This window comes from Microcebus murinus, chromosome 1 (assembly GCF_040939455.1).
Source record: "Microcebus murinus isolate Inina chromosome 1, M.murinus_Inina_mat1.0, whole genome shotgun sequence".
NCBI lineage: Eukaryota > Metazoa > Chordata > Mammalia > Primates > Cheirogaleidae > Microcebus > Microcebus murinus.
Genome location: NC_134104.1, coordinates 164879001 through 165116878, shown reverse-complemented (window position 1 = coordinate 165116878; position 237878 = coordinate 164879001). Strand labels below are relative to the sequence as shown.

The 237878-nt window shown below is 63.4% G+C and overlaps 3 non-coding genes and 41 pseudogenes across 3 annotated transcripts; all 44 read left to right on the top strand.

Annotated features, from left to right (window-relative positions):
- The first annotated feature begins 2972 nt into the window (after window positions 1-2972).
- On the top strand, window positions 2973-3091 carry LOC142874621 (uncharacterized; annotated as a pseudogene).
- A 3798-nt stretch (window positions 3092-6889) lies between these two features.
- On the top strand, window positions 6890-7008 carry LOC142874610 (uncharacterized; annotated as a pseudogene).
- A 3848-nt stretch (window positions 7009-10856) lies between these two features.
- LOC142874786 (uncharacterized) lies at window positions 10857-10975 on the top strand (annotated as a pseudogene).
- A 3838-nt stretch (window positions 10976-14813) lies between these two features.
- Window positions 14814-14932, top strand: LOC142874831 (uncharacterized; annotated as a pseudogene).
- Window positions 14933-18782: 3850 nt separating this feature from the next.
- Window positions 18783-18901, top strand: LOC142874828 (uncharacterized; annotated as a pseudogene).
- A 3847-nt stretch (window positions 18902-22748) lies between these two features.
- LOC142874827 (uncharacterized) lies at window positions 22749-22867 on the top strand (annotated as a pseudogene).
- A 3828-nt stretch (window positions 22868-26695) lies between these two features.
- LOC142874826 (uncharacterized) lies at window positions 26696-26814 on the top strand (annotated as a pseudogene).
- A 3831-nt stretch (window positions 26815-30645) lies between these two features.
- On the top strand, window positions 30646-30764 carry LOC142874825 (uncharacterized; annotated as a pseudogene).
- A 3829-nt stretch (window positions 30765-34593) lies between these two features.
- Window positions 34594-34712, top strand: LOC142874824 (uncharacterized; annotated as a pseudogene).
- A 3829-nt stretch (window positions 34713-38541) lies between these two features.
- Window positions 38542-38660, top strand: LOC142874812 (uncharacterized; annotated as a pseudogene).
- A 3829-nt stretch (window positions 38661-42489) lies between these two features.
- On the top strand, window positions 42490-42608 carry LOC142874797 (uncharacterized; annotated as a pseudogene).
- A 3848-nt stretch (window positions 42609-46456) lies between these two features.
- On the top strand, window positions 46457-46575 carry LOC142874774 (uncharacterized; annotated as a pseudogene).
- Window positions 46576-50423: 3848 nt separating this feature from the next.
- LOC142874676 (uncharacterized) lies at window positions 50424-50542 on the top strand (annotated as a pseudogene).
- Window positions 50543-54369: 3827 nt separating this feature from the next.
- On the top strand, window positions 54370-54488 carry LOC142874555 (uncharacterized; annotated as a pseudogene).
- Window positions 54489-58351: 3863 nt separating this feature from the next.
- LOC142874588 (uncharacterized) lies at window positions 58352-58470 on the top strand (annotated as a pseudogene).
- Window positions 58471-61953: 3483 nt separating this feature from the next.
- Window positions 61954-62072, top strand: LOC142875535 (5S ribosomal RNA). The gene has a single exon (XR_012922887.1). It is a non-coding gene; the product is annotated as a 5S ribosomal RNA (ribosomal RNA).
- A 3484-nt stretch (window positions 62073-65556) lies between these two features.
- LOC142875478 (5S ribosomal RNA) lies at window positions 65557-65675 on the top strand. Its single transcript, XR_012922833.1, has one exon. It is a non-coding gene; the product is annotated as a 5S ribosomal RNA (ribosomal RNA).
- A 3494-nt stretch (window positions 65676-69169) lies between these two features.
- Window positions 69170-69288, top strand: LOC142874577 (uncharacterized; annotated as a pseudogene).
- A 3525-nt stretch (window positions 69289-72813) lies between these two features.
- LOC142874566 (uncharacterized) lies at window positions 72814-72932 on the top strand (annotated as a pseudogene).
- A 3482-nt stretch (window positions 72933-76414) lies between these two features.
- Window positions 76415-76533, top strand: LOC142874544 (uncharacterized; annotated as a pseudogene).
- Window positions 76534-80035: 3502 nt separating this feature from the next.
- On the top strand, window positions 80036-80154 carry LOC142874533 (uncharacterized; annotated as a pseudogene).
- Window positions 80155-83663: 3509 nt separating this feature from the next.
- LOC142874973 (5S ribosomal RNA) lies at window positions 83664-83782 on the top strand. The gene has a single exon (XR_012922558.1). It is a non-coding gene; the product is annotated as a 5S ribosomal RNA (ribosomal RNA).
- A 3506-nt stretch (window positions 83783-87288) lies between these two features.
- Window positions 87289-87407, top strand: LOC142874522 (uncharacterized; annotated as a pseudogene).
- A 3525-nt stretch (window positions 87408-90932) lies between these two features.
- On the top strand, window positions 90933-91051 carry LOC142874511 (uncharacterized; annotated as a pseudogene).
- Window positions 91052-94533: 3482 nt separating this feature from the next.
- Window positions 94534-94652, top strand: LOC142874500 (uncharacterized; annotated as a pseudogene).
- A 3499-nt stretch (window positions 94653-98151) lies between these two features.
- On the top strand, window positions 98152-98270 carry LOC142875541 (uncharacterized; annotated as a pseudogene).
- Window positions 98271-101773: 3503 nt separating this feature from the next.
- LOC142875539 (uncharacterized) lies at window positions 101774-101892 on the top strand (annotated as a pseudogene).
- A 3504-nt stretch (window positions 101893-105396) lies between these two features.
- On the top strand, window positions 105397-105515 carry LOC142875538 (uncharacterized; annotated as a pseudogene).
- A 3520-nt stretch (window positions 105516-109035) lies between these two features.
- Window positions 109036-109154, top strand: LOC142875537 (uncharacterized; annotated as a pseudogene).
- Window positions 109155-112691: 3537 nt separating this feature from the next.
- LOC142875536 (uncharacterized) lies at window positions 112692-112810 on the top strand (annotated as a pseudogene).
- Window positions 112811-116328: 3518 nt separating this feature from the next.
- Window positions 116329-116447, top strand: LOC142875534 (uncharacterized; annotated as a pseudogene).
- Window positions 116448-119929: 3482 nt separating this feature from the next.
- On the top strand, window positions 119930-120048 carry LOC142875533 (uncharacterized; annotated as a pseudogene).
- A 3502-nt stretch (window positions 120049-123550) lies between these two features.
- On the top strand, window positions 123551-123669 carry LOC142875532 (uncharacterized; annotated as a pseudogene).
- Window positions 123670-127175: 3506 nt separating this feature from the next.
- On the top strand, window positions 127176-127294 carry LOC142875531 (uncharacterized; annotated as a pseudogene).
- A 3504-nt stretch (window positions 127295-130798) lies between these two features.
- On the top strand, window positions 130799-130917 carry LOC142875530 (uncharacterized; annotated as a pseudogene).
- Window positions 130918-134438: 3521 nt separating this feature from the next.
- LOC142875529 (uncharacterized) lies at window positions 134439-134557 on the top strand (annotated as a pseudogene).
- Window positions 134558-138091: 3534 nt separating this feature from the next.
- On the top strand, window positions 138092-138210 carry LOC142875528 (uncharacterized; annotated as a pseudogene).
- A 3479-nt stretch (window positions 138211-141689) lies between these two features.
- On the top strand, window positions 141690-141808 carry LOC142875515 (uncharacterized; annotated as a pseudogene).
- Window positions 141809-145334: 3526 nt separating this feature from the next.
- On the top strand, window positions 145335-145453 carry LOC142875500 (uncharacterized; annotated as a pseudogene).
- A 3524-nt stretch (window positions 145454-148977) lies between these two features.
- Window positions 148978-149096, top strand: LOC142875485 (uncharacterized; annotated as a pseudogene).
- Window positions 149097-152626: 3530 nt separating this feature from the next.
- LOC142875470 (uncharacterized) lies at window positions 152627-152745 on the top strand (annotated as a pseudogene).
- A 24952-nt stretch (window positions 152746-177697) lies between these two features.
- Window positions 177698-177816, top strand: LOC142874599 (uncharacterized; annotated as a pseudogene).
- A 48882-nt stretch (window positions 177817-226698) lies between these two features.
- LOC142874801 (uncharacterized) lies at window positions 226699-226817 on the top strand (annotated as a pseudogene).
- Window positions 226818-230237: 3420 nt separating this feature from the next.
- LOC142874818 (uncharacterized) lies at window positions 230238-230356 on the top strand (annotated as a pseudogene).
- The last annotated feature ends 7522 nt before the right edge of the window (window positions 230357-237878 follow it).

Sequence of the window (237878 nt, the reverse complement as noted above, 5' to 3'; positions counted from 1 at the left end):
GCCCCCCTCCCCCCCCCCGTGTTCTTATTCATTTACCCCTCATGTTGTTCCAGCATATTGTGGGGGCACCAATGTTAAGGTCGGGTGCGTTGCCCTCTCCCAGCCTCCCCCCTCGGGTCAGAGCTTCAAGTGCGCCCATCCCCCAGTCGGTGCGTACCCACCCCATTCCTAATGGATGTGTATGCCCATCCCCTCCCCCCACCCGCCCGACACCCACCCGAAGAAGGTGATTCCTCTGTGTCCACTTAGGTGTCCATGGGTTCGTACCCATTTGCTGGTGAGCGCGAGCACGTGGTGCTCGTGTGTCCATTCTTGGGATACTTGGCTTACTGGAACGGGTTCCAGCTCTGGCCAGGAGAACCACGAGAGGTGCCCCCTCACCGCTGCTCCTCATAGCCGAATAGCACTCCGTGGTGTCCACGCGCCACATTTTATTTACCCACTCGTGGGTCGATGGGCACTCGGGTGGCTTCCAGGTCTTTGCGATTGTGACTTGTGCCCTGACACTAACCCTAACCCTTACCCAGCCCGTCTCCTCCACGGCCCCTGCCTGACTGACTCCTTCCCGCCCGGCCTATCACCTGTCACCGTCCTCTGCCCCTGCCTGACACGCTCCTCCCCGCCCGGGCCGTCACCGTCCTCGGCCCCTGCCTGACGGGGCTCCTCCGTGGCCTGGGCCTTCCAAGGGCTTGGTGTGGACGCTGGTTCCAGGACGCCCTCCCAGGAACCCGGTAGCAGGGCGGCCGCAGCGTCTCGCGCAACCCAACCGTCCGCCGGCTGGCCGCCGTCGCTAAGTGGCCTGCGGGGGACGTGCTCCCGCTGTGCCGTGGGGGCCCAGCCTGGTGTCTTCTCTGAGGCCCCGCGGCTGCCGCTCCCCGCAAGGGGATAGCCGCGGAGGTGGGGACCGCCTCCTCATGGGGACGTACACCCAGCTCTCCACGTCGGATTCCGGATTCCGGGGCTCTCTGTCCTGCCAGAAGGCCCAGCTGGCCTGCGGGTCCTCAGAGTGGCAAAAACATCCGAAAACTGAGATTGAGGGTCCGGTGGGTGTCTGCACTTTTGTGCTGGGCACCCCAGGGAGGCCCGGGGGCTGGCTGGACAACGCGGTCTGCTGGGCTGGGGGGGGGTTTGGAGGAGCAACTGATGCCCTTTGCACTTTGGGTAGCAAGTGTCTGAGGTGTCTCTGGGCCCTGTGCCATGTGGGGGCGGGGGCGGGGGCGGGGTGGGAGGAGGAGGAGGAGAAGGAGGAGGAGGAGGAGGAGGAGGAGGAGGTGGGAAGGGCCCGGGCCTGCAGTCCTGTTCCCCGGGGTGGCACAGCATGTGGCTTCTTCCACAGGCTGCTTGGCCTGGGCTCCCTGCACCTGGGCCTTTGGAGGACTGGCCCTGTGCTTGCCAACACTTCCTGCAGGGACCCAGAGCTGGGAGGTTGCATCTCTCAGCCCTGGGTCGGGCAGAGCCCCAGCGGGCCATGCCCACAACCTCTCTCAGCAGGGGTCCCCCAGAAGGCTCCTTTGGGACCAGGATTCTCTTGCGGGTGACTCTTTAAGGTCTGGCCCCTGGATGGAGGGGCACCAGGAGTAGAGGAGCAGGAAGGGGAAGGGGGTGGCCATGCGAGGGGACACTTTCAGGCCAAGTCCCAGCTTCAGTCTGATCCTCCTGGGAACCCCGGGGTGGACATCACACCTCCTGGTTGCCCCGCTCTGAGACAAGGAGCCGGGCTTCGCATTCCCACAGCAGCCAGTCGTGGGCTGAGGACACCTGGGGCGTTGGGAACTCCCTGGCTTCTCCTTGGTTTAACATCTGGAGCTGCTTGTGAATTGTGCCGCCACACACACCCGAGTGCAGGTGTCTTCTGCACAGACTGCGGGCCTCGCTCTTCTGAATGCCGCTAGCTCGCCACCCACCCACGGGTGAACCTGGTCAGGGTACTTTCTCTCAGGGGCAGACTCTGATCCGGGCGGGCTACCGGTGTCTCTGTTTGCTCCTTTCTTTCTTCCACTTCGGGAAAGGCTTCCTTACTGGGTGTGGAAATCTCCTATGCCTTTCCTCGCCTATTCTGTCAGCTCTAAAATTCTCTTTCGGTTGCCACCCTCACAGATGGATTAGGAAACTCTTTGCGGTGCACTCATTAGTGAAATGACCTCAATGACGCTGGAATCCAATATCTAATCGCCAATTTTTAGCGAGTCCACACGCCAGGGTGGTCGGGGTCCAATGCAGCCCCGGCCAGGCCCAGGCCCCTTGGACTGGGCCACAGGAGGACACAGAGGAGGGTCCCGGCCCCCACGGTAGGTAGAGGTGCGGGCAGTTCTCCAAGGGCTTGGGTGTTTTCCAGAGGGAGGAGATGGAGGGGACTGATTTCTTCAGCGCCCCACAAACCACGCCACCCCACCCCACCCATGGGACACATCCCGAGAGAGAGAGAGAGAGAGAGAGAGAGACAGACGCCCCATACACTGGCTCCCCTCCCCCGTGCGCTGTGCCCCAGCCCTGGCCCGGGGGAATAGGCGGCCGCCGGGCCACAGGGTGGGGGGCGCAGCTGAAAGGGGTTGTGGGGGAGGGCCGCCCCTGGCTGGGGTCAAAGGGCGAGCGCCCCGCCCCTCCCGCCCGTGAGCAGTCAGCGGCCCCGGCGCGCTGGGGGTGGGGGGCGGGGAGGTGAAGGAGGCCAGGCGAGGAGAGGAGGGGGGCTGGAAGGGCTCCACCTTGGCGGGTCCAGCCGTGGAGGCGCATCTTGTGTGAGTGTGAGTGAGTGAGTGCGTGTGAGTGTGAGTGTGTGTGTATACAGAGACAGCCCCCAAACCCGGCCCGCCGCTCCCTGCCCGCCCCGCCCGTCACCCCCGTCCCTCGGAGCCCGCGGGACCCGGCCGGCGAACTCAACAGGCCCGACCCGGCGCGGGGCCTGGGGCGGGAGGAGGCGGCGGGGAAGCGCAGAGAGGCTCGGCTTCTTGAGCGGGGCAGGGGCGCCCTCCGCCGTCCACGGCCACACCACCCCGAACGCGCCCGATCCCGTCGGGTCTCGGAAGCTAAGCAGGGTCGGGCCTGGTTAGAACTTGGATGGGAGACCGCCCGGGAATACCGGGTGCCGTAGGCTTCTTCTTTTTTTTTTTGCCTCTGGTTCTGTCGCGTTTCTGGGAGTGCGGGGGCGGCCCGGGGTGGGGGTGACCCCCACCCTCAGCGCCCGCCGCGGTGCCTGGCGCCCCAGCCCGCACCGTGGGGCCTCCTCTTGTCCCGAGCCGTGACACCGCCGCCACGCGGCAGCATGCGTGGCTTCTGGACTGTCAGGTCTCAGACCAAAGGTCTGCTCTGTGGGAGCCGACACGCTGGAGGAAACCTTGAGAGTCTGAGAGGGGAGGGAGTTCCAGAAGAAGGCCAGGATGTCATTTTGAGGGAGTATGTGACCAGAACTCCTCCCGTTGCTTTTGGGGTTCTATGGGCTACACGTAGGAATCTTTGGTGGTGGCACCTGATGTTCGGGGATCCGGAGTCACACCCAGACCTGCTCCACAGGCCTCCTTTTACTTTTCTCTTCGGATTCATTTTTTTTTTTTTTTTTTTTGAGACAGAGTCTCGGTTTGTTGCCCAGGCTAGAGTGAGTGCCGTGGCGTCAGCCTAGCTCACAGCAACTTCAAACTCCTGGGCTCGAGTGATCCTTCTGCCTCAGCCTCCCGGGTAGCTGGGACTGCAGGCATGCGCCACCATGCCCCGCTAATTTTTTATATATATATCAGTTGGCCAATTAATTTTGAGCAATCCGCCCGCCTCGGCCTCCCAAGAGCTAGGATTACAGGCGTGAGCCACAGCGCCCGGCCGGATTCATTATTTTTAAAAAGTGTCTCTTATCTCTATTATTGCATTTTCTTTTCTCTCTCTTTTCAAGCAGATGATGGGAGTCCAAGTATTAAGGTGACATGTGTTGCCCGTGCCCCCCTCCCCCCCCCCCCGTGTTCTTATTCATTTACCCCTCATGTTGTTCCAGCATATTGTGGGGGCACCAATGTTAAGGACGGGTGCGTTGCCCTCTCCCAGCCTCCCCCCTCGGGTCAGAGCTTCAAGTGCGCCCATCCCCCAGTCGGTGCGTACCCACCCCATTCCTAATGGATGTGTATGCCCATCCCCTCCCCCCACCCGCCCGACACCCACCCGAAGAAGGTGATTCCTCTGTGTCCACTTAGGTGTCCATGGGTTCGTACCCATTTGCTGGTGAGCGCGAGCACGTGGTGCTCGTGTGTCCATTCTTGGGATACTTGGCTTACTGGAACGGGTTCCAGCTCTGGCCAGGAGAACCACGAGAGGTGCCCCCTCACCGCTGCTCCTCATAGCCGAATAGCACTCCGTGGTGTCCACGCGCCACATTTTATTTACCCACTCGTGGGTCGATGGGCACTCGGGTGGCTTCCAGGTCTTTGCGATTGTGACTTGTGCCCTGACACTAACCCTAACCCTTACCCAGCCCGTCTCCTCCACGGCCCCTGCCTGACTGACTCCTTCCCGCCCGGCCTATCACCTGTCACCGTCCTCTGCCCCTGCCTGACACGCTCCTCCCCGCCCGGGCCGTCACCGTCCTCGGCCCCTGCCTGACGGGGCTCCTCCGTGGCCTGGGCCTTCCAAGGGCTTGGTGTGGACGCTGGTTCCAGGACGCCCTCCCAGGAACCCGGTAGCAGGGCGGCCGCAGCGTCTCGCGCAACCCAACCGTCCGCCGGCTGGCCGCCGTCGCTAAGTGGCCTGCGGGGGACGTGCTCCCGCTGTGCCGTGGGGGCCCAGCCTGGTGTCTTCTCTGAGGCCCCGCGGCTGCCGCTCCCCGCAAGGGGATAGCCGCGGAGGTGGGGACCGCCTCCTCATGGGGACGTACACCCAGCTCTCCACGTCGGATTCCGGATTCCGGGGCTCTCTGTCCTGCCAGAAGGCCCAGCTGGCCTGCGGGTCCTCAGAGTGGCAAAAACATCCGAAAACTGAGATTGAGGGTCCGGTGGGTGTCTGCACTTTTGTGCTGGGCACCCCAGGGAGGCCCGGGGGCTGGCTGGACAACGCGGTCTGCTGGGCTGGGGGGGGGTTTGGAGGAGCAACTGATGCCCTTTGCACTTTGGGTAGCAAGTGTCTGAGGTGTCTCTGGGCCCTGTGCCATGTGGGGGCGGGGGCGGGGGCGGGGTGGGAGGAGGAGGAGGAGAAGGAGGAGGAGGAGGAGGAGGAGGAGGAGGTGGGAAGGGCCCGGGCCTGCAGTCCTGTTCCCCGGGGTGGCACAGCATGTGGCTTCTTCCACAGGCTGCTTGGCCTGGGCTCCCTGCACCTGGGCCTTTGGAGGACTGGCCCTGTGCTTGCCAACACTTCCTGCAGGGACCCAGAGCTGGGAGGTTGCATCTCTCAGCCCTGGGTCGGGCAGAGCCCCAGCGGGCCATGCCCACAACCTCTCTCAGCAGGGGTCCCCCAGAAGGCTCCTTTGGGACCAGGATTCTCTTGCGGGTGACTCTTTAAGGTCTGGCCCCTGGATGGAGGGGCACCAGGAGTAGAGGAGCAGGAAGGGGAAGGGGGTGGCCATGCGAGGGGACACTTTCAGGCCAAGTCCCAGCTTCAGTCTGATCCTCCTGGGAACCCCGGGGTGGACATCACACCTCCTGGTTGCCCCGCTCTGAGACAAGGAGCCGGGCTTCGCATTCCCACAGCAGCCAGTCGTGGGCTGAGGACACCTGGGGCGTTGGGAACTCCCTGGCTTCTCCTTGGTTTAACATCTGGAGCTGCTTGTGAATTGTGCCGCCACACACACCCGAGTGCAGGTGTCTTCTGCACAGACTGCGGGCCTCCCTCTTCTGAATGCCGCTAGCTCGCCACCCACCCACGGGTGAACCTGGTCAGGGTACTTTCTCTCAGGGGCAGACTCTGATCCGGGCGGGCTACCGGTGTCTCTGTTTGCTCCTTTCTTTCTTCCACTTCGGGAAAGGCTTCCTTACTGGGTGTGGAAATCTCCTATGCCTTTCCTCGCCTATTCTGTCAGCTCTAAAATTCTCTTTCGGTTGCCACCCTCACAGATGGATTAGGAAACTCTTTGCGGTGCACTCATTAGTGAAATGACCTCAATGACGCTGGAATCCAATATCTAATCGCCAATTTTTAGCGAGTCCACACGCCAGGGTGGTCGGGGTCCAATGCAGCCCCGGCCAGGCCCAGGCCCCTTGGACTGGGCCACAGGAGGACACAGAGGAGGGTCCCGGCCCCCACGGTAGGTAGAGGTGCGGGCAGTTCTCCAAGGGCTTGGGTGTTTTCCAGAGGGAGGAGATGGAGGGGACTGATTTCTTCAGCGCCCCACAAACCACGCCACCCCACCCCACCCATGGGACACATCCCGAGAGAGAGAGAGAGAGAGAGACAGACGCCCCATACACTGGCTCCCCTCCCCCGTGCGCTGTGCCCCAGCCCTGGCCCGGGGGAATAGGCGGCCGCCGGGCCACAGGGTGGGGGGCGCAGCTGAAAGGGGTTGTGGGGGAGGGCCGCCCCTGGCTGGGGTCAAAGGGCGAGCGCCCCGCCCCTCCCGCCCGTGAGCAGTCAGCGGCCCCGGCGCGCTGGGGGTGGGGGGCGGGGAGGTGAAGGAGGCCAGGCGAGGAGAGGAGGGGGGCTGGAAGGGCTCCACCTTGGCGGGTCCAGCCGTGGAGGCGCATCTTGTGTGAGTGTGAGTGAGTGAGTGCGTGTGAGTGTGAGTGTGTGTGTATACAGAGACAGCCCCCAAACCCGGCCCGCCGCTCCCTGCCCGCCCCGCCCGTCACCCCCGTCCCTCGGAGCCCGCGGGACCCGGCCGGCGAACTCAACAGGCCCGACCCGGCGCGGGGCCTGGGGCGGGAGGAGGCGGCGGGGAAGCGCAGAGAGGCTCGGCTTCTTGAGCGGGGCAGGGGCGCCCTCCGCCGTCCACGGCCACACCACCCCGAACGCGCCCGATCCCGTCGGGTCTCGGAAGCTAAGCAGGGTCGGGCCTGGTTAGAACTTGGATGGGAGACCGCCCGGGAATACCGGGTGCCGTAGGCTTCTTCTTTTTTTTTTTGCCTCTGGTTCTGTCGCGTTTCTGGGAGTGCGGGGGCGGCCCGGGGTGGGGGTGACCCCCACCCTCAGCGCCCGCCGCGGTGCCTGGCGCCCCAGCCCGCACCGTGGGGCCTCCTCTTGTCCCGAGCCGTGACACCGCCGCCACGCGGCAGCATGCGTGGCTTCTGGACTGTCAGGTCTCAGACCAAAGGTCTGCTCTGTGGGAGCCGACACGCTGGAGGAAACCTTGAGAGTCTGAGAGGGGAGGGAGTTCCAGAAGAAGGCCAGGATGTCATTTTGAGGGAGTATGTGACCAGAACTCCTCCCGTTGCTTTTGGGGTTCTATGGGCTACACGTAGGAATCTTTGGTGGTGGCACCTGATGTTCGGGGATCCGGAGTCACACCCAGACCTGCTCCACAGGCCTCCTTTTACTTTTCTCTTCGGATTCATTTTTTTTTTTTTTTTTTTTGAGACAGAGTCTCGGTTTGTTGCCCAGGCTGGAGTGAGTGCCGTGGCGTCAGCCTAGCTCACAGCAACTTCAAACTCCTGGGCTCGAGTGATCCTTCTGCCTCAGCCTCCCGGGTAGCTGGGACTGCAGGCATGCGCCACCATGCCCCGCTAATTTTTTATATATATATCAGTTGGCCAATTAATTTCTTTCTATTTATAGTAGAGACGGGGTCTCGCTCTTGCTCAGGCTGGTTTTGAACTCCTGACCTTGAGCAATCCGCCCGCCTCGGCCTCCCAAGAGCTAGGATTACAGGCGTGAGCCACAGCGCCCGGCCGGATTCATTATTTTTAAAAAGTGTCTCTTATCTCTATTATTGCATTTTCTTTTCTCTCTCTTTTCAAGCAGATGATGGGAGTCCAAGTATTAAGGTGACATGTGTTGCCCGTGCCCCCCTCCCCCCCCCGTGTTCTTATTCATTTACCCCTCATGTTGTTCCAGCATATTGTGGGGGCACCAATGTTAAGGACGGGTGCGTTGCCCTCTCCCAGCCTCCCCCCTCGGGTCAGAGCTTCAAGTGCGCCCATCCCCCAGTCGGTGCGTACCCACCCCATTCCTAATGGATGTGTATGCCCATCCCCTCCCCCCACCCGCCCGACACCCACCCGAAGAAGGTGATTCCTCTGTGTCCACTTAGGTGTCCATGGGTTCGTACCCATTTGCTGGTGAGCGCGAGCACGTGGTGCTCGTGTGTCCATTCTTGGGATACTTGGCTTACTGGAACGGGTTCCAGCTCTGGCCAGGAGAACCACGAGAGGTGCCCCCTCACCGCTGCTCCTCATAGCCGAATAGCACTCCGTGGTGTCCACGCGCCACATTTTATTTACCCACTCGTGGGTCGATGGGCACTCGGGTGGCTTCCAGGTCTTTGCGATTGTGACTTGTGCCCTGACACTAACCCTAACCCTTACCCAGCCCGTCTCCTCCACGGCCCCTGCCTGACTGACTCCTTCCCGCCCGGCCTATCACCTGTCACCGTCCTCTGCCCCTGCCTGACACGCTCCTCCCCGCCCGGGCCGTCACCGTCCTCGGCCCCTGCCTGACGGGGCTCCTCCGTGGCCTGGGCCTTCCAAGGGCTTGGTGTGGACGCTGGTTCCAGGACGCCCTCCCAGGAACCCGGTAGCAGGGCGGCCGCAGCGTCTCGCGCAACCCAACCGTCCGCCGGCTGGCCGCCGTCGCTAAGTGGCCTGCGGGGGACGTGCTCCCGCTGTGCCGTGGGGGCCCAGCCTGGTGTCTTCTCTGAGGCCCCGCGGCTGCCGCTCCCCGCAAGGGGATAGCCGCGGAGGTGGGGACCGCCTCCTCATGGGGACGTACACCCAGCTCTCCACGTCGGATTCCGGATTCCGGGGCTCTCTGTCCTGCCAGAAGGCCCAGCCGGCCTGCGGGTCCTCAGAGTGGCAAAAACATCCGAAAACTGAGATTGAGGGTCCGGTGGGTGTCTGCACTTTTGTGCTGGGCACCCCAGGGAGGCCCGGGGGCTGGCTGGACAACGCGGTCTGCTGGGCTGGGGGGGGGTTTGGAGGAGCAACTGATGCCCTTTGCACTTTGGGTAGCAAGTGTCTGAGGTGTCTCTGGGCCCTGTGCCATGTGGGGGCGGGGGCGGGGGCGGGGTGGGAGGAGGAGGAGGAGAAGGAGGAGGAGGAGGAGGAGGAGGAGGAGGTGGGAAGGGCCCGGGCCTGCAGTCGTGTTCCCCGGGGTGGCACAGCATGTGGCTTCTTCCACAGGCTGCTTGGCCTGGGCTCCCTGCACCTGGGCCTTTGGAGGACTGGCCCTGTGCTTGCCAACACTTCCTGCAGGGACCCAGAGCTGGGAGGTTGCATCTCTCAGCCCTGGGTCGGGCAGAGCCCCAGCGGGCCATGCCCACAACCTCTCTCAGCAGGGGTCCCCCAGAAGGCTCCTTTGGGACCAGGATTCTCTTGCGGGTGACTCTTTAAGGTCTGGCCCCTGGATGGAGGGGCACCAGGAGTAGAGGAGCAGGAAGGGGAAGGGGGTGGCCATGCGAGGGGACACTTTCAGGCCAAGTCCCAGCTTCAGTCTGATCCTCCTGGGAACCCCGGGGTGGACATCACACCTCCTGGTTGCCCCGCTCTGAGACAAGGAGCCGGGCTTCGCATTCCCACAGCAGCCAGTCGTGGGCTGAGGACACCTGGGGCGTTGGGAACTCCCTGGCTTCTCCTTGGTTTAACATCTGGAGCTGCTTGTGAATTGTGCCGCCACACACACCCGAGTGCAGGTGTCTTCTGCACAGACTGCGGGCCTCCCTCTTCTGAATGCCGCTAGCTCGCGACCCACCCACGGGTGAACCTGGTCAGGGTACTTTCTCTCAGGGGCAGACTCTGATCCGGGCGGGCTACCGGTGTCTCTGTTTGCTCCTTTCTTTCTTCCACTTCGGGAAAGGCTTCCTTACTGGGTGTGGAAATCTCCTATGCCTTTCCTCGCCTATTCTGTCAGCTCTAAAATTCTCTTTCGGTTGCCACCCTCACAGATGGATTAGGAAACTCTTTGCGGTGCACTCATTAGTGAAATGACCTCAATGACGCTGGAATCCAATATCTAATCGCCAATTTTTAGCGAGTCCACACGCCAGGGTGGTCGGGGTCCAATGCAGCCCCGGCCAGGCCCAGGCCCCTTGGACTGGGCCACAGGAGGACACAGAGGAGGGTCCCGGTCCCCACGGTAGGTAGAGGTGCGGGCAGTTCTCCAAGGGCTTGGGTGTTTTCCAGAGGGAGGAGATGGAGGGGACTGATTTCTTCAGCGCCCCACAAACCACGCCACCCCACCCCACCCATGGGACACATCCCGAGAGAGAGAGAGAGACGCCCCATACACTGGCTCCCCTCCCCCGTGCGCTGTGCCCCAGCCCTGGCCCGGGGGAATAGGCGGCCGCCGGGCCACAGGGTGGGGGGCGCAGCTGAAAGGGGTTGTGGGGGAGGGCCGCCCCTGGCTGGGGTCAAAGGGCGAGCGCCCCGCCCCTCCCGCCCGTGCGCAGTCAGCGGCCCCGGCGCGCTGGGGGTGGGGGGCGGGGAGGTGAAGGAGGCCAGGCGAGGAGAGGAGGGGGGCTGGAAGGGCTCCACCTTGGCGGGTCCAGCCGTGGAGGCGCATCTTGTGTGAGTGTGAGTGAGTGAGTGCGTGTGAGTGTGAGTGTGTGTGTATACAGAGACAGCCCCCAACCCCGGCCCGCCGCTCCCTGCCCGCCCCGCCCGTCACCCCCGTCCCTCGGAGCCCGCGGGACCCGGCCGGCGAACTCAACAGGCCCGACCCGGCGCGGGGCCTGGGGCGGGAGGAGGCGGCGGGGAAGCGCAGAGAGGCTCGGCTTCTTGAGCGGGGCAGGGGCGCCCTCCGCCGTCCACGGCCACACCACCCCGAACGCGCCCGATCCCGTCTGGTCTCGGAAGCTAAGCAGGCTCGGGCCTGGTTAGAACTTGGATGGGAGACCGCCCGGGAATACCGGGTGCCGTAGGCTTCTTCTTTTTTTTTTTGCCTCTGGTTCTGTCGCGTTTCTGGGAGTGCGGGGGCGGCCCGGGGTGGGGGTGACCCCCACCCTCAGCGCCCGCCGCGGTGCCTGGCGCCCCAGCCCGCACCGTGGGGCCTCCTCTTGTCCCGAGCCGTGACACCGCCGCCACGCGGCAGCATGCGTGGCTTCTGGACTGTCAGGTCTCAGACCAAAGGTCTGCTCTGTGGGAGCCGACACGCTGGAGGAAACCTTGAGAGTCTGAGAGGGGAGGGAGTTCCAGAAGAAGGCCAGGATGTCATTTTGAGGGAGTATGTGACCAGAACTCCTCCCGTTGCTTTTGGGGTTCTATGGGCTACACGTAGGAATCTTTGGTGGTGGCACCTGATGTTCGGGGATCCGGAGTCACACCCAGACCTGCTCCACAGGCCTCCTTTTACTTTTCTCTTCGGATTCATTTTTTTTTTTTTTTTTTTTTGAGACAGAGTCTCGGTTTGTTGCCCAGGCTAGAGTGAGTGCCGTGGCGTCAGCCTAGCTCACAGCAACTTCAAACTCCTGGGCTCGAGTGATCCTTCTGCCTCAGCCTCCCGGGTAGCTGGGACTGCAGGCATGCGCCACCATGCCCCGCTAATTTTTTATATATATATCAGTTGGCCAATTAATTTCTTTCTATTTATAGTAGAGACGGGGTCTCGCTCTTGCTCAGGCTGGTTTTGAACTCCTGACCTTGAGCAATCCGCCCGCCTCGGCCTCCCAAGAGCTAGGATTACAGGCGTGAGCCACAGCGCCCGGCCGGATTCATTATTTTTAAAAAGTGTCTCTTATCTCTATTATTGCATTTTCTTTTCTCTCTCTTTTCAAGCAGATGATGGGAGTCCAAGTATTAAGGTGACATGTGTTGCCCGTGCCCCCCTCCCCCCCCCCGTGTTCTTATTCATTTACCCCTCATGTTGTTCCAGCATATTGTGGGGGCACCAATGTTAAGGACGGGTGCGTTGCCCTCTCCCAGCCTCCCCCCTCGGGTCAGAGCTTCAAGTGCGCCCATCCCCCAGTCGGTGCGTACCCACCCCATTCCTAATGGATGTGTATGCCCATCCCCTCCCCCCACCCGCCCGACACCCACCCGAAGAAGGTGATTCCTCTGTGTCCACTTAGGTGTCCATGGGTTCGTACCCATTTGCTGGTGAGCGCGAGCACGTGGTGCTCGTGTGTCCATTCTTGGGATACTTGGCTTACTGGAACGGGTTCCAGCTCTGGCCAGGAGAACCACGAGAGGTGCCCCCTCACCGCTGCTCCTCATAGCCGAATAGCACTCCGTGGTGTCCACGCGCCACATTTTATTTACCCACTCGTGGGTCGATGGGCACTCGGGTGGCTTCCAGGTCTTTGCGATTGTGACTTGTGCCCTGACACTAACCCTAACCCTTACCCAGCCCGTCTCCTCCACGGCCCCTGCCTGACTGACTCCTTCCCGCCCGGCCTATCACCTGTCACCGTCCTCTGCCCCTGCCTGACACGCTCCTCCCCGCCCGGGCCGTCACCGTCCTCGGCCCCTGCCTGACGGGGCTCCTCCGTGGCCTGGGCCTTCCAAGGGCTTGGTGTGGACGCTGGTTCCAGGACGCCCTCCCAGGAACCCGGTAGCAGGGCGGCCGCAGCGTCTCGCGCAACCCAACCGTCCGCCGGCTGGCCGCCGTCGCTAAGTGGCCTGCGGGGGACGTGCTCCCGCTGTGCCGTGGGGGCCCAGCCTGGTGTCTTCTCTGAGGCCCCGCGGCTGCCGCTCCCCGCAAGGGGATAGCCGCGGAGGTGGGGACCGCCTCCTCATGGGGACGTACACCCAGCTCTCCACGTCGGATTCCGGATTCCGGGGCTCTCTGTCCTGCCAGAAGGCCCAGCTGGCCTGCGGGTCCTCAGAGTGGCAAAAACATCCGAAAACTGAGATTGAGGGTCCGGTGGGTGTCTGCACTTTTGTGCTGGGCACCCCAGGGAGGCCCGGGGGCTGGCTGGACAACGCGGTCTGCTGGGCTGGGGGGGGGTTTGGAGGAGCAACTGATGCCCTTTGCACTTTGGGTAGCAAGTGTCTGAGGTGTCTCTGGGCCCTGTGCCATGTGGGGGCGGGGGCGGGGGCGGGGTGGGAGGAGGAGGAGGAGGAGGAGGAGGAGGAGGAGGTGGGAAGGGCCCGGGCCTGCAGTCGTGTTCCCCGGGGTGGCACAGCATGTGGCTTCTTCCACAGGCTGCTTGGCCTGGGCTCCCTGCACCTGGGCCTTTGGAGGACTGGCCCTGTGCTTGCCAACACTTCCTGCAGGGACCCAGAGCTGGGAGGTTGCATCTCTCAGCCCTGGGTCGGGCAGAGCCCCAGCGGGCCATGCCCACAACCTCTCTCAGCAGGGGTCCCCCAGAAGGCTCCTTTGGGACCAGGATTCTCTTGCGGGTGACTCTTTAAGGTCTGGCCCCTGGATGGAGGGGCACCAGGAGTAGAGGAGCAGGAAGGGGAAGGGGGTGGCCATGCGAGGGGACACTTTCAGGCCAAGTCCCAGCTTCAGTCTGATCCTCCTGGGAACCCCGGGGTGGACATCACACCTCCTGGTTGCCCCGCTCTGAGACAAGGAGCCGGGCTTCGCATTCCCACAGCAGCCAGTCGTGGGCTGAGGACACCTGGGGCGTTGGGAACTCCCTGGCTTCTCCTTGGTTTAACATCTGGAGCTGCTTGTGAATTGTGCCGCCACACACACCCGAGTGCAGGTGTCTTCTGCACAGACTGCGGGCCTCGCTCTTCTGAATGCCGCTAGCTCGCGACCCACCCACGGGTGAACCTGGTCAGGGTACTTTCTCTCAGGGGCAGACTCTGATCCGGGCGGGCTACCGGTGTCTCTGTTTGCTCCTTTCTTTCTTCCACTTCGGGAAAGGCTTCCTTACTGGGTGTGGAAATCTCCTATGCCTTTCCTCGCCTATTCTGTCAGCTCTAAAATTCTCTTTCGGTTGCCACCCTCACAGATGGATTAGGAAACTCTTTGCGGTGCACTCATTAGTGAAATGACCTCAATGACGCTGGAATCCAATATCTAATCGCCAATTTTTAGCGAGTCCACACGCCAGGGTGGTCGGGGTCCAATGCAGCCCCGGCCAGGCCCAGGCCCCTTGGACTGGGCCACAGGAGGACACAGAGGAGGGTCCCGGCCCCCACGGTAGGTAGAGGTGCGGGCAGTTCTCCAAGGGCTTGGGTGTTTTCCAGAGGGAGGAGATGGAGGGGACTGATTTCTTCAGCGCCCCACAAACCACGCCACCCCACCCCACCCATGGGACACATCCCGAGAGAGAGAGAGAGACGCCCCATACACTGGCTCCCCTCCCCCGTGCGCTGTGCCCCAGCCCTGGCCCGGGGGAATAGGCGGCCGCCGGGCCACAGGGTGGGGGGCGCAGCTGAAAGGGGTTGTGGGGGAGGGCCGCCCCTGGCTGGGGTCAAAGGGCGAGCGCCCCGCCCCTCCCGCCCGTGCGCAGTCAGCGGCCCCGGCGCGCTGGGGGTGGGGGGCGGGGAGGTGAAGGAGGCCAGGCGAGGAGAGGAGGGGGGCTGGAAGGGCTCCACCTTGGCGGGTCCAGCCGTGGAGGCGCATCTTGTGTGAGTGTGAGTGAGTGAGTGCGTGTGAGTGTGAGTGTGTGTGTATACAGAGACAGCCCCCAACCCCGGCCCGCCGCTCCCTGCCCGCCCCGCCCGTCACCCCCGTCCCTCGGAGCCCGCGGGACCCGGCCGGCGAACTCAACAGGCCCGACCCGGCGCGGGGCCTGGGGCGGGAGGAGGCGGCGGGGAAGCGCAGAGAGGCTCGGCTTCTTGAGCGGGGCAGGGGCGCCCTCCGCCGTCCACGGCCACACCACCCCGAACGCGCCCGATCCCGTCTGGTCTCGGAAGCTAAGCAGGGTCGGGCCTGGTTAGAACTTGGATGGGAGACCGCCCGGGAATACCGGGTGCCGTAGGCTTCTTCTTTTTTTTTTTGCCTCTGGTTCTGTCGCGTTTCTGGGAGTGCGGGGGCGGCCCGGGGTGGGGGTGACCCCCACCCTCAGCGCCCGCCGCGGTGCCTGGCGCCCCAGCCCGCACCGTGGGGCCTCCTCTTGTCCCGAGCCGTGACACCGCCGCCACGCGGCAGCATGCGTGGCTTCTGGACTGTCAGGTCTCAGACCAAAGGTCTGCTCTGTGGGAGCCGACACGCTGGAGGAAACCTTGAGAGTCTGAGAGGGGAGGGAGTTCCAGAAGAAGGCCAGGATGTCATTTTGAGGGAGTATGTGACCAGAACTCCTCCCGTTGCTTTTGGGGTTCTATGGGCTACACGTAGGAATCTTTGGTGGTGGCACCTGATGTTCGGGGATCCGGAGTCACACCCAGACCTGCTCCACAGGCCTCCTTTTACTTTTCTCTTCGGATTCATTTTTTTTTTTTTTTTTTGAGACAGAGTCTCGGTTTGTTGCCCAGGCTAGAGTGAGTGCCGTGGCGTCAGCCTAGCTCACAGCAACTTCAAACTCCTGGGCTCGAGTGATCCTTCTGCCTCAGCCTCCCGGGTAGCTGGGACTGCAGGCATGCGCCACCATGCCCCGCTAATTTTTTATATATATATCAGTTGGCCAATTAATTTCTTTCTATTTATAGTAGAGACGGGGTCTCGCTCTTGCTCAGGCTGGTTTTGAACTCCTGACCTTGAGCAATCCGCCCGCCTCGGCCTCCCAAGAGCTAGGATTACAGGCGTGAGCCACAGCGCCCGGCCGGATTCATTATTTTTAAAAAGTGTCTCTTATCTCTATTATTGCATTTTCTTTTCTCTCTCTTTTCAAGCAGATGATGGGAGTCCAAGTATTAAGGTGACATGTGTTGCCCGTGCCCCCCTCCCCCCCCCGTGTTCTTATTCATTTACCCCTCATGTTGTTCCAGCATATTGTGGGGGCACCAATGTTAAGGACGGGTGCGTTGCCCTCTCCCAGCCTCCCCCCTCGGGTCAGAGCTTCAAGTGCGCCCATCCCCCAGTCGGTGCGTACCCACCCCATTCCTAATGGATGTGTATGCCCATCCCCTCCCCCCACCCGCCCGACACCCACCCGAAGAAGGTGATTCCTCTGTGTCCACTTAGGTGTCCATGGGTTCGTACCCATTTGCTGGTGAGCGCGAGCACGTGGTGCTCGTGTGTCCATTCTTGGGATACTTGGCTTACTGGAACGGGTTCCAGCTCTGGCCAGGAGAACCACGAGAGGTGCCCCCTCACCGCTGCTCCTCATAGCCGAATAGCACTCCGTGGTGTCCACGCGCCACATTTTATTTACCCACTCGTGGGTCGATGGGCACTCGGGTGGCTTCCAGGTCTTTGCGATTGTGACTTGTGCCCTGACACTAACCCTAACCCTTACCCAGCCCGTCTCCTCCACGGCCCCTGCCTGACTGACTCCTTCCCGCCCGGCCTATCACCTGTCACCGTCCTCTGCCCCTGCCTGACACGCTCCTCCCCGCCCGGGCCGTCACCGTCCTCGGCCCCTGCCTGACGGGGCTCCTCCGTGGCCTGGGCCTTCCAAGGGCTTGGTGTGGACGCTGGTTCCAGGACGCCCTCCCAGGAACCCGGTAGCAGGGCGGCCGCAGCGTCTCGCGCAACCCAACCGTCCGCCGGCTGGCCGCCGTCGCTAAGTGGCCTGCGGGGGACGTGCTCCCGCTGTGCCGTGGGGGCCCAGCCTGGTGTCTTCTCTGAGGCCCCGCGGCTGCCGCTCCCCGCAAGGGGATAGCCGCGGAGGTGGGGACCGCCTCCTCATGGGGACGTACACCCAGCTCTCCACGTCGGATTCCGGATTCCGGGGCTCTCTGTCCTGCCAGAAGGCCCAGCCGGCCTGCGGGTCCTCAGAGTGGCAAAAACATCCGAAAACTGAGATTGAGGGTCCGGTGGGTGTCTGCACTTTTGTGCTGGGCACCCCAGGGAGGCCCGGGGGCTGGCTGGACAACGCGGTCTGCTGGGCTGGGGGGGGGTTTGGAGGAGCAACTGATGCCCTTTGCACTTTGGGTAGCAAGTGTCTGAGGTGTCTCTGGGCCCTGTGCCATGTGGGGGCGGGGGCGGGGGCGGGGTGGGAGGAGGAGGAGGAGAAGGAGGAGGAGGAGGAGGAGGAGGAGGAGGTGGGAAGGGCCCGGGCCTGCAGTCCTGTTCCCCGGGGTGGCACAGCATGTGGCTTCTTCCACAGGCTGCTTGGCCTGGGCTCCCTGCACCTGGGCCTTTGGAGGACTGGCCCTGTGCTTGCCAACACTTCCTGCAGGGACCCAGAGCTGGGAGGTTGCATCTCTCAGCCCTGGGTCGGGCAGAGCCCCAGCGGGCCATGCCCACAACCTCTCTCAGCAGGGGTCCCCCAGAAGGCTCCTTTGGGACCAGGATTCTCTTGCGGGTGACTCTTTAAGGTCTGGCCCCTGGATGGAGGGGCACCAGGAGTAGAGGAGCAGGAAGGGGAAGGGGGTGGCCATGCGAGGGGACACTTTCAGGCCAAGTCCCAGCTTCAGTCTGATCCTCCTGGGAACCCCGGGGTGGACATCACACCTCCTGGTTGCCCCGCTCTGAGACAAGGAGCCGGGCTTCGCATTCCCACAGCAGCCAGTCGTGGGCTGAGGACACCTGGGGCGTTGGGAACTCCCTGGCTTCTCCTTGGTTTAACATCTGGAGCTGCTTGTGAATTGTGCCGCCACACACACCCGAGTGCAGGTGTCTTCTGCACAGACTGCGGGCCTCGCTCTTCTGAATGCCGCTAGCTCGCCACCCACCCACGGGTGAACCTGGTCAGGGTACTTTCTCTCAGGGGCAGACTCTGATCCGGGCGGGCTACCGGTGTCTCTGTTTGCTCCTTTCTTTCTTCCACTTCGGGAAAGGCTTCCTTACTGGGTGTGGAAATCTCCTATGCCTTTCCTCGCCTATTCTGTCAGCTCTAAAATTCTCTTTCGGTTGCCACCCTCACAGATGGATTAGGAAACTCTTTGCGGTGCACTCATTAGTGAAATGACCTCAATGACGCTGGAATCCAATATCTAATCGCCAATTTTTAGCGAGTCCACACGCCAGGGTGGTCGGGGTCCAATGCAGCCCCGGCCAGGCCCAGGCCCCTTGGACTGGGCCACAGGAGGACACAGAGGAGGGTCCCGGCCCCCACGGTAGGTAGAGGTGCGGGCAGTTCTCCAAGGGCTTGGGTGTTTTCCAGAGGGAGGAGATGGAGGGGACTGATTTCTTCAGCGCCCCACAAACCACGCCACCCCACCCCACCCATGGGACACATCCCGAGAGAGAGAGAGAGAGAGACGCCCCATACACTGGCTCCCCTCCCCCGTGCGCTGTGCCCCAGCCCTGGCCCGGGGGAATAGGCGGCCGCCGGGCCACAGGGTGGGGGGCGCAGCTGAAAGGGGTTGTGGGGGAGGGCCGCCCCTGGCTGGGGTCAAAGGGCGAGCGCCCCGCCCCTCCCGCCCGTGCGCAGTCAGCGGCCCCGGCGCGCTGGGGGTGGGGGGCGGGGAGGTGAAGGAGGCCAGGCGAGGAGAGGAGGGGGGCTGGAAGGGCTCCACCTTGGCGGGTCCAGCCGTGGAGGCGCATCTTGTGTGAGTGTGAGTGAGTGAGTGCGTGTGAGTGTGAGTGTGTGTGTATACAGAGACAGCCCCCAACCCCGGCCCGCCGCTCCCTGCCCGCCCCGCCCGTCACCCCCGTCCCTCGGAGCCCGCGGGACCCGGCCGGCGAACTCAACAGGCCCGACCCGGCGCGGGGCCTGGGGCGGGAGGAGGCGGCGGGGAAGCGCAGAGAGGCTCGGCTTCTTGAGCGGGGCAGGGGCGCCCTCCGCCGTCCACGGCCACACCACCCCGAACGCGCCCGATCCCGTCTGGTCTCGGAAGCTAAGCAGGGTCGGGCCTGGTTAGAACTTGGATGGGAGACCGCCCGGGAATACCGGGTGCCGTAGGCTTCTTCTTTTTTTTTTTGCCTCTGGTTCTGTCGCGTTTCTGGGAGTGCGGGGGCGGCCCGGGGTGGGGGTGACCCCCACCCTCAGCGCCCGCCGCGGTGCCTGGCGCCCCAGCCCGCACCGTGGGGCCTCCTCTTGTCCCGAGCCGTGACACCGCCGCCACGCGGCAGCATGCGTGGCTTCTGGACTGTCAGGTCTCAGACCAAAGGTCTGCTCTGTGGGAGCCGACACGCTGGAGGAAACCTTGAGAGTCTGAGAGGGGAGGGAGTTCCAGAAGAAGGCCAGGATGTCATTTTGAGGGAGTATGTGACCAGAACTCCTCCCGTTGCTTTTGGGGTTCTATGGGCTACACGTAGGAATCTTTGGTGGTGGCACCTGATGTTCGGGGATCCGGAGTCACACCCAGACCTGCTCCACAGGCCTCCTTTTACTTTTCTCTTCGGATTCATTTTTTTTTTTTTTTTTTTGAGACAGAGTCTCGGTTTGTTGCCCAGGCTAGAGTGAGTGCCGTGGCGTCAGCCTAGCTCACAGCAACTTCAAACTCCTGGGCTCGAGTGATCCTTCTGCCTCAGCCTCCCGGGTAGCTGGGACTGCAGGCATGCGCCACCATGCCCCGCTAATTTTTTATATATATATCAGTTGGCCAATTAATTTCTTTCTATTTATAGTAGAGACGGGGTCTCGCTCTTGCTCAGGCTGGTTTTGAACTCCTGACCTTGAGCAATCCGCCCGCCTCGGCCTCCCAAGAGCTAGGATTACAGGCGTGAGCCACAGCGCCCGGCCGGATTCATTATTTTTAAAAAGTGTCTCTTATCTCTATTATTGCATTTTCTTTTCTCTCTCTTTTCAAGCAGATGATGGGAGTCCAAGTATTAAGGTGACATGTGTTGCCCGTGCCCCCCTCCCCCCCCCGTGTTCTTATTCATTTACCCCTCATGTTGTTCCAGCATATTGTGGGGGCACCAATGTTAAGGACGGGTGCGTTGCCCTCTCCCAGCCTCCCCCCTCGGGTCAGAGCTTCAAGTGCGCCCATCCCCCAGTCGGTGCGTACCCACCCCATTCCTAATGGATGTGTATGCCCATCCCCTCCCCCCACCCGCCCGACACCCACCCGAAGAAGGTGATTCCTCTGTGTCCACTTAGGTGTCCATGGGTTCGTACCCATTTGCTGGTGAGCGCGAGCACGTGGTGCTCGTGTGTCCATTCTTGGGATACTTGGCTTACTGGAACGGGTTCCAGCTCTGGCCAGGAGAACCACGAGAGGTGCCCCCTCACCGCTGCTCCTCATAGCCGAATAGCACTCCGTGGTGTCCACGCGCCACATTTTATTTACCCACTCGTGGGTCGATGGGCACTCGGGTGGCTTCCAGGTCTTTGCGATTGTGACTTGTGCCCTGACACTAACCCTAACCCTTACCCAGCCCGTCTCCTCCACGGCCCCTGCCTGACTGACTCCTTCCCGCCCGGCCTATCACCTGTCACCGTCCTCTGCCCCTGCCTGACACGCTCCTCCCCGCCCGGGCCGTCACCGTCCTCGGCCCCTGCCTGACGGGGCTCCTCCGTGGCCTGGGCCTTCCAAGGGCTTGGTGTGGACGCTGGTTCCAGGACGCCCTCCCAGGAACCCGGTAGCAGGGCGGCCGCAGCGTCTCGCGCAACCCAACCGTCCGCCGGCTGGCCGCCGTCGCTAAGTGGCCTGCGGGGGACGTGCTCCCGCTGTGCCGTGGGGGCCCAGCCTGGTGTCTTCTCTGAGGCCCCGCGGCTGCCGCTCCCCGCAAGGGGATAGCCGCGGAGGTGGGGACCGCCTCCTCATGGGGACGTACACCCAGCTCTCCACGTCGGATTCCGGATTCCGGGGCTCTCTGTCCTGCCAGAAGGCCCAGCCGGCCTGCGGGTCCTCAGAGTGGCAAAAACATCCGAAAACTGAGATTGAGGGTCCGGTGGGTGTCTGCACTTTTGTGCTGGGCACCCCAGGGAGGCCCGGGGGCTGGCTGGACAACGCGGTCTGCTGGGCTGGGGGGGGGTTTGGAGGAGCAACTGATGCCCTTTGCACTTTGGGTAGCAAGTGTCTGAGGTGTCTCTGGGCCCTGTGCCATGTGGGGGCGGGGGCGGGGGCGGGGTGGGAGGAGGAGGAGGAGAAGGAGGAGGAGGAGGAGGAGGAGGAGGAGGTGGGAAGGGCCCGGGCCTGCAGTCGTGTTCCCCGGGGTGGCACAGCATGTGGCTTCTTCCACAGGCTGCTTGGCCTGGGCTCCCTGCACCTGGGCCTTTGGAGGACTGGCCCTGTGCTTGCCAACACTTCCTGCAGGGACCCAGAGCTGGGAGGTTGCATCTCTCAGCCCTGGGTCGGGCAGAGCCCCAGCGGGCCATGCCCACAACCTCTCTCAGCAGGGGTCCCCCAGAAGGCTCCTTTGGGACCAGGATTCTCTTGCGGGTGACTCTTTAAGGTCTGGCCCCTGGATGGAGGGGCACCAGGAGTAGAGGAGCAGGAAGGGGAAGGGGGTGGCCATGCGAGGGGACACTTTCAGGCCAAGTCCCAGCTTCAGTCTGATCCTCCTGGGAACCCCGGGGTGGACATCACACCTCCTGGTTGCCCCGCTCTGAGACAAGGAGCCGGGCTTCGCATTCCCACAGCAGCCAGTCGTGGGCTGAGGACACCTGGGGCGTTGGGAACTCCCTGGCTTCTCCTTGGTTTAACATCTGGAGCTGCTTGTGAATTGTGCCGCCACACACACCCGAGTGCAGGTGTCTTCTGCACAGACTGCGGGCCTCCCTCTTCTGAATGCCGCTAGCTCGCGACCCACCCACGGGTGAACCTGGTCAGGGTACTTTCTCTCAGGGGCAGACTCTGATCCGGGCGGGCTACCGGTGTCTCTGTTTGCTCCTTTCTTTCTTCCACTTCGGGAAAGGCTTCCTTACTGGGTGTGGAAATCTCCTATGCCTTTCCTCGCCTATTCTGTCAGCTCTAAAATTCTCTTTCGGTTGCCACCCTCACAGATGGATTAGGAAACTCTTTGCGGTGCACTCATTAGTGAAATGACCTCAATGACGCTGGAATCCAATATCTAATCGCCAATTTTTAGCGAGTCCACACGCCAGGGTGGTCGGGGTCCAATGCAGCCCCGGCCAGGCCCAGGCCCCTTGGACTGGGCCACAGGAGGACACAGAGGAGGGTCCCGGTCCCCACGGTAGGTAGAGGTGCGGGCAGTTCTCCAAGGGCTTGGGTGTTTTCCAGAGGGAGGAGATGGAGGGGACTGATTTCTTCAGCGCCCCACAAACCACGCCACCCCACCCCACCCATGGGACACATCCCGAGAGAGAGAGAGAGACGCCCCATACACTGGCTCCCCTCCCCCGTGCGCTGTGCCCCAGCCCTGGCCCGGGGGAATAGGCGGCCGCCGGGCCACAGGGTGGGGGGCGCAGCTGAAAGGGGTTGTGGGGGAGGGCCGCCCCTGGCTGGGGTCAAAGGGCGAGCGCCCCGCCCCTCCCGCCCGTGCGCAGTCAGCGGCCCCGGCGCGCTGGGGGTGGGGGGCGGGGAGGTGAAGGAGGCCAGGCGAGGAGAGGAGGGGGGCTGGAAGGGCTCCACCTTGGCGGGTCCAGCCGTGGAGGCGCATCTTGTGTGAGTGTGAGTGAGTGAGTGCGTGTGAGTGTGAGTGTGTGTGTATACAGAGACAGCCCCCAACCCCGGCCCGCCGCTCCCTGCCCGCCCCGCCCGTCACCCCCGTCCCTCGGAGCCCGCGGGACCCGGCCGGCGAACTCAACAGGCCCGACCCGGCGCGGGGCCTGGGGCGGGAGGAGGCGGCGGGGAAGCGCAGAGAGGCTCGGCTTCTTGAGCGGGGCAGGGGCGCCCTCCGCCGTCCACGGCCACACCACCCCGAACGCGCCCGATCCCGTCTGGTCTCGGAAGCTAAGCAGGGTCGGGCCTGGTTAGAACTTGGATGGGAGACCGCCCGGGAATACCGGGTGCCGTAGGCTTCTTCTTTTTTTTTTTGCCTCTGGTTCTGTCGCGTTTCTGGGAGTGCGGGGGCGGCCCGGGGTGGGGGTGACCCCCACCCTCAGCGCCCGCCGCGGTGCCTGGCGCCCCAGCCCGCACCGTGGGGCCTCCTCTTGTCCCGAGCCGTGACACCGCCGCCACGCGGCAGCATGCGTGGCTTCTGGACTGTCAGGTCTCAGACCAAAGGTCTGCTCTGTGGGAGCCGACACGCTGGAGGAAACCTTGAGAGTCTGAGAGGGGAGGGAGTTCCAGAAGAAGGCCAGGATGTCATTTTGAGGGAGTATGTGACCAGAACTCCTCCCGTTGCTTTTGGGGTTCTATGGGCTACACGTAGGAATCTTTGGTGGTGGCACCTGATGTTCGGGGATCCGGAGTCACACCCAGACCTGCTCCACAGGCCTCCTTTTACTTTTCTCTTCGGATTCATTTTTTTTTTTTTTTTTTTTGAGACAGAGTCTCGGTTTGTTGCCCAGGCTAGAGTGAGTGCCGTGGCGTCAGCCTAGCTCACAGCAACTTCAAACTCCTGGGCTCGAGTGATCCTTCTGCCTCAGCCTCCCGGGTAGCTGGGACTGCAGGCATGCGCCACCATGCCCCGCTAATTTTTTATATATATATCAGTTGGCCAATTAATTTCTTTCTATTTATAGTAGAGACGGGGTCTCGCTCTTGCTCAGGCTGGTTTTGAACTCCTGACCTTGAGCAATCCGCCCGCCTCGGCCTCCCAAGAGCTAGGATTACAGGCGTGAGCCACAGCGCCCGGCCGGATTCATTATTTTTAAAAAGTGTCTCTTATCTCTATTATTGCATTTTCTTTTCTCTCTCTTTTCAAGCAGATGATGGGAGTCCAAGTATTAAGGTGACATGTGTTGCCCGTGCCCCCCTCCCCCCCCCGTGTTCTTATTCATTTACCCCTCATGTTGTTCCAGCATATTGTGGGGGCACCAATGTTAAGGACGGGTGCGTTGCCCTCTCCCAGCCTCCCCCCTCGGGTCAGAGCTTCAAGTGCGCCCATCCCCCAGTCGGTGCGTACCCACCCCATTCCTAATGGATGTGTATGCCCATCCCCTCCCCCCACCCGCCCGACACCCACCCGAAGAAGGTGATTCCTCTGTGTCCACTTAGGTGTCCATGGGTTCGTACCCATTTGCTGGTGAGCGCGAGCACGTGGTGCTCGTGTGTCCATTCTTGGGATACTTGGCTTACTGGAACGGGTTCCAGCTCTGGCCAGGAGAACCACGAGAGGTGCCCCCTCACCGCTGCTCCTCATAGCCGAATAGCACTCCGTGGTGTCCACGCGCCACATTTTATTTACCCACTCGTGGGTCGATGGGCACTCGGGTGGCTTCCAGGTCTTTGCGATTGTGACTTGTGCCCTGACACTAACCCTAACCCTTACCCAGCCCGTCTCCTCCACGGCCCCTGCCTGACTGACTCCTTCCCGCCCGGCCTATCACCTGTCACCGTCCTCTGCCCCTGCCTGACACGCTCCTCCCCGCCCGGGCCGTCACCGTCCTCGGCCCCTGCCTGACGGGGCTCCTCCGTGGCCTGGGCCTTCCAAGGGCTTGGTGTGGACGCTGGTTCCAGGACGCCCTCCCAGGAACCCGGTAGCAGGGCGGCCGCAGCGTCTCGCGCAACCCAACCGTCCGCCGGCTGGCCGCCGTCGCTAAGTGGCCTGCGGGGGACGTGCTCCCGCTGTGCCGTGGGGGCCCAGCCTGGTGTCTTCTCTGAGGCCCCGCGGCTGCCGCTCCCCGCAAGGGGATAGCCGCGGAGGTGGGGACCGCCTCCTCATGGGGACGTACACCCAGCTCTCCACGTCGGATTCCGGGGCTCTCTGTCCTGCCAGAAGGCCCAGCCGGCCTGCGGGTCCTCAGAGTGGCAAAAACATCCGAAAACTGAGATTGAGGGTCCGGTGGGTGTCTGCACTTTTGTGCTGGGCACCCCAGGGAGGCCCGGGGGCTGGCTGGACAACGCGGTCTGCTGGGCTGGGGGGGGGTTTGGAGGAGCAACTGATGCCCTTTGCACTTTGGGTAGCAAGTGTCTGAGGTGTCTCTGGGCCCTGTGCCATGTGGGGGCGGGGGCGGGGGCGGGGTGGGAGGAGGAGGAGGAGGAGGAGGAGGAGGAGGAGGTGGGAAGGGCCCGGGCCTGCAGTCGTGTTCCCCGGGGTGGCACAGCATGTGGCTTCTTCCACAGGCTGCTTGGCCTGGGCTCCCTGCACCTGGGCCTTTGGAGGACTGGCCCTGTGCTTGCCAACACTTCCTGCAGGGACCCAGAGCTGGGAGGTTGCATCTCTCAGCCCTGGGTCGGGCAGAGCCCCAGCGGGCCATGCCCACAACCTCTCTCAGCAGGGGTCCCCCAGAAGGCTCCTTTGGGACCAGGATTCTCTTGCGGGTGACTCTTTAAGGTCTGGCCCCTGGATGGAGGGGCACCAGGAGTAGAGGAGCAGGAAGGGGAAGGGGGTGGCCATGCGAGGGGACACTTTCAGGCCAAGTCCCAGCTTCAGTCTGATCCTCCTGGGAACCCCGGGGTGGACATCACACCTCCTGGTTGCCCCGCTCTGAGACAAGGAGCCGGGCTTCGCATTCCCACAGCAGCCAGTCGTGGGCTGAGGACACCTGGGGCGTTGGGAACTCCCTGGCTTCTCCTTGGTTTAACATCTGGAGCTGCTTGTGAATTGTGCCGCCACACACACCCGAGTGCAGGTGTCTTCTGCACAGACTGCGGGCCTCCCTCTTCTGAATGCCGCTAGCTCGCGACCCACCCACGGGTGAACCTGGTCAGGGTACTTTCTCTCAGGGGCAGACTCTGATCCGGGCGGGCTACCGGTGTCTCTGTTTGCTCCTTTCTTTCTTCCACTTCGGGAAAGGCTTCCTTACTGGGTGTGGAAATCTCCTATGCCTTTCCTCGCCTATTCTGTCAGCTCTAAAATTCTCTTTCGGTTGCCACCCTCACAGATGGATTAGGAAACTCTTTGCGGTGCACTCATTAGTGAAATGACCTCAATGACGCTGGAATCCAATATCTAATCGCCAATTTTTAGCGAGTCCACACGCCAGGGTGGTCGGGGTCCAATGCAGCCCCGGCCAGGCCCAGGCCCCTTGGACTGGGCCACAGGAGGACACAGAGGAGGGTCCCGGTCCCCACGGTAGGTAGAGGTGCGGGCAGTTCTCCAAGGGCTTGGGTGTTTTCCAGAGGGAGGAGATGGAGGGGACTGATTTCTTCAGCGCCCCACAAACCACGCCACCCCACCCCACCCATGGGACACATCCCGAGAGAGAGAGAGAGACGCCCCATACACTGGCTCCCCTCCCCGTGCGCTGTGCCCCAGCCCTGGCCCGGGGGAATAGGCGGCCGCCGGGCCACAGGGTGGGGGGCGCAGCTGAAAGGGGTTGTGGGGGAGGGCCGCCCCTGGCTGGGGTCAAAGGGCGAGCGCCCCGCCCCTCCCGCCCGTGCGCAGTCAGCGGCCCCGGCGCGCTGGGGGTGGGGGGCGGGGAGGTGAAGGAGGCCAGGCGAGGAGAGGAGGGGGGCTGGAAGGGCTCCACCTTGGCGGGTCCAGCCGTGGAGGCGCATCTTGTGTGAGTGTGAGTGAGTGAGTGCGTGTGAGTGTGAGTGTGTGTGTATACAGAGACAGCCCCCAACCCCGGCCCGCCGCTCCCTGCCCGCCCCGCCCGTCACCCCCGTCCCTCGGAGCCCGCGGGACCCGGCCGGCGAACTCAACAGGCCCGACCCGGCGCGGGGCCTGGGGCGGGAGGAGGCGGCGGGGAAGCGCAGAGAGGCTCGGCTTCTTGAGCGGGGCAGGGGCGCCCTCCGCCGTCCACGGCCACACCACCCCGAACGCGCCCGATCCCGTCTGGTCTCGGAAGCTAAGCAGGGTCGGGCCTGGTTAGAACTTGGATGGGAGACCGCCCGGGAATACCGGGTGCCGTAGGCTTCTTCTTTTTTTTTTTGCCTCTGGTTCTGTCGCGTTTCTGGGAGTGCGGGGGCGGCCCGGGGTGGGGGTGACCCCCACCCTCAGCGCCCGCCGCGGTGCCTGGCGCCCCAGCCCGCACCGTGGGGCCTCCTCTTGTCCCGAGCCGTGACACCGCCGCCACGCGGCAGCATGCGTGGCTTCTGGACTGTCAGGTCTCAGACCAAAGGTCTGCTCTGTGGGAGCCGACACGCTGGAGGAAACCTTGAGAGTCTGAGAGGGGAGGGAGTTCCAGAAGAAGGCCAGGATGTCATTTTGAGGGAGTATGTGACCAGAACTCCTCCCGTTGCTTTTGGGGTTCTATGGGCTACACGTAGGAATCTTTGGTGGTGGCACCTGATGTTCGGGGATCCGGAGTCACACCCAGACCTGCTCCACAGGCCTCCTTTTACTTTTCTCTTCGGATTCATTTTTTTTTTTTTTTTTTTGAGACAGAGTCTCGGTTTGTTGCCCAGGCTAGAGTGAGTGCCGTGGCGTCAGCCTAGCTCACAGCAACTTCAAACTCCTGGGCTCGAGTGATCCTTCTGCCTCAGCCTCCCGGGTAGCTGGGACTGCAGGCATGCGCCACCATGCCCCGCTAATTTTTTATATATATATCAGTTGGCCAATTAATTTCTTTCTATTTATAGTAGAGACGGGGTCTCGCTCTTGCTCAGGCTGGTTTTGAACTCCTGACCTTGAGCAATCCGCCCGCCTCGGCCTCCCAAGAGCTAGGATTACAGGCGTGAGCCACAGCGCCCGGCCGGATTCATTATTTTTAAAAAGTGTCTCTTATCTCTATTATTGCATTTTCTTTTCTCTCTCTTTTCAAGCAGATGATGGGAGTCCAAGTATTAAGGTGACATGTGTTGCCCGTGCCCCCCTCCCCCCCCCGTGTTCTTATTCATTTACCCCTCATGTTGTTCCAGCATATTGTGGGGGCACCAATGTTAAGGACGGGTGCGTTGCCCTCTCCCAGCCTCCCCCCTCGGGTCAGAGCTTCAAGTGCGCCCATCCCCCAGTCGGTGCGTACCCACCCCATTCCTAATGGATGTGTATGCCCATCCCCTCCCCCCACCCGCCCGACACCCACCCGAAGAAGGTGATTCCTCTGTGTCCACTTAGGTGTCCATGGGTTCGTACCCATTTGCTGGTGAGCGCGAGCACGTGGTGCTCGTGTGTCCATTCTTGGGATACTTGGCTTACTGGAACGGGTTCCAGCTCTGGCCAGGAGAACCACGAGAGGTGCCCCCTCACCGCTGCTCCTCATAGCCGAATAGCACTCCGTGGTGTCCACGCGCCACATTTTATTTACCCACTCGTGGGTCGATGGGCACTCGGGTGGCTTCCAGGTCTTTGCGATTGTGACTTGTGCCCTGACACTAACCCTAACCCTTACCCAGCCCGTCTCCTCCACGGCCCCTGCCTGACTGACTCCTTCCCGCCCGGCCTATCACCTGTCACCGTCCTCTGCCCCTGCCTGACACGCTCCTCCCCGCCCGGGCCGTCACCGTCCTCGGCCCCTGCCTGACGGGGCTCCTCCGTGGCCTGGGCCTTCCAAGGGCTTGGTGTGGACGCTGGTTCCAGGACGCCCTCCCAGGAACCCGGTAGCAGGGCGGCCGCAGCGTCTCGCGCAACCCAACCGTCCGCCGGCTGGCCGCCGTCGCTAAGTGGCCTGCGGGGGACGTGCTCCCGCTGTGCCGTGGGGGCCCAGCCTGGTGTCTTCTCTGAGGCCCCGCGGCTGCCGCTCCCCGCAAGGGGATAGCCGCGGAGGTGGGGACCGCCTCCTCATGGGGACGTACACCCAGCTCTCCACGTCGGATTCCGGGGCTCTCTGTCCTGCCAGAAGGCCCAGCCGGCCTGCGGGTCCTCAGAGTGGCAAAAACATCCGAAAACTGAGATTGAGGGTCCGGTGGGTGTCTGCACTTTTGTGCTGGGCACCCCAGGGAGGCCCGTGGGCTGGCTGGACAACGCGGTCTGCTGGGCTGGGGGGGGGTTTGGAGGAGCAACTGATGCCCTTTGCACTTTGGGTAGCAAGTGTCTGAGGTGTCTCTGGGCCCTGTGCCATGTGGGGGCGGGGGCGGGGGCGGGGTGGGAGGAGGAGGAGGAGGAGGAGGAGGAGGAGGAGGAGGTGGGAAGGGCCCGGGCCTGCAGTCGTGTTCCCCGGGGTGGCACAGCATGTGGCTTCTTCCACAGGCTGCTTGGCCTGGGCTCCCTGCACCTGGGCCTTTGGAGGACTGGCCCTGTGCTTGCCAACACTTCCTGCAGGGACCCAGAGCTGGGAGGTTGCATCTCTCAGCCCTGGGTCGGGCAGAGCCCCAGCGGGCCATGCCCACAACCTCTCTCAGCAGGGGTCCCCCAGAAGGCTCCTTTGGGACCAGGATTCTCTTGCGGGTGACTCTTTAAGGTCTGGCCCCTGGATGGAGGGGCACCAGGAGTAGAGGAGCAGGAAGGGGAAGGGGGTGGCCATGCGAGGGGACACTTTCAGGCCAAGTCCCAGCTTCAGTCTGATCCTCCTGGGAACCCCGGGGTGGACATCACACCTCCTGGTTGCCCCGCTCTGAGACAAGGAGCCGGGCTTCGCATTCCCACAGCAGCCAGTCGTGGGCTGAGGACACCTGGGGCGTTGGGAACTCCCTGGCTTCTCCTTGGTTTAACATCTGGAGCTGCTTGTGAATTGTGCCGCCACACACACCCGAGTGCAGGTGTCTTCTGCACAGACTGCGGGCCTCCCTCTTCTGAATGCCGCTAGCTCGCGACCCACCCACGGGTGAACCTGGTCAGGGTACTTTCTCTCAGGGGCAGACTCTGATCCGGGCGGGCTACCGGTGTCTCTGTTTGCTCCTTTCTTTCTTCCACTTCGGGAAAGGCTTCCTTACTGGGTGTGGAAATCTCCTATGCCTTTCCTCGCCTATTCTGTCAGCTCTAAAATTCTCTTTCGGTTGCCACCCTCACAGATGGATTAGGAAACTCTTTGCGGTGCACTCATTAGTGAAATGACCTCAATGACGCTGGAATCCAATATCTAATCGCCAATTTTTAGCGAGTCCACACGCCAGGGTGGTCGGGGTCCAATGCAGCCCCGGCCAGGCCCAGGCCCCTTGGACTGGGCCACAGGAGGACACAGAGGAGGGTCCCGGTCCCCACGGTAGGTAGAGGTGCGGGCAGTTCTCCAAGGGCTTGGGTGTTTTCCAGAGGGAGGAGATGGAGGGGACTGATTTCTTCAGCGCCCCACAAACCACGCCACCCCACCCCACCCATGGGACACATCCCGAGAGAGAGAGAGAGACGCCCCATACACTGGCTCCCCTCCCCCGTGCGCTGTGCCCCAGCCCTGGCCCGGGGGAATAGGCGGCCGCCGGGCCACAGGGTGGGGGGCGCAGCTGAAAGGGGTTGTGGGGGAGGGCCGCCCCTGGCTGGGGTCAAAGGGCGAGCGCCCCGCCCCTCCCGCCCGTGCGCAGTCAGCGGCCCCGGCGCGCTGGGGGTGGGGGGCGGGGAGGTGAAGGAGGCCAGGCGAGGAGAGGAGGGGGGCTGGAAGGGCTCCACCTTGGCGGGTCCAGCCGTGGAGGCGCATCTTGTGTGAGTGTGAGTGAGTGAGTGCGTGTGAGTGTGAGTGTGTGTGTATACAGAGACAGCCCCCAACCCCGGCCCGCCGCTCCCTGCCCGCCCCGCCCGTCACCCCCGTCCCTCGGAGCCCGCGGGACCCGGCCGGCGAACTCAACAGGCCCGACCCGGCGCGGGGCCTGGGGCGGGAGGAGGCGGCGGGGAAGCGCAGAGAGGCTCGGCTTCTTGAGCGGGGCAGGGGGGCCCTCCGCCGTCCACGGCCACACCACCCCGAACGCGCCCGATCCCGTCTGGTCTCGGAAGCTAAGCAGGGTCGGGCCTGGTTAGAACTTGGATGGGAGACCGCCCGGGAATACCGGGTGCCGTAGGCTTCTTCTTTTTTTTTTTGCCTCTGGTTCTGTCGCGTTTCTGGGAGTGCGGGGGCGGCCCGGGGTGGGGGTGACCCCCACCCTCAGCGCCCGCCGCGGTGCCTGGCGCCCCAGCCCGCACCGTGGGGCCTCCTCTTGTCCCGAGCCGTGACACCGCCGCCACGCGGCAGCATGCGTGGCTTCTGGACTGTCAGGTCTCAGACCAAAGGTCTGCTCTGTGGGAGCCGACACGCTGGAGGAAACCTTGAGAGTCTGAGAGGGGAGGGAGTTCCAGAAGAAGGCCAGGATGTCATTTTGAGGGAGTATGTGACCAGAACTCCTCCCGTTGCTTTTGGGGTTCTATGGGCTACACGTAGGAATCTTTGGTGGTGGCACCTGATGTTCGGGGATCCGGAGTCACACCCAGACCTGCTCCACAGGCCTCCTTTTACTTTTCTCTTCGGATTCATTTTTTTTTTTTTTTTTTTTGAGACAGAGTCTCGGTTTGTTGCCCAGGCTAGAGTGAGTGCCGTGGCGTCAGCCTAGCTCACAGCAACTTCAAACTCCTGGGCTCGAGTGATCCTTCTGCCTCAGCCTCCCGGGTAGCTGGGACTGCAGGCATGCGCCACCATGCCCCGCTAATTTTTTATATATATATCAGTTGGCCAATTAATTTCTTTCTATTTATAGTAGAGACGGGGTCTCGCTCTTGCTCAGGCTGGTTTTGAACTCCTGACCTTGAGCAATCCGCCCGCCTCGGCCTCCCAAGAGCTAGGATTACAGGCGTGAGCCACAGCGCCCGGCCGGATTCATTATTTTTAAAAAGTGTCTCTTATCTCTATTATTGCATTTTCTTTTCTCTCTCTTTTCAAGCAGATGATGGGAGTCCAAGTATTAAGGTGACATGTGTTGCCCGTGCCCCCCTCCCCCCCCCGTGTTCTTATTCATTTACCCCTCATGTTGTTCCAGCATATTGTGGGGGCACCAATGTTAAGGACGGGTGCGTTGCCCTCTCCCAGCCTCCCCCCTCGGGTCAGAGCTTCAAGTGCGCCCATCCCCCAGTCGGTGCGTACCCACCCCATTCCTAATGGATGTGTATGCCCATCCCCTCCCCCCACCCGCCCGACACCCACCCGAAGAAGGTGATTCCTCTGTGTCCACTTAGGTGTCCATGGGTTCGTACCCATTTGCTGGTGAGCGCGAGCACGTGGTGCTCGTGTGTCCATTCTTGGGATACTTGGCTTACTGGAACGGGTTCCAGCTCTGGCCAGGAGAACCACGAGAGGTGCCCCCTCACCGCTGCTCCTCATAGCCGAATAGCACTCCGTGGTGTCCACGCGCCACATTTTATTTACCCACTCGTGGGTCGATGGGCACTCGGGTGGCTTCCAGGTCTTTGCGATTGTGACTTGTGCCCTGACACTAACCCTAACCCTTACCCAGCCCGTCTCCTCCACGGCCCCTGCCTGACTGACTCCTTCCCGCCCGGCCTATCACCTGTCACCGTCCTCTGCCCCTGCCTGACACGCTCCTCCCCGCCCGGGCCGTCACCGTCCTCGGCCCCTGCCTGACGGGGCTCCTCCGTGGCCTGGGCCTTCCAAGGGCTTGGTGTGGACGCTGGTTCCAGGACGCCCTCCCAGGAACCCGGTAGCAGGGCGGCCGCAGCGTCTCGCGCAACCCAACCGTCCGCCGGCTGGCCGCCGTCGCTAAGTGGCCTGCGGGGGACGTGCTCCCGCTGTGCCGTGGGGGCCCAGCCTGGTGTCTTCTCTGAGGCCCCGCGGCTGCCGCTCCCCGCAAGGGGATAGCCGCGGAGGTGGGGACCGCCTCCTCATGGGGACGTACACCCAGCTCTCCACGTCGGATTCCGGGGCTCTCTGTCCTGCCAGAAGGCCCAGCCGGCCTGCGGGTCCTCAGAGTGGCAAAAACATCCGAAAACTGAGATTGAGGGTCCGGTGGGTGTCTGCACTTTTGTGCTGGGCACCCCAGGGAGGCCCGTGGGCTGGCTGGACAACGCGGTCTGCTGGGCTGGGGGGGGGTTTGGAGGAGCAACTGATGCCCTTTGCACTTTGGGTAGCAAGTGTCTGAGGTGTCTCTGGGCCCTGTGCCATGTGGGGGCGGGGGCGGGGGCGGGGTGGGAGGAGGAGGAGGAGGAGGAGGAGGAGGAGGAGGTGGGAAGGGCCCGGGCCTGCAGTCGTGTTCCCCGGGGTGGCACAGCATGTGGCTTCTTCCACAGGCTGCTTGGCCTGGGCTCCCTGCACCTGGGCCTTTGGAGGACTGGCCCTGTGCTTGCCAACACTTCCTGCAGGGACCCAGAGCTGGGAGGTTGCATCTCTCAGCCCTGGGTCGGGCAGAGCCCCAGCGGGCCATGCCCACAACCTCTCTCAGCAGGGGTCCCCCAGAAGGCTCCTTTGGGACCAGGATTCTCTTGCGGGTGACTCTTTAAGGTCTGGCCCCTGGATGGAGGGGCACCAGGAGTAGAGGAGCAGGAAGGGGAAGGGGGTGGCCATGCGAGGGGACACTTTCAGGCCAAGTCCCAGCTTCAGTCTGATCCTCCTGGGAACCCCGGGGTGGACATCACACCTCCTGGTTGCCCCGCTCTGAGACAAGGAGCCGGGCTTCGCATTCCCACAGCAGCCAGTCGTGGGCTGAGGACACCTGGGGCGTTGGGAACTCCCTGGCTTCTCCTTGGTTTAACATCTGGAGCTGCTTGTGAATTGTGCCGCCACACACACCCGAGTGCAGGTGTCTTCTGCACAGACTGCGGGCCTCCCTCTTCTGAATGCCGCTAGCTCGCGACCCACCCACGGGTGAACCTGGTCAGGGTACTTTCTCTCAGGGGCAGACTCTGATCCGGGCGGGCTACCGGTGTCTCTGTTTGCTCCTTTCTTTCTTCCACTTCGGGAAAGGCTTCCTTACTGGGTGTGGAAATCTCCTATGCCTTTCCTCGCCTATTCTGTCAGCTCTAAAATTCTCTTTCGGTTGCCACCCTCACAGATGGATTAGGAAACTCTTTGCGGTGCACTCATTAGTGAAATGACCTCAATGACGCTGGAATCCAATATCTAATCGCCAATTTTTAGCGAGTCCACACGCCAGGGTGGTCGGGGTCCAATGCAGCCCCGGCCAGGCCCAGGCCCCTTGGACTGGGCCACAGGAGGACACAGAGGAGGGTCCCGGTCCCCACGGTAGGTAGAGGTGCGGGCAGTTCTCCAAGGGCTTGGGTGTTTTCCAGAGGGAGGAGATGGAGGGGACTGATTTCTTCAGCGCCCCACAAACCACGCCACCCCACCCCACCCATGGGACACATCCCGAGAGAGAGAGAGAGACGCCCCATACACTGGCTCCCCTCCCCCGTGCGCTGTGCCCCAGCCCTGGCCCGGGGGAATAGGCGGCCGCCGGGCCACAGGGTGGGGGGCGCAGCTGAAAGGGGTTGTGGGGGAGGGCCGCCCCTGGCTGGGGTCAAAGGGCGAGCGCCCCGCCCCTCCCGCCCGTGCGCAGTCAGCGGCCCCGGCGCGCTGGGGGTGGGGGGCGGGGAGGTGAAGGAGGCCAGGCGAGGAGAGGAGGGGGGCTGGAAGGGCTCCACCTTGGCGGGTCCAGCCGTGGAGGCGCATCTTGTGTGAGTGTGAGTGAGTGAGTGCGTGTGAGTGTGAGTGTGTGTGTATACAGAGACAGCCCCCAACCCCGGCCCGCCGCTCCCTGCCCGCCCCGCCCGTCACCCCCGTCCCTCGGAGCCCGCGGGACCCGGCCGGCGAACTCAACAGGCCCGACCCGGCGCGGGGCCTGGGGCGGGAGGAGGCGGCGGGGAAGCGCAGAGAGGCTCGGCTTCTTGAGCGGGGCAGGGGCGCCCTCCGCCGTCCACGGCCACACCACCCCGAACGCGCCCGATCCCGTCTGGTCTCGGAAGCTAAGCAGGGTCGGGCCTGGTTAGAACTTGGATGGGAGACCGCCCGGGAATACCGGGTGCCGTAGGCTTCTTCTTTTTTTTTTTGCCTCTGGTTCTGTCGCGTTTCTGGGAGTGCGGGGGCGGCCCGGGGTGGGGGTGACCCCCACCCTCAGCGCCCGCCGCGGTGCCTGGCGCCCCAGCCCGCACCGTGGGGCCTCCTCTTGTCCCGAGCCGTGACACCGCCGCCACGCGGCAGCATGCGTGGCTTCTGGACTGTCAGGTCTCAGACCAAAGGTCTGCTCTGTGGGAGCCGACACGCTGGAGGAAACCTTGAGAGTCTGAGAGGGGAGGGAGTTCCAGAAGAAGGCCAGGATGTCATTTTGAGGGAGTATGTGACCAGAACTCCTCCCGTTGCTTTTGGGGTTCTATGGGCTACACGTAGGAATCTTTGGTGGTGGCACCTGATGTTCGGGGATCCGGAGTCACACCCAGACCTGCTCCACAGGCCTCCTTTTACTTTTCTCTTCGGATTCATTTTTTTTTTTTTTTTTTTGAGACAGAGTCTCGGTTTGTTGCCCAGGCTAGAGTGAGTGCCGTGGCGTCAGCCTAGCTCACAGCAACTTCAAACTCCTGGGCTCGAGTGATCCTTCTGCCTCAGCCTCCCGGGTAGCTGGGACTGCAGGCATGCGCCACCATGCCCCGCTAATTTTTTATATATATATCAGTTGGCCAATTAATTTCTTTCTATTTATAGTAGAGACGGGGTCTCGCTCTTGCTCAGGCTGGTTTTGAACTCCTGACCTTGAGCAATCCGCCCGCCTCGGCCTCCCAAGAGCTAGGATTACAGGCGTGAGCCACAGCGCCCGGCCGGATTCATTATTTTTAAAAAGTGTCTCTTATCTCTATTATTGCATTTTCTTTTCTCTCTCTTTTCAAGCAGATGATGGGAGTCCAAGTATTAAGGTGACATGTGTTGCCCGTGCCCCCCTCCCCCCCCCGTGTTCTTATTCATTTACCCCTCATGTTGTTCCAGCATATTGTGGGGGCACCCAATGTTAAGGACGGGTGCGTTGCCCTCTCCCAGCCTCCCCCCTCGGGTCAGAGCTTCAAGTGCGCCCATCCCCCAGTCGGTGCGTACCCACCCCATTCCTAATGGATGTGTATGCCCATCCCCTCCCCCCACCCGCCCGACACCCACCCGAAGAAGGTGATTCCTCTGTGTCCACTTAGGTGTCCATGGGTTCGTACCCATTTGCTGGTGAGCGCGAGCACGTGGTGCTCGTGTGTCCATTCTTGGGATACTTGGCTTACTGGAACGGGTTCCAGCTCTGGCCAGGAGAACCACGAGAGGTGCCCCCTCACCGCTGCTCCTCATAGCCGAATAGCACTCCGTGGTGTCCACGCGCCACATTTTATTTACCCACTCGTGGGTCGATGGGCACTCGGGTGGCTTCCAGGTCTTTGCGATTGTGACTTGTGCCCTGACACTAACCCTAACCCTTACCCAGCCCGTCTCCTCCACGGCCCCTGCCTGACTGACTCCTTCCCGCCCGGCCTATCACCTGTCACCGTCCTCTGCCCCTGCCTGACACGCTCCTCCCCGCCCGGGCCGTCACCGTCCTCGGCCCCTGCCTGACGGGGCTCCTCCGTGGCCTGGGCCTTCCAAGGGCTTGGTGTGGACGCTGGTTCCAGGACGCCCTCCCAGGAACCCGGTAGCAGGGCGGCCGCAGCGTCTCGCGCAACCCAACCGTCCGCCGGCTGGCCGCCGTCGCTAAGTGGCCTGCGGGGGACGTGCTCCCGCTGTGCCGTGGGGGCCCAGCCTGGTGTCTTCTCTGAGGCCCCGCGGCTGCCGCTCCCCGCAAGGGGATAGCCGCGGAGGTGGGGACCGCCTCCTCATGGGGACGTACACCCAGCTCTCCACGTCGGATTCCGGGGCTCTCTGTCCTGCCAGAAGGCCCAGCCGGCCTGCGGGTCCTCAGAGTGGCAAAAACATCCGAAAACTGAGATTGAGGGTCCGGTGGGTGTCTGCACTTTTGTGCTGGGCACCCCAGGGAGGCCCGTGGGCTGGCTGGACAACGCGGTCTGCTGGGCTGGGGGGGGGTTTGGAGGAGCAACTGATGCCCTTTGCACTTTGGGTAGCAAGTGTCTGAGGTGTCTCTGGGCCCTGTGCCATGTGGGGGCGGGGGCGGGGGCGGGGTGGGAGGAGGAGGAGGAGGAGGAGGAGGAGGAGGAGGTGGGAAGGGCCCGGGCCTGCAGTCGTGTTCCCCGGGGTGGCACAGCATGTGGCTTCTTCCACAGGCTGCTTGGCCTGGGCTCCCTGCACCTGGGCCTTTGGAGGACTGGCCCTGTGCTTGCCAACACTTCCTGCAGGGACCCAGAGCTGGGAGGTTGCATCTCTCAGCCCTGGGTCGGGCAGAGCCCCAGCGGGCCATGCCCACAACCTCTCTCAGCAGGGGTCCCCCAGAAGGCTCCTTTGGGACCAGGATTCTCTTGCGGGTGACTCTTTAAGGTCTGGCCCCTGGATGGAGGGGCACCAGGAGTAGAGGAGCAGGAAGGGGAAGGGGGTGGCCATGCGAGGGGACACTTTCAGGCCAAGTCCCAGCTTCAGTCTGATCCTCCTGGGAACCCCGGGGTGGACATCACACCTCCTGGTTGCCCCGCTCTGAGACAAGGAGCCGGGCTTCGCATTCCCACAGCAGCCAGTCGTGGGCTGAGGACACCTGGGGCGTTGGGAACTCCCTGGCTTCTCCTTGGTTTAACATCTGGAGCTGCTTGTGAATTGTGCCGCCACACACACCCGAGTGCAGGTGTCTTCTGCACAGACTGCGGGCCTCCCTCTTCTGAATGCCGCTAGCTCGCGACCCACCCACGGGTGAACCTGGTCAGGGTACTTTCTCTCAGGGGCAGACTCTGATCCGGGCGGGCTACCGGTGTCTCTGTTTGCTCCTTTCTTTCTTCCACTTCGGGAAAGGCTTCCTTACTGGGTGTGGAAATCTCCTATGCCTTTCCTCGCCTATTCTGTCAGCTCTAAAATTCTCTTTCGGTTGCCACCCTCACAGATGGATTAGGAAACTCTTTGCGGTGCACTCATTAGTGAAATGACCTCAATGACGCTGGAATCCAATATCTAATCGCCAATTTTTAGCGAGTCCACACGCCAGGGTGGTCGGGGTCCAATGCAGCCCCGGCCAGGCCCAGGCCCCTTGGACTGGGCCACAGGAGGACACAGAGGAGGGTCCCGGTCCCCACGGTAGGTAGAGGTGCGGGCAGTTCTCCAAGGGCTTGGGTGTTTTCCAGAGGGAGGAGATGGAGGGGACTGATTTCTTCAGCGCCCCACAAACCACGCCACCCCACCCCACCCATGGGACACATCCCGAGAGAGAGAGAGAGACGCCCCATACACTGGCTCCCCTCCCCCGTGCGCTGTGCCCCAGCCCTGGCCCGGGGGAATAGGCGGCCGCCGGGCCACAGGGTGGGGGGCGCAGCTGAAAGGGGTTGTGGGGGAGGGCCGCCCCTGGCTGGGGTCAAAGGGCGAGCGCCCCGCCCCTCCCGCCCGTGCGCAGTCAGCGGCCCCGGCGCGCTGGGGGTGGGGGGCGGGGAGGTGAAGGAGGCCAGGCGAGGAGAGGAGGGGGGCTGGAAGGGCTCCACCTTGGCGGGTCCAGCCGTGGAGGCGCATCTTGTGTGAGTGTGAGTGAGTGAGTGCGTGTGAGTGTGAGTGTGTGTGTATACAGAGACAGCCCCCAACCCCGGCCCGCCGCTCCCTGCCCGCCCCGCCCGTCACCCCCGTCCCTCGGAGCCCGCGGGACCCGGCCGGCGAACTCAACAGGCCCGACCCGGCGCGGGGCCTGGGGCGGGAGGAGGCGGCGGGGAAGCGCAGAGAGGCTCGGCTTCTTGAGCGGGGCAGGGGCGCCCTCCGCCGTCCACGGCCACACCACCCCGAACGCGCCCGATCCCGTCTGGTCTCGGAAGCTAAGCAGGGTCGGGCCTGGTTAGAACTTGGATGGGAGACCGCCCGGGAATACCGGGTGCCGTAGGCTTCTTCTTTTTTTTTTTGCCTCTGGTTCTGTCGCGTTTCTGGGAGTGCGGGGGCGGCCCGGGGTGGGGGTGACCCCCACCCTCAGCGCCCGCCGCGGTGCCTGGCGCCCCAGCCCGCACCGTGGGGCCTCCTCTTGTCCCGAGCCGTGACACCGCCGCCACGCGGCAGCATGCGTGGCTTCTGGACTGTCAGGTCTCAGACCAAAGGTCTGCTCTGTGGGAGCCGACACGCTGGAGGAAACCTTGAGAGTCTGAGAGGGGAGGGAGTTCCAGAAGAAGGCCAGGATGTCATTTTGAGGGAGTATGTGACCAGAACTCCTCCCGTTGCTTTTGGGGTTCTATGGGCTACACGTAGGAATCTTTGGTGGTGGCACCTGATGTTCGGGGATCCGGAGTCACACCCAGACCTGCTCCACAGGCCTCCTTTTACTTTTCTCTTCGGATTCATTTTTTTTTTTTTTTTTTTTGAGACAGAGTCTCGGTTTGTTGCCCAGGCTAGAGTGAGTGCCGTGGCGTCAGCCTAGCTCACAGCAACTTCAAACTCCTGGGCTCGAGTGATCCTTCTGCCTCAGCCTCCCGGGTAGCTGGGACTGCAGGCATGCGCCACCATGCCCCGCTAATTTTTTATATATATATCAGTTGGCCAATTAATTTCTTTCTATTTATAGTAGAGACGGGGTCTCGCTCTTGCTCAGGCTGGTTTTGAACTCCTGACCTTGAGCAATCCGCCCGCCTCGGCCTCCCAAGAGCTAGGATTACAGGCGTGAGCCACAGCGCCCGGCCGGATTCATTATTTTTAAAAAGTGTCTCTTATCTCTATTATTGCATTTTCTTTTCTCTCTCTTTTCAAGCAGATGATGGGAGTCCAAGTATTAAGGTGACATGTGTTGCCCGTGCCCCCCTCCCCCCCCCGTGTTCTTATTCATTTACCCCTCATGTTGTTCCAGCATATTGTGGGGGCACCAATGTTAAGGACGGGTGCGTTGCCCTCTCCCAGCCTCCCCCCTCGGGTCAGAGCTTCAAGTGCGCCCATCCCCCAGTCGGTGCGTACCCACCCCATTCCTAATGGATGTGTATGCCCATCCCCTCCCCCCACCCGCCCGACACCCACCCGAAGAAGGTGATTCCTCTGTGTCCACTTAGGTGTCCATGGGTTCGTACCCATTTGCTGGTGAGCGCGAGCACGTGGTGCTCGTGTGTCCATTCTTGGGATACTTGGCTTACTGGAACGGGTTCCAGCTCTGGCCAGGAGAACCACGAGAGGTGCCCCCTCACCGCTGCTCCTCATAGCCGAATAGCACTCCGTGGTGTCCACGCGCCACATTTTATTTACCCACTCGTGGGTCGATGGGCACTCGGGTGGCTTCCAGGTCTTTGCGATTGTGACTTGTGCCCTGACACTAACCCTAACCCTTACCCAGCCCGTCTCCTCCACGGCCCCTGCCTGACTGACTCCTTCCCGCCCGGCCTATCACCTGTCACCGTCCTCTGCCCCTGCCTGACACGCTCCTCCCCGCCCGGGCCGTCACCGTCCTCGGCCCCTGCCTGACGGGGCTCCTCCGTGGCCTGGGCCTTCCAAGGGCTTGGTGTGGACGCTGGTTCCAGGACGCCCTCCCAGGAACCCGGTAGCAGGGCGGCCGCAGCGTCTCGCGCAACCCAACCGTCCGCCGGCTGGCCGCCGTCGCTAAGTGGCCTGCGGGGGACGTGCTCCCGCTGTGCCGTGGGGGCCCAGCCTGGTGTCTTCTCTGAGGCCCCGCGGCTGCCGCTCCCCGCAAGGGGATAGCCGCGGAGGTGGGGACCGCCTCCTCATGGGGACGTACACCCAGCTCTCCACGTCGGATTCCGGGGCTCTCTGTCCTGCCAGAAGGCCCAGCCGGCCTGCGGGTCCTCAGAGTGGCAAAAACATCCGAAAACTGAGATTGAGGGTCCGGTGGGTGTCTGCACTTTTGTGCTGGGCACCCCAGGGAGGCCCGTGGGCTGGCTGGACAACGCGGTCTGCTGGGCTGGGGGGGGGTTTGGAGGAGCAACTGATGCCCTTTGCACTTTGGGTAGCAAGTGTCTGAGGTGTCTCTGGGCCCTGTGCCATGTGGGGGCGGGGGCGGGGGCGGGGTGGGAGGAGGAGGAGGAGGAGGAGGAGGAGGAGGAGGTGGGAAGGGCCCGGGCCTGCAGTCGTGTTCCCCGGGGTGGCACAGCATGTGGCTTCTTCCACAGGCTGCTTGGCCTGGGCTCCCTGCACCTGGGCCTTTGGAGGACTGGCCCTGTGCTTGCCAACACTTCCTGCAGGGACCCAGAGCTGGGAGGTTGCATCTCTCAGCCCTGGGTCGGGCAGAGCCCCAGCGGGCCATGCCCACAACCTCTCTCAGCAGGGGTCCCCCAGAAGGCTCCTTTGGGACCAGGATTCTCTTGCGGGTGACTCTTTAAGGTCTGGCCCCTGGATGGAGGGGCACCAGGAGTAGAGGAGCAGGAAGGGGAAGGGGGTGGCCATGCGAGGGGACACTTTCAGGCCAAGTCCCAGCTTCAGTCTGATCCTCCTGGGAACCCCGGGGTGGACATCACACCTCCTGGTTGCCCCGCTCTGAGACAAGGAGCCGGGCTTCGCATTCCCACAGCAGCCAGTCGTGGGCTGAGGACACCTGGGGCGTTGGGAACTCCCTGGCTTCTCCTTGGTTTAACATCTGGAGCTGCTTGTGAATTGTGCCGCCACACACACCCGAGTGCAGGTGTCTTCTGCACAGACTGCGGGCCTCCCTCTTCTGAATGCCGCTAGCTCGCGACCCACCCACGGGTGAACCTGGTCAGGGTACTTTCTCTCAGGGGCAGACTCTGATCCGGGCGGGCTACCGGTGTCTCTGTTTGCTCCTTTCTTTCTTCCACTTCGGGAAAGGCTTCCTTACTGGGTGTGGAAATCTCCTATGCCTTTCCTCGCCTATTCTGTCAGCTCTAAAATTCTCTTTCGGTTGCCACCCTCACAGATGGATTAGGAAACTCTTTGCGGTGCACTCATTAGTGAAATGACCTCAATGACGCTGGAATCCAATATCTAATCGCCAATTTTTAGCGAGTCCACACGCCAGGGTGGTCGGGGTCCAATGCAGCCCCGGCCAGGCCCAGGCCCCTTGGACTGGGCCACAGGAGGACACAGAGGAGGGTCCCGGTCCCCACGGTAGGTAGAGGTGCGGGCAGTTCTCCAAGGGCTTGGGTGTTTTCCAGAGGGAGGAGATGGAGGGGACTGATTTCTTCAGCGCCCCACAAACCACGCCACCCCACCCCACCCATGGGACACATCCCGAGAGAGAGAGAGAGACGCCCCATACACTGGCTCCCCTCCCCCGTGCGCTGTGCCCCAGCCCTGGCCCGGGGGAATAGGCGGCCGCCGGGCCACAGGGTGGGGGGCGCAGCTGAAAGGGGTTGTGGGGGAGGGCCGCCCCTGGCTGGGGTCAAAGGGCGAGCGCCCCGCCCCTCCCGCCCGTGCGCAGTCAGCGGCCCCGGCGCGCTGGGGGTGGGGGGCGGGGAGGTGAAGGAGGCCAGGCGAGGAGAGGAGGGGGGCTGGAAGGGCTCCACCTTGGCGGGTCCAGCCGTGGAGGCGCATCTTGTGTGAGTGTGAGTGAGTGAGTGCGTGTGAGTGTGAGTGTGTGTGTATACAGAGACAGCCCCCAACCCCGGCCCGCCGCTCCCTGCCCGCCCCGCCCGTCACCCCCGTCCCTCGGAGCCCGCGGGACCCGGCCGGCGAACTCAACAGGCCCGACCCGGCGCGGGGCCTGGGGCGGGAGGAGGCGGCGGGGAAGCGCAGAGAGGCTCGGCTTCTTGAGCGGGGCAGGGGCGCCCTCCGCCGTCCACGGCCACACCACCCCGAACGCGCCCGATCCCGTCTGGTCTCGGAAGCTAAGCAGGGTCGGGCCTGGTTAGAACTTGGATGGGAGACCGCCCGGGAATACCGGGTGCCGTAGGCTTCTTCTTTTTTTTTTTGCCTCTGGTTCTGTCGCGTTTCTGGGAGTGCGGGGGCGGCCCGGGGTGGGGGTGACCCCCACCCTCAGCGCCCGCCGCGGTGCCTGGCGCCCCAGCCCGCACCGTGGGGCCTCCTCTTGTCCCGAGCCGTGACACCGCCGCCACGCGGCAGCATGCGTGGCTTCTGGACTGTCAGGTCTCAGACCAAAGGTCTGCTCTGTGGGAGCCGACACGCTGGAGGAAACCTTGAGAGTCTGAGAGGGGAGGGAGTTCCAGAAGAAGGCCAGGATGTCATTTTGAGGGAGTATGTGACCAGAACTCCTCCCGTTGCTTTTGGGGTTCTATGGGCTACACGTAGGAATCTTTGGTGGTGGCACCTGATGTTCGGGGATCCGGAGTCACACCCAGACCTGCTCCACAGGCCTCCTTTTACTTTTCTCTTCGGATTCATTTTTTTTTTTTTTTTTTTGAGACAGAGTCTCGGTTTGTTGCCCAGGCTAGAGTGAGTGCCGTGGCGTCAGCCTAGCTCACAGCAACTTCAAACTCCTGGGCTCGAGTGATCCTTCTGCCTCAGCCTCCCGGGTAGCTGGGACTGCAGGCATGCGCCACCATGCCCCGCTAATTTTTTATATATATATCAGTTGGCCAATTAATTTCTTTCTATTTATAGTAGAGACGGGGTCTCGCTCTTGCTCAGGCTGGTTTTGAACTCCTGACCTTGAGCAATCCGCCCGCCTCGGCCTCCCAAGAGCTAGGATTACAGGCGTGAGCCACAGCGCCCGGCCGGATTCATTATTTTTAAAAAGTGTCTCTTATCTCTATTATTGCATTTTCTTTTCTCTCTCTTTTCAAGCAGATGATGGGAGTCCAAGTATTAAGGTGACATGTGTTGCCCGTGCCCCCCTCCCCCCCCCCGTGTTCTTATTCATTTACCCCTCATGTTGTTCCAGCATATTGTGGGGGCACCAATGTTAAGGACGGGTGCGTTGCCCTCTCCCAGCCTCCCCCCTCGGGTCAGAGCTTCAAGTGCGCCCATCCCCCAGTCGGTGCGTACCCACCCCATTCCTAATGGATGTGTATGCCCATCCCCTCCCCCCACCCGCCCGACACCCACCCGAAGAAGGTGATTCCTCTGTGTCCACTTAGGTGTCCATGGGTTCGTACCCATTTGCTGGTGAGCGCGAGCACGTGGTGCTCGTGTGTCCATTCTTGGGATACTTGGCTTACTGGAACGGGTTCCAGCTCTGGCCAGGAGAACCACGAGAGGTGCCCCCTCACCGCTGCTCCTCATAGCCGAATAGCACTCCGTGGTGTCCACGCGCCACATTTTATTTACCCACTCGTGGGTCGATGGGCACTCGGGTGGCTTCCAGGTCTTTGCGATTGTGACTTGTGCCCTGACACTAACCCTAACCCTTACCCAGCCCGTCTCCTCCACGGCCCCTGCCTGACTGACTCCTTCCCGCCCGGCCTATCACCTGTCACCGTCCTCTGCCCCTGCCTGACACGCTCCTCCCCGCCCGGGCCGTCACCGTCCTCGGCCCCTGCCTGACGGGGCTCCTCCGTGGCCTGGGCCTTCCAAGGGCTTGGTGTGGACGCTGGTTCCAGGACGCCCTCCCAGGAACCCGGTAGCAGGGCGGCCGCAGCGTCTCGCGCAACCCAACCGTCCGCCGGCTGGCCGCCGTCGCTAAGTGGCCTGCGGGGGACGTGCTCCCGCTGTGCCGTGGGGGCCCAGCCTGGTGTCTTCTCTGAGGCCCCGCGGCTGCCGCTCCCCGCAAGGGGATAGCCGCGGAGGTGGGGACCGCCTCCTCATGGGGACGTACACCCAGCTCTCCACGTCGGATTCCGGATTCCGGGGCTCTCTGTCCTGCCAGAAGGCCCAGCCGGCCTGCGGGTCCTCAGAGTGGCAAAAACATCCGAAAACTGAGATTGAGGGTCCGGTGGGTGTCTGCACTTTTGTGCTGGGCACCCCAGGGAGGCCCGGGGGCTGGCTGGACAACGCGGTCTGCTGGGCTGGGGGGGGGTTTGGAGGAGCAACTGATGCCCTTTGCACTTTGGGTAGCAAGTGTCTGAGGTGTCTCTGGGCCCTGTGCCATGTGGGGGCGGGGGCGGGGGCGGGGTGGGAGGAGGAGGAGGAGAAGGAGGAGGAGGAGGAGGAGGAGGAGGAGGTGGGAAGGGCCCGGGCCTGCAGTCGTGTTCCCCGGGGTGGCACAGCATGTGGCTTCTTCCACAGGCTGCTTGGCCTGGGCTCCCTGCACCTGGGCCTTTGGAGGACTGGCCCTGTGCTTGCCAACACTTCCTGCAGGGACCCAGAGCTGGGAGGTTGCATCTCTCAGCCCTGGGTCGGGCAGAGCCCCAGCGGGCCATGCCCACAACCTCTCTCAGCAGGGGTCCCCCAGAAGGCTCCTTTGGGACCAGGATTCTCTTGCGGGTGACTCTTTAAGGTCTGGCCCCTGGATGGAGGGGCACCAGGAGTAGAGGAGCAGGAAGGGGAAGGGGGTGGCCATGCGAGGGGACACTTTCAGGCCAAGTCCCAGCTTCAGTCTGATCCTCCTGGGAACCCCGGGGTGGACATCACACCTCCTGGTTGCCCCGCTCTGAGACAAGGAGCCGGGCTTCGCATTCCCACAGCAGCCAGTCGTGGGCTGAGGACACCTGGGGCGTTGGGAACTCCCTGGCTTCTCCTTGGTTTAACATCTGGAGCTGCTTGTGAATTGTGCCGCCACACACACCCGAGTGCAGGTGTCTTCTGCACAGACTGCGGGCCTCCCTCTTCTGAATGCCGCTAGCTCGCGACCCACCCACGGGTGAACCTGGTCAGGGTACTTTCTCTCAGGGGCAGACTCTGATCCGGGCGGGCTACCGGTGTCTCTGTTTGCTCCTTTCTTTCTTCCACTTCGGGAAAGGCTTCCTTACTGGGTGTGGAAATCTCCTATGCCTTTCCTCGCCTATTCTGTCAGCTCTAAAATTCTCTTTCGGTTGCCACCCTCACAGATGGATTAGGAAACTCTTTGCGGTGCACTCATTAGTGAAATGACCTCAATGACGCTGGAATCCAATATCTAATCGCCAATTTTTAGCGAGTCCACACGCCAGGGTGGTCGGGGTCCAATGCAGCCCCGGCCAGGCCCAGGCCCCTTGGACTGGGCCACAGGAGGACACAGAGGAGGGTCCCGGTCCCCACGGTAGGTAGAGGTGCGGGCAGTTCTCCAAGGGCTTGGGTGTTTTCCAGAGGGAGGAGATGGAGGGGACTGATTTCTTCAGCGCCCCACAAACCACGCCACCCCACCCCACCCATGGGACACATCCCGAGAGAGAGAGAGAGACGCCCCATACACTGGCTCCCCTCCCCCGTGCGCTGTGCCCCAGCCCTGGCCCGGGGGAATAGGCGGCCGCCGGGCCACAGGGTGGGGGGCGCAGCTGAAAGGGGTTGTGGGGGAGGGCCGCCCCTGGCTGGGGTCAAAGGGCGAGCGCCCCGCCCCTCCCGCCCGTGCGCAGTCAGCGGCCCCGGCGCGCTGGGGGTGGGGGGCGGGGAGGTGAAGGAGGCCAGGCGAGGAGAGGAGGGGGGCTGGAAGGGCTCCACCTTGGCGGGTCCAGCCGTGGAGGCGCATCTTGTGTGAGTGTGAGTGAGTGAGTGCGTGTGAGTGTGAGTGTGTGTGTATACAGAGACAGCCCCCAACCCCGGCCCGCCGCTCCCTGCCCGCCCCGCCCGTCACCCCCGTCCCTCGGAGCCCGCGGGACCCGGCCGGCGAACTCAACAGGCCCGACCCGGCGCGGGGCCTGGGGCGGGAGGAGGCGGCGGGGAAGCGCAGAGAGGCTCGGCTTCTTGAGCGGGGCAGGGGCGCCCTCCGCCGTCCACGGCCACACCACCCCGAACGCGCCCGATCCCGTCTGGTCTCGGAAGCTAAGCAGGGTCGGGCCTGGTTAGAACTTGGATGGGAGACCGCCCGGGAATACCGGGTGCCGTAGGCTTCTTCTTTTTTTTTTTGCCTCTGGTTCTGTCGCGTTTCTGGGAGTGCGGGGGCGGCCCGGGGTGGGGGTGACCCCCACCCTCAGCGCCCGCCGCGGTGCCTGGCGCCCCAGCCCGCACCGTGGGGCCTCCTCTTGTCCCGAGCCGTGACACCGCCGCCACGCGGCAGCATGCGTGGCTTCTGGACTGTCAGGTCTCAGACCAAAGGTCTGCTCTGTGGGAGCCGACACGCTGGAGGAAACCTTGAGAGTCTGAGAGGGGAGGGAGTTCCAGAAGAAGGCCAGGATGTCATTTTGAGGGAGTATGTGACCAGAACTCCTCCCGTTGCTTTTGGGGTTCTATGGGCTACACGTAGGAATCTTTGGTGGTGGCACCTGATGTTCGGGGATCCGGAGTCACACCCAGACCTGCTCCACAGGCCTCCTTTTACTTTTCTCTTCGGATTCATTTTTTTTTTTTTTTTTTTGAGACAGAGTCTCGGTTTGTTGCCCAGGCTAGAGTGAGTGCCGTGGCGTCAGCCTAGCTCACAGCAACTTCAAACTCCTGGGCTCGAGTGATCCTTCTGCCTCAGCCTCCCGGGTAGCTGGGACTGCAGGCATGCGCCACCATGCCCCGCTAATTTTTTATATATATATCAGTTGGCCAATTAATTTCTTTCTATTTATAGTAGAGACGGGGTCTCGCTCTTGCTCAGGCTGGTTTTGAACTCCTGACCTTGAGCAATCCGCCCGCCTCGGCCTCCCAAGAGCTAGGATTACAGGCGTGAGCCACAGCGCCCGGCCGGATTCATTATTTTTAAAAAGTGTCTCTTATCTCTATTATTGCATTTTCTTTTCTCTCTCTTTTCAAGCAGATGATGGGAGTCCAAGTATTAAGGTGACATGTGTTGCCCGTGCCCCCCTCCCCCCCCCCGTGTTCTTATTCATTTACCCCTCATGTTGTTCCAGCATATTGTGGGGGCACCAATGTTAAGGACGGGTGCGTTGCCCTCTCCCAGCCTCCCCCCTCGGGTCAGAGCTTCAAGTGCGCCCATCCCCCAGTCGGTGCGTACCCACCCCATTCCTAATGGATGTGTATGCCCATCCCCTCCCCCCACCCGCCCGACACCCACCCGAAGAAGGTGATTCCTCTGTGTCCACTTAGGTGTCCATGGGTTCGTACCCATTTGCTGGTGAGCGCGAGCACGTGGTGCTCGTGTGTCCATTCTTGGGATACTTGGCTTACTGGAACGGGTTCCAGCTCTGGCCAGGAGAACCACGAGAGGTGCCCCCTCACCGCTGCTCCTCATAGCCGAATAGCACTCCGTGGTGTCCACGCGCCACATTTTATTTACCCACTCGTGGGTCGATGGGCACTCGGGTGGCTTCCAGGTCTTTGCGATTGTGACTTGTGCCCTGACACTAACCCTAACCCTTACCCAGCCCGTCTCCTCCACGGCCCCTGCCTGACTGACTCCTTCCCGCCCGGCCTATCACCTGTCACCGTCCTCTGCCCCTGCCTGACACGCTCCTCCCCGCCCGGGCCGTCACCGTCCTCGGCCCCTGCCTGACGGGGCTCCTCCGTGGCCTGGGCCTTCCAAGGGCTTGGTGTGGACGCTGGTTCCAGGACGCCCTCCCAGGAACCCGGTAGCAGGGCGGCCGCAGCGTCTCGCGCAACCCAACCGTCCGCCGGCTGGCCGCCGTCGCTAAGTGGCCTGCGGGGGACGTGCTCCCGCTGTGCCGTGGGGGCCCAGCCTGGTGTCTTCTCTGAGGCCCCGCGGCTGCCGCTCCCCGCAAGGGGATAGCCGCGGAGGTGGGGACCGCCTCCTCATGGGGACGTACACCCAGCTCTCCACGTCGGATTCCGGATTCCGGGGCTCTCTGTCCTGCCAGAAGGCCCAGCCGGCCTGCGGGTCCTCAGAGTGGCAAAAACATCCGAAAACTGAGATTGAGGGTCCGGTGGGTGTCTGCACTTTTGTGCTGGGCACCCCAGGGAGGCCCGGGGGCTGGCTGGACAACGCGGTCTGCTGGGCTGGGGGGGGGTTTGGAGGAGCAACTGATGCCCTTTGCACTTTGGGTAGCAAGTGTCTGAGGTGTCTCTGGGCCCTGTGCCATGTGGGGGCGGGGGCGGGGGCGGGGTGGGAGGAGGAGGAGGAGAAGGAGGAGGAGGAGGAGGAGGAGGAGGAGGTGGGAAGGGCCCGGGCCTGCAGTCGTGTTCCCCGGGGTGGCACAGCATGTGGCTTCTTCCACAGGCTGCTTGGCCTGGGCTCCCTGCACCTGGGCCTTTGGAGGACTGGCCCTGTGCTTGCCAACACTTCCTGCAGGGACCCAGAGCTGGGAGGTTGCATCTCTCAGCCCTGGGTCGGGCAGAGCCCCAGCGGGCCATGCCCACAACCTCTCTCAGCAGGGGTCCCCCAGAAGGCTCCTTTGGGACCAGGATTCTCTTGCGGGTGACTCTTTAAGGTCTGGCCCCTGGATGGAGGGGCACCAGGAGTAGAGGAGCAGGAAGGGGAAGGGGGTGGCCATGCGAGGGGACACTTTCAGGCCAAGTCCCAGCTTCAGTCTGATCCTCCTGGGAACCCCGGGGTGGACATCACACCTCCTGGTTGCCCCGCTCTGAGACAAGGAGCCGGGCTTCGCATTCCCACAGCAGCCAGTCGTGGGCTGAGGACACCTGGGGCGTTGGGAACTCCCTGGCTTCTCCTTGGTTTAACATCTGGAGCTGCTTGTGAATTGTGCCGCCACACACACCCGAGTGCAGGTGTCTTCTGCACAGACTGCGGGCCTCCCTCTTCTGAATGCCGCTAGCTCGCGACCCACCCACGGGTGAACCTGGTCAGGGTACTTTCTCTCAGGGGCAGACTCTGATCCGGGCGGGCTACCGGTGTCTCTGTTTGCTCCTTTCTTTCTTCCACTTCGGGAAAGGCTTCCTTACTGGGTGTGGAAATCTCCTATGCCTTTCCTCGCCTATTCTGTCAGCTCTAAAATTCTCTTTCGGTTGCCACCCTCACAGATGGATTAGGAAACTCTTTGCGGTGCACTCATTAGTGAAATGACCTCAATGACGCTGGAATCCAATATCTAATCGCCAATTTTTAGCGAGTCCACACGCCAGGGTGGTCGGGGTCCAATGCAGCCCCGGCCAGGCCCAGGCCCCTTGGACTGGGCCACAGGAGGACACAGAGGAGGGTCCCGGTCCCCACGGTAGGTAGAGGTGCGGGCAGTTCTCCAAGGGCTTGGGTGTTTTCCAGAGGGAGGAGATGGAGGGGACTGATTTCTTCAGCGCCCCACAAACCACGCCACCCCACCCCACCCATGGGACACATCCCGAGAGAGAGAGAGAGACGCCCCATACACTGGCTCCCCTCCCCCGTGCGCTGTGCCCCAGCCCTGGCCCGGGGGAATAGGCGGCCGCCGGGCCACAGGGTGGGGGGCGCAGCTGAAAGGGGTTGTGGGGGAGGGCCGCCCCTGGCTGGGGTCAAAGGGCGAGCGCCCCGCCCCTCCCGCCCGTGCGCAGTCAGCGGCCCCGGCGCGCTGGGGGTGGGGGGCGGGGAGGTGAAGGAGGCCAGGCGAGGAGAGGAGGGGGGCTGGAAGGGCTCCACCTTGGCGGGTCCAGCCGTGGAGGCGCATCTTGTGTGAGTGTGAGTGAGTGAGTGCGTGTGAGTGTGAGTGTGTGTGTATACAGAGACAGCCCCCAACCCCGGCCCGCCGCTCCCTGCCCGCCCCGCCCGTCACCCCCGTCCCTCGGAGCCCGCGGGACCCGGCCGGCGAACTCAACAGGCCCGACCCGGCGCGGGGCCTGGGGCGGGAGGAGGCGGCGGGGAAGCGCAGAGAGGCTCGGCTTCTTGAGCGGGGCAGGGGCGCCCTCCGCCGTCCACGGCCACACCACCCCGAACGCGCCCGATCCCGTCTGGTCTCGGAAGCTAAGCAGGGTCGGGCCTGGTTAGAACTTGGATGGGAGACCGCCCGGGAATACCGGGTGCCGTAGGCTTCTTCTTTTTTTTTTTGCCTCTGGTTCTGTCGCGTTTCTGGGAGTGCGGGGGCGGCCCGGGGTGGGGGTGACCCCCACCCTCAGCGCCCGCCGCGGTGCCTGGCGCCCCAGCCCGCACCGTGGGGCCTCCTCTTGTCCCGAGCCGTGACACCGCCGCCACGCGGCAGCATGCGTGGCTTCTGGACTGTCAGGTCTCAGACCAAAGGTCTGCTCTGTGGGAGCCGACACGCTGGAGGAAACCTTGAGAGTCTGAGAGGGGAGGGAGTTCCAGAAGAAGGCCAGGATGTCATTTTGAGGGAGTATGTGACCAGAACTCCTCCCGTTGCTTTTGGGGTTCTATGGGCTACACGTAGGAATCTTTGGTGGTGGCACCTGATGTTCGGGGATCCGGAGTCACACCCAGACCTGCTCCACAGGCCTCCTTTTACTTTTCTCTTCGGATTCATTTTTTTTTTTTTTTTTTTGAGACAGAGTCTCGGTTTGTTGCCCAGGCTAGAGTGAGTGCCGTGGCGTCAGCCTAGCTCACAGCAACTTCAAACTCCTGGGCTCGAGTGATCCTTCTGCCTCAGCCTCCCGGGTAGCTGGGACTGCAGGCATGCGCCACCATGCCCCGCTAATTTTTTATATATATATCAGTTGGCCAATTAATTTCTTTCTATTTATAGTAGAGACGGGGTCTCGCTCTTGCTCAGGCTGGTTTTGAACTCCTGACCTTGAGCAATCCGCCCGCCTCGGCCTCCCAAGAGCTAGGATTACAGGCGTGAGCCACAGCGCCCGGCCGGATTCATTATTTTTAAAAAGTGTCTCTTATCTCTATTATTGCATTTTCTTTTCTCTCTCTTTTCAAGCAGATGATGGGAGTCCAAGTATTAAGGTGACATGTGTTGCCCGTGCCCCCCTCCCCCCCCCGTGTTCTTATTCATTTACCCCTCATGTTGTTCCAGCATATTGTGGGGGCACCAATGTTAAGGACGGGTGCGTTGCCCTCTCCCAGCCTCCCCCCTCGGGTCAGAGCTTCAAGTGCGCCCATCCCCCAGTCGGTGCGTACCCACCCCATTCCTAATGGATGTGTATGCCCATCCCCTCCCCCCACCCGCCCGACACCCACCCGAAGAAGGTGATTCCTCTGTGTCCACTTAGGTGTCCATGGGTTCGTACCCATTTGCTGGTGAGCGCGAGCACGTGGTGCTCGTGTGTCCATTCTTGGGATACTTGGCTTACTGGAACGGGTTCCAGCTCTGGCCAGGAGAACCACGAGAGGTGCCCCCTCACCGCTGCTCCTCATAGCCGAATAGCACTCCGTGGTGTCCACGCGCCACATTTTATTTACCCACTCGTGGGTCGATGGGCACTCGGGTGGCTTCCAGGTCTTTGCGATTGTGACTTGTGCCCTGACACTAACCCTAACCCTTACCCAGCCCGTCTCCTCCACGGCCCCTGCCTGACTGACTCCTTCCCGCCCGGCCTATCACCTGTCACCGTCCTCTGCCCCTGCCTGACACGCTCCTCCCCGCCCGGGCCGTCACCGTCCTCGGCCCCTGCCTGACGGGGCTCCTCCGTGGCCTGGGCCTTCCAAGGGCTTGGTGTGGACGCTGGTTCCAGGACGCCCTCCCAGGAACCCGGTAGCAGGGCGGCCGCAGCGTCTCGCGCAACCCAACCGTCCGCCGGCTGGCCGCCGTCGCTAAGTGGCCTGCGGGGGACGTGCTCCCGCTGTGCCGTGGGGGCCCAGCCTGGTGTCTTCTCTGAGGCCCCGCGGCTGCCGCTCCCCGCAAGGGGATAGCCGCGGAGGTGGGGACCGCCTCCTCATGGGGACGTACACCCAGCTCTCCACGTCGGATTCCGGGGCTCTCTGTCCTGCCAGAAGGCCCAGCCGGCCTGCGGGTCCTCAGAGTGGCAAAAACATCCGAAAACTGAGATTGAGGGTCCGGTGGGTGTCTGCACTTTTGTGCTGGGCACCCCAGGGAGGCCCGGGGGCTGGCTGGACAACGCGGTCTGCTGGGCTGGGGGGGGTTTGGAGGAGCAACTGATGCCCTTTGCACTTTGGGTAGCAAGTGTCTGAGGTGTCTCTGGGCCCTGTGCCATGTGGGGGCGGGGGCGGGGGCGGGGTGGGAGGAGGAGGAGGAGGAGGAGGAGGAGGAGGAGGTGGGAAGGGCCCGGGCCTGCAGTCCTGTTCCCCGGGGTGGCACAGCATGTGGCTTCTTCCACAGGCTGCTTGGCCTGGGCTCCCTGCACCTGGGCCTTTGGAGGACTGGCCCTGTGCTTGCCAACACTTCCTGCAGGGACCCAGAGCTGGGAGGTTGCATCTCTCAGCCCTGGGTCGGGCAGAGCCCCAGCGGGCCATGCCCACAACCTCTCTCAGCAGGGGTCCCCCAGAAGGCTCCTTTGGGACCAGGATTCTCTTGCGGGTGACTCTTTAAGGTCTGGCCCCTGGATGGAGGGGCACCAGGAGTAGAGGAGCAGGAAGGGGAAGGGGGTGGCCATGCGAGGGGACACTTTCAGGCCAAGTCCCAGCTTCAGTCTGATCCTCCTGGGAACCCCGGGGTGGACATCACACCTCCTGGTTGCCCCGCTCTGAGACAAGGAGCCGGGCTTCGCATTCCCACAGCAGCCAGTCGTGGGCTGAGGACACCTGGGGCGTTGGGAACTCCCTGGCTTCTCCTTGGTTTAACATCTGGAGCTGCTTGTGAATTGTGCCGCCACACACACCCGAGTGCAGGTGTCTTCTGCACAGACTGCGGGCCTCCCTCTTCTGAATGCCGCTAGCTCGCGACCCACCCACGGGTGAACCTGGTCAGGGTACTTTCTCTCAGGGGCAGACTCTGATCCGGGCGGGCTACCGGTGTCTCTGTTTGCTCCTTTCTTTCTTCCACTTCGGGAAAGGCTTCCTTACTGGGTGTGGAAATCTCCTATGCCTTTCCTCGCCTATTCTGTCAGCTCTAAAATTCTCTTTCGGTTGCCACCCTCACAGATGGATTAGGAAACTCTTTGCGGTGCACTCATTAGTGAAATGACCTCAATGACGCTGGAATCCAATATCTAATCGCCAATTTTTAGCGAGTCCACACGCCAGGGTGGTCGGGGTCCAATGCAGCCCCGGCCAGGCCCAGGCCCCTTGGACTGGGCCACAGGAGGACACAGAGGAGGGTCCCGGTCCCCACGGTAGGTAGAGGTGCGGGCAGTTCTCCAAGGGCTTGGGTGTTTTCCAGAGGGAGGAGATGGAGGGGACTGATTTCTTCAGCGCCCCACAAACCACGCCACCCCACCCCACCCATGGGACACATCCCGAGAGAGAGAGAGAGACGCCCCATACACTGGCTCCCCTCCCCCGTGCGCTGTGCCCCAGCCCTGGCCCGGGGGAATAGGCGGCCGCCGGGCCACAGGGTGGGGGGCGCAGCTGAAAGGGGTTGTGGGGGAGGGCCGCCCCTGGCTGGGGTCAAAGGGCGAGCGCCCCGCCCCTCCCGCCCGTGCGCAGTCAGCGGCCCCGGCGCGCTGGGGGTGGGGGGCGGGGAGGTGAAGGAGGCCAGGCGAGGAGAGGAGGGGGGCTGGAAGGGCTCCACCTTGGCGGGTCCAGCCGTGGAGGCGCATCTTGTGTGAGTGTGAGTGAGTGAGTGCGTGTGAGTGTGAGTGTGTGTGTATACAGAGACAGCCCCCAACCCCGGCCCGCCGCTCCCTGCCCGCCCCGCCCGTCACCCCCGTCCCTCGGAGCCCGCGGGACCCGGCCGGCGAACTCAACAGGCCCGACCCGGCGCGGGGCCTGGGGCGGGAGGAGGCGGCGGGGAAGCACAGAGAGGCTCAGCTTCTTGAGCGGGGCAGGGGCGCCCTCCGCCGTCCACGGCCACACCACCCCGAACGCGCCCGATCCCGTCTGGTCTCGGAAGCTAAGCAGGGTCGGGCCTGGTTAGAACTTGGATGGGAGACCGCCCGGGAATACCGGGTGCCGTAGGCTTCTTCTTTTTTTTTTTGCCTCTGGTTCTGTCGCGTTTCTGGGAGTGCGGGGGCGGCCCGGGGTGGGGGTGACCCCCACCCTCAGCGCCCGCCGCGGTGCCTGGCGCCCCAGCCCGCACCGTGGGGCCTCCTCTTGTCCCGAGCCGTGACACCGCCGCCACGCGGCAGCATGCGTGGCTTCTGGACTGTCAGGTCTCAGACCAAAGGTCTGCTCTGTGGGAGCCGACACGCTGGAGGAAACCTTGAGAGTCTGAGAGGGGAGGGAGTTCCAGAAGAAGGCCAGGATGTCATTTTGAGGGAGTATGTGACCAGAACTCCTCCCGTTGCTTTTGGGGTTCTATGGGCTACACGTAGGAATCTTTGGTGGTGGCACCTGATGTTCGGGGATCCGGAGTCACACCCAGACCTGCTCCACAGGCCTCCTTTTACTTTTCTCTTCGGATTCATTTTTTTTTTTTTTTTTTTTGAGACAGAGTCTCGGTTTGTTGCCCAGGCTAGAGTGAGTGCCGTGGCGTCAGCCTAGCTCACAGCAACTTCAAACTCCTGGGCTCGAGTGATCCTTCTGCCTCAGCCTCCCGGGTAGCTGGGACTGCAGGCATGCGCCACCATGCCCCGCTAATTTTTTATATATATATCAGTTGGCCAATTAATTTCTTTCTATTTATAGTAGAGACGGGGTCTCGCTCTTGCTCAGGCTGGTTTTGAACTCCTGACCTTGAGCAATCCGCCCGCCTCGGCCTCCCAAGAGCTAGGATTACAGGCATGAGCCACAGCGCCCGGCCGGATTCATTATTTTTAAAAAGTGTCTCTTATCTCTATTATTGCATTTTCTTTTCTCTCTCTTTTCAAGCAGATGATGGGAGTCCAAGTATTAAGGTGACATGTGTTGCCCGTGCCCCCCTCCCCCCCCCCGTGTTCTTATTCATTTACCCCTCATGTTGTTCCAGCATATTGTGGGGGCACCAATGTTAAGGACGGGTGCGTTGCCCTCTCCCAGCCTCCCCCCTCGGGTCAGAGCTTCAAGTGCGCCCATCCCCCAGTCGGTGCGTACCCACCCCATTCCTAATGGATGTGTATGCCCATCCCCTCCCCCCACCCGCCCGACACCCACCCGAAGAAGGTGATTCCTCTGTGTCCACTTAGGTGTCCATGGGTTCGTACCCATTTGCTGGTGAGCGCGAGCACGTGGTGCTCGTGTGTCCATTCTTGGGATACTTGGCTTACTGGAACGGGTTCCAGCTCTGGCCAGGAGAACCACGAGAGGTGCCCCCTCACCGCTGCTCCTCATAGCCGAATAGCACTCCGTGGTGTCCACGCGCCACATTTTATTTACCCACTCGTGGGTCGATGGGCACTCGGGTGGCTTCCAGGTCTTTGCGATTGTGACTTGTGCCCTGACACTAACCCTAACCCTTACCCAGCCCGTCTCCTCCACGGCCCCTGCCTGACTGACTCCTTCCCGCCCGGCCTATCACCTGTCACCGTCCTCTGCCCCTGCCTGACACGCTCCTCCCCGCCCGGGCCGTCACCGTCCTCGGCCCCTGCCTGACGGGGCTCCTCCGTCGCCTGGGCCTTCCAAGGGCTTGGTGTGGACGCTGGTTCCAGGACGCCCTCCCAGGAACCCGGTAGCAGGGCGGCCGCAGCGTCTCGCGCAACCCAACCGTCCGCCGGCTGGCCGCCGTCGCTAAGTGGCCTGCGGGGGACGTGCTCCCGCTGTGCCGTGGGGGCCCAGCCTGGTGTCTTCTCTGAGGCCCCGCGGCTGCCGCTCCCCGCAAGGGGATAGCCGCGGAGGTGGGGACCGCCTCCTCATGGGGACGTACACCCAGCTCTCCAAGTCGGATTCCGGATTCCGGGGCTCTCTGTCCTGCCAGAAGGCCCAGCTGGCCTGCGGGTCCTCAGAGTGGCAAAAACATCCGAAAACTGAGATTGAGGGTCCGGTGGGTGTCTGCACTTTTGTGCTGGGCACCCCAGGGAGGCCCGGGGGCTGGCTGGACAACGCGGTCTGCTGGGCTGGGGGGGGGTTTGGAGGAGCAACTGATGCCCTTTGCACTTTGGGTAGCAAGTGTCTGAGGTGTCTCTGGGCCCTGTGCCATGTGGGGGCGGGGGCGGGGGCGGGGTCGGAGGAGGAGGAGGAGGAGGAGGAGGAGGAGGAGGAGGAGGTGGGAAGGGCCCGGGCCTGCAGTCGTGTTCCCCGGGGTGGCACAGCATGTGGCTTCTTCCACAGGCTGCTTGGCCTGGGCTCCCTGCACCTGGGCCTTTGGAGGACTGGCCCTGTGCTTGCCAACACTTCCTGCAGGGACCCAGAGCTGGGAGGTTGCATCTCTCAGCCCTGGGTCGGGCAGAGCCCCAGCGGGCCATGCCCACAACCTCTCTCAGCAGGGGTCCCCCAGAAGGCTCCTTTGGGACCAGGATTCTCTTGCGGGTGACTCTTTAAGGTCTGGCCCCTGGATGGAGGGGCACCAGGAGTAGAGGAGCAGGAAGGGGAAGGGGGTGGCCATGCGAGGGGACACTTTCAGGCCAAGTCCCAGCTTCAGTCTGATCCTCCTGGGAACCCCGGGGTGGACATCACACCTCCTGGTTGCCCCGCTCTGAGACAAGGAGCCGGGCTTCGCATTCCCACAGCAGCCAGTCGTGGGCTGAGGACACCTGGGGCGTTGGGAACTCCCTGGCTTCTCCTTGGTTTAACATCTAGAGCTGCTTGTGAATCGGGCCGCCACACACACCCGAGTGCAGGTGTCTTCCGCACAGACTGCGGGCCTCGCTCTTCTGAACGCCGCTAGCTCGCCACCCACCCACGGGTGAACCTGGTCAGGGTGCTTTCTCTCGGGGGCAGACTCTTTTCCGGGCGGGCTACCGGTGTCTCTGTTTGCTCGTTTCTTTCTTCCATTTCGGGAAAGGCTTCCTTGCTGGGTGTGGAAATCTCCTATGCCTTCCCTCGCCTATTCTGTCAGCTTTTAAATTCTCTTTCAGTTGCCACCCTCACAGATGGATTAGGAAACTCTTTCCGGTGCACTCATTAGTGAAATGACCTCAATGAAGCTGGAATCCAATATCTAATGGCCGATTTTTAGCGAGTCCACACGCCAGGGTGGTTGGGGTCCAATGCAGCCCCGGCCAGGCCCAGGCCCCTTGGACTGGGCCACAGGAGGACACAGAGGAGGGTCCCGGCCCCCACGAAGCGGTGCCGGCGGTTCTCCACGGGCTGGGGCGTTTTCCAGAGGTAGGAGATGGAGGGGACTGATTTCTTCAGCGCCCCACAGACCACGCCACCCCACCCCACCCATGGGACACATCCCCAGAGAGAGACGCCCCATACACTGGCTCCCCTCCCCCTTGCGCTGTGCCCCAGCCCTGGCCCGGGGGAATAGGCGGCAGCCCACCCACAGGGCGAGGGGGGGCGCAGCTGAAAGGGGTTGTGGGGGAGGGCGGCCCCTGGCTGGGGTCAAAGGGCGAGCGCCGCGCGCGTGCGTGCGCAGTCAGCGTCAGCGGCGGCGACGCGCCGGGGGTGGGCAGCGGGTAGGTGAAGGAGGCCGGGCGAGGAGACGAGGGGGGCTGGGAGGGCTCCACCTTGGCGAGTCTAGCCGTGGAGGCGCATCTTGTGTGAGTGTGAGTGAGTGTGAGTGTGTGTGTGTGTGTATAGAGAGACAGCCCCCCGCCCCGCCCCGCCCATCACCCCCGTCCCTGGGAGCCCGCGGGACCCGGCCGGCGAACTCAACAGGCCCGGCCCGGCGCGGGGCCTGGGGCGGGAGGCGGCGGCGGCGGCGGCGGCGGCGGCGGCGGCGGCGGCGGCGGCGGCGGCGGCGGCGGGGGAAAAGCGCAGAGAGGCTTGGCTTCTTGAGCGGGGCAGGGGCGCCCTCCGCCGCCGTCTAGGGCCACACCACCCTGAACGCCCCCGATCTCCTCTGGTCTCGGAAGCTAAGCAGGGTCGGGCCCGGTTAGTACTTGGATGGGAGACCGCCTGGGAATACCGGGTGCCACAGGCTGCTTCTTTTTTTTTTTTTTTTTTTTTTTTGCCTCTTGTTCTGTCCCCTTTCTGGGAGCGCGGCGGCGGCCCGGGGTGGGGGTGACCCCAACCCTCAGCGCCCGCCGCGGTGCCTGGCGCCCCAGCCCGCACCGTGGGGCCTCCTCTTGTCCCAAGCCGCGACACCGCCGCCACGCGGCAGCATGCGTGGCATCTGGACTGTCAGGTCTCAGACCAAAGGTCTGCTCTGTGGGAACCGACACGCTGGAGGAAACCTTGAGAGTCTGAGAGGGGAGGGAGTTCCAGAAGAAGGCCAGGATGTCATTTTGAGGGAGTATGTGACCAGAACTCGTCCCGTTGCTTTTGGGGGTTCTATGGGCTCCACGCAGGAATCTTTGGTGGTGGCACCTGATGTTGGGGGATCCGGAGTCACACCCAGACCTGCTCCACAGGCCTCCTTTTACTTTTCTCTTCGGATTCATTATTTTTAAAAAGTGTCTCTTACCTCTATTATTGCATTTTCTTTTCTCTCTCTTTTCAAGCAGATGATGGGAGTACAAGTATTCAGGTGACATGTGTTGCCCGTGCCCCCCTCCCCCCTGTGTTCTCATTCATATACCTCTCATGTGGTTCCAGCGTATTGTGGGGGTACCAGTGTTAAGGTCGGGTACAGTTGCCCTCTCCAAGCCTCCCCCCCTGGGGTCAGAGCTTCAAGTGCGCCCATCCCCCAGTCGGTGCGCACCCACCCCATTCCTAATGGATGTGGATGCCCATCCCCTCCCCCCACCCGCCCGACACCCACCCGATGAAGGTGATTCCTCTCCGTCCACTTAGGTGTCCATCCGTTCGTACCAATTTGCTGGTGAGCGCGCTCACGTGGTGCTCGTGTGTCCATTCTTGGGATACTTGGCTTACTGGAACGGGCTCCAGCTCTGGCCAGGAGAACACGAGAGGTGCCCTCTCACCGCTGCTCCTCACAGCCGAATGGCACTCCGTGGTGTCCACGCGCCACATTTTATTAATGCACTCCTGGATGGATGGGCACTCGGGTCGCTTCCACGTCTTTGCGATTGTGAATTGTGCCCTAACTGTCACCCTAACCCTTACCCAGCCCGTCTCCTCTGCCCCTGCCTGACGCACTCCTCCCCGGCCAGGCCCGTCACTGTCCTGGGCCCCCGGCCTGACCGGCTCCTCCCCGCCCGGCCTGTCACCGTCCTCTGCCCCTGCCTGACATGCTCCTTCCCGCCCGGCCTCTCACCGTCCTCGGCCCCTGCCTGACCGGCTCCTCCGTCGCCTGGGCCTTCCAAGGGCTTGGTGTGGACGCTGCTTCCAGGAAGCCCTCCAGAAACCCGGCAGCAGGGTGGCCGCAGCAGTCTCCAGCAGCCGTCCCTAAGTCCCGTGAGTGCGGGGGACGTGCCCCCGCTGTGCCGCGGGGGCCCAGCCTGGTGTCTTCCCTGAGGCCCTGCGGCTGCCGGCTGGGCTGCCGCTCCCCGCAAGGGGAGAGCCGCGGAGGTGGGGACCGCCTCCTGATGGGGACGTACGTACACGCAGCTCTCCACGTCGGATCCCGGGGCTCTCTGTCCTGCCCGAAGGCCCAGCGGGCCTGCGGGTCCTTAGAGTGGCAAAAACATCCGAAAGCTGAGACTGAGGGTCCGGTGGGTGTCTGCACTTTTGTGCTGGGCACCCCAGGGAGGCCCGGGGGCTGGCTGGACAACGTGGTCTGCTGGGCGGGGGGGTTGGAGGAGCAACTGATGCCCTTTGCACCTTGGGTAGCAAGAGTCTGAGGTGTCTCTGAGCCCTGTGCCTTGTCCGGGGGGGGGGAGTGCGGGGGGGAGGAGGAGGAGGAGGAGGAGGTGGGAAGGGCCGGGGCCTGCAGTCCTGTTCCCGGGGTGGCACGGCAAGTGGCTTCTTCCACAGGCTGCTTGGCCTGGGCTCCCTGCACCTGGGCCTTTGGGGGACTGGCCCTGTGCTTGCCAACACTTCCTGCAGGGACCCAGAGCTGGGAGGTGGCATCTCTCAGCCCTGGGTCGGGCAGAGCCCCAGCGGGCCATGCCCACAACCTCTCTCAGCACCGGTCCCCCAGAAGGCTCCTTTGGGACCAGGATTCTCTTGCGGTGACTCTTTAAGGTCTGGCCCCTGGATGGAGGGGCACCAGGAGTAGAGGAGCAGGAAGGGGAAGGGGGTGGCCATGCGAGGGGACACTTTGAGGCCAAGTCCCAGCTTCAGCCTGATCCTCCTGGGAACCCCGCTCTGAGACAAGGAGCCGGGCTTCGCATTCCCACAGCAGCCAGTCGTGGGCTGAGGACACCTGGGGTGTTGGGAACTCCCTGGCTTCTCCTTGGTTTAACATCTAGAGCTGCTTGTGAATCGGGCCGCCACACACACCCGAGTGCAGGTGTCTTCCGCACAGACTGCGGGCCTCGCTCTTCTGAACGCCGCTAGCTCGCCACCCACCCACGGGTGAACCTGGTCAGGGTGCTTTCTCTCGGGGGCAGACTCTTTTCCGGGCGGGCTACCGGTGTCTCTGTTTGCTCGTTTCTTTCTTCCATTTCGGGAAAGGCTTCCTTGCTGGGTGTGGAAATCTCCTATGCCTTCCCTCGCCTATTCTGTCAGCTTTCAAATTCTCTTTCAGTTGCCACCCTCACAGATGGATTAGGAAACTCTTTCCGGTGCACTCATTAGTGAAATGACCTCAATGAAGCTGGAATCCAATATCTAATGGCCGATTTTTAGCGAGTCCACACGCCAGGGTGGTTGGGGTCCAATGCAGCCCCGGCCAGGCCCAGGCCCCTTGGACTGGGCCACAGGAGGACACAGAGGAGGGTCCCGGCCCCCACGAAGCGGTGCCGGCGGTTCTCCACGGGCTGGGGCGTTTTCCAGAGGTAGGAGATGGAGGGGACTGATTTCTTCAGCGCCCCACAGACCACGCCACCCCACCCCACCCATGGGACACATCCCCAGAGAGAGACGCCCCATACACTGGCTCCCCTCCCCCTTGCGCTGTGCCCCAGCCCTGGCCCGGGGGAATAGGCGGCAGCCCACCCACAGGGCGAGGGGGGGCGCAGCTGAAAGGGGTTGTGGGGGAGGGCGGCCCCTGGCTGGGGTCAAAGGGCGAGCGCCGCGCGCGTGCGTGCGCAGTCAGCGTCAGCGGCGGCGACGCGCCGGGGGTGGGCAGCGGGTAGGTGAAGGAGGCCGGGCGAGGAGACGAGGGGGGCTGGGAGGGCTCCACCTTGGCGAGTCTAGCCGTGGAGGCGCATCTTGTGTGAGTGTGAGTGAGTGTGAGTGTGTGTGTGTGTGTATAGAGAGACAGCCCCCCGCCCCGCCCCGCCCATCACCCCCGTCCCTGGGAGCCCGCGGGACCCGGCCGGCGAACTCAACAGGCCCGGCCCGGCGCGGGGCCTGGGGCGGGAGGCGGCGGCGGCGGCGGCGGCGGCGGCGGCGGCGGCGGGGGAAAAGCGCAGAGAGGCTTGGCTTCTTGAGCGGGGCAGGGGCGCCCTCCGCCGCCGTCTACGGCCACACCACCCTGAACGCCCCCGATCTCGTCTGGTCTCGGAAGCTAAGCAGGGTCGGGCCCGGTTAGTACTTGGATGGGAGACCGCCTGGGAATACCGGGTGCCACAGGCTGCTTCTTTTTTTTTTTTTTTTTTTTTTTTTGCCTCTTGTTCTGTCCCCTTTCTGGGAGCGCGGCGGCGGCCCGGGGTGGGGGTGACCCCAACCCTCAGCGCCCGCCGCGGTGCCTGGCGCCCCAGCCCGCACCGTGGGGCCTCCTCTTGTCCCAAGCCGCGACACCGCCGCCACGCGGCAGCATGCGTGGCATCTGGACTGTCAGGTCTCAGACCAAAGGTCTGCTCTGTGGGAACCGACACGCTGGAGGAAACCTTGAGAGTCTGAGAGGGGAGGGAGTTCCAGAAGAAGGCCAGGATGTCATTTTGAGGGAGTATGTGACCAGAACTCGTCCCGTTGCTTTTGGGGGTTCTATGGGCTCCACGCAGGAATCTTTGGTGGTGGCACCTGATGTTGGGGGATCCGGAGTCACACCCAGACCTGCTCCACAGGCCTCCTTTTACTTTTCTCTTCGGATTCATTATTTTTAAAAAGTGTCTCTTACCTCTATTATTGCATTTTCTTTTCTCTCTCTTTTCAAGCAGATGATGGGAGTACAAGTATTCAGGTGACATGTGTTGCCCGTGCCCCCCTCCCCCCTGTGTTCTCATTCATATACCTCTCATGTGGTTCCAGCGTATTGTGGGGGTACCAGTGTTAAGGTCGGGTACAGTTGCCCTCTCCAAGCCTCCCCCCCTGGGGTCAGAGCTTCAAGTGCGCCCATCCCCCAGTCGGTGCGCACCCACCCCATTCCTAATGGATGTGGATGCCCATCCCCTCCCCCCACCCGCCCGACACCCACCCGATGAAGGTGATTCCTCTCCGTCCACTTAGGTGTCCATCCGTTCGTACCAATTTGCTGGTGAGCGCGCTCACGTGGTGCTCGTGTGTCCATTCTTGGGATACTTGGCTTACTGGAACGGGCTCCAGCTCTGGCCAGGAGAACACGAGAGGTGCCCTCTCACCGCTGCTCCTCACAGCCGAATGGCACTCCGTGGTGTCCACGCGCCACATTTTATTAATGCACTCCTGGATGGATGGGCACTCGGGTCGCTTCCACGTCTTTGCGATTGTGAATTGTGCCCTAACTGTCACCCTAACCCTTACCCAGCCCGTCTCCTCTGCCCCTGCCTGACGCACTCCTCCCCGGCCAGGCCCGTCACTGTCCTGGGCCCCCGGCCTGACCGGCTCCTCCCCGCCCGGCCTGTCACCGTCCTCTGCCCCTGCCTGACATGCTCCTTCCCGCCCGGCCTCTCACCGTCCTCGGCCCCTGCCTGACCGGCTCCTCCGTCGCCTGGGCCTTCCAAGGGCTTGGTGTGGACGCTGCTTCCAGGAAGCCCTCCAGAAACCCGGCAGCAGGGTGGCCGCAGCAGTCTCCAGCAGCCGTCCCTAAGTCCCGTGAGTGCGGGGGATGTGCCCCCGCTGTGCCGCGGGGGCCCAGCCTGGTGTCTTCCCTGAGGCCCTGCGGCTGCCGGCTGGGCTGCCGCTCCCCGCAAGGGGAGAGCCGCGGAGGTGGGGACCGCCTCCTGATGGGGACGTACGTACACGCAGCTCTCCACGTCGGATCCCGGGGCTCTCTGTCCTGCCCGAAGGCCCAGCGGGCCTGCGGGTCCTTAGAGTGGCAAAAACATCCGAAAGCTGAGACTGAGGGTCCGGTGGGTGTCTGCACTTTTGTGCTGGGCACCCCAGGGAGGCCCGGGGGCTGGCTGGACAACGTGGTCTGCTGGGCGGGGGGGTTGGAGGAGCAACTGATGCCCTTTGCACCTTGGGTAGCAAGAGTCTGAGGTGTCTCTGAGCCCTGTGCCATGTCCGGGGGGGGGGAGTGCGGGGGGGAGGAGGAGGAGGAGGAGGAGGTGGGAAGGGCCGGGGCCTGCAGTCCTGTTCCCGGGGTGGCACGGCAAGTGGCTTCTTCCACAGGCTGCTTGGCCTGGGCTCCCTGCACCTGGGCCTTTGGGGGACTGGCCCTGTGCTTGCCAACACTTCCTGCAGGGACCCAGAGCTGGGAGGTGGCATCTCTCAGCCCTGGGTCGGGCAGAGCCCCAGCGGGCCATGCCCACAACCTCTCTCAGCACCGGTCCCCCAGAAGGCTCCTTTGGGACCAGGATTCTCTTGCGGTGACTCTTTAAGGTCTGGCCCCTGGATGGAGGGGCACCAGGAGTAGAGGAGCAGGAAGGGGAAGGGGGTGGCCATGCGAGGGGACACTTTGAGGCCAAGTCCCAGCTTCAGCCTGATCCTCCTGGGAACCCCGCTCTGAGACAAGGAGCCGGGCTTCGCATTCCCACAGCAGCCAGTCGTGGGCTGAGGACACCTGGGGTGTTGGGAACTCCCTGGCTTCTCCTTGGTTTAACATCTAGAGCTGCTTGTGAATCGGGCCGCCACACACACCCGAGTGCAGGTGTCTTCCGCACAGACTGCGGGCCTCGCTCTTCTGAACGCCGCTAGCTCGCCACCCACCCACGGGTGAACCTGGTCAGGGTGCTTTCTCTCGGGGGCAGACTCTTTTCCGGGCGGGCTACCGGTGTCTCTGTTTGCTCGTTTCTTTCTTCCATTTCGGGAAAGGCTTCCTTGCTGGGTGTGGAAATCTCCTATGCCTTCCCTCGCCTATTCTGTCAGCTTTCAAATTCTCTTTCAGTTGCCACCCTCACAGATGGATTAGGAAACTCTTTCCGGTGCACTCATTAGTGAAATGACCTCAATGAAGCTGGAATCCAATATCTAATGGCCGATTTTTAGCGAGTCCACACGCCAGGGTGGTTGGGGTCCAATGCAGCCCCGGCCAGGCCCAGGCCCCTTGGACTGGGCCACAGGAGGACACAGAGGAGGGTCCCGGCCCCCACGAAGCGGTGCCGGCGGTTCTCCACGGGCTGGGGCGTTTTCCAGAGGTAGGAGATGGAGGGGACTGATTTCTTCAGCGCCCCACAGACCACGCCACCCCACCCCACCCATGGGACACATCCCCAGAGAGAGACGCCCCATACACTGGCTCCCCTCCCCCTTGCGCTGTGCCCCAGCCCTGGCCCGGGGGAATAGGCGGCAGCCCACCCACAGGGCGAGGGGGGGCGCAGCTGAAAGGGGTTGTGGGGGAGGGCGGCCCCTGGCTGGGGTCAAAGGGCGAGCGCCGCGCGCGTGCGTGCGCAGTCAGCGTCAGCGGCGGCGACGCGCCGGGGGTGGGCAGCGGGTAGGTGAAGGAGGCCGGGCGAGGAGACGAGGGGGGCTGGGAGGGCTCCACCTTGGCGAGTCTAGCCGTGGAGGCGCATCTTGTGTGAGTGTGAGTGAGTGTGAGTGTGTGTGTGTGTGTATAGAGAGACAGCCCCCCGCCCCGCCCCGCCCATCACCCCCGTCCCTGGGAGCCCGCGGGACCCGGCCGGCGAACTCAACAGGCCCGGCCCGGCGCGGGGCCTGGGGCGGGAGGCGGCGGCGGCGGCGGCGGCGGCGGCGGCGGCGGCGGGGGAAAAGCGCAGAGAGGCTTGGCTTCTTGAGCGGGGCAGGGGCGCCCTCCGCCGCCGTCTACGGCCACACCACCCTGAACGCCCCCGATCTCGTCTGGTCTCGGAAGCTAAGCAGGGTCGGGCCCGGTTAGTACTTGGATGGGAGACCGCCTGGGAATACCGGGTGCCACAGGCTGCTTCTTTTTTTTTTTTTTTTTTTTTTTTTGCCTCTTGTTCTGTCCCCTTTCTGGGAGCGCGGCGGCGGCCCGGGGTGGGGGTGACCCCAACCCTCAGCGCCCGCCGCGGTGCCTGGCGCCCCAGCCCGCACCGTGGGGCCTCCTCTTGTCCCAAGCCGCGACACCGCCGCCACGCGGCAGCATGCGTGGCATCTGGACTGTCAGGTCTCAGACCAAAGGTCTGCTCTGTGGGAACCGACACGCTGGAGGAAACCTTGAGAGTCTGAGAGGGGAGGGAGTTCCAGAAGAAGGCCAGGATGTCATTTTGAGGGAGTATGTGACCAGAACTCGTCCCGTTGCTTTTGGGGGTTCTATGGGCTCCACGCAGGAATCTTTGGTGGTGGCACCTGATGTTGGGGGATCCGGAGTCACACCCAGACCTGCTCCACAGGCCTCCTTTTACTTTTCTCTTCGGATTCATTATTTTTAAAAAGTGTCTCTTACCTCTATTATTGCATTTTCTTTTCTCTCTCTTTTCAAGCAGATGATGGGAGTACAAGTATTCAGGTGACATGTGTTGCCCGTGCCCCCCTCCCCCCTGTGTTCTCATTCATATACCTCTCATGTGGTTCCAGCGTATTGTGGGGGTACCAGTGTTAAGGTCGGGTACAGTTGCCCTCTCCAAGCCTCCCCCCCTGGGGTCAGAGCTTCAAGTGCGCCCATCCCCCAGTCGGTGCGCACCCACCCCATTCCTAATGGATGTGGATGCCCATCCCCTCCCCCCACCCGCCCGACACCCACCCGATGAAGGTGATTCCTCTCCGTCCACTTAGGTGTCCATCCGTTCGTACCAATTTGCTGGTGAGCGCGCTCACGTGGTGCTCGTGTGTCCATTCTTGGGATACTTGGCTTACTGGAACGGGCTCCAGCTCTGGCCAGGAGAACACGAGAGGTGCCCTCTCACCGCTGCTCCTCACAGCCGAATGGCACTCCGTGGTGTCCACGCGCCACATTTTATTAATGCACTCCTGGATGGATGGGCACTCGGGTCGCTTCCACGTCTTTGCGATTGTGAATTGTGCCCTAACTGTCACCCTAACCCTTACCCAGCCCGTCTCCTCTGCCCCTGCCTGACGCACTCCTCCCCGGCCAGGCCCGTCACTGTCCTGGGCCCCCGGCCTGACCGGCTCCTCCCCGCCCGGCCTGTCACCGTCCTCTGCCCCTGCCTGACATGCTCCTTCCCGCCCGGCCTCTCACCGTCCTCGGCCCCTGCCTGACCGGCTCCTCCGTCGCCTGGGCCTTCCAAGGGCTTGGTGTGGACGCTGCTTCCAGGAAGCCCTCCAGAAACCCGGCAGCAGGGTGGCCGCAGCAGTCTCCAGCAGCCGTCCCTAAGTCCCGTGAGTGCGGGGGACGTGCCCCCGCTGTGCCGCGGGGGCCCAGCCTGGTGTCTTCCCTGAGGCCCTGCGGCTGCCGGCTGGGCTGCCGCTCCCCGCAAGGGGAGAGCCGCGGAGGTGGGGACCGCCTCCTGATGGGGACGTACGTACACGCAGCTCTCCACGTCGGATCCCGGGGCTCTCTGTCCTGCCCGAAGGCCCAGCGGGCCTGCGGGTCCTTAGAGTGGCAAAAACATCCGAAAGCTGAGACTGAGGGTCCGGTGGGTGTCTGCACTTTTGTGCTGGGCACCCCAGGGAGGCCCGGGGGCTGGCTGGACAACGTGGTCTGCTGGGCGGGGGGGTTGGAGGAGCAACTGATGCCCTTTGCACCTTGGGTAGCAAGAGTCTGAGGTGTCTCTGAGCCCTGTGCCATGTCCGGGGGGGGGGGGGGAGTGCGGGGGGGAGGAGGAGGAGGAGGAGGAGGTGGGAAGGGCCGGGGCCTGCAGTCCTGTTCCCGGGGTGGCACGGCAAGTGGCTTCTTCCACAGGCTGCTTGGCCTGGGCTCCCTGCACCTGGGCCTTTGGGGGACTGGCCCTGTGCTTGCCAACACTTCCTGCAGGGACCCAGAGCTGGGAGGTGGCATCTCTCAGCCCTGGGTCGGGCAGAGCCCCAGCGGGCCATGCCCACAACCTCTCTCAGCACCGGTCCCCCAGAAGGCTCCTTTGGGACCAGGATTCTCTTGCGGTGACTCTTTAAGGTCTGGCCCCTGGATGGAGGGGCACCAGGAGTAGAGGAGCAGGAAGGGGAAGGGGGTGGCCATGCGAGGGGACACTTTGAGGCCAAGTCCCAGCTTCAGCCTGATCCTCCTGGGAACCCCGCTCTGAGACAAGGAGCCGGGCTTCGCATTCCCACAGCAGCCAGTCGTGGGCTGAGGACACCTGGGGCGTTGGGAACTCCCTGGCTTCTCCTTGGTTTAACATCTAGAGCTGCTTGTGAATCGGGCCGCCACACACACCCGAGTGCAGGTGTCTTCCGCACAGACTGCGGGCCTCGCTCTTCTGAACGCCGCTAGCTCGCCACCCACCCACGGGTGAACCTGGTCAGGGTGCTTTCTCTCGGGGGCAGACTCTTTTCCGGGCGGGCTACCGGTGTCTCTGTTTGCTCGTTTCTTTCTTCCATTTCGGGAAAGGCTTCCTTGCTGGGTGTGGAAATCTCCTATGCCTTCCCTCGCCTATTCTGTCAGCTTTCAAATTCTCTTTCAGTTGCCACCCTCACAGATGGATTAGGAAACTCTTTCCGGTGCACTCATTAGTGAAATGACCTCAATGAAGCTGGAATCCAATATCTAATGGCCGATTTTTAGCGAGTCCACACGCCAGGGTGGTTGGGGTCCAATGCAGCCCCGGCCAGGCCCAGGCCCCTTGGACTGGGCCACAGGAGGACACAGAGGAGGGTCCCGGCCCCCACGAAGCGGTGCCGGCGGTTCTCCACGGGCTGGGGCGTTTTCCAGAGGTAGGAGATGGAGGGGACTGATTTCTTCAGCGCCCCACAGACCACGCCACCCCACCCCACCCATGGGACACATCCCCAGAGAGAGACGCCCCATACACTGGCTCCCCTCCCCCTTGCGCTGTGCCCCAGCCCTGGCCCGGGGGAATAGGCGGCAGCCCACCCACAGGGCGAGGGGGGGCGCAGCTGAAAGGGGTTGTGGGGGAGGGCGGCCCCTGGCTGGGGTCAAAGGGCGAGCGCCGCGCGCGTGCGTGCGCAGTCAGCGTCAGCGGCGGCGACGCGCCGGGGGTGGGCAGCGGGTAGGTGAAGGAGGCCGGGCGAGGAGACGAGGGGGGCTGGGAGGGCTCCACCTTGGCGAGTCTAGCCGTGGAGGCGCATCTTGTGTGAGTGTGAGTGAGTGTGAGTGTGTGTGTGTGTGTATAGAGAGACAGCCCCCCGCCCCGCCCCGCCCATCACCCCCGTCCCTGGGAGCCCGCGGGACCCGGCCGGCGAACTCAACAGGCCCGGCCCGGCGCGGGGCCTGGGGCGGGAGGCGGCGGCGGCGGCGGCGGCGGCGGCGGCGGCGGCGGCGGCGGGGGAAAAGCGCAGAGAGGCTTGGCTTCTTGAGCGGGGCAGGGGCGCCCTCCGCCGCCGTCTAGGGCCACACCACCCTGAACGCCCCCGATCTCCTCTGGTCTCGGAAGCTAAGCAGGGTCGGGCCCGGTTAGTACTTGGATGGGAGACCGCCTGGGAATACCGGGTGCCACAGGCTGCTTCTTTTTTTTTTTTTTTTTTTTTTTTGCCTCTTGTTCTGTCCCCTTTCTGGGAGCGCGGCGGCGGCCCGGGGTGGGGGTGACCCCAACCCTCAGCGCCCGCCGCGGTGCCTGGCGCCCCAGCCCGCACCGTGGGGCCTCCTCTTGTCCCAAGCCGCGACACCGCCGCCACGCGGCAGCATGCGTGGCATCTGGACTGTCAGGTCTCAGACCAAAGGTCTGCTCTGTGGGAACCGACACGCTGGAGGAAACCTTGAGAGTCTGAGAGGGGAGGGAGTTCCAGAAGAAGGCCAGGATGTCATTTTGAGGGAGTATGTGACCAGAACTCGTCCCGTTGCTTTTGGGGGTTCTATGGGCTCCACGCAGGAATCTTTGGTGGTGGCACCTGATGTTGGGGGATCCGGAGTCACACCCAGACCTGCTCCACAGGCCTCCTTTTACTTTTCTCTTCGGATTCATTATTTTTAAAAAGTGTCTCTTACCTCTATTATTGCATTTTCTTTTCTCTCTCTTTTCAAGCAGATGATGGGAGTACAAGTATTCAGGTGACATGTGTTGCCCGTGCCCCCCTCCCCCCTGTGTTCTCATTCATATACCTCTCATGTGGTTCCAGCGTATTGTGGGGGTACCAGTGTTAAGGTCGGGTACAGTTGCCCTCTCCAAGCCTCCCCCCCTGGGGTCAGAGCTTCAAGTGCGCCCATCCCCCAGTCGGTGCGCACCCACCCCATTCCTAATGGATGTGGATGCCCATCCCCTCCCCCCACCCGCCCGACACCCACCCGATGAAGGTGATTCCTCTCCGTCCACTTAGGTGTCCATCCGTTCGTACCAATTTGCTGGTGAGCGCGCTCACGTGGTGCTCGTGTGTCCATTCTTGGGATACTTGGCTTACTGGAACGGGCTCCAGCTCTGGCCAGGAGAACACGAGAGGTGCCCTCTCACCGCTGCTCCTCACAGCCAAATGGCACTCCGTGGTGTCCACGCGCCACATTTTATTAATGCACTCCTGGATGGATGGGCACTCGGGTCGCTTCCACGTCTTTGCGATTGTGAATTGTGCCCTAACTGTCACCCTAACCCTTACCCAGCCCGTCTCCTCTGCCCCTGCCTGACGCACTCCTCCCCGGCCAGGCCCGTCACTGTCCTGGGCCCCCGGCCTGACCGGCTCCTCCCCGCCCGGCCTGTCACCGTCCTCTGCCCCTGCCTGACATGCTCCTTCCCGCCCGGCCTCTCACCGTCCTCGGCCCCTGCCTGACCGGCTCCTCCGTCGCCTGGGCCTTCCAAGGGCTTGGTGTGGACGCTGCTTCCAGGAAGCCCTCCAGAAACCCGGCAGCAGGGTGGCCGCAGCAGTCTCCAGCAGCCGTCCCTAAGTCCCGTGAGTGCGGGGGACGTGCCCCCGCTGTGCCGCGGGGGCCCAGCCTGGTGTCTTCCCTGAGGCCCTGCGGCTGCCTGCCGGCTGGGCTGCCGCTCCCCGCAAGGGGAGAGCCGCGGAGGTGGGGACCGCCTCCTGATGGGGACGTACGTACACGCAGCTCTCCACGTCGGATCCCGGGGCTCTCTGTCCTGCCCGAAGGCCCAGCGGGCCTGCGGGTCCTTAGAGTGGCAAAAACATCCGAAAGCTGAGACTGAGGGTCCGGTGGGTGTCTGCACTTTTGTGCTGGGCACCCCAGGGAGGCCCGGGGGCTGGCTGGACAACGTGGTCTGCTGGGCGGGGGGGTTGGAGGAGCAACTGATGCCCTTTGCACCTTGGGTAGCAAGAGTCTGAGGTGTCTCTGAGCCCTGTGCCATGTCGGGGGGGGGGGGTGCGGGGGGGAGGAGGAGGAGGAGGAGGAGGTGGGAAGGGCCGGGGCCTGCAGTCCTGTTCCCGGGGTGGCACGGCAAGTGGCTTCTTCCACAGGCTGCTTGGCCTGGGCTCCCTGCACCTGGGCCTTTGGGGGACTGGCCCTGTGCTTGCCAACACTTCCTGCAGGGACCCAGAGCTGGGAGGTGGCATCTCTCAGCCCTGGGTCGGGCAGAGCCCCAGCGGGCCATGCCCACAACCTCTCTCAGCACCGGTCCCCCAGAAGGCTCCTTTGGGACCAGGATTCTCTTGCGGTGACTCTTTAAGGTCTGGCCCCTGGATGGAGGGGCACCAGGAGTAGAGGAGCAGGAAGGGGAAGGGGGTGGCCATGCGAGGGGACACTTTGAGGCCAAGTCCCAGCTTCAGCCTGATCCTCCTGGGAACCCCGCTCTGAGACAAGGAGCCGGGCTTCGCATTCCCACAGCAGCCAGTCGTGGGCTGAGGACACCTGGGGCGTTGGGAACTCCCTGGCTTCTCCTTGGTTTAACATCTAGAGCTGCTTGTGAATCGGGCCGCCACACACACCCGAGTGCAGGTGTCTTCCGCACAGACTGCGGGCCTCGCTCTTCTGAACGCCGCTAGCTCGCCACCCACCCACGGGTGAACCTGGTCAGGGTGCTTTCTCTCGGGGGCAGACTCTTTTCCGGGCGGGCTACCGGTGTCTCTGTTTGCTCGTTTCTTTCTTCCATTTCGGGAAAGGCTTCCTTGCTGGGTGTGGAAATCTCCTATGCCTTCCCTCGCCTATTCTGTCAGCTTTCAAATTCTCTTTCAGTTGCCACCCTCACAGATGGATTAGGAAACTCTTTCCGGTGCACTCATTAGTGAAATGACCTCAATGAAGCTGGAATCCAATATCTAATGGCCGATTTTTAGCGAGTCCACACGCCAGGGTGGTTGGGGTCCAATGCAGCCCCGGCCAGGCCCAGGCCCCTTGGACTGGGCCACAGGAGGACACAGAGGAGGGTCCCGGCCCCCACGAAGCGGTGCCGGCGGTTCTCCACGGGCTGGGGCGTTTTCCAGAGGTAGGAGATGGAGGGGACTGATTTCTTCAGCGCCCCACAGACCACGCCACCCCACCCCACCCATGGGACACATCCCCAGAGAGAGACGCCCCATACACTGGCTCCCCTCCCCCTTGCGCTGTGCCCCAGCCCTGGCCCGGGGGAATAGGCGGCAGCCCACCCACAGGGCGAGGGGGGGCGCAGCTGAAAGGGGTTGTGGGGGAGGGCGGCCCCTGGCTGGGGTCAAAGGGCGAGCGCCGCGCGCGTGCGTGCGCAGTCAGCGTCAGCGGCGGCGACGCGCCGGGGGTGGGCAGCGGGTAGGTGAAGGAGGCCGGGCGAGGAGACGAGGGGGGCTGGGAGGGCTCCACCTTGGCGAGTCTAGCCGTGGAGGCGCATCTTGTGTGAGTGTGAGTGAGTGTGAGTGTGTGTGTGTGTGTATAGAGAGACAGCCCCCCGCCCCGCCCCGCCCATCACCCCCGTCCCTGGGAGCCCGCGGGACCCGGCCGGCGAACTCAACAGGCCCGGCCCGGCGCGGGGCCTGGGGCGGGAGGCGGCGGCGGCGGCGGCGGCGGCGGCGGCGGCGGCGGCGGCGGCGGCGGCGGCGGCGGCGGCGGCGGCGGCGGCGGGGGAAAAGCGCAGAGAGGCTTGGCTTCTTGAGCGGGGCAGGGGCGCCCTCCGCCGCCGTCTAGGGCCACACCACCCTGAACGCCCCCGATCTCCTCTGGTCTCGGAAGCTAAGCAGGGTCGGGCCCGGTTAGTACTTGGATGGGAGACCGCCTGGGAATACCGGGTGCCACAGGCTGCTTCTTTTTTTTTTTTTTTTTTTTTTTTTGCCTCTTGTTCTGTCCCCTTTCTGGGAGCGCGGCGGCGGCCCGGGGTGGGGGTGACCCCAACCCTCAGCGCCCGCCGCGGTGCCTGGCGCCCCAGCCCGCACCGTGGGGCCTCCTCTTGTCCCAAGCCGCGACACCGCCGCCACGCGGCAGCATGCGTGGCATCTGGACTGTCAGGTCTCAGACCAAAGGTCTGCTCTGTGGGAACCGACACGCTGGAGGAAACCTTGAGAGTCTGAGAGGGGAGGGAGTTCCAGAAGAAGGCCAGGATGTCATTTTGAGGGAGTATGTGACCAGAACTCGTCCCGTTGCTTTTGGGGGTTCTATGGGCTCCACGCAGGAATCTTTGGTGGTGGCACCTGATGTTGGGGGATCCGGAGTCACACCCAGACCTGCTCCACAGGCCTCCTTTTACTTTTCTCTTCGGATTCATTATTTTTAAAAAGTGTCTCTTACCTCTATTATTGCATTTTCTTTTCTCTCTCTTTTCAAGCAGATGATGGGAGTACAAGTATTCAGGTGACATGTGTTGCCCGTGCCCCCCTCCCCCCTGTGTTCTCATTCATATACCTCTCATGTGGTTCCAGCGTATTGTGGGGGTACCAGTGTTAAGGTCGGGTACAGTTGCCCTCTCCAAGCCTCCCCCCCTGGGGTCAGAGCTTCAAGTGCGCCCATCCCCCAGTCGGTGCGCACCCACCCCATTCCTAATGGATGTGGATGCCCATCCCCTCCCCCCACCCGCCCGACACCCACCCGATGAAGGTGATTCCTCTCCGTCCACTTAGGTGTCCATCCGTTCGTACCAATTTGCTGGTGAGCGCGCTCACGTGGTGCTCGTGTGTCCATTCTTGGGATACTTGGCTTACTGGAACGGGCTCCAGCTCTGGCCAGGAGAACACGAGAGGCGCCCTCTCACCGCTGCTCCTCACAGCCGAATGGCACTCCGTGGTGTCCACGCGCCACATTTTATTAATGCACTCCTGGATGGATGGGCACTCGGGTCGCTTCCACGTCTTTGCGATTGTGAATTGTGCCCTAACTGTCACCCTAACCCTTACCCAGCCCGTCTCCTCTGCCCCTGCCTGACGCACTCCTCCCCGGCCAGGCCCGTCACTGTCCTGGGCCCCCGGCCTGACCGGCTCCTCCCCGCCCGGCCTGTCACCGTCCTCTGCCCCTGCCTGACATGCTCCTTCCCGCCCGGCCTCTCACCGTCCTCGGCCCCTGCCTGACCGGCTCCTCCGTCGCCTGGGCCTTCCAAGGGCTTGGTGTGGACGCTGCTTCCAGGAAGCCCTCCAGAAACCCGGCAGCAGGGTGGCCGCAGCAGTCTCCAGCAGCCGTCCCTAAGTCCCGTGAGTGCGGGGGACGTGCCCCCGCTGTGCCGCGGGGGCCCAGCCTGGTGTCTTCCCTGAGGCCCTGCGGCTGCCGGCTGGGCTGCCGCTCCCCGCAAGGGGAGAGCCGCGGAGGTGGGGACCGCCTCCTGATGGGGACGTACGTACACGCAGCTCTCCACGTCGGATCCCGGGGCTCTCTGTCCTGCCCGAAGGCCCAGCGGGCCTGCGGGTCCTTAGAGTGGCAAAAACATCCGAAAGCTGAGACTGAGGGTCCGGTGGGTGTCTGCACTTTTGTGCTGGGCACCCCAGGGAGGCCCGGGGGCTGGCTGGACAACGTGGTCTGCTGGGCGGGGGGGGTTGGAGGAGCAACTGATGCCCTTTGCACCTTGGGTAGCAAGAGTCTGAGGTGTCTCTGAGCCCTGTGCCATGTCCGGGGGGGGGGAGTGCGGGGGGGAGGAGGAGGAGGAGGAGGAGGTGGGAAGGGCCGGGGCCTGCAGTCCTGTTCCCGGGGTGGCACGGCAAGTGGCTTCTTCCACAGGCTGCTTGGCCTGGGCTCCCTGCACCTGGGCCTTTGGGGGACTGGCCCTGTGCTTGCCAACACTTCCTGCAGGGACCCAGAGCTGGGAGGTGGCATCTCTCAGCCCTGGGTCGGGCAGAGCCCCAGCGGGCCATGCCCACAACCTCTCTCAGCACCGGTCCCCCAGAAGGCTCCTTTGGGACCAGGATTCTCTTGCGGTGACTCTTTAAGGTCTGGCCCCTGGATGGAGGGGCACCAGGAGTAGAGGAGCAGGAAGGGGAAGGGGGTGGCCATGCGAGGGGACACTTTGAGGCCAAGTCCCAGCTTCAGCCTGATCCTCCTGGGAACCCCGCTCTGAGACAAGGAGCCGGGCTTCGCATTCCCACAGCAGCCAGTCGTGGGCTGAGGACACCTGGGGCGTTGGGAACTCCCTGGCTTCTCCTTGGTTTAACATCTAGAGCTGCTTGTGAATCGGGCCGCCACACACACCCGAGTGCAGGTGTCTTCCGCACAGACTGCGGGCCTCGCTCTTCTGAACGCCGCTAGCTCGCCACCCACCCACGGGTGAACCTGGTCAGGGTGCTTTCTCTCGGGGGCAGACTCTTTTCCGGGCGGGCTACCGGTGTCTCTGTTTGCTCGTTTCTTTCTTCCATTTCGGGAAAGGCTTCCTTGCTGGGTGTGGAAATCTCCTATGCCTTCCCTCGCCTATTCTGTCAGCTTTCAAATTCTCTTTCAGTTGCCACCCTCACAGATGGATTAGGAAACTCTTTCCGGTGCACTCATTAGTGAAATGACCTCAATGAAGCTGGAATCCAATATCTAATGGCCGATTTTTAGCGAGTCCACACGCCAGGGTGGTTGGGGTCCAATGCAGCCCCGGCCAGGCCCAGGCCCCTTGGACTGGGCCACAGGAGGACACAGAGGAGGGTCCCGGCCCCCACGAAGCGGTGCCGGCGGTTCTCCACGGGCTGGGGCGTTTTCCAGAGGTAGGAGATGGAGGGGACTGATTTCTTCAGCGCCCCACAGACCACGCCACCCCACCCCACCCATGGGACACATCCCCAGAGAGAGACGCCCCATACACTGGCTCCCCTCCCCCTTGCGCTGTGCCCCAGCCCTGGCCCGGGGGAATAGGCGGCAGCCCACCCACAGGGCGAGGGGGGGCGCAGCTGAAAGGGGTTGTGGGGGAGGGCGGCCCCTGGCTGGGGTCAAAGGGCGAGCGCCGCGCGCGTGCGTGCGCAGTCAGCGTCAGCGGCGGCGACGCGCCGGGGGTGGGCAGCGGGTAGGTGAAGGAGGCCGGGCGAGGAGACGAGGGGGGCTGGGAGGGCTCCACCTTGGCGAGTCTAGCCGTGGAGGCGCATCTTGTGTGAGTGTGAGTGAGTGTGAGTGTGTGTGTGTGTGTATAGAGAGACAGCCCCCCGCCCCGCCCCGCCCATCACCCCCGTCCCTGGGAGCCCGCGGGACCCGGCCGGCGAACTCAACAGGCCCGGCCCGGCGCGGGGCCTGGGGCGGGAGGCGGCGGCGGCGGCGGCGGCGGCGGCGGCGGCGGGGGAAAAGCGCAGAGAGGCTTGGCTTCTTGAGCGGGGCAGGGGCGCCCTCCGCCGCCGTCTAGGGCCACACCACCCTGAACGCCCCCGATCTCCTCTGGTCTCGGAAGCTAAGCAGGGTCGGGCCCGGTTAGTACTTGGATGGGAGACCGCCTGGGAATACCGGGTGCCACAGGCTGCTTCTTTTTTTTTTTTTTTTTTTTTTTTGCCTCTTGTTCTGTCCCCTTTCTGGGAGCGCGGCGGCGGCCCGGGGTGGGGGTGACCCCAACCCTCAGCGCCCGCCGCGGTGCCTGGCGCCCCAGCCCGCACCGTGGGGCCTCCTCTTGTCCCAAGCCGCGACACCGCCGCCACGCGGCAGCATGCGTGGCATCTGGACTGTCAGGTCTCAGACCAAAGGTCTGCTCTGTGGGAACCGACACGCTGGAGGAAACCTTGAGAGTCTGAGAGGGGAGGGAGTTCCAGAAGAAGGCCAGGATGTCATTTTGAGGGAGTATGTGACCAGAACTCGTCCCGTTGCTTTTGGGGGTTCTATGGGCTCCACGCAGGAATCTTTGGTGGTGGCACCTGATGTTGGGGGATCCGGAGTCACACCCAGACCTGCTCCACAGGCCTCCTTTTACTTTTCTCTTCGGATTCATTATTTTTAAAAAGTGTCTCTTACCTCTATTATTGCATTTTCTTTTCTCTCTCTTTTCAAGCAGATGATGGGAGTACAAGTATTCAGGTGACATGTGTTGCCCGTGCCCCCCTCCCCCCTGTGTTCTCATTCATATACCTCTCATGTGGTTCCAGCGTATTGTGGGGGTACCAGTGTTAAGGTCGGGTACAGTTGCCCTCTCCAAGCCTCCCCCCCTGGGGTCAGAGCTTCAAGTGCGCCCATCCCCCAGTCGGTGCGCACCCACCCCATTCCTAATGGATGTGGATGCCCATCCCCTCCCCCCACCCGCCCGACACCCACCCGATGAAGGTGATTCCTCTCCGTCCACTTAGGTGTCCATCCGTTCGTACCAATTTGCTGGTGAGCGCGCTCACGTGGTGCTCGTGTGTCCATTCTTGGGATACTTGGCTTACTGGAACGGGCTCCAGCTCTGGCCAGGAGAACACGAGAGGTGCCCTCTCACCGCTGCTCCTCACAGCCGAATGGCACTCCGTGGTGTCCACGCGCCACATTTTATTAATGCACTCCTGGATGGATGGGCACTCGGGTCGCTTCCACGTCTTTGCGATTGTGAATTGTGCCCTAACTGTCACCCTAACCCTTACCCAGCCCGTCTCCTCTGCCCCTGCCTGACGCACTCCTCCCCGGCCAGGCCCGTCACTGTCCTGGGCCCCCGGCCTGACCGGCTCCTCCCCGCCCGGCCTGTCACCGTCCTCTGCCCCTGCCTGACATGCTCCTTCCCGCCCGGCCTCTCACCGTCCTCGGCCCCTGCCTGACCGGCTCCTCCGTCGCCTGGGCCTTCCAAGGGCTTGGTGTGGACGCTGCTTCCAGGAAGCCCTCCAGAAACCCGGCAGCAGGGTGGCCGCAGCAGTCTCCAGCAGCCGTCCCTAAGTCCCGTGAGTGCGGGGGACGTGCCCCCGCTGTGCCGCGGGGGCCCAGCCTGGTGTCTTCCCTGAGGCCCTGCGGCTGCCGGCTGGGCTGCCGCTCCCCGCAAGGGGAGAGCCGCGGAGGTGGGGACCGCCTCCTGATGGGGACGTACGTACACGCAGCTCTCCACGTCGGATCCCGGGGCTCTCTGTCCTGCCCGAAGGCCCAGCGGGCCTGCGGGTCCTTAGAGTGGCAAAAACATCCGAAAGCTGAGACTGAGGGTCCGGTGGGTGTCTGCACTTTTGTGCTGGGCACCCCAGGGAGGCCCGGGGGCTGGCTGGACAACGTGGTCTGCTGGGCGGGGGGGTTGGAGGAGCAACTGATGCCCTTTGCACCTTGGGTAGCAAGAGTCTGAGGTGTCTCTGAGCCCTGTGCCATGTCCGGGGAGGGGGGAGTGCGGGGGGGAGGAGGAGGAGGAGGAGGAGGTGGGAAGGGCCGGGGCCTGCAGTCCTGTTCCCGGGGTGGCACGGCAAGTGGCTTCTTCCACAGGCTGCTTGGCCTGGGCTCCCTGCACCTGGGCCTTTGGGGGACTGGCCCTGTGCTTGCCAACACTTCCTGCAGGGACCCAGAGCTGGGAGGTGGCATCTCTCAGCCCTGGGTCGGGCAGAGCCCCAGCGGGCCATGCCCACAACCTCTCTCAGCACCGGTCCCCCAGAAGGCTCCTTTGGGACCAGGATTCTCTTGCGGTGACTCTTTAAGGTCTGGCCCCTGGATGGAGGGGCACCAGGAGTAGAGGAGCAGGAAGGGGAAGGGGGTGGCCATGCGAGGGGACACTTTGAGGCCAAGTCCCAGCTTCAGCCTGATCCTCCTGGGAACCCCGCTCTGAGACAAGGAGCCGGGCTTCGCATTCCCACAGCAGCCAGTCGTGGGCTGAGGACACCTGGGGCGTTGGGAACTCCCTGGCTTCTCCTTGGTTTAACATCTAGAGCTGCTTGTGAATCGGGCCGCCACACACACCCGAGTGCAGGTGTCTTCCGCACAGACTGCGGGCCTCGCTCTTCTGAACGCCGCTAGCTCGCCACCCACCCACGGGTGAACCTGGTCAGGGTGCTTTCTCTCGGGGGCAGACTCTTTTCCGGGCGGGCTACCGGTGTCTCTGTTTGCTCGTTTCTTTCTTCCATTTCGGGAAAGGCTTCCTTGCTGGGTGTGGAAATCTCCTATGCCTTCCCTCGCCTATTCTGTCAGCTTTCAAATTCTCTTTCAGTTGCCACCCTCACAGATGGATTAGGAAACTCTTTCCGGTGCACTCATTAGTGAAATGACCTCAATGAAGCTGGAATCCAATATCTAATGGCCGATTTTTAGCGAGTCCACACGCCAGGGTGGTTGGGGTCCAATGCAGCCCCGGCCAGGCCCAGGCCCCTTGGACTGGGCCACAGGAGGACACAGAGGAGGGTCCCGGCCCCCACGAAGCGGTGCCGGCGGTTCTCCACGGGCTGGGGCGTTTTCCAGAGGTAGGAGATGGAGGGGACTGATTTCTTCAGCGCCCCACAGACCACGCCACCCCACCCCACCCATGGGACACATCCCCAGAGAGAGACGCCCCATACACTGGCTCCCCTCCCCCTTGCGCTGTGCCCCAGCCCTGGCCCGGGGGAATAGGCGGCAGCCCACCCACAGGGCGAGGGGGGGCGCAGCTGAAAGGGGTTGTGGGGGAGGGCGGCCCCTGGCTGGGGTCAAAGGGCGAGCGCCGCGCGCGTGCGTGCGCAGTCAGCGTCAGCGGCGGCGACGCGCCGGGGGTGGGCAGCGGGTAGGTGAAGGAGGCCGGGCGAGGAGACGAGGGGGGCTGGGAGGGCTCCACCTTGGCGAGTCTAGCCGTGGAGGCGCATCTTGTGTGAGTGTGAGTGAGTGTGAGTGTGTGTGTGTGTGTATAGAGAGACAGCCCCCCGCCCCGCCCCGCCCATCACCCCCGTCCCTGGGAGCCCGCGGGACCCGGCCGGCGAACTCAACAGGCCCGGCCCGGCGCGGGGCCTGGGGCGGGAGGCGGCGGCGGCGGCGGCGGCGGCGGCGGCGGCGGCGGCGGCGGCGGCGGCGGCGGGGGAAAAGCGCAGAGAGGCTTGGCTTCTTGAGCGGGGCAGGGGCGCCCTCCGCCGCCGTCTAGGGCCACACCACCCTGAACGCCCCCGATCTCCTCTGGTCTCGGAAGCTAAGCAGGGTCGGGCCCGGTTAGTACTTGGATGGGAGACCGCCTGGGAATACCGGGTGCCACAGGCTGCTTCTTTTTTTTTTTTTTTTTTTTTTTTGCCTCTTGTTCTGTCCCCTTTCTGGGAGCGCGGCGGCGGCCCGGGGTGGGGGTGACCCCAACCCTCAGCGCCCGCCGCGGTGCCTGGCGCCCCAGCCCGCACCGTGGGGCCTCCTCTTGTCCCAAGCCGCGACACCGCCGCCACGCGGCAGCATGCGTGGCATCTGGACTGTCAGGTCTCAGACCAAAGGTCTGCTCTGTGGGAACCGACACGCTGGAGGAAACCTTGAGAGTCTGAGAGGGGAGGGAGTTCCAGAAGAAGGCCAGGATGTCATTTTGAGGGAGTATGTGACCAGAACTCGTCCCGTTGCTTTTGGGGGTTCTATGGGCTCCACGCAGGAATCTTTGGTGGTGGCACCTGATGTTGGGGGATCCGGAGTCACACCCAGACCTGCTCCACAGGCCTCCTTTTACTTTTCTCTTCGGATTCATTATTTTTAAAAAGTGTCTCTTACCTCTATTATTGCATTTTCTTTTCTCTCTCTTTTCAAGCAGATGATGGGAGTACAAGTATTCAGGTGACATGTGTTGCCCGTGCCCCCCTCCCCCCTGTGTTCTCATTCATATACCTCTCATGTGGTTCCAGCGTATTGTGGGGGTACCAGTGTTAAGGTCGGGTACAGTTGCCCTCTCCAAGCCTCCCCCCCTGGGGTCAGAGCTTCAAGTGCGCCCATCCCCCAGTCGGTGCGCACCCACCCCATTCCTAATGGATGTGGATGCCCATCCCCTCCCCCCACCCGCCCGACACCCACCCGATGAAGGTGATTCCTCTCCGTCCACTTAGGTGTCCATCCGTTCGTACCAATTTGCTGGTGAGCGCGCTCACGTGGTGCTCGTGTGTCCATTCTTGGGATACTTGGCTTACTGGAACGGGCTCCAGCTCTGGCCAGGAGAACACGAGAGGTGCCCTCTCACCGCTGCTCCTCACAGCCGAATGGCACTCCGTGGTGTCCACGCGCCACATTTTATTAATGCACTCCTGGATGGATGGGCACTCGGGTCGCTTCCACGTCTTTGCGATTGTGAATTGTGCCCTAACTGTCACCCTAACCCTTACCCAGCCCGTCTCCTCTGCCCCTGCCTGACGCACTCCTCCCCGGCCAGGCCCGTCACTGTCCTGGGCCCCCGGCCTGACCGGCTCCTCCCCGCCCGGCCTGTCACCGTCCTCTGCCCCTGCCTGACATGCTCCTTCCCGCCCGGCCTCTCACCGTCCTCGGCCCCTGCCTGACCGGCTCCTCCGTCGCCTGGGCCTTCCAAGGGCTTGGTGTGGACGCTGCTTCCAGGAAGCCCTCCAGAAACCCGGCAGCAGGGTGGCCGCAGCAGTCTCCAGCAGCCGTCCCTAAGTCCCGTGAGTGCGGGGGACGTGCCCCCGCTGTGCCGCGGGGGCCCAGCCTGGTGTCTTCCCTGAGGCCCTGCGGCTGCCGGCTGGGCTGCCGCTCCCCGCAAGGGGAGAGCCGCGGAGGTGGGGACCGCCTCCTGATGGGGACGTACGTACACGCAGCTCTCCACGTCGGATCCCGGGGCTCTCTGTCCTGCCCGAAGGCCCAGCGGGCCTGCGGGTCCTTAGAGTGGCAAAAACATCCGAAAGCTGAGACTGAGGGTCCGGTGGGTGTCTGCACTTTTGTGCTGGGCACCCCAGGGAGGCCCGGGGGCTGGCTGGACAACGTGGTCTGCTGGGCGGGGGGGTTGGAGGAGCAACTGATGCCCTTTGCACCTTGGGTAGCAAGAGTCTGAGGTGTCTCTGAGCCCTGTGCCATGTCCGGGGGGGGGGGGAGTGCGGGGGGGAGGAGGAGGAGGAGGAGGAGGTGGGAAGGGCCGGGGCCTGCAGTCCTGTTCCCGGGGTGGCACGGCAAGTGGCTTCTTCCACAGGCTGCTTGGCCTGGGCTCCCTGCACCTGGGCCTTTGGGGGACTGGCCCTGTGCTTGCCAACACTTCCTGCAGGGACCCAGAGCTGGGAGGTGGCATCTCTCAGCCCTGGGTCGGGCAGAGCCCCAGCGGGCCATGCCCACAACCTCTCTCAGCACCGGTCCCCCAGAAGGCTCCTTTGGGACCAGGATTCTCTTGCGGTGACTCTTTAAGGTCTGGCCCCTGGATGGAGGGGCACCAGGAGTAGAGGAGCAGGAAGGGGAAGGGGGTGGCCATGCGAGGGGACACTTTCAGGCCAAGTCCCAGCTTCAGCCTGATCCTCCTGGGAACCCCGCTCTGAGACAAGGAGCCGGGCTTCGCATTCCCACAGCAGCCAGTCGTGGGCTGAGGACACCTGGGGCGTTGGGAACTCCCTGGCTTCTCCTTGGTTTAACATCTAGAGCTGCTTGTGAATCGGGCCGCCACACACACCCGAGTGCAGGTGTCTTCCGCACAGACTGCGGGCCTCGCTCTTCTGAACGCCGCTAGCTCGCCACCCACCCACGGGTGAACCTGGTCAGGGTGCTTTCTCTCGGGGGCAGACTCTTTTCCGGGCGGGCTACCGGTGTCTCTGTTTGCTCGTTTCTTTCTTCCATTTCGGGAAAGGCTTCCTTGCTGGGTGTGGAAATCTCCTATGCCTTCCCTCGCCTATTCTGTCAGCTTTCAAATTCTCTTTCAGTTGCCACCCTCACAGATGGATTAGGAAACTCTTTCCGGTGCACTCATTAGTGAAATGACCTCAATGAAGCTGGAATCCAATATCTAATGGCCGATTTTTAGCGAGTCCACACGCCAGGGTGGTTGGGGTCCAATGCAGCCCCGGCCAGGCCCAGGCCCCTTGGACTGGGCCACAGGAGGACACAGAGGAGGGTCCCGGCCCCCACGAAGCGGTGCCGGCGGTTCTCCACGGGCTGGGGCGTTTTCCAGAGGTAGGAGATGGAGGGGACTGATTTCTTCAGCGCCCCACAGACCACGCCACCCCACCCCACCCATGGGACACATCCCCAGAGAGAGACGCCCCATACACTGGCTCCCCTCCCCCTTGCGCTGTGCCCCAGCCCTGGCCCGGGGGAATAGGCGGCAGCCCACCCACAGGGCGAGGGGGGGCGCAGCTGAAAGGGGTTGTGGGGGAGGGCGGCCCCTGGCTGGGGTCAAAGGGCGAGCGCCGCGCGCGTGCGTGCGCAGTCAGCGTCAGCGGCGGCGACGCGCCGGGGGTGGGCAGCGGGTAGGTGAAGGAGGCCGGGCGAGGAGACGAGGGGGGCTGGGAGGGCTCCACCTTGGCGAGTCTAGCCGTGGAGGCGCATCTTGTGTGAGTGTGAGTGAGTGTGAGTGTGTGTGTGTGTGTATAGAGAGACAGCCCCCCGCCCCGCCCCGCCCATCACCCCCGTCCCTGGGAGCCCGCGGGACCCGGCCGGCGAACTCAACAGGCCCGGCCCGGCGCGGGGCCTGGGGCGGGAGGCGGCGGCGGCGGCGGCGGCGGCGGCGGCGGCGGCGGCGGCGGCGGCGGCGGCGGCGGCGGGGGAAAAGCGCAGAGAGGCTTGGCTTCTTGAGCGGGGCAGGGGCGCCCTCCGCCGCCGTCTACGGCCACACCACCCTGAACGCCCCCGATCTCGTCTGGTCTCGGAAGCTAAGCAGGGTCGGGCCCGGTTAGTACTTGGATGGGAGACCGCCTGGGAATACCGGGTGCCACAGGCTGCTTCTTTTTTTTTTTTTTTTTTTTTTTTTGCCTCTTGTTCTGTCCCCTTTCTGGGAGCGCGGCGGCGGCCCGGGGTGGGGGTGACCCCAACCCTCAGCGCCCGCCGCGGTGCCTGGCGCCCCAGCCCGCACCGTGGGGCCTCCTCTTGTCCCAAGCCGCGACACCGCCGCCACGCGGCAGCATGCGTGGCATCTGGACTGTCAGGTCTCAGACCAAAGGTCTGCTCTGTGGGAACCGACACGCTGGAGGAAACCTTGAGAGTCTGAGAGGGGAGGGAGTTCCAGAAGAAGGCCAGGATGTCATTTTGAGGGAGTATGTGACCAGAACTCGTCCCGTTGCTTTTGGGGGTTCTATGGGCTCCACGCAGGAATCTTTGGTGGTGGCACCTGATGTTGGGGGATCCGGAGTCACACCCAGACCTGCTCCACAGGCCTCCTTTTACTTTTCTCTTCGGATTCATTATTTTTAAAAAGTGTCTCTTACCTCTATTATTGCATTTTCTTTTCTCTCTCTTTTCAAGCAGATGATGGGAGTACAAGTATTCAGGTGACATGTGTTGCCCGTGCCCCCCTCCCCCCTGTGTTCTCATTCATATACCTCTCATGTGGTTCCAGCGTATTGTGGGGGTACCAGTGTTAAGGTCGGGTACAGTTGCCCTCTCCAAGCCTCCCCCCCTGGGGTCAGAGCTTCAAGTGCGCCCATCCCCCAGTCGGTGCGCACCCACCCCATTCCTAATGGATGTGGATGCCCATCCCCTCCCCCCACCCGCCCGACACCCACCCGATGAAGGTGATTCCTCTCCGTCCACTTAGGTGTCCATCCGTTCGTACCAATTTGCTGGTGAGCGCGCTCACGTGGTGCTCGTGTGTCCATTCTTGGGATACTTGGCTTACTGGAACGGGCTCCAGCTCTGGCCAGGAGAACACGAGAGGTGCCCTCTCACCGCTGCTCCTCACAGCCGAATGGCACTCCGTGGTGTCCACGCGCCACATTTTATTAATGCACTCCTGGATGGATGGGCACTCGGGTCGCTTCCACGTCTTTGCGATTGTGAATTGTGCCCTAACTGTCACCCTAACCCTTACCCAGCCCGTCTCCTCTGCCCCTGCCTGACGCACTCCTCCCCGGCCAGGCCCGTCACTGTCCTGGGCCCCCGGCCTGACCGGCTCCTCCCCGCCCGGCCTGTCACCGTCCTCTGCCCCTGCCTGACATGCTCCTTCCCGCCCGGCCTCTCACCGTCCTCGGCCCCTGCCTGACCGGCTCCTCCGTCGCCTGGGCCTTCCAAGGGCTTGGTGTGGACGCTGCTTCCAGGAAGCCCTCCAGAAACCCGGCAGCAGGGTGGCCGCAGCAGTCTCCAGCAGCCGTCCCTAAGTCCCGTGAGTGCGGGGGACGTGCCCCCGCTGTGCCGCGGGGGCCCAGCCTGGTGTCTTCCCTGAGGCCCTGCGGCTGCCGGCTGGGCTGCCGCTCCCCGCAAGGGGAGAGCCGCGGAGGTGGGGACCGCCTCCTGATGGGGACGTACGTACACGCAGCTCTCCACGTCGGATCCCGGGGCTCTCTGTCCTGCCCGAAGGCCCAGCGGGCCTGCGGGTCCTTAGAGTGGCAAAAACATCCGAAAGCTGAGACTGAGGGTCCGGTGGGTGTCTGCACTTTTGTGCTGGGCACCCCAGGGAGGCCCGGGGGCTGGCTGGACAACGTGGTCTGCTGGGCGGGGGGGTTGGAGGAGCAACTGATGCCCTTTGCACCTTGGGTAGCAAGAGTCTGAGGTGTCTCTGAGCCCTGTGCCATGTCCGGGGGGGGGGGAGTGCGGGGGGGAGGAGGAGGAGGAGGAGGAGGTGGGAAGGGCCGGGGCCTGCAGTCCTGTTCCCGGGGTGGCACGGCAAGTGGCTTCTTCCACAGGCTGCTTGGCCTGGGCTCCCTGCACCTGGGCCTTTGGGGGACTGGCCCTGTGCTTGCCAACACTTCCTGCAGGGACCCAGAGCTGGGAGGTGGCATCTCTCAGCCCTGGGTCGGGCAGAGCCCCAGCGGGCCATGCCCACAACCTCTCTCAGCACCGGTCCCCCAGAAGGCTCCTTTGGGACCAGGATTCTCTTGCGGTGACTCTTTAAGGTCTGGCCCCTGGATGGAGGGGCACCAGGAGTAGAGGAGCAGGAAGGGGAAGGGGGTGGCCATGCGAGGGGACACTTTGAGGCCAAGTCCCAGCTTCAGCCTGATCCTCCTGGGAACCCCGCTCTGAGACAAGGAGCCGGGCTTCGCATTCCCACAGCAGCCAGTCGTGGGCTGAGGACACCTGGGGCGTTGGGAACTCCCTGGCTTCTCCTTGGTTTAACATCTAGAGCTGCTTGTGAATCGGGCCGCCACACACACCCGAGTGCAGGTGTCTTCCGCACAGACTGCGGGCCTCGCTCTTCTGAACGCCGCTAGCTCGCCACCCACCCACGGGTGAACCTGGTCAGGGTGCTTTCTCTCGGGGGCAGACTCTTTTCCGGGCGGGCTACCGGTGTCTCTGTTTGCTCGTTTCTTTCTTCCATTTCGGGAAAGGCTTCCTTGCTGGGTGTGGAAATCTCCTATGCCTTCCCTCGCCTATTCTGTCAGCTTTCAAATTCTCTTTCAGTTGCCACCCTCACAGATGGATTAGGAAACTCTTTCCGGTGCACTCATTAGTGAAATGACCTCAATGAAGCTGGAATCCAATATCTAATGGCCGATTTTTAGCGAGTCCACACGCCAGGGTGGTTGGGGTCCAATGCAGCCCCGGCCAGGCCCAGGCCCCTTGGACTGGGCCACAGGAGGACACAGAGGAGGGTCCCGGCCCCCACGAAGCGGTGCCGGCGGTTCTCCACGGGCTGGGGCGTTTTCCAGAGGTAGGAGATGGAGGGGACTGATTTCTTCAGCGCCCCACAGACCACGCCACCCCACCCCACCCATGGGACACATCCCCAGAGAGAGACGCCCCATACACTGGCTCCCCTCCCCCTTGCGCTGTGCCCCAGCCCTGGCCCGGGGGAATAGGCGGCAGCCCACCCACAGGGCGAGGGGGGGCGCAGCTGAAAGGGGTTGTGGGGGAGGGCGGCCCCTGGCTGGGGTCAAAGGGCGAGCGCCGCGCGCGTGCGTGCGCAGTCAGCGTCAGCGGCGGCGACGCGCCGGGGGTGGGCAGCGGGTAGGTGAAGGAGGCCGGGCGAGGAGACGAGGGGGGCTGGGAGGGCTCCACCTTGGCGAGTCTAGCCGTGGAGGCGCATCTTGTGTGAGTGTGAGTGAGTGTGAGTGTGTGTGTGTGTGTATAGAGAGACAGCCCCCCGCCCCGCCCCGCCCATCACCCCCGTCCCTGGGAGCCCGCGGGACCCGGCCGGCGAACTCAACAGGCCCGGCCCGGCGCGGGGCCTGGGGCGGGAGGCGGCGGCGGCGGCGGCGGCGGCGGCGGCGGCGGTGGCGGCGGCGGCGGCGGCGGCGGGGGAAAAGCGCAGAGAGGCTTGGCTTCTTGAGCGGGGCAGGGGCGCCCTCCGCCGCCGTCTAGGGCCACACCACCCTGAACGCCCCCGATCTCCTCTGGTCTCGGAAGCTAAGCAGGGTCGGGCCCGGTTAGTACTTGGATGGGAGACCGCCTGGGAATACCGGGTGCCACAGGCTGCTTCTTTTTTTTTTTTTTTTTTTTTTTTGCCTCTTGTTCTGTCCCCTTTCTGGGAGCGCGGCGGCGGCCCGGGGTGGGGGTGACCCCAACCCTCAGCGCCCGCCGCGGTGCCTGGCGCCCCAGCCCGCACCGTGGGGCCTCCTCTTGTCCCAAGCCGCGACACCGCCGCCACGCGGCAGCATGCGTGGCATCTGGACTGTCAGGTCTCAGACCAAAGGTCTGCTCTGTGGGAACCGACACGCTGGAGGAAACCTTGAGAGTCTGAGAGGGGAGGGAGTTCCAGAAGAAGGCCAGGATGTCATTTTGAGGGAGTATGTGACCAGAACTCGTCCCGTTGCTTTTGGGGGTTCTATGGGCTCCACGCAGGAATCTTTGGTGGTGGCACCTGATGTTGGGGGATCCGGAGTCACACCCAGACCTGCTCCACAGGCCTCCTTTTACTTTTCTCTTCGGATTCATTATTTTTAAAAAGTGTCTCTTACCTCTATTATTGCATTTTCTTTTCTCTCTCTTTTCAAGCAGATGATGGGAGTACAAGTATTCAGGTGACATGTGTTGCCCGTGCCCCCCTCCCCCCTGTGTTCTCATTCATATACCTCTCATGTGGTTCCAGCGTATTGTGGGGGTACCAGTGTTAAGGTCGGGTACAGTTGCCCTCTCCAAGCCTCCCCCCCTGGGGTCAGAGCTTCAAGTGCGCCCATCCCCCAGTCGGTGCGCACCCACCCCATTCCTAATGGATGTGGATGCCCATCCCCTCCCCCCACCCGCCCGACACCCACCCGATGAAGGTGATTCCTCTCCGTCCACTTAGGTGTCCATCCGTTCGTACCAATTTGCTGGTGAGCGCGCTCACGTGGTGCTCGTGTGTCCATTCTTGGGATACTTGGCTTACTGGAACGGGCTCCAGCTCTGGCCAGGAGAACACGAGAGGTGCCCTCTCACCGCTGCTCCTCACAGCCAAATGGCACTCCGTGGTGTCCACGCGCCACATTTTATTAATGCACTCCTGGATGGATGGGCACTCGGGTCGCTTCCACGTCTTTGCGATTGTGAATTGTGCCCTAACTGTCACCCTAACCCTTACCCAGCCCGTCTCCTCTGCCCCTGCCTGACGCACTCCTCCCCGGCCAGGCCCGTCACTGTCCTGGGCCCCCGGCCTGACCGGCTCCTCCCCGCCCGGCCTGTCACCGTCCTCTGCCCCTGCCTGACATGCTCCTTCCCGCCCGGCCTCTCACCGTCCTCGGCCCCTGCCTGACCGGCTCCTCCGTCGCCTGGGCCTTCCAAGGGCTTGGTGTGGACGCTGCTTCCAGGAAGCCCTCCAGAAACCCGGCAGCAGGGTGGCCGCAGCAGTCTCCAGCAGCCGTCCCTAAGTCCCGTGAGTGCGGGGGACGTGCCCCCGCTGTGCCGCGGGGGCCCAGCCTGGTGTCTTCCCTGAGGCCCTGCGGCTGCCTGCCGGCTGGGCTGCCGCTCCCCGCAAGGGGAGAGCCGCGGAGGTGGGGACCGCCTCCTGATGGGGACGTACGTACACGCAGCTCTCCACGTCGGATCCCGGGGCTCTCTGTCCTGCCCGAAGGCCCAGCGGGCCTGCGGGTCCTTAGAGTGGCAAAAACATCCGAAAGCTGAGACTGAGGGTCCGGTGGGTGTCTGCACTTTTGTGCTGGGCACCCCAGGGAGGCCCGGGGGCTGGCTGGACAACGTGGTCTGCTGGGCGGGGGGGTTGGAGGAGCAACTGATGCCCTTTGCACCTTGGGTAGCAAGAGTCTGAGGTGTCTCTGAGCCCTGTGCCATGTCGGGGGGGGGGGGTGCGGGGGGGAGGAGGAGGAGGAGGAGGAGGTGGGAAGGGCCGGGGCCTGCAGTCCTGTTCCCGGGGTGGCACGGCAAGTGGCTTCTTCCACAGGCTGCTTGGCCTGGGCTCCCTGCACCTGGGCCTTTGGGGGACTGGCCCTGTGCTTGCCAACACTTCCTGCAGGGACCCAGAGCTGGGAGGTGGCATCTCTCAGCCCTGGGTCGGGCAGAGCCCCAGCGGGCCATGCCCACAACCTCTCTCAGCACCGGTCCCCCAGAAGGCTCCTTTGGGACCAGGATTCTCTTGCGGTGACTCTTTAAGGTCTGGCCCCTGGATGGAGGGGCACCAGGAGTAGAGGAGCAGGAAGGGGAAGGGGGTGGCCATGCGAGGGGACACTTTGAGGCCAAGTCCCAGCTTCAGCCTGATCCTCCTGGGAACCCCGCTCTGAGACAAGGAGCCGGGCTTCGCATTCCCACAGCAGCCAGTCGTGGGCTGAGGACACCTGGGGCGTTGGGAACTCCCTGGCTTCTCCTTGGTTTAACATCTAGAGCTGCTTGTGAATCGGGCCGCCACACACACCCGAGTGCAGGTGTCTTCCGCACAGACTGCGGGCCTCGCTCTTCTGAACGCCGCTAGCTCGCCACCCACCCACGGGTGAACCTGGTCAGGGTGCTTTCTCTCGGGGGCAGACTCTTTTCCGGGCGGGCTACCGGTGTCTCTGTTTGCTCGTTTCTTTCTTCCATTTCGGGAAAGGCTTCCTTGCTGGGTGTGGAAATCTCCTATGCCTTCCCTCGCCTATTCTGTCAGCTTTCAAATTCTCTTTCAGTTGCCACCCTCACAGATGGATTAGGAAACTCTTTCCGGTGCACTCATTAGTGAAATGACCTCAATGAAGCTGGAATCCAATATCTAATGGCCGATTTTTAGCGAGTCCACACGCCAGGGTGGTTGGGGTCCAATGCAGCCCCGGCCAGGCCCAGGCCCCTTGGACTGGGCCACAGGAGGACACAGAGGAGGGTCCCGGCCCCCACGAAGCGGTGCCGGCGGTTCTCCACGGGCTGGGGCGTTTTCCAGAGGTAGGAGATGGAGGGGACTGATTTCTTCAGCGCCCCACAGACCACGCCACCCCACCCCACCCATGGGACACATCCCCAGAGAGAGACGCCCCATACACTGGCTCCCCTCCCCCTTGCGCTGTGCCCCAGCCCTGGCCCGGGGGAATAGGCGGCAGCCCACCCACAGGGCGAGGGGGGGCGCAGCTGAAAGGGGTTGTGGGGGAGGGCGGCCCCTGGCTGGGGTCAAAGGGCGAGCGCCGCGCGCGTGCGTGCGCAGTCAGCGTCAGCGGCGGCGACGCGCCGGGGGTGGGCAGCGGGTAGGTGAAGGAGGCCGGGCGAGGAGACGAGGGGGGCTGGGAGGGCTCCACCTTGGCGAGTCTAGCCGTGGAGGCGCATCTTGTGTGAGTGTGAGTGAGTGTGAGTGTGTGTGTGTGTGTATAGAGAGACAGCCCCCCGCCCCGCCCCGCCCATCACCCCCGTCCCTGGGAGCCCGCGGGACCCGGCCGGCGAACTCAACAGGCCCGGCCCGGCGCGGGGCCTGGGGCGGGAGGCGGCGGCGGCGGCGGCGGCGGCGGCGGCGGCGGCGGCGGCGGCGGCGGCGGCGGCGGCGGCGGCGGCGGCGGCGGGGGAAAAGCGCAGAGAGGCTTGGCTTCTTGAGCGGGGCAGGGGCGCCCTCCGCCGCCGTCTAGGGCCACACCACCCTGAACGCCCCCGATCTCCTCTGGTCTCGGAAGCTAAGCAGGGTCGGGCCCGGTTAGTACTTGGATGGGAGACCGCCTGGGAATACCGGGTGCCACAGGCTGCTTCTTTTTTTTTTTTTTTTTTTTTTTTTGCCTCTTGTTCTGTCCCCTTTCTGGGAGCGCGGCGGCGGCCCGGGGTGGGGGTGACCCCAACCCTCAGCGCCCGCCGCGGTGCCTGGCGCCCCAGCCCGCACCGTGGGGCCTCCTCTTGTCCCAAGCCGCGACACCGCCGCCACGCGGCAGCATGCGTGGCATCTGGACTGTCAGGTCTCAGACCAAAGGTCTGCTCTGTGGGAACCGACACGCTGGAGGAAACCTTGAGAGTCTGAGAGGGGAGGGAGTTCCAGAAGAAGGCCAGGATGTCATTTTGAGGGAGTATGTGACCAGAACTCGTCCCGTTGCTTTTGGGGGTTCTATGGGCTCCACGCAGGAATCTTTGGTGGTGGCACCTGATGTTGGGGGATCCGGAGTCACACCCAGACCTGCTCCACAGGCCTCCTTTTACTTTTCTCTTCGGATTCATTATTTTTAAAAAGTGTCTCTTACCTCTATTATTGCATTTTCTTTTCTCTCTCTTTTCAAGCAGATGATGGGAGTACAAGTATTCAGGTGACATGTGTTGCCCGTGCCCCCCTCCCCCCTGTGTTCTCATTCATATACCTCTCATGTGGTTCCAGCGTATTGTGGGGGTACCAGTGTTAAGGTCGGGTACAGTTGCCCTCTCCAAGCCTCCCCCCCTGGGGTCAGAGCTTCAAGTGCGCCCATCCCCCAGTCGGTGCGCACCCACCCCATTCCTAATGGATGTGGATGCCCATCCCCTCCCCCCACCCGCCCGACACCCACCCGATGAAGGTGATTCCTCTCCGTCCACTTAGGTGTCCATCCGTTCGTACCAATTTGCTGGTGAGCGCGCTCACGTGGTGCTCGTGTGTCCATTCTTGGGATACTTGGCTTACTGGAACGGGCTCCAGCTCTGGCCAGGAGAACACGAGAGGCGCCCTCTCACCGCTGCTCCTCACAGCCGAATGGCACTCCGTGGTGTCCACGCGCCACATTTTATTAATGCACTCCTGGATGGATGGGCACTCGGGTCGCTTCCACGTCTTTGCGATTGTGAATTGTGCCCTAACTGTCACCCTAACCCTTACCCAGCCCGTCTCCTCTGCCCCTGCCTGACGCACTCCTCCCCGGCCAGGCCCGTCACTGTCCTGGGCCCCCGGCCTGACCGGCTCCTCCCCGCCCGGCCTGTCACCGTCCTCTGCCCCTGCCTGACATGCTCCTTCCCGCCCGGCCTCTCACCGTCCTCGGCCCCTGCCTGACCGGCTCCTCCGTCGCCTGGGCCTTCCAAGGGCTTGGTGTGGACGCTGCTTCCAGGAAGCCCTCCAGAAACCCGGCAGCAGGGTGGCCGCAGCAGTCTCCAGCAGCCGTCCCTAAGTCCCGTGAGTGCGGGGGACGTGCCCCCGCTGTGCCGCGGGGGCCCAGCCTGGTGTCTTCCCTGAGGCCCTGCGGCTGCCGGCTGGGCTGCCGCTCCCCGCAAGGGGAGAGCCGCGGAGGTGGGGACCGCCTCCTGATGGGGACGTACGTACACGCAGCTCTCCACGTCGGATCCCGGGGCTCTCTGTCCTGCCCGAAGGCCCAGCGGGCCTGCGGGTCCTTAGAGTGGCAAAAACATCCGAAAGCTGAGACTGAGGGTCCGGTGGGTGTCTGCACTTTTGTGCTGGGCACCCCAGGGAGGCCCGGGGGCTGGCTGGACAACGTGGTCTGCTGGGCGGGGGGGTTGGAGGAGCAACTGATGCCCTTTGCACCTTGGGTAGCAAGAGTCTGAGGTGTCTCTGAGCCCTGTGCCATGTCCGGGGAGGGGGGAGTGCGGGGGGGAGGAGGAGGAGGAGGAGGAGGTGGGAAGGGCCGGGGCCTGCAGTCCTGTTCCCGGGGTGGCACGGCAAGTGGCTTCTTCCACAGGCTGCTTGGCCTGGGCTCCCTGCACCTGGGCCTTTGGGGGACTGGCCCTGTGCTTGCCAACACTTCCTGCAGGGACCCAGAGCTGGGAGGTGGCATCTCTCAGCCCTGGGTCGGGCAGAGCCCCAGCGGGCCATGCCCACAACCTCTCTCAGCACCGGTCCCCCAGAAGGCTCCTTTGGGACCAGGATTCTCTTGCGGTGACTCTTTAAGGTCTGGCCCCTGGATGGAGGGGCACCAGGAGTAGAGGAGCAGGAAGGGGAAGGGGGTGGCCATGCGAGGGGACACTTTGAGGCCAAGTCCCAGCTTCAGCCTGATCCTCCTGGGAACCCCGCTCTGAGACAAGGAGCCGGGCTTCGCATTCCCACAGCAGCCAGTCGTGGGCTGAGGACACCTGGGGCGTTGGGAACTCCCTGGCTTCTCCTTGGTTTAACATCTAGAGCTGCTTGTGAATCGGGCCGCCACACACACCCGAGTGCAGGTGTCTTCCGCACAGACTGCGGGCCTCGCTCTTCTGAACGCCGCTAGCTCGCCACCCACCCACGGGTGAACCTGGTCAGGGTGCTTTCTCTCGGGGGCAGACTCTTTTCCGGGCGGGCTACCGGTGTCTCTGTTTGCTCGTTTCTTTCTTCCATTTCGGGAAAGGCTTCCTTGCTGGGTGTGGAAATCTCCTATGCCTTCCCTCGCCTATTCTGTCAGCTTTCAAATTCTCTTTCAGTTGCCACCCTCACAGATGGATTAGGAAACTCTTTCCGGTGCACTCATTAGTGAAATGACCTCAATGAAGCTGGAATCCAATATCTAATGGCCGATTTTTAGCGAGTCCACACGCCAGGGTGGTTGGGGTCCAATGCAGCCCCGGCCAGGCCCAGGCCCCTTGGACTGGGCCACAGGAGGACACAGAGGAGGGTCCCGGCCCCCACGAAGCGGTGCCGGCGGTTCTCCACGGGCTGGGGCGTTTTCCAGAGGTAGGAGATGGAGGGGACTGATTTCTTCAGCGCCCCACAGACCACGCCACCCCACCCCACCCATGGGACACATCCCCAGAGAGAGACGCCCCATACACTGGCTCCCCTCCCCCTTGCGCTGTGCCCCAGCCCTGGCCCGGGGGAATAGGCGGCAGCCCACCCACAGGGCGAGGGGGGGCGCAGCTGAAAGGGGTTGTGGGGGAGGGCGGCCCCTGGCTGGGGTCAAAGGGCGAGCGCCGCGCGCGTGCGTGCGCAGTCAGCGTCAGCGGCGGCGACGCGCCGGGGGTGGGCAGCGGGTAGGTGAAGGAGGCCGGGCGAGGAGATGAGGGGGGCTGGGAGGGCTCCACCTTGGCGAGTCTAGCCGTGGAGGCGCATCTTGTGTGAGTGTGAGTGAGTGTGAGTGTGTGTGTGTGTGTATAGAGAGACAGCCCCCCGCCCCGCCCCGCCCATCACCCCCGTCCCTGGGAGCCCGCGGGACCCGGCCGGCGAACTCAACAGGCCCGGCCCGGCGCGGGGCCTGGGGCGGGAGGCGGCGGCGGCGGCGGCGGCGGCGGCGGCGGCGGGGGAAAAGCGCAGAGAGGCTTGGCTTCTTGAGCGGGGCAGGGGCGCCCTCCGCCGCCGTCTAGGGCCACACCACCCTGAACGCCCCCGATCTCCTCTGGTCTCGGAAGCTAAGCAGGGTCGGGCCCGGTTAGTACTTGGATGGGAGACCGCCTGGGAATACCGGGTGCCACAGGCTGCTTCTTTTTTTTTTTTTTTTTTTTTTTTGCCTCTTGTTCTGTCCCCTTTCTGGGAGCGCGGCGGCGGCCCGGGGTGGGGGTGACCCCAACCCTCAGCGCCCGCCGCGGTGCCTGGCGCCCCAGCCCGCACCGTGGGGCCTCCTCTTGTCCCAAGCCGCGACACCGCCGCCACGCGGCAGCATGCGTGGCATCTGGACTGTCAGGTCTCAGACCAAAGGTCTGCTCTGTGGGAACCGACACGCTGGAGGAAACCTTGAGAGTCTGAGAGGGGAGGGAGTTCCAGAAGAAGGCCAGGATGTCATTTTGAGGGAGTATGTGACCAGAACTCGTCCCGTTGCTTTTGGGGGTTCTATGGGCTCCACGCAGGAATCTTTGGTGGTGGCACCTGATGTTGGGGGATCCGGAGTCACACCCAGACCTGCTCCACAGGCCTCCTTTTACTTTTCTCTTCGGATTCATTATTTTTAAAAAGTGTCTCTTACCTCTATTATTGCATTTTCTTTTCTCTCTCTTTTCAAGCAGATGATGGGAGTACAAGTATTCAGGTGACATGTGTTGCCCGTGCCCCCCTCCCCCCTGTGTTCTCATTCATATACCTCTCATGTGGTTCCAGCGTATTGTGGGGGTACCAGTGTTAAGGTCGGGTACAGTTGCCCTCTCCAAGCCTCCCCCCCTGGGGTCAGAGCTTCAAGTGCGCCCATCCCCCAGTCGGTGCGCACCCACCCCATTCCTAATGGATGTGGATGCCCATCCCCTCCCCCCACCCGCCCGACACCCACCCGATGAAGGTGATTCCTCTCCGTCCACTTAGGTGTCCATCCGTTCGTACCAATTTGCTGGTGAGCGCGCTCACGTGGTGCTCGTGTGTCCATTCTTGGGATACTTGGCTTACTGGAACGGGCTCCAGCTCTGGCCAGGAGAACACGAGAGGTGCCCTCTCACCGCTGCTCCTCACAGCCGAATGGCACTCCGTGGTGTCCACGCGCCACATTTTATTAATGCACTCCTGGATGGATGGGCACTCGGGTCGCTTCCACGTCTTTGCGATTGTGAATTGTGCCCTAACTGTCACCCTAACCCTTACCCAGCCCGTCTCCTCTGCCCCTGCCTGACGCACTCCTCCCCGGCCAGGCCCGTCACTGTCCTGGGCCCCCGGCCTGACCGGCTCCTCCCCGCCCGGCCTGTCACCGTCCTCTGCCCCTGCCTGACATGCTCCTTCCCGCCCGGCCTCTCACCGTCCTCGGCCCCTGCCTGACCGGCTCCTCCGTCGCCTGGGCCTTCCAAGGGCTTGGTGTGGACGCTGCTTCCAGGAAGCCCTCCAGAAACCCGGCAGCAGGGTGGCCGCAGCAGTCTCCAGCAGCCGTCCCTAAGTCCCGTGAGTGCGGGGGACGTGCCCCCGCTGTGCCGCGGGGGCCCAGCCTGGTGTCTTCCCTGAGGCCCTGCGGCTGCCGGCTGGGCTGCCGCTCCCCGCAAGGGGAGAGCCGCGGAGGTGGGGACCGCCTCCTGATGGGGACGTACGTACACGCAGCTCTCCACGTCGGATCCCGGGGCTCTCTGTCCTGCCCGAAGGCCCAGCGGGCCTGCGGGTCCTTAGAGTGGCAAAAACATCCGAAAGCTGAGACTGAGGGTCCGGTGGGTGTCTGCACTTTTGTGCTGGGCACCCCAGGGAGGCCCGGGGGCTGGCTGGACAACGTGGTCTGCTGGGCGGGGGGGTTGGAGGAGCAACTGATGCCCTTTGCACCTTGGGTAGCAAGAGTCTGAGGTGTCTCTGAGCCCTGTGCCATGTCCGGGGAGGGGGGAGTGCGGGGGGGAGGAGGAGGAGGAGGAGGAGGTGGGAAGGGCCGGGGCCTGCAGTCCTGTTCCCGGGGTGGCACGGCAAGTGGCTTCTTCCACAGGCTGCTTGGCCTGGGCTCCCTGCACCTGGGCCTTTGGGGGACTGGCCCTGTGCTTGCCAACACTTCCTGCAGGGACCCAGAGCTGGGAGGTGGCATCTCTCAGCCCTGGGTCGGGCAGAGCCCCAGCGGGCCATGCCCACAACCTCTCTCAGCACCGGTCCCCCAGAAGGCTCCTTTGGGACCAGGATTCTCTTGCGGTGACTCTTTAAGGTCTGGCCCCTGGATGGAGGGGCACCAGGAGTAGAGGAGCAGGAAGGGGAAGGGGGTGGCCATGCGAGGGGACACTTTGAGGCCAAGTCCCAGCTTCAGCCTGATCCTCCTGGGAACCCCGCTCTGAGACAAGGAGCCGGGCTTCGCATTCCCACAGCAGCCAGTCGTGGGCTGAGGACACCTGGGGCGTTGGGAACTCCCTGGCTTCTCCTTGGTTTAACATCTAGAGCTGCTTGTGAATCGGGCCGCCACACACACCCGAGTGCAGGTGTCTTCCGCACAGACTGCGGGCCTCGCTCTTCTGAACGCCGCTAGCTCGCCACCCACCCACGGGTGAACCTGGTCAGGGTGCTTTCTCTCGGGGGCAGACTCTTTTCCGGGCGGGCTACCGGTGTCTCTGTTTGCTCGTTTCTTTCTTCCATTTCGGGAAAGGCTTCCTTGCTGGGTGTGGAAATCTCCTATGCCTTCCCTCGCCTATTCTGTCAGCTTTCAAATTCTCTTTCAGTTGCCACCCTCACAGATGGATTAGGAAACTCTTTCCGGTGCACTCATTAGTGAAATGACCTCAATGAAGCTGGAATCCAATATCTAATGGCCGATTTTTAGCGAGTCCACACGCCAGGGTGGTTGGGGTCCAATGCAGCCCCGGCCAGGCCCAGGCCCCTTGGACTGGGCCACAGGAGGACACAGAGGAGGGTCCCGGCCCCCACGAAGCGGTGCCGGCGGTTCTCCACGGGCTGGGGCGTTTTCCAGAGGTAGGAGATGGAGGGGACTGATTTCTTCAGCGCCCCACAGACCACGCCACCCCACCCCACCCATGGGACACATCCCCAGAGAGAGACGCCCCATACACTGGCTCCCCTCCCCCTTGCGCTGTGCCCCAGCCCTGGCCCGGGGGAATAGGCGGCAGCCCACCCACAGGGCGAGGGGGGGCGCAGCTGAAAGGGGTTGTGGGGGAGGGCGGCCCCTGGCTGGGGTCAAAGGGCGAGCGCCGCGCGCGTGCGTGCGCAGTCAGCGTCAGCGGCGGCGACGCGCCGGGGGTGGGCAGCGGGTAGGTGAAGGAGGCCGGGCGAGGAGACGAGGGGGGCTGGGAGGGCTCCACCTTGGCGAGTCTAGCCGTGGAGGCGCATCTTGTGTGAGTGTGAGTGAGTGTGAGTGTGTGTGTGTGTGTATAGAGAGACAGCCCCCCGCCCCGCCCCGCCCATCACCCCCGTCCCTGGGAGCCCGCGGGACCCGGCCGGCGAACTCAACAGGCCCGGCCCGGCGCGGGGCCTGGGGCGGGAGGCGGCGGCGGCGGCGGCGGCGGCGGCGGCGGCGGCGGCGGCGGCGGCGGCGGGGGAAAAGCGCAGAGAGGCTTGGCTTCTTGAGCGGGGCAGGGGCGCCCTCCGCCGCCGTCTAGGGCCACACCACCCTGAACGCCCCCGATCTCCTCTGGTCTCGGAAGCTAAGCAGGGTCGGGCCCGGTTAGTACTTGGATGGGAGACCGCCTGGGAATACCGGGTGCCACAGGCTGCTTCTTTTTTTTTTTTTTTTTTTTTTTTGCCTCTTGTTCTGTCCCCTTTCTGGGAGCGCGGCGGCGGCCCGGGGTGGGGGTGACCCCAACCCTCAGCGCCCGCCGCGGTGCCTGGCGCCCCAGCCCGCACCGTGGGGCCTCCTCTTGTCCCAAGCCGCGACACCGCCGCCACGCGGCAGCATGCGTGGCATCTGGACTGTCAGGTCTCAGACCAAAGGTCTGCTCTGTGGGAACCGACACGCTGGAGGAAACCTTGAGAGTCTGAGAGGGGAGGGAGTTCCAGAAGAAGGCCAGGATGTCATTTTGAGGGAGTATGTGACCAGAACTCGTCCCGTTGCTTTTGGGGGTTCTATGGGCTCCACGCAGGAATCTTTGGTGGTGGCACCTGATGTTGGGGGATCCGGAGTCACACCCAGACCTGCTCCACAGGCCTCCTTTTACTTTTCTCTTCGGATTCATTATTTTTAAAAAGTGTCTCTTACCTCTATTATTGCATTTTCTTTTCTCTCTCTTTTCAAGCAGATGATGGGAGTACAAGTATTCAGGTGACATGTGTTGCCCGTGCCCCCCTCCCCCCTGTGTTCTCATTCATATACCTCTCATGTGGTTCCAGCGTATTGTGGGGGTACCAGTGTTAAGGTCGGGTACAGTTGCCCTCTCCAAGCCTCCCCCCCTGGGGTCAGAGCTTCAAGTGCGCCCATCCCCCAGTCGGTGCGCACCCACCCCATTCCTAATGGATGTGGATGCCCATCCCCTCCCCCCACCCGCCCGACACCCACCCGATGAAGGTGATTCCTCTCCGTCCACTTAGGTGTCCATCCGTTCGTACCAATTTGCTGGTGAGCGCGCTCACGTGGTGCTCGTGTGTCCATTCTTGGGATACTTGGCTTACTGGAACGGGCTCCAGCTCTGGCCAGGAGAACACGAGAGGTGCCCTCTCACCGCTGCTCCTCACAGCCGAATGGCACTCCGTGGTGTCCACGCGCCACATTTTATTAATGCACTCCTGGATGGATGGGCACTCGGGTCGCTTCCACGTCTTTGCGATTGTGAATTGTGCCCTAACTGTCACCCTAACCCTTACCCAGCCCGTCTCCTCTGCCCCTGCCTGACGCACTCCTCCCCGGCCAGGCCCGTCACTGTCCTGGGCCCCCGGCCTGACCGGCTCCTCCCCGCCCGGCCTGTCACCGTCCTCTGCCCCTGCCTGACATGCTCCTTCCCGCCCGGCCTCTCACCGTCCTCGGCCCCTGCCTGACCGGCTCCTCCGTCGCCTGGGCCTTCCAAGGGCTTGGTGTGGACGCTGCTTCCAGGAAGCCCTCCAGAAACCCGGCAGCAGGGTGGCCGCAGCAGTCTCCAGCAGCCGTCCCTAAGTCCCGTGAGTGCGGGGGACGTGCCCCCGCTGTGCCGCGGGGGCCCAGCCTGGTGTCTTCCCTGAGGCCCTGCGGCTGCCGGCTGGGCTGCCGCTCCCCGCAAGGGGAGAGCCGCGGAGGTGGGGACCGCCTCCTGATGGGGACGTACGTACACGCAGCTCTCCACGTCGGATCCCGGGGCTCTCTGTCCTGCCCGAAGGCCCAGCGGGCCTGCGGGTCCTTAGAGTGGCAAAAACATCCGAAAGCTGAGACTGAGGGTCCGGTGGGTGTCTGCACTTTTGTGCTGGGCACCCCAGGGAGGCCCGGGGGCTGGCTGGACAACGTGGTCTGCTGGGCGGGGGGGTTGGAGGAGCAACTGATGCCCTTTGCACCTTGGGTAGCAAGAGTCTGAGGTGTCTCTGAGCCCTGTGCCATGTCCGGGGGGGGGGGGAGTGCGGGGGGGAGGAGGAGGAGGAGGAGGAGGTGGGAAGGGCCGGGGCCTGCAGTCCTGTTCCCGGGGTGGCACGGCAAGTGGCTTCTTCCACAGGCTGCTTGGCCTGGGCTCCCTGCACCTGGGCCTTTGGGGGACTGGCCCTGTGCTTGCCAACACTTCCTGCAGGGACCCAGAGCTGGGAGGTGGCATCTCTCAGCCCTGGGTCGGGCAGAGCCCCAGCGGGCCATGCCCACAACCTCTCTCAGCACCGGTCCCCCAGAAGGCTCCTTTGGGACCAGGATTCTCTTGCGGTGACTCTTTAAGGTCTGGCCCCTGGATGGAGGGGCACCAGGAGTAGAGGAGCAGGAAGGGGAAGGGGGTGGCCATGCGAGGGGACACTTTGAGGCCAAGTCCCAGCTTCAGCCTGATCCTCCTGGGAACCCCGCTCTGAGACAAGGAGCCGGGCTTCGCATTCCCACAGCAGCCAGTCGTGGGCTGAGGACACCTGGGGCGTTGGGAACTCCCTGGCTTCTCCTTGGTTTAACATCTAGAGCTGCTTGTGAATCGGGCCGCCACACACACCCGAGTGCAGGTGTCTTCCGCACAGACTGCGGGCCTCGCTCTTCTGAACGCCGCTAGCTCGCCACCCACCCACGGGTGAACCTGGTCAGGGTGCTTTCTCTCGGGGGCAGACTCTTTTCCGGGCGGGCTACCGGTGTCTCTGTTTGCTCGTTTCTTTCTTCCATTTCGGGAAAGGCTTCCTTGCTGGGTGTGGAAATCTCCTATGCCTTCCCTCGCCTATTCTGTCAGCTTTCAAATTCTCTTTCAGTTGCCACCCTCACAGATGGATTAGGAAACTCTTTCCGGTGCACTCATTAGTGAAATGACCTCAATGAAGCTGGAATCCAATATCTAATGGCCGATTTTTAGCGAGTCCACACGCCAGGGTGGTTGGGGTCCAATGCAGCCCCGGCCAGGCCCAGGCCCCTTGGACTGGGCCACAGGAGGACACAGAGGAGGGTCCCGGCCCCCACGAAGCGGTGCCGGCGGTTCTCCACGGGCTGGGGCGTTTTCCAGAGGTAGGAGATGGAGGGGACTGATTTCTTCAGCGCCCCACAGACCACGCCACCCCACCCCACCCATGGGACACATCCCCAGAGAGAGACGCCCCATACACTGGCTCCCCTCCCCCTTGCGCTGTGCCCCAGCCCTGGCCCGGGGGAATAGGCGGCAGCCCACCCACAGGGCGAGGGGGGGCGCAGCTGAAAGGGGTTGTGGGGGAGGGCGGCCCCTGGCTGGGGTCAAAGGGCGAGCGCCGCGCGCGTGCGTGCGCAGTCAGCGTCAGCGGCGGCGACGCGCCGGGGGTGGGCAGCGGGTAGGTGAAGGAGGCCGGGCGAGGAGACGAGGGGGGCTGGGAGGGCTCCACCTTGGCGAGTCTAGCCGTGGAGGCGCATCTTGTGTGAGTGTGAGTGAGTGTGAGTGTGTGTGTGTGTGTATAGAGAGACAGCCCCCCGCCCCGCCCCGCCCATCACCCCCGTCCCTGGGAGCCCGCGGGACCCGGCCGGCGAACTCAACAGGCCCGGCCCGGCGCGGGGCCTGGGGCGGGAGGCGGCGGCGGCGGCGGCGGCGGCGGCGGCGGCGGCGGCGGCGGCGGCGGCGGCGGGGGAAAAGCGCAGAGAGGCTTGGCTTCTTGAGCGGGGCAGGGGCGCCCTCCGCCGCCGTCTAGGGCCACACCACCCTGAACGCCCCCGATCTCCTCTGGTCTCGGAAGCTAAGCAGGGTCGGGCCCGGTTAGTACTTGGATGGGAGACCGCCTGGGAATACCGGGTGCCACAGGCTGCTTCTTTTTTTTTTTTTTTTTTTTTTTTGCCTCTTGTTCTGTCCCCTTTCTGGGAGCGCGGCGGCGGCCCGGGGTGGGGGTGACCCCAACCCTCAGCGCCCGCCGCGGTGCCTGGCGCCCCAGCCCGCACCGTGGGGCCTCCTCTTGTCCCAAGCCGCGACACCGCCGCCACGCGGCAGCATGCGTGGCATCTGGACTGTCAGGTCTCAGACCAAAGGTCTGCTCTGTGGGAACCGACACGCTGGAGGAAACCTTGAGAGTCTGAGAGGGGAGGGAGTTCCAGAAGAAGGCCAGGATGTCATTTTGAGGGAGTATGTGACCAGAACTCGTCCCGTTGCTTTTGGGGGTTCTATGGGCTCCACGCAGGAATCTTTGGTGGTGGCACCTGATGTTGGGGGATCCGGAGTCACACCCAGACCTGCTCCACAGGCCTCCTTTTACTTTTCTCTTCGGATTCATTATTTTTAAAAAGTGTCTCTTACCTCTATTATTGCATTTTCTTTTCTCTCTCTTTTCAAGCAGATGATGGGAGTACAAGTATTCAGGTGACATGTGTTGCCCGTGCCCCCCTCCCCCCTGTGTTCTCATTCATATACCTCTCATGTGGTTCCAGCGTATTGTGGGGGTACCAGTGTTAAGGTCGGGTACAGTTGCCCTCTCCAAGCCTCCCCCCCTGGGGTCAGAGCTTCAAGTGCGCCCATCCCCCAGTCGGTGCGCACCCACCCCATTCCTAATGGATGTGGATGCCCATCCCCTCCCCCCACCCGCCCGACACCCACCCGATGAAGGTGATTCCTCTCCGTCCACTTAGGTGTCCATCCGTTCGTACCAATTTGCTGGTGAGCGCGCTCACGTGGTGCTCGTGTGTCCATTCTTGGGATACTTGGCTTACTGGAACGGGCTCCAGCTCTGGCCAGGAGAACACGAGAGGTGCCCTCTCACCGCTGCTCCTCACAGCCGAATGGCACTCCGTGGTGTCCACGCGCCACATTTTATTAATGCACTCCTGGATGGATGGGCACTCGGGTCGCTTCCACGTCTTTGCGATTGTGAATTGTGCCCTAACTGTCACCCTAACCCTTACCCAGCCCGTCTCCTCTGCCCCTGCCTGACGCACTCCTCCCCGGCCAGGCCCGTCACTGTCCTGGGCCCCCGGCCTGACCGGCTCCTCCCCGCCCGGCCTGTCACCGTCCTCTGCCCCTGCCTGACATGCTCCTTCCCGCCCGGCCTCTCACCGTCCTCGGCCCCTGCCTGACCGGCTCCTCCGTCGCCTGGGCCTTCCAAGGGCTTGGTGTGGACGCTGCTTCCAGGAAGCCCTCCAGAAACCCGGCAGCAGGGTGGCCGCAGCAGTCTCCAGCAGCCGTCCCTAAGTCCCGTGAGTGCGGGGGACGTGCCCCCGCTGTGCCGCGGGGGCCCAGCCTGGTGTCTTCCCTGAGGCCCTGCGGCTGCCGGCTGGGCTGCCGCTCCCCGCAAGGGGAGAGCCGCGGAGGTGGGGACCGCCTCCTGATGGGGACGTACGTACACGCAGCTCTCCACGTCGGATCCCGGGGCTCTCTGTCCTGCCCGAAGGCCCAGCGGGCCTGCGGGTCCTTAGAGTGGCAAAAACATCCGAAAGCTGAGACTGAGGGTCCGGTGGGTGTCTGCACTTTTGTGCTGGGCACCCCAGGGAGGCCCGGGGGCTGGCTGGACAACGTGGTCTGCTGGGCGGGGGGGTTGGAGGAGCAACTGATGCCCTTTGCACCTTGGGTAGCAAGAGTCTGAGGTGTCTCTGAGCCCTGTGCCATGTCCGGGGGGGGGGGGGAGTGCGGGGGGGAGGAGGAGGAGGAGGAGGAGGTGGGAAGGGCCGGGGCCTGCAGTCCTGTTCCCGGGGTGGCACGGCAAGTGGCTTCTTCCACAGGCTGCTTGGCCTGGGCTCCCTGCACCTGGGCCTTTGGGGGACTGGCCCTGTGCTTGCCAACACTTCCTGCAGGGACCCAGAGCTGGGAGGTGGCATCTCTCAGCCCTGGGTCGGGCAGAGCCCCAGCGGGCCATGCCCACAACCTCTCTCAGCACCGGTCCCCCAGAAGGCTCCTTTGGGACCAGGATTCTCTTGCGGTGACTCTTTAAGGTCTGGCCCCTGGATGGAGGGGCACCAGGAGTAGAGGAGCAGGAAGGGGAAGGGGGTGGCCATGCGAGGGGACACTTTGAGGCCAAGTCCCAGCTTCAGCCTGATCCTCCTGGGAACCCCGCTCTGAGACAAGGAGCCGGGCTTCGCATTCCCACAGCAGCCAGTCGTGGGCTGAGGACACCTGGGGCGTTGGGAACTCCCTGGCTTCTCCTTGGTTTAACATCTAGAGCTGCTTGTGAATCGGGCCGCCACACACACCCGAGTGCAGGTGTCTTCCGCACAGACTGCGGGCCTCGCTCTTCTGAACGCCGCTAGCTCGCCACCCACCCACGGGTGAACCTGGTCAGGGTGCTTTCTCTCGGGGGCAGACTCTTTTCCGGGCGGGCTACCGGTGTCTCTGTTTGCTCGTTTCTTTCTTCCATTTCGGGAAAGGCTTCCTTGCTGGGTGTGGAAATCTCCTATGCCTTCCCTCGCCTATTCTGTCAGCTTTCAAATTCTCTTTCAGTTGCCACCCTCACAGATGGATTAGGAAACTCTTTCCGGTGCACTCATTAGTGAAATGACCTCAATGAAGCTGGAATCCAATATCTAATGGCCGATTTTTAGCGAGTCCACACGCCAGGGTGGTTGGGGTCCAATGCAGCCCCGGCCAGGCCCAGGCCCCTTGGACTGGGCCACAGGAGGACACAGAGGAGGGTCCCGGCCCCCACGAAGCGGTGCCGGCGGTTCTCCACGGGCTGGGGCGTTTTCCAGAGGTAGGAGATGGAGGGGACTGATTTCTTCAGCGCCCCACAGACCACGCCACCCCACCCCACCCATGGGACACATCCCCAGAGAGAGACGCCCCATACACTGGCTCCCCTCCCCCTTGCGCTGTGCCCCAGCCCTGGCCCGGGGGAATAGGCGGCAGCCCACCCACAGGGCGAGGGGGGGCGCAGCTGAAAGGGGTTGTGGGGGAGGGCGGCCCCTGGCTGGGGTCAAAGGGCGAGCGCCGCGCGCGTGCGTGCGCAGTCAGCGTCAGCGGCGGCGACGCGCCGGGGGTGGGCAGCGGGTAGGTGAAGGAGGCCGGGCGAGGAGACGAGGGGGGCTGGGAGGGCTCCACCTTGGCGAGTCTAGCCGTGGAGGCGCATCTTGTGTGAGTGTGAGTGAGTGTGAGTGTGTGTGTGTGTGTATAGAGAGACAGCCCCCCGCCCCGCCCCGCCCATCACCCCCGTCCCTGGGAGCCCGCGGGACCCGGCCGGCGAACTCAACAGGCCCGGCCCGGCGCGGGGCCTGGGGCGGGAGGCGGCGGCGGCGGTGGCGGCGGCGGCGGCGGCGGCGGCGGCGGCGGCGGCGGCGGGGGAAAAGCGCAGAGAGGCTTGGCTTCTTGAGCGGGGCAGGGGCGCCCTCCGCCGCCGTCTAGGGCCACACCACCCTGAACGCCCCCGATCTCCTCTGGTCTCGGAAGCTAAGCAGGGTCGGGCCCGGTTAGTACTTGGATGGGAGACCGCCTGGGAATACCGGGTGCCACAGGCTGCTTCTTTTTTTTTTTTTTTTGCCTCTTGTTCTGTCCCCTTTCTGGGAGCGCGGCGGCGGCCCGGGGTGGGGGTGACCCCAACCCTCAGCGCCCGCCGCGGTGCCTGGCGCCCCAGCCCGCACCGTGGGGCCTCCTCTTGTCCCAAGCCGCGACACCGCCGCCACGCGGCAGCATGCGTGGCATCTGGACTGTCAGGTCTCAGACCAAAGGTCTGCTCTGTGGGAACCGACACGCTGGAGGAAACCTTGAGAGTCTGAGAGGGGAGGGAGTTCCAGAAGAAGGCCAGGATGTCATTTTGAGGGAGTATGTGACCAGAACTCGTCCCGTTGCTTTTGGGGGTTCTATGGGCTCCACGCAGGAATCTTTGGTGGTGGCACCTGATGTTGGGGGATCCGGAGTCACACCCAGACCTGCTCCACAGGCCTCCTTTTACTTTTCTCTTCGGATTCATTATTTTTAAAAAGTGTCTCTTACCTCTATTATTGCATTTTCTTTTCTCTCTCTTTTCAAGCAGATGATGGGAGTACAAGTATTCAGGTGACATGTGTTGCCCGTGCCCCCCTCCCCCCTGTGTTCTCATTCATATACCTCTCATGTGGTTCCAGCGTATTGTGGGGGTACCAGTGTTAAGGTCGGGTACAGTTGCCCTCTCCAAGCCTCCCCCCCTGGGGTCAGAGCTTCAAGTGCGCCCATCCCCCAGTCGGTGCGCACCCACCCCATTCCTAATGGATGTGGATGCCCATCCCCTCCCCCCACCCGCCCGACACCCACCCGATGAAGGTGATTCCTCTCCGTCCACTTAGGTGTCCATCCGTTCGTACCAATTTGCTGGTGAGCGCGCTCACGTGGTGCTCGTGTGTCCATTCTTGGGATACTTGGCTTACTGGAACGGGCTCCAGCTCTGGCCAGGAGAACACGAGAGGTGCCCTCTCACCGCTGCTCCTCACAGCCAAATGGCACTCCGTGGTGTCCACGCGCCACATTTTATTAATGCACTCCTGGATGGATGGGCACTCGGGTCGCTTCCACGTCTTTGCGATTGTGAATTGTGCCCTAACTGTCACCCTAACCCTTACCCAGCCCGTCTCCTCTGCCCCTGCCTGACGCACTCCTCCCCGGCCAGGCCCGTCACTGTCCTGGGCCCCCGGCCTGACCGGCTCCTCCCCGCCCGGCCTGTCACCGTCCTCTGCCCCTGCCTGACATGCTCCTTCCCGCCCGGCCTCTCACCGTCCTCGGCCCCTGCCTGACCGGCTCCTCCGTCGCCTGGGCCTTCCAAGGGCTTGGTGTGGACGCTGCTTCCAGGAAGCCCTCCAGAAACCCGGCAGCAGGGTGGCCGCAGCAGTCTCCAGCAGCCGTCCCTAAGTCCCGTGAGTGCGGGGGACGTGCCCCCGCTGTGCCGCGGGGGCCCAGCCTGGTGTCTTCCCTGAGGCCCTGCGGCTGCCTGCCGGCTGGGCTGCCGCTCCCCGCAAGGGGAGAGCCGCGGAGGTGGGGACCGCCTCCTGATGGGGACGTACGTACACGCAGCTCTCCACGTCGGATCCCGGGGCTCTCTGTCCTGCCCGAAGGCCCAGCGGGCCTGCGGGTCCTTAGAGTGGCAAAAACATCCGAAAGCTGAGACTGAGGGTCCGGTGGGTGTCTGCACTTTTGTGCTGGGCACCCCAGGGAGGCCCGGGGGCTGGCTGGACAACGTGGTCTGCTGGGCGGGGGGGTTGGAGGAGCAACTGATGCCCTTTGCACCTTGGGTAGCAAGAGTCTGAGGTGTCTCTGAGCCCTGTGCCATGTCCGGGGGGGGGGGTGCGGGGGGGAGGAGGAGGAGGAGGAGGAGGTGGGAAGGGCCGGGGCCTGCAGTCCTGTTCCCGGGGTGGCACGGCAAGTGGCTTCTTCCACAGGCTGCTTGGCCTGGGCTCCCTGCACCTGGGCCTTTGGGGGACTGGCCCTGTGCTTGCCAACACTTCCTGCAGGGACCCAGAGCTGGGAGGTGGCATCTCTCAGCCCTGGGTCGGGCAGAGCCCCAGCGGGCCATGCCCACAACCTCTCTCAGCACCGGTCCCCCAGAAGGCTCCTTTGGGACCAGGATTCTCTTGCGGTGACTCTTTAAGGTCTGGCCCCTGGATGGAGGGGCACCAGGAGTAGAGGAGCAGGAAGGGGAAGGGGGTGGCCATGCGAGGGGACACTTTGAGGCCAAGTCCCAGCTTCAGCCTGATCCTCCTGGGAACCCCGCTCTGAGACAAGGAGCCGGGCTTCGCATTCCCACAGCAGCCAGTCGTGGGCTGAGGACACCTGGGGCGTTGGGAACTCCCTGGCTTCTCCTTGGTTTAACATCTAGAGCTGCTTGTGAATCGGGCCGCCACACACACCCGAGTGCAGGTGTCTTCCGCACAGACTGCGGGCCTCGCTCTTCTGAACGCCGCTAGCTCGCCACCCACCCACGGGTGAACCTGGTCAGGGTGCTTTCTCTCGGGGGCAGACTCTTTTCCGGGCGGGCTACCGGTGTCTCTGTTTGCTCGTTTCTTTCTTCCATTTCGGGAAAGGCTTCCTTGCTGGGTGTGGAAATCTCCTATGCCTTCCCTCGCCTATTCTGTCAGCTTTCAAATTCTCTTTCAGTTGCCACCCTCACAGATGGATTAGGAAACTCTTTCCGGTGCACTCATTAGTGAAATGACCTCAATGAAGCTGGAATCCAATATCTAATGGCCGATTTTTAGCGAGTCCACACGCCAGGGTGGTTGGGGTCCAATGCAGCCCCGGCCAGGCCCAGGCCCCTTGGACTGGGCCACAGGAGGACACAGAGGAGGGTCCCGGCCCCCACGAAGCGGTGCCGGCGGTTCTCCACGGGCTGGGGCGTTTTCCAGAGGTAGGAGATGGAGGGGACTGATTTCTTCAGCGCCCCACAGACCACGCCACCCCACCCCACCCATGGGACACATCCCCAGAGAGAGACGCCCCATACACTGGCTCCCCTCCCCCTTGCGCTGTGCCCCAGCCCTGGCCCGGGGGAATAGGCGGCAGCCCACCCACAGGGCGAGGGGGGGCGCAGCTGAAAGGGGTTGTGGGGGAGGGCGGCCCCTGGCTGGGGTCAAAGGGCGAGCGCCGCGCGCGTGCGTGCGCAGTCAGCGTCAGCGGCGGCGACGCGCCGGGGGTGGGCAGCGGGTAGGTGAAGGAGGCCGGGCGAGGAGACGAGGGGGGCTGGGAGGGCTCCACCTTGGCGAGTCTAGCCGTGGAGGCGCATCTTGTGTGAGTGTGAGTGAGTGTGAGTGTGTGTGTGTGTGTATAGAGAGACAGCCCCCCGCCCCGCCCCGCCCATCACCCCCGTCCCTGGGAGCCCGCGGGACCCGGCCGGCGAACTCAACAGGCCCGGCCCGGCGCGGGGCCTGGGGCGGGAGGCGGCGGCGGCGGCGGCGGCGGCGGCGGCGGCGGCGGCGGCGGCGGCGGCGGCGGCGGCGGCGGCGGCGGCGGCGGCGGGGGAAAAGCGCAGAGAGGCTTGGCTTCTTGAGCGGGGCAGGGGCGCCCTCCGCCGCCGTCTAGGGCCACACCACCCTGAACGCCCCCGATCTCCTCTGGTCTCGGAAGCTAAGCAGGGTCGGGCCCGGTTAGTACTTGGATGGGAGACCGCCTGGGAATACCGGGTGCCACAGGCTGCTTCTTTTTTTTTTTTTTTTTTTTTTTTTGCCTCTTGTTCTGTCCCCTTTCTGGGAGCGCGGCGGCGGCCCGGGGTGGGGGTGACCCCAACCCTCAGCGCCCGCCGCGGTGCCTGGCGCCCCAGCCCGCACCGTGGGGCCTCCTCTTGTCCCAAGCCGCGACACCGCCGCCACGCGGCAGCATGCGTGGCATCTGGACTGTCAGGTCTCAGACCAAAGGTCTGCTCTGTGGGAACCGACACGCTGGAGGAAACCTTGAGAGTCTGAGAGGGGAGGGAGTTCCAGAAGAAGGCCAGGATGTCATTTTGAGGGAGTATGTGACCAGAACTCGTCCCGTTGCTTTTGGGGGTTCTATGGGCTCCACGCAGGAATCTTTGGTGGTGGCACCTGATGTTGGGGGATCCGGAGTCACACCCAGACCTGCTCCACAGGCCTCCTTTTACTTTTCTCTTCGGATTCATTATTTTTAAAAAGTGTCTCTTACCTCTATTATTGCATTTTCTTTTCTCTCTCTTTTCAAGCAGATGATGGGAGTACAAGTATTCAGGTGACATGTGTTGCCCGTGCCCCCCTCCCCCCTGTGTTCTCATTCATATACCTCTCATGTGGTTCCAGCGTATTGTGGGGGTACCAGTGTTAAGGTCGGGTACAGTTGCCCTCTCCAAGCCTCCCCCCCTGGGGTCAGAGCTTCAAGTGCGCCCATCCCCCAGTCGGTGCGCACCCACCCCATTCCTAATGGATGTGGATGCCCATCCCCTCCCCCCACCCGCCCGACACCCACCCGATGAAGGTGATTCCTCTCCGTCCACTTAGGTGTCCATCCGTTCGTACCAATTTGCTGGTGAGCGCGCTCACGTGGTGCTCGTGTGTCCATTCTTGGGATACTTGGCTTACTGGAACGGGCTCCAGCTCTGGCCAGGAGAACACGAGAGGCGCCCTCTCACCGCTGCTCCTCACAGCCGAATGGCACTCCGTGGTGTCCACGCGCCACATTTTATTAATGCACTCCTGGATGGATGGGCACTCGGGTCGCTTCCACGTCTTTGCGATTGTGAATTGTGCCCTAACTGTCACCCTAACCCTTACCCAGCCCGTCTCCTCTGCCCCTGCCTGACGCACTCCTCCCCGGCCAGGCCCGTCACTGTCCTGGGCCCCCGGCCTGACCGGCTCCTCCCCGCCCGGCCTGTCACCGTCCTCTGCCCCTGCCTGACATGCTCCTTCCCGCCCGGCCTCTCACCGTCCTCGGCCCCTGCCTGACCGGCTCCTCCGTCGCCTGGGCCTTCCAAGGGCTTGGTGTGGACGCTGCTTCCAGGAAGCCCTCCAGAAACCCGGCAGCAGGGTGGCCGCAGCAGTCTCCAGCAGCCGTCCCTAAGTCCCGTGAGTGCGGGGGACGTGCCCCCGCTGTGCCGCGGGGGCCCAGCCTGGTGTCTTCCCTGAGGCCCTGCGGCTGCCGGCTGGGCTGCCGCTCCCCGCAAGGGGAGAGCCGCGGAGGTGGGGACCGCCTCCTGATGGGGACGTACGTACACGCAGCTCTCCACGTCGGATCCCGGGGCTCTCTGTCCTGCCCGAAGGCCCAGCGGGCCTGCGGGTCCTTAGAGTGGCAAAAACATCCGAAAGCTGAGACTGAGGGTCCGGTGGGTGTCTGCACTTTTGTGCTGGGCACCCCAGGGAGGCCCGGGGGCTGGCTGGACAACGTGGTCTGCTGGGCGGGGGGGTTGGAGGAGCAACTGATGCCCTTTGCACCTTGGGTAGCAAGAGTCTGAGGTGTCTCTGAGCCCTGTGCCATGTCCGGGGAGGGGGGAGTGCGGGGGGGAGGAGGAGGAGGAGGAGGAGGTGGGAAGGGCCGGGGCCTGCAGTCCTGTTCCCGGGGTGGCACGGCAAGTGGCTTCTTCCACAGGCTGCTTGGCCTGGGCTCCCTGCACCTGGGCCTTTGGGGGACTGGCCCTGTGCTTGCCAACACTTCCTGCAGGGACCCAGAGCTGGGAGGTGGCATCTCTCAGCCCTGGGTCGGGCAGAGCCCCAGCGGGCCATGCCCACAACCTCTCTCAGCACCGGTCCCCCAGAAGGCTCCTTTGGGACCAGGATTCTCTTGCGGTGACTCTTTAAGGTCTGGCCCCTGGATGGAGGGGCACCAGGAGTAGAGGAGCAGGAAGGGGAAGGGGGTGGCCATGCGAGGGGACACTTTGAGGCCAAGTCCCAGCTTCAGCCTGATCCTCCTGGGAACCCCGCTCTGAGACAAGGAGCCGGGCTTCGCATTCCCACAGCAGCCAGTCGTGGGCTGAGGACACCTGGGGCGTTGGGAACTCCCTGGCTTCTCCTTGGTTTAACATCTAGAGCTGCTTGTGAATCGGGCCGCCACACACACCCGAGTGCAGGTGTCTTCCGCACAGACTGCGGGCCTCGCTCTTCTGAACGCCGCTAGCTCGCCACCCACCCACGGGTGAACCTGGTCAGGGTGCTTTCTCTCGGGGGCAGACTCTTTTCCGGGCGGGCTACCGGTGTCTCTGTTTGCTCGTTTCTTTCTTCCATTTCGGGAAAGGCTTCCTTGCTGGGTGTGGAAATCTCCTATGCCTTCCCTCGCCTATTCTGTCAGCTTTCAAATTCTCTTTCAGTTGCCACCCTCACAGATGGATTAGGAAACTCTTTCCGGTGCACTCATTAGTGAAATGACCTCAATGAAGCTGGAATCCAATATCTAATGGCCGATTTTTAGCGAGTCCACACGCCAGGGTGGTTGGGGTCCAATGCAGCCCCGGCCAGGCCCAGGCCCCTTGGACTGGGCCACAGGAGGACACAGAGGAGGGTCCCGGCCCCCACGAAGCGGTGCCGGCGGTTCTCCACGGGCTGGGGCGTTTTCCAGAGGTAGGAGATGGAGGGGACTGATTTCTTCAGCGCCCCACAGACCACGCCACCCCACCCCACCCATGGGACACATCCCCAGAGAGAGACGCCCCATACACTGGCTCCCCTCCCCCTTGCGCTGTGCCCCAGCCCTGGCCCGGGGGAATAGGCGGCAGCCCACCCACAGGGCGAGGGGGGGCGCAGCTGAAAGGGGTTGTGGGGGAGGGCGGCCCCTGGCTGGGGTCAAAGGGCGAGCGCCGCGCGCGTGCGTGCGCAGTCAGCGTCAGCGGCGGCGACGCGCCGGGGGTGGGCAGCGGGTAGGTGAAGGAGGCCGGGCGAGGAGACGAGGGGGGCTGGGAGGGCTCCACCTTGGCGAGTCTAGCCGTGGAGGCGCATCTTGTGTGAGTGTGAGTGAGTGTGAGTGTGTGTGTGTGTATAGAGAGACAGCCCCCCGCCCCGCCCCGCCCATCACCCCCGTCCCTGGGAGCCCGCGGGACCCGGCCGGCGAACTCAACAGGCCCGGCCCGGCGCGGGGCCTGGGGCGGGAGGCGGCGGCGGCGGCGGCGGCGGCGGCGGCGGCGGCGGCGGCGGCGGCGGCGGCGGCGGCGGCGGCGGCGGCGGCGGCGGCGGCGGCGGCGGGGGAAAAGCGCAGAGAGGCTTGGCTTCTTGAGCGGGGCAGGGGCGCCCTCCGCCGCCGTCTAGGGCCACACCACCCTGAACGCCCCCGATCTCCTCTGGTCTCGGAAGCTAAGCAGGGTCGGGCCCGGTTAGTACTTGGATGGGAGACCGCCTGGGAATACCGGGTGCCACAGGCTGCTTCTTCTTTTTTTTTTTTTTTTTTTTTGCCTCTTGTTCTGTCCCCTTTCTGGGAGCGCGGCGGCGGCCCGGGGTGGGGGTGACCCCAACCCTCAGCGCCCGCCGCGGTGCCTGGCGCCCCAGCCCGCACCGTGGGGCCTCCTCTTGTCCCAAGCCGCGACACCGCCGCCACGCGGCAGCATGCGTGGCATCTGGACTGTCAGGTCTCAGACCAAAGGTCTGCTCTGTGGGAACCGACACGCTGGAGGAAACCTTGAGAGTCTGAGAGGGGAGGGAGTTCCAGAAGAAGGCCAGGATGTCATTTTGAGGGAGTATGTGACCAGAACTCGTCCCGTTGCTTTTGGGGGTTCTATGGGCTCCACGCAGGAATCTTTGGTGGTGGCACCTGATGTTGGGGGATCCGGAGTCACACCCAGACCTGCTCCACAGGCCTCCTTTTACTTTTCTCTTCGGATTCATTATTTTTAAAAAGTGTCTCTTACCTCTATTATTGCATTTTCTTTTCTCTCTCTTTTCAAGCAGATGATGGGAGTACAAGTATTCAGGTGACATGTGTTGCCCGTGCCCCCCTCCCCCCTGTGTTCTCATTCATATACCTCTCATGTGGTTCCAGCGTATTGTGGGGGTACCAGTGTTAAGGTCGGGTACAGTTGCCCTCTCCAAGCCTCCCCCCCTGGGGTCAGAGCTTCAAGTGCGCCCATCCCCCAGTCGGTGCGCACCCACCCCATTCCTAATGGATGTGGATGCCCATCCCCTCCCCCCACCCGCCCGACACCCACCCGATGAAGGTGATTCCTCTCCGTCCACTTAGGTGTCCATCCGTTCGTACCAATTTGCTGGTGAGCGCGCTCACGTGGTGCTCGTGTGTCCATTCTTGGGATACTTGGCTTACTGGAACGGGCTCCAGCTCTGGCCAGGAGAACACGAGAGGTGCCCTCTCACCGCTGCTCCTCACAGCCGAATGGCACTCCGTGGTGTCCACGCGCCACATTTTATTAATGCACTCCTGGATGGATGGGCACTCGGGTCGCTTCCACGTCTTTGCGATTGTGAATTGTGCCCTAACTGTCACCCTAACCCTTACCCAGCCCGTCTCCTCTGCCCCTGCCTGACGCACTCCTCCCCGGCCAGGCCCGTCACTGTCCTGGGCCCCCGGCCTGACCGGCTCCTCCCCGCCCGGCCTGTCACCGTCCTCTGCCCCTGCCTGACATGCTCCTTCCCGCCCGGCCTCTCACCGTCCTCGGCCCCTGCCTGACCGGCTCCTCCGTCGCCTGGGCCTTCCAAGGGCTTGGTGTGGACGCTGCTTCCAGGAAGCCCTCCAGAAACCCGGCAGCAGGGTGGCCGCAGCAGTCTCCAGCAGCCGTCCCTAAGTCCCGTGAGTGCGGGGGACGTGCCCCCGCTGTGCCGCGGGGGCCCAGCCTGGTGTCTTCCCTGAGGCCCTGCGGCTGCCTGCCGGCTGGGCTGCCGCTCCCCGCAAGGGGAGAGCCGCGGAGGTGGGGACCGCCTCCTGATGGGGACGTACGTACACGCAGCTCTCCACGTCGGATCCCGGGGCTCTCTGTCCTGCCCGAAGGCCCAGCGGGCCTGCGGGTCCTTAGAGTGGCAAAAACATCCGAAAGCTGAGACTGAGGGTCCGGTGGGTGTCTGCACTTTTGTGCTGGGCACCCCAGGGAGGCCCGGGGGCTGGCTGGACAACGTGGTCTGCTGGGCGGGGGGGTTGGAGGAGCAACTGATGCCCTTTGCACCTTGGGTAGCAAGAGTCTGAGGTGTCTCTGAGCCCTGTGCCATGTCCGGGGAGGGGGGAGTGCGGGGGGGAGGAGGAGGAGGAGGAGGAGGTGGGAAGGGCCGGGGCCTGCAGTCCTGTTCCCGGGGTGGCACGGCAAGTGGCTTCTTCCACAGGCTGCTTGGCCTGGGCTCCCTGCACCTGGGCCTTTGGGGGACTGGCCCTGTGCTTGCCAACACTTCCTGCAGGGACCCAGAGCTGGGAGGTGGCATCTCTCAGCCCTGGGTCGGGCAGAGCCCCAGCGGGCCATGCCCACAACCTCTCTCAGCACCGGTCCCCCAGAAGGCTCCTTTGGGACCAGGATTCTCTTGCGGTGACTCTTTAAGGTCTGGCCCCTGGATGGAGGGGCACCAGGAGTAGAGGAGCAGGAAGGGGAAGGGGGTGGCCATGCGAGGGGACACTTTGAGGCCAAGTCCCAGCTTCAGCCTGATCCTCCTGGGAACCCCGCTCTGAGACAAGGAGCCGGGCTTCGCATTCCCACAGCAGCCAGTCGTGGGCTGAGGACACCTGGGGCGTTGGGAACTCCCTGGCTTCTCCTTGGTTTAACATCTAGAGCTGCTTGTGAATCGGGCCGCCACACACACCCGAGTGCAGGTGTCTTCCGCACAGACTGCGGGCCTCGCTCTTCTGAACGCCGCTAGCTCGCCACCCACCCACGGGTGAACCTGGTCAGGGTGCTTTCTCTCGGGGGCAGACTCTTTTCCGGGCGGGCTACCGGTGTCTCTGTTTGCTCGTTTCTTTCTTCCATTTCGGGAAAGGCTTCCTTGCTGGGTGTGGAAATCTCCTATGCCTTCCCTCGCCTATTCTGTCAGCTTTCAAATTCTCTTTCAGTTGCCACCCTCACAGATGGATTAGGAAACTCTTTCCGGTGCACTCATTAGTGAAATGACCTCAATGAAGCTGGAATCCAATATCTAATGGCCGATTTTTAGCGAGTCCACACGCCAGGGTGGTTGGGGTCCAATGCAGCCCCGGCCAGGCCCAGGCCCCTTGGACTGGGCCACAGGAGGACACAGAGGAGGGTCCCGGCCCCCACGAAGCGGTGCCGGCGGTTCTCCACGGGCTGGGGCGTTTTCCAGAGGTAGGAGATGGAGGGGACTGATTTCTTCAGCGCCCCACAGACCACGCCACCCCACCCCACCCATGGGACACATCCCCAGAGAGAGACGCCCCATACACTGGCTCCCCTCCCCCTTGCGCTGTGCCCCAGCCCTGGCCCGGGGGAATAGGCGGCAGCCCACCCACAGGGCGAGGGGGGGCGCAGCTGAAAGGGGTTGTGGGGGAGGGCGGCCCCTGGCTGGGGTCAAAGGGCGAGCGCCGCGCGCGTGCGTGCGCAGTCAGCGTCAGCGGCGGCGACGCGCCGGGGGTGGGCAGCGGGTAGGTGAAGGAGGCCGGGCGAGGAGACGAGGGGGGCTGGGAGGGCTCCACCTTGGCGAGTCTAGCCGTGGAGGCGCATCTTGTGTGAGTGTGAGTGAGTGTGAGTGTGTGTGTGTGTGTATAGAGAGACAGCCCCCCGCCCCGCCCCGCCCATCACCCCCGTCCCTGGGAGCCCGCGGGACCCGGCCGGCGAACTCAACAGGCCCGGCCCGGCGCGGGGCCTGGGGCGGGAGGCGGCGGCGGCGGCGGCGGCGGCGGCGGCGGCGGCGGCGGCGGCGGCGGCGGCGGCGGCGGCGGCGGGGGAAAAGCGCAGAGAGGCTTGGCTTCTTGAGCGGGGCAGGGGCGCCCTCCGCCGCCGTCTAGGGCCACACCACCCTGAACGCCCCCGATCTCCTCTGGTCTCGGAAGCTAAGCAGGGTCGGGCCCGGTTAGTACTTGGATGGGAGACCGCCTGGGAATACCGGGTGCCACAGGCTGCTTCTTTTTTTTTTTTTTTTTTTTTTTTTGCCTCTTGTTCTGTCCCCTTTCTGGGAGCGCGGCGGCGGCCCGGGGTGGGGGTGACCCCAACCCTCAGCGCCCGCCGCGGTGCCTGGCGCCCCAGCCCGCACCGTGGGGCCTCCTCTTGTCCCAAGCCGCGACACCGCCGCCACGCGGCAGCATGCGTGGCATCTGGACTGTCAGGTCTCAGACCAAAGGTCTGCTCTGTGGGAACCGACACGCTGGAGGAAACCTTGAGAGTCTGAGAGGGGAGGGAGTTCCAGAAGAAGGCCAGGATGTCATTTTGAGGGAGTATGTGACCAGAACTCGTCCCGTTGCTTTTGGGGGTTCTATGGGCTCCACGCAGGAATCTTTGGTGGTGGCACCTGATGTTGGGGGATCCGGAGTCACACCCAGACCTGCTCCACAGGCCTCCTTTTACTTTTCTCTTCGGATTCATTATTTTTAAAAAGTGTCTCTTACCTCTATTATTGCATTTTCTTTTCTCTCTCTTTTCAAGCAGATGATGGGAGTACAAGTATTCAGGTGACATGTGTTGCCCGTGCCCCCCTCCCCCCTGTGTTCTCATTCATATACCTCTCATGTGGTTCCAGCGTATTGTGGGGGTACCAGTGTTAAGGTCGGGTACAGTTGCCCTCTCCAAGCCTCCCCCCCTGGGGTCAGAGCTTCAAGTGCGCCCATCCCCCAGTCGGTGCGCACCCACCCCATTCCTAATGGATGTGGATGCCCATCCCCTCCCCCCACCCGCCCGACACCCACCCGATGAAGGTGATTCCTCTCCGTCCACTTAGGTGTCCATCCGTTCGTACCAATTTGCTGGTGAGCGCGCTCACGTGGTGCTCGTGTGTCCATTCTTGGGATACTTGGCTTACTGGAACGGGCTCCAGCTCTGGCCAGGAGAACACGAGAGGCGCCCTCTCACCGCTGCTCCTCACAGCCGAATGGCACTCCGTGGTGTCCACGCGCCACATTTTATTAATGCACTCCTGGATGGATGGGCACTCGGGTCGCTTCCACGTCTTTGCGATTGTGAATTGTGCCCTAACTGTCACCCTAACCCTTACCCAGCCCGTCTCCTCTGCCCCTGCCTGACGCACTCCTCCCCGGCCAGGCCCGTCACTGTCCTGGGCCCCCGGCCTGACCGGCTCCTCCCCGCCCGGCCTGTCACCGTCCTCTGCCCCTGCCTGACATGCTCCTTCCCGCCCGGCCTCTCACCGTCCTCGGCCCCTGCCTGACCGGCTCCTCCGTCGCCTGGGCCTTCCAAGGGCTTGGTGTGGACGCTGCTTCCAGGAAGCCCTCCAGAAACCCGGCAGCAGGGTGGCCGCAGCAGTCTCCAGCAGCCGTCCCTAAGTCCCGTGAGTGCGGGGGACGTGCCCCCGCTGTGCCGCGGGGGCCCAGCCTGGTGTCTTCCCTGAGGCCCTGCGGCTGCCGGCTGGGCTGCCGCTCCCCGCAAGGGGAGAGCCGCGGAGGTGGGGACCGCCTCCTGATGGGGACGTACGTACACGCAGCTCTCCACGTCGGATCCCGGGGCTCTCTGTCCTGCCCGAAGGCCCAGCGGGCCTGCGGGTCCTTAGAGTGGCAAAAACATCCGAAAGCTGAGACTGAGGGTCCGGTGGGTGTCTGCACTTTTGTGCTGGGCACCCCAGGGAGGCCCGGGGGCTGGCTGGACAACGTGGTCTGCTGGGCGGGGGGGTTGGAGGAGCAACTGATGCCCTTTGCACCTTGGGTAGCAAGAGTCTGAGGTGTCTCTGAGCCCTGTGCCATGTCCGGGGAGGGGGGAGTGCGGGGGGGAGGAGGAGGAGGAGGAGGAGGTGGGAAGGGCCGGGGCCTGCAGTCCTGTTCCCGGGGTGGCACGGCAAGTGGCTTCTTCCACAGGCTGCTTGGCCTGGGCTCCCTGCACCTGGGCCTTTGGGGGACTGGCCCTGTGCTTGCCAACACTTCCTGCAGGGACCCAGAGCTGGGAGGTGGCATCTCTCAGCCCTGGGTCGGGCAGAGCCCCAGCGGGCCATGCCCACAACCTCTCTCAGCACCGGTCCCCCAGAAGGCTCCTTTGGGACCAGGATTCTCTTGCGGTGACTCTTTAAGGTCTGGCCCCTGGATGGAGGGGCACCAGGAGTAGAGGAGCAGGAAGGGGAAGGGGGTGGCCATGCGAGGGGACACTTTGAGGCCAAGTCCCAGCTTCAGCCTGATCCTCCTGGGAACCCCGCTCTGAGACAAGGAGCCGGGCTTCGCATTCCCACAGCAGCCAGTCGTGGGCTGAGGACACCTGGGGCGTTGGGAACTCCCTGGCTTCTCCTTGGTTTAACATCTAGAGCTGCTTGTGAATCGGGCCGCCACACACACCCGAGTGCAGGTGTCTTCCGCACAGACTGCGGGCCTCGCTCTTCTGAACGCCGCTAGCTCGCCACCCACCCACGGGTGAACCTGGTCAGGGTGCTTTCTCTCGGGGGCAGACTCTTTTCCGGGCGGGCTACCGGTGTCTCTGTTTGCTCGTTTCTTTCTTCCATTTCGGGAAAGGCTTCCTTGCTGGGTGTGGAAATCTCCTATGCCTTCCCTCGCCTATTCTGTCAGCTTTCAAATTCTCTTTCAGTTGCCACCCTCACAGATGGATTAGGAAACTCTTTCCGGTGCACTCATTAGTGAAATGACCTCAATGAAGCTGGAATCCAATATCTAATGGCCGATTTTTAGCGAGTCCACACGCCAGGGTGGTTGGGGTCCAATGCAGCCCCGGCCAGGCCCAGGCCCCTTGGACTGGGCCACAGGAGGACACAGAGGAGGGTCCCGGCCCCCACGAAGCGGTGCCGGCGGTTCTCCACGGGCTGGGGCGTTTTCCAGAGGTAGGAGATGGAGGGGACTGATTTCTTCAGCGCCCCACAGACCACGCCACCCCACCCCACCCATGGGACACATCCCCAGAGAGAGACGCCCCATACACTGGCTCCCCTCCCCCTTGCGCTGTGCCCCAGCCCTGGCCCGGGGGAATAGGCGGCAGCCCACCCACAGGGCGAGGGGGGGCGCAGCTGAAAGGGGTTGTGGGGGAGGGCGGCCCCTGGCTGGGGTCAAAGGGCGAGCGCCGCGCGCGTGCGTGCGCAGTCAGCGTCAGCGGCGGCGACGCGCCGGGGGTGGGCAGCGGGTAGGTGAAGGAGGCCGGGCGAGGAGATGAGGGGGGCTGGGAGGGCTCCACCTTGGCGAGTCTAGCCGTGGAGGCGCATCTTGTGTGAGTGTGAGTGAGTGTGAGTGTGTGTGTGTGTGTATAGAGAGACAGCCCCCCGCCCCGCCCCGCCCATCACCCCCGTCCCTGGGAGCCCGCGGGACCCGGCCGGCGAACTCAACAGGCCCGGCCCGGCGCGGGGCCTGGGGCGGGAGGCGGCGGCGGCGGCGGCGGCGGCGGCGGCGGCGGGGGAAAAGCGCAGAGAGGCTTGGCTTCTTGAGCGGGGCAGGGGCGCCCTCCGCCGCCGTCTAGGGCCACACCACCCTGAACGCCCCCGATCTCCTCTGGTCTCGGAAGCTAAGCAGGGTCGGGCCCGGTTAGTACTTGGATGGGAGACCGCCTGGGAATACCGGGTGCCACAGGCTGCTTCTTTTTTTTTTTTTTTTTTTTTTTTGCCTCTTGTTCTGTCCCCTTTCTGGGAGCGCGGCGGCGGCCCGGGGTGGGGGTGACCCCAACCCTCAGCGCCCGCCGCGGTGCCTGGCGCCCCAGCCCGCACCGTGGGGCCTCCTCTTGTCCCAAGCCGCGACACCGCCGCCACGCGGCAGCATGCGTGGCATCTGGACTGTCAGGTCTCAGACCAAAGGTCTGCTCTGTGGGAACCGACACGCTGGAGGAAACCTTGAGAGTCTGAGAGGGGAGGGAGTTCCAGAAGAAGGCCAGGATGTCATTTTGAGGGAGTATGTGACCAGAACTCGTCCCGTTGCTTTTGGGGGTTCTATGGGCTCCACGCAGGAATCTTTGGTGGTGGCACCTGATGTTGGGGGATCCGGAGTCACACCCAGACCTGCTCCACAGGCCTCCTTTTACTTTTCTCTTCGGATTCATTATTTTTAAAAAGTGTCTCTTACCTCTATTATTGCATTTTCTTTTCTCTCTCTTTTCAAGCAGATGATGGGAGTACAAGTATTCAGGTGACATGTGTTGCCCGTGCCCCCCTCCCCCCTGTGTTCTCATTCATATACCTCTCATGTGGTTCCAGCGTATTGTGGGGGTACCAGTGTTAAGGTCGGGTACAGTTGCCCTCTCCAAGCCTCCCCCCCTGGGGTCAGAGCTTCAAGTGCGCCCATCCCCCAGTCGGTGCGCACCCACCCCATTCCTAATGGATGTGGATGCCCATCCCCTCCCCCCACCCGCCCGACACCCACCCGATGAAGGTGATTCCTCTCCGTCCACTTAGGTGTCCATCCGTTCGTACCAATTTGCTGGTGAGCGCGCTCACGTGGTGCTCGTGTGTCCATTCTTGGGATACTTGGCTTACTGGAACGGGCTCCAGCTCTGGCCAGGAGAACACGAGAGGTGCCCTCTCACCGCTGCTCCTCACAGCCGAATGGCACTCCGTGGTGTCCACGCGCCACATTTTATTAATGCACTCCTGGATGGATGGGCACTCGGGTCGCTTCCACGTCTTTGCGATTGTGAATTGTGCCCTAACTGTCACCCTAACCCTTACCCAGCCCGTCTCCTCTGCCCCTGCCTGACGCACTCCTCCCCGGCCAGGCCCGTCACTGTCCTGGGCCCCCGGCCTGACCGGCTCCTCCCCGCCCGGCCTGTCACCGTCCTCTGCCCCTGCCTGACATGCTCCTTCCCGCCCGGCCTCTCACCGTCCTCGGCCCCTGCCTGACCGGCTCCTCCGTCGCCTGGGCCTTCCAAGGGCTTGGTGTGGACGCTGCTTCCAGGAAGCCCTCCAGAAACCCGGCAGCAGGGTGGCCGCAGCAGTCTCCAGCAGCCGTCCCTAAGTCCCGTGAGTGCGGGGGACGTGCCCCCGCTGTGCCGCGGGGGCCCAGCCTGGTGTCTTCCCTGAGGCCCTGCGGCTGCCGGCTGGGCTGCCGCTCCCCGCAAGGGGAGAGCCGCGGAGGTGGGGACCGCCTCCTGATGGGGACGTACGTACACGCAGCTCTCCACGTCGGATCCCGGGGCTCTCTGTCCTGCCCGAAGGCCCAGCGGGCCTGCGGGTCCTTAGAGTGGCAAAAACATCCGAAAGCTGAGACTGAGGGTCCGGTGGGTGTCTGCACTTTTGTGCTGGGCACCCCAGGGAGGCCCGGGGGCTGGCTGGACAACGTGGTCTGCTGGGCGGGGGGGTTGGAGGAGCAACTGATGCCCTTTGCACCTTGGGTAGCAAGAGTCTGAGGTGTCTCTGAGCCCTGTGCCATGTCCGGGGAGGGGGGAGTGCGGGGGGGAGGAGGAGGAGGAGGAGGAGGTGGGAAGGGCCGGGGCCTGCAGTCCTGTTCCCGGGGTGGCACGGCAAGTGGCTTCTTCCACAGGCTGCTTGGCCTGGGCTCCCTGCACCTGGGCCTTTGGGGGACTGGCCCTGTGCTTGCCAACACTTCCTGCAGGGACCCAGAGCTGGGAGGTGGCATCTCTCAGCCCTGGGTCGGGCAGAGCCCCAGCGGGCCATGCCCACAACCTCTCTCAGCACCGGTCCCCCAGAAGGCTCCTTTGGGACCAGGATTCTCTTGCGGTGACTCTTTAAGGTCTGGCCCCTGGATGGAGGGGCACCAGGAGTAGAGGAGCAGGAAGGGGAAGGGGGTGGCCATGCGAGGGGACACTTTGAGGCCAAGTCCCAGCTTCAGCCTGATCCTCCTGGGAACCCCGCTCTGAGACAAGGAGCCGGGCTTCGCATTCCCACAGCAGCCAGTCGTGGGCTGAGGACACCTGGGGCGTTGGGAACTCCCTGGCTTCTCCTTGGTTTAACATCTAGAGCTGCTTGTGAATCGGGCCGCCACACACACCCGAGTGCAGGTGTCTTCCGCACAGACTGCGGGCCTCGCTCTTCTGAACGCCGCTAGCTCGCCACCCACCCACGGGTGAACCTGGTCAGGGTGCTTTCTCTCGGGGGCAGACTCTTTTCCGGGCGGGCTACCGGTGTCTCTGTTTGCTCGTTTCTTTCTTCCATTTCGGGAAAGGCTTCCTTGCTGGGTGTGGAAATCTCCTATGCCTTCCCTCGCCTATTCTGTCAGCTTTCAAATTCTCTTTCAGTTGCCACCCTCACAGATGGATTAGGAAACTCTTTCCGGTGCACTCATTAGTGAAATGACCTCAATGAAGCTGGAATCCAATATCTAATGGCCGATTTTTAGCGAGTCCACACGCCAGGGTGGTTGGGGTCCAATGCAGCCCCGGCCAGGCCCAGGCCCCTTGGACTGGGCCACAGGAGGACACAGAGGAGGGTCCCGGCCCCCACGAAGCGGTGCCGGCGGTTCTCCACGGGCTGGGGCGTTTTCCAGAGGTAGGAGATGGAGGGGACTGATTTCTTCAGCGCCCCACAGACCACGCCACCCCACCCCACCCATGGGACACATCCCCAGAGAGAGACGCCCCATACACTGGCTCCCCTCCCCCTTGCGCTGTGCCCCAGCCCTGGCCCGGGGGAATAGGCGGCAGCCCACCCACAGGGCGAGGGGGGGCGCAGCTGAAAGGGGTTGTGGGGGAGGGCGGCCCCTGGCTGGGGTCAAAGGGCGAGCGCCGCGCGCGTGCGTGCGCAGTCAGCGTCAGCGGCGGCGACGCGCCGGGGGTGGGCAGCGGGTAGGTGAAGGAGGCCGGGCGAGGAGACGAGGGGGGCTGGGAGGGCTCCACCTTGGCGAGTCTAGCCGTGGAGGCGCATCTTGTGTGAGTGTGAGTGAGTGTGAGTGTGTGTGTGTGTGTATAGAGAGACAGCCCCCCGCCCCGCCCCGCCCATCACCCCCGTCCCTGGGAGCCCGCGGGACCCGGCCGGCGAACTCAACAGGCCCGGCCCGGCGCGGGGCCTGGGGCGGGAGGCGGCGGCGGCGGCGGCGGCGGCGGCGGCGGCGGCGGCGGCGGCGGCGGCGGCGGGGGAAAAGCGCAGAGAGGCTTGGCTTCTTGAGCGGGGCAGGGGCGCCCTCCGCCGCCGTCTAGGGCCACACCACCCTGAACGCCCCCGATCTCCTCTGGTCTCGGAAGCTAAGCAGGGTCGGGCCCGGTTAGTACTTGGATGGGAGACCGCCTGGGAATACCGGGTGCCACAGGCTGCTTCTTTTTTTTTTTTTTTTTTTTTTTTGCCTCTTGTTCTGTCCCCTTTCTGGGAGCGCGGCGGCGGCCCGGGGTGGGGGTGACCCCAACCCTCAGCGCCCGCCGCGGTGCCTGGCGCCCCAGCCCGCACCGTGGGGCCTCCTCTTGTCCCAAGCCGCGACACCGCCGCCACGCGGCAGCATGCGTGGCATCTGGACTGTCAGGTCTCAGACCAAAGGTCTGCTCTGTGGGAACCGACACGCTGGAGGAAACCTTGAGAGTCTGAGAGGGGAGGGAGTTCCAGAAGAAGGCCAGGATGTCATTTTGAGGGAGTATGTGACCAGAACTCGTCCCGTTGCTTTTGGGGGTTCTATGGGCTCCACGCAGGAATCTTTGGTGGTGGCACCTGATGTTGGGGGATCCGGAGTCACACCCAGACCTGCTCCACAGGCCTCCTTTTACTTTTCTCTTCGGATTCATTATTTTTAAAAAGTGTCTCTTACCTCTATTATTGCATTTTCTTTTCTCTCTCTTTTCAAGCAGATGATGGGAGTACAAGTATTCAGGTGACATGTGTTGCCCGTGCCCCCCTCCCCCCTGTGTTCTCATTCATATACCTCTCATGTGGTTCCAGCGTATTGTGGGGGTACCAGTGTTAAGGTCGGGTACAGTTGCCCTCTCCAAGCCTCCCCCCCTGGGGTCAGAGCTTCAAGTGCGCCCATCCCCCAGTCGGTGCGCACCCACCCCATTCCTAATGGATGTGGATGCCCATCCCCTCCCCCCACCCGCCCGACACCCACCCGATGAAGGTGATTCCTCTCCGTCCACTTAGGTGTCCATCCGTTCGTACCAATTTGCTGGTGAGCGCGCTCACGTGGTGCTCGTGTGTCCATTCTTGGGATACTTGGCTTACTGGAACGGGCTCCAGCTCTGGCCAGGAGAACACGAGAGGTGCCCTCTCACCGCTGCTCCTCACAGCCGAATGGCACTCCGTGGTGTCCACGCGCCACATTTTATTAATGCACTCCTGGATGGATGGGCACTCGGGTCGCTTCCACGTCTTTGCGATTGTGAATTGTGCCCTAACTGTCACCCTAACCCTTACCCAGCCCGTCTCCTCTGCCCCTGCCTGACGCACTCCTCCCCGGCCAGGCCCGTCACTGTCCTGGGCCCCCGGCCTGACCGGCTCCTCCCCGCCCGGCCTGTCACCGTCCTCTGCCCCTGCCTGACATGCTCCTTCCCGCCCGGCCTCTCACCGTCCTCGGCCCCTGCCTGACCGGCTCCTCCGTCGCCTGGGCCTTCCAAGGGCTTGGTGTGGACGCTGCTTCCAGGAAGCCCTCCAGAAACCCGGCAGCAGGGTGGCCGCAGCAGTCTCCAGCAGCCGTCCCTAAGTCCCGTGAGTGCGGGGGACGTGCCCCCGCTGTGCCGCGGGGGCCCAGCCTGGTGTCTTCCCTGAGGCCCTGCGGCTGCCGGCTGGGCTGCCGCTCCCCGCAAGGGGAGAGCCGCGGAGGTGGGGACCGCCTCCTGATGGGGACGTACGTACACGCAGCTCTCCACGTCGGATCCCGGGGCTCTCTGTCCTGCCCGAAGGCCCAGCGGGCCTGCGGGTCCTTAGAGTGGCAAAAACATCCGAAAGCTGAGACTGAGGGTCCGGTGGGTGTCTGCACTTTTGTGCTGGGCACCCCAGGGAGGCCCGGGGGCTGGCTGGACAACGTGGTCTGCTGGGCGGGGGGGTTGGAGGAGCAACTGATGCCCTTTGCACCTTGGGTAGCAAGAGTCTGAGGTGTCTCTGAGCCCTGTGCCATGTCCGGGGGGGGGGGGAGTGCGGGGGGGAGGAGGAGGAGGAGGAGGAGGTGGGAAGGGCCGGGGCCTGCAGTCCTGTTCCCGGGGTGGCACGGCAAGTGGCTTCTTCCACAGGCTGCTTGGCCTGGGCTCCCTGCACCTGGGCCTTTGGGGGACTGGCCCTGTGCTTGCCAACACTTCCTGCAGGGACCCAGAGCTGGGAGGTGGCATCTCTCAGCCCTGGGTCGGGCAGAGCCCCAGCGGGCCATGCCCACAACCTCTCTCAGCACCGGTCCCCCAGAAGGCTCCTTTGGGACCAGGATTCTCTTGCGGTGACTCTTTAAGGTCTGGCCCCTGGATGGAGGGGCACCAGGAGTAGAGGAGCAGGAAGGGGAAGGGGGTGGCCATGCGAGGGGACACTTTCAGGCCAAGTCCCAGCTTCAGCCTGATCCTCCTGGGAACCCCGCTCTGAGACAAGGAGCCGGGCTTCGCATTCCCACAGCAGCCAGTCGTGGGCTGAGGACACCTGGGGCGTTGGGAACTCCCTGGCTTCTCCTTGGTTTAACATCTAGAGCTGCTTGTGAATCGGGCCGCCACACACACCCGAGTGCAGGTGTCTTCCGCACAGACTGCGGGCCTCGCTCTTCTGAACGCCGCTAGCTCGCCACCCACCCACGGGTGAACCTGGTCAGGGTGCTTTCTCTCGGGGGCAGACTCTTTTCCGGGCGGGCTACCGGTGTCTCTGTTTGCTCGTTTCTTTCTTCCATTTCGGGAAAGGCTTCCTTGCTGGGTGTGGAAATCTCCTATGCCTTCCCTCGCCTATTCTGTCAGCTTTCAAATTCTCTTTCAGTTGCCACCCTCACAGATGGATTAGGAAACTCTTTCCGGTGCACTCATTAGTGAAATGACCTCAATGAAGCTGGAATCCAATATCTAATGGCCGATTTTTAGCGAGTCCACACGCCAGGGTGGTTGGGGTCCAATGCAGCCCCGGCCAGGCCCAGGCCCCTTGGACTGGGCCACAGGAGGACACAGAGGAGGGTCCCGGCCCCCACGAAGCGGTGCCGGCGGTTCTCCACGGGCTGGGGCGTTTTCCAGAGGTAGGAGATGGAGGGGACTGATTTCTTCAGCGCCCCACAGACCACGCCACCCCACCCCACCCATGGGACACATCCCCAGAGAGAGACGCCCCATACACTGGCTCCCCTCCCCCTTGCGCTGTGCCCCAGCCCTGGCCCGGGGGAATAGGCGGCAGCCCACCCACAGGGCGAGGGGGGGCGCAGCTGAAAGGGGTTGTGGGGGAGGGCGGCCCCTGGCTGGGGTCAAAGGGCGAGCGCCGCGCGCGTGCGTGCGCAGTCAGCGTCAGCGGCGGCGACGCGCCGGGGGTGGGCAGCGGGTAGGTGAAGGAGGCCGGGCGAGGAGACGAGGGGGGCTGGGAGGGCTCCACCTTGGCGAGTCTAGCCGTGGAGGCGCATCTTGTGTGAGTGTGAGTGAGTGTGAGTGTGTGTGTGTGTGTATAGAGAGACAGCCCCCCGCCCCGCCCCGCCCATCACCCCCGTCCCTGGGAGCCCGCGGGACCCGGCCGGCGAACTCAACAGGCCCGGCCCGGCGCGGGGCCTGGGGCGGGAGGCGGCGGCGGCGGCGGCGGCGGCGGCGGCGGCGGCGGCGGCGGCGGCGGCGGCGGCGGGGGAAAAGCGCAGAGAGGCTTGGCTTCTTGAGCGGGGCAGGGGCGCCCTCCGCCGCCGTCTAGGGCCACACCACCCTGAACGCCCCCGATCTCCTCTGGTCTCGGAAGCTAAGCAGGGTCGGGCCCGGTTAGTACTTGGATGGGAGACCGCCTGGGAATACCGGGTGCCACAGGCTGCTTCTTTTTTTTTTTTTTTTTTTTTTTTGCCTCTTGTTCTGTCCCCTTTCTGGGAGCGCGGCGGCGGCCCGGGGTGGGGGTGACCCCAACCCTCAGCGCCCGCCGCGGTGCCTGGCGCCCCAGCCCGCACCGTGGGGCCTCCTCTTGTCCCAAGCCGCGACACCGCCGCCACGCGGCAGCATGCGTGGCATCTGGACTGTCAGGTCTCAGACCAAAGGTCTGCTCTGTGGGAACCGACACGCTGGAGGAAACCTTGAGAGTCTGAGAGGGGAGGGAGTTCCAGAAGAAGGCCAGGATGTCATTTTGAGGGAGTATGTGACCAGAACTCGTCCCGTTGCTTTTGGGGGTTCTATGGGCTCCACGCAGGAATCTTTGGTGGTGGCACCTGATGTTGGGGGATCCGGAGTCACACCCAGACCTGCTCCACAGGCCTCCTTTTACTTTTCTCTTCGGATTCATTATTTTTAAAAAGTGTCTCTTACCTCTATTATTGCATTTTCTTTTCTCTCTCTTTTCAAGCAGATGATGGGAGTACAAGTATTCAGGTGACATGTGTTGCCCGTGCCCCCCTCCCCCCTGTGTTCTCATTCATATACCTCTCATGTGGTTCCAGCGTATTGTGGGGGTACCAGTGTTAAGGTCGGGTACAGTTGCCCTCTCCAAGCCTCCCCCCCTGGGGTCAGAGCTTCAAGTGCGCCCATCCCCCAGTCGGTGCGCACCCACCCCATTCCTAATGGATGTGGATGCCCATCCCCTCCCCCCACCCGCCCGACACCCACCCGATGAAGGTGATTCCTCTCCGTCCACTTAGGTGTCCATCCGTTCGTACCAATTTGCTGGTGAGCGCGCTCACGTGGTGCTCGTGTGTCCATTCTTGGGATACTTGGCTTACTGGAACGGGCTCCAGCTCTGGCCAGGAGAACACGAGAGGTGCCCTCTCACCGCTGCTCCTCACAGCCGAATGGCACTCCGTGGTGTCCACGCGCCACATTTTATTAATGCACTCCTGGATGGATGGGCACTCGGGTCGCTTCCACGTCTTTGCGATTGTGAATTGTGCCCTAACTGTCACCCTAACCCTTACCCAGCCCGTCTCCTCTGCCCCTGCCTGACGCACTCCTCCCCGGCCAGGCCCGTCACTGTCCTGGGCCCCCGGCCTGACCGGCTCCTCCCCGCCCGGCCTGTCACCGTCCTCTGCCCCTGCCTGACATGCTCCTTCCCGCCCGGCCTCTCACCGTCCTCGGCCCCTGCCTGACCGGCTCCTCCGTCGCCTGGGCCTTCCAAGGGCTTGGTGTGGACGCTGCTTCCAGGAAGCCCTCCAGAAACCCGGCAGCAGGGTGGCCGCAGCAGTCTCCAGCAGCCGTCCCTAAGTCCCGTGAGTGCGGGGGACGTGCCCCCGCTGTGCCGCGGGGGCCCAGCCTGGTGTCTTCCCTGAGGCCCTGCGGCTGCCGGCTGGGCTGCCGCTCCCCGCAAGGGGAGAGCCGCGGAGGTGGGGACCGCCTCCTGATGGGGACGTACGTACACGCAGCTCTCCACGTCGGATCCCGGGGCTCTCTGTCCTGCCCGAAGGCCCAGCGGGCCTGCGGGTCCTTAGAGTGGCAAAAACATCCGAAAGCTGAGACTGAGGGTCCGGTGGGTGTCTGCACTTTTGTGCTGGGCACCCCAGGGAGGCCCGGGGGCTGGCTGGACAACGTGGTCTGCTGGGCGGGGGGGTTGGAGGAGCAACTGATGCCCTTTGCACCTTGGGTAGCAAGAGTCTGAGGTGTCTCTGAGCCCTGTGCCATGTCCGGGGGGGGGGGGGGGGAGTGCGGGGGGGAGGAGGAGGAGGAGGAGGAGGTGGGAAGGGCCGGGGCCTGCAGTCCTGTTCCCGGGGTGGCACGGCAAGTGGCTTCTTCCACAGGCTGCTTGGCCTGGGCTCCCTGCACCTGGGCCTTTGGGGGACTGGCCCTGTGCTTGCCAACACTTCCTGCAGGGACCCAGAGCTGGGAGGTGGCATCTCTCAGCCCTGGGTCGGGCAGAGCCCCAGCGGGCCATGCCCACAACCTCTCTCAGCACCGGTCCCCCAGAAGGCTCCTTTGGGACCAGGATTCTCTTGCGGTGACTCTTTAAGGTCTGGCCCCTGGATGGAGGGGCACCAGGAGTAGAGGAGCAGGAAGGGGAAGGGGGTGGCCATGCGAGGGGACACTTTGAGGCCAAGTCCCAGCTTCAGCCTGATCCTCCTGGGAACCCCGCTCTGAGACAAGGAGCCGGGCTTCGCATTCCCACAGCAGCCAGTCGTGGGCTGAGGACACCTGGGGCGTTGGGAACTCCCTGGCTTCTCCTTGGTTTAACATCTAGAGCTGCTTGTGAATCGGGCCGCCACACACACCCGAGTGCAGGTGTCTTCCGCACAGACTGCGGGCCTCGCTCTTCTGAACGCCGCTAGCTCGCCACCCACCCACGGGTGAACCTGGTCAGGGTGCTTTCTCTCGGGGGCAGACTCTTTTCCGGGCGGGCTACCGGTGTCTCTGTTTGCTCGTTTCTTTCTTCCATTTCGGGAAAGGCTTCCTTGCTGGGTGTGGAAATCTCCTATGCCTTCCCTCGCCTATTCTGTCAGCTTTCAAATTCTCTTTCAGTTGCCACCCTCACAGATGGATTAGGAAACTCTTTCCGGTGCACTCATTAGTGAAATGACCTCAATGAAGCTGGAATCCAATATCTAATGGCCGATTTTTAGCGAGTCCACACGCCAGGGTGGTTGGGGTCCAATGCAGCCCCGGCCAGGCCCAGGCCCCTTGGACTGGGCCACAGGAGGACACAGAGGAGGGTCCCGGCCCCCACGAAGCGGTGCCGGCGGTTCTCCACGGGCTGGGGCGTTTTCCAGAGGTAGGAGATGGAGGGGACTGATTTCTTCAGCGCCCCACAGACCACGCCACCCCACCCCACCCATGGGACACATCCCCAGAGAGAGACGCCCCATACACTGGCTCCCCTCCCCCTTGCGCTGTGCCCCAGCCCTGGCCCGGGGGAATAGGCGGCAGCCCACCCACAGGGCGAGGGGGGGCGCAGCTGAAAGGGGTTGTGGGGGAGGGCGGCCCCTGGCTGGGGTCAAAGGGCGAGCGCCGCGCGCGTGCGTGCGCAGTCAGCGTCAGCGGCGGCGACGCGCCGGGGGTGGGCAGCGGGTAGGTGAAGGAGGCCGGGCGAGGAGACGAGGGGGGCTGGGAGGGCTCCACCTTGGCGAGTCTAGCCGTGGAGGCGCATCTTGTGTGAGTGTGAGTGAGTGTGAGTGTGTGTGTGTGTGTATAGAGAGACAGCCCCCCGCCCCGCCCCGCCCATCACCCCCGTCCCTGGGAGCCCGCGGGACCCGGCCGGCGAACTCAACAGGCCCGGCCCGGCGCGGGGCCTGGGGCGGGAGGCGGCGGCGGCGGCGGCGGCGGCGGCGGCGGCGGCGGCGGCGGCGGCGGCGGGGGAAAAGCGCAGAGAGGCTTGGCTTCTTGAGCGGGGCAGGGGCGCCCTCCGCCGCCGTCTAGGGCCACACCACCCTGAACGCCCCCGATCTCCTCTGGTCTCGGAAGCTAAGCAGGGTCGGGCCCGGTTAGTACTTGGATGGGAGACCGCCTGGGAATACCGGGTGCCACAGGCTGCTTCTTTTTTTTTTTTTTTTGCCTCTTGTTCTGTCCCCTTTCTGGGAGCGCGGCGGCGGCCCGGGGTGGGGGTGACCCCAACCCTCAGCGCCCGCCGCGGTGCCTGGCGCCCCAGCCCGCACCGTGGGGCCTCCTCTTGTCCCAAGCCGCGACACCGCCGCCACGCGGCAGCATGCGTGGCATCTGGACTGTCAGGTCTCAGACCAAAGGTCTGCTCTGTGGGAACCGACACGCTGGAGGAAACCTTGAGAGTCTGAGAGGGGAGGGAGTTCCAGAAGAAGGCCAGGATGTCATTTTGAGGGAGTATGTGACCAGAACTCGTCCCGTTGCTTTTGGGGGTTCTATGGGCTCCACGCAGGAATCTTTGGTGGTGGCACCTGATGTTGGGGGATCCGGAGTCACACCCAGACCTGCTCCACAGGCCTCCTTTTACTTTTCTCTTCGGATTCATTATTTTTAAAAAGTGTCTCTTACCTCTATTATTGCATTTTCTTTTCTCTCTCTTTTCAAGCAGATGATGGGAGTACAAGTATTCAGGTGACATGTGTTGCCCGTGCCCCCCTCCCCCCTGTGTTCTCATTCATATACCTCTCATGTGGTTCCAGCGTATTGTGGGGGTACCAGTGTTAAGGTCGGGTACAGTTGCCCTCTCCAAGCCTCCCCCCCTGGGGTCAGAGCTTCAAGTGCGCCCATCCCCCAGTCGGTGCGCACCCACCCCATTCCTAATGGATGTGGATGCCCATCCCCTCCCCCCACCCGCCCGACACCCACCCGATGAAGGTGATTCCTCTCCGTCCACTTAGGTGTCCATCCGTTCGTACCAATTTGCTGGTGAGCGCGCTCACGTGGTGCTCGTGTGTCCATTCTTGGGATACTTGGCTTACTGGAACGGGCTCCAGCTCTGGCCAGGAGAACACGAGAGGTGCCCTCTCACCGCTGCTCCTCACAGCCAAATGGCACTCCGTGGTGTCCACGCGCCACATTTTATTAATGCACTCCTGGATGGATGGGCACTCGGGTCGCTTCCACGTCTTTGCGATTGTGAATTGTGCCCTAACTGTCACCCTAACCCTTACCCAGCCCGTCTCCTCTGCCCCTGCCTGACGCACTCCTCCCCGGCCAGGCCCGTCACTGTCCTGGGCCCCCGGCCTGACCGGCTCCTCCCCGCCCGGCCTGTCACCGTCCTCTGCCCCTGCCTGACATGCTCCTTCCCGCCCGGCCTCTCACCGTCCTCGGCCCCTGCCTGACCGGCTCCTCCGTCGCCTGGGCCTTCCAAGGGCTTGGTGTGGACGCTGCTTCCAGGAAGCCCTCCAGAAACCCGGCAGCAGGGTGGCCGCAGCAGTCTCCAGCAGCCGTCCCTAAGTCCCGTGAGTGCGGGGGACGTGCCCCCGCTGTGCCGCGGGGGCCCAGCCTGGTGTCTTCCCTGAGGCCCTGCGGCTGCCTGCCGGCTGGGCTGCCGCTCCCCGCAAGGGGAGAGCCGCGGAGGTGGGGACCGCCTCCTGATGGGGACGTACGTACACGCAGCTCTCCACGTCGGATCCCGGGGCTCTCTGTCCTGCCCGAAGGCCCAGCGGGCCTGCGGGTCCTTAGAGTGGCAAAAACATCCGAAAGCTGAGACTGAGGGTCCGGTGGGTGTCTGCACTTTTGTGCTGGGCACCCCAGGGAGGCCCGGGGGCTGGCTGGACAACGTGGTCTGCTGGGCGGGGGGGTTGGAGGAGCAACTGATGCCCTTTGCACCTTGGGTAGCAAGAGTCTGAGGTGTCTCTGAGCCCTGTGCCATGTCCGGGGGGGGGGGGGAGTGCGGGGGGGAGGAGGAGGAGGAGGAGGAGGTGGGAAGGGCCGGGGCCTGCAGTCCTGTTCCCGGGGTGGCACGGCAAGTGGCTTCTTCCACAGGCTGCTTGGCCTGGGCTCCCTGCACCTGGGCCTTTGGGGGACTGGCCCTGTGCTTGCCAACACTTCCTGCAGGGACCCAGAGCTGGGAGGTGGCATCTCTCAGCCCTGGGTCGGGCAGAGCCCCAGCGGGCCATGCCCACAACCTCTCTCAGCACCGGTCCCCCAGAAGGCTCCTTTGGGACCAGGATTCTCTTGCGGTGACTCTTTAAGGTCTGGCCCCTGGATGGAGGGGCACCAGGAGTAGAGGAGCAGGAAGGGGAAGGGGGTGGCCATGCGAGGGGACACTTTGAGGCCAAGTCCCAGCTTCAGCCTGATCCTCCTGGGAACCCCGCTCTGAGACAAGGAGCCGGGCTTCGCATTCCCACAGCAGCCAGTCGTGGGCTGAGGACACCTGGGGCGTTGGGAACTCCCTGGCTTCTCCTTGGTTTAACATCTAGAGCTGCTTGTGAATCGGGCCGCCACACACACCCGAGTGCAGGTGTCTTCCGCACAGACTGCGGGCCTCGCTCTTCTGAACGCCGCTAGCTCGCCACCCACCCACGGGTGAACCTGGTCAGGGTGCTTTCTCTCGGGGGCAGACTCTTTTCCGGGCGGGCTACCGGTGTCTCTGTTTGCTCGTTTCTTTCTTCCATTTCGGGAAAGGCTTCCTTGCTGGGTGTGGAAATCTCCTATGCCTTCCCTCGCCTATTCTGTCAGCTTTCAAATTCTCTTTCAGTTGCCACCCTCACAGATGGATTAGGAAACTCTTTCCGGTGCACTCATTAGTGAAATGACCTCAATGAAGCTGGAATCCAATATCTAATGGCCGATTTTTAGCGAGTCCACACGCCAGGGTGGTTGGGGTCCAATGCAGCCCCGGCCAGGCCCAGGCCCCTTGGACTGGGCCACAGGAGGACACAGAGGAGGGTCCCGGCCCCCACGAAGCGGTGCCGGCGGTTCTCCACGGGCTGGGGCGTTTTCCAGAGGTAGGAGATGGAGGGGACTGATTTCTTCAGCGCCCCACAGACCACGCCACCCCACCCCACCCATGGGACACATCCCCAGAGAGAGACGCCCCATACACTGGCTCCCCTCCCCCTTGCGCTGTGCCCCAGCCCTGGCCCGGGGGAATAGGCGGCAGCCCACCCACAGGGCGAGGGGGGGCGCAGCTGAAAGGGGTTGTGGGGGAGGGCGGCCCCTGGCTGGGGTCAAAGGGCGAGCGCCGCGCGCGTGCGTGCGCAGTCAGCGTCAGCGGCGGCGACGCGCCGGGGGTGGGCAGCGGGTAGGTGAAGGAGGCCGGGCGAGGAGACGAGGGGGGCTGGGAGGGCTCCACCTTGGCGAGTCTAGCCGTGGAGGCGCATCTTGTGTGAGTGTGAGTGAGTGTGAGTGTGTGTGTGTGTGTATAGAGAGACAGCCCCCCGCCCCGCCCCGCCCATCACCCCCGTCCCTGGGAGCCCGCGGGACCCGGCCGGCGAACTCAACAGGCCCGGCCCGGCGCGGGGCCTGGGGCGGGAGGCGGCGGCGGCGGCGGCGGCGGCGGCGGCGGCGGCGGCGGCGGCGGCGGCGGCGGCGGCGGCGGCGGCGGCGGCGGGGGAAAAGCGCAGAGAGGCTTGGCTTCTTGAGCGGGGCAGGGGCGCCCTCCGCCGCCGTCTAGGGCCACACCACCCTGAACGCCCCCGATCTCCTCTGGTCTCGGAAGCTAAGCAGGGTCGGGCCCGGTTAGTACTTGGATGGGAGACCGCCTGGGAATACCGGGTGCCACAGGCTGCTTCTTTTTTTTTTTTTTTTTTTTTTTTTGCCTCTTGTTCTGTCCCCTTTCTGGGAGCGCGGCGGCGGCCCGGGGTGGGGGTGACCCCAACCCTCAGCGCCCGCCGCGGTGCCTGGCGCCCCAGCCCGCACCGTGGGGCCTCCTCTTGTCCCAAGCCGCGACACCGCCGCCACGCGGCAGCATGCGTGGCATCTGGACTGTCAGGTCTCAGACCAAAGGTCTGCTCTGTGGGAACCGACACGCTGGAGGAAACCTTGAGAGTCTGAGAGGGGAGGGAGTTCCAGAAGAAGGCCAGGATGTCATTTTGAGGGAGTATGTGACCAGAACTCGTCCCGTTGCTTTTGGGGGTTCTATGGGCTCCACGCAGGAATCTTTGGTGGTGGCACCTGATGTTGGGGGATCCGGAGTCACACCCAGACCTGCTCCACAGGCCTCCTTTTACTTTTCTCTTCGGATTCATTATTTTTAAAAAGTGTCTCTTACCTCTATTATTGCATTTTCTTTTCTCTCTCTTTTCAAGCAGATGATGGGAGTACAAGTATTCAGGTGACATGTGTTGCCCGTGCCCCCCTCCCCCCTGTGTTCTCATTCATATACCTCTCATGTGGTTCCAGCGTATTGTGGGGGTACCAGTGTTAAGGTCGGGTACAGTTGCCCTCTCCAAGCCTCCCCCCCTGGGGTCAGAGCTTCAAGTGCGCCCATCCCCCAGTCGGTGCGCACCCACCCCATTCCTAATGGATGTGGATGCCCATCCCCTCCCCCCACCCGCCCGACACCCACCCGATGAAGGTGATTCCTCTCCGTCCACTTAGGTGTCCATCCGTTCGTACCAATTTGCTGGTGAGCGCGCTCACGTGGTGCTCGTGTGTCCATTCTTGGGATACTTGGCTTACTGGAACGGGCTCCAGCTCTGGCCAGGAGAACACGAGAGGCGCCCTCTCACCGCTGCTCCTCACAGCCGAATGGCACTCCGTGGTGTCCACGCGCCACATTTTATTAATGCACTCCTGGATGGATGGGCACTCGGGTCGCTTCCACGTCTTTGCGATTGTGAATTGTGCCCTAACTGTCACCCTAACCCTTACCCAGCCCGTCTCCTCTGCCCCTGCCTGACGCACTCCTCCCCGGCCAGGCCCGTCACTGTCCTGGGCCCCCGGCCTGACCGGCTCCTCCCCGCCCGGCCTGTCACCGTCCTCTGCCCCTGCCTGACATGCTCCTTCCCGCCCGGCCTCTCACCGTCCTCGGCCCCTGCCTGACCGGCTCCTCCGTCGCCTGGGCCTTCCAAGGGCTTGGTGTGGACGCTGCTTCCAGGAAGCCCTCCAGAAACCCGGCAGCAGGGTGGCCGCAGCAGTCTCCAGCAGCCGTCCCTAAGTCCCGTGAGTGCGGGGGACGTGCCCCCGCTGTGCCGCGGGGGCCCAGCCTGGTGTCTTCCCTGAGGCCCTGCGGCTGCCGGCTGGGCTGCCGCTCCCCGCAAGGGGAGAGCCGCGGAGGTGGGGACCGCCTCCTGATGGGGACGTACGTACACGCAGCTCTCCACGTCGGATCCCGGGGCTCTCTGTCCTGCCCGAAGGCCCAGCGGGCCTGCGGGTCCTTAGAGTGGCAAAAACATCCGAAAGCTGAGACTGAGGGTCCGGTGGGTGTCTGCACTTTTGTGCTGGGCACCCCAGGGAGGCCCGGGGGCTGGCTGGACAACGTGGTCTGCTGGGCGGGGGGGTTGGAGGAGCAACTGATGCCCTTTGCACCTTGGGTAGCAAGAGTCTGAGGTGTCTCTGAGCCCTGTGCCATGTCCGGGGAGGGGGGAGTGCGGGGGGGAGGAGGAGGAGGAGGAGGAGGTGGGAAGGGCCGGGGCCTGCAGTCCTGTTCCCGGGGTGGCACGGCAAGTGGCTTCTTCCACAGGCTGCTTGGCCTGGGCTCCCTGCACCTGGGCCTTTGGGGGACTGGCCCTGTGCTTGCCAACACTTCCTGCAGGGACCCAGAGCTGGGAGGTGGCATCTCTCAGCCCTGGGTCGGGCAGAGCCCCAGCGGGCCATGCCCACAACCTCTCTCAGCACCGGTCCCCCAGAAGGCTCCTTTGGGACCAGGATTCTCTTGCGGTGACTCTTTAAGGTCTGGCCCCTGGATGGAGGGGCACCAGGAGTAGAGGAGCAGGAAGGGGAAGGGGGTGGCCATGCGAGGGGACACTTTGAGGCCAAGTCCCAGCTTCAGCCTGATCCTCCTGGGAACCCCGCTCTGAGACAAGGAGCCGGGCTTCGCATTCCCACAGCAGCCAGTCGTGGGCTGAGGACACCTGGGGCGTTGGGAACTCCCTGGCTTCTCCTTGGTTTAACATCTAGAGCTGCTTGTGAATCGGGCCGCCACACACACCCGAGTGCAGGTGTCTTCCGCACAGACTGCGGGCCTCGCTCTTCTGAACGCCGCTAGCTCGCCACCCACCCACGGGTGAACCTGGTCAGGGTGCTTTCTCTCGGGGGCAGACTCTTTTCCGGGCGGGCTACCGGTGTCTCTGTTTGCTCGTTTCTTTCTTCCATTTCGGGAAAGGCTTCCTTGCTGGGTGTGGAAATCTCCTATGCCTTCCCTCGCCTATTCTGTCAGCTTTCAAATTCTCTTTCAGTTGCCACCCTCACAGATGGATTAGGAAACTCTTTCCGGTGCACTCATTAGTGAAATGACCTCAATGAAGCTGGAATCCAATATCTAATGGCCGATTTTTAGCGAGTCCACACGCCAGGGTGGTTGGGGTCCAATGCAGCCCCGGCCAGGCCCAGGCCCCTTGGACTGGGCCACAGGAGGACACAGAGGAGGGTCCCGGCCCCCACGAAGCGGTGCCGGCGGTTCTCCACGGGCTGGGGCGTTTTCCAGAGGTAGGAGATGGAGGGGACTGATTTCTTCAGCGCCCCACAGACCACGCCACCCCACCCCACCCATGGGACACATCCCCAGAGAGAGACGCCCCATACACTGGCTCCCCTCCCCCTTGCGCTGTGCCCCAGCCCTGGCCCGGGGGAATAGGCGGCAGCCCACCCACAGGGCGAGGGGGGGCGCAGCTGAAAGGGGTTGTGGGGGAGGGCGGCCCCTGGCTGGGGTCAAAGGGCGAGCGCCGCGCGCGTGCGTGCGCAGTCAGCGTCAGCGGCGGCGACGCGCCGGGGGTGGGCAGCGGGTAGGTGAAGGAGGCCGGGCGAGGAGACGAGGGGGGCTGGGAGGGCTCCACCTTGGCGAGTCTAGCCGTGGAGGCGCATCTTGTGTGAGTGTGAGTGAGTGTGAGTGTGTGTGTGTGTATAGAGAGACAGCCCCCCGCCCCGCCCCGCCCATCACCCCCGTCCCTGGGAGCCCGCGGGACCCGGCCGGCGAACTCAACAGGCCCGGCCCGGCGCGGGGCCTGGGGCGGGAGGCGGCGGCGGCGGCGGCGGCGGCGGCGGCGGCGGCGGCGGCGGCGGCGGCGGCGGCGGCGGCGGCGGCGGCGGCGGCGGCGGCGGCGGGGGAAAAGCGCAGAGAGGCTTGGCTTCTTGAGCGGGGCAGGGGCGCCCTCCGCCGCCGTCTAGGGCCACACCACCCTGAACGCCCCCGATCTCCTCTGGTCTCGGAAGCTAAGCAGGGTCGGGCCCGGTTAGTACTTGGATGGGAGACCGCCTGGGAATACCGGGTGCCACAGGCTGCTTCTTCTTTTTTTTTTTTTTTTTTTTTGCCTCTTGTTCTGTCCCCTTTCTGGGAGCGCGGCGGCGGCCCGGGGTGGGGGTGACCCCAACCCTCAGCGCCCGCCGCGGTGCCTGGCGCCCCAGCCCGCACCGTGGGGCCTCCTCTTGTCCCAAGCCGCGACACCGCCGCCACGCGGCAGCATGCGTGGCATCTGGACTGTCAGGTCTCAGACCAAAGGTCTGCTCTGTGGGAACCGACACGCTGGAGGAAACCTTGAGAGTCTGAGAGGGGAGGGAGTTCCAGAAGAAGGCCAGGATGTCATTTTGAGGGAGTATGTGACCAGAACTCGTCCCGTTGCTTTTGGGGGTTCTATGGGCTCCACGCAGGAATCTTTGGTGGTGGCACCTGATGTTGGGGGATCCGGAGTCACACCCAGACCTGCTCCACAGGCCTCCTTTTACTTTTCTCTTCGGATTCATTATTTTTAAAAAGTGTCTCTTACCTCTATTATTGCATTTTCTTTTCTCTCTCTTTTCAAGCAGATGATGGGAGTACAAGTATTCAGGTGACATGTGTTGCCCGTGCCCCCCTCCCCCCTGTGTTCTCATTCATATACCTCTCATGTGGTTCCAGCGTATTGTGGGGGTACCAGTGTTAAGGTCGGGTACAGTTGCCCTCTCCAAGCCTCCCCCCCTGGGGTCAGAGCTTCAAGTGCGCCCATCCCCCAGTCGGTGCGCACCCACCCCATTCCTAATGGATGTGGATGCCCATCCCCTCCCCCCACCCGCCCGACACCCACCCGATGAAGGTGATTCCTCTCCGTCCACTTAGGTGTCCATCCGTTCGTACCAATTTGCTGGTGAGCGCGCTCACGTGGTGCTCGTGTGTCCATTCTTGGGATACTTGGCTTACTGGAACGGGCTCCAGCTCTGGCCAGGAGAACACGAGAGGTGCCCTCTCACCGCTGCTCCTCACAGCCGAATGGCACTCCGTGGTGTCCACGCGCCACATTTTATTAATGCACTCCTGGATGGATGGGCACTCGGGTCGCTTCCACGTCTTTGCGATTGTGAATTGTGCCCTAACTGTCACCCTAACCCTTACCCAGCCCGTCTCCTCTGCCCCTGCCTGACGCACTCCTCCCCGGCCAGGCCCGTCACTGTCCTGGGCCCCCGGCCTGACCGGCTCCTCCCCGCCCGGCCTGTCACCGTCCTCTGCCCCTGCCTGACATGCTCCTTCCCGCCCGGCCTCTCACCGTCCTCGGCCCCTGCCTGACCGGCTCCTCCGTCGCCTGGGCCTTCCAAGGGCTTGGTGTGGACGCTGCTTCCAGGAAGCCCTCCAGAAACCCGGCAGCAGGGTGGCCGCAGCAGTCTCCAGCAGCCGTCCCTAAGTCCCGTGAGTGCGGGGGACGTGCCCCCGCTGTGCCGCGGGGGCCCAGCCTGGTGTCTTCCCTGAGGCCCTGCGGCTGCCTGCCGGCTGGGCTGCCGCTCCCCGCAAGGGGAGAGCCGCGGAGGTGGGGACCGCCTCCTGATGGGGACGTACGTACACGCAGCTCTCCACGTCGGATCCCGGGGCTCTCTGTCCTGCCCGAAGGCCCAGCGGGCCTGCGGGTCCTTAGAGTGGCAAAAACATCCGAAAGCTGAGACTGAGGGTCCGGTGGGTGTCTGCACTTTTGTGCTGGGCACCCCAGGGAGGCCCGGGGGCTGGCTGGACAACGTGGTCTGCTGGGCGGGGGGGTTGGAGGAGCAACTGATGCCCTTTGCACCTTGGGTAGCAAGAGTCTGAGGTGTCTCTGAGCCCTGTGCCATGTCCGGGGAGGGGGGAGTGCGGGGGGGAGGAGGAGGAGGAGGAGGAGGTGGGAAGGGCCGGGGCCTGCAGTCCTGTTCCCGGGGTGGCACGGCAAGTGGCTTCTTCCACAGGCTGCTTGGCCTGGGCTCCCTGCACCTGGGCCTTTGGGGGACTGGCCCTGTGCTTGCCAACACTTCCTGCAGGGACCCAGAGCTGGGAGGTGGCATCTCTCAGCCCTGGGTCGGGCAGAGCCCCAGCGGGCCATGCCCACAACCTCTCTCAGCACCGGTCCCCCAGAAGGCTCCTTTGGGACCAGGATTCTCTTGCGGTGACTCTTTAAGGTCTGGCCCCTGGATGGAGGGGCACCAGGAGTAGAGGAGCAGGAAGGGGAAGGGGGTGGCCATGCGAGGGGACACTTTGAGGCCAAGTCCCAGCTTCAGCCTGATCCTCCTGGGAACCCCGCTCTGAGACAAGGAGCCGGGCTTCGCATTCCCACAGCAGCCAGTCGTGGGCTGAGGACACCTGGGGCGTTGGGAACTCCCTGGCTTCTCCTTGGTTTAACATCTAGAGCTGCTTGTGAATCGGGCCGCCACACACACCCGAGTGCAGGTGTCTTCCGCACAGACTGCGGGCCTCGCTCTTCTGAACGCCGCTAGCTCGCCACCCACCCACGGGTGAACCTGGTCAGGGTGCTTTCTCTCGGGGGCAGACTCTTTTCCGGGCGGGCTACCGGTGTCTCTGTTTGCTCGTTTCTTTCTTCCATTTCGGGAAAGGCTTCCTTGCTGGGTGTGGAAATCTCCTATGCCTTCCCTCGCCTATTCTGTCAGCTTTCAAATTCTCTTTCAGTTGCCACCCTCACAGATGGATTAGGAAACTCTTTCCGGTGCACTCATTAGTGAAATGACCTCAATGAAGCTGGAATCCAATATCTAATGGCCGATTTTTAGCGAGTCCACACGCCAGGGTGGTTGGGGTCCAATGCAGCCCCGGCCAGGCCCAGGCCCCTTGGACTGGGCCACAGGAGGACACAGAGGAGGGTCCCGGCCCCCACGAAGCGGTGCCGGCGGTTCTCCACGGGCTGGGGCGTTTTCCAGAGGTAGGAGATGGAGGGGACTGATTTCTTCAGCGCCCCACAGACCACGCCACCCCACCCCACCCATGGGACACATCCCCAGAGAGAGACGCCCCATACACTGGCTCCCCTCCCCCTTGCGCTGTGCCCCAGCCCTGGCCCGGGGGAATAGGCGGCAGCCCACCCACAGGGCGAGGGGGGGCGCAGCTGAAAGGGGTTGTGGGGGAGGGCGGCCCCTGGCTGGGGTCAAAGGGCGAGCGCCGCGCGCGTGCGTGCGCAGTCAGCGTCAGCGGCGGCGACGCGCCGGGGGTGGGCAGCGGGTAGGTGAAGGAGGCCGGGCGAGGAGACGAGGGGGGCTGGGAGGGCTCCACCTTGGCGAGTCTAGCCGTGGAGGCGCATCTTGTGTGAGTGTGAGTGAGTGTGAGTGTGTGTGTGTGTGTATAGAGAGACAGCCCCCCGCCCCGCCCCGCCCATCAGCCCCGTCCCTGGGAGCCCGCGGGACCCGGCCGGCGAACTCAACAGGCCCGGCCCGGCGCGGGGCCTGGGGCGGGAGGCGGCGGCGGCGGCGGCGGCGGCGGCGGGGGAAAAGCGCAGAGAGGCTTGGCTTCTTGAGCGGGGCAGGGGCGCCCTCCGCCGCCGTCTAGGGCCACACCACCCTGAACGCCCCCGATCTCCTCTGGTCTCGGAAGCTAAGCAGGGTCGGGCCCGGTTAGTACTTGGATGGGAGACCGCCTGGGAATACCGGGTGCCACAGGCTGCTTCTTTTTTTTTTTTTTTTTTTTTTGCCTCTTGTTCTGTCCCCTTTCTGGGAGCGCGGCGGCGGCCCGGGGTGGGGGTGACCCCAACCCTCAGCGCCCGCCGCGGTGCCTGGCGCCCCAGCCCGCACCGTGGGGCCTCCTCTTGTCCCAAGCCGCGACACCGCCGCCACGCGGCAGCATGCGTGGCATCTGGACTGTCAGGTCTCAGACCAAAGGTCTGCTCTGTGGGAACCGACACGCTGGAGGAAACCTTGAGAGTCTGAGAGGGGAGGGAGTTCCAGAAGAAGGCCAGGATGTCATTTTGAGGGAGTATGTGACCAGAACTCGTCCCGTTGCTTTTGGGGGTTCTATGGGCTCCACGCAGGAATCTTTGGTGGTGGCACCTGATGTTGGGGGATCCGGAGTCACACCCAGACCTGCTCCACAGGCCTCCTTTTACTTTTCTCTTCGGATTCATTATTTTTAAAAAGTGTCTCTTACCTCTATTATTGCATTTTCTTTTCTCTCTCTTTTCAAGCAGATGATGGGAGTACAAGTATTCAGGTGACATGTGTTGCCCGTGCCCCCCTCCCCCCTGTGTTCTCATTCATATACCTCTCATGTGGTTCCAGCGTATTGTGGGGGTACCAGTGTTAAGGTCGGGTACAGTTGCCCTCTCCAAGCCTCCCCCCCTGGGGTCAGAGCTTCAAGTGCGCCCATCCCCCAGTCGGTGCGCACCCACCCCATTCCTAATGGATGTGGATGCCCATCCCCTCCCCCCACCCGCCCGACACCCACCCGATGAAGGTGATTCCTCTCCGTCCACTTAGGTGTCCATCCGTTCGTACCAATTTGCTGGTGAGCGCGCTCACGTGGTGCTCGTGTGTCCATTCTTGGGATACTTGGCTTACTGGAACGGGCTCCAGCTCTGGCCAGGAGAACACGAGAGGTGCCCTCTCACCGCTGCTCCTCACAGCCGAATGGCACTCCGTGGTGTCCACGCGCCACATTTTATTAATGCACTCCTGGATGGATGGGCACTCGGGTCGCTTCCACGTCTTTGCGATTGTGAATTGTGCCCTAACTGTCACCCTAACCCTTACCCAGCCCGTCTCCTCTGCCCCTGCCTGACGCACTCCTCCCCGGCCAGGCCCGTCACTGTCCTGGGCCCCCGGCCTGACCGGCTCCTCCCCGCCCGGCCTGTCACCGTCCTCTGCCCCTGCCTGACATGCTCCTTCCCGCCCGGCCTCTCACCGTCCTCGGCCCCTGCCTGACCGGCTCCTCCGTCGCCTGGGCCTTCCAAGGGCTTGGTGTGGACGCTGCTTCCAGGAAGCCCTCCAGAAACCCGGCAGCAGGGTGGCCGCAGCAGTCTCCAGCAGCCGTCCCTAAGTCCCGTGAGTGCGGGGGACGTGCCCCCGCTGTGCCGCGGGGGCCCAGCCTGGTGTCTTCCCTGAGGCCCTGCGGCTGCCGGCTGGGCTGCCGCTCCCCGCAAGGGGAGAGCCGCGGAGGTGGGGACCGCCTCCTGATGGGGACGTACGTACACGCAGCTCTCCACGTCGGATCCCGGGGCTCTCTGTCCTGCCCGAAGGCCCAGCGGGCCTGCGGGTCCTTAGAGTGGCAAAAACATCCGAAAGCTGAGACTGAGGGTCCGGTGGGTGTCTGCACTTTTGTGCTGGGCACCCCAGGGAGGCCCGGGGGCTGGCTGGACAACGTGGTCTGCTGGGCGGGGGGGTTGGAGGAGCAACTGATGCCCTTTGCACCTTGGGTAGCAAGAGTCTGAGGTGTCTCTGAGCCCTGTGCCATGTCCGGGGGGGGGGGGGAGTGCGGGGGGGAGGAGGAGGAGGAGGAGGAGGTGGGAAGGGCCGGGGCCTGCAGTCCTGTTCCCGGGGTGGCACGGCAAGTGGCTTCTTCCACAGGCTGCTTGGCCTGGGCTCCCTGCACCTGGGCCTTTGGGGGACTGGCCCTGTGCTTGCCAACACTTCCTGCAGGGACCCAGAGCTGGGAGGTGGCATCTCTCAGCCCTGGGTCGGGCAGAGCCCCAGCGGGCCATGCCCACAACCTCTCTCAGCACCGGTCCCCCAGAAGGCTCCTTTGGGACCAGGATTCTCTTGCGGTGACTCTTTAAGGTCTGGCCCCTGGATGGAGGGGCACCAGGAGTAGAGGAGCAGGAAGGGGAAGGGGGTGGCCATGCGAGGGGACACTTTGAGGCCAAGTCCCAGCTTCAGCCTGATCCTCCTGGGAACCCCGCTCTGAGACAAGGAGCCGGGCTTCGCATTCCCACAGCAGCCAGTCGTGGGCTGAGGACACCTGGGGCGTTGGGAACTCCCTGGCTTCTCCTTGGTTTAACATCTAGAGCTGCTTGTGAATCGGGCCGCCACACACACCCGAGTGCAGGTGTCTTCCGCACAGACTGCGGGCCTCGCTCTTCTGAACGCCGCTAGCTCGCCACCCACCCACGGGTGAACCTGGTCAGGGTGCTTTCTCTCGGGGGCAGACTCTTTTCCGGGCGGGCTACCGGTGTCTCTGTTTGCTCGTTTCTTTCTTCCATTTCGGGAAAGGCTTCCTTGCTGGGTGTGGAAATCTCCTATGCCTTCCCTCGCCTATTCTGTCAGCTTTCAAATTCTCTTTCAGTTGCCACCCTCACAGATGGATTAGGAAACTCTTTCCGGTGCACTCATTAGTGAAATGACCTCAATGAAGCTGGAATCCAATATCTAATGGCCGATTTTTAGCGAGTCCACACGCCAGGGTGGTTGGGGTCCAATGCAGCCCCGGCCAGGCCCAGGCCCCTTGGACTGGGCCACAGGAGGACACAGAGGAGGGTCCCGGCCCCCACGAAGCGGTGCCGGCGGTTCTCCACGGGCTGGGGCGTTTTCCAGAGGTAGGAGATGGAGGGGACTGATTTCTTCAGCGCCCCACAGACCACGCCACCCCACCCCACCCATGGGACACATCCCCAGAGAGAGACGCCCCATACACTGGCTCCCCTCCCCCTTGCGCTGTGCCCCAGCCCTGGCCCGGGGGAATAGGCGGCAGCCCACCCACAGGGCGAGGGGGGGCGCAGCTGAAAGGGGTTGTGGGGGAGGGCGGCCCCTGGCTGGGGTCAAAGGGCGAGCGCCGCGCGCGTGCGTGCGCAGTCAGCGTCAGCGGCGGCGACGCGCCGGGGGTGGGCAGCGGGTAGGTGAAGGAGGCCGGGCGAGGAGACGAGGGGGGCTGGGAGGGCTCCACCTTGGCGAGTCTAGCCGTGGAGGCGCATCTTGTGTGAGTGTGAGTGAGTGTGAGTGTGTGTGTGTGTGTATAGAGAGACAGCCCCCCGCCCCGCCCCGCCCATCACCCCCGTCCCTGGGAGCCCGCGGGACCCGGCCGGCGAACTCAACAGGCCCGGCCCGGCGCGGGGCCTGGGGCGGGAGGCGGCGGCGGCGGCGGCGGCGGCGGCGGCGGCGGCGGCGGCGGCGGCGGCGGCGGCGGCGGCGGCGGCGGCGGCGGCGGGGGAAAAGCGCAGAGAGGCTTGGCTTCTTGAGCGGGGCAGGGGCGCCCTCCGCCGCCGTCTAGGGCCACACCACCCTGAACGCCCCCGATCTCCTCTGGTCTCGGAAGCTAAGCAGGGTCGGGCCCGGTTAGTACTTGGATGGGAGACCGCCTGGGAATACCGGGTGCCACAGGCTGCTTCTTTTTTTTTTTTTTTTTTTTTTTTGCCTCTTGTTCTGTCCCCTTTCTGGGAGCGCGGCGGCGGCCCGGGGTGGGGGTGACCCCAACCCTCAGCGCCCGCCGCGGTGCCTGGCGCCCCAGCCCGCACCGTGGGGCCTCCTCTTGTCCCAAGCCGCGACACCGCCGCCACGCGGCAGCATGCGTGGCATCTGGACTGTCAGGTCTCAGACCAAAGGTCTGCTCTGTGGGAACCGACACGCTGGAGGAAACCTTGAGAGTCTGAGAGGGGAGGGAGTTCCAGAAGAAGGCCAGGATGTCATTTTGAGGGAGTATGTGACCAGAACTCGTCCCGTTGCTTTTGGGGGTTCTATGGGCTCCACGCAGGAATCTTTGGTGGTGGCACCTGATGTTGGGGGATCCGGAGTCACACCCAGACCTGCTCCACAGGCCTCCTTTTACTTTTCTCTTCGGATTCATTATTTTTAAAAAGTGTCTCTTACCTCTATTATTGCATTTTCTTTTCTCTCTCTTTTCAAGCAGATGATGGGAGTACAAGTATTCAGGTGACATGTGTTGCCCGTGCCCCCCTCCCCCCTGTGTTCTCATTCATATACCTCTCATGTGGTTCCAGCGTATTGTGGGGGTACCAGTGTTAAGGTCGGGTACAGTTGCCCTCTCCAAGCCTCCCCCCCTGGGGTCAGAGCTTCAAGTGCGCCCATCCCCCAGTCGGTGCGCACCCACCCCATTCCTAATGGATGTGGATGCCCATCCCCTCCCCCCACCCGCCCGACACCCACCCGATGAAGGTGATTCCTCTCCGTCCACTTAGGTGTCCATCCGTTCGTACCAATTTGCTGGTGAGCGCGCTCACGTGGTGCTCGTGTGTCCATTCTTGGGATACTTGGCTTACTGGAACGGGCTCCAGCTCTGGCCAGGAGAACACGAGAGGTGCCCTCTCACCGCTGCTCCTCACAGCCGAATGGCACTCCGTGGTGTCCACGCGCCACATTTTATTAATGCACTCCTGGATGGATGGGCACTCGGGTCGCTTCCACGTCTTTGCGATTGTGAATTGTGCCCTAACTGTCACCCTAACCCTTACCCAGCCCGTCTCCTCTGCCCCTGCCTGACGCACTCCTCCCCGGCCAGGCCCGTCACTGTCCTGGGCCCCCGGCCTGACCGGCTCCTCCCCGCCCGGCCTGTCACCGTCCTCTGCCCCTGCCTGACATGCTCCTTCCCGCCCGGCCTCTCACCGTCCTCGGCCCCTGCCTGACCGGCTCCTCCGTCGCCTGGGCCTTCCAAGGGCTTGGTGTGGACGCTGCTTCCAGGAAGCCCTCCAGAAACCCGGCAGCAGGGTGGCCGCAGCAGTCTCCAGCAGCCGTCCCTAAGTCCCGTGAGTGCGGGGGACGTGCCCCCGCTGTGCCGCGGGGGCCCAGCCTGGTGTCTTCCCTGAGGCCCTGCGGCTGCCGGCTGGGCTGCCGCTCCCCGCAAGGGGAGAGCCGCGGAGGTGGGGACCGCCTCCTGATGGGGACGTACGTACACGCAGCTCTCCACGTCGGATCCCGGGGCTCTCTGTCCTGCCCGAAGGCCCAGCGGGCCTGCGGGTCCTTAGAGTGGCAAAAACATCCGAAAGCTGAGACTGAGGGTCCGGTGGGTGTCTGCACTTTTGTGCTGGGCACCCCAGGGAGGCCCGGGGGCTGGCTGGACAACGTGGTCTGCTGGGCGGGGGGGTTGGAGGAGCAACTGATGCCCTTTGCACCTTGGGTAGCAAGAGTCTGAGGTGTCTCTGAGCCCTGTGCCATGTCCGGGGGGGGGGGGGGAGTGCGGGGGGGAGGAGGAGGAGGAGGAGGAGGTGGGAAGGGCCGGGGCCTGCAGTCCTGTTCCCGGGGTGGCACGGCAAGTGGCTTCTTCCACAGGCTGCTTGGCCTGGGCTCCCTGCACCTGGGCCTTTGGGGGACTGGCCCTGTGCTTGCCAACACTTCCTGCAGGGACCCAGAGCTGGGAGGTGGCATCTCTCAGCCCTGGGTCGGGCAGAGCCCCAGCGGGCCATGCCCACAACCTCTCTCAGCACCGGTCCCCCAGAAGGCTCCTTTGGGACCAGGATTCTCTTGCGGTGACTCTTTAAGGTCTGGCCCCTGGATGGAGGGGCACCAGGAGTAGAGGAGCAGGAAGGGGAAGGGGGTGGCCATGCGAGGGGACACTTTGAGGCCAAGTCCCAGCTTCAGCCTGATCCTCCTGGGAACCCCGCTCTGAGACAAGGAGCCGGGCTTCGCATTCCCACAGCAGCCAGTCGTGGGCTGAGGACACCTGGGGCGTTGGGAACTCCCTGGCTTCTCCTTGGTTTAACATCTAGAGCTGCTTGTGAATCGGGCCGCCACACACACCCGAGTGCAGGTGTCTTCCGCACAGACTGCGGGCCTCGCTCTTCTGAACGCCGCTAGCTCGCCACCCACCCACGGGTGAACCTGGTCAGGGTGCTTTCTCTCGGGGGCAGACTCTTTTCCGGGCGGGCTACCGGTGTCTCTGTTTGCTCGTTTCTTTCTTCCATTTCGGGAAAGGCTTCCTTGCTGGGTGTGGAAATCTCCTATGCCTTCCCTCGCCTATTCTGTCAGCTTTCAAATTCTCTTTCAGTTGCCACCCTCACAGATGGATTAGGAAACTCTTTCCGGTGCACTCATTAGTGAAATGACCTCAATGAAGCTGGAATCCAATATCTAATGGCCGATTTTTAGCGAGTCCACACGCCAGGGTGGTTGGGGTCCAATGCAGCCCCGGCCAGGCCCAGGCCCCTTGGACTGGGCCACAGGAGGACACAGAGGAGGGTCCCGGCCCCCACGAAGCGGTGCCGGCGGTTCTCCACGGGCTGGGGCGTTTTCCAGAGGTAGGAGATGGAGGGGACTGATTTCTTCAGCGCCCCACAGACCACGCCACCCCACCCCACCCATGGGACACATCCCCAGAGAGAGACGCCCCATACACTGGCTCCCCTCCCCCTTGCGCTGTGCCCCAGCCCTGGCCCGGGGGAATAGGCGGCAGCCCACCCACAGGGCGAGGGGGGGCGCAGCTGAAAGGGGTTGTGGGGGAGGGCGGCCCCTGGCTGGGGTCAAAGGGCGAGCGCCGCGCGCGTGCGTGCGCAGTCAGCGTCAGCGGCGGCGACGCGCCGGGGGTGGGCAGCGGGTAGGTGAAGGAGGCCGGGCGAGGAGACGAGGGGGGCTGGGAGGGCTCCACCTTGGCGAGTCTAGCCGTGGAGGCGCATCTTGTGTGAGTGTGAGTGAGTGTGAGTGTGTGTGTGTGTATAGAGAGACAGCCCCCCGCCCCGCCCCGCCCATCACCCCCGTCCCTGGGAGCCCGCGGGACCCGGCCGGCGAACTCAACAGGCCCGGCCCGGCGCGGGGCCTGGGGCGGGAGGCGGCGGCGGCGGCGGCGGCGGCGGCGGCGGCGGCGGCGGCGGCGGCGGCGGCGGCGGCGGCGGCGGCGGCGGCGGGGGAAAAGCGCAGAGAGGCTTGGCTTCTTGAGCGGGGCAGGGGCGCCCTCCGCCGCCGTCTAGGGCCACACCACCCTGAACGCCCCCGATCTCCTCTGGTCTCGGAAGCTAAGCAGGGTCGGGCCCGGTTAGTACTTGGATGGGAGACCGCCTGGGAATACCGGGTGCCACAGGCTGCTTCTTCTTTTTTTTTTTTTTTTTTTTTGCCTCTTGTTCTGTCCCCTTTCTGGGAGCGCGGCGGCGGCCCGGGGTGGGGGTGACCCCAACCCTCAGCGCCCGCCGCGGTGCCTGGCGCCCCAGCCCGCACCGTGGGGCCTCCTCTTGTCCCAAGCCGCGACACCGCCGCCACGCGGCAGCATGCGTGGCATCTGGACTGTCAGGTCTCAGACCAAAGGTCTGCTCTGTGGGAACCGACACGCTGGAGGAAACCTTGAGAGTCTGAGAGGGGAGGGAGTTCCAGAAGAAGGCCAGGATGTCATTTTGAGGGAGTATGTGACCAGAACTCGTCCCGTTGCTTTTGGGGGTTCTATGGGCTCCACGCAGGAATCTTTGGTGGTGGCACCTGATGTTGGGGGATCCGGAGTCACACCCAGACCTGCTCCACAGGCCTCCTTTTACTTTTCTCTTCGGATTCATTATTTTTAAAAAGTGTCTCTTACCTCTATTATTGCATTTTCTTTTCTCTCTCTTTTCAAGCAGATGATGGGAGTACAAGTATTCAGGTGACATGTGTTGCCCGTGCCCCCCTCCCCCCTGTGTTCTCATTCATATACCTCTCATGTGGTTCCAGCGTATTGTGGGGGTACCAGTGTTAAGGTCGGGTACAGTTGCCCTCTCCAAGCCTCCCCCCCTGGGGTCAGAGCTTCAAGTGCGCCCATCCCCCAGTCGGTGCGCACCCACCCCATTCCTAATGGATGTGGATGCCCATCCCCTCCCCCCACCCGCCCGACACCCACCCGATGAAGGTGATTCCTCTCCGTCCACTTAGGTGTCCATCCGTTCGTACCAATTTGCTGGTGAGCGCGCTCACGTGGTGCTCGTGTGTCCATTCTTGGGATACTTGGCTTACTGGAACGGGCTCCAGCTCTGGCCAGGAGAACACGAGAGGTGCCCTCTCACCGCTGCTCCTCACAGCCGAATGGCACTCCGTGGTGTCCACGCGCCACATTTTATTAATGCACTCCTGGATGGATGGGCACTCGGGTCGCTTCCACGTCTTTGCGATTGTGAATTGTGCCCTAACTGTCACCCTAACCCTTACCCAGCCCGTCTCCTCTGCCCCTGCCTGACGCACTCCTCCCCGGCCAGGCCCGTCACTGTCCTGGGCCCCCGGCCTGACCGGCTCCTCCCCGCCCGGCCTGTCACCGTCCTCTGCCCCTGCCTGACATGCTCCTTCCCGCCCGGCCTCTCACCGTCCTCGGCCCCTGCCTGACCGGCTCCTCCGTCGCCTGGGCCTTCCAAGGGCTTGGTGTGGACGCTGCTTCCAGGAAGCCCTCCAGAAACCCGGCAGCAGGGTGGCCGCAGCAGTCTCCAGCAGCCGTCCCTAAGTCCCGTGAGTGCGGGGGACGTGCCCCCGCTGTGCCGCGGGGGCCCAGCCTGGTGTCTTCCCTGAGGCCCTGCGGCTGCCTGCCGGCTGGGCTGCCGCTCCCCGCAAGGGGAGAGCCGCGGAGGTGGGGACCGCCTCCTGATGGGGACGTACGTACACGCAGCTCTCCACGTCGGATCCCGGGGCTCTCTGTCCTGCCCGAAGGCCCAGCGGGCCTGCGGGTCCTTAGAGTGGCAAAAACATCCGAAAGCTGAGACTGAGGGTCCGGTGGGTGTCTGCACTTTTGTGCTGGGCACCCCAGGGAGGCCCGGGGGCTGGCTGGACAACGTGGTCTGCTGGGCGGGGGGGTTGGAGGAGCAACTGATGCCCTTTGCACCTTGGGTAGCAAGAGTCTGAGGTGTCTCTGAGCCCTGTGCCATGTCCGGGGAGGGGGGAGTGCGGGGGGGAGGAGGAGGAGGAGGAGGAGGTGGGAAGGGCCGGGGCCTGCAGTCCTGTTCCCGGGGTGGCACGGCAAGTGGCTTCTTCCACAGGCTGCTTGGCCTGGGCTCCCTGCACCTGGGCCTTTGGGGGACTGGCCCTGTGCTTGCCAACACTTCCTGCAGGGACCCAGAGCTGGGAGGTGGCATCTCTCAGCCCTGGGTCGGGCAGAGCCCCAGCGGGCCATGCCCACAACCTCTCTCAGCACCGGTCCCCCAGAAGGCTCCTTTGGGACCAGGATTCTCTTGCGGTGACTCTTTAAGGTCTGGCCCCTGGATGGAGGGGCACCAGGAGTAGAGGAGCAGGAAGGGGAAGGGGGTGGCCATGCGAGGGGACACTTTGAGGCCAAGTCCCAGCTTCAGCCTGATCCTCCTGGGAACCCCGCTCTGAGACAAGGAGCCGGGCTTCGCATTCCCACAGCAGCCAGTCGTGGGCTGAGGACACCTGGGGCGTTGGGAACTCCCTGGCTTCTCCTTGGTTTAACATCTAGAGCTGCTTGTGAATCGGGCCGCCACACACACCCGAGTGCAGGTGTCTTCCGCACAGACTGCGGGCCTCGCTCTTCTGAACGCCGCTAGCTCGCCACCCACCCACGGGTGAACCTGGTCAGGGTGCTTTCTCTCGGGGGCAGACTCTTTTCCGGGCGGGCTACCGGTGTCTCTGTTTGCTCGTTTCTTTCTTCCATTTCGGGAAAGGCTTCCTTGCTGGGTGTGGAAATCTCCTATGCCTTCCCTCGCCTATTCTGTCAGCTTTCAAATTCTCTTTCAGTTGCCACCCTCACAGATGGATTAGGAAACTCTTTCCGGTGCACTCATTAGTGAAATGACCTCAATGAAGCTGGAATCCAATATCTAATGGCCGATTTTTAGCGAGTCCACACGCCAGGGTGGTTGGGGTCCAATGCAGCCCCGGCCAGGCCCAGGCCCCTTGGACTGGGCCACAGGAGGACACAGAGGAGGGTCCCGGCCCCCACGAAGCGGTGCCGGCGGTTCTCCACGGGCTGGGGCGTTTTCCAGAGGTAGGAGATGGAGGGGACTGATTTCTTCAGCGCCCCACAGACCACGCCACCCCACCCCACCCATGGGACACATCCCCAGAGAGAGACGCCCCATACACTGGCTCCCCTCCCCCTTGCGCTGTGCCCCAGCCCTGGCCCGGGGGAATAGGCGGCAGCCCACCCACAGGGCGAGGGGGGGCGCAGCTGAAAGGGGTTGTGGGGGAGGGCGGCCCCTGGCTGGGGTCAAAGGGCGAGCGCCGCGCGCGTGCGTGCGCAGTCAGCGTCAGCGGCGGCGACGCGCCGGGGGTGGGCAGCGGGTAGGTGAAGGAGGCCGGGCGAGGAGACGAGGGGGGCTGGGAGGGCTCCACCTTGGCGAGTCTAGCCGTGGAGGCGCATCTTGTGTGAGTGTGAGTGAGTGTGAGTGTGTGTGTGTGTGTATAGAGAGACAGCCCCCCGCCCCGCCCCGCCCATCAGCCCCGTCCCTGGGAGCCCGCGGGACCCGGCCGGCGAACTCAACAGGCCCGGCCCGGCGCGGGGCCTGGGGCGGGAGGCGGCGGCGGCGGCGGCGGCGGCGGCGGCGGCGGCGGCGGCGGCGGCGGCGGCGGCGGCGGCGGCGGCGGCGGCGGCGGGGGAAAAGCGCAGAGAGGCTTGGCTTCTTGAGCGGGGCAGGGGCGCCCTCCGCCGCCGTCTAGGGCCACACCACCCTGAACGCCCCCGATCTCCTCTGGTCTCGGAAGCTAAGCAGGGTCGGGCCCGGTTAGTACTTGGATGGGAGACCGCCTGGGAATACCGGGTGCCACAGGCTGCTTCTTTTTTTTTTTTTTTTTTTTTTGCCTCTTGTTCTGTCCCCTTTCTGGGAGCGCGGCGGCGGCCCGGGGTGGGGGTGACCCCAACCCTCAGCGCCCGCCGCGGTGCCTGGCGCCCCAGCCCGCACCGTGGGGCCTCCTCTTGTCCCAAGCCGCGACACCGCCGCCACGCGGCAGCATGCGTGGCATCTGGACTGTCAGGTCTCAGACCAAAGGTCTGCTCTGTGGGAACCGACACGCTGGAGGAAACCTTGAGAGTCTGAGAGGGGAGGGAGTTCCAGAAGAAGGCCAGGATGTCATTTTGAGGGAGTATGTGACCAGAACTCGTCCCGTTGCTTTTGGGGGTTCTATGGGCTCCACGCAGGAATCTTTGGTGGTGGCACCTGATGTTGGGGGATCCGGAGTCACACCCAGACCTGCTCCACAGGCCTCCTTTTACTTTTCTCTTCGGATTCATTATTTTTAAAAAGTGTCTCTTACCTCTATTATTGCATTTTCTTTTCTCTCTCTTTTCAAGCAGATGATGGGAGTACAAGTATTCAGGTGACATGTGTTGCCCGTGCCCCCCTCCCCCCTGTGTTCTCATTCATATACCTCTCATGTGGTTCCAGCGTATTGTGGGGGTACCAGTGTTAAGGTCGGGTACAGTTGCCCTCTCCAAGCCTCCCCCCCTGGGGTCAGAGCTTCAAGTGCGCCCATCCCCCAGTCGGTGCGCACCCACCCCATTCCTAATGGATGTGGATGCCCATCCCCTCCCCCCACCCGCCCGACACCCACCCGATGAAGGTGATTCCTCTCCGTCCACTTAGGTGTCCATCCGTTCGTACCAATTTGCTGGTGAGCGCGCTCACGTGGTGCTCGTGTGTCCATTCTTGGGATACTTGGCTTACTGGAACGGGCTCCAGCTCTGGCCAGGAGAACACGAGAGGTGCCCTCTCACCGCTGCTCCTCACAGCCGAATGGCACTCCGTGGTGTCCACGCGCCACATTTTATTAATGCACTCCTGGATGGATGGGCACTCGGGTCGCTTCCACGTCTTTGCGATTGTGAATTGTGCCCTAACTGTCACCCTAACCCTTACCCAGCCCGTCTCCTCTGCCCCTGCCTGACGCACTCCTCCCCGGCCAGGCCCGTCACTGTCCTGGGCCCCCGGCCTGACCGGCTCCTCCCCGCCCGGCCTGTCACCGTCCTCTGCCCCTGCCTGACATGCTCCTTCCCCCCCGGCCTCTCACCGTCCTCGGCCCCTGCCTGACCGGCTCCTCCGTCGCCTGGGCCTTCCAAGGGCTTGGTGTGGACGCTGCTTCCAGGAAGCCCTCCAGAAACCCGGCAGCAGGGTGGCCGCAGCAGTCTCCAGCAGCCATCCCTAAGTCCCGTGAGTGCGGGGGACGTGCCCCCGCTGTGCCGCGGGGGCCCAGCCTGGTGTCTTCCCTGAGGCCCTGCGGCTGCCGGCTGGGCTGCCGCTCCCCGCAAGGGGAGAGCCGCGGAGGTGGGGACCGCCTCCTGATGGGGACGTACGTACACGCAGCTCTCCACGTCGGATCCCGGGGCTCTCTCTCCTGCCCGAAGGCCCAGCGGGCCTGCGGGTCCTTAGAGTGGCAAAAACATCCGAAAGCTGAGACTGAGGGTCCGGTGGGTGTCTGCACTTTTGTGCTGGGCACCCCAGGGAGGCCCGGGGGCTGGCTGGACAACGTGGTCTGCTGGGCGGGGGGGTTGGAGGAGCAACTGATGCCCTTTGCACCTTGGGTAGCAAGAGTCTGAGGTGTCTCTGAGCCCTGTGCCATGTCCGGGGGGGGGGGTGCGGGGGGGAGGAGGAGGAGGAGGAGGAGGTGGGAAGGGCCGGGGCCTGCAGTCCTGTTCCCGGGGTGGCACGGCAAGTGGCTTCTTCCACAGGCTGCTTGGCCTGGGCTCCCTGCACCTGGGCCTTTGGGGGACTGGCCCTGTGCTTGCCAACACTTCCTGCAGGGACCCAGAGCTGGGAGGTGGCATCTCTCAGCCCTGGGTCGGGCAGAGCCCCAGCGGGCCATGCCCACAACCTCTCTCAGCACCGGTCCCCCAGAAGGCTCCTTTGAGACCAGGATTCTCTTGCGGTGACTCTTTAAGGTCTGGCCCCTGGATGGAGGGGCACCAGGAGTAGAGGAGCAGGAAGGGGAAGGGGGTGGCCATGCGAGGGGACACTTTGAGGCCAAGTCCCAGCTTCAGCCTGATCCTCCTGGGAACCCCGCTCTGAGACAAGGAGCCGGGCTTCGCATTCCCACAGCAGCCAGTCGTGGGCTGAGGACACCTGGGGCGTTGGGAACTCCCTGGCTTCTCCTTGGTTTAACATCTAGAGCTGCTTGTGAATCGGGCCGCCACACACACCCGAGTGCAGGTGTCTTCCGCACAGACTGCGGGCCTCGCTCTTCTGAACGCCGCTAGCTCGCCACCCACCCACGGGTGAACCTGGTCAGGGTGCTTTCTCTCGGGGGCAGACTCTTTTCCGGGCGGGCTACCGGTGTCTCTGTTTGCTCGTTTCTTTCTTCCATTTCGGGAAAGGCTTCCTTGCTGGGTGTGGAAATCTCCTATGCCTTCCCTCGCCTATTCTGTCAGCTTTCAAATTCTCTTTCAGTTGCCACCCTCACAGATGGATTAGGAAACTCTTTCCGGTGCACTCATTAGTGAAATGACCTCAATGAAGCTGGAATCCAATATCTAATGGCCGATTTTTAGCGAGTCCACACGCCAGGGTGGTTGGGGTCCAATGCAGCCCCGGCCAGGCCCAGGCCCCTTGGACTGGGCCACAGGAGGACACAGAGGAGGGTCCCGGCCCCCACGAAGCGGTGCCGGCGGTTCTCCACGGGCTGGGGCGTTTTCCAGAGGTAGGAGATGGAGGGGACTGATTTCTTCAGCGCCCCACAGACCACGCCACCCCACCCGTGGGACACATCCCTAGAGAGAGAGAGAGATGCCCCATACACTGGCTCCCCTCCCCCATGCGCTTGCCCCAGCCCTGGCCCAGGGGAATAGGCGGCAGGCCACCCACAGGTTGGGGGGCCCAGCTGAAAGGGGTTGTGGGGGAGGGCGGCCCCTGCCTGGGGTCAAAAGGCGGGCGACCAGCCTGTGGGCAATCGGTGGCGGCGGCCGTAGTGGCGGTGGAGGTGGCGGTGGTGGTGGCTGGGGGTGGGGGGCGGGGAGGTGAAGGAGGCCAGGTGAGGAGAGGAAGGGGGCTGGAAGGTCTCCACCTTGGCGAGTCCAGCCGTGGAGGCGCATCTTGTGTGAGTGTGAGTGACACAGCCAGATCCACACAGCGCCCTGTCTGCCCGTCACCCGTGGGTGAGTAGACAAAGCTAGTTCCACACTGTGCCCTGCCTGCCCACCTTCCGTGGGTGAGTGGAGACAGGCACATCCACACTGGGCCCTGCCTGCCCGTCTCCCATGGGAGTGTGGACACAGCCAGATCCACACGGCTCCCAGCCTGCCCGTCTCCCGTGGGTGTGTTGACACAGCCACATCCACACCGCACCCTGCCTGCCCATCTCCCGTGGGTGAGTGGAGACAGCCACATCCACACATGCCCTGCCTGCCCGTCTCTGGTGGGTGAGTGGACACAGCCATTTTCACACTGCGTCCTGCTTGCCCGTCACCCATGGGTGAGTGATCACAGCCAGATCCACACTGCACCCTGCCTGCCCGTCTCCCGTGGGTGAGTGGACACAGCCAGATCGTCACGGTGCCTAGCCTGCCCATCTCGTGTGGGTGAGTGGACACAGCCACATCCACACAGCACCCTTCCTGCCAGTCTCACGTGGGTGAGTGGACACAGCCAGATCCACACAGCGCCCTGCCTGCCCGTCTCCGGTGGGGGTGTGTACACAGATCCACACTGGGCCCTGCCTGCCCGTCATGCATGGGTGAGTGGACACAGCCAGATCCACACGGCGCCCAGCCTGCCCTTCTCCCGTTGGTGTGTGGACACGGCAAGATCCACACTGCGCCCTGCCTGCCCATCTCCCATGGGTGATTGGACACAGCCACATCCACACTACGCCCTGCCTGCCAGTCTCCCATGGGTGAGTGGACACAGCCAGATCCACACTGCGCCCTGCCTGCCCGTCTCCCATGGGTGAGTGGACACAGCCACATCCACACTGCCCCCTGCCTGCCCGTCTCCCGTGGGTGTATGGACACGGCAAGATCCAAACTGTGCCCTGCCTGCCCGTCTCCCATGGGTGTGTGGACACAGCCAGTTCCACACAGAGTCCTACCTGCACGTCTCCGGTGCGTGTGTTGACACAGCCAGTTCCACACTGTGCCCTGCCTGTTTTCACCCATGGGTGAGTGGACACAGCCAGATCCACACTGCGCCCTGCCTGCCCGTCTCCCGTGGGTGAGTGGACACAGCCAGATCCACACTGCGCCCTGCCTGCCCGTCTCCCATGGTTGAGTGGACACAGCCACATCCACACTGCGCCCTGCCTGACCGTCTCCCTTGGGTTTTTGGACACAGCCACATCCACACGACGCCCTGCCTGCCCGTCTCCCGTGAGTAAGTGGACACAGCCAGTTCCACACAGAGCCCTGCCTGCCCATCTCCCTTTGGTGAGTGGACACCTCCACATCCGTACTGCGCCCTGCATGCCCGTCTCCCTCTGGTGAGTGGACACCTCCACATCCGTACTGCGTCCTGCATGCCCGTCTCCCATGGGTGAGTGGACACAGCCAGTTCCACACTGCGCCTAGCCTGCCCGTCACCCATGGGTGAGTGGACACAGCTAGATCCACACTGCGCCCGGCCTGCTCATCTCCCGTGCTTGTGTGGACACAGTCAGTTCCACACAGAGCACTGCCTGACCGTCTCCCGTAGGTGTGTGGACATAGCCAGTTCCACACTGCGCTCTGCCTTCTCATCACCCATGCATGAGTGGACACAGCCAGATGCACACTGCACCCTGCATGCCCGTCTCCCGTTTGTGTGTGGACACAGCCAGATCCACACGGCTCCCAGCCTGCCCGTCTCCCGTGGGTGTGTTGACACAGCCACATCCACACAGCACCCTGCCTGACCGTCTCCAGTGGGAGAGTAGACACAGCCAGTTCCACACTGCGCCCTGCCTGCCCGTCTCCCGTGGGTGAGTGGAGACAGCCACATCCACACATGCCCTGCCTGCCCGTCTCTGGTGGGTGTGTGGACACAGCCATTTCCACACTGCGTCCTGCTTGCCCGTCACCCATGGGTGAGTGATCACAGCCAGATCCACACTGCACCCTGCCTGCCCGTCTTCCGTGGGTGAGTGGACACAGCCAGTTCCACACTGCGCCTTGCCTTCCCGTCACCCATTGGAGATGGACAAGCCAGATCCACACTGCACCCTGCCTGTCCGTCTCCCGTGGTTGAGTGGACACAGCCAGTTCCACACTGCGCCCAGACTGCCCATCTCCCATGGGTGAGTGGACACAGCCAGTTCCACACTGCGCCCTGCCTGCCAGTCTCCTGTGGGTGAGTGGAGATAGCCACATCCACACAGCGCCCTGCCTGCCCGTCTCTTGTGGGTGTGTGTACACAGCCATTCCACACTGCGCCCTGCTTGCCCGTCAACCATGTGTGAGTGGACACAGCCAGATCCACACAGCACCCTGCCTGACCATCTCCCATGGGTGAGTGGACACAGACAGATCCACACAGCGCCCTGCATGCCCGTCTCTGGTGGGTGTGTGGACACAGCCACATCCACACTGCGCCCTGCCTCCCGTTTACCGTGGGTGTGTGGAAACACCAGTTCCACACTGCGCCCTGTCTGCCTGACACCCCTGGGTGAGTGGAACCAGCCAGTTCAACACTGGGCCCTGCCTGCCCGTCTCCCATGAGTGTGTGGACACGGCAAGATCCACACTGTGCCCTACCTGCCCGTCTCCTGTGGTTGAGTGGACACAGGCAGATCCATACAGCGCCCTGCCTGCCCGTCTCCCGTGGGTGAGTAGACACAGCCAGATCCACACAGTGCTGCGACCTGCCTGCCCGTCTCCCGTGGGTTAGTGGACATAGCCAGATCCACACAGTGCCCTGCCTGCCCGTCTCTCATGAGTGTGTCTACACAACCAGATCCACACGGCGCCCAGCCTGCACGTCTCCCATGGGTGTGTGGACACAGCCAGATACACACAGCGCCCTGCCTGCCCGTCACCCGTGGGTGAGTGGACACAGCCAGATCCACACTGCACCCTGCCTGCCCGTCTCCCATGGGTGAGTGGACACAGCCAGATACACACAGCGCCCTGCCTGCCCGTCTCCCATGGGTGTGTGGACACGGCCAGAACCACACTGCACTCTGCATGCCCGTCTCCCGTGGGTGTGGGGACACAGCGAGTTCCACACAGAACCCTGCCTGGCAGTCTCCCATGGGTGTGTGCACACAGCCGGATCCACACGACGCCCAGCCTGCCCGTCTCCCATGGGTGTGTGGACACAGTCAGATGCACACGGCACCCAGCCTGCCCGTCTCCAGTGAGTGAGTGGACACAGCCAGATCTACACTGCGCCCTGCCTGCCCATCTACTTTGGGTGTGTGGTCACAGCCAGTTGCACACAGAGCCCTGCCTGCCCGTCTCCGGTGCGTGTGTGGACACAGCCAGTTCCACACTGCGCCCTGCCTGACCGTATCCCATGGGTGTGTGGAAACAGCCAGATCCACTCAGCGCCCTGCCTGCCCATCTCCCGTGGGTGAGTAGACACTGCCATTTCCACACTGTGCCCTGCCTGCCCATCTTCCGTGGCTGAGTGGAGACAGGCACATCCACACAGAGTCCTGCCTGCCCGTCTCTGGTGGTGGTTGTGGACACTGCCAGTTCCAAACTGCGCCCTGCCTGCCCGTCACAGATGTGTGAATGGACACAGCCACATCCACACTGCGCCCTGCCTGCCAGTCTCCCGTGGGTGTGTGGATACGGCAAGATCCACACTGCGCCCTTCCTGCCCGTCTCCCGTGTGTGAGTGGGCACAGCCACATCTATACTGCGCCCTGCCTGCCCGTCTCCGGGGGGTGTGTGGACACAGCACGTTCCATACTGCGCCCTGTCTGCCCGTCACCCATGGGTGAGTGGACATAGCCAGTTCCACACTGCGCCCTGCCTGTCTGTCTCGTGGGTGAGTGGACACAGCCAGTTCCACACAGCGCCCTACCTGACGTCTCAGGTGGTTGTGTGGACACAGCAAGTTCCACACTGCACCCTGCCTGCCCGTCTCCCGTGGGTGAGTGGACACAGCCACATTCACACTGCGCCCTGCCTGCCAGTCTCCCGTGGGTGAGTGGACACAGCTAGTTCCACACAGAGCCCTTCCTGCCCGTCTCCCTTGGGTGAGTGTACACAGCCACTTCTACACTCTGCCCTGCCTGCCCGTCTCCTGTAGGTGAGTGGACACAGCCACATCCACATGCGACCTTCCTGTACATCTCCCGTGGATGAGAGGACACAGACAGTTCCACACTGCGACCTGCTTGCCCGTCTGACTTGGGTGTGTGAACACGGCAAGATCCACACTGCGCCCTGCCTGCCCGTCTCCCGTGGGTGAGTGGACACAGCCACATCCACACTGCGCCCTGCCTGCCCGACTCCCGTGGGTGTGTGGACACGGCCAGATTCACACAGCGCCCTGCCTGCCCGTCTCCCGTGGGTGTGTGGACACAGCCACATTCACACTGCGCCGTGCCTGCCCGTCTCCCATGGGTGTGTGGACACAGCAAGATCCACTCTGCGCCCTGCCTGTCCGTCTCCCGTGGGTGAGTGGACACAGCCAGTTCCACACAGAGCCCTTCCTGCCTGTCTCCCACGGGTGAGTGGACACAGCCAGTTCAACACTGTGCCCTTCCTGCCCGTCTCCCGTGGGTGAGTGGACACAGCCATATCCACACTGCGCCCTGCCTATCCGTCTCCCGTGGGTGAGATGACAGAGCCACATCCACACTGCGACCTTCCTGTACGTCTCCCGTGGGTGAGTGGACACAGACAGTTCCACACTGCACCCTGCCTGCCCGTCTCCCGTGGGTGAGTGGACACAGCCAGATCCCCACAGCGCCCTGCCTGACCGTATCCCATTTGTGAATGTACACAGCCAGATCAACACGGTGCCCAGCCTGCCCATCTCCGGTGGGTAAGTGGATACAGCCACATCCACACAGCACGCTGCCTAATAGTCTCCCATGGGTGTGTGGATACAGCCAGATCCACACTACGCCCTGTCTGCCCATTTCCGGTGGGTTTGTGGACACAGCAAGTTCCACACAGCGCCCTTCCTGCCCGTCCCCTTGGGTGTGTGGAAACAGCCAGATCCACACAGCGCCCTGCCTGCCCGTCTCCCATGGTTGAGTAGAAACAGCCAGTTCCACACTGCGCCCTGCCTGCCCATGTTCTGTGGGTGAGTGGAGACAGCCACATCCACACAGAGCCTTTCCTGCCCGTCTCTGGTGGGTGTGTGGACACAGCCAATTCCACACAGCCCCCTGCCTGCCCATCTCCCGTGGGTGTGCGGACAAAGCCAGATACACAGCGCCCTGCCTGCCCGTCACCCATGGGTGACTGGACACAGCCAGATCCACACTGCGCCCTGCCTGCCCGACACCCGAGGGTGTGTGGACATGGCAAGATCCATACTGCGCCCTGCTAGCCTGTCTCCTGTGGGTGAGTGGACACAGCCAGATCCACACAGGGCCCTGCCTGACCTTCGCCCGTGGCTTAGTGGACACAGCCAGATCCACAATGCCCCCTGTCTGCCTATCTCCGGTGGTTGTGTGGACACAGCCAGATCCACACTGCGCCCTGCCTGCCCATCTCCGGTGGGTGTGTGGACACAGCAGCTTCCATACTGCGCCATGTCTGCCCGTCACCCATGGGTGAGTGGACATAGGAAGTTCCACACTGCGCCCTGCCTGCCCGTCTCCCGTCGGTGTATGGGCACGGCAAGATCCACATTGCGCCCTACCTGCCCGTCGCCCGTGGGTGAGTAGACACAGCCAGATCCACACTGCGCCATGCCTGCCCGTCTCCCGTGGGTGAGTGGACACAGCCAGATCCATACTGCGCCCTGCCTCACCGTCTCCCGTGGGTGTGTGGACACAGCCTGATCCACACAGCACCCTGCCTGACCGTCTCCCATGGGTGTGTGGACACAGCCAGTTCAACACAGCGCCCTGCCTGCCCGTCTCCATTTTGTGAGTGGACACAGCCAGATCCACACAGCGTCCTGCCTGCCCGTCTCCGGTGGGTGTGTGGACACAGCCAGATCCACACAGCACCCTGCCTGCCGGTCTCCAATGAGTGTGTCAACACAACCAGATCCACACGGCGCCCAGCCTGCCAGTCTCCCGTGGGTGAGTGGACACAGCCACATCCACACAGCATCCTGCCTGACCGTCTCCCATGGGTGTGTGGACACAGCCAGTTCCACACAGCGCCCTGCCTGCCTGTCTCCCGTGGGTGTGTGGCACGGCAAGATCCACACTGCGCCCTGCTAGCCCTCTCCCGTGGGTGTGTGGACACAGCCAGATCCACACAGCACCCTCTCTGCCCGTCTCCCGTTGGTGAGTGGACACAGCCAGATCCACACTGTGCCTTGCCTGCCCGTCTCCCGTGGGTGAGTGGACACAGCCAGATCCACACTGCGCCCTGCCTGCCCGTCTGCCGTGGGTGTGTGGACACAGCCAGATCCACACTGCGCCCTGCCTGCCCGTCTCCCGTGGGTGAGTGGTCACAGCCAGATCCACACTGCGCCTTGCCTGCCCATCTCCCTTGGGTGAGTGTACGCAGCCAGATCCGCACTGAGCCCTGCCGGCCCTTCTGCCGTGGGTCAGTGGACACAGCCAGATCCGCATCGCGCCCTGCCTGCCCGTCTGCTGTGGGTCAGTGGACATAGCCATATCCACACAGCACCCTCTCTGCCCGTCTGCCGTGGGTGAGTGGACACAGCCAGGTCCGCACTGCACCCTGCCTGCCAGTGTGCCGTGGGTCACTGGACATAGCCAGATCCACAGAGCACCCTCTCTGCCCGACTCCCGTGGGTGAGTGGACACAGCCAGATCCACACTGCGCCTTGCTTGCCCGTCTGCCGTGGGTGAGTGGACACAGCCAGATCCGCACTGCGCCCTGCCTGCCCGTCTGCCGTGGGTGAGTGGACACAGCCAGATCCGCACTGCGCCCTGCCTGCCCGTATGCCATAGGTCAGTGGACACAGCCAGATCCGCACTGCGCCTTGCCTGCCCGTCTCCCGTGGGTGAGTGGACACAGCCAGATCCGCACTGCCCCCTGCCTGCCCATCTGCCGGGGGTGAATGGACACAGCCAGATCCGCACTGCGCCCTGCCTGCCCATCTGCCGTGTTTCAGTGGACATAGCCAGATCCACACAGCACCCGCTCTGCCCGTCTCCCGTGGGTGAGTCGACACAGCCAGATCCACACTGCGCCTTGCCTGCCCGTCTCCTGTGTGAGAGTGGACACAGCCAGATCCGCACTGCGCCCTGCCTTCCCGTCTGCCGTGGGTGAGTGTACACAGCCAGATCCGCACTGTGCCGTGCCTTCCCGTCTGCCGTGGGTGAGTGGACACAGCCAGATCCGCACTGCGCCCTGCCTGCCCGTCTGCCGTGGTCAGTGGACATAGCCAGATCCACACAGCACCCTCTCTGCCCGTCTCCCGTGGGTGAATGGACACAGCCAGATCCACACTGCGCCTTTCCTGCCCGACTCCCGTGGGTGAGTGGACACAGCCAGATCCGCACTGCGCCCTGCCTGCCCGTCTGCTGTGGGTGAGTGGACACAGCCAGATCCGCACTGCGCCCTGCCTGCCCGTCTGCCGTGGGTGAGTGGACACAGCCGGAGCCGCACAGTGCCCTCCTGCCCGACTGCCGTGTGTGAGTGGACACAGCGAGATCCGCACTGCGCCCTGCCTGCCGATCTGCCGTTGGTCAGTGGACATAGCCAGATCCACACAGCACCCTCTCTGTCCGTCTCCGTGGGTGAGTGGACACAGCCAGATCCACACTGCGCCTTGCTTGCCCGTCTCCCGTGGGTGAGTGGACACAGCCAGATCCGCACTGTGCCCTGCCTTCCCGTCTGCCGTGGGTGAGTGGACACAGCCAGATCCGCACTGCGCCCTGCCTGTCCGTCTTCCGTTGGTCAGTGGACATAGCCAGATCCACACAGCACACTCTCTGCCCGTCTCCCGTAGGTGAGTCGACACAGCCAGATCCGCACTGCGCCCTGCCTGCCCGTCTCCCGTGGGTAGTGGACACAGCCAGATTCGCACAGGCCCTGCCTGCCCGTCACCCGTGGGTGATTGGACACAGCCAGATCCGCACTGCGCCCTGCCTGCCTGTCTGCCGTGGGTCAGTGGACACAGCCAGATCCACACAGCACCCTCTCTGCCCGTCTCCCGTGGGTGAGTGGACACAGCCAGATCCACACTGCACCTTGCCTGCCCGTCTCCCGTGGGTGAGTGCACACAGACATTTCCACACTGCGCCCTGCCTTCCCGTCTGCCGTGGGTGAGTGGACACAGCCAGGTCCGCACTGCGCCCTGCCTGTCCGTCTTCCGTGGGTCAGTGGACATAGCCAGATCCACACAGCACACTCTCTGCCCGTCTCCCGTAGGTGAGTCGACACAGCCAGATCCGCACTGCGCCCTGCCTGCCCGTCTCCCGTGGGTAGTGGAAACAGCCAGATCCGCACAGGCCCTGCCTGCCCGTCTGCCGTGGGTGAGTGGACACAGCCAGATCCGCACTGCGCCCTGCCTGCCTGTCTGCCGTAGGTCAGTGGACACAGACAGATCCACACAGCACCCTCTCTTCCCGTCTCCCATGGGTGAGTGTACACAGCCAGATCCACACTGCGCCTTGCCTGCCCGTCTCCAGTTGGTTAGTCGACACAGCCAGATCCACACTGCGCCCTGCTTGCCCGTTTGTCGTAGTTCAGTGGACATAGCCAGATCCACACAGCACCCCCTCTTCCTGTCTCCCGAGGGTGTTTGGACACAGCCAGATCCAGACTGCGCCCTGCCTGCCCGTCTCCCGTGGTTAGTGGACACAGCCAGATCTGCACAGGCCCTGCATGCCCGTCTGCCGTGGGCGAGTGGACACAGCCAGATTCGCACTGCGCCCTGCCTGCCCGTCTTCCGTGGGTCAGTGCACATAGCCAGATCCACACAGCACCCTCTCTGCCCGTCTCCCATGGGTGAGTGGACACAGCCAGATCCGCACTGCGCCCTGCCGGCCCGTCTGTCGAGGGTGAGTGGACACAGTCAGATCCGCACTGCGCCCTGCCTGCCCATCTGCCGTGGGTGATTAAATACAGCCAGATCCGCACTGCGCCCTGCCTGCCCATCGGCCGTGGGTCAGTGGACATAGCCAGATCCACACGGCACCGTCTCTGCCCGTCTCCCGTGGGTGAGTGGACACAGCCAGAACCACACCGCGCCTTGCCTTCCCGTCTCCCGTGGGTGAGTGGACACAGCCAGATCCGCACTGCGCCCTGCCTGCCCGTCTGCCCTGGGTGAGTGGACACAGCCAGATCCACACTGCGCCTTTCCTGCCCGTCTCCCGTGGGTGAGTGGACACAGCCAGATCCGCACTGTGCCCTGCCTGCCCGTCTGCCGTGGGTGAGTGGACACAGCCAGATCCGCACTGCGCCTTGCCTGCCCGTCTGCCATAGGTCAGTGGACATAGCCAGGTCCACACAGCACCCTCTCTGCCTGTCACCCGTGGGTGAGTGGACACAGCCAGATCCACACTGCGATTTACCTGCCCGACTCCCGTGGGTGAGTGGACACAGCCAGATCCGCACTGCGCCCTGCCTGCCCGTCTGTCGAGGGTGAGTGGACACAGCCAGATCTGCACTGCGCCCTGCCTGCCCGTCTGTCGCAGGTCAGTGGACATAGCCAGATCCACGCAGCACCCTCTCTGCCCATCTCCCGTGGGTGAGTGGACACAGCCAGATCCACACTGCGCCTTGCCTGCCCGTCTCTTGTGGGTGAGTGGACACAGCCTGATCCACACTGCGTCTAGCGTGCCCATCTCCCGTGGGTGAGTGGACACAGCCAGATCCGCACTGCGCCCTGCCTGCCCGTCTCCCGTGGGTGAGTGGTCACAGTCAGATCCACACTGCGCCTTGCCTGCCCATCTCCCTTGGGTGAGTGGACGCAGCCAGATCGGCACTGAGCCCTGCCGGCCCATCTGCCGTGGGTCAGTGGACATAGCCAGATCCACACAGCACACTCTCTGCCCGTCTCCCGTAGGTGAGTCGACACAGCCAGATCCGCACTGCGCCCTGCCTGCCCGTCTCCCGTGGGTAGTGGACACAGCCAGATCCGCACAGGCCCTGCTGGCCCGTCTGCCGTGGGTGAGTGGACACAGCCAGATCCGCACTGCACCCTGCCTGCCAGTGTGCCGTGGGTCAGTGGACATAGCCAGATCCACACAACACCCTCTCTGCCCGACTCCTGTGGGTGAGTGGACACAGGCAGATCCACACTGCACCTTGCATGCCCGTCTCCCGTGGGTGAGTGGACACTGCCAGATCCGCACTGCGCCCTGTCTGCCCGTCTGCCGTGGGTGAGTGGACAACGCCAGATCCGCACTGCGCCCTGCCTTCCCGTCTGCCATGGGTCAGTGGACATAGCCAGATACACACAGCACCTTCTCTGCACGTCTCCCATGGGTGAGTGGACACAGCCAGATCCACACTGCGCCTTGCCTGCTCGTCTCCCGTGGGTGAGTGGACACAGCCAGATCCGCACTGGCCCCTGCCTGCCCGTCTGCCGGGGGTGAGTGGACACAGCCAGATCCGCACTGCGCCCTGCCTGTCCATCTGCCGTGTTTCAGTGGACATAGCCAGATCCACACAGCACCCTCTCTGCCTGTCTCCCGTGGGTGAGTGGACACAGCCAGATCCACACTGCGCCTTGTTTGCCCGTCTGCCATGGGTGAGTGGACACAGCCCGATCCGCAGTGCGCCCTGCCTGCCCGTCTGCCGTGGGTGAGTGGACACAGCCAGATCCGCACTGCGCCCTGCCTGCCCGTATGCCGTAGGTCGGTGGACATAGCCAGATCCACACAGCACCCTCTCTGCCCGTCTCCCGTGGGTGAGTGGACACAGCCCGATCCGCACTGCCCCCTGCCTGCCCGTCTGCTTGGGGTGAGTGGACACAGCCAGATCCGCACTGCCCCCTGCCTGCCCATCTCCTGTGTGAGAGTGGACACAGCCAGATCCGCACTGCGCCCTGCCTGCCCGTCTGCCGTGGGTGAGTGGACACAGCCAGATCCGCACTGCGCCATGCCTGCCCGTCTGCCGTGGGTGAGTGGACAAAGCCAGATCCGCACTGCGCCCTGCCTGCCCGTCTGCCCTCTGTCAGTGGACATAGCCAGATCCACACTGCACCCTCTCTGCCCGTCTCCCGTGGGTGAGTGGACACAGCCAGATCCACACTGCGCCTTTCCTGCCCGTCTCCCGAGGGTGAGTGGACACAGCCAGATCCGCACTGCGCCCTGCCTGCCCGTCTGCCGTGGGTGAGTGGACGCAGCCAGATCCGCAATGCGCCCTGCCTGCCCGTCTGCCGTGGGTCAGTGGACCTAGCCAGATCCACACAGCACCCTCTCTGCCCGTCTGCCGTGGGTCAGTGGACATAGCCAGATCCACACAGCACCCTCTCTGCCCGTCTCCCGTGGGTGAGTGGACACAGCCAGATCCACACTGCGCCTTGCCTGCCCGTCTCCCGTGGGTGAGTGGACACAGCCAGATCCGCACTGCGCACTGCCTGCCCGTCTCCTGTGGGTGAGTGGACATAGCCATATCCGCACTGCGCCCTGCCTGCCCGTCTGCCGTGGGTGAGTGGACACAGCCAGATCCGCACTACGCCCTGCCTGCCCGTCTGCCGTCTGTCAGTGGACATAGCCAGATCCACACAGCACCCTCTCTGCCCGTGTCCCGTTGGTGAGTGGACACAGCGAGATCCACACTGCGCCTTGCCTGCCCGTCTCCCGTGGGTGAGTGGACACAGCCAGATCCGCAGTGCGCCCTCCTGCCCGTCTGTCGTGGGTGAGTGGACGCAGCCAGATCCGCACTGCGCCCTGCCTGCCCGTCTGCCGTGGGTCAGTGGTCCTAGCCAGATCCACACAGCACCCTCTCTGCCCGTCTGCCCTCTGTCATTGGACATAGCCAGATCCACACAGCAGCCTCTCTGTCCGTCTCCCATGGGTGAATGGACACAGCCAGATCCACACTGCGCCTTGCCTGCCCGTCTCCTCTGGGTGAGTGGACACAGCCAGATCCGCACTGCACCCTGCCTGCCCGTCTCCCGTGGGTCAGTGGACATAGCCAGATCCACACAGCACCCTCTCTACCTGTCTCCCGTTGGTGAGTGGACAGAGCCAGATCCACACTGCGCATTTCCTGCCCTTCTACCGTGGGTTAGTGGCCAAGCCAGATCTGCACTGCGCCCTACCTGCCCGTCTCCCGTGGGTGAGTGGACACAGCCAGAACCGCACTGCGCCCTGCCTGCCCGTCTGCCGTGGGTGAGTGGACACAGCCAGATCCACACTGCGCCTTGCCTGACCTTCTATCGTGGGTGAGTGGCCAAGCCAGGTCCGCACTGCGCCCTGCCTGCCCGTCTCCTGTGGGTGAGTGGACACAGCCAGATCCGCACTGGGCCCTGCCGGCCCGTCTGCCGTGGGTCAGTGGACATAGCCAGATCCACACAGCACCCTCTCTGTCCGTCTCCCATGGGTGAGTGGACACAGCCAGATCCACAATGCGCCTTGCTTGCCCGTCTGCCGTGGGTGAGTGGACACAGCCAGATCCACACTGCGCCTTGCCTACCCTTCTACCGTGGGTGAGTGGCCAAGCCAGGTCCGCACTGCGCCCTGCCTGCCCGTCTCCCGTGGGTGAGTGGACACAGCCAGATCCGCACTGCGCCCTGCCTGCCCGTCTGCCGTGGGTGAGTAGACGCAGCCAGAACCGCACTGCGCCCTGCCTGCCCGTCTGCCGTGGGTCAGTGGACCTAGCCACATCCACACAGCACCCTCTCTGCCCGTCTGCCGTGGGTCAGTGGACATAGCCAGATCGACACAGCACCCTCTCTGCCTGTCACCCGTGGGTGAGTGGACACAGCCAGATCCACACTGCGATTTACCTGCCCGACTCCCGTGGGTGAGTGGACACAGCCAGATCCGCACTGCGCCCTGCCTGCCCGTCTGTCGAGGGTGAGTGGACACAGCCAGATCCGTACTGCGCCCTGCCTGCCCGTCTGCCGCAGGTCAGTGGACATAGCCAGATCCACGCAGCACCCTCTCTGCCCATCTCCCGTGGGTGAGTGGACACAGCCAGATCCACACTGCGCCTTGCCTGCCCGTCTCTTGTGGGTGAGTGGACACAGCCAGATTCGCACTGCGCCCTGCCTGCCCGTCTTCCGTGGGTCAGTGCACATAGCCAGATCCACACAGCACCCTCTCTGCCCGTCTCCCATGGGTGAGTGGACACAGCCAGATCCGCACTGCGCCCTGCCGTCCCGTCTGTCGAGGGTGAGTAGACACAGTCAGATCCGCACTGCGCCCTGCCGGCCCGTCTGCCGTGGGTTAGTGGACACAGCCAGATCCGCACTGCGCTCTGCCTGCCCTTCTGCCGTGGGTCAGTGGACATGGCCAGATCCACACAGCACCCTCTCTGCCCGTCTCCCGTGTGTGAGTTGACACAGCCAGATCCACACTGCGCGTTGCCTGCCTGTGTCCCGTGGGTGAGTGGACACAGCCAGATCCGCACTGCGCCCTGCCTGCCCATCTGCCGTGGGTGATTAAATACAGCCAGATCCGCACTGCGCCCTGCCTGCCCGTCTGCCGTGGGTCAGTGGACATAGGCAGATCCACACAGCACCCTCTCTGCCCGTCTCCCGTGGGTGAGTGGACACAGCCAGATCCACACTGCGCCTTGCCTGCCCGTATCCCGTGGGTGAGTGGACACAGCCAGATCCGCCCTGCGCCCTGCCTGCCCTTCTGCCGTGGGTGAGTGGACACAGCCAGATCCGCACTGCGCCCTGCCTGCCCGTCTGCCCTGGGTGAGTGGACACAGCCAGATCCACACTGCGCCTTGCCTGCCCGTCTCCCGTGGGTGAGTGGACACAGCCAGATCTGCACTGCGCCCTGTTTGCCCGTCTGCCGTGGGTGAGTGGACACCGCCAGATCCGCACTGCGCCCTGCCTGCCCGTCTGCGGTGGGTCAGTGGACATAGCCAGATACACACAGCACCCTCTCTGCCCGTCTCCTATGGGTGAGTGGACTCAGCCAGATCCACTTGCGCCTTTCCTGCCCGTCTCCCGTGGGTGAGTGGACACAGCCAGATCCGCACTGCGCCCTGCCTGCCCGTCTGCCGTGGGAGAGTGGACACAGCCAGATCCGCACTGCGCCTTGCCTGCCCGTCTGCCATAGGTCAGTGGACATAGCCAGATCCACACAGCACCCTGTCTGCCTGTCCCCCGTGGGTGAGTGGACACAGCCAGATCCACACTGCGATTTATCTGCCCGACTCCCGTCGGTGAGTGGACACAGCCAGTTCCACACAGCGCCCTATCTGCCCGTCTCCCGTGGGTCTGTGGACACAGCCAGGTCAACACAGTGACCTGCCTGCCCGTCTCCCGTGGGTGAGTGGACACTGCTAGTACAAAACTGCGCCCTGCCTGTCCGTCCCGCGTGGGTGAGTGGACAAAGCCAGTTGCACACAGTGCCTTACCTACCCGTCACCCGTGCATCAGTGGACACAGCCCGTCCCAAAGAGCGCCCTACCTTCCTCTCTACCATGGGTGAGTGGACAGCGCCAGCTCCACACCGTGCCCTGCCTGCCCATCTCCCGTGGGTGAGTGAACATTGCCAGTTCCACATAGCGCCCTACCTGCCGGTCACCCGTGGGTCAGTGGACACAGCCCATCTCACAGAGCGCCCTACCTGCCTGTCTACCATCGGTGAGTGGACAGTGCCTGTTCCACATTGCGCCCTGCCTGCCCGTCTCCCGTCGGTGAGTGGACACAGCCAGTTCCACACAGCACACTATCTGCCCGTCTCCCGTGGGTCAGTGGACACAGCCAGGTCAACACAGTGACCTGCCTGCCCATCTCCCGTGGGTGAGTGGACACTGCCAGTTCCACACAGCGACCTGCCTGCCTGTCACCCGTTGGTCAGTGGACACAGCCAGTTCCACACAGCGCCCTACCTGCCCGTCTCCCATGGGTGAGTGGACACAGCCAGATCCACATGGCACCCAGCCTGCCCATCTCCCGTGGGTGAGTGGACACAGGCACATCCACAGAGCACCCTGCCTGACCGTCTCCCATGGGTGAGTGGACACAGCCAGATCCACACAGCGCCCTGCCTGCCTATCTCCCGAGGGTGTGAGGACAAGGCCACATCCAGACGGCCCCCTGCCTGTCCATCTCCCGTGGGTTTGTGGACACGGCCAGATCCACACTGCGCCCTGCCTGCCCGTCTCCCGTCGGTGATTGGACACAGCCAGATCCACACAGCGCCCTGCCTGCCCGTCTCCCGAGGGTGTGTGGACACAGCCATTTCCACACTGCGCCTTGCCTGCCGGTCTCCCGTGGGTGTGTGGACACGACAAGATCCACACTGCGCCCTGCCTGCCCATCTTCCGTGGGTGTGTGGACACAGCCATATCGAATCTGCGCACTGCCTGCCCGTCTCCCGTGGGTGTGTGGACATGGCAAGATCCACACTGCGCTCTGCCAGCCCGTCTCCCGTGAGTGAGTGGATACAGCCAGATCTACACTGCGCCCTGTCTGCCCATCTCCCGTGGGTGAGTGGATACAGCCAGATCCACACCGCGCCCTGCCTGCCCCTCTTCCGTGGGTTAGTGGACACAGCCAGATCCACACAGCGCCCTACCTGCCCCTCTGCTGTGGGTGTGTGGACACAGCCAGATCCACATGGCACACAGCCAGCCCGTCTCCCATGGGTGAGTGGACACAGCCACATCCACACAGCCCCCTGCCAGACTGTCTCCCATGGGAGAGTGGACACACCCAGATCCACACAGCGCCCTACCTTACCTTCTCCCGTGGGTGTGTGGACACACCCAGATCAACACAGCGCACGGCCTGCCAGTCTCCCATGGGTGTGTGGTCACAGCCAGTTCCACACTGCGCCCTGCCTGCCCGTCACCCATGGGTGAGTGGACACAGCCAGATCCACACTGCGCCCTGCCTGCCCGACTCCCGTGGGTGTGTGGACACACCAAGTTCCACACTGCGCCCTGCATGCCCATCTCTAATCGGTGTGGGGACACATCCACATCAACTCAGCACCCAGCCTGCCCGTCTCCCGTGGGTGAGTGGACACAGCCAGATCAACACAGCGCACGGCCTGCCCGTCTCCCATGGGTGTGTGGACACAGCCAGTTCCACACTGCGCCCTGCCTGCCCGTCACCCATGGGTGAGTGGACACAGCCAGATCCACACTGCACCCTGCCTGCCCGTCTCCCGTGGGTGTGTGGACATTGCCATTTCTACACAGAGCCCTGCCTGCCCCTCTCCGGTGGGTGTGTGGACACAGCCAGTTCCAAATTGTGCCCTGCCGGCCCATCACCCATGTTTGAGTGGACACAGCTAGTTCCACACTGCGCCCTGACTGCCCGTCTCCTGTGGGTGTGTGGACAAAGCCAGATCCACACGGCACCCAGCCTGCCCGTCTCCCGTGTGTGAGTGGACACAGCCAGATCCACACTGCGCCCTGCCTGCCCGTCTCGCGTGGGTGTGTGGTCACAGCAAGTTCCACACAGAGCTCTGCCTGCCCGTCTCCGGTGCTTGTGTGGAGACAGCTAGTTCACTCTGTGCCCTGCCTGCCCATCACCCATGGGTGAGTGGACACAGCTAGATCCACACTGCGCCCTGCCTGCAAGTCTCCCGTTGGTGAGTGGACACAGCCACATCCACACTGCGCCCTGTCTGCCCGTCACCCATGGGTGAGTGGACAAAACCAGTTCCACACTGCACCCTGCCTGCCCATCCTCGGTGGGTGTGTGGACACGGCAAGATCCACACTTTGCCCTACCTGCCCGTCGCCCATGTGTGAGTGGACATAGCAAGTTCCACACTCTGCCCTACCTTCCCGTCTCCCGTGGGTGAGTGGAAACAGCCACATCCACACTGCGCCCTGCCTGCCCGTCTCCCGTGTGTGTGTGGACACGGCAAGATCCACACTGCGCACTGCCTTCCCGTCTCCCGTGGGTGAGTGGACACAGGCACAACCACACTGCGCCCTGCCTGCCTCTCTCCTTTGGGAGAGTGGACACAGCCATGTCCACAGAGCGCCCTGCCTGCCTGTCTCCCGTGGGTCAGTGGAAACAGCCATGTACACAAAGCGCCCTTCCTGCCAGTCTCCAGTGGGTATGTGGACACAGCAAGTTCCACACTGTGCCCTGACTGCTTGTCTCCCGTGGGTGTGTGGACACGGCCAGATCCACACAGCACCCTGCCAGACCGTGCCCCATGGGTGCGTGGACACAGCAAGTTCCACACTGAGCCATGCCTGCCCGTCTCCTGTGGGTGAGTGGACACAGCCAGTTCCACACAGAGCCCAGCCTGCCCATCTCCCTTGGCTGTGTGGACACAGCCAGATCCACACAGCAACCTGCCTGACCGTTTTCCATGGGTTTGTGGACACAGCCTGTTCCAACTGCGCCCTGCCTGCCCGTCTCCCGTTGGTGTGTGGACACACCCAGATCCACACAGCGCCCTGCCAGCCTGTCTCCTTTGGGTGAGTGGACACAGCCAAGTCCACAGAGCGCCCTGCCTGCCCATCTCCTGTGGGTCTGTGGAAAAAGCCATGTCCACACAGCGCCTTTCCTGCCAGTCTCCGGTGGTGTGTGGACACAGCAAGTTCCAAATGCGCCCTGCCTGCCCATCACCCATGGGTGAGTGGACACAGCCAGATCCACAATGCTCCCTGCTTGCCCATCTCCCTTTGGTGTGTGCACACAGCCTGTTTCACACTGCGCCCTGACTGCCCGTATCTCGTTGGTGAGTGGACACAGCCAGTTCCACACTGCGCCCTACCTGCCGGTCTCCCGTGGGTGAGTGGACACAGCCACATCCACACTGTGCCCTACCTGCCCGTCTCCCTTGGGTGTGTGGACTCAGCCCGATCCACTAGGTGCCCAGCCTGCCCGTCTCCCGTGGGTGTGTGGACAAGCCACATCCACACAGCATTCTGCCTTACCGTCTCCCGTGGGTGTGTGGACACAGCCACATCCACACTGCGCCCTGCCTGCCCATCTCCCGTGGGTGAGTGGACACAGCCAGTTCCACACAGAGCTCTGCCTGCCCGTCTCATGGGTGAGTGGACACAGCCGGATCCACACCGCGCCCGGCCTGACCGTATCCCATGGGTGTGGGAAACAGCCAGTTCCAACTGCGCCCTGCCTGCCCGTCTCCTGTGGGTGTGTGAACACACCCAGATCCACACAGCGCCCTGCCTGCCCGTCTCCCGTGAATCAGTGGAAACAGCCATGTCCACACAGCACCCTTCCTGCCCATCTCCAGTGGGTGTGTGGACACAGCCAGTTCCACACACCACCCTGCCGGCCTGTCTCCCATGGGTGTGTGGATACGGGAAGATCCTCACAGCGTCTGCTCTGTGGGAGCCGACACGCTGGAGGAAACCTTGAGAGTCTGAGAGGGGAGGGAGTTCCAGAAGAAGGCCAGGATGTCATTTTGAGGGAGTATGTGACCAGAACTCGTCCCGTTGCTTTTGGGGTTCTATGGGCTACACGTAGGAATCTTTGGTGGTGGCACCTGATGTTGGGGGATCCGGAGTCACACCCAGACCTGCTCCACAGGCCTCCTTTTACTTTTCTCTTCGGATTCATTATTTTTAAAAATGTCTCTTATCTCTATGATTGCATTTTCTTTTCTCTCTCTTTTCAAGCAGATGATGGGAGTCCAAGTATTAAGGTGACATGTGTTGCCCGTGCCCCCCTCCCCCCTGTGTTCTTATTCATTCACCTCTGATGTCGTTCCAGCGTATTGTGGGGGTACCAATGTTAAGGTCGGGTACGTTGCCCTCTCCCAGCCTCCCCCCTCGGGTCAGAGCCTCAAGTGCGCCCATCCCCCAGTCGGTGCGCACCCACCCCATTCCTAATGGAGGTGTATGCCCATCTCCTCCCCCCACCCGCCCGACACCCACCCGATGAAGGTGATTCCTCTGTGTCCACTTAGGTGTCCATCGGTTCGTACCCATTTGCTGGTGAGCGCGAGCACGTGGTGCTCGTGTGTCCATTCTTGGGCTACCTGGCTTACTGGAACGGGTTCCAGCTCTGGCCAGGAGAACCACGAGAGGTGCCCTCTCACCGCTGCTCCTCCTAGCTGAATAGCACTCCGTGGTGTCCACGCGCCACATTTCATTTACGCACTCGTGGGTCGATGGGCACTCGGGTCGCTTCCAGGTCTTTGCGATTGTGACTTGTGCCCTGACTCTAACCCTAACCCTTACCCAGCCCCGTCTCCTCCTCGGCCCCTGCCTGACTGACTCCTTCCCGCCCGGCCTGTCACCTGTCACCGTCCTCTGCCCCTGCCTGACACGCTCCTCCCCGCCCGGGCCGTCACCGTCCTCGGCCCCTGCCTGACGGGGCTCCTCCGTCGCCTGGGCGTTCCAAGGGCTTGGTGTGGACGCTGGTTCCAGGACGCCCTCCCAGGAACCCGGTAGCAGGGCGGCCGCAGCGTCTCGCGCCACCCAACCGTCCGCCGGCCGGCGGCCGTCGCTAAGTGGCCTGCGGGGGACGTGCCCCCACTGTGGGGCGGGCGCCCAGCCTGGTGTCTTCTCTGAGGCCCCGTGGCTGCTTTTCCCCCCCGCAAGGGGAGAGCCGCGGAGGTGGGGACCGCCTCCTCGTGGGGACGTATACCCAGCTCTCCACGTCGGATTCCGGGGCTCTCTGTCCTGCCAGAAGGCCCAGCTGGCCTGCGGGTCCTTAGAGTGGCAAAAACATCCGAAAACTGAGATTGAGGGTCCGGTGGTTGTCTGCACTTTTGTGCTGGGCACCCCAGGGAGGCCCGGGGGCTGGCTGGACAAAGCGGTCTGCTGGGCGGGGGGGGGTTTGGAGGAGCAACTGATGCCCTTTGCACTTTGGGTAGCAAGTGTCTGAGGTGTCTCTGAGCCCTGCGCCATGTCGGGGGTGGGGGTGGGAGGTCGGGGGGGTGGAGGAGCAGGAGGAGGAGGAGGAGGAGGTGGGAAGGGCCGTGGCCTGCAGTCGTGTTCCCGGGGTGGCTTCTTCCACAGGCTGCTTGGCCTGGGCTCCCTGCACCTGGGCCTTTGGAGGACTGGCCCTGTGCTTGCCAACGCTTCCCCTGCAGGGACCCAGAGCTGGGAGGTTGCACCTCTCAGCCCTGGGTCGGGCAGAGCCCCAGCGGGCCATGCCCACAACCTCTCTCAGCACGGGTCCCCCAGAAGGCTCCTTTGGGACCAGGATTCTCTTGCGGGTGACTCTTTAAGGTCTGGCCCCTGGATGGAGGGGCACCAGGAGTAGAGGAGCAGGAAGGGGAAGGGGGTGGCCATGCGAGGGGACACTTTCAGGCCAAGTCCCAGCTTCAGCCTGATCCTCCTGGGAACCCCGGGGTGTACGTCACACCTCCTGGTTGTCCCGCTCTGAGACAAGGGCTCTGAGACAAGGAGCCGGGCTGCGCATTCCCCCAGCAGCCAGTCTTGGGCTGAGGACACCTGGGGCGTTGGGAACTCCCTGGCTTCTCCTTGGCTTAACATCTGGAGCTGCTTGTGAATCGTGCCACCACACACACCCGAGTGCAGGTGTCTTCCGCACAGACTGCGGGCCTCGCTCTTCTGAATGCCGCTAGTTCGCCACACACCCACGGGTGAACCTGGTCAGGGTACTTTCTCTCAGGGGCAGACTCTGATCCTGGCGGGCTACCGGTGTCTCTGTTTGCTCGTTTCTTTCTTCCATTTCGGGAAAGGCTTCCTTACTGGGTGTGGAAATCTCCTATGCCTTTCCTCGCCTATTCTGTCAGCTTTAAAATTCTCTTTCAGTTGCCACCCTCACAGATGGATTAGGAAACTCTTTCCGGTGCACTCATTAGTGAAATGACCTCAATGAAGCTGGAATCCAATATCTAATCGCCGATTTTTAGCGAGTCCACATGCCAGGGTGGTCGGGGTCCAATGCAGCCCCGGCCAGGCCCAGGCCCCTTGGACTGGGCCACAGGAGGACACAGAGGAGGGTCCCGGCCCCCACGGTCGCGTTGCCGGCAGTTCTCCAAGGGCTTGGGCGTTTTCCAGAGGTAGGAGATGGAGGGGACTGATTTCTTCAGCGCCCCACAAACCACGCCACCCCACCCATGGGACACATCCCTAGAGAGAGAGAGAGACGCCCCATACACTCGCTCCCCTCCCCCATGCGCTGTGCCCCAGCCCGGGCCCGGGGGAATAGGCGGCCGCCGGGCCACAGGGTGGGGGGCGCAGCTGAAAGGGGTTGTCGGGGAGGGCGGCCCCTGCCTGGGGTCAAAGGGTGGGCGACCCGTGCGTGCGCAATCGGCGGTGGCGGCGGCGGTGGCGGCCACGAGCTGGGGGTGGGGGGCGGGTAGGTGAAGGAGGCCAGGCGAGGAGAGGAAGGGGGCTGGAAGGTCTCCACCTTGGCGAGTCCAGCCGTGGAGGCGCATCTTGTGTGAGTGTGAGTGAGTGAGTGTGTGTGTGTGTGTGTGTGTGTGTGTTTGTGTGTGTATAGAGAGACAGCCCCCCACCCCGGCCCGCCCCGCCCCGCCTCGCCCCTCCCCGCCTGTCACCCCCGTCCCTCGGAGCCCGCCGGACCCGGCCGGTGAACTCCACAGGCCCGGCCCAGCGCGGGTCAGCGCCGGCGCGGGGCCTGGGGCGGGAGGAGGCGGTGGGGAAACGCAGGGAGGCTTGGCTTCTTGAGCAGGGCAGGGGCGCCCTCCGCCGTCTAGGGCCACACCACCCTGAACGCGCCCGACCTCGTCTGGTCTCCGAAGCTAAGCAGGGTCGGGCCTGGTTAGTACTTGGATGGGAGACCGCCTGGGAATACCGCGTGCCATAGGCTTCTTCTTTTTTTTTTTTTTGCCTCTTGTTCTGTCTTCTTTCTAGGAGCGGAGCGGCGGCCAGGGTTGGGGGTGACCCCCACCCTCGGCACCCGTCGCGGTGCCTGGCGCCCCAGCCCGCACCGTGGGGCCTCCTCTTGTCCCACGCCGCGACACAGCCGTCACGCGGCAGTATGGGTGGCATCTGGACTCTCAGATCTCAGACCAAAGGTCTGACACCCTGTCTGACCATCCCCCATGGGTGTGTGGACACACCCAGATCGACACAGCGCACGGCCTGCCCATCTCCCATGGGTGTGTGGAAACAGCTAGATCCACACAGAGCCCTGCCTTCCTGTCACCCATGGGTGAGTGGACACAGCCTGACCCACACTGCGCCCTGCCTGCCTGTGTCCCTTTGGTGTGTGGACACAGCCAGTTCCACACTGCGCCCTGACTGCCCGTCTCCCGTGGGTGAGTTTACAGTCACATCCACACTGCGCCCTGTCCTCCTGTCTCTGCTGGGTGTGTGGACACAACAAGTTCCACACAGCGCCCTGCCACCTGTCTCCCGTGGGTGAGGGGATACAATAAATCCACACGGCGCCCAGCCTACATGTCTCCCGTGGGTGAGTGGACACAGCCACGTCCACACAGCGTCCTGCCTACCCGTCTCTGTTTGATGTGTGGACACAGCAAGTTCCACACTGCTCCCTGTCTGCCTGTGTCCCGTGGGTGTGTGGACAATGACAGTTCCACACATAGCCCAGCCTGCATGTCACTCATAGGTGAGTGGATACAGCAAGTTCCACACTGCGCCCTGTCTGCCCGTTTGCCGTATGTCTGTGGACACAGAAAGTTCCACACAGAGCCCTACCTGCCCGCCTCCCGTTGGTTTGTGGACACAGCCAGTTCCACACTGCGCCCTGACTGCCTGTCTCTGGTCGGTGAGTGGACACAGCCACATCCACACAGCGCCCTTCCTGCCCGTCTCCCGTGGGTGAGTGGACACAGCCACATGCAAACTGAGACCTGCCAGCCCGTCTCCCGTGGGAGAGTGGACACTGCCAGTTCCACACTGCGCCCTACCTGACCGTCTCCAGTGGGTGTGTGGACACAGCCACATCCACACAGCACCCTGGCTGACCGCCTTCCATGGGTGTGTGGACACAGCCAGTTCCACACTGCGCCCTGCCTGCCCATCTCCCGTGGGTGAGTGGACACAGACAGATCCCCACATCGCCCAGCCTGCCCGTCTCCCATCGGTGAGTGGACACAGCCAAATCGTCACGGTGCCCAGCCTGCCCATCTTCGGTGGGTGAGTAGACACAGCCACATCCACACAGCACCCTGCCTGACAGTCTTCCATGGGTGTGTGGACACAGCCAGTTCCACACTACGCCCTGCCTGCCCGTCTCGGGTGGGTGTGTGGACACAGCCAGATCCACACAGTGCCCTGCCTGAACGTATCCCATGGGTGTGTGGAAACAGCCAGATCCACACAGTGCCCTGCCTGCCCGTCACCCGTGGGTGAGTAGACACAGCTAGTTCCACACTGTGCCCTGCCTGCCCACCTTCCTTGTGTGAGTGGAGACAGGCACATCCACACAGCGCCCTGCCTGCCCGTCTCCGGTAGGGGTGTGGACACAGCCAGTTCCACACTGGGCCCTGCCTGCCCGTCACTCATGGTTGAGTGGACACAGCCAGATGCACACTGGGCCCTGCCTGCAAGTCTTCCGTGGGTGTGTGGACACAGCCAGATTCACACGGCGCCCAGCCTGCCCTTGTCCCGTTGGTGTGTGGACACAGCCAGATCCACACGGTGCCCAGCCTGCCCTTGTCCCATTGGTGTGTGGACACGGCAAGATCCACACTGCGTCCTGCCTGCCCGTCTCCCGTGGGTGAGTGGACAGAGCCACATCCACACAGCGCCCTGCCTGCCCGTCTCCCGTGGGTGTGTGAACACAGCAAGATCCACACTGCGCCCTGCTTGCCCATCTCGCGTGTGTGAGTGGACACAGCCACATCCACACTGCGCCCTGCCTGCCCGTCTCCCATGGGTGTGTGGACACAGCCAGTTCCATACTGCTCCCTGTCTGCCTGTCACCCATGGGTGAGTGGACACAGCCAGTTCCACACTGCGCCCTGCCTGCCCGTCTCCCGTGGGTGTGTGGACAAGGGAAGATCCACACTGCGCCTTACCTGCCGGTCATCCATGGATGAGTGGACACTGAAAGTTCCACACTGTGCCCTACCTTCCCGTCTCTTGTGGGTGAGTAGACACAGCCACATCCACACTGCGCCCTGCCTGCCTGTCTCTCGCAGGTGTGTGGACACGGCAAGATCCACACTGCATGCTCCCTGCCCGTCTCCCGTGGGTGAGTGGACACATCCATTTCCACACTGCGCCCTATGTGCCCGACTCCCGTGGGTGAGTGGACACAGTCAAATCCAAACTGTGCCCTACCTGCCCGTCTCCCGTGGGTGAGTGGACACAACCACATCCATACTGCCCCTTGCCTGCCCATCTCCCGTGGGTGTGTGGACACAGCCATTCCACAAAGCGCGATGCCTGCCCGTCTCTCATGGGTGTATGGACACAGACGGATCCACACCACGCCCAGCCTGCCCTTCTCCCGTGGGTGAGTGGACACAGCCAAATTCACTCTGCGCCCTGCTTGCCCATCTCCCGTGGGTGTGTGGACACAGCCAGTTCCACACTGCACCCTGTCTGTCCATCACCCTTGTGTGAGTGGACGCAGCCAGAATCACACTGCGCCGTGCCTGCCCGTCTCCTATGGGAGTGTGGACACAGCAAGATCCACACTGCACCCTGCCTGCCCGTCTCCCGTGGGTGTGTGGACACAGCCAGTTCCATAATGCGCCCTGCCTTCCCGTCTCCCGTGGGTGTGTGGACACAGCCAGTTCCACACTGCGCCCTGCCTGCCCTTGTCCCGTTGGTGTGTGGACACAGCCAGATCCACACGGCTCCCAGCCTGCCTGTCTCCCGTGGGTGTGTTGACACAGCCACAGCCACACAGCACCCTGCCTGACCATCTCCCGTGGGTGAGTAGACACAGCCAGTTCCACACTGCGTCCTGCCTGCCCGTCTCCCGTGGGTGAGTGGAGACAGCCACATCCACACATGCCCTGCCTGCCCGTCTCTGGTGGGTGAGTGGACACAGCCATTTCCACACTGCATCCTGCTTGCCCGTCACCCATGGGTGAGTGATCACAGCCAGTTCCACACTGCACCCTGCCTGCCCGTCTCCCGTGGGTGAGTGGACACAGCCAGATCATCACGGTGCCCAGCCTGCCCATCTCGTGTGGGTGAGTGGACACAGCCACATCCACACAGCACCCTTCCTGCCAGTCTCACGTGGGTGAGTGGACACAGCCAGATCCACACAGCGCCCTGCCTGAACGTATCCCATGGGTGTGTGGAAACAGCCAGATTCACACAGCGCCCTGCCTGCCCGTCTCCCGTGGGTAAGTAGACACAGCTAGTTCCACACTGCGCCCTGCCTGCCCATCTTCCGTGGGTCAGTGGGGACATCCACATCCACACAGCGCCCTGCCTGCCCGTCTCCAGTGGGGGTGTGTACACAGCCAGTTCCACACTGGGCCCTGCCTGCCCGTCACGCATGGGTGAGCGGACACAGCCAGATGTACACTGCGCCCTGCCTGCAAGTCTCCCGTGTGTGTGAGGACACAGCCAGATCCACACGGCGCCCAGCCTGCCCTTCTCCCGTTGGTGTGTGGACACGGCAAGATCCACACTGCACCCTGCCTGCCCATCTCCCATGGGTGTGTGGACACAGCCAGTTCCACACAGAGTCCTACCTGCACGTCTCCAGTGCGTGTGTTGACACAGCTAGTTCCACACTGCGCCCTGCCTGCCCGTCTCCCGTGGGTGAGTGGACACAGCCAGATCCACACGGCGAACAGCCTGCCCGTCTGCCATGGTTGAGTGGACACAGCCACATCCACACTGCGCCCTGCCTGACCGTCTCCCTTGGGTTTTTGGACACAGCCACATCCACACGATGCCCTGCCTGCCCGTCTCCCGTGAGTAAGTGGACACAGCCAGTTCCACACAGAGCCCTGCCTGCCCGTCTCCCTTTGGTGAGTGGACACCTCCACATCCGTACTGCGCCCTGCATGCCCGTCTCCCATGGGTGAGTGGACACAGCCAGTTCCACACTGCGCCTAGCCTGCCCGTCACCCATGGGTGAGTGGACACAGCTAGATCCACACTGCGCCCGGCCTGCTCGTCTCCCGTGCTTGTGTGGACACAGTCAGTTCCACACAGAGCACTGCCTGACCGTCTCCCGTAGGTGTGTGGACATAGCCAGTTCCACACTGCGCTCTGCCTTCTCGTCACCCATGCGTGAGTGGACACAGCCAGATGCACACTGCGCCCTACATGCCCGTCTCCCGTTTGTGTGTGGACACAGCCAGATCCACACGGCTCCCAGCCTGCCCGTCTCCCGTGGGTGTGTTGACACAGCTACATCCACACAGCACCCTGCCTGACCGTCTCCCGTGGGTGAGTAGACACAGCCAGTTCCACACTGCGCCCTGCCTGCCCGTCTCCCGTGGGTGAGTGGAGACAGCCACATCCACACATGCCATGCCTGCCCGTCTCTGGTGGGTGTGTGGACACAGCCATTTCCACACTGCGTCCTGCTTGCCCGTCACCCATGGGTGAGTGATCACAGCCAGATCCACACTGCACCCTGCCTGCCCATCTTCCGTGGGTGAGTGGACACAGCCAGTTCCACACTGCGCCCTGCCTGCCCGTCACCCATTGGAGATTGGACAAGCCAGATCCACACTGCACCCTGCCTGCCCGTCTCCCGTGGTTGAGTGGACACAGCCAGTTCCACACTACACCCAGACTGCCCGTCTCCCGTGGGTGAGTGGACACAGCCAGTTCCACACTGCGCCCTGCCTGCCAGTCTCCTGTGGTGAGTGGAGATAGCCACATCCACACAGCGCCCTGCCTGCCCGTCTCTTGTGGCTGTGTGTACACAGCCATTTCCACACTGTGCCCTGCTTGCCTGTCAACCATGTGTAAGTGGACACAGCCAGATCCACACAGCACCCTGCCTGCCCGTCTCCGGTGGGTGTGTGGACACAGCCATATCCACACAGCGCCCTGCCTGCCCGTCTCCCATGGGTGAGTGGACACAGCCAGATCCACACAGTGCCCTGCCTGCCTGGCTCCCGTGGGTGAGTGGACACAGCCACATCCACACAGCACCCTTTCTGACCATCTCCCATGGATGTGTGGACACAGCATGTTCCACACAGCGCCCTGCCTGCCCATCTGCCGTGGGTGAGTGGACAGAGCCAGATCCAAATAGCACCCTCCCTGCCCGTCTCCCGTGAGTGTGTGTACACGGCAACATCCACATGGCGCCCAGCCTGCCCGTCTCCCGTGCGTGAGTGGACACAGCCACATCCACACAGCGCCCTGCCTGCCCGTCTACTGTGGGTCAGTGGAAACAACCAGATCTACACTGTGCCCTGCCTGCCCATCTCCCGTGGGTGAGTGGACACAGCCACATCCACACTGCAACCTGCCATCCCGTCTCCCGTGGGTGTGTGGACACGGCAAGATCGACACTGCGCCCTGCCTCCCTGTCTCCTGTGGGTGAGTGGACACAGCCAGTTCCACACAGCGCCCTGCCTGACCGTATCCCATGGGTAAGTGGACACACCCAGATCCGAACAGCGCCCTGCCTTCCCGTCTCCGGTGGGTGTGTGGACAAAGCCAGATCCACACAGAGCTCTGCCTGCCCATCACCCATGGGTGAGTGGACACAGTCAGATCCACACTGCGCCCTGCCTACCCGTCTCCCGTGGGTGAGTGCAAACAGCAGGATCCACACTGCGCGCTGCCTGCCCATCTCCCGTGGGTGAGTGGACAGAGCCAGATACACACGGCGCCCAGCCTGCCCGTCTCCCATTGGTGAGTGGACACAGCCACATCCACAAAGCACATTGCCTGACCATCTCCCATGGGTGTGTGGACACAGCAAGTTCCACACTGCGCTCTGCCTGCCCGTCTCCCGTGGGTGAGTGGACACAGCCACATCCACACTGCGCCCTGCCTCCCGTTTACCGTGGGTGTGTGGACACAGCCAGTTCCACACAGCGCCCTACCTGCCCGTCACCCGTGGGTTAGTGGACACAGCCAGTTCCACACAGCACCCTACCTGCCCATCTCCAGTGGCTGAGTGGACTCAGCCTGTTCCACACTGTGCCCTGCCTGCCCGTCTCCCGTGGGTCAGTAGACACAGCCAGTTCCACACAGCGCCCTACCTGCCCATCAGCCATGGGTCAGTAGACACAGTCCGTCCCACAGAGCGCCGTACCTGCCTCTCTACCATGGGTGAGTGGACAGCGCCAGTTCCACACTGTGCCCTGCCTGCCCGTCTCCTGTGGGTGAGTGGACACTGCCAGTTCCACACAGCGCCCTAACTGCCCGTCACCCGTGGGTCAGTAGACACAGCCAGTTCCACACAGCGCCCTAACTGCCCATCAACCATAGGTGAGTGGACACTGCCGGTTCCACACCGCGCCCTGCATGCCCGTGTCTGGTGCGTGAGTGCACACAGCCAGGTCAACACAGTGACCTGCCTGCCCGTCTCCCGTGGGTGAGTGGACAGCGCCAGATCCACACCGCGCCCTGCCTGCCCGTCTCCCGTGGGTGAGTGGACACTGCCAGTTCCACACAGTGCCCTACCTGCCCGTCACCCGTGGGTCAGTGGACACAGCCAGTACCACACAGCACCCTACCTGCCCATCAACGGTGGGTGAGTGGACACAGCCATTTCCACACAGCGCCCTACCTGCCCGTCAGCCGTGTGTGAGTGGCCACTGCCAGTTCCACACCACGCCCTGCCTGCCCGTGTCCCGTGTGTGAGTGGACACTGCCAGTTCAACACAGCGCCCTGCCTGCCCGTCTCCCATGGGTGAGTGGACACAGCCAGTTCCACACAGCGCCCCACCTGCCCGACTCCTGTAGGTGAGTGGACACAGCCAGGTCAACACAGTGACCTGCATGCCCATATCCCGTGGGTGACTGGACATTGCCAGTTCAACACAGCGCCCTGCCTGCGCGTCTCCCGTGTGTGAGTGGACACAGCCAGTACAACACAGCGACCTGCTTGCCCGTCACCCGTGGGCGTGTGGACACAGCCAGTTCCACACAGCGCCCTACTTGCCTGTAACCCGTGGGTCAGTGGACAGAGCCAGTTCCACACAGCGCCCTACCTGCCCGTCAGCCGTGGGTGAGTGGACACTGCCAGTTCCACACCGCGGCCTGCCTGTCTGTGTCCCGTGGGTGAGTGGACACTGCCAGTACAAAACAGCGCCTTGCCTGCCCGTCTCCCGTGTGTGTGTGGACACAGCCAGTTCCACACAGCGCCCTACCTGCCCGTCACCCGTGGGTTAGTGGACACAGCCAGTTCCACACAGCACCCTACCTGCCCATCTCCAGTGGCTGAGTGAACTCAGCCTGTTCCACACTGTGCCCTGCCTGCCCATCTCCCGTGGGTCAGTAGACACAGCCAGTTCAACACAGTGCGCTACCTGCCCGTCAGCCATGGGTCAGTAGACACAGTCCGTCCCACAGAGCGCCGTACCTGCCTCTCTACCATGGGTGAGTGGACAGCGCCAGTTCCACACTATGACCTGCCTGCCCGTCTCCCGTGGGTGAGTGGACACTGCCAGTTCCACACAGCGCCCTAACTGCCCGTCACCCGTGGGTCAGTAGACACAGCCAGTTCCACACAGTGCCCTAACTGCCCGTCAACCGTAGGTGAGTGGACACTGCCAGTTCCACACCGCGTCCTGCATGCCCATGTCTAGTGCGTGAGTGGACACAGCCAGGTCAACACAGTGACCTGCCTGCCCATCTCCCGTGGGTGAGTGGACAGCGCCAGATCCACACCGCGCCCTGCCTGCCCGTCTCCCGTGGGTGAGTGGACACTGCCAGTTCCACACAGCGCACAACCTGCCCGACTCCTGTAGGTGAGTGGACACAGCCAGGTCAACACAGTGACCTGCATGCCCGTATCCCGTGGGTGACTGGACATTGCCAGTTCAACACAGCGCCCTGCCTGCACGTCTCCCGTGTGTGAGTGGACACAGCCAGTTCCACACAGCGACCTGCTTGTCCGTCTCCCGTGGGTGAGTGGACACAGCCAGTTCCACACAGCGCCCTACTTGCCTGTAACCCATGGGTCAGTGGACAGAGCCAGTTCCACACAGCGCCCTACCTGCCCGTCAGCCGTGGGTGAGTGGACACTGCCAGTTCCACACCATGCCCTGCCTGCCCATGTCCCGTGGGTGAGTGGACACTGCCAGTACAAAACTGCACCCTGCCTGCCCATCCCCCGTGCGTGAGTGGACAAAGCCACTTCCACACAGTGCCTTACCTACCCGTCACCCGTGGGTAAGTGGGCACAGCCCGTCCCACAGAGTGCCCTACCTGCCTCTCTACCATGGGTGTGTGGACAGCGCCAGTTCCACACTGTGCCCTGCCTGCCCGACTCCCGTGGGTCAGTAGACACAGCCAGTTCCACACAGCGCCCTAACTGCCCGTCAACCGTAGGTGAGTGGACACTGCCAGTTCCACACCACGCCCTGCATGCCCGTGTCTGGTGCGTGAGTGAACACAGCCCGTCCCACAGAGCGCCCTATCTGCCCGTTAACCGTGGGTGAGTGGACACTGCCAGTTCTACACAGCGCCCTACCTGCCCATCACCTGTGGGTCTGTGGACATAGCCAGTTCCACACAGCGCCCTGCCTGCCCGTCGCCCGTGGGTGAGTGGACACTGCCACTTCCACACAGCACCCTACCTGCCTGTCACCCGTGGGTCAGTGGACACAGCCAGTTCCACACAGCGCCCTACCTGCCCGTCAGCCGTGGGTCAGTAGACACAGTCCGTCCCACAGAGCGCCGTACCTGCCTCTCTACCATGGGTGAATGGACAGCGCCTGTTCCACATTGCGCCTTTCCTGCCCGTCTCCCGTCTGTGAGTGGACACAGCCAGTTCCACACAGCTCCCTATCTGCCCATCTCCCTTGGGTCAGTGGACACAGCCAGGTTAACAGAGTGACCGTCCTACCCGTCTCCCGTGGGTGAGTGGACATTGCCAGTCCAACACAGCACCCTGCCTGCCCATCTCCCGTGTGTGAGTGGACACAGCCAGTTCAACACAGTGCCCTGCCTGCCCGTATCCCGTGGGTTAGTGTACAAAGCCAGTTCCACACAGTCCCTTACCTACCCGTCACCCGTGGGTCAGGGGACACAGCCAGATCCACAAAGCGCCCTACCTGCCCGTCAATCGTGGGTGAGTGGACACTGCCAGTTCCACACAGCGCCCACCTGCCTGTCACCCGTGGGTCAGTGGACAGAGCCAGTTCCACAGAGCGACCTACCTGCCCGTCAGCCGTGGGTGAGTGGACACTGCCAGTTCCACACCACTCCCTGCCGGCCCGTGTTCCGTGTGTCAGTGGACACTGCCAGTACAAAACAGCGCCCTGCCTGCCCGTCTCCCGTGGGTGAGTGGACAAAGCCAGTTCCACACAGTGCCTTACCTGCCCGTCACCAGTGGGTCAGTGGACACAGCCCGTCACACAGAGCGCCCTACCTGCCTCTCTACCATCGGTGAATGGACACTGCCAGTTCCACACAGCACCCTACCTGCCCGTCAATCGTCGGTTAGTGGACACTGCCAGTTCCAAACCGCGCCCTGCCTGCCCGTGTCCCGTGGGTGAGTGGACAAAGCCAGGTCAACCCAGTGACCTGCCTGCCCGTCTCCCGTGGGTGAGTGGACACTGCCATTTCAGCACAGCGCCTTGCCTGCCCATCTCCCCTGTGTGAGTGGACACAGCCTGTTCAACACTGCGCCCTGCCTGCCCGTTCCCCGTGGGTGAGTGGACAAAGCCAGTTCCACACAGTTCCTTACCTACCCGTCACCCGTGGGACATTGGACACAGCCCGTCCCACAGAGCGCCCTACTTGCCTCTCTACCATGGGTGAGTGGACAGCGCCAGTTCCACACCGCGCCCTTCGTACCCGTGTCCCGTGTGTGAGTGGACACAGCCAGTTCAACACAGCGACTTGCCTGCCCGTCTCCCATGGGTGAGTGGACACAGCCAGTTCCACACAGCGTCCTACCTGTCCATCAACTGTGGGTGAGTGGACACTGCCAGTTCCACACCGCGCTCTGCCTGCCCGTGTCCCGTGGGTGAGTGGATACAGCCAGGTCAACAGAGTGAACTGCCTGCCCATCTCCCGTGGGTGAGTGGACACTGCCAGTTCAACACAGCTCCCTGCCTGCCCGTCTCCCGTGGGTGAGTGGACACTGCCAGTTCAACACAGCTCCCTGCCTGCCCGTCTCCCGTGTGTCAGTGGACACAGCCAGTTCAAAACAGCGACTTGCCTGCCCGTCTCCCATGGGTGAGTGGACACTGCCAGTTCCACACAGTGCCTTACCTACCTGTCACCCGAGGGGCAGTGGACACAGCCGGTCCCACAGAGCGCAATACCTGCCTCTCTACCATGGGTGAGTGGACAGCGCCTGTTCCATATTGCGCCCTCCCTGTCCGTTTCCCGTCGGGGAGTGGACACTGCCAGTTCAACACAGCGCCCGACCTGCCCGACTCCCGTGGGTGAGTGGACACAGCCAGGTCAACACAGTGACCTGCATGCCCGGCTCCCGTGGGTGACTGGACATTGCCAGTTCAACACAGCGACCCACCTGCCCGTCTCTCGTGGGTAAGTGGACACTGCCAGTTCCACACAGCGCCCTACTTGCCTGTAACCCGTGGGTCAGTGGACACAGCCAGTTCCACACAGCGCCCTACCTGCCCGTCAGCCATGGGTGAGTGGACACTGCCAGTTCCACACTGCGCCCTGCCTGCCCGTGTCCCGTGGGTGAGTGGACACAGCCAGTTCCACACAGTGCCTTACCTACCTGTCTCCAGTGGGTCAGTGGACACAGCCCGGCCCATAGAGAGCCCTACCTGCCTCTCTACCATGGGTGAGTGGACAGCGGCTGTTCCACATATTGCCCTGCCTGTCCGTTTCCCGTCGTTGAGTGGACACTGCCAGTTCACCACAGCGACCTGCCTGCCCGTCTCCCGTTGGTGAGTGGACACTGCCAGTTCCACACAGCGCCCTACCAGTCCGTCACCCGTGGCTAGGTGGACACAGCCAGTTCCACACAGCGCCCTACCTGCCCGTCAACTGTGGGTGAGTGGACACTGCCAGTTCCACACCACGCTCTGCCTTCCCGTGTCCCATGGGTGAGTGTACACAGCCAGGTCAACACAGTGACCTGTCTGCCCGATACCGAGGGTGAGTGGACACTGCCAGTTCAACACAGCGCCCTGCCTGCCCGTCTGCCGTGTGTGAGTGGACTCAGCCAGTTCAACACAGCGACCTGCCTGCCTGTCTCCCGTGGGTGAGTGGACACGGCCAGTTCCACACAGCGCCCTACTTGCCTGTCACCCATGGGTCAGTAGACAGAGCCAATTCCACACAGCGCCCTACCTGCCATCAGCCGTGGGTGAGTGGACACTGCCAGTTCAACACAGCACCCTGCCTGCCCGTCCCGCGTGGGTGAGTGGACAAAGCCAGTGTCACACAGTGCCTTACCTACCCATCACCCGTGGGTCAGGGGACACAGCCCGTCCCACAGAGCACCTTACCTGCCTCTCTACCATGGGTGAGTGGACAGCACCGGTTCCACACCGCACCCTGCCTGCCCGTCTCCCGAGGGTGAGTGGACACTGCCAGTTCCACACAGTGCCCTTCCTGCCCGTCACCCGTGGGTCAGTGGACACAGCCAGTTCCACACAGTGCCCTACCTGCCCGTCAGCCGTGGGTGAGTGGACTTTGCCAGATCCACACCATGCCCTGCCTGCCCGTGTCCCGTTGGTGAGTCGACACTGCCAGTAAAAAACAGCGCCCTGCCTGCCCGTCCCCCGTGGGTGAGTGGACAAAGGCAGTTCCACACAGTGCTTTACCTACCGGTCACCCGTGGGTAATTGGACACAGCCCGTCCCACAGAGCGCCGTACCTCCCTCTCTACCGTGGGTGAGTGGACAGCGAAGTTCTACACCATGCCCTGCCTGCCCGTCTCCCGAGGGTGAGTGGACACTGCCAGTTCCACACAGCGCCCTACCTGCCCGTCACACCTGGATCAGTGGAGACAGCCAGTTCCACTCAGTGCCCGAACTCCCCATCAACCGTGGGTGAGTGGACACTGTTAGTTCCACAACGCGCCCTGCCTGCCCGTGTCCCATGGGTGAGTGGACACAGCCAGGTCAACACAGTGACCTGCCTGCCCGTCTCCCATGTGTGAGTGGACACAGCAGGTTCAACACAGCGACCTGCCTGCTCATCTCTCATGGGTGAGTGGACACTACCAGTTCCACACAGCGCCCTACCTGCCTGTCACCCGTGGGTCAGTGGACACAGCCAGTTCCACTCAGCGCCCTACCTGCCCGTCAACCGTTCGTCAGTGGACACAGCCCGTCCCACAGAGCGCCCTACCTGCCTCTCTACCATGGGTGAGTGGACAGCGCCTGTTCCACATTGTGCCCTGCATGTCCGTTTCTCGTCGGTGAGTGGACACTGCCAGTTCAACACAGCGACCTGCCAGCCCATCTCCCGTGGGTGAGTGGACACTGCCATTTCCACACAGCGTCCTTCCTGCCCTTCACCGGTGGGTCAGTGGACACAGCTAGTTCCACACAGCGCCCTACCTGCCCGTCAACCGTGGGTGAGTGGACACTGCCAGTTCCACACCGTGCCCTGCCTGCCCGTGTGTGAGTGGACATAGCCTGGTCAACACAGTGACCTGCCTGCCCATCTCCCGTGGGTGAGTGGACACTGCCAGTTCAACACAGCGCCCTGCTTGCCCGTCTCCCGTGTGTGAGTGGACACAGCCAGTTCAACACAGCGATCTGTTTGCCCGTCTCCCATGGGTGAGTGGACACTGCCAGTTCCACACAGCGCCTTACCTGCCTGTCACCCATGGGTCAGTGGACACAGCCAGTTCCACACGGTGCCCTACCTGCCCGTCACCCGTGGATCAGTGGACACAGCCCGTCCCACAGAGCGCCCTACCTGCCTATCTACTATGGGTGAGTGGACAGTGCCTGGTCCACATTGCGCCCTGCCTGCCCGTCTCCCGTCGGTGAGGAGACACAGCCAGTTCCACACAGTGCCCTATCTGACCGTCTCCCGTGGGTCAGTGGACACAGCCAGGTCAACACAGTGACCTGCCTGCCCGTCTCCCGTGGGTGAGTGGACACTGCCAGTTCAACACAGCGTCCTGCATGCCCGTCTCCCATGTGTGAGTGGACACAGCCAGTTCAACACAGTGACCTGCCTGCCCGTCTCCCGTGGGTGAGAGGACACTGCCAGTTCCACACAGCGCCCTACTTGCCTGTCACCCGTGGGTCAGTGGACAGAGCCAGTTCCACACAGCGCCCTACCTGCCCGTCAGCCATGGGTGAGTGGACACTGCCAGTTCCACACCGCGCCCTGCCTGCCCATGTCCCGTGGGAGAGTAGACACTGCCAGTACAAAACAGTGCCCTGCCTGCTCGTGTCCCGTGGGAGAGTGGACACTGCCAGTAGAAAACAGCGCCCTGCCTGCCCGTCCCCCAGGGGTGAGTGGACAAAGCCAGTTCCACACAGTGCCTTACCTACCCGTCACCCGTTGGTCAGTGGACACAGCCCGTCCCACAGAGCGCCCTACCTGCCTCTCTACCATGGGTGAGTGCACAGCGCCTGTTCCACATAGTGCCCTGCCTGTCCGTTTCCCGTCGTTGAGTGGACACTGCCAGTTCATCACAGCAACCTGCCTGCCCGTCTCCCATGGGTGAGTGGACACAGCCAGTTCAACACAGCGATCTGTTTGCCCGTCTCCCATGGGTGAGTGGACACTGCCAGTTCCACACAGCGCCTTACCTGCCTGTCACCCATGGGTCAGTGGACACAGCCAGTTCCACACGGTGCCCTACCTGCCCGTCACCCGTGGATCAGTGGACACAGCCCGTCCCACAGAGCGCCCTACCTGCCTATCTACTATGGGTGAGTGGACAGTGCCTGGTCCACATTGCGCCCTGCCTGCCCGTCTCCCGTCGGTGAGGAGACACAGCCAGTTCCACACAGTGCCCTATCTGACCGTCTCCCGTGGGTCAGTGGACACAGCCAGGTCAACACAGTGACCTGCCTGCCCGTCTCCCGTGGGTGAGTGGACACTGCCAGTTCAACACAGCGTCCTGCATGCCCGTCTCCCATGTGTGAGTGGACACAGCCAGTTCAACACAGTGACCTGCCTGCCCGTCTCCCGTGGGTGAGAGGACACTGCCAGTTCCACACAGCGCCCTACTTGCCTGTCACCCGTGGGTCAGTGGACAGAGCCAGTTCCACACAGCGCCCTACCTGCCCGTCAGCCATGGGTGAGTGGACACTGCCAGTTCCACACCGCGCCCTGCCTGCCCATGTCCCGTGGGAGAGTAGACACTGCCAGTACAAAACAGTGCCCTGCCTGCTCGTGTCCCGTGGGAGAGTGGACACTGCCAGTAGAAAACAGCGCCCTGCCTGCCCGTCCCCCAGGGGTGAGTGGACAAAGCCAGTTCCACACAGTGCCTTACCTACCCGTCACCCGTTGGTCAGTGGACACAGCCCGTCCCACAGAGCGCCCTACCTGCCTCTCTACCATGGGTGAGTGCACAGCGCCTGTTCCACATAGTGCCCTGCCTGTCCGTTTCCCGTCGTTGAGTGGACACTGCCAGTTCATCACAGCAACCTGCCTGCCCGTCTCCCATGGGTGAGTGGACACAGCCAGTTCCACACAGCGCCCTACCTGTCCGTCAACTGTGGGTGAGTGAACACTGCCAGTTCCACACTGTGCTCTGCCTGCCCGTGTCCCGTGGATGAGTGGACACAGCCAGGTCAACACAGTGACCTGCCTGCCCGTCTCCCGTGGGTGAGTGGACACTGCCAGTTCAACACAGCTCCCTGCCTGCCCGTCTCCCGTGTGTGAGTGGACACAACCAGTTCAACACAGCGACTTGCCTGCCCGTCTCCCATGGGTGAGTGGACACTGCCAGTTCCACGCAGCGCCCTACCTGTCTGTCACCCGTGGGTCAGTGGACACAGCCCGTGCCACAGAGCGCCCTACCTGCCTCTCTACCATGGGTGAGTGGACAGCGCCTGTTCCACAATGCACCCTGCCTGCCTGTCTCCCGTCGGTGAGTGGACACATCCAGTTCCACACAGCGCCCTATCTCCCCGTCTCCCGTGGGTCAGTGGGCACAGCCAGGTTAACACAGTGACCTGCCTGCCCGTCTCCCATGGGTGAGTGGACACTGCCAGTTCAAAACAGCGCCCAGCCTGCCCATCTCCCGTGTGTGAGTAGACACAGCCAGTTCCACACAGCGCCCTACCTGCCCGTAAACCGTGGGTGAGTAGACACTGCCAATTCCACACAGCACCCTACGTGCCTGTCACCCGTGGGTCAGTGGACATAGCCAGTTCCACACAGTGCCCTACCTGCCCGTCAGCCGTGGGTGAGTGGACACTGCCAGTTCCACACCATGCCCTGCCTGCCCGTGTCCCGTGGGTGAGTGAACACTGTCAGTACAAAACAGCACCCTGTCTGCCCGTCCCCCGTGGGTGAGTGGACAAAGCCACTTCCACACAGTGCCTTACCTACCTGTCACCGGTGGGTAAGTGGACACAGCCCGTCCCACAGAGTGCCCTACCTGCCTCTCTACCATGGGTGAGTGGACAGCGCCAGTTCCACACTGTGCCCTGCCTGCCCGTCTCCCGTGGGTGAGTGGACACTGCCAGTTCCAAACAGCGCCCTACCTGCCCATCAACCGTGGGTCCGTAGACACAGCCAGTTCCACACAGCGCCCTAACTACCCGTCAACCGTAGGTGAGTGGACACTGCCAGTTCCACACCGCGCCCTGCATGCCCGTGTCTGGTGCGTGAGTGGACACAGCCAGGTCAACACAGTGACCTGCCTGCCCGTCTCCCGTGGGTGAGTGGACAGCGCCAGATCCACACCGCGCCCTGCCTGCCCGTCTCCCGTGGGTGAGTGGACACTGCCAGTTCCACACAGTGCCCTACCTGCCCGTCACCCGTGGGTCAGTGGACACAGCCAGTACCACACAGCACCCTACCTGCCCGTCAGCTGTGGGTGAGTGGCCACTGCCAGTTCCACACCACGCCCTGCCTGCTCGTGTCCCGTGTGTGAGTGGACACTGCCAGTTCAACACAGCGCCTTGCCTGCCCATCTCCCCTGTGTGAGTGGACACAGCCACTTCCACACAGCGCCCTATCTGCCCATATCCCGTGAGTCACTGGACACAGCAAGGTCAACACAGTGACCTGCCTGCCCGTCTCCCATGGGTGAGTGGACACTGGCAGTTCAACACAGCTCCCTTCCTGCCCGTCTCCCATGTGTGAGTGGACACAGCCAGTTCAATACAGCGACCTGCCTGCCCATCTCCCATGGGTGAGTTGCCACTGCCAGTTCCAAACAGCGCCCTACTTGCCTGTCACCTGTGGGTCAGTGGACACTGCCAGTTCCAAACTGCACCCTGCCTGCTCGTGTCCCGTGGGTGAGTGGACACAGCCAGGTCAACACAGTGACCTGCCTGCCATCTCCCGTGGGTGAGTGGACAGTGCCATTTCAACACCGCGCCCTGCCTGCCCGTCTCCCGTGTGTGAGAGGACACAGCCAGTTCAACACAGCGACCTGCCTGCACGTCTCCCGTGGGTGAGTGGACACTGACAGTTCCACACAGCGCCCTACCTGCCTGCCACTTTTGGGTCAGTGGACACAGCCAGTTCCACACAGCGCCCTACCTGACCGTCACCCGTGGGTCAGTGGACACAGCCAGTTCCACACAGCGCCCTACCTGCCCGTCTACCGTGGTTGAGTGGACACTGCCAGTTCCTCACAGCGCCCCACCTGCCCGTCAGCCGTGGGAGAGTGGACACTGCCAGTTCCACACCACACCCTGCCTGCCTGTGTCTCGTGGGTGAGTGGACACTGCCAGTACAAAACAGCGCCCTGCCTGCCCGTGTCTCGTGGGTGAGTGGACACTGCCAGTTCCACACAGCACCCTACCTGCCTGTCACCCGTGGGTCAGTGGACAGAGCCAGTTCCACACAGCGTCCTACCTGCCCGTCAGCCGTGGGTGAGTGGACACTGCCAGTTCCACACCACGCCCGGCCTGCCCATGCCCCGTGGGTGATTGGACACTGCCAGTACAAAACAGCCCCCTGCCTGCCCATCTCCCGTGGGTGAGTGGACACAGCCAGTTCCACACAGTGCCTTACCTACCTGTCACCCATGGGGCAGTGGACACAGCCCGTCCCACAGAGCGCCCTACCTGCCTCTCTACCATGGGTGAGTGGACAGCGCCTGTTCCACATTGCGCCCTGCCTGCCTGTCTCCCGTCGGTGAGTGGACACAGCCGGTTCCACACAGTGCCCTATCGGCCCGTCTCCCGTGAGTCACTAGACACAGCAAGGTCAACACAGTGACCTGCCTGCCCGTCTCCCGTGGGTGAGTGGACACTGCCAGTTCAACACAGCTCCCTTCCTGCCCGTCTCCCATGTGTGAGTGGACACAGCCAGTTCAATACAGCGACCTTCCTGCCCATCTCCCGTGGGTGAGTTGACACTGCCAGTTCCACACAGCGCCCTACTTGCCTGTCACCTGTGGGTCAGTGGACACTGCCAGTTCCACACTGCGCCCTGCCTGCCCGTGTCCCGTGGGTGAGTGGACACAGCCAGGTCAACACAGTGACCTGCCTGCCATCTCCCGTGGGTGAGTGGACACTGCCATTTCAACACCGCGCCCTGCCTGCCCGTCTCCCGTGTGTGAGAGGACACAGCCATTTCAACACAGCGACCTGCCTGCCCGTCTCCCGTGGGTGAGTGGACACTGACAGTTCCACACAGCGCCCTACCTGCCTGCCACTTTTGGGTCAGTGGACACAGCCAGTTCCACACAGCGCCCTACCTGACCGTCACCCGTGGGTCAGTGGACACAGCCAGTTCCACACAGCGCCCTACCTGCCCGTCTACCGTGGTTGAGTGGACACTGCCAGTTCCACACAGCGCCCAGCCTGCCCGTCAGCCATGGGAGAGTGGACACTGCCAGTTCCACACCACACCCTGCCTGCCTGTGTCTCGTGGGTGAGTGGACACTGCCAGTACAAAACAGCGCCCTGCCTGCCCGTGTCTCGTGGGTGAGTGGACACTGCCAGTTCCACACAGCACCCTACCTGCCTGTCACCCGTGGGTCAGTGGACAGAGCCAGTTCCACACAGCGTCCTACCTGCCCGTCAGCCGTGGGTGAGTGGACACTGCCAGTTCCACACCACGCCCGGCCTGCCCATGTCTTGTGGGTGAGTGGACCCTGCCAGTACAAAACAGTGCCCTGCCTGCCCGTCTCCCGTGGGTGAGTGGACACAGCCAGTTCCACACAGTGCCTTACCTACCTGTCACCCATGGGACAGTGGACACAGCCCGTCCCACAGAGCGCCCTACCTGCCTCTCTACCATGGGTGAGTGGACAGCGCCTGTTCCACATAGGGCCCTGCCTGTCCGTTTCCCGTCATTGAGTGGACACTGCCAGTTCATCACAGCGAACTGCCTGCCCGACTCCTGTGGGTGAGTGGACACTGCCAGTTCTACACAGCGCCCTACCTGCCCGTCACCCGTGGGTCAGTGGACACAGCCAGTTCTACACAGCGACCTGCCTGCCCGTCTCCCGTGGGTGAGTGGACAAAGCCAGTTCCACACAGTGCCTTACCTACCCGTCACCCGTCGGTCAGTGGACACAGCCCGTCCCACAGGGCGCACTGCCTGCCTCTCTACCATGGGTGAGTGGACAGCGCCAGTTCCACACCGCGCCCTGCCTGCCCCTCTCCCGTGGGTGAGTGGACACTGCCAGTTCCACACAGCGCCCTACCTGCCCGTCACCCATGGGTCAGTGTACACAGCCATTTCCACACAGAGCCCTACCTGCCCATCAACCGAGTGTGAGTGGACACTGCCAGTTCCACACCATGCCCTGCTTGCCCGTGTCCCGTGGGTGAGTGGACACTACCAGTACAAAACAGCGCCCTGCCTGCCCGTCCCCCGTTGGTGAGTGGAAAAGCCAGTTCCACACAGTGCCTTACCTACCCGTCACCCGTGGGTCAGTGGCACAGCCCGTCCCACAGAGCGCCCTACCTTCCTCTCTACCATGGGTGAGTGGACAGCGCCAGATCCACACCGCGCCCTGCCTGCCCATCACCCGTGGGTGAGCGGACACTGCCAGTTCCACACAGCGCCCTACCTGCCTTTCACCCCTGGGTCAGTGGACACAGCCAATTCCACACAGTGCCCTACATGCCCGTCAACCGTGGGTGAGTGGACACTGCCAGTTCCACACAGCGCCCTATCTGCCTGTCACCCGTGGGTCAGTGGATACAGCCAGTTCAACACAGCGCCCTACCTGCCCGTCAGCCGTGAGTGAGTGGACACTGCCAGTTCCACACCACGCCCTGCCTGCCCATGTCCCGTGGATGAGTGGACACTGCCAGTACAAAACAGTGCCCTACCTGCCCATCCCCCGTGGGTGAGTGGACACTGCCGGTTCCACACAGCGCCCTACCTGCCTCTCTACCATGGGTGAGTGGACAGCGACAGTTCCACACCGCGCCCTGCCTGCCCGTCTCCCGTGCGTGAGTGGACACAGCCAGTTCCAGACAGCGCCCTACTTGCCGATCACCCATGGTCAGTGGACACAGCCAGTTCCACACAGCGCCCTACCTGCCCATCAACCGTAGGTGAGTGGAAACTGCCAGTTCCACACAGCACCCTACCTGCCTGTCACCCGTGGGTCAGTGGACACAGCAAGTTCCACACAGCGCCTTACCTGCCCGTCAGCCGTTGGTCAGTGGACACAGCCAGTTCCACACAGCGCCTTACCTGCCCGTCAGCCGTGGGTGAGTGGACACAGCCAGTTCCACACCATGCCCTGCCTGCCCGTGTCCGGTGGGTGAGTGGACACTGCCAGTACAAAACAGCGCCCTACCTGCCCGTCCCAGTGGGTGAGTGGACACTGCCAATTCCACACAGCGCCCTACTTTCCTGTCAACTGAAGGTCAGTGGACACAGCCAGTTCCACATAGCGCCCTACCTGCCCGTCAGCCATGGGTGAGTGGACACTGCCAGTTCTACACCACGCTCTGCCTGTCCGTGTCCCATGGGTGAGTGGACATAGCCAGGTCAACACAGTGACCTGCCTGCCCGTATACCGTGGGTGAGTGGACACTGCCAGTTCAACACAGTGACCTGCCTGCCCGTATACCGTGGGTGAGTGGACACTGCCAGTTCAACATAGCGCCTTACCTGCCCGTCAGCCGTGGGTCAGTGGACACAGCCAGTTCAACACAATGCCTTACCTGCCCGTCAGCCGTGGGTGAGTGGACACTGCCAGTTCCACACCACGCCCGGCCTGCCCATGTCCCGTGGGTTAGTGGACACTGCCAGTACAAAACCATGCCCTGCCTGCCCGTCTCCCGTGGGTGAGTGGACACAGCCAGTTCCACACAGAGCCTTATCTACCTGTCACCCATGGGACAGTGGACACAGCCCGTCCTACAGAGCGCCCTACTTGCCTCTCTACCATGGGTGAGTGGACAGCGCCTGTTCCACATAGGGCCCTGCCTGTCCGTTTCCCGTCATTGAGTGGACACTGCTAGTACAAAACAGCGCCCTTCCTGCCCGTCCCCCGTGGGTGAGTGGAGAAAGCCAGTTCCACACAGTGCCTTACCCACCCGTCACCCGTGAGTCAGTGGACACAGCCCGTCCCACAGAGCGCCCTATCTGCCCGTTAACCGTGGGTGAGTGGACACTGCCAGTTCCACAGAGCGCCCCACCTGTCCGTCAGCCGTGGGTGAGTGGACACTGCCAGTTCCACACCACGCCCGGCCTGCCCATGTCCTGTGGGTGAGTGGACACTGCCAGTACAAAATCGTGCCCTGCCTGCCCGTCTCCCATGGGTGAGTGGACACAGCCAGTTCCACACAGAGCCTTACCTACCTGTCACCCATGGGACAGTGGACACAGCCCGTCCCACAGAGCGCCCTACCTGCCTCTCTACCATGGGTGAGTGGACAGCGCCTGTTCCACATAGGGCCCTGCCTGTCCGTTTCCCGTCATTGAGTGGACACTGCTAGTACAAAACAGCGCCCTACCTGCCCGTCCCCCATGGGTGAGTGGACACTGCCAGTTCCACACAGCGCCCTACCTGCCTCTCTACCATTTGTGAGTGGACAGCGACAGTTCCACACCACGCCCTGCCTGCCCGTCTCCCTTGGGTGAGTGGACACAGCCAGTTCCAGACAGCGCCCTACCTGCCCATCACCCGTGGGTCAGTGGACACAGCCAGTTCCACACAGTGCCCTACCTGCCCATCAACCATGGGTGAGTGGACACTGCCAGTTCCACACAGCGCCCTACCTGCCTGTCACCCGTGGGTCAGTGGACAGAGCCAGTTCCAAACAGCGCCCTACCTGCCCGTCACCCGTGGGTCAGTGGACACTGCCATTTCCACACCACGCCCTGCCTGCCCGTGTCCCGTGGGTGAGTGGACACTGCCAGTACATAACAGCGCCCTGCCTGCCCGTCCCCTGTGGGTGAGTGGACACTGCCCGTTCCACACAGTGCCCTGCCTGCCCGTCTCCCGTGTGTGAGTGGACACAGCCAGTTCAACACAGCGCCCTGCCTGCCCGTCCCCCGTGGGTGAGTGGACACTGCCCGTTCCACACGGCGCCCTACCTGCCTGTCACCCGTGGGTCAGTGGACAGAGCCAGTTCCCCATTGCACCCTACCTGCCCATCACCCGTGGGTCAGTGGACACTGCCCGTCCCACAGAGCGCCCTACCTGCCTCTCTACCATGGGTGAGTGGACAGCGCCTGTTCCACATAGTGCTCTGCCTGTCCGTTTCCCGTCGGTGAGTGGACACTGCCAGTTCAACACAGCAACCTGGTTGACCATCACCCGTGGGTGACTGGAAACTGCCATTTCCACACAGCACCCTACCTGCCGGTCAACCATGGGTGAGTGGACACTGCCAGTTCCACACCACGCCCTGCCTGCCCGTGTCCCGTGGGTAAGTGGACACAACAAGGTCAACACAGTGACCTGCCTGCCCATCTCTCGTGGGTCAGTGGACACTGCCAGTTCAACACAGCGCCCTGCCTGCCCGTCTCCTGTGTGTGAGTGGACACAGCCAGTTCAACACAGCGACTTGCCTGCCTGTTTCCTGTGGGTGATTGGACACTGCCAGTTCCACACAGTGCACTACCTGCCTGTCATCCGTGGGTCAGTGTACACAGCCAGTTCCACACAACGCCCTACCTGCCCGTCAGCCTTGGGTGAGTGGACACTGCCAGTTCCACACCGCGCCCTGCTATCCCGTGTCCCGTGGGTGAGTGGACACTGCCAGTACAAAACAGTGCCCAGCCTGCCCGTCTCCCGTATGTGAGTGGACACTGCAAGTTCAAAACAGCGATCTCCCTGCCCGTCTCCCATGGGTGAGTGGACACTGCCAGTTACACACCGCGCCCTACCGGCCTGTCACCCATGGGTCAGTGGACAGAGCCAGTTCCAAACAGCGCCCTACCTGCCCATCACTCGTGTGTCAGTGGACACAGCCTGTCCCACAAAGCGCCCTACCTGCCTGTCTACCATGTGTGAGTGGACAGCGCCTGTTCCACATTGCGCCCTGCCTGCCCGTCTCCCGTGTGTGAGTGGACACAGCCAGTTAAACACAGCGACCTGCCTGCCCGTCTCCCGTGGGTGAGTGGACACTGACAGTTCCACACAGCGCCCTACCTGCCTGCCACTTTTGGGTCAGTGGACACAGCCAGTTCCACACAGCGCCCTACCTGCCCGTCAGCCATGGGTGAGTGGACACTGCCAGTTCCACACTGCGCCCTGCCTGCCCGTGTCCCGTGGGTGAGTGGACACTGCCAGTACAAAACAGCGCCCTGCCTGCCCGTCTCCCGTGTGTGATTGGACACAGCCAATTCAACAGAGCGACCTGCCTGCCCGTCTCCCATGGGTGAGTGGACACTGCCAGTTCCACACAGCGCCCTACCTGCCCGTCACTCGTTCTTCAGTGGACATAGCCCGTCCCACAGAGTGCCCTACCTGCCTCTCTACCATGGGTGAGTGGACAGTGCCTGTTCCACATAGTGCCCTGCCTGTCCGTTTCTCGTCGGTGAGTGGACACTGCCAGTTCAACACAGCGACCTGCATGCCTGTCTCCCGTGGGTGAGTGGACACTGCCAGTTCCACACAGCGCCCTACCTGCCTGTCACCCGTGGGTCAGTGGACACTGCCACATCCACACAGCGCCCTACCTGCCTGTCACCTGTGGGTCAGTAGACACAGCCAGTTCCACACATCACCCTACCTGCCCGTCAGCCGTGGGTGAGTGGACACTGCTAGTTCCACACCGCGCCCTATCTGCCCGTCTCCCGAGAGTCACTGGACACAGCAAGGTCAACATAGTGACCTGCCTGCCCGTCTCCCATGGGTGAGGGGACACTGCCAGTTCCACACAGCGCCCTACCTGCCTGTCAGTCGTTGGTCAGTGGACACAACCAGTTCCACACAGCGCCCTACATGCCCGTCAGCCGTGGGTGAGTGGAGACTGCCAGTTCCACACCACGCCCTGCCTGCCCGTGTCCCGTAGGTGAGTGGACACTGCCAGTACAAAACAGTGCCCAGCCTGCCCGTCTCCCGTATGTGAGTGGACACTGCAAGTTCAAAACAGCGATCTCCCTGCCCGTCTCCCATGGGTGAGTGGACACTGCCAGTTCCACACCGCGCCCTACCGGCCTGTCACCCATGGGTCAGTGGACAGAGCCAGTTCCAAACAGCGCCCTACCTGCCCATCACTCGTGTGTCAGTGGACACAGCCCGTCCCACAGAGCGCCGTACCTGCCTCTCTATCATGTGTGAGTGGACAGCGCCTGTTCCACATTGCGCCCTGCCTGCCGGTCTCCCGTCGGTGAGTGGACACAGCCAATTCCACACAGCGCCCTATATGCCCATCTCCCGTGGGTCAGTGGACACAGCCAGGTCAACAAAGTGACCTGCCTGCCCATCTCCCGTGGGTGAGTGGACACTGCCAGTTCAACACAACGCCCTGCCTGCCCGTCCCCCGTGTGTGAGTGGACACAGCCAGTTCAACACAGCGACCTGCCTTCCTGTCTCCCGTGGGTGAGTGGACACTGCCAGTTCCACACAGTGCTTTACCTACCCGTCACCCGTGGGTCAGTGGACACAGCCCGTCCCACAGAGCACCCTACCTTCCTCTCTACCATCGGTGAGTGGACAGCGCCAGATCCACACCGTGCCCTGCCTGCCCGTCTCCCGTGGGTCAGTGGACACAGCCAGTTCCACACAGCGCCCTACCTGCCCATCAACCGTGGGTGAGTGGACATTGCCACTTACACACAGTGCCCTACCTGCCTGTCACCCGTGGGTCAGTGGATACAGTCAGTTCCACACAGCGCCCTACCTGCCCGTCAGCCGTGGGTGAGTGGACACTGCCAGTTCCACACCACGCCCTGCCTGCCCGTGTCCTGTAGGTGAGTGGACACTGCCAGTATAAAACAGTGCCCTGCCTGTCTGTCCGCCGTGGGTGAGTGGACAAAGCCAGTTCCACACAGTGCCTTACCTACCCATCACCCGTGGGTCAGTGGACACAACCCGTCCCACAGAGCGCCCTACCTGCCTCTCTACCATGGGTGAGTGGACAGCGCCAGTTCCACACCGCGCCCTGCCTGCCCGTCTCCCGTTGGTGAGTGGACACTGCCTATTCCACACAGCGCCCTACCTGCCAGTCCCACGTGGGTGACTGGACAAAGCCCGTTCCACACAGCGCCCTTCCTGCCCGACACCCGTGGGTCAGTGGACACAGCCAGTCCCACAGAGCTCCCTACCTGCCTCTCTACCATGATTGAGTGGACAGCGCCAGTTCCACACCGCACCCTGACTGCCCGTCTCCCTTGGGTGAGTGGACACTGCCAGTTCCACACAGCACACTACCTGCCCATCACCCGTGGGTCAGTGGACACAGCGAGTTCCACACAGCGCCCTACCTGCCCGTCAACCGTGGGTGAGTGGACACTGCCAGTTCCACACAGCGCCCTACATGCCTTTCAACCGTGGGTCACTGGCCACAGCCAGTTCCACACAGCGCCCTACCTGCCCATCAACCGTGGGTGAGTGGACACTGCCAGTTCCACAGCACGCCCTGCCTGCCCGTGTCCGGTGGGTGAGTGGACACTGCCAGTACAAAACAGCGCCCTGCCTGCCCGTCCCCCGTGGGTGAGTGGAAAAAGCCAGTTCCACACAGTGCCTTAACTACTCGTCATCCATGGGTCAGTGGACACAGCCCGTCCAACAGAGAGCCCTACCTGCCTCTCTACCATGGGTGAGTGGACAGCGCCTGTTCCACATATTGCCCTGCCTGTCCGTTTCCCGTCGTTGAGTGGACACTGCCAGTTCCTCACAGCAACCTGTCTGTCCGTCTCCCGTTGGTGAGTGGACACTGCCAGTTCCACACAGCGCCCTACCTGCCCGTCACCCGTGGGTCATTTGACACAGCCAGTTCCATACAGCACCCTACCTGCCCGTCAACTGTGGGTGAGTGGACACTGCCACTTCTACACCATGCTCTGCCTGCCCGTGTCCCATGGGTGAGTGGACACAGCCAGGTCAACACAGTGACCTGCCTGCCCCTATCCCGTGGGTGAGTGGACACTGCCAGTTCCACACAGCGCCCTACCTGCCCGTCACCCGTGGGTCAGTTGACACAGCCAGTTCCATACAGCACCCTACCTGCCCGTCAACTGTGGGTGAGTGGACACTGCCACTTCTACACCATGCTCTGTCTGCCCGTGTCCCATGGGTGAGTGGACACAGCCAGGTCAACACAGTGACCTGCCTGCCCCTATCCCGTGGGTGAGTGGAAACTGCCAGTTCAACACAGCGCCCTGCCATCCCGTCCCCGTGTGTGAGTGGACTTAGCCAGTTCAACACAGTGACCTGCCTGCCTGTCTCCTGTGGGTGAGTGGACACTGCCAGTGCAAAACAGCACCCTGCCTGCCCGTCCCTCGTGGGTGAGTGGACAAAGCCAGTTCCACACAGTGCCTTACCTACCCGTCACCCGTGGGTCAGTGGACAGAGCCCGTCCCACAGAGCGCCCTACCTGACTCTCTACCATGGGTGAGTGACAGCGCCAGTTCCACATCGTGCCCTGCCTGCCCGTCTCCCGTGGGTGAGTGGACACTGCCAGTTCCACACAGCGCCCTACCGGCCCGTCACCCGTGGGTCAGTGGACACAGCCAGTTCCAGACAGCGCCCTATCTGCCCATCAATCGTCGGTTAGTGGACACTGCCAGTTCCACACCACGCCCTGCGAGCCCGTGTCCCGTGGGTGAGTGGACAAAGCCAGGTCAACCCAGTGACCTGCCTGCCCATCTCCCGTGGGTGAGTGGACACTGCCATTTCAAAACAGTGCCTTGCCTGCCCATCTCCCTGTGTGAGTGGACACAGCCAGTTCAACACAGCGCCCTGCCTGCCCGTCCTTCGTGGGTGAGTGGACGAAGCCAGTTCCACACAGTGCCTTACCTACCCGTCACCCGTGGGACATTGGACACAGCCCGTCCCACAGAGCGCCCTACCTGCCTCTCTACCATGGGTGAGTGGACAGCGCCTGTTCCATATTGTGCCCTCCCTGTCCGTTTCCCGTCGGGGAGTGGACACTGCCAGTTCAACACAGCACCCTGCCTGCACGTCTCCCATGGGTGAGTGGACACAGCCAGTTCCACACAGCGCCCGACCTTCCCGACTCCCGTGGGTGAGTGGACACAGCCAGGTCAACACAGTGACCTGCATGCCCGTCTCCCGTGGGTGACTGGACATTGCCAGTTCAACACAGCGCCCTGCCTTCCTGTCTCCCGTGTGTGAGTGGACATAGCCAGTTCAACACAGCGACCCACCTGCCCGTCTCCCGTGGGTAAGTGGACACTGCCAGTTCCACACAGCGCCCTACTTGCCTGTAACCCATGGGTCAGTGGACACAGCCAGTTCCACGCAGCGCCCTACCTGCCCGTCAGCCGTGGGTGAGGGAACACTGCCAGTTCCACACCGCGCCCTGCCTGCCCGTGTCCCGTGGGTGAGTGGACACTGCCAGTACAAAACAGTGCCCTGCCTGCCCGTCTCCCGTGGGTGAGTGGACACAGCCAGTTCCACACAGTGCCTTACCTACCTGTCACCAGTGGGTCAGTGGACACAGCCCGGCCCACAGAGAGCCCTACCTGCCTCTCTGCCATGGGTGAGTGGACAGCGCCTGTTCCACATATTGCCCTGCCTGTCCATTTCCCGTCGTTGAGTGGACACTGCCAGTTCATCAAAGCGACCTGCCTGCCCGTCTCCCGTTGGTGAGTGGACACTGCCAGTTCCACACAGCGCCCTACCTGCCCGTCACCCGTGGGTAAGTGGACACAGCCAGTTCCACACAGCGCCCTACCTGCCCGTGAGCCTTGGGTGAGTGGACACTGCCAGTTCAACACCATGCCCTGCCTGCCCGTGTCCCGTGGGTGAGTGGACACTGCCAGTACAAAACAGCGAGCTGCCTGCCCATCCGCCGTGGGTGAGTGGACAAAGCCAGTTCCACACAGTGCCTTACCTACCCGTCACCGGTTGGTCAGTGGACACAGCCCATCCCACAGAGCGCCCTACCTGCCTCTCTACCATGGGTGAGTGGACAGCGCCAGTTTCACACCGTGCCCTGCCTGCCCGTCTCCCGTGGGTGAGTGGACACTGCCAGTTCCACACCGCGCCCTGACTGCCCGTGTCCCGTGTGTGAGTGGACATGGCCAGGTCTACACAGTGACCTGCCTGCCCGTCTCCCGTGGGTGAGTGGACACTGCCAGTTCAACACAGCGCCCTGCCTGCCCGTCTCCCGTGGGTGAGTGGACACTGCCAGTTCCAAACAGCGCCCTACCTGCCTGTCACCCGTGGGTCAGTGGACACAGCCAGTTCCACACAGCGCCCTATCTGCCCGTGACCCGTGGGTCATTGGACACAGCCCGTCCCACAGGGCGCACTGCCTGTCTCTCTACCATGTGTGAGTGGACAGCGCCAGTTCCACACCGAGCCCTGCCTGCCCCTCTCCCGTGGGTGAGTGGACACTGCCAGTTCCACACAGCGCACTACCTGCCCGTCACCCGTGGGTCAGTGGACACAGCCAGTTCCACACAGCGCCCTACCTGCCCGTCAACTGTGGGTGAGTGGACACTGCCAGTTCCACACAACGCCCCACCTGCCTGTCAGCCGTGGGTGAGTGGACACTGCCAGTTCCACACCACGCCCTTCTTGCCCGTGTCCCGTGGGTGAGTGGACACTACCAGTACAAAACTGCACCCTGCCTGCCCATCTCCCGTGGGTGAGTGGAAAAGCCAGTTCCACACAGTGCATTACCTACCCGTCACCCGAGGGTCAGTGGCACAACCCGTCCCACAGAGCACCCTACCTTCCTCTCTACCATGGGTGAGTGGACAGCGCCAGATCCACACCGCGCCCTGCCTGCCCGTCACCCGTGGGTGAGTGGACTCTTCCAGTTCCACACAGCGCCCTACCTGCCTGTCACCCGTGGGTCAGTGGACACAGCCAGTTCCACAAAGCGCCCTACCTGCCCTTGACCCATGGGTCAGTGGACACAGCCTGTCCCACAGAGTGCCCTACCAGCCTCTCTACCATGGGTGAGTGGACAGCGCCTGTTCCTCATTGTGCCCTGCCTGCCCCTCTCCCGTAGGTGAGTGGACACAGCCAGTTCCTCACAGCACCGTATCTGCCCATCTCCCGAGGGTCAGTGGACACAGCCAGGTCAACACAGTGACCTGCCTGCCCGTCTCCCGTGGGTGAGTGGACACTGCCAGTTCAACACAGCTCCCTTTCTGCCCGTCTCCCATGTGTGAGTGGACACAGCCAGTTCAATACAGCGAACTGCCTGCCCATCTCCCGTGGGTGAGTTGACACTGCCAGTTGCAAACAGCGCCCTACTTGCCTGTCACCTGTGGGTCAGTGGACACTGCCAGTTCCACACTGCGCCCTGCCTGCCCGTGTCCCGTGGGTGAGTGGATACAGCCAGGTCAACACAGTGACCTGCCTGCCATCTCCCGTGGGTGAGTGGACACTGCCATTTCAACACAGAGCCCTGCCTACCCGTCTCCCATGTGTGAGAGGACACAGCCAGTTCAAAACAGCGACCTGCCTGCCCGTCTCCCATTGGTGAGTGGACACTGACAGTTCCACACAGCACCCTACCTGCCTGCCACTTGTGGGTCAGTGGACACAGCCAGTTCCACACAGCGCCCTACCTGACCGTCACCCGTGGGTCAGTGGACACAGCCAGTTCCACACCACGCCCTTCTTGCCCGTGTCCCGTGGGTGAGTGGACACTACCAGTACAAAACAGCGCCCTGCCTGCCCGTGTCTCGTGGGTTAGTGGAAAAGCCAGTTCCACACAGTGCCTTACCTACCCGTCACCCGAGGGTCAGTGGCACAGCCCGTCCCACAGAGCGCCCTACCTTCCTCTCTACCATGGGTGAGTGGACAGCGCCAGATCCACACCACACCCTGCCTGCACGTCACCCATGGGTGAGTGGACACTGCCAGTTCCACACAGCGCCCTACCTGCCTTTCACCCGTGGGTCAGTGGACACAGCCAATTCTACACAGTGCCCTACCTGCCCGTGAACCATGGGTGAGTGGACACTGCCAGTTCCACACAGCGCCCCACCTGCCTGTCAGCCGTGGGTGAGTGGACACTGCCAGTTCCACACCACGCCCTTCTTGCCCGTGTCCCGTGGGTGAGTGGACACTACCAGTACAAAACAGCGCCCTGCCTGCCCGTGTCTCGTGGGTTAGTGGAAAAGCCAGTTCCACACAGTGCCTTACCTACCCGTCACCCGAGGGTCAGTGGCACAGCCCGTCCCACAGAGCGCCCTACCTTCCTCTCTACCATGGGTGAGTGGACAGCGCCAGATCCACACCACACCCTGCCTGCACGTCACCCATGGGTGAGTGGACACTGCCAGTTCCACACAGCGCCCTACCTGCCTTTCACCCGTGGGTCAGTGGACACAGCCAATTCTACACAGTGCCCTACATGCCCGTCAACCGTGGGTGAGTGGACACTGCCAGTTCCACACAGCGCCCTACCTGCCTGTCACCCGTGGGTCAGTGGACACAGCCAGTTCAACACAGCGCCCTACCTGCCCGTCAGCCGTGAGTGAGTGGACACTGCCAGTTCCACACCACGCCCTGCCTGCCCGTGTCCCTTGGGTGCGTGGACACTGCCAGTACAAAACAGCGCCCTTCCTGCCCGTCCCCCGTGGGTGAGTGGACACTGCCAGTTCCACACAGCGCCCTACCTGCCTCTCTACCATGGGTGAGTGGACAGCGACAGTTCCACACCACGCCCTGCCTGCCCGTCACCCGTGGGTGAGTGGACACTGCCAGTTCCACACAGCGCCCTACCTGCCTTTCCCCCGTGGGTCAGTGGACACAGCCAATTCCACACAGTTCCCTACATGCCCGTCAACCGTGGGTAAGTGGACACAGCCAGTTCCACAAAGCGTCCTACCTGCCCATCTCCAGTGGCTGAGTGGACTCAGCCCATTCCACAAAGCCCACTGCCTGCCGGTTTCCCATGGGTGGGTGGACGTAGCCAGTTCCACACAGCGCCATACCTGCCCGTCTACCAGGGCTGAGTGGACAGCGCCAGTTCCACACCATGCCTTGCCTTCCCATCTCCCATGGGAGAGTGGACACTGCCAGTTCCACACCACGGTCTGCCTGCCCGTGTCCCATGGGTGAGTGGACACTGCCAGTACAAAACAGCGCCCTGCCTGCCCGTCTTCCATGTGTGAGTGGACACAGCCAGTTCAACACAGCGACCTGCCTGCCTGTCTTCCGTGGGTGAGTGGACACTGTCAGTTCCACACAGTGCCCTACCTGCCTGTGACGCGTGGGTCAGTGGACAAAGCCAATTCCACACAGCGCCTACCTGCCAGCAGCCGTGGGTGAGTGGACACTGCCAGTTCCACACCACGCGCTGCCTGCCCGTGTCCCATGGGTGAGTAGACACTGCCAGTACAAACAGCGCCCTACATGCCCGTCCCCCGTGGGTGAGTGGACAAAGCCAGTTCCACACAGTGCCTTCCCTACCCGTCACCCGTGAGTCAGTGGACACAGTCCGTCCCACAGAGCGCCCTACCTGCCTCTCTACCATGGGTGAGTGGACAGCGCCTGTTCCACATAGTGCCCTGCCTGTCCGTTCCCCCTCGTTGAGTGGACACTGCCAGTTCATCACAGCGACCTGCCTGCCCGTCTCCCGTGGGTGAGTGGACACAGCCATTTCCACACAGCGCCCTACCTGCCCGTCAACTGTGGGTGAGTGGACACTGCCAGTTCCACACCACGCTCTGCCTGCCCGTGTCCCGTTGGTGAGTGGACAAAGCCAGGTCAACACAGTGACCTGCCTGCCCGTCTCCCTTGTGTGAGTGGATACAGCCAGTTCAACACAGCGACCTACTTGCCCGTCTCCCATGGGTGAGTGGACACTGCCAGTTCCACACAGTGCCCTACCTGCCTGTCACCGGTGGGTGAGTGGACACTGTCACTTCCCCACAGCACCCTACCTGCCTGTCACCCGTGGGTCAGTGGACACAGCCAGTTCCACACAGCGCCCTACATGCTCGTCAGCCGTGGGTGAGTGGAGATTGCCAGTTCCACACCACTCCCTGCCTGCCCATATCCCGTTGCTGAGTGGACACTGCCAGTACAAAACAGCGCCCTGCCTGCCCGTCTCCCGTGTGTGAGAGGACACACCAAGTTCAACACAGCGATCTGCCTGCCACTCTCCCATGGGTGAGTGGACACTGCCAGTTCCACACCGCGCCCTACCGGCCTGTCACCCGTGGGTCAGTGGACACAGCCAGTTCCACACAGCGCCCTACCTGCCCGTCACCAGTGGGTCAGTGGACACAGCCCGTCCCACAAAGCGCCCTACCTGCCTGTCTACCATGTGTGAGTGGACAGCGCCTGTTCCACATTGCGCCCTGCCTGCCCGTCTCCCGTGTGTGAGTGGACACAGCCAGTTAAACACAGCGACCTGCCTGCCCGTCTCCCGTGGGTGAGTGCACACTGCCAGTTCCACACAGCGCTCTACCTGCCCGTCACCCGTGGGTGAGTGGACACTGCCAGTTCCACACAGCGCCCCCCCACCTGCCCGTCAGCCGTGGGAGAGTGGACACGGCCAGTTCCACAGCACGCCCTGCCTCCCGTGTCTCGTGGGTGAGTGGACACTGCCAGTACAAAACAGCACCCTGCCAGCCAGTCCCCCGTGGGTGAGTGGACAAAGCCAGTTCCACACAGTGCCTTACCTACCCGTCACCCGAGGGTCCGTGGACACAGCCCGTCCCACAGAGGGCCCTACCTGCCTCTCTACCATGGGTGAGTGGACAGCGCCAGTTCCACATCGAGCCCTGCCTGCCCGTCTCCCGTGGGTGAGTGGACACTGCCACTTCCCACAGCGCTCTACCTGCCCGTCACCCGTGGGTGAGTGGACACTGCCAGTTCCACACAGCGCCCCACCTGCCCGTCAGCCGTGGGAGAGTGGACACGGCCAGTTCCACAGCACGCCCTGCCTCCCGTGTCTAGTAGATGAGTGGACACTGCCAGTACAAAACAGCACCCTGCCAGCCCGTCCCCCGTGGGTGAGTGGACAAAGCCAGTTCCACACAGTGCCTTACCTACCCGTCACCCAAGGGTCCGTGGACACAGCCCGTCCCACAGAGGGCCCTACCTGCCTCTCTACCATGGGTGAGTGGACAGCGCCTGTTCCACATAGAGCTCTGCCTATCCGTTTCCTGTCGTTGAGTGGACACTGCCAGTTAATCACAGCGACCTGCCTGCCCGTAAACCGTGGGTCAGTGGACACAGCCAGTTCCACACAGCGCCCTACCTGCCCGTCAACCATGGGTGAGTGGACACTGCCAGTTCCACACAGCGCCCCACCTGCCCGTCAGCCGTGGGAGAGTGGACATGCCAGTTCCACACCACGCCCTGCCTCCCCGTGTCTCGTGGGAGAGTGGACACTGCTAGTACAAAACAGCGCCCTGCCTGCCCGTCCCCCGTGGGTGAGTGGACAAAGCCAGTTCCACACAGTGCCTTACCTACCCGTTATCCGTGGGTCAGTGGACACAGCCCGTCCCACAGAGTGCCCTACATGCCTCTCTACCATGGGTGAGTGGACAGCGCCAGGTCCACACCGTGCCCTGCCTGCCCGTCAACCGTCGGTGAGTGGACATGGCCAGTTCCCAGACACCCTACCTGCCCGTGGGTGAGTGGACAATGCCACTTCCACACAGCGCCCCAGCTGCCGGTCAGCCGTGGGTGAGTGGACACTGCCAATTCCACACCACGCCCTGCCTGCCCAGGTCCCATGGGTGAGTTGACACTGCCAGTACAAAACAGCGCCCTGCCTGCCTGTCCGCCGTGGGTGTGTGGACAAAGCCAGTTTCACACAGTGCCTTACCTACCCGTCACCCGTGGGTCAGTGGACACAGCCCGTCCCACAGAGCGCCCTACCTGCCTCTCTACCATGGGTGAGTGGACAGCGCCAGTTCCACACCACGCCCTGCCTGCCCATCTCCCGTGGGTGAGTGGACACAGCCAGTTGCACACAGCACCCTACCTGCCCGTCAACTGTGGGTCAGTGGACACTGCCAGTTCCACACAGCGCCTTACCTGCCTGTCAACCATGGGACAGTAGACACAGCCAGTTCCACACAAGGCCCTACCTGCCCATCAGCCTTGGGTGAGTGGACACTGCCAGTTCCACACCATGCCCTGCCTGCCCGTGTCCCGTGGGTGAGTGGACACTGCCAGTACAAAACATCGACCTGCCTGTCCATCCCCCGTGGGTGAGTGGACAAAGCCAGTTCCACACAGTGCCCTGCCTGCCAGTCTCCCGTGGGTGAGTGGACACTGCCAGTTCCACACAGCGCCCTACCTGCCCGTCACCCGTGGGTCTCTGGACACAGCCAGTTCCACACAGCGCACTACCTGCCCGTCAACCGTCGGTGAGTGGACACTGCCAGTTCCACACCGCGCCCTGACTGCCCGTGTCCTGTGCGTGAGTGGACACGGCCAGGTCTACACAGTGACCTGCCTGCCCGTCTCCCGTGGGTGAGTGGACACTTCCAGTTCAACACAGCTCCCTTCCTGCCCGTCTCCCACGTGTGAGTGGACACAGCCAGTTCAATACAGCCACCTGCCTGCCCGTCTCCCGTGTGTGAGTGGACACAGCCAGTTCAACACAGCAACCTTCCTGCCTGTCACCCGTGGGTCAGTGGACACAGCCAGTTCCAAACAGCGCCCTACCTGCCTGTCACCCGTGGTCAGTGGACACAGCCAGTTCCACACAGCGCCCTACCTGCCCGTGACCCATGGGTCAGTGGACACAGCCCGTCCCACAGAGTGCCCTTCCTGCCTCTCTACTATGGGTGAGTGGACAGCGCCTGTTCCACATTGTGCCCTGCCTGCCCATCTCCCGTAGGTGAGTGGACACAGCCAGTTCCTCACAGCGCCCTATCTGCCCGTCTCCCGTGGGTCAGAGGACACAGCCAGGTCAACACAGTGACCTCCCTGCCCGTCTCCCGTGTGTGAGTGGACATTGCCAGTTCAACACAGCGTCATGCCTGCCCGTCTCCCGTGTGTGAGTGGACACAGCCAGTTCAACACAGCGACCTGCCTGACCGTCTCCCGTGGGTGAGTGGACAAAGCCAATTCCACACAGTGCCTTACCTACTCGTCATCCGTGGGTCAGTGGACACAGCCCGTCCCACAGAGCGCCCTACCTGCCTCTCTACCATGGGTGAGTGGACAGCGCCTGTTCCACATTGCGCCCTGCCTGCCCGTCTCCCGTCAGTGAGTGGACACAGCCGGTTCCACACAGTGCTCTATCTGCCCGTCTCCGGTGAGTCACTAGACACAGCAAGGTCAACACAGTGACCTGCCTGCCCGTCTCCCGTGGGAGAGTGGACACTTCCAGTTCAACACAGCTCCCTTCCTGCCCGTCTCCCATGTGTGAGTGGACACAGCCAGTTAAATACAGCCACCTGCCTGGCCATCTCCCGTGGGTGAGTTGACACTGCCAGTTCCACACAGCGCCCTACTTGCCTGTCACCCGTGGGTCAGTGGACACTGCCAGTTCCACACTGCGCCCTGCCTGCCCGTGTCCCGTGGGTGAGTGGACACAGTCAGGTCAACACAGTGACCTGCCTGCCATCTCCCGTGGGTCAGTGGACACAGCCAGTTCCACACAGCGCCCTACCTGCCCGTCACCCGTGGGTCAGTGGACACAGCCTGTCCCACAGAGCGCCCTACCTGCCTCTCTACCATGGGTGAGTGGACTGCTCCTGTCCACATTTCGCCCTGCCTGCCCGTCTCCCGTCGGTGAGTAGACACAGCCAGTACCACACAGCACCCTATCTGCCCGTCTCCCGTGGGTCAGTGGACACAGCCAGGTCAACACAGTGACCTGCCTGCCCAACTCCCGTGGGTGAGTGTAAACTGCCAGTTCAACACCGCGCCCTGACTGCCCGTGTCCCGTGCGTGAGTGGACACCGCCAGGTCAACACAGTGACTTGCCTGCCCGTGTCCCGTGGGTGTGTGGTCTCTGCCAGTTCAACACATCGCCCTGCCTGCCCGTCTCCCGTGTGTGACTGGACACAGCCAGTTGAACACAGCGACCTGCCTGCCCGTCTCCCGTGGGTGAGTGGACAAAGCCAGTTCCACACAGTGCCTTACCTACCCGTCACCCGTGGGTCAGTGGACACAGCCCGTCCCACAGGGCGCACTGCCTACCTCTGTACCATGGGTGAGTGGACAGCGCCTGTTCCACATTTCGCCCTGCCTGCCCGTCTCCCGTGGGTACTTGGACACAGCCAGTTCCACAGGGCGCCCTATCTGCCCGTCTCCCGAGGGTGTGTGGACACAGCCAGTTCCACACTGCGCCCTGCCTGCCCGTCACCCATGGGTGAGTGGACACACCCAGATCCACAATGCTCCCTGCTTGCCCATCTCCCTTTGGTGTGTGCACACAGCCTGTTTCACACTGCGCCCTGACTGCCCGGATCTCGTTGGTGAGTGGACACAGCCAGTTCCACACTGCGCCCTACCTGCCGGTCTCCCGTGGGTGAGTGGACACAGCCAGATCCACACAGCGCGCTCCCTGCCCGTCTACCATGGGTGTGTGGACACGGCCACATCCAGACTGCCCCCTGCCTGTCCGTCTCCCGTGTGTTTGTGGACACGGCCAGATCCACACTGTGCCCTGCCTGCCCGTCTCCCGTGGGTGATTGGACACAGCCAGATCCACACAGCACACTGCCTGCCCGTCTCCCGAGGGTGTGTGGACAGAGCCATTTCCACACTGCGCCCTGCCTGCCGGTCTCCCGTGGGTGTGTGGACACGGCCACATCGACACTGCCCACTGCCTGCCCGTCTCCCATGGGTGTGTGGACATGGCAAGATCCACACTGCGCCCTGCCTGCCCGTCACCCATGGGTGAGGGGACACAGCCACATCCACACTGCACCCTGCCTGCCTATCTCCCGTGGATGTGTGGACACGGCCACATCCACACTGCGCCCTGCCTGCCCATCTCCCGTGGGTGTGTGTTTACGGGTAGATCTACACAGCGCCCTGCCTGCCCGTCTGCCGTGGGTGTGTGGACACAGCCAGATCCACACGGCGCCCAGCCAGCCCGTCTCCCGTGGGTGATTGGACACAGCCAGATCCACAGAGCGCCCTGCCTGCCCGTCTCCCGAGGGTGTGTGGACACAGCCACATCCACAACGTGCCCTGCCTGTCCGTCTCCCGGGGGTGTGTGGACACAGCCATTTCCACACTGCGCCCTGCCGTCCGGTCTCCCGTGGGTGTGTGGACACGACAAGATCCACACTGCGCCCTGCCTGCCCGTCTCCCGTGGGTGTGTGGACATGGCAAGATCCACACTGCGCTCTGCCAGCCCGTCTCCCATGAGTGAGTGGATACAGCCAGATCTACACTGCGCCCTGTCTGCCCATCTCCCGTGGGTGAGTGGATACAGCCAGATCCACATTGCGCCCTGCCTGCCCCTCTTCCGTGGGTTAGTGGACACAGCCAGATCCACACAGCGCCCTGCCTGCCCGTCTGCCGTGGGTGTGTGGACACAGCCAGATCCACACGGCGCCCAGCCAGCCCGTCTCCCGTGGGTGAGTGGACACAGCCACATCCACACAGCCTCCTGCCTGACTGTCTCCCATGGGTGAGTGGACACACCCAGATCCACACAGCACCCTACCTTCCCTTCTCCGGTGGGTGTGTGGACACAGCCAGATTTACACAGAGCTCTGCCTGCCCATCACCCATGGGTGAGTGGACACAGTCATATCCACACTGCGCCCTGCCTTCCTGTCTCCCGTGGGTGAGTGGACACAGCCAGATCCACTCAGTGCCCTGCCTACCCATCTCCTGTGGGTGAGTGGACACAGCCAGATCCACACAGCGCCCTGCCTGCCCCTCTCCCGTGGGTGTGTGGACACGGCCACATCCACACTGCGCCCTGCCTGCCTGTCTCCCGTGGATGTGTGGACAAGGCCACATCCACACTGCGCCCTGCCTGCCCATCTCCCGTGGGTGAGTGGACACGGCCAGATACACACAGCGCCTGCCTGCCCATCTCCCGTGGGTGTGTGGACAGAGCCAGATCCACACAGCGCCCTGCCTGCCCGTCCCCCATGGGTAATTGGACACAGGCAGACCCACACAGCGCCCTGCCTGCCCATCTCCCGTGGCTGTGTGGACACGGCAAGATCCACACAGCGCCCGGCCTGCCCGTGTCCCGTGGGTGAGTGGACACGGCCAGATACACACAGCGCCTGCCTGCCCGTCTCCCGTGGGTGTGTGGACAGAGCCAGATCCACACAGCGCCCTGCCTGCCCATCCTCCATGGGTAATTGGACACAGCCAGACCCACACAGCGCCCTGCCTGCCCATCTCCCGTGGCTGTGTGGACACGGCAAGATCCACACAGCACCCAGCCTGCCCGTCTCCCGTGGGTTAGTGGACACAGCCAGATCCACACTGCGCCCTGCCTGCTTGTCTCTGGTGAGTGTGTGGACACAGCAAGTTCCACACAGCGCCCTGCCTGACCGTCTCCCATGGGCTGTGTAGACAGCCAGTTCCACACAGAGCCCTGCTTGCCCGTCTCCCGTGGGTGAGTGGACACAGCCAGTTCCACACTGCGCCCTGCCTGCCCGTCACCCATGTGTGAGTGGACACAGCCAGATCCACACTGTGCCCTGCCTGCCTGTATCCCGTGGGTGAGTGGACACAGCCGGTTCCACACTGCGCCCTTCCTGCCCATCTCTTGTGGGTGAGTGGACACAGCCATATCCACAACGTGCCCTGCCTGTCCGTCTCCCGGGGGTGTGTGGACACAACCAGATCCACACGACGCCCAGCCTGCCCGTCTCCCGTGGGTGTGTGGACACAGCCACATCCACACAGCACCCTGCCTGACCGTATCCCATGGTTGTATGGAAACATCTAGATTCACACAGCGCCCTGCCTGCCCGTCTCCCGTGGGTGTGTAGACACAGCCAGTTCCACACTGAGCCCTGCCTGCCTGTCTCCGGTGGGTGAGTGGAGACAGCCACATCAACGCAGCGCCCTGCCTGCCCATCTCTGGTGGGTGTGTGGACACAGCCATTTCCACACTGCGCCCTGCCTGCCCATCACCCATGGGTTAGTGGACACAGCCAGATCCACACTGCGCCCTGCCTGCCCGACTCCCGTGGGTGTGTGGACACAGCCAGTTCCACACTGCGCCCTTCATGCCCATCTATAATCGGTGTGGGGACACATCCAGATCAACTCAGTGCCCAGCCTGCCCGTCTCCCGTGGGTGAGTGGACACAGACAGATCCACACTGCACCCTGCCTGCCCATCTCCCGTGGGTGTGTGGACGTAGCCAGTTCTACAAAGAGCCCTGCCTGCCCCTCTCCGGTGGGTGAGTGGACACAGCCGGATCCACACTGCGCCTTGCCTGCCCGTCTCCCGTGGGTGAGTGGACAGAGCCAGATCCGCACTGCGCCCTGCCTGCCCGTCTCCCGTGGGTGAGTGGACACAGCTAGTTCCACACTGCGCCCTACCTGCCCGTCTCCCATGGGTGAGTGGATACAGCCACATCCACACTGAGTCCTGCCTGCCCGTCTCGTGGGTGAGTGGACACAGCCGGATCCACACCGCACCCGGTCTGACCGTATCCCATGGGTGTGTGGACACAGCCAGTTCCACACAGCGACCTTCCTGACCGTCTCCCATGGGTGAGTGGACACAGCCAGATCCACTCAGCGCCTTGCCTACCCATCTCCTGTGGGTGTGTGGACACAGCCAGTTCCACACAGAGCCCTGCCTGCTCGTCTCCCGTGGGTGAGTGGACACAGCCAGATTCACACAGCGCCCGGCCTGCCCGTCTCCCGTGGGTGTGTGGACACGGCCACATCCACACTGCGCCCTGCCTGCCTGTCTCCCGTGGATGTCTGGATATGGCCAGATACACACAGTGCCTGCCTGCCCATCTCCAGTGGGTGTGTGGACAGAGCCAGATCCACACAGCGCCCTGCCTGCCCGTCCCCCATGGGTAATTGGACACAGCCAGATCCACACGGCGCCCAGCCTGCCCATCTCCCGTGGGTGAGTGGACACAGGCACATCCACAGAGCACCCTGACTGACCGTCTCCCATGGGTGTGTAGACACAGCCAGTTCCACACAGCGACCTTCCTGACCGTCTCCCGTGGGTGAGTGGACACAGCCAGATCCACACAGCGCCCTGCCAGCCCATATCCCGTGGGTGAGTGGACACAGCCAGATCCACACAGCGCCCTGCCTGCCCATCTCCCGTCGGTGTGTGGACACGGCCACATCGACACTGCGCACTGCCTGCCCGTCTCCCATGGGTGTGTGGACATGGCAAGATCCACACTGCGCCCTGCCTGCCCGTCTCCCGTGGGTGTGTGGACACACCCAGATCAACACAGCCCACGGCCTGCCCGTCTCCCATGGGTGTGTGGACACAGCCAGTTCCACACTGCGCCCTGCCTGCCCATCACCCATGGGTGATTGGACACAGCCAGATCCACAATGCTCCCTGCTTGCCCATCTCCCTTTGGTGTGTGCACACAGCCTGTTTCACACTGCGCCCTGACTGTCCGTATCTCGTTGGTGAGTGGACACAGCCAGTTCCACACTGCGCCCTACCTGCCGGTCTCCCGTGGGTGAGTGGACACAGCCACATCCACACTGCGCCCTGCCTGCCCATCTCCCGTGGGTGTGTGTATACGGGGAGATCTACACAGCGCCCTGCCTGCCCGTCTCCCATGGGTGTGTGGACACAGCCAGATCCAACACTGCCCTGCCTGACCGTCTCCCATGGGTGTGTGGACAGAGCCAGATCTACACAGCGCCCTGCCTGCCTGTCCCCCATGGGTAATTCGACACAGGCAGACCCACACAGCTCCCTGCCTGCCCATCTCCCGTGGCTGTGTGAACACGGCAAGATCCACACAGCGCCCTGCCACCCGTCTCCCGTGGGTTAGTGGACACAGCCAGATCCACACTGCGCCCTGCCTGTTTGTCTCTGGTGAGTGTGTGGACACAGCAAGTTCCACACAGCGCCCTGCCTGCCCGTCTCCGGTGGGTGTGTGGACTCAGGCAGATCCACACAGAGCTCTGCCTGCCCGAAACCCATGGGTGAGTGGACACAGTCAGATCCACACTGCGCCCTTCCTGCCCGTCTCCCGTGGGTGAGTGGACATAGCCAGATCCACACTGCGCCCTGCCTGTCCGTCTCCCATGGGTGAGTGGACACAGCCAGATCCACACGGCACCCAGCCTGCCTATCTCCCGTGGGTGAGTGGACACAGGCACATCCACAGAGCACCCTGCCTGACCGTCTCCCATGGGTGTGTGGACACAGCCAGTTCCACACAGCGACCTTCCTGACCGTCTCCCGTGGGTGAGTGGACACAGCCAGATCCACACAGCGCCCTGCCTGCCCGTCTCCCGAGGGTGTGTGGACACGGCCACATCCAGACTGCCCCCTGCCTCTCCGTCTCCCGTGGGTTTGTGGACATGGCCAGATCCACACTGCGCCCTGCCTGCCCGTCTCCCGTGTGTGACTGGACACAGCCAGTTGAACACAGCGACCTGCCTGCCCGTCTCCCGTGGGTGAGTGGACAAAGCCAGTTCCACACAGTGCCTTACCTACCTGTCACCCGTGGGTCAGTGGACACAGCCCGTCCCACAGGGCGCACTTCCTGCCTCTGTACCATGGGTGAGTGGACAGCGCCTGTTCCATATTGGGCCCTGCCTGCCCGTCTCCCAAGGGTGTGTGGACACAGCCAGTTCCACACTGCGCCCTGCCTGCCCGTCACCCATGGGTGAGTGGACACAGCCAGATCCACAATGCTCCCTGCTTGCCCATCTCCCTTTGGTGTGTGCACACAGCCTGTTTCACATTGCGCCCTGACTGCCCGGATCTCGTTGGTGAGTGGACACAGCCAGTTCCACACTGCGCCCTACCTGCCGGTCTCCCGTGGGTGAGTGGACACAGCCAGATCCACACAGCGCCCTCCCTGCCTGTCTACCGTGGGTGTGTGGACACGGCCACATCCAGACTGCCCCCTGCCTGTCCGTCTCCCGTGTGTTTGTGGACACGGCCAGATCCACACTGCGCCCTGCCTGCCCGTCTCCCGTGGGTGATTGGACACAGCCAGATCCACACAGCACCCTGCCTGCCCGTCTCCCGAGGGTGTGTGGACACAGCCATTTCCACACTGCGCCCTGCCTGCCAGTCTCCCATGGGTGTGTGGACACGACAAGATCCACACTGCGCCCTGCCTGCCCATCTCCCGTGGGTGTGTGGACACGGCCACATCGAATCTGCGCACTTCCTGCCCGTCTCCCGTGGGTGTGTGGACATGGCAAGATCCACACTGCGCTCTGCCAGCCCGTCTCCCGTGAGTGAGTGGATACAGCCAGATCTACACTGCGCCCTGTCTGCCCATCTCCCGTGGGTGAGTGGATACAGCCAGATCCACACCGCGCCCTGCCTGCCCCTCTTCCGTGGGTTAGTGGACACAGCCAGATCCACACAGCGCCCTGCCTGCCCATCTGCCGTGGGTGTGTGGACACAGCCAGATCCACACGGCGCCCAGCCAGCCCGTCTCCTGGGGGTGAGTGGACACAGCCACATCCACACAGCCCCCTGCCTGACTGTCTCCCATGGGTGAGTGGACACACCCAGATCCACACAGCGCCCTACCTTCCCTTCTCCAGTGGGTGTGTGGACACAGCCAGATTTACACAGAGCTCTGCCTGCCCATCACCCATGGGTGAGTGGACACAGTCATATCCACACTGCGCCCTGCCTTCCCGTCTCCCGTGGGTGAGTGGACACAGCCAGTTCTACACAGCGCCCTGTGTGCCCGTCACCCATGGGTGAGTGGACACAGCCAGTTCCACACTGTGCCTTGCCTGCCCGTCTCCCGTGGGTGTGTGGACACGGCAAGATCCACAGTGCACCCTACCTGCCTGTATCCCGTGGGTGAGTCGACACAGCCTGTTCCACACTGCGCCCTTCCTGCCCATCTCTTGTGGGTGAGTGGACACAGCCACATCCACAACGTGCCCTGCCTGTCCGTCTCCCGGGGGTGTGTGGACAGAGCCAGATCCACACAGCACCCTGCCTCACCGTATCCCATGGTTGTGTGGAAACATCTAGATCCACACAGCGCCCTGCCTGCCCGTCTCCTGAGGGTTTGTAGACACAGCCAGTTCCACACTGCTCCCTGCCTGCCGTCTCCCATGGGTGTGTGCACACAGCCTGTTTCACACTGCGCCCTGACTGCCCGTATCTCGTTGGTGAGTGGACACAGCCAGTTCCACACTGCGCCCTACCTGCCGGTCTCCCGTGGGTGAGTGGACACAGCCAGATCCACACTGCGCCCTGCCTGCCTATCTTCCGTGGGTGTGTGGACACGGCCACATCGACACAGCGCCCTGCCTGCCCGTCTCCCGTGGGTTAGTGGACACAGCCAGATCCACACTGCGCCCTGCCTGCTTGTCTCCGGTGAGTGTGTGGACACAGCAAGTTCCACACAGCGCCCTGCCTGACCGTCTCCCATGGGCTGTGTAGACAGCCAGTTCCACACAGAGCCCTGCTTGACCGTCTCCCGTGGGTGAGTGGACACAGCCAGTTCCACACTGCGCCCTGCCTGCCCGTCTCCCGTGGGTGTGTGGACACACCCAGATCAACACAGCGCACGGCCTGCCCTTCTCCCATGGGTGTGTGGTCACAGCCAGTTCCACACTGCGCCCTGCCTGCCCGTCACCCATGGGTGAGTGGACACAGCCAGATCCAAACTGCGCCCTGCCTTCCCGACTCCCCTGGGTGTGTGGACACACCCAGTTCCACACTGCGCCCTTCATGCCCATTCTAATCGGTGTGGGGACACATCCAGATCAACTCAGCGCCCAGCCTGCCCGTCTCCCGTGGGTGAGTGGACACAGCCAGATCCACACTGCACCCTGCCTGCCCGTCTCCCGTGGTTGAGTGGACACAGCCAGATCCACACTGCACCCGGCCTACCCGTCTCCCGTGGGTGTGTGGACATAGCCATTTCTACAGAGCCCTGCCTGCCCCTCTCCGGTGTGTGTGTGGACACAGCCAGTTCCAAATTGTGCCCTGCCGGCCCATCACCCATGTTTGAGTGGACACAGCTAGTTCCACACTGCGCCCTACCTGCCCCTCTCCCATGGGTGAGTAGATACAGCCACATCCACACTGCGCCCTGACTGCCCGTCTCCCGTGGGTGTATGGACACGGCAAGATCCACACTGTGCCCTGCCTGCTTGTCTCCTGTGGGTGTGTGGACACAGCCAGATCCACACGGCACCCAGCCTGCCCGTCTCCCGTGTGTGAGTGGACACAGCCAGATCCACACTGCGCCCTGCCTGCCCGTCTCGCGTGGGTGTGTGGTCACAGCATGTTCCACACAGAGCTCTGCTTGCCCGTCTCCGGTGCTTGTGTGGACACAGCTAGTTCACTCTGTGCCCTGCCTGCCCATCACCCATGGGTGAGTGGACACAGCCAGATCCACACGGCACCCAGCTTGCCCGTCTCCCATGTGTGAGTGGACACAGCCACATCCACACAGCGCCCTGCCTGCCCGTCTCCCATGTGTGAGTGGACACAGCCACATCCACACAGCGCCCTGCCTGCCCGTCATGCATGGGTATGTGGACACAGCCCGATCCACACTGCACCCTGCCTGCAAGTCTGCCGTGGGTGTGTGGACACGGCAAGATCCACACTGTGCCCTGCCTGCCTGTCACGCATGGGTGAGTAGACACAGCCCGATCCACACTGCGCCCTGCCTGCATGTCTCCCGTGGGTGAGTGGACACAGCCACATCCACACTGCGCCCTGTCTGCCCATCACCCATGGGTGAGTGGACAAAGCCAGTTCCACACTGCACCCTGCCTGCCCATCCTCGGTGGGTGTGTGGACACGGCAAGATCCACACTTTGCCCTACCTGCCCGTCGCCCATGTGTGAGTGGACATAGCAAGTTCCACACTCTGCCCTACCTTCCCGTCTCCCGTGGGTGAGTGGAAACAGCCACATCCACACTGCGCCCTTCCTGCCCATCTCCCGTGGGTGTGTGGACACAGCAAGATCCACACTGCGCACTGCCTTCCCGTCTCCCGTGGGTGAGTGGACACAGGCACATCCACACTGCGCCCTGCCTGCCTCTCTCCTTTGGGAGAGTGGACACAGCCACGTCCACAGAGCGCCCTGCCTGCCTGTCTCCCGTGGGTCAGTGGAAACAGCCATGTACACAAAGCGCCCTTCCTGCCAGTCTCCAGTGGGTATGTGGACACAGCAAGTTCCACACTGTGCCCTGACTGCTCATCTCCCGTGGGTGTGTGGACACGGCCAGATCCACACAGCACCCTGCCAGACCGTCCCCCATGGGTGCGTGGACACAGCCAGTTCCACACTGAGCCCTGCCTGCCCGTCTCCTGTGGGTGAGTGGACACAGCCAGTTCCATACAGCGCCCAGCCTGCCCATCTCCCTTGGGTGTGTGGACACAGCCAGATCCACACAGCAACCTGCCTGACCGTTTTCCATGGGTTTGTGGACACAGCCTGTTCCAACTGCGCCCTGCCTGCCCGTCTCCCGTTGGTGTGTGGACACACCCAGATCCACACAGTGCCCTGCCTGCCTGTCTCCTTTGGGTGAGTGGACACAGCCAAGTCCACAGAGCGCCCTGCCTGCCCATCTCCTGTGGGTCAGTGGAAAAAGCCATGTCCACACAGCGCCCTTCCTGCCAGTCTCCAGTGGGTGTGTGGACACAGCAAGTTCCACATTGTGCCCTGCCTGCCCGTCACCCCTGGGTGTGTGGACACAGCCAGTTACGCACAGTGTCCTGCCTGCCCGTCTCCCGTGGGTGTGTGGACACAGCCAGATCAATACAGCACACGGCCTGCCAGTCTCCCAAGGGTGTGTGGACACACCCAGATCAGCACAGCGCACGGCCTGCCCGTCTCTCATGGGTGTGTGGACACAGCCAGTTCCACACTGCGCCCTGCCTGCCCGTCACCAATGGGTGAGTGGACACAGCCAGGTCCACAACGCGCCCTGCTTGCCCGTCTCCCTTTGTTGTGTGCTGACAGCCAGTTTCACACTGCGCCCTGACTGCCCGTATCTCGTGGGTGAGTGGACACAGCCAGTTCCACACTGCGCCGTACCTGCCGGTCTCCCGTGGGTGAGTGGACACAGCCACATCCACACTGCGCCCGGCCTTCCCGTCTCACTTGGGTCATTGGACACAGCCAGTTCCACACTGCGCCCAGCCTTCCGGTCTACCGGGGGTGAGTGGACACAGTCACATCCACACTGTGCCCTACCTGCCCGTCTCCCTTGGGTGTGTGGACTCAGCCCGATCCACTAGGCGCCCAGCCTGCCCGTCTCCCGTGGGTGTGTGGACAAGCCACATCCACACAGCATTCTGCCTGACCGTCTCCCGTGGGTGTGTGGACACAGCCACATCCACACTGCGCCCTGCCTGCCCATCTCCCGTGGGTGAGTGGACACAGCCAGTTCCACACAGAGCTCTGCCTGCCCGTCTCCCATGGGTGAGTGGACACAGCAACATCCACACTGAGTCCAGCCTGCCCGTCTCATGGGTGAGTGGACACAGCCAGTTCCACACAGAGCTCTGCCTGCCCGTCTCCCATGGGTGAGTGGACACAGCAACATCCACACTGAGTCCTGCCTGCCCGTCTCATGGGTGAGTGGACACAGCCGGATCCACACCGCGCCTAACCTGACCGTATCCCATGGGTGTGGGGAAACAGCCAGTTCCAACTGCGCCCTGCCTGCCCATCTCCCGTAGGTGTGTGGACACACCCAGATCCACACAGCGCCCTGACTGCCCGTCTCCCGTGAATCAGTGGAAACAGTCATGTCCACACAGCGCCCTTCCTGCCCATCTCCAGTTGGTGTGGCACGTGCCCCCACTGTGCCGCGGGCGCCCAGCCTGGTGTCTTCTCTGAGGCCCCGTGGCTGCTTTTCCCCCCCGCAAGGGGAGAGCCACGGAGGTGGGGACCGCCTCCTCGTGGGGACGTACACCCAGCTCTCCATGTCGGATTCCGGGGCTCTCTGTCCTGCCCGAAGGCCCAGCTGGCCTGCGGGTCCTTAGAGTGGCAAAAACATCCGAAAACTGAGATTGAGGGTCCGGTGGGTGTCTGCACTTTTGTGCTGGGCACCCCAGGGAGGCCCGGGGGCTGGCTGGACAACGCGGTCTGCTGGGCGGGGGGGGGGGTTTGGAGGAGCAACTGATGCCCTTTGCACTTTGGGTAGCAAGTGTCTGAGGTGTCTCTGAGCCCTGCGCCATGTCGGGGGGATGGGAGGCCGGGGGGGTGGAGGAGCAGGAGGAGGAGGAGGAGGAGGTGGGAAGGGCCGTGGCCTGCAGTCGTGTTCCCGGGGTGGCTTCTTCCACAGGCTGCTTGGCCTGGGCTCCCTGCACCTGGGCCTTTGGAGGACTGGCCCTGTGCTTGCCAACGCTTCCCCTGCAGGGACCCAGAGCTGGGAGGTTGCATCTCTCAGCCCTGGGTCGGGCAGAGCCCCAGCGGGCCATGCCCACAACCTCTCTCAGCACGGGTCCCCCAGAAGGCTCCCTTGGGACCAGGATTCTCTTGCGGGTGACTCTTTAAGGTCTGGCCCCTGGATGGAGGGGCACCAGGAGTAGAGGAGCAGGAAGGGGAAGGGGGTGGCCATGCGAGGGGACACTTTCAGGCCAAGTCCCAGCTTCAGCCTGATCCTCCTGGGAACCCCGGGGTGTACGTCACACCTCCTGGTTGTCCCGCTCTGAGACAAGGAGCCGGGCTTCGCATTCCCCCAGCAGCCAGTCGTGGGCTGAGGACACCTGGGGCGTTGGGAACTCCCTGGCTTCTCCTTGGCTTAACATCTGGAGCTGCTTGTGAATCGTGCCGCCACACACCCCCGAGTGCAGGTGTCTTCTGCACAGACTGCGGGCCTCGCTCTTCTGAATGCCGCTAGCTCGCCACCCACCCACGGGTGAACCTGGTCAGGGTACTTTCTCTCGGGGGCAGACTCTGACCTGGTGGGCCACCGGTGTTTCTGTTTGCTCGTTTCTTTCTTCCATTTCGGGAAAGGCTTCCTTACTGGGTGTGGAAATCTCCTATGCCTTTCCTCGCCTATTCTGTCAGCTTTAAAATTCTCTTTCAGTTGCCACCCTCACAGATGGATTAGGAAACTCTTTCCGGTTCATTCATTAGTGAAATGACCTCAATGAAGCTGGAATCCAATATCTAATTGCCGACTTTTAGCGAGTCCACACGCCAGGGTGGTCGGGGTCCAATGCAGCCCCGGCCAGGCCCAGGCCCCTTGGACTGGGCCACAGGAGGACACAGAGGAGGGTCCCGGCCTCCACGAAGCGGTGCCGGCAGTTCTCCACGGGCTTGGGCGTTTTCCAGAGGTAGGAGATGGAGGGGACTGATTTCTTCAGCGCCGCACAAACCATGCCACCCCACCCCACCCATGGGACACATCCCCAGAGAGAGAGACGCCCCATACACTGGCTCCCCTCCCCCTTGCGCTGTGCCCCAGCCCTGGCCCAGGGGAATAGGAGGCAGCCCACCCACAGGGCGAGGGGTTGCCCAGCTGAAAGGGGTTGTGGGGGAGGGCGGCCCCAGGCTGGGGTCAAAGGGCGAGCGCCCTGTGGCGCATGCGCAGTCAGCGGGCGGCTGGCGACGCACTGGGGGTGGGCAGCGGGTAGGTGAAGGAGGCCTGGGGAGGAGACGAGGGGGGCTGGAAGGGCTCCACCTTGTCGAGTCCAGCCTTGGAGGCGCATCTTGCGTGAGTGTGAGTGAGTGTGAGTGTGTGTGAGACAGCCCCCCGCCCCGCCCCCCCATCACCCCCGTCCCTGGGAGCCCGCCGGACCGGCCGGCGAACTCAACAGGCCCGGCCCGGCGCAGGGCCTGGGGCAGGAGGAGGCGGCGGGGAAGCGCAGAGAGGCTCGGCTTCTTGAGCGGGGCAGGGGCGCCCTCCGCCACTGTCTAGGGCCACACCACCCTGAACACCCCCGATCTCGTCTGGTCTCGGAAGCTAAGCAGGGTCGGGCCTGGTTGGTACTTGGATGTGAGACCGCCTGGGAATACCGGGTGCCACAGGCTGCTGCTTCTTTTTTTTTTTTTTTGCCTCTTGTTCTGTCCCCTTTCTGGGAGCGCGGCGGCGGCCCGTGGTGGGGGTCACCCCCACCCTCAGCTCCCACCGCGGTGCCTGGCGCCCCTGGCGCCCCAGCCCGCACCGTGGGGCCTCCTCTTGTCCCAAGCCGCGACACCCCCGCCACGAGGCAGCAGGCGTGGCATCTGGACTGTCAGGTCTCAGACCAAAGGTCTGCTCTGTGGGAACCGACATGCTGGAGGAAACCTTGAGAGTCTGAGAGGGGAGGGAGTTCCAGAAGAAGGCCAGGATGTCATTTTGAGGGAGTATGTGACCAGAACTCGTCCCGTTGCTTTTGGGGTTCTACGGGCTACACGTAGGAATCTTTGGTGGTGGCACCTGATGTTGGGGGATCCGGAGTCACACCCAGACCTGCTCCACAGGCCTCCTTTTACTTTTCTCTTCGGATTCATTATTTTTAAAAAGTGTCTCTTACCTCTATTATTGCATTTTCTTTTCTCTCTCTTTTCAAGCAGATGATGGGAGTCCAAGTATTCAGGTGACATGTGTTGCCCGTGCCCCCCTCCCCCCTGTGTTCTTATTCATATAGCTCTCATGTTGTTCCAGCGTATCGTGGGGGTACCAATGTTAAGGTCGGGTACGTTGCCCTCTCCCAGCCTCCCCCCTCAGGTCAGAGCCTCAAGTGCGCCCATCCCCCAGTCGGTGCGCACCCACCCCATTCCTAATGGAGGTGTATGCCCATCCCCTCCCCCCACCCGCCCGACACCCACCCGATGAAGGTGATTCCTCTGTGTCCACTTAGGTGTCCATCCGTTCGTACCCATTTGCTGGTGAGCGCACTCACGTGGTGCTCGTGTGTCCATTCTTGGGATACCTGGCTTACTGGAACGGGTTCCAGCTCTGGCCAGGAGAACATGAGAGGTGCCCTCTCACCGCTGCTCCTCACAGCCGAATGGCACTCCGTGGTGTCCACGCGCCTCATTTTATTAATGCACTCCTGGATGGATGGGCACTCGGGTCGCTTCCACATCTTTGCGATTGTGAATTGTGCCCTAACTGTAACCCTAACCCTTACCCAGCCCGTCTCCTCTGCACTCCTCCCCGGCCAGGCCCGTCACTGTCCTGGGCCCCCGCCTGACCGGCTCCTTCCCGCCCGGCCTGTCACTGTCCTCTGCCCCTGCCTGACATGCTCCTTCCCGCCTGGCCTCTCACCGTCCTCGGCTCCTGCCTGACCGGCTCCTCCGTCGCCTGGGCCTTCAAAGGGCTTGGTGTGGATGCTGCTTCCAGGAAGCCCTCCAGAAACCCGGCAGCAGGGTGGCCGCAGCAGTCTCCAGCAGCCGTCCCTAGTCGCGTGCGGGGGACCAGCCTGGTGTCTTCCCTGAGGCCCTGCGGCTGCTGGCTGCCGCTCCCCGGAAGGGGAGAGCCGCGGAGGTGGGGACCACCTCCTGATGGGGACATACACGCAGCTCTCCACGTCGGATTCCGGGGCTCTCTGTCCTGCCCGAAGGCCCAGCTGGCCTGCGGGTCCTTAGAGTGGCAAAAACCTCCGAAAACTGAGACTGAGGGTCCGGTGGGTGTCTGCACTTTTGTGCTGGGCACCCCATGGAGGCCCGGGGGATGGCTGGACAATACGGTCTGCTGGGCGGGGGGTTTGGAGGAGCAACTGATGCCCTTTGCACTTTGGGTAGCAATAGTCTGAGGTGTCTCTGAGCCCTGTGCCATGTCGGGGGAGAGGGGGTGGCGGGGGGGGAGGAGGAGGAGGAGGAGGTGGGAAGGGCCGGGGCCTGCAGTCCTGTTCCCGGGGTGGCACGGCAAGTGGCTTCTTCCACAGGCTGCTTGGCCTGGGCTCCCTGCACCTGGGCCTTTGGAGGACCGGCCCTGTGCTTGCCAACACTTCCTGCAGGGACCCAGAGCTGGGAGGTGGCATCTCTCAGCCCTGGGTCGGGCAGAGCCCCAGCGGGCCATGCCCACAACCTCTCTCAGCACCGGTCCCCCAGAAGGCTCCCTTGGGACCAGGATTCTCTTGCGGGTGACTCTTTAAGGTCTGGCCCCTGGATGGAGGGGCACCAGGAGTAGAGGAGCAGGAAGGGGAAGGGGGTGGCCATGCGAGGGGACACTTTGAGGCCAAGTCCCAGCTTCAGCCTGATCCTCCTGGGAACCCCGCTCTGAGACAAGGAGCCGGGCTTCCCATTCCCACAGCGGCCAGTCGTGGGCTGAGGACACCTGGGGCGTTGGGAACTCCCTGGCTTCTCCTTGGTTTAACGTCTGGAGCTGCTTGTGAATCGTGCCGCCACACACACCTGAGTGCAGGTGTCTTCCGCACAGACTGCGGGCCTCGCTCTTCTGAATGCCGCTAGCTCGCCACCCACCCACGGTGAACCTGGTCAGGGTACTTTCTCTCAGGGGCAGACTCTGATCCGGGCGGGCTACCGGTGTCTCTGTTTGCTCGTTTCTTTCTTCCATTTCGGGAAAGTCTTCCTTGCTGGGTGTGGAAATCTCCTATGCCTTCCCTCGCCTATTCTGTCAGCTTTAAAATTCTCTTTCAGTTGCCACCCTCACAGATGGATTAGGAAACTCTTTTCGGTGCACTCATTAGTGAAATGACCTCAGTGAAGCTGGAATCCAATATCTAATCGCCGACTTTTAGCGAGTCCACACGCCAGGGTGGTTGGGGTCCAATGCAGCCCCGGCCAGGCCCAGGCCCCTTGGACTGGGCCACAGGAGGACACAGAGGAGGGTCCCGGCCCCCATGGTCGCGTTGCCGGCAGTTCTCCAAGGGCTTGGGCGTTTTCCAGAGGTAGGAGATGGAGGGGACTGATTTCTTCAGCGCCGCACAAACCATGCCACCCCACCCCACCCATGGGACACATCCCCAGAGAGAGAGACGCCCCATACACTGGCTCCCCTCCCCCTTGCGCTGTGCCCCAGCCCTGGCCCAGGGGAATAGGCGGCAGCCCACCCACAGGGCGAGGGGGGGTGCAGCTGAAAGGGGTTGTGGGGGAGGGCGGCCCCTGGCTGGGGTCAAAGGGCGAGCGCCGCGCGCGTGCGTGCGCAGTCAGCGTCAGCGGCGGCGACGCGCCGGGGGTGGGCAGCGGGTAGGTGAAGGAGGCCGGGCGAGGAGACGAGGAGGGCAGGAAGGGCTCCACCTTGGCGAGTCCAGCCTTGGAGGCGCATCTTGTGTGAGTGTGAGTGAGTGTGAGTGTGTGTGTGTGTGTGTATAGAGAGACAGCCCCCCGCCCCGCCCCACCCCGCCCGTCACCCCCGTCCCTCGTAGCCCCAGCCCACCGGACCCGGCCGGCGAACTCAACAGGCCCAGCCTGGCCCGGCGCGGGGCCTGGGGCGGGAGGAGGCGGCGGGAAAGCGCAGAGAGCCTTGGCTTCTTGAGCGGGGCAGGGGCGCCCTCTGCCGCCGTCTAGGGCCACACCACCCTGAACGCCCCGGATCTCGTCTGGTCTCGGAAGCTAAGCAGGGTCGGGCCTCATGAGTACTTGGATGGGAGACCGCCTGGGAATACCGGGTGCCACAGGCTTCTTCTCCTTTTTTTTTTTTTGGCCTCGTGTTCTGTCCCCTTTCTGGGAGCGTGGCGGCGGCCCGGGGTGGGGGTGACCCCCACCCTCAGCGCCCGCCGCGGTGCCTGGCGCCCCAGCCCGCACCGTGGGGCCTCCTCTTGTTCCAAGCCGCGACACTGCCGCCACGCGGCAGCATGCGTGGCATCTGGACTGTCAGGTCTCAGACCAAATGTCTGGCACCCTGTCTGACCGTCCCCCATGGGTGTGTGGACACACCCAGATCGACACAGCGCACGGCCTGCCCGTCTCCCATGGGTGTGTGGACACAGCCAGATCAACACTTCACCCTGCCTGCCCATCACCCATGGGTGAGTGGACACAGCTAGATCCACACTTCGCCCTGCCTGCCTGTGTCCCTTTGGTGTGTGGACACAGCCAGTTCCACACTACGCTCTGACTGCCCGTCTCCCGTTGGTGAGTTTACACAGTCACATCCAACTGTGCCCTGTCCGCCTGTCTCTGGTGGGTGTGTGGACACAAGTTCCACACAGCGCCCTGCCTACCCATCTCCCGTGGGTGAGGGGACACAATAAATCCACACGGCGCCCAGCCTACCTGTCTCCCATCGGTGAGTGGACACAGCCACGTCCACACAGCGCCCTGCCTACCCGTCTCTGTTTGATGTGTGGACACAGCGAGTTCCACACTGCTCCCTGTCTGCCCGTGTCCCATGGGTGTGTGGGTACTGACAGTTCCACACATAGCCCAGCCTGCACGTCACCCATGGGTGAGTGGATACACAAGTTCCACACTGCGCCCTGTCTGCCCGTGTCCAGTGGGTGAGTGGAAACAGCAGGATCCACACTGCGCGCTGCCTGCCCATCTCCCGTGGGTGAGTGGACAGAGCCAGATACACAAGGCGCCCAGCCTGCCCGTCTCCCATTGGTGAGTGGATACAGCAAGTTCCACACTGCGCCCTGTCTGCCCGTTTGCCATGGGTGTGTGGACACAGAAAGTTCCACAGATAGCCCTGCCTGCCCGCCTCCCTTTGGTTTGTGGACACAGCCAATTCCACACTGCGCCCAGCCTGCACATATTTCGTGGGTGAGTGGACACAGCCAGTGCCACACTGCGCCCTGCCTGCCCGTCACCCATGGGTGAGTGGACACAGCCACATCCACACTGCGCCGTGCCTGCCCGTCTCTGGTGGGTGTGTGGACACATCAAGTTCCACACTGCTCCCTGTCTGCCCATGTCCCGTGGGTGTGTGTATGCAGACAGTTCCACACATAGCCCAGCCTGCACGTCACCCATGGGTGAGTGGATACACAAGTTCTACACTGCGCCCTGTCTGCCCGTGTCCCGTGGGTGTGTGGACACAGAAAGTTCCACACAGAGCCCTGCATGCCCGCCTCCCGTTGGATTGTGGACACAGCCAGTTCCACACTGCGCCCTGCCTGCCCGTCTTTCGTGGGTGAGTGGACACAGCCAGTTCCAACTTCGCCCTGCCTGCCCGTCACCCATGGGTGAGTGGACACAGCCACATCCAGACTGCGCACTGCCTGCGCATCTCCCATAGGTGAATGGACACAGGCAGTTCCACACAGAGCCCTGCCTGCCCGTCTCCCGTGGCTGGGTGGACACAGCCAGTTCCACACAGAGACCTGCCTGCCAGTCTCCAGTGGGTGAGTGGACACAGCCAGATCCAGACTGCTCCCTGACTGCCCGTCTCCCGTGGGTTAGTGGACATAGCCAGATCCACACAGCGCCCTGCCTGCCCGTCTCCCATGAGTGTGTCGACACAACCAGATCCACACGGCGCCCAGCCTGCACGTCTCCCGTGGGTGAGTGGACACAGCCAGATCCACACAGTGCCCTGCCTGCCCGTCTCCCATGAGTGTGTCGACACAACCAGATCCACACGGCGCCCAGCCTGCACGTTTCCCGTGGGTGTGTGGACACAGCCAGATCCACACAGCGCCCTGCCTGACCGTCTCCCATGGGTGTGTGGACACAGCCAGTTCCACACAGTGCCCTGCCTGCCGGTCTCCCTTGGGTTAGTGGACACAGCCACATCCACACAGCGACCTGCCTGCCCGTCTACCGTGGGTGAGTGGACACAGCCACATCCACACAGCGCCCTGCCTGCCCGTCTTCCGTGGCTTAGTAGACACAGCCAGATCCACACTGCGCCCTGACCGCTCGTCTCTGGTGGGTTTGTGTTCACAGCAAGTTTCACACAGCGCCCTGCCTGCCCATCTCTCGTGGGTGTGTGGACACAGCCATATCCACACTGCGCCCTGCCTGCCCGTCTCCCACGGGGGAGGGGACACAACCACGTCCACATAGAGCCCTACCTGCCCGTCTACCATGGGTGAGTGGACAAAGCCACATCCACTGTGCGTCCAGCCTGCACGACTCACGTGGGTGAGTGGACACAGCCAGTTCCACACAGAGCCCTGCCTGGCCGTCTTCCATGGGTGAGTGGACACAGCCAGTGCCACACTGTGCCCTGCCTGCCCGTCTCCCGTGGGTGACTGGACACAGCCATATCCACACTGCGCCCTGCCTGCCTATCTCCCGTAGGGGAGTGGACACAGCCACGGACAAACAGAGCCCTGCCTGCCAGTCCCCCATGGGCGAGTGGAGAAAGCCACATCCACAGTGCACCCATCCTGCACGTCTCCCGTGGGTGCATGGACACAGCCAGTTCTACACTGTGTCCTGCCTGCCCCTCACCCAAGGGTGAGTGGACAAGCCAGATCCACACTGCGCCCTACTTGCCAGTCTCCCGTGGGTGTGTGGACACAGCCACATCCACACAGCGTCCTGCCTGCCCGTCTCCCATGGGTGTTTGGACATGACCAGTTTCACACTGCACCCTACATGCCCATCTCCCGTTGGTGAGTGGCCACAGCCACATCCACACTGCACCCTGCCTGCCCGTCTCCCGTGGCTGAATGGACACTGCCAGTTCCACACCGCGCTCTGCCTGCACATCTCCCGTCGGTGAGCGGACACAGCCAGTTCCACACAGCACCCTACCTGCCCGTCAGCCGTGGGTCAGTGGACACAGCCCGTCCCACAGTGCGCCCTACCTGCCTGTCTACCATGGGTGAGTGGACACTGCCAGTTCCACACTGCGCCCTAATTGCCCGACACCCGTGGATCAGTGGACACAGCCAGTTCCACACAGCGCCCTACCTGCCCGTCAAACATGGGTGAGTGTACACTGCCAGTTCCACACCGCACCCTGCCTGCCCGTGTCCCGTGGGTGCGTGGACACAGCCAGGTCAACACAGGGAACTGCCTGCCCGTGTCCCGTGGGTGAGTGGACACTGCCAGTTCAACACAGCGCCCTGCCTGCCCGTCTCCCGTGTGTGAGTTGACACAACCAGTTCAACACAGCGACCTGCCTGCCCGTCTCCTGTGGGTGAGTGGACACTGCCAGTTCCACACAGCGCCCTACCTGCCTGTCACCCGTGGGACAGTGGACACACCAAGTTGAACACAGCGCCCTGCCTGCCCGTCTTTCCTGGGTGAGTGGACACTGCCAGTTCAACACAGCGCCCTGCCTGCCTGTCTTTCCTGGGTGATGGACACAGTCAGTTCCACTCAGCACCCTACCTACCCATCATCCGTGGGTCAGTGGACACAACCCGTCCCACAGTCTGCCCTACCTGCCCGTCTACCGTGGATGAGTGGACAGGGCCATTTCCATATTGCGCCTTGCCTGCCCGTCTCCCGTAAGTGAGTGGACACTGCCAGTTCAACACAGCACCCTGCCTGCCCGTCTCCCGTGGGTGATTGGACACAGCCAGTTCCACACAGTGCATTACCTAGCCGTCACCCGTGGGTCAGTGGACACAGCCCGTCCCACAGAGCACCCTACCTGCCTCTCTACCATGGGTGAGTGGCCAGCGCCTGTTCCACATTGCGCCCTGCCTGTCCGTTTCCGGTCGGTGAGTGGACACCGCCAGTTCAACACAGCGACCTGCCTGCCCGTCTCCCGTGGGTGAGTGGACACAGCCAGTTCCACACAGCGCCCGATCTGCCCGTCTCCCGTGGGTGAGTGGACACAGCCAGGTCAACACAGTGACCTGCCTTCCTGTCTCCTGTGGGTCAGTAGAAACAGCCAGTTCCACACAGCACCCTACCTGCCCGTCACCCATGGGTTAGTGGACACAGCCAGTTCCACACAGCGCCCTACCTGCCCATCTCCAGTGGCTGAGTGGACACAGCCTGTTCCACACAGCCCACTGCCTGCCCGTCTCCCATGGGTGGGTGGACATAGCCAGGTCCACACTGCGCCCTACCTGCCCGTCTACCATGGCTGAGTGGACAGCACCAGTTCCACACCGCGCCTTGCCTGCCTGTCTCCCATGGGAGAGTGGACATTATAAGTTCAACACAGCGCCCTGCCTGCGCGTCTCTCCTAGGTGAGTGGACACAGTCAATTCCACTCAGCGTCCTACCTGCCCATCACCCGTGGGTGAGTCGCCACAGCCAGTTCCACACAGTGCCCTACCTGCCCGTCTACCGTAGGTGAGTGGACATGGCCAGTTCCACACCGCACCCTGCCTGCCAGTGTCCCGTGAGTGGACACTGCCAGTTCAACACAGCGCCCTGCCTGCCCTTCTTTCCTGGGTGAGTGGACACAGTCAGTTCCACTCAGCTCCCTACCTGTCCATCACCCGTGGGTGAGTGGACACTGCCAGTACAAAACAGCGCCCTGCCTGCCCGTCCCCATGGGTGAGTGGACACAGCCAGTTCCACACAGTGCCTTACCTACCCGTCACCCGTGGGTCAGTGGACACAGCCCGTCCCACAGAGCGCCCTACCTGCCTCTCTACCATGGGTGAGTGGACAGCGCCTGTTCCACATAGTGCCCTGCCTGTCCGTATCCCGTCGGTGAGTGGACACTGCCAGTTCAACACAGCGAACTGCCTGCCCGTCCCCCGTGGGTGAGTGCACGCAGCCATGTCAACACAGCGACCTGCCTTCCCGTCTCCTGTGGGTCAGTGGACACAGCCAGTTCCACACAGCGCCCTACCAGTCCGTCTACCATGGCTGAGTGGACACTGCCAGTTCCACACCGTGCCCTGCCTGCCCGTCTCCCGTCGGTGAGTGGACACAGCCAGTTCAATACAGCGACCTGCCTGCCCGTCAGCCGTGGGTGAGTGGACACTGCCAGTTCAACACAGCACCCTGCCTGCACATGTCCCGTGGTTGTGTGGACACTGCCATTTCAAAACAGCACCCTGCCTGCCCGTCTCCCATGGGTGATTGGACACAGCCAGTTCCACACAGTGCCTTACCTACCCGTCACCCGTGGGTCAGTGGACACAGCCGTCCCACAGAGCGCCCTACCTGCCTCTCTACCATGGGTGAGTGGACAACGCCTGTTCCACATTGTGCCCTGCCTGTCCGTTTCCCGTCGGTGAGTGGACAGTGCCAGTTCAACACAGCCCCCTGCCTGCCCGTCTCCCGTGGGTGAGTGAACACAGCCAGTTACACACAGCGCTCGACCTGCCCGACTCCCGTGGGTGAGTGGACACAGCTAGGAAAAACACAGCGACCTGCCTTCCCATCTCCTGTGGGTCATTGGACACAGCCAGTTCCACACAGTGCCCTACCAGCCTGTCTACCATGGCTGAGTGGACAGCGCCAGTTCCACACCGCGCCTTGCCTGCCCGTCTCCCGTGGGAGAGTGGACACAGCCAGTTCAACACAGCAACCTGCCTGCCCGTCTCCCGTGGGTGAGTGGACACTGCCAGTTCCACACAGCGCCCTACCTGCCCGTCTACCATGGCTGAGTGGACAGCGCCACTTCCGCACCGCGCCTTGCCTGTCCATCTCCCATGGGAGATTGGACACTGCCAGTTCAACACAGCGCCCTCCTAGGTTAGTGGACACAGTCAATTCCACACAGCGCCCGACCTGCCCGACTCCCGTGGGTGAGTGGACACACCCAGTTCCACACAGCGCCCAACCTGCCCGACTCCCGTGGGTGAGTGGACACAACCAGATCAACTCAGCGACCTGGCTTCCCGTCTCCTATGGGTCAGTGGACACAGCCAGTTCCACACAGCGCCCTACAAGCCCGTCTACCATGGCTGAGTGGATAGCGCCAGTTCCACACCGTGCCCTGCCTGCCCGTCTCCCGTGGGAGAGTGGACACAGCCAGTTCAACACAGCGCCCTGCCTGCCCGTCTCCCGTGGGTGAGTGGACACTGCAAGTTCCACACAGTGCCCTACCTGCCCGTCTCCAGTAGGTGAGTGGACACACCCAGTTCCACACAGCGCCCAACCTGCCCGACTCCCGTGGGTGAGTGGACACAGCCAGATCAACTCAGCGACCTGGCTTCCCGTCTCCCGTGTGTGTGTGGATACAGCCAGTTCCACACGGCGCCCTACCTGCCCGTCACCCGTGGGTTAGTGGACACAGCCAGTTCCACACGGCGCCCTACCTGCCCATCTCCAGTGGCTGAGTGGACACAGCCCGTTCCACACCGCGCCCTGCCTGCCCGTATCCCATGGGTGGGTGTACATAGCCAGTTCCACACAGCGCCCTACCTGCCCGTCTACCATGGCTGAGTGGACAGCGCCAGTTCCACACCGCGCCTTGCCTGCCCGTCTCCCGTGGGAGAGTGGACACTGCCAGTTCAACACAGCGCCCTGCCTGCGCGTCTCTCCTGGGTGAGTGGACACAGCCAGTTCCACACAGTGCCCTACCTGCCCGTCTACCATGGGTGAGTGGACACTGCCAGTTCCACACCGCACCCTGCCTGCCAGTGTCCTGTGAGTGGACACTGCCAGTTCAACACAGCGCCCTGCCTGCCCGTCTTTCCTGGGTGAGTCTACACAGTCAGTTCCACTCAGCGCCCGACCTGTCTGTCACCCATGGGTCATGGACACAGCCCATACTAAAGATCGCCCTACCTTCCCGTCTACCGTGGATGAGTGGACAGCGCCAGTTCCACACCGTGCCCTGCCTGCCCGTCTCCCGAGGGTGAGTGGACAAAGCCAGTTCCACACAGCGCCCTACCTGCCCGTCACCCGTGGGTCAGTGGACACAGCCGGTTCCAAACAGGGCACTAACTGCCCGTCTACCGTGCGTGAATGGACACAGCCAGTTCCACACCGCGCCCTGCCTGCCCACTACCCATGGGTCAGTGGACACAGCCCGTTCCACACAGCGCCCTACCTGCCCATCTACCGTGGGTGAGTGGACACAACCAGTTCCACATCGCGCCCTGCCTGCCCGTCTCCCGTCGGTGAGTGGACACTGCCAGTTCCACACCGGGCCCTGCCTGCCTGTCTCCCGAGGGTGAGTGGACACAGCCAGTTCCACACAGCGCCCTACCTCCCTGTCTACCGTGGGTGTGTGGACAGTGCCTGTTCCACATTGCGCCCTGCCTACCCGTCTCCCATCAGTGAGTGGACACAGCCATTTCCACACAGCGCCCTATCTGCCCGTCTCCCGTCGGTGAGTGGACACAGCCAGGTCAACACAGCGCCCTGCCTGCCCGTCACCCATGG